The following is a 283,053-nucleotide window of genomic DNA, read 5'->3' as shown; positions in this document are numbered from 1 at the left end:
TGGAGATGGAGCTTGTGATGACTCAGGGGCAGAGGAATAAGATGGAGAGAGAGTGCATGGAGTTGATTGGTGGATAGAAGGATGGCAGCAACGAAAGGTCAAAAAGATGAAGCTACGTGGCAATGGATGAGTTGGAAGGTAAACGAGCTGAACAGAGGTCGAGTAGGTGGCTTGAGGAGAGGTCAAGAAGAAGAAGAAGGGAGTAGAATGATATGGAGCAGTGTAAATAAAACAAATGACTTATGTCTTGCACCAAAAACGAGAATTCATTAACCAATGCTACATGTGCTATTAAATCAAGAAACAGTGATGTAAATCATGAAGAAAAGTCGTGCATGGAATTGCAATGACGAAGTATGTCTCAAGAGCAAAAGTGCATGGAAGGATCCACGATTAAACCGACTGTGTTGCAGCTTGCATGAAAGTAGAAAAGACTGCGTTTTTTTGGGTGGTTGGTATAGACTGCACCCCAATCTCTAAACAGAGATGGCAGCGAGTGCACTATCAACCCTTTTTTTGACTCTAATGAATTACAAACCTCCTACTCTAATCTAAACAACTAAAAACACTTGAACTGTAAACTAACTCAATCACATAAAAGAAATCAAATCAGCAGACTGTAAATTCTAAATGCATACCAAAACAAGGAAATAAAGTGTTGAAAGGACACAAGTAACAATACAAGGAAGGGGAGGTCTATTGCTCTCAGGTTGGGCCCTAACCTGAGAGCTATAACTCCCTTAAAAACTCCGAATTGAATCCAAAGCTGCCTGCCTTTATTGAATAATCATGAGTCTAACATCATGCCAAAACTGGCTTACAAAAAGACTAACTGGCTAACCAAATTGACTAACTAGCTAACCCCAAAATGACTAACCACTAGCTAACCAAAATGAGGCCCTAAGCCTTCTTATTTATACAATTTGAGGACCCAACAGTCCTCCTAAAATTTAGGGACTTGGCTGCCCAAGACTTGTAGTTAACAGCAGTCCTACTTGGCTTGCTTGGCTGCCCTTGTGCTCATTGATTAGGTGGCCTTTGAAGTCCGAGCTGATGGTGGAGAATTCGAGGTAAGGGCCCATAAATGAGGGGGACACCTTCCTACAAATCCTCTAGCTTGTTCTCCCACGAATTTGGTTGCCAAGTGCTCATTAAGACCTTCAATTTTGTCTCCAAGTTGACCAAAAAGGCTACACAAAGCACCCATTAGACTTGTTGGCATAATGACTAACCAAATTCACTCTATTAACATAAATATAATCAAAAACATGCAATAAACTAATGATAATGGTGGATTAAGTCAACTTAGGAGGTTGGATGAACCCAAATAATTGTCCATTTTTGGGGCTCATCATCACCCCCCTACTGAAAGTGTTGCTCATCCTCTGAGAAACCAATCTCTCTCCTCATCTTTGATGGCCTTGGTGGCTTCTTTGGCTAACATCTCGGCTGTTTTCTCCTTTGGCTTCCCTCTTTTCAAACTTCCTGTAGAAACAGTTCGCTGGCTTCCTGTAGAAACAGTCCTCTGTCTTCCTGTAGAAACAGTCCTCTGTCTTCCTGTAGAAACAGTCCTCTGTCTTCATGTAGAACTGTTTTTAAGTCCGTTATCTGAATTCTCTCTCTTCCAGTGAAGGTTTTTGGCTTTCTCATTCATAGGTGATGGACATCCTTGAAGGAGACTCCTCCTTTTGTTTAGCTTTTGTGTCCTCAATGACAGTTTGACTCTTTGACTGTGGTTTAGGGTCTGCCAGTTCTTATCTGCATGCCTTTTCTCGCCTTAAAATGTAGTGGAAGCTCCCTCTTTCACTTCTCCTTCAGCTTGGGAGAGGTACTTAGGGCGGACAGCACAGCTGCTGCCTCCCTAGCTAGGATTCCAGCCGACTTTTCCTTCTGCTGTCTTTTTTCTGGACTTCCTGTAGAAAGTCCTGTAGTGGCTGGTTTCTGGCTTCCTGTAGAAAATGTTTCGGTCTACTGTCACTGATATCTCATGGTGTGTCTCTTCCTCCTTTTTCCCTCTTCTTTGGTCTTTTCTGCCTCTGTTAGCTTGCTTCCTCATGCTCCGTTTTGGCTTTCTTCTCATCTTGTTTAGCTTTTGCCTTCTCTACTGTAGCCTTTTTTTTTTTTCTGTTCTGCCTTTGTTTTGCCCTCTGCTTGAATGATTTGTGCTCCCTCATCATTGGTTTTTTCACATTCTCCAGGCCTGATTCTTCCCTGGAATTGCATCGCTGCTTTTGCATAAACATGCAACAAATAAAACTATTTGTTTTCTTCTTCTCTTGAAGCCAAGAATTTTGCAAAAACCTGTGTTTTCTTCTAAAAAGATAGCTCATTGCCCCTCTTGTAAACTTGTTATTGCTCCTGGAATTTTCGTGTTTTTCACAACAACAACTTCGAATTTTTTCTCTCTTCAAAATTTTCCAACCTGAATTTGCTACTTAGTTTTTGAAAAGAAATCAATTTTTTTTTTTTTTGACAAAACAGAGACCAAATAACATAGTTTTTTCCCTTCTAGAAAGTGGTCAGTCTTGCAAATTCATTCTTTCACACAAGCCTAGTTCCTATGGTTGCATCTCTCTTGTCAGAAGAAGATGAGAAGGAAGAATCCAGGCTTCGAATGCAAAGGAAAAAAGTACTGTGTAGAACTCAGAAAATATGCAAGCAGACTTTTCACATTTTTTCAATGTGCAGGCAGACTTTTACTCTCATTTTTAGAATTTAATTCCATGTTCAATTCACCATTTTGCACCAACAAATCATGCACAACGAAGCTTCCCCACTCCTACCTTGTTTGGAGCTTGAAATTCGCCAAAAATCCCAGGTTTCCTTTTTGCATGGTTGTTTTCTGCGTTTCCTGTAGAAGACTTCCTGTAGAAACGCCTGTAGGGTGTCTCTGCGTCTTTGAATGATCTTGGTATGCGGGAGAATTTTTAACAAGCTGAAAAACTTGGCGAAGGACGTCAGTTTAACAAAATTCAGAGGCAGAGGATTCAGCTGAAGAGGTTTGCAAGTGTAAATGAATCAGCAGTTAACGTGAGTCTTCAGCCGAGCCGTCATTAATTGCTGCGTGATTTGCATGAGAGAGTGAAGTGGCCAAGTGTACGTGGCCACATGAAACTGGAAGTGTTGTTTATGAACTATGTGTTTTCCCCCTGAAATCACTGCTGTGAATAGAACTGAAGTTTAAATGGCCAACACTCCTGGTTGCTTTAACTTTCACGTAAGTCAGCTGTCCATGTGCACTGCGTGACTTCCAGCTGAGTGCTAGAGAAGGAAATTGACTTAACCTCGATAATTAAGTGGCTTAATCCCACCATTCCATTAATTCATGCAGTTTTTAAATTAAATTTATGCAACAGGAGAATGAGGTTCAGTCACATACCTCGAAGTTGAATGGCTGTCGTGAGCTGTTGTGGCCTGTCATTGCTGCATGCATTGGTTTTTCTGATTGCATGTGGCTTGGCTGCTAATCTTTGATTGTTTTTTCCTTGTGCAGGTGTCCTCTGGCCGGATCTGAGCTGCATGCAATCGTTTCCACGTTCAGATCTGCACCTTCAAGCTGCTGCTGCTGCATGGTCACAAAACCAGAACTTGTTTTCGCCATTGCTCTCAAACGGTAAACCGGATTGATCTGAAACTTGGTGAGCATGTTCCTATCATCATTATGCATCTCCCATAGCAAAATCGTGATCAATGGATGCATGGATTTCGAGAAAAATGGGAAATGGCTGAAGATTTCAGAGATCGATTTCTCGGAAACCGTGCATCGGAATCGGCTGAAACTGCTTGGGTAGGTTGCCATCACTCACATGCATATCCCCATGAAACAGGTTTTGAAACGGATGCACGGATATGGAGAAAATGCAAGAATGGTTGATGGTGATGGAGGCTGATTTCTTGGAAACCGTGCACCGGAATTGGCTGAAACTGGTCAAGCATGTTGCCATCACCCTTGTACAATTCTCCATAAAACGGTTTGTCAAATGGATGCATGGTTTTCAAGTTATGGCAAAAACAAATTTTGTTCTATGGATTTTTGCCTCAAGGCTTTTTGCAAGTGTTGGCATGGAAGGGAAAACTGAGCTTGGGCTATGATGCAGGTATGGAGATGATGGAGGAGGAGTTGGAAGGTTGCATGAGGACTTCTGAACCCTTGAGGAAGCTACCATGTTCACCAAACCACTTTTTGAAATCCATGTCTAGTTTCCCACAATTTCTACAGGAAGTTCCTGTAGAAGCACAATGAGGTGGAAAAAATGATGGAGAAAGGCAAGGGATGGACACACAAGTGCTTGTAGGCCTAATCAATAGATCCCCACCATTAGATTCACTTTTGAAATTGGATTTGGCTCGTCCAAAGGTTCTACAGGATGTTTCCTGTAGAAATACAGAGCTTCCTGTAGAAGGCACAAGAAAAATTCCTTTAACCTTGATTTGAGTGCTCCTCCTGTCATGAAACGTCCTTCTTGCAACCTGCAATGTCATTGCTGCAACATGAAATTATTCAATGGAGATTAGCTTTATTTTTCTTTTTCTTTTTCTCTTTTTTTTTTTGAAAAACAACTAGGGCGCCTCATGGAGGTTTTCACCCTAATTGCCTGCCTTGGGCACCTCCAAGGGAGGTTTTCACCCAAAGATCTTATTCTCTTTTCTCTTTTTTTTCCAACGCATTGACCGCCTCATGGAGGTTTTCAATCAATGAGCCAATCTAAGGCACCTCCGAGGAGGTTTTCACCTTAGATTTCTATTTTCCTCTTTTTTCATTTTTTTCATTTTTTTCTTTTTCTTTTTTCTCTTTTTTTTCTTTTTTTTTTTCTTTTTTTTCCTACCCTACCCTACTTGAAAAACAAAATCATTTTCAAGTATAGGAATACTTCCAATGGAGCCATGTGCACATCGAGATTAGAGAAAAAATGATGTGAAGGCCCGAAATGCATGCTTTGATAGGTATCCAGATCTCAGAGACAAAATGATCTGACTTTGAAAGTACAAAACATAGCTGAGGAAGAGAGTACTGCTGCAACTCAGTGACTGTCTGGAACCATGTCTCAATATAGCTTTGATATCCTTGGTCCTTTTGTTGATCTGGATCATTCTTCATGTCACCTTCTATCATGACCTTCTCATCTTCCTCTTTTTGTTGATCTTTCTCTTGAATACATGGAAGAGTTGATGGTAACCATGAGGAAACTCTCTCGATCTTTGATTCCGATCTCTTCTCTTCATCAAGTGCAGCCCATGGTTCTTTGATCTCCTCTTTTGAATCTTCTTTTACCTTTGGTCCTTCCATGTTGTCAATAGATTCTCTCTTTTGCAACACTCTTCCTGAGCTTTGGTGAACATCATTGAACTCAAAAGGAGTCATTCGCACATGTTGTGCCTCAGATTTGCAATGGGGTTGAGCTGCTCCATTGTATGGCTTTGGAAATGGTGGTATGGGTAGCTGAGTGGAAGTGTGAGATTGAGATGGAGATGGATGGCATTGTGGTTGGGTAGGCATTTGGCGTTGCCTTGGTGGAGGAGGAGGCGATGGTTGTGGATGAGCAGGTGGTGGAGGAAAATGAGCGGGATGAGAGTTGTATTGGGGCCTCCACTCCTGATAAGGTGCATTCCACTGAGGCTGTGGCGGAGCATAAGAGTGAAATGATGGAGCAGCTGGTTGGGCATAATATGGATCTATGAAGGAACAAGGAGGAGGTGTGAACCAGGAAGGATGAGCAGGGGGACCCCAAGAAGGCATGAAAGTGGCTTGATAGGGGTCATAATAGGTCTCGGGTGTCCCTTGCAATTCCTGCTGGTAAGATCTAGGTCCATGTGGCCTCCTTTGGTTCATATAATAGAGTGATTCAGTGGCTCCCTTGGCTCTTTGATATGCAGCTTTGATTCTGGGCAAGGAAGGGCACTGATCTGTAGGATGGTATTCTTCACAGATGAAACACACTTCTAGGGAGTACAATGGACATTCGTTCCTAGGATGCTTTCTAGTGCACCTAGGACAAAAAATGGCCAAAGCCCTCTTGGCTTCTTCTTGCTTCTTTTGGATCCGCAAGGTATCCAGTTGCATGGCAAGAAACTGCCTCATATCACTCTTGAAATCTTCCAGTTGATTTGCAAATTCATCTTTGGATAAGGGACTGTTCCCAACATTTCTGCTTGTAGCCATTTGCTCTAGAGGAATGGTTCCTTCTTCTTCTCCCCTAGAGGTTCTTTAAATATGCCTTGATGTCCACTCAGGGGTTCTTTGATCACAGCCATCGAAGAAGAGATAACGTTGGTTGTGTGAAGCAGTGGGGGGTTGTGCAATCATCTTTCTAACTTATCTCTACTCCTACAAGACATGAAATGAAATCTTTTTGGTTGATTTTTGCTTTTTTCTACTTCTACTTGCAAAACTGAAATAAATTGAACTGCAACTAACTATCTTGCTAAAATGAACATGCGGAATTGAAATGAAAGCAGGAAAGGACTAATCTATTTTGCTCAAATGAAATTGCAGGAATGAAATGCTAATCTACGCTTGCGGAATTGAAATGCTAATCTACGCTTGCAGAAATGAAATTGCGGAATTGAAATGCTAATCTATGAAAGCAAGAAATGCTAATCTACTTTTGCATAAATGAAATTGCATAATGGAAATGAAATAAACTACTTAGCAGAAGGTTGTAGTGGAAAATAGAAGAAAAGCGACAATCACCAATACTCTAACGCTTCCCCGGCAACGGCGCCAAAAAGATGGTGGGCTCCAGTATTGTAGCAATAATGTTACAACTCCTGGGGCTCCCTATCTCTAATTTTATCAACCCGGTAGTTCGTACAAACTTGGAAGCGACGGTGTTGTATGCACAAGTAATAGCTCTTGTCGCAGCTGTCACTTGGTCAGCTGGCACAAGTCCGCTAGGGCTCAAGCCAACTTCTATATGCTCTTCAGAAGAAGCTTTCTAAATGATGGATGAAGGCTATCTTGAGGGAAATTGATCTACTTTGCAAAAGTGAACTGAAAGCCAACCAAAACATGAAACCCTAGTAAACCCTAATTTGACTAGTTTGACCTCTATGATGCAATAGTGAAAGTGCAAATGTCTAAAAAGGATGCCATTACCTCTAATGATGTGAAATGCATGAACTCAAACTACTTCTATGAAAAAGAACATTGTTTTTGTATTTTTGCTTAAGTGGATGGAGTGATTATGAATTTGTTTCTTATTAGGGTTTGGTTGTGCAGAGGTGGTGCGAAGGGAGAGAAAGCTTGGGAAAGGTCAGGATGGTTGGGAGAGGTCCCAGAGGGTCCCTAGCATCAGTCCCCAGAAGTCTACAACGTTCAGATGCTCGGCAACCAAGTTTGCAGGCTTCTACAGGATGTCTGCAGGGGATCCTACAGGAAGTCTGCTAACTTCTACAGGATGTGCTGTAAGTGGAAGTTTTGGGTGATGGTGAAGTGATGGAACGGCTTGGGTGGATAGGTAAGGTGGAGATGGAGCTTGTGATGACTCAGGGGCAGAGGAATAAGATGGAGAGAGAGTGCATGGAGTTGATTGGTGGATAGAAGGATGGCAGCAACGAAAGGTCAAAAAGATGAAGCTACGTGGCAATGGATGAGTTGGAAGGTAAACGAGCTGAACAAAGGTCGAGTAGGTGGCTTGAGGAGAGGTCAAGGAGAAGAAGAAGGGAGTAGAATGATATGGAGCAGTGTAAATAAAACAAATGACTTATGTCTTGCACCAAAAACGAGAATTCATTAACCAATGCTACCTGTGCTATTAAATCAAGAAATAGTGATGTAAATCATGAAGAAAAGTCGTGCATGGAATTGCAATGACGAAGTATGGCTCAAGAGCAAAAGTGCATGGAAGGATCCACGATTAAACCAACTGTGTTGCAGCTTGCATGAAAGTAGAAAAGACTGCGTTTTTTTGGGTGGTTGGTACAGACTGCACCCCAATCTCTAAACAGAGATGGCAGCGAGTGCACTATCAACTCTTTTTTTGACTCTAATGAATTACAAACCTCCTACTCTAATCTAAACAACTAAAAACACTTGAACTGTAAACTAACTCAATCACATAAAAGAAATCAAATCAGCAGACTGTAAATTCTAAATGCATACCAAAACAAGGAAATAAAGTGCTGAAAGGACACAAGTAACAATACAAGGAAGGGGAGGTCTATTGCTCTCAAGTTGGGCCCTAACCTGAGAGCTATAGCTCCCTTAAAAACTCCGAATTGAATCCAAAGCTGCCTGCCTTTATTGAATAATCATGAGTCTAACATCATGCCAAAACTGGCTTACAAAAAGACTAACTGGCTAACCAAATTGACTAACTAGCTAACCCCAAAATGACTAACCACTAGCTAACCAAAATGAGGCCCTAAGCCTTCTTATTTATACAATTTGAGGACCCAACAATCCTCCTAAAATTTAGGGACTTGGCTACCCAAGACTTGTAGTTAACAGCAGTCCTACTTGACTTGCTTGGCTGCCCTTGTGCTCATTGATTAGGTGGCCTTTGAACTCCGAGCTGATGGTGGAGAATTCAAGGTAAGGGCCCATAAATGAGGGGGACACCTTCCTACAAATCCTCTAGCTTGTTCTCCCACGAATTTGGCTGCCAAGTGCTCATTAAGACCTTCAATTTTGTCTCCAAGTTGACCAAAAAGGCTACACAAAGCACCCATTAGACTTGTTGGCATAATGACTAACCAAATTCACTCTATTAACATAAATATAATAAAAAACATGCAATAAACTAATTATAATGGTGGATTAAGTCAACTTAGGAGGTTGGATGAGCCCAAATAATTGTCCATTTTTGGGGCTCATCAGGTACACTGACAAACCCCACAACTATTGGGTGTACATGCAAATCAGTCGAATGACAGTGGTTCACAGGGATGTTAAGTTTGATGAGGAGAAGGCCATGTGATTATCCCTTGAGAGGGAACTTGAGCTACGTGTGGAGGAGGAAATTTTAGTTCCTAAGGTTGAGGAGCCTTAGATTGATGTGAAGTAGCCACATCCAGAGGTTCCGGAAGTGGAGACATCCACTCAGGCAGAGTCTTCTAGAGAGGGAAGAAAGTGCACTAGAGAGGCTGACAAATTGTTGGATGATGTATGGTAGAATGTGGGAGCACCCTCTTCTCAGCACAGACAAAGGAGGTCAACAGAGAGGTACACTTCATACATGGCACTTATGGGTACATGTGTTGTGACAGAGCCATCTTCCTTTCAGGAAGAAGTGCAATAGCCAATTTGGGTTGATGCGATGGTGGAGGAGTATGAATCCATAGTTCGAAACAATGTTTGGATGTGGTCCCGAGGCCGGAGGACAAGTTAGTTGTGAGCTCCCATTGGATTTACAAGGTAAATCAAGCTACAAATGGTAGTGTGGAGAAGCATAAGGCCATATTCTTGGCCCGTGGCTTTTCACAGGTAGAGGGGATTGACTATGATGGCACCTTTTCTCTTGTTGCAAGGTACTCGTCAATCAAATCTATTTTGGCACTATCAGCACAAATGGGTTGGAATATCCATCAGATGGATGTGAATACTGCCTTCCTCAATGGCACAATTGAGGAAGAGTTGTACATAGAGCAGCCCAAGGGTCTTGAAACCTTGGACCATGAGTCACATGTGTGCCGACTCAAGAGAGTGTTGTATGGGTTAAAGCAAGCATCCCGTGTTTGGTACACCAGGATAGATAGCTACTTCATTGGGTTGGGCTTCACAAAGAGTGAAGCGGATGCGAACCTGTATCACATAGTGGTGGAAGGTAAGTTGTTGATCATTGTACTTTATGTAGATGATCTCATACTGACTGGTGATGCGAAGGTCATCAAATCTTGCAAGGAGGATCTTGCAAGAGAGTTTGAGTTGAAGGACATGGGGCTCATGCATTACTTTCTTAGCATGGAGGTATGGCAGGGAGATGGGGAGTTGTTTGTTTCTCAAGGCAAGTATGCCAATGAGATACTTAGGAGATTCCGCATGGAGAGCAGTAAACCCATGGAGAATCCTCTAACTGGTAACTGCAGGAAGGAGGATGCTACTTCAGGAGACATAGTGGAAGCTACTGTTTACAAGCAGCTTGTGGCTTCACTCATGTATTTGGTGAACACATGACCATATATGTGTTATGCAATTAACCAGCTTAGTCAAGCGATGGTTAGGCCTACCAAGTTGTGTTGGAAGGTGGCAAAGAATGTATTGAGATACCTCAAAGGCACTACTCAGTTTGGTTTGTGGTACAGAAGGACATAGGGAGTGAAGTTTCAAGGCTTCACCGATGTAGATTGGGCGAGGAGTCCATCTGACAGGAAGATCACATCAGGAGGGATCTTTAGTATTGGGTCAACTGCAATTTCTTGGTACAGTAGGAAACAGAGATCGGTTGCACTCAGTTTGGCAGAGGCAGAGTACATGGCTGCAAGTCAAGCAGCATGTGAGGCTATCTGGATGAGGAAGATCCTGGTTGGTTTGTTTGGTCAGCAGATGGATCTGACAGTGATTTATTGTGATAATCAGAGTTGTATCAAACTCTCTGAAAATCCATTTTTTCATGATCAGTCCAAGCATATAGATATATGGTATCATCATCTCAGAGATTTTGTATTAAGGCAGATCATGTTGTTAGATTACATTCCCACGGAGGAGCATGATGTTGACATCTTAACAAAGGCATTGCCAAGATGTAAATTCGAGTTTCACAGAGACAGGATCAGGGTAGTGTATAATCCCTTTCTTGTTGAGAGGGAGAGTCGAGAAATGGTAACAAGAAATTCCAATTTAATTTGTCCTTGAATTAAATTGTGAATTAAAATAGAATTCTTTTCTCATAGCAATTTGAAAATAATTAATTAAGTTTAATTAGCTTAATTAATTTAGGAAATTCGAATTGGAAGTCTTCTAGAAGACATGTATATGTTCTCCCTAACTTATAGGAGTTCATGATGAGTTATGAATGACTTGTAATTAGTTAACTCAATTTATCAAGTTAAATCCAGTGAAATTAGTTTCAATCAGTTTCAGGAACTAATAGTGAGTAAACAGTCAGTTGGGACACTAGTGACCTAATTAGTGTTACTCTAGTTAACTGGAGATTCCACCATTAGAAACTCATGCATGTTGATTTTGAGAAAGACCCAGTTGAGACTAGAGTGCAGGGACAATGTACTATTTGGTTTAGATTTTTCTGAGTTGCACTGATAGTGCATGCATTCACGAACTAATCCTTGAGGGATTGCGTTATTTTTAGAGGCTTTATTTCCCTTTAAATACAAGTTATCCTTCATAGGAATTACACATTGGAATAGAGACTTGGAGAGCTTGTGAAGAGGCTAAGATTTGGCCTTGAACTTGCTTATGAGTTGGAAATTGAATTTGTTGAGTGTTGGGATTGTTCTAAAGAGAACAAGCATTGTAATTTCATCTTGATTTTCCTGATTAATACAAAACAGATAGTGGGGTTTTGAGTTGTGGCTTTCCCCGAATATTTATTGTGTTAGGTGCCTTTGATTCTCTTCCTCTATTGGTTGTTGTTTGCTCAATGTTTATGGCCTTCTGCTGTAAAGAGTAGAAGTAGATTCTTGTCTCTTGTGTTAGCAGATTACATGAGCTTGTGAATCTAAAGGATTTTCTACATTTTAGACACATTAACTATATTTGTCTTGAAATAAAGTTTACAATGGAGCTTGAAGAGAACAAGAGCATTCCATTTTTAGACGTCCTTATTATCAGAAAGGAGGATGGTTCTTTGGGTCATAAAGTATTCAGGAAGACAACTCACGTAGAGAGCTACCTCCACGCTAAATCTTATCATCATCCTTCTCAAAAGTTTGGTGTACATAATACCCTTGTTGTTAGAGCCCTTAAAATATCTAACTTTGAGCATCTTGACAAAGAGAAGAAAAATTTAACCTCGGTATTTAGAAGTATAGGCTATAAGGAGAATGAAATTAAAAAAGCTATAAAAAGAGTTGAAAGGAGGGTTTTATCCCAAGAACCTCAAGCTCATTCTCAATGTGGTAGAGTATTCCTACCATACATTCAGAGGGTAACAGATAAGATTGCAAAGATCTTGGGGAAGAAAAACATATTCACCCAATTCACAACACCTGGAACAATAAAACAAGGTATGAGGTCTGTTAAGGATAATATTGATCGACATCAACTCAAGGGAGTGTATAAAATTGATTGTTCTTGTGGCAAGAGTTATATTGGGGAGACAAGGTGCTCACTACAAAGAAGATTGAAAGAACACAGAGTTGATATTAAGAATGGAAGATCACGCACTTCAGCCCTTGCAGAACATTCCTAAAAAACTAAGCACCATGTTTGTTTGGAGAATGCCATGATTATCGCAAGAGAAGAACAATATCAAAAAATGAAAATTAGAGAGGCTCTTGAGATTATGAAGCATCCCCATAATCTCAACAGGGACAATGGGATCGAGATCAGTGGAAATTGGCTTCCTTTAATCAGATAGATTAGGTCCTCTAGTGCTTCTCACGTATAGCATCACAAGTATAGTTTTCTTTCCCTATCTCATTTAATAAAATAAAATGTATTAATTATTAAATCTTTTTATTACAAATAAATAATTATTATAAATGAATTGATTACTTATAATAATAATTATTTAATTTCTAATATTATTATAAATAATAAATTAGTATTAATTATTGATTATTTATTTATAATAATTAATAAATTAATTATTTGTTTATAATAATAATTAAATTATTATAAATAAACAATTACTATTAATAATTATCATACATAAATTATGATTATGATTATTAATTATTTATTTATTAATCATTTGTTTATAAGAATAATTAATTAGCTAGATCCATTTCTTCATTTTTTTAGGTTTTATTATTATTATTTATTTATAATAATAATTAATTAGTCAATTATTTGTTTATAATAAAAATATTATAAATAAATCATTATTATTTATAAATATAAGAATATTAGTTAATTAATTATTATTTGTTTATAATAATAACGATTAATTAATTAATTATTTAGAACTTTTTCTTCATAGTTTTTTTTTTCTCCATAAGACTGCGCTAATTTATATTACAAAAAACAAAAATTACATCCAATTTTACAAAAGGGCCGTGGCCTCGCATCTCCGAAGAGATTTTCCCATGATTAGCCATTCAGAGCAACAGGCAAAAAGGGACCAGTTTCTTCCTTCCGACATAACCAGCATGTAAATCGACACAACAGGCTTTTGAGCCAACACAACGGACAAATAACTTGACACGATGGACCCATAACTTGACATAGTTGACACGTAGACTGACATTGTAGTCACATAAACCTTCGCGGTGGATATTGACCCCATGACAGACAAACAAACAAAGTAAACAGAAGGAGATGGACCGATAGTAGCATTCCTGGCCGTGAGAACGGAGAGGCTTCTGAGCTAATCCTCACCAGTAAGGTAAGGCTCATCCGTCGCTAAACCCTTGAGCTTCTTATCTTCCTCCGCGTCTGGGCGCATCATCCTCTGAGCCGGCTCACTGGGACCGGCCTCTTCAGCTTGAGTGGGTCGCCTCATATCCACTCTGGGGACCTGCATATCCACCCTTGGCACTGTCAGGTCGTCCCTTGGCCTCCGGAGGTCGCTGCAATGCTCCACAGTGACCGAAACAATGAGCGTATTATTCTCCAGCGTGCAAGGGATGCGATATCTGACGGCTGGATGCTCCATGTGACCGCAATCCAGGATTTCTCCCCTATCTCTTTCAATTCTACGGCCAACTGTTCTGCTCGGGCTTTTGTTCTGCTTAGAAGGAATGTCCACAGAGGAGGAAGGTGAAATGGCGGGCCTCTGAGTAGCAGAGCGACCCCTAGAACCGCCGCGTCGACTGCTCATCCTGAGCCTCTCAATTGGCATCCTTCGACTGCCTCCCGTAACAATTTCCCTCGGAGAAAGCTTACACCTTGCCAGAGTATGTTCTGTCTCTCCCAGAATTTGCTCAAGCCGCCTGGAAGAATGCGAGAATGCAGCATGGGGTTCGAACTTATGGATCTCCATTTTCCTTGTCCGATGCTGCGCATTGAATGGCGCCTGAACCGGACTTGACATCCCAAGAAAATCTCCTTCCGCATTGAATGGCGCTTGAGCCGAACTGAACCGGACTTGACATCCCAAGAAAATCTCCTTCCGCATTGAATGGCGCTTGAGCCGAACTGAACCTCCCTATGGCTTCACCCTCCGTCACAGTAAATGCCTCGGCGTGCTGATATATGGTGGCTCGTCCGGGCTGACAGCTGCCCATGTGACGAGCCACCTGCCGCTCATACGTCAAAGACACCCGCATCCGGGGTTTTCTTCATAGTTTTTATTAATATCATTAATTTAGGTATAGTTTAGACTTTATTAAATGTATGAATTTTTCTTGTTAGGTTTAGTGGACCTTTTAATTTATTCATTATTATTTAATTTGTTTCTATATCTATTTATTCATCTTCTGCTCTAGCTCTTCTATCATTCATTCATAGTCCTCATGATGGATCCCCTTTGGGATTCGAAATGTCGACAAAATATGATTACTATTGTGGAAATTCTCAAATTTAACTCAACAAAACAAGACCTTGTAGACCTCCCTCAAGTGCTACAAGACCACCAAAAGCTAGTCCACTACTCTAGGTGCCCAATCCCTGAGTTAACCTAACCTTTCAATGAATTAAACCCCCAATCGCTCCCATGAAACGACATGCATATGACTAGATCCCTCCAGCTACTCCCACAATGCTTGCAACGGAGAGATTGCAGTCTTTTTCAGCAAGTTTTGTGTTAGAGACTGTGAGATTTAAGCCAAATTTTAAGGGCTAGTGTCTAAACCACTACCTAGAACTTGATGAAACCTTTCGAGACAATAAATGACACCAAGAAAAAGCCTTAAACACAAAACTTGATCAAGGAATTGACCTAACCAAGCCTACCCATGACATTCATTCTGTCAAACACATGATGAACATGCAACCTACAGGTCATGAATGAAAGTCTGAACATAAGGATCTGCAAACTTATATGAGGTTTAACAAGAAGGGTCATTGCTTTCTCACATTAGCTATCATAAAACCAATTAGGTCTGGCATTCATTATTCATTCGGTTTCAAGTAAAACATGAAAAGAGCCATGACTAAGAACTGTCATATAACCATGCTTATAATAAACATATAACTAAATAAATAACAATGAGAGAATAGTCATTAGAGCCACATAAATAGCAAGTACATTTCCTCATCAAAAGCGAGAGAAACTTATCTCTTAGTAAACATAGGCAAAATTCGACCAGGTTCGAGACTTCCATGTACCACCCGACCATAGATTCACTGAACCAAATCTTTTTCTCAGCCAATCGCCCATGTGTCATATTCCAAGCACGAATGTGGGATCTCATAGGATAAACCAATCCATAAACAATCAAGGGAATCCAAAGGTTAAACCGCCTTCACCCTCACCGTACTATGATCTCACCTAAACCGGTTTCGACATCACAAAACCAAACCGAGCTTGGATACCTCATAATTTCTTCACCATCCTTGAGGAATTTTCATGTTTCCACCCTCGGGCTTTACCGTGTATCCTATCATTACTAGTCAAGGGATTCCTAGGCCTTTGGGAATTTTCCTGAGACCACCTCACCATGGATTTTGAAACCATTCGATAATGCAAAGATCAAATCGAGAACAATCCCATCACACCATGGCTATCTAGAAATGGAAAGGCTAGGTTAAAATCCATTGTCGAAAGCCGACAAAATCCATGCTAATGATAGCAAAAGAACCATATACCAACATGCACATGCCATGCGTGTAAAAACCAGCTAGGAAATCACACATGAAATCTGTTACCTACAAGTATTCCCATTGAAGTTGCTTGATCCTTGCCTTCCTTTGCTTTCCTTGTCCTTCTTTGCTTTTCCTTTCCTTTCCTTGCTTGCTTACTTTCTTTCTCCTCTTGGTGCTTTCTCCTCTTTGAGACAAATTCTAACACTAAACTAACAAAATGCTATGAACTAATCCTCATAATCCTTTTTATCATTGATGCCTCTATTTTCTTCATTTTCCTCCTCACATGCAACGTGTGACCTTTCACCTTCCTTTTCTCCTAATTTCCTTTATTTTCATAAATAATGTGCCAAAAATACCTTTTTGCCTTTCCAAAGCCTTAGCCATTTCCCTTGCGAATCTCCCTTAGCCATAATAAACCGAAATGAACACCCACTAGGATGTTTTGCCCAACATTCAGCTTGGAATAAGTGTCCCTTGCTTGTGGTCTTATTTTACCTTTATTAACTTTTATTACATGAACTTTTAATCTGGGGTTGTTACAGACCCCTCCCCCTTAGGGTAACACTGTCCTTGTTGTTCTATGACACTTACAACTAGCAAAACCACTGAAAAGCCAAACATACTGCCCATGGAGCTTTATAACCCAGCTCGTTGTAGTATTTACAATGAACAACATGCTCAAAAGCAAAACCATCATGATAAACATGACAACCTGACAACTATATTGCTTATTGGAGCTTTATAACACAACTCATTACGGTATTTACAATCACAACCACATATACTCATTCACATTTGCTTCAATCAAAAAATAACCATATTGTTCATGGAGCTTTATAAATCCAGCTCATTACAATATTTACAATAATATACACATATACACATATGCACATTTGCTCAACCAACAAATAGAAGGATATGGTGCCTACATCCGCAACAAGGGAGTCTAGACGCTCCCATCTCCACCCTCAAAGTAATATTAGGATTCACCTCCTTCCTAGGAACTCCATAATCCATTTTCAAAGTCAAACCTACATCCAATGTCCAGTGCTACAATCCTGCGCCACTTATCTTGTTAGTGTACAATTATCGGCTCATTGTTCCAGGGCACACTACCAATGTGCATCTAATTCCATCTAACAATGTTAATGACCAAAATGAATCCATCCCCTGGACTTCCCTTCTCTGCTACATAGTCCCTCGGGCAATTCAATCACCCTCTTCTGTGTAGTTACTCACCTTCCAAGTTCCTCAACATCCCCTTTCCGAGCGATCCATCCCTTGGCAAGGCTTCCTTGCATCGGAAGGTCGAACAAACAAGGCATATCCCTGCCTCAAAACCATCATAACATGCTCATGGGAATGAGTGGACACTATTGGATACCAGTGTCCCATAATGGCCCTGCTCCTGAAGTGCTTTACCAGCATACTACTTCCTGTTCCAATTCCTTTTGATGTTGTTAATCCTTGCAATCAGTTTCAACCACCCCAGACCTGGAATTTTCATGCTTTCCTGTACCAAGCACATAATTTCCATTAGACTAAAAGGAATTGAAACCAATTCAAATCATACCTCATTGGTGGCTCGTCAATAAGGTATACTTGTAATTTTGTTTACTTCATGTCACAAGAAGTCAAACTAGCTCTTTGATCAAATCATCGTGTATAAACATATCATATCCGGTTAGCTCAAAACACAACCATCATAAATCAAAATCATAGATCAAATGCATAATTAAAACTAAATCAAAACAATGATACTTGTCTTTCAAATGATTCTTTTGCTTATGCCTTTGTTCTTTATCCTTTCCGTACCCACATTGAATCAGTTGCCAAACCCGGCAAGCACCCAGTGCCTACTCTTTAAGCAACAAGGGAATTTGGATATTGAACCACCTCCTCCCTCAATATCAATAACAAGGGCATCTAGAGACTAAATCGCCTCAACCCTCAATAGCAACAACAAGGGCTAGACAATACCATACATGTTTGTCCCATCACATTGTACAACACATACACATACACATACACAGTGTACCGAAACACATACACCTACACCTGGTGTACAACACAACACATGCACCTAAACCTACACATGATGTATAACACGATGCATACATCTACACCTAGTGTACAACACAACACATACACCTACACCCGTTGTACAACACAAGACATACACCTACACCTGGTGTGCAACACGACACATACACCTACACCGGGTGTACAACATGACACATACACTTACACCCGGTGTATAACACAACACATACACCTACACCCAGTGTACAACACGAGACATGCACCTACACCTAGTGTACAACACAACACATATACGTACACACTGTACCATACCATGAATACACTTGTCGTGAACAACGACCACACAATACCTGTAACACCATACCAAATATACACAACACAACATGTACAACGTGTACACAATACCACATGTACAACATGTACATCGTACCACCTGTACACAACGTTGTCTGCATAATGTGTACACAACACCACACGTACACGACACCACCTACATAATGTGTGCACAACACCACATGTACACTGCGCCACCTGCACAACGTGTACACAACACCAGTTGTACGACGTGTACATAACACCACATGTACACAACACCATCTACACAATATGTACAAAGCACCACATGCACGCAACACCACATGTACATAGCATGACATGCATGCAACACCACATGTACAATCATGCACACTGCACCATATGTACACAACACCGCACGTATAACCTATACACTGCATCATATGTACATAACATTGCATTCACAACATGTACATAGCACATTTGTACATACAACTGCATATACAACATGTACTTAGCACCAACGGTACCCAACACCACATATGGAACCATGCACACAACACCATATATGCAACATGCACACAACATCATATATACACAATATTGCATATGCTACATGTACACAACACCAATACTGCACATCCTAAGACCACATTGTCCTTACCAAGCAACCTTGCTTCTAGTGTCTTATCCATGCTTGTCACAGCATGTCGCAGATCACACTGCTTTCATTTCGCTGATGTATCCTTTAGCATTACCTATCCATAACATAAACACAGGAATAATACAATCATACAATATCAATTCATCTCCACATGATACTAACCTCAGGTCTACTCTTCCCACTTGATTCCTCATAAACCAAGAACCTCTTCATGTCATTCACCTACATAAGCAATCATTCCTCCATAAGAATGATCCCGGAAAACCCTACCAGATAGTGACATAGATACATACATACATACATATATATACATATATACACATTAGCATAATCATGATCACCACATAGTTATAAGATCATAAGGTCTAGGTTAAGAGAACTATCTATATTCATGCAACATGCACAACATTGAAAACAATAGTTCCCAACGTAGCCAAGAAATTTGACACCTCAAAATCATTTACGTTGCTTTTCCTATTGCCTTTTTCATAATTGTTCTGCCATCATCCATTTACCCCAATGGACCCCACTAATCCAACCGATCGTCATATTCTTACCTTCGACTACCCTTATACATGCATCGGGCCTCATTCGGGTCTTATATTACCTGTTGGACTTCAATCATTTCTCCCCCAAATCCACTAACTTTTCTCTTTCCCTAACCAATCCTTGAGACCCTTACAACATAAAAGGCAATAACCAAAAGAAACCAAGAAGAAACCCATGAAAACAAATAGCAATACAACACCATAAACAAAGTGGTATGGCCATAAACTAGACATAAACAAATCCGCAATCAAGCACAACAAATCACAAAATACCAAAAGCATAAGACTAGAAACAAACACCATGACTCAATCCCCATGGCTTCCCAATACTTCCAAAGGAAAGCTCAACCTGAGCCTTCTCCAAGATTTCATGGTAGTCTCTTTTCCATGCAATTCCCTGTATCATACTGCCATAAACACATAATTGTCAGTGTATAAATAAATATAACAATATACCAGTTATCTTACATTGTTGTGTTAAGCACATTGCCTGGTAACTAAACGCACATGTCAGCCACATGTTCCAAAGATCAAGACATCATATATATATTAATTTGAAATCATCCTTTACCAAGTCTAACAACCATGCCATAATCAACAATCAACTCACATTCATCAGTCATAATACATAATGCTAAAATTATCACCTACTTACACTCAAGTACATATCAGTTGTTCTTAGCACATATGTGTTAGTGCAACCATCTCAAACAAGATCATTCCTTCATGCAATCTTATAGATACAAACTCATATCATGAAACTAGTCAAACATTCAAACAACAGATATACGACATAATAGACACCAAATATTCAAACACCAAATAGATGACATAATCAAACATTCAAGCACCAAGTAGACGACATAAGCAAACTCATACCAAATAGGCGACATAATCAAACACTCAAACACCAAATAAATGACATAATCAAACTCATACCTCAATGTATCTCAGGGAGGTTATATTGTCTACACAATCAATCTAGATTAGCACGATATAACTTCACAACATATCAACCCAAACATAATTAAGGTCACGATATCCATAATAGTAACTAGTTAACATGTTCATGTCATAAACCCATAGACAATTGTCGTTCATGCATAACAATCACATATGCATAGTCAGTCTAGATTATTATGACACAATATCACAAGCATATCGACTCATACCTGAATGTCATAACCCCAACCATCTGCATAGGCCAATCCAAATTATCATGATACATATAACATCAATATCCTAAGTACAATCACCATAACCATCATACATATGACCACAATGCATATAACAACAAGTTACTATCCTTCATGAATAACTGACACATGTACATATGATCACATTCATTAACTAACATCTATCATACATGTGACCCCAACAATCATAGACTGACAAACATGTACACAACCCTAATGCTTATAACAACCATTAACTAACATACGGACATGCCAAGCATACAATACATGTATGATGATCTGCATCTCCTACCTTATCTCGACAAAATGTCATCCTCGTAACATACCAATGGCATCATTATGACATAAAATACATGTAATGACCTCATGCACGACAACCTTAACCATGCCAATGGATGCATAACAACATGCATCTAGCCCATCCAGTCCAAGTGTTGAACCATGCTATGATACCACCCATTAACACCTCCTCTAATATCTACCCACTTTCACTTGCTTACCCAGTGTAAACATGATTTGAGGGTCACTATGATAAGACTCAACCTCCTATATGATCTTAAGTAAATGGAGTCGACAAAACAAGACCTTACAGACCTCCCTCAAGTGCTACAGGACTCCTAAGAGCTAATCCACCATTGTAGGTGCACAACCCTCAAGTTAACCTAGACTTTCAATGAATTAAACCCCCAGTCTCTCCCATGACAAGGAATGCATGCGACTATACCACTCCAGTCGCTCCCACAATGCCTGCAAGGGAGAGATTGCAGTCTTTTTTAACCAATTTTGTGCCAGAGACTGTGAGAATTAAGCCACGTTTTCAGGGCTAGTCTCCAAACCACTTCCCGAAAGTTGAAGAGACCTTCTAAGATAGTAAATGACACCAAGAAAAAGCCTCTAACACGAAACTTCATTAAGGACATGACCTAACCAAGCCCAACCATGACAGACATTCTGTTAAACACATGATGAATATGCAACCTACAGGTCATGAATGCAAGTATGAACATAAGGATATGAAAACTTATCTGAGGTTTAACAAGAAGGGTCATTGCCTTCTCATATTAGTTGTCATAACACAAATTAGGTATTGCATTCATTATTCATTCAGTTACAAGTAAAAACATGAAAATAACCATGACTAAGAATTGTCATATAACAATGCTTATAACCAACATATAAGCGGAAAAATAACATTCATTAGATCCACATAATAACAAGTACATTTCCTCATCAAAAGCAAGAGAAACTTAACTCTTATTAAACATAGGCAAAAGCTGACCAGTTTCAGGATTTCCACGTACCACTCGACCATATATTGGCTGAACCAAATCTTTCTTTCATCCAATCACCCTCATGCCATATTCCAAGCATGAATGTGGGATCTCATGGGATAAACCAATCCATAAACAACCAAGGGAATCCATAGGTTAAACCACCTCCACCCTCACCATACTGTGATCTCACCTAAACCAATCCTGAGATCACAAAACCAAACCGAGCTTGGATGCCTCATAATTTCTTCACCATCCTTGAGGAATTTTCCTGTCTCCACCCTCAGGCTTTACCGTGTATCCCACCATTACTGGTCAAGGGATTCCTAGGCCTTTGGGAATTTTCCTGAGACCACCTCACCCCAGATTCTGAAACCATCTAGAAATCTAAAGCTCAAACCAAGAACAATCCCATCACACCATGGCTATCTGGAAATGGAAAGGCTAGGCTAAAATCCACTGTTGAATCCCGAAAAAATCCATGCCAATGACAACAAAAGAAACATATACCAACATGCACATACCATGCATGTCAAAATCGACTAGGAAATCACACATGCATTTTGTTACCTGCAAGTATTTCTGCTGACACTGCTTGATCCTTGCCTTCCTTTTCTTTCCTTATCCTTCTTTTATTTTCCTTTCCTTTCATCGTTTTTCCTTGTTTGTTTACTTTCTTTCTCCTCTTGGTGCTTTCTCCTCTTTGAGACAAATTCTAACACTAAACTCCCCAAAGGTTGTGAACTCATCCTTAGAATCCTTTTTATCATTAATGCCTCTATTTTATTCATTTTCCTCCTCACATGCAACTTGTGACCTTATACCTTCCTTTTCTCCTAATTTCCTTTATTTTCATAAATAGTGTGCCAAAAATACCTTTTTTCCTTTCCAAAGCCTTAGTCTTTGCCTTGGCCAATTTCCCTTATCCATAATAAACTAAAATGAACACCCACTAGGATGTTTTGCCCAACACTCAGCTCGTAATAAGTGTCCCTTGCATGTGGTCTTATTTTACCTTTATTAACTTTTATTACATGAACTTTTAACCTGGGGTTGTTACAAAGCACTTGGAACTCGTAAGTCAAGTGTTGCAGTGGTTGAAGGAAGAGAAGTTGTTGATCAACTTGGAGAAATGTACATTCATGTGGGATGAACTAGTATACTTAGGATTTATGATTTCCAAGGAAGGTTTGAAGATGGATTCTGAAAAAGGAGAGGGCTATTTTGGATTGGCTAGCACCTCAGTCTACTTTTGAGATGAGGTGCTTTCGTGGATTGGTAAGCTTATATCATAAATTCATTAGGAATTCCAACAATATTTGTGCACCTCTTAATGAGTGCATGAAAAAAGGAACTTTTAAATGGAGAGTAATCATAGGGAAGCGATTTGTATATTTGAAAAGGAGGGCAATAAAGAAACTAGTTTTGGTGCTTCTGAACTTTGATAAACTATTCCAAGTTAACTATGATGCAAGTGGGACAAGAATTGGAGTAGTTTTGAGTCAAGAAGGCATACCAATAGCATTATTTAGTGAGAAGTTGAATGAATCTAACAAAAAGTATTTTGTATATGATCAAGAATTTTATGTTATTTTGCAAGCTTTGAAGAAGTGGAGACATTGTTTGTTTCCCAAGGAATTTGTCTTGTTCACTGATCACAAGGCATTATAGTATATCAGCAGTCAAGGTAAGTTAAGTCAAAGGCATTCTAAATGGGTTGAATTCTTGCGAAGTTATACATTTGTTTGAAGCACAGGTCTGGAAGGTCAAATAAAGTTGCAGATGCTTTGAGTAGGAGAGTGTTGTTACTCAACACCTTGTCAGTAGAAGTGGTGAGTTTGGAAAGCATGAAGGAGTTGTATGCAAAATATTTTGATATTGGAGAAGCTTGGACAACTTGTAAGGCACCTTGGAGTGTAGAAAAAACCATGTTCTTGGATTACCATATCCAAGAAGGGTCTAGGTGGAAATTTTTCCATGGATAAGAATACAACGTTGGTAAAGGAGAGCTATTTTTTGCCTAGCATCATTAAGGATGTCAAAAAGTTTGATGAGTGTTGTAGACTTTTCCAACTAGCAAAGGGTAGAAGTCAAAATATGAGATTGTATACTCCATTGTTAGTATGTGAAAGGCCTTGGAAAGATGTGATCATGGAATTTGTCTTAGGGTTGCCAAGGACACAGAGGAAGCATGATTTGGTGAAGGTTGTTGTAGACAGGCTTTAGAATATGGCACATTTCATAACATGCAAGAGGGCAAGTGATGCTACTAAAGTGGTTGTTTTCTTCTTTAAGGAAGTAGTGAAACTTCATGGGTTGTCAAGGACCATTACTTCACACAAAGATACAAGATTTATATGTCATCTTTGGAGGATGTTATGGAAGAAAATGGGATCTAAGCTATTGTACAATTTAGCATATCATCCACAGACAAATGGATAAAGTGAAGTGGTGAACAAGAGTCTTGGAAATTTGTTGAGAAGTTTGGGTGTTGAAAATCCCAATCAATGGGATATGGTTTTTGCACAAGAAGAGTCTGTGTACAATGATTCGGTGAATAGGCCTACTAGTAAAAGTCCATTCTAGATTGTTTATGGGCGATCATTGAAAGGTATTGTGGACCTGGTATAGTTTCCATATTTGGATGAAAGGAAGAGTGCCAATGCAAGTGATTTTGGAGACAACATGTAGTTGATACACGAATGGGTGAAGAAAAAATTACAACAGAGTAATGACAAGTATAACGAGAAGGTGGATTTAAAAAGGAGACCAAAGGTTTTTGCTGAAGGAGAACTAGTAAAGCACATTTTTGGAAAGAAATATTTCCCAGGGGTACCTACAACAAGTAGAATTCTTAGAAAAAATTCCAACAACAACTACAAGCTCGAGTTGCGAAGAGACTTGGACATATCTCCAGTATTTAGTGTGGTTAATCTATATGAGTTCCATGAAGGAGAAAAAATGAAGAGAAAGGTACACCCACTGAGTGGAAGGAACATTTACTAGTTAAGCCAGTTGAAGAAGTGGAATAATTTCTAATCACATAATTAGAAAGAAGACTTGTCGAAGGGAATATCTGGAGTTTTTTGTCAAGTAGAAAAATAGAGGATCTGAAAATTCATCATGGGTGACTAAACAAGAGTTAACATGCATATGAGGGACTTCAATATCTAAAGGAAATATCACATGAGTTGGTAGCTCATATTTTCTTACCAAGGGTGTCTGATGTGGGAACATCCTTGGCCTCGACCAATCCTTATTAATAAAAAAACAAGTTTTTGTTGAGTTCGCAATAAGTGTTGTTACTCCCATGTATTGTAAGTTGTTGATACACCTAGCTCGAAGTTGTTGCTACTCCTGTAGCTACATTTGTTAAAGTGATGACTGCTCTCGATTTGATGACACTCCTAGGATTACGTGTTGATACTCTTGTTGCGTGGAGTGCTGACACATCCAAAATTGACAGTGGTTTGGTTGTGCCACTACAAGACAACCACTACGAAATGCACGGTGAGAATCATAGTATTCAAAATTGGTTGTTTGAACTGTAAATTGGTCAAACCAAGCGATCCATTATGCAAAGGTACTTGACCAATAGAAAAAAATGGTTTTTATGCGTGTGAGCTAGGGTTTTGGTATTGATCAACCATAAACCAGTTGATTTATTACGGAACCAACTGGTTTTCCCATAAACTAACCGTCCCATCATAAACCAACCGATTCATTACCAACTCAGCTATTAACCCCATGTGATTTGTTTTTTGGCTTTTCTTAGAGGTTTTGAGGGAAACTAGGGGTTATTTCCCTAAAAAAACAACCTCTCCAAGTCTTTAAAAGAATGGCTCCCCTCTCACTTGCTTCACACATCTCAAGATTCTCAACCCTATCAATGTTGGAAATTAATGATAATGTTAAAGTGTCATTTCCTTTATCTTTCATTTTCATCCTTTTACTTAAATTTTTAACATTACCATGAAATTCCTCAGGATGTTTGAAAGTGGTTTCGACCCCACTAGATTTCATATGAAGAAACTAAATTTTTAGATATCACTCAAAATCCAACAAATTAATGGTTTTCAGGATTTCAAGATTTAGGGGATTGTGATGTTTCAAATTGATTCTATCATGCGTGAGTGTATGGTTTGGCATTTGATCAAGAGAATGAACCCTTTAAGTACCATAATGTTGATGGGATTGATTGTTGAACTTCATTGATGTTGGTGGTATTGCTTGTTGAACTCCACTACCATGGCCTTCACTCAAAGGAAAATAATTAGTTAGGCATGCTAAGATTTTTTTACTATACTATAAGGTTGAGGAGATTAACCCTTCACTCAAACCAAAATCATTGGTTAGACATGTTAAACCTTTTCAATTTCTACCATATTATAAGGTTGAGCAATCCAAGTATGGAGACTTTGAGCTAGATGATTTTTATGTAGCTCTTGTTGATGATCCCATTTCTAGTAGTGTTGAATCAATTATGAGTTTCATGAATGATCGTGTTGATCAATGATTTGCAGTTTTGGTGTCTAATTTTTGCTGCTAATACTACTACTACTGAAGTTCTAAAGGAGTCCTTATACTTTGACCCATATGATGTTTATGTAGCTCATGTTGATGATCCCATGTCTAATAGCGGTGATGAGTTTAATCATGATGAGGAGTGATCATGTTGATCACTAATATATAAACTTGTTGTAGGCCATTGACCCCATAGCTTGTAGCATTGTTTTTGGACTCCAGAGGACATTTATAACCTCATTAATTATTTTTTTGTTATTGACATGTATTGCACTCGGTGTCGTTTTGATATAGTCACCTTTACATGGTTATAAATGAGAAAACTTTGTATATTTTGTCTCTATTGGTTTGGAATAATGGTTTTAAATCTTAAAAATAATTGTTTTCATTAAAAAAAAATCATGTATTTTTTTAAAGACCAATTCATTGAGATGTGACCAGTCTGATTTTTCCAATTCCGGTTGGAAAACCGGTTTTATAGGTGGACCAGTCTGGTCACCGGCTATATTTTTGAATATTATGGCGAGAATGAGATGAAGGTTACAAATTTGGTTTGTTTGCATATTGAGAAGAATCAAATCAACTCGTTCCTGGAAGGCATAGCAATCATTGGTAGGGGAAGCGATTTGTTTTAGTGGAATGTGAAGAGGTCAACAGTGTGAGGATAAATTATAGGAACAAGGAATAAAAGGGGCTTTTGTTGTTGGTTTTTGTGGGTTCACTTCGGCCTCTTGGACTGTTCGCGTTGGTTTAGCTATTGCACAATTTTCAAAGAGCACTATTGGATGTTGTATGGGTTAGCGAGGGTGTTTGGTTGATGTGCTAGGTATTGTTGTGTGACAACGTGGGAATTTCAAGCACTCTGAGGACTCCACTCTCAAATTTATATTCTTATATGTAACAACACATTTTGAATGAATACAAATATATTTGTATCCATTCATGTGTTCTTACAAGCAGACTTGAATTACTCTTTATTGTGCTATGTGATTTAGTCCTTGAATTAATTAATATAGTAGCCAAAAACCAAATGGTCAGGGTTGTGTGCTCTGTAACAATTATTCAGGTTTGTAGTTTGTTATGAAAGCTACAAACTCCTTGTTTGCGTCAAGAAAACAATTATTGACCATGGAAATTCACCGAAACCCACCTATATCATTCCTCCTCCCTTAGGAAGAAATAGTCTCCATTGTGTCAAGTTCCCTCATAAGATGGGGAAACTTTTGTTGAATTTGGCTCTTGGTGAGCCACTTGCCTTTGTGAAGAAGTTGTCTTGCATTGATAACCTAGTAGAGTTGTATACTCTGTAAGCAAATATCCTTCATCTTGGTATAAATGATTTGACCCATTATAGCCTGAAACTTGTGTGGAACCCAATTGTTGGCCATGTTGTTGTTTGTACTTAGGATTCGATTTTTGTGGGACATCATGAGCCTATTGCTAGAAGTGTTGGATTTGTTAAATAATTTTTTATACTCTATCTACTTCTTCTTAAGCGCGGGAGGCATTTGTTGGTGAAGATGTAGCCAAATGAGTGACAATCACAGGGGTTGTCGGTTGGAACCCTAAACACATCTAAAAAGGGTTGTGGTCAATAGAGTCGTGAAGAGTTCTATATTATCCTTTTTGAGGACATGGAAGGTTGTCATCTCATGCATGTGAATGTTTGACTATGAAGTGCAGAGGCACCCTTGTAGGTGAGATGAATATGTCTCTGGACCCTTCTATAAACTTTTCCACCTATTTATGTTTTATAGAGGGAGCCAAGTTGCGGTGGATTTAGCGACTTTTTGTTATCCTTTTAGCTGAACCATGAAGATGACAAAATCGAAAGTATGAGAGACCACATTTTTGCATTGTTTTTCAAAGATTAATGATTTTTTGGTAGTTGAAACTACCTTTGGTATCCTATAGAGTTGATCCCCAAAGTACTAATGACACTACAAGGTCAAGACTCATAGATAACATAATGTTTCCAAATAGATGGTTGTCCTATAAAAACATCACAAAATTTGAGTGGGAAAACATCACATACTGCCTTATCTTTGAAGGCCTTAATTTCGTGGGATAGGCGTCATTACTGGTTGACACAAATGTCTCATCCACGGTTCAACCAGGCAATGGTGTATGGTTGGGGGTGTGGCATTGTCAACAACTTCAATATCTTGATGACCTTAATTGAGATCAAGTTCTTTTGGCTCCCACTATCAACAATGAATTGTAGTGGGCTCTCCTTCACCCACATCTATGAATGGAAGAGTCGCTATGACTCCTTAGGCTCCTCTAACCCTTCTGGTTGGATCTTTGTGGTTGAGATGATAACATTGGGCTTTGCATCAATGATTAACTTTCCTTTATCTTGTTTTGAAAAATAATTAGAGCCAAATTCTATCTTTTTCTCTCTAAGCTCAACCAACAATGATTATTTCAAGTGAAATTCTTTGGTGTTGTGTTAGGGGATTTTGTGGAACTCACACCACTTTCCAATTTCCATCTTCGACTTCCCATTTCCTTTATTTGCGTGCAACTTGGGATGGTTAGATTGAGGTTGGATCTCCTTGCTTTGTCCCTTGTTCTGTGAGTTGGGGCCTCCTTTCTAGGCTTTTGTTGTAGTGGGTTTGCAGACCTAAACTCATGCTTATTCCTTTGCTTCAATTTAAGTTATGGTTTGATAGCATATTGATAAGAAACTCCTAGTAAGGAGATGTCCACGAAATGCATCTCCATTTGGATCCACTTATGTAGGTCACTATGCTATTTCAAAACCAAGTGCCGCTCAAAGTATTTAATACCTAGCTTTGAGTGCAAACTATGGAAAATATTGGCACACTCTAGCACTATTTACTTTATCTCTTGTTGCAAAGTTGTTCATCTCATGTATTGGTCATCGTAATTTCCTACACGGTATACTTCCTCCTCAAGGGCATCAACAAAAGTGATCCAAGTGGGGCCTACATTGAATATCATAGATTCATCTTCACTGTGTCTCTCCTAGTAACCTTCCCACAAATCTTTGACATGGGAAAGGGCTTTCAAGAGATTGAAAGTGACCTTATTATTGTTATAATTTTTTGGATAGATTAATAACCCTCTAACAAATTTAACCATTTCTCCATAGCACCTACATCTATTTGGCCTTTGAATATGGGGATATCAAAGTTAACCTATACCTTGAAGGGTGGAGCACATCTAAAATTGTCGCTTGTAGAAGGTGCCTTGGTTGATATTAGTAGTCATTGAAGCATCTAGGTGAAATTGTCCATCATGTCATTCCTCTATCATGTGAGTGCTTCCTCAAGCAACAACTTTATAGGATCTCTTGCTCCATCAACTTTCTTTTCTTCTATAATGGGTGGTCACTTGGATTGGCGAGAGTGATTTTCCTCGAGTGAAACTAGCTTGAGATTCAATTCTCTATACGTTGACCTCGTCGGGGAATTGCGTTGGGAAACGACAAGGACTGTATTGTTCTGAACTTGGTGTTGGTCCACATGAATGCGTCTTTTTGACAATTTCTTACCTTCTCTTTCACTTATTTACCACTTATTATTATAACACTACACTGCCATTTTGAAAACAAAGCCATCAAAGCTACATAAATAAGCAATAAGGTAAAAGTCATGTGTGCTCTTGATTCTATATGTTTTGCTTTGTAAATTTGATTCAATTTGCATGGATTATGAAATTTGACACTTTCCACAACCTCACTAACATTTTGCAGTTGAATCAAAGGTTCAAATAGATCCCATGGGAGATAAAGTAACCATAGCACATGGGAAGATGACAAATGTTGCCTACGTGGATTTCCAGCTATTAGTTGTAGGCAAAAGAACCCTAGTTGACCATAATCTCAAAGTCAAATTTACAGTCAAATAGTGACATGGCGCATTTAAATATATTAGGCATCATAATGGAGTATCAAGCAAGACTGAATCCTTATCAAGTGAGATCACAAAGAATTTGAAGAACAATGATGTGTTTCTCACATGATTCGATTCATAGATAATGATTCATGTGAGCAAGAGATTTAATAGAATTTGGAGTCTAAGATGTTGATTTGTAGAGCTAGCCTTTAGCAATAAGTTTCTCATAAGTAGTTATTTTAAATCTATATAAAATGCATCATTGGGAAGTGAACCATAATGTTTAATTTTTAAGTTTGCTCAATATGCTTGGATGTTATCATTACATTTGAATACTATTGAAGTTCACGCACTGTTCAATTAATGCAATCCTTTTATATGGTTATGCCTTTCATGACGAGATTTGGTGTTTGATCAATAAGTTCTTGAGTTTTCCATCTTTCGTGTGCCTACGAAGGGCAACCTAATGAGTATAAGTGTATTTTGAATTTTCCTTATCTTTCATTTCTGCAAGATAGACTAGTTTCCTTTATGCTCGTTTTCTGCAAGATTTCTTTCAAAGTCTTTTGTTTAAATGATTTGTTTTGTACGCATTATCTTTAGATGCCCCATTATGCTCATTTCATTCTTGTTCTTTGGCAAATCAAGCGCTTGAATAAATCTCTGAAAACAACAAAACATTTATTAGTCATTTAAATAACCTCAAAGTTATAAATAATGCACAAATATGAATGACCTTAAACTCTGACTCTAAACTCTGAACACACACACCAATAATCTCAACTTGCTTTGATCTCGTAGTTAGATGTGATTTCGATTCAATTTCTTAGAATAAGCTTCTCCTTATTTTCATAGAATAAGTTATCTTTGTTTTCTTTTAGACTATAATTCATTTGCTTCTTTAGAAACAAAGTTTTTAATGTTTTTTAGAACATAGTTGCCAATTTTATGACTCCGATAGAGTAGATCTATTTTCATGTTCATTACAATAGAATTTAAGGAGTTTTTCATATAATAGACCTAAGAAAAGATTTTGAAAAGTTTTCATAGCATAAGAATTTAGAATAGGAAGTTGTTGCTTTCATAGAATAAGAATCTAGTTATCTTTCCTATCATAGAATTGATTCATAGAACATAATTGCATTTATTATTCATAGAGTAAAATTGTACTTTCATTTCAAATAGATTAAAATTTCATTGCTTTCTGGTTTAGAATTTACTACTTTCCATAAATCAAATCTTGTTTCCTTTCTAAAAGTTTGCAAGAGAGTGTGTGTGCTCATTGGGCACATAGGAGCTCTAGGGGTTCCTAGAATAGAAAGTGTGTGTGCTCATTGCCCCTAGAGGAGCTCTAGGGGTAGATCTCACATAAAAACGTAAACATGTAAACATAAATGTAAATAACCCAGTATGGGGATAGATCTCACATAAAAACGTAAACATGTAAACTTAAATGTAAATCTAAACATGATGCTTAACATTTAACATTTATAATCTAATATCCGCCCACAATATAAATTTAAAATATAAGGAGGTTTAGGAACACTAAAAAAAGATGTATGGTAAATAAATAGAAATATAAGTAAACTAGAGGTATAGTAAATAATTAAAACTTTTTTTATATTTACTCCAGAGTTATGGTAAATAAATATAAATATAAATAAACTAGAGGTATGGCAAATAAATAAAACCTCATTTTATATTTATTCCATAAACCTCTTTATATTTACGAAAACTCAAAAAATATGTTTTATTTAGGTGAAGCCTATGGGCCAAATACCATGGGACAAATAATTAATAATACCATGGGCCAAATACCATATTTATAAAAGATGTATGTTAAATAAATAAATATAAAAAATGTATAAAAAGTATGATAAATAAATAAAAATATATCAAATAAGATTAGAAATTAACATCTAATTATATACCAAGTCTATGGGCCAAACACCATGGTAAATAAAAGAAATATAATAAATAAATAAAAATATAAATAAACGAGAAGTATGGTAAATAAATAAAACTTATTTTTATATTTACTCCATAAACTTATTTATATTTACTAACACTCAAAAAAGATGTTTTATTTAGGTGAAGCCTTTGAGCCAAATACCATGGGTCAAATTATTATTAATACCATGCAAAAAAACATTATTAACCCTAATATTAATATTAAAAAATTAATATTAATATTATTATTAAATTTAATATTCATATTAATATATTAGAATATTAATATTATTGAATTTAATAACTTTGGATTAATACAATATTAAATTTGTTATATCATAATATATATTAATATATCATTATTGGGGGCACAACCGAGTATGAGGTAGGTCTCCCACAAAACCGTAAAATTCAATTTAATTATTAGTATGTATAAACACAATAATTCTTAACTAATTTCTTGACCTAATTTACCGTGGATCCATCCAGATTTCATTATATAAATTTATTATTTTGTTCAAATTAATATTATTAAATTAATTAATTTATAATATTGAAAAAAATAATTATTCATAAGTAACTAAATATTAAACAATATAACATTTAACATTCTTATTATAGTAATTAATAATATTTTACTTTGAAATATTAACAATTTTGTCTTAAATAAATCAAACCCTAACAAGCTATTTTTTTATTATTCTATTTTTTTGAGTCATACCCTCACAAATCACATTATATAAATTAATATTTTTAACTTAATCAATTTATAATATCGAAATAAAATAATTTAACACATAATTATCTGTAATATTTTACTTTAAAATATTATCAAATTTACCTTAAATAAGTCAAACCCCAACAAATTATTAATTATTTTTAATACTCTATTTATAACTTCGTAATAAAATATTTATTTACCTCATAACAGCTAGTTTTTAACTCAATAACATATTAACCAACGGCTACATTTTCAACGCGACCCAATCCTAACGATGTGATTAATCTGAAAGACTGATATCTACATTATAGATCACAAAAGTCTTAAATCTAACAATATAAACACTAAAAAAAGATGTATGGTAAATTTACTCGAGAGTTATGATAAATAAATAAAAATATAAATAAACTAGAGGTATGACAAATAAATAAAATCTCCTTTTGTATTTATTCCATAAACCTCTTTATATTTACGAAAACTCAAAACACATGTTTTATTTAGGCCAAGCCTATGGGTCAAATACCATGAGACAAATAATTAATAATACCATGGGTCAAATACCATGGGACAAATAATTAATAATACCATGGGCCAAATACCATATTTATAAAAGAGGTATGGTAAATAAATAAACATAAAAAATGTATAAAGATGTATGATAAATAAATAAAAATATATCAAATAAGATTAAAAATCAACATCTAATTATATACCAAGCCTATAAGCCAAATACCATGGTAAATAAAAGAGATATTAGAAATAAACAAGAAATATGGTAAATAAATAAAACCTCTTTTTATATTTACTCCATAAATTTCTTTATACTTATTAACACTCAAAAAATAAATTTTATTTAGGTGAAGCCTATGGGCCAAATTATTATTAATACCATGTAAAATAAACATTATTAGCCTTAATATTAATATTAAAAGATTATTATTATTAAATCTAATATTCATATTAATATATTATAATATTAATATTAATAAATTTAATAAATATGGATTAGTACAATATTAAATGTGTTATATTGTAATATATATTAACTCTAGATATGTATGGGAGGGAAGAACAAAGACATAGAGTGATAGAGGTGGAGAGATAGGGGGAGTGACAAGGGAGAAATGGTGATAAACCTAAGGATATGGGAGAGGAGGAATGAAGAGAGAGAGGGAGATGAGTGTGAGAGGTAGAGAAGGGTAAGAGAAGGAGAGGGATACACAAAGATAGAGGGGGGAGAGAGAAGGAGAGAGGGAGGGAGATAGTGAGAGGATTGTAGGGTAGAGAAAGAGAGAGAAAGAGAGATGGGAGGAGAGAGAAGGTAGGAGAGAAAGGGAGAGAGAGAAAGGATGAGAGAGAGGACTTGCAAGAGAGGAGGAGAGAGGGCAGGAAGAAGAAAGACATAAAGAGTGAGAAGTTGATCAGAATCTGGATTAGGGATAAAAAATTGCTCAAAAATCTAAGTGCTCGGAATCAATGAAAACCTGAACGACAATGTTCATCTCAGTGATACGATTCCAACGCAACTCGTTTCACTCAAAACGAAGTTCGTATGAGAAAGTTGGAGCCTGTTGTTCATTTGGTCAAACATGCGAAATTTTGTGACTAGGATGCTGACTAGGCATCCGTACAACCCAGTTAGCAAAAAAAAATTCCAGGGAATATTCCTTTGAATACTCCTCGAGATATTCCCACAAGTGGCTCATTCACATCTTGACACTTGGCAACACGTTATTGGTCTAGTTCATTTGGGTGGACCAATGAGAAGGTGACACGTGGCAAGCTTGAAGGCCACCACGTGTCCCTCCCCAAAGGCCTATGAACATTGATGCGTAATGGCAAAAGTTTGTTTGGCAAGCTGGGGAGTTAAACTGTGACCTCGCCTAAACAAGCGTAGTGCTCAACCGCCATACCACCACTGTAGTTCTTAATAAACTATGGGCGCCATTTGATTTTCATGTGAAAGCGCTAGCGGTTTGGAGATAATCCCTAATGGTAACCTCTCCGCATGTGAACGCGGTGAAATTAATTACTAGCAGCTAAGTAATCGACGGTCAGCACTAGCATTAACCACCAGATAACCACCACCATGCGACCAACAATGCAAACCTTAACCGCTAGCATTTTATGTTAACTGTGGATTAAGCACTAAGGGGGTTTAGCATTAATTAAGCCATGCTTAACCATTAATTAAACATCGGATTAGTTTGGCGGATATTTTGGCGGGTCCACTAAATTCGGGCTTACTCCAAATTTGGCGGAGTTAACTGGAGTTTTTCTAAATTTAGTGGAGATTTCCTAGGAAAAAATGAACAAGCCACAACTTTGGCATATTTCGACCAATTTTGGCTCAAAAAGAGTCATTTATGGATGATTTGGATGCTCTGAACACAATGGAATAGGTTGTAGATGTAGAAAGACACTTTTGTATGTGATTGTTCTACATTGAAGTTTAAGAAAGCCGAGGGCCACCAGGAGAGGAGGTCATGCCTAGATCAGCTGAAGTCCAACTACAAAGTTTGGAGAGTCATTTTTGGGGTTTTTGGGTCTTTTGAATCCAATGGAGCAGGTTGAAAAGGCATAACACTACAGGTGCATGTATCCAGAGAATTGACCATTAATCCAAAGAGGGCCTAGACATTGAAGCAAGTCTAAGGAGATGTAGCCCAAGAGGGGTGAATTCCTTTATGAGCTTTGTGTTATGAGTTTGTTGTGTTTTACTTCTCTGCAATTTACTTGATGTATATGTGTTTTAAATAACTAAATAATCTCATAATTTTCTCATAAAAGACACACAGTACTTGATACATAATCCTCACATTTTGGTTAATTTGAGACGATCCTAAACACATTTTTAATACTGATGAAGGAGCTTGCATAGCATTAACAAGTTTGCCCAATATTTCAAATGAAGTTGGTATCAAAGCACTGTTAGCTCATTTTAACCCTGAGATGGTTTGCCAAGGTTAGCTAGAAAATTAACTATTGGTTTTGTATTTGTGCAAGGAGAAATTAATTGTGTGCAAGTTTATGTGTGTAAGCTGAAGAAAGGAGATGGTTTGAGATGCTTCTTTATTGATAAACTTTTTGAAGCTTTTCGATGCATTACAAGTGTGATGACAACTTTAACAAGTGATGTTTATAATCCATGTTCCTTAGCAAGACTCTTTGATGAAGAGATGTTGCAAAAGCTTATCGTCATGAGAGATATAATGCAAGAGTTGTATGAAGATAGGAAGGAGAACACTATATTTCATGAGTAGTTGATGGCCATGAAGGAGGAGAAGAAAGAGCTTCTTGAAAAGATGCATGAAATGGAGATTCAACTCCATGATGCTAAGGAAACCCTAGCAAAGTATGTTCATGAAAATGAGGTACGCAATTCAATTTTATCTTCAATTTCCTCTCAAAATGAATTGTTTTTGTGCTTTTGAAAGACACACTAGAGGAATAGGGTCCAAATGATTGATGAAGATGGGTTATGAAGGTAAAGGGTTAGGCAACCATGGACAAGGCATAGTTGAGCCAATTGTTGTTGAGGAAAGGCCTTAGTATTTGGGTCTTGGTTATGGACAACATGATGGAGAATGCTCCAAAGCCAAGGAGGCATATGAAGGTGTTCCAAGAAGGACTTTCATTACATGTTCATTACCTCAAGCTTGTGAAGTTTGTGTTAATGAGGAATGCAAAAGTTTTATACCCACTTTGCAAGAAAATGCTCATAAGCATGAAACTAGTGGAAATGGCAAACAAGAGGATGTTGAAAGCTCTAAGGTCATTGAAACCATTGTTGATATTCCGAAGAGAGCCACTACCTCATCAAATTCACCTCTTCAAAAAGGCGGCAAAGGTGAATGTGCAAGGTATAAATCTGCCACATGGTATTCACCTCTTCAAAAAGGCGGCAAAGGTGAATGTGCCACATGGTATTGACCCATGGTATTGAGAATCAATAGTATTGATCCATGATATTGACCCATGGTATTCACGTGGAATGTAGCCTATTTAAAGGGGAGAATTAAACCAACATAGATCCATCTTTACTCTGGATCTACCAAGCGCCCAGAGGGATCAAATATTTTTTTACTCTATGCTAGTTTGCATATCACGATATTTGATCCCCCTTTGCGCTTAGTAGACCCAGAGTAAAGATGGATCTATGTTGGTTTAATTCCCCCCTTTAAATAGGCTACATTCTACGTGAATACAATGGGTCAATACCATGTACCATCTTTATTTTTATTAATATTAATATTAAGGTTAATAATTTTTTTTGCATGGTACTAATAATAATTTGGCCCATGGTATTTGACCCATGGGCTTCACTTAAATAAAGCCTTTTTTTAGTGTTCCTAAATATAGATTAAGTTATGGAGTAACTATAAAAAAAATGTTTTATTTATTTACCATGCCTCTCGTTTATTTATATTTTTATTAATTTACAATACCTCTTTTATAAATATGGTATTTGGCCCATGGTATTAAAATGTTATTTGGCCCATAGGCTTCACCTAAATAAAACCTCTTTTTTGAGTCTCCTTAAATATAAAGAGGTTTATGGACTAAATATAAAAAAGAAGAAGTTTTATTTATTTCTAAATAAGACCGACATTAGATTAAAAATGTTAAATGTTAAATGTTAAACATTACATGTTAAATGTTTACATTTACATTTACATGTTTATGTGAGGCCTACCCCATACTGGGTTGTAGAACGCCCAGTACCATTGATTCTCAATACCATGGGTCAATACCATGTGCCATCTTTATTTGAGAGAGAGTGCGAGAGAGAGACGGGGGAAGAGAGAGGGAGGTAGGAGAGAAAGGGAGAGAAAGGAAGTATGATAGAGCAGACTTGAGAGAGAGGAGGAGAGAGGGAGGGAAGAAGAAATACATAGAGAGTGAGAAGTGGAGAGAGAGAGGGAGTCACAAGGGGGAGATGGAGAGAGAGTGTATGTTTGGGGGTGAGATAAAGAGACAAGAAGGAGAGATGGAGGGAATGGGGGAGAGAAGGAGAGTGGGAAGGATATAGTAACAGAAGGAGAGATGGAGAGAATGGAGAGAGAAGGAGAGAGGAGAGAGGGAAGGATATAGTAACAGAAGGAGAGATGGAGAGAGAGTGTGTATGTTTGGGGGTGAGATAAAGAGACAAAGAAGGAGAGATGGAGAGAATGGGGGAGAGAAGGAGAGAGGAGAGAGGGAAGGATGTAGTAATAGAAGGAGAGATGGAGAGAATGGGGAGAGAAGGAGAGAGGAGAGGGAAGGATATAGTAATAGAAAGAGAGATGGAGAGAATGGGGCAGAGAAGGAGAGAGAAGAGAGGGAAGGATATAGTAATAGAGTTGGTGGGTGAAGAGAGAGAGAGAGAGAGGATGTGAGAGAGTGGAGAGAGGGAGGTAAAGAGAGATGGAGTTGAGGGGGAGAGAGGGAGGTAAGAAGAAATAATTATAGAGCTAAAGGTGGAGAGAGAGGGAGGGGAATGGGGAGAGAAGGAGAGAGGAGAGAGGGAGGTAAGAAGAAATAATTATAGAGCTAAAGGTGGAGAGAGAGAGGGAATGGGGAGAGAAGGAGAGAGGAGAGAGGGAATGGGGAGAGAAGGAGAGAGGAGAGAGGGAAGGATATAGTAACAGAGTTAGTGGGTTGAGAGAGAGAGAGAGAGAGAGAGAGAGAGAGAGAGGTTGTGAGAGAGTGGGGAGAGGGAGGTAAGGAGAGATGGAGTTAGAGGGGGGAGAGGTAAGTAAGAAGAAATAATTAAGACTCTTTCAAGTGTCAACAACTTTTCCTTATATCAAGGCCAAGTGTCACAAGCTTTTCCTTGTGTCGAATACAAATGTGAAGGTTTTCTTTAAATCAAGACCATTATCAACCAGTAATTAAGTAAAAAATGTCTTTTACTTGCACATGTGCATTCTGTTGCCTTAAGCTAATAAAACTATATGTTAACCCTAAATCCTCTAAATTGTATTGAGCTTAAAATAAATTATTAAACCCACTTAACCATTTATAATAATGAACAACAAGATTATACTTCAAAAAGGGATTCTATAGACCAAGCACACTTTTTCCACATTCTTTAAGGCCTTACACAAAACTAGATCATTAATACACAAAGGGACCATGCTATGAATTTTATCGATTATAAATTTAGGTTATTCAACCATGGGCTCATTTAGGTTAACCTAGGAGATCTAATGCCTCTGTGTTGAAAGGAGTTATGCCTCTCTGAAAAAGACAAAGAACTAAGAGCTCGAGGGTTTTCCAACGAGGGCTTTGGAGAGAGGAACCTAGCCATACATTTATTCATTGTACCTCAATTGTTAATTTTAAAATCTGGTTCTGATGATGAATCACACTTGTTGGTTCGAAATGCGTTGGCCAAAAATCTCTCTTATGTGATTTTTACCGAAAAACTTTGCTTAGTTTATTATAGATCACCATCACACTTTGGTTAGAAACGCTTTGGCCAAAAATTTCTCTTATGTAATTTTTACCAAAAAACTTCTGTTAGTTTATTATAGATCACCATCACACTTGTTAGTTCGTGACAAAAAATTTCTCTTATATGATTTCTACGGAATTTTTTTGTTTAATTTATTATAAATCACACTTGTTGGTTTGTGACCAAAAATTTCTCCTATATGATTTCTACTGAAAATTTTTGTTTAATTTATTATAAATCACAAAAACCTAAATACAAAAAACTTTAAAACAGTTGAATAACCCTTAACAAACTGCATCAAAGTTCACTGAAAAGATAATCTAGTTAGTAACCCAAACAAACTCTATTTAACATTCATGTGTTTAACAAAATATAACGCAAAAAATAACACAAAATACTTTAGAATTACATAATGTCATATTTTTATCAAATCTAAATGTAGTTTACTGATTTTTCGTAAACTTGCCAATGAGTGCCCTCGCATAAACGCGTCGCCTCGAGATTGACTCGCCCGTGTGTACCAAAGACGCCACCCCATGAGCACTTAAAGTAATTAAATTTTGCCCCTTGTACGATGTAGAGATTTTTGGCCTCAGCATAAAAACCCTAACACTTTCAAACCCTAATGATGCAGGAGACGTGAAAATGTCCGAATGAAAGGAATTTAAACCTTTGGATAATGATAGCAAACGTCGGGGAGCATGCGGTTTGCACTGTAACACTACGTGGAAATTCTTCCGGTTCGCAATATATGTAATGCCCTATCGTTTCTTGTGCTCATCTGTCCCTGAGACCCCAGAATTGGTGCAGGACAAGAAGAGACGCACAGTAAGTTCATCCAGATTGCATGATTTTGGCTCGAAATCTGCTGATTGCATGAAATTTTCCCTTTGTTAAATCTGTAGTGCAGAATGCTTGAATCCCGAGATGGATTGGAAACAATGTACTGCTTTTCTTACATAATCATTGCAACTCTGGAATGTTTCTGAATGTTCTCGAAGCGTATTGGATCAAATTATCTCAATTGCTTAATTTGATGTTTCAGAGTTAGAATGACCATGACACCAGAAACGAAGAAGAGGCCAAGCTTGCAGAATGCAAATGGATCGGCTTCATATAAACCCCCTCAGCCCTCGAATGAAGGCGATAGAGAGGTTAAGGGCTCCGTTGTAAGGCTTCGGAGAGAACCGAGCATGGATCATAGGTCAGAAAGCTACGAAGATGTCCGGACGGATTATCATCCTTCCGTCTTCAGTGCTCTAGAACGGTTCCTTCCTCTGGACATACTGAGCGCTTCGCGGGATGTCAAATTTCATCATATGAGCAAGATTTTGGGTAATTATTTGCCGCGAGGGGAGCGAAATCGGGTAAGTAAAATGCAAACTTCAAAATACAATGTTCTGGTCAAATTTGGAAGTTCTATAACAAATGTTAGTTCGGATTCTATTAATGACAACAGATTGAAACTTGGGTCAAAATGCTTGGCGGGAGATGCTAAATATCCCATACAGAAGGATAGACATGAGTTTCAACTTGTTAAAGATCCCATATACAAGGATAGACATGAATCACGAATTACAACACCAAATTACGTCACTGGACAAACTGTGAGAGCTCAAGAGAGTAATGGATAATATTAGAGAATTAGTTTTACTCATAGTAGCAGGTCTCCTTGCGTTTAACTTGAACTCACAAGTCGTGCCTGGTTTGGTGCCTCAATTGAGTTCACCATTGGGAAGTCAAACTTGGTTCCTCCACTAGGAAGTCAAACTTGGTTAATGTGAGTTTACTTGCAAAAGATTTGAGTTGCCAAGTTTTTTATGGTTGACAATTTGAATCTAAGATTGAGCTTAAAACTCATCGGGCATCACTCTAAAGAGAAAAGCTAAATATAAGGGCCATTCAAATCAACCAGGTTTTGCTGAGTCTGAGTCATACTCTTACTCTCCAACTTTGCCAAGACGTTGGCTGTGCCTATGATCTTCTCCTCATTGGCTTTAAGTCACCAACTATCTTGATTCTTGTGTTCTTTTTCTTGCATTTGCATAAGCTACGGTGGACAAATAACTGCTTTTACGTCGAGGGGTGGGGCATTTGTATGATGTTGTTTGAGGGGGGGGGGGAGTGGCATGGGTAGTATGATGTTGTCTCATGGAATCCCATGACACTATTGCTTGGTTTATTCTTGCTTTTGGATATCCTTTAGTTACTTTTTTTGCACAAGCCTAATATGCTTGGACCTTGCTTATGATCAATGTTTTATTTCTCCCACACCACCTTCTTTATGATATTCCTAGACAACCTCCCACTTGTGTCTCCTCTCACCTGTTGCTTGTGATCTCTTCTCTAAGTGGGACATTAAGAGAGCAGTTAGAGTTATGTGTTGGAAATAGTACCAAGGAGAGGTGTTACTAGGCATTTATCCCTTTTAGCCTAGTGAACACATTAATAATTTTTGTCTTGGTGACATTTATGAGTTATATTAATGTCATGGGTGAAAAAGGTACTTAGAAGCGCTGTACCATGTACTTTTTTAATATTAAAGTCACTTGTATTTTATAAAGTGAATTTATGTGTAAAGTATTAAGTGTACTTTTTTAATATTAAAGTGAATTGAAAAATCACTTTATGAAAAAAATAGAAAAAAGACACAACTTGAAAAAGGTACTAGGAGACTTTTAAATAATGTGGCCAATGTGTGAGGGGGGTCATGTGAGAGAGTTGATCTCAACCACACATCTTGAGATTTGAAGATTAATTCTCAACCATTGGATCCTAGATTTAGGGATTCAATCTTTTCCAAGGAGACAAAAGAGGGAAAAGGGATCTCATTCATCACTTTACACTTGAGCGAACATGAGGAGAAGAGAAGAGAGGAGAAAACAAGGAGACAACATTTTTGTAGGAGAAACTTTACAGTAGAGACGAAGATTTTATCTATGGCAGTTAGAATTTAATATCAGGGCCGAGTTCAAGTTTGGAAAAGGATTCGAATCATTGGGAGGCAGTCTCTGTTAGCTTCAACACTCAAGTAATGGGTCATTTCCGAGCCAAAATATTAGTTAGGGCTAGCGTATTACCTCAACCACTTACCTTCACGAGTTCTGAGATTTCTGGAATAGGCCAGTGAGAATTTCGGGCTAGTGGAGCGAGAATTTAGGGCCTCCATTTTTGTGCATGGAGCTGCTTGGTTGGGAGAGAAATTACCTGAGATTTCTGGGCACACTTTGAGTTGAAGAAAATAGAGTTTCAAAGGCTGCTATAATGACTGTTTTGTGGTGTAAATTCCCAGTATCTAAGGAGCTGAGGAAAGGGCAAATCTACAACTAGAGGATAACAGACTGTGAAAAATTAATATCAGTCCACAACTCAGCTGAATGAAGACCTTTGATATGCTACTTCAGGGAATGAAATATGTTTGGAATTCTTGTTGTAAATTTTCCTTTAAAAGTAAAATAAAGCCTCCCTTTAGAAGACTGGGTTTTCCCAAGAGGCAGCAGGGTTTTTTTAGAGTTAGATTGACCAAAAATAAGTGTCTCTCATTTGATGAATGCTTGCATTAATCATCAACTGTTAAGAAAGTGAAAAAGTGTAGATGCACTCTTTATGTTTGCAATAAATGCATGTAGAATTTATATCCGCATGACAAAACATGTGGGTTGGGCCTAAACAAACATATGCAAAATTGTAAATGGGGTCAAGGGTGCAAAGATCATAATTTTTTCTACATGGTATCGGAGCTGAGTTGAGCCAAGTTGAGGCTTAAATTTTCAATATCAGTCAGCTGATAAAGAGGGCAACAAGCATCTAAAGTCTTCAAACAGTGAACCAATACCTTTGAAAGTTTGCCAAAAACCCAAAGACTTTAGCAATTCAAAGGGAGGAAGGTTCTAGCTTCTAGATTTGCTTCATTCCGTTGGTTGTGGGGTCATGGCTACTAGGTTGAGAGTAGAGGACAAATTGATGAGGGCTGAAAATTTTGGCCCATGGAAGGAGAGGATTATGCTTTTACTAGAGGAGGTGGAAGTGTGGGATGTTGTTGAAGCAACCGTGCAAGCACCCACTGATCCAGCGCGATTGGTAGGGTTCAACTAGAAGAATGTGAAGGCAAAGAGGATCCTTCTAGATGCCATCAAGGACCATTTGTTCCCTCATGTTTCAGGGATGAGATATGCATATTAGACGTGGGAGTCCTTGGTCTCTTTGCACTGAGTTCTAATGAGAACATGAAGATGGTGTTGAGACAAAAACTACACAACACCAAGATGACCAAGACTAACAGTGTCACTTCTTTCCTCACCAGAGTCTCATAGGTGAAGGATGAGTTAGTTGCCATTGGAGAGGCTGTTCCAGAGGAGCAGTTGGTTAGGATTGCCTTAGATGGGTTCATCGAGAAGTGGGATGGTTTTATCCATGACTTGGTGGCCAAAGAGCACTTTCTTGGTTGGAGGAGGATGTGGGATGATTACATCCAGGAGGAGTGTGAGGGGTAGCAACAAGAGTGGTGGGGGAGGTGAAGAGGAGAATGTTGCAATTGCGACAAAGGGCAAGACGATCAAGAAGGGGTCTTTTAGTGGAGCAAAGCAGGAGAGTCTTCTAGTGGAGCAAAGCAGGAGAAGGGTAAACAAAAGGCTAAGGAGAAGGACATGAGCAAAGTGAAATGTTTTGCTTGTGGGAAGATGGGTCACTATGCTGTTCAGTGTCCCAACAAGAAGGGTAAGAAGAAATAGGGAGTTGCAGCTTCAGCAGATGTGGATGATTTTGCGGCTATGTTTGATTCATAGTGTGCTTTGGTGGTGAGTTTAGCCACTCATGTCACATCTTCCCTTGCTTGGTTCATAGATAGTGGAGCATCTTGCCATATGATCGGAGTTAGAGAGCACTTCACGAGCCTTTTGGAGGTTATGCTTGGCGACAACTCCAAAGTCAAGGCGGTAGGTATGGAGACAATTTCATTTCAGAGGGAGTCATCACCTCCTCTGAAGGTGACAAATGTTCTTTATGTTCCAGGGTTGAAGAAGAGTTTGATATCAGTCTTTAGCTTGCAGGACAGGGGGGCATGAGGTACTGTTCTAGAAGGGACAAGTGTTGATATAACCCAAGGGATCTAGTATCAACTATAAAGTCTTCTCGTGTGATTGGAGTTCGCAATGGGAGACTATACAAACTTTTATTTCAACCTCTTAGAGCTATGGTAGTGCAGACCAGTAGCAGTGAGTTATGTGAGCTGTGGCACAGGAGGATGGCCCACTTGCGCCATGGAGCTTTTAGAATGTTGATGGAGATGGTTACAAGGTTACCTAACTTCAGCACAAAGCATCAAGATGTGTGCTCTGGGAAAGTACACCAAGACACCTTTCCAGAGCAGTGACAACAGAGTTGCAGGTATCCTTGACTTGATTCATTTTGACGTATGTGGTCCTATGTCCCATGTTTCATTGAGTGGATATGAGTACTATGTGACATTCATTGATGACCACTCCAGGAGGACCTGGATTTACTTCCTAAAGACCAAGAATGGGTTCTTTTGGAGATTCCAACAATTTAAGGTTCTTGTGGAGAATGAGATAGGGAGGAAGATCAAAGTGTTGAGATCAAACAATGGGGATGAGTATACTTCTGCGGAGATGAGGGATTTTTGTGGGAGTGTTGGCATCAAGAGGGAGCTCATTGTGCCTTATAACCCTCAGCAAAATGGGGTGGCAGAGAGGAAGAATAAGACCATTGTGGGTGCAACTAGAGCTATGTTGCATGATCAGAGTTTGCCTTTCTTTTTGTGGGCTGAGGCATGTAACACTGCTGTTTATTTGTAGAACAGGAGACCACATAGAGTCTCGAGGAGCAAGACTCCTAAGGAGGTGTATACCAGCAAGAAGTCAGAAGTTGGGCACATTAGGATATTTGGGTGCCTTACATATTCACACGTCCATGAGGAGAAGAGGACGAAGTTGGAACCCACTGCAGAGAGGGGTATCCTAGTGGGTTATAGTGAGACTAGTAGAGCCTACCGTATATATCTTCTTGCACAGAGGAAGATTGTCTTGAGGAGGGATGTGACATTTGAGGAGGAGAGGGCTTTGAGGAGGTCTCGGTAGATTGATCAGGTAGAGCAACAGGTTCCTCACTGGGGGGCCACACCACAGGTTTCAGGTGCATCAGGTGGTACATCAAGATCAGGAGGTTCACCTTCTTCAGGGGTGACAGGTTCACAGGGCACAGTTTCGCCTAGTACAAGATCACTTGGTGCAGGTTCATCAGGCACAATATCTCAGAGTTCAGGATCTCCTTTGGTTATTTCAGAGCCTTCCTCGCTTGGAGGAGAGGCACCAGTTGAGGATTTTCCCATACCACCACAACAAACTACTATAGGGAAGAGGAAGCTAAGATGGCTCTGGGACACCCTAATGGAGGCTTAGGAGGCAGTGGGGAGACCCAAGTGGTCAGTGAGAGAGAGCAAACCACCAGAGAGGTTGGGTGGCTTTGCAGCAGATGTTGTGGAGACAGAGCTAACTAGTTTTGAGGAGGCTACTAGAGAACAGTTCTGGAGGTATGCCATAACGTAGGAGTATGCCTCCATCATGAAGAATGATGTCTAGGAGGCAATGCCACGTCTTGATGGGAAGTTAGTTGTGACTTCCAGGTGTCTCTACAAGATCAAACATGCTGCGGATGGCAGCGTGGAGAAGTTCAAAGCTCGGTTTGTGGCACGAGGGTTCTCATAAGTAGAGGGAGTTGACTATGAGGAAACGTTTGCACCAGTTGCTCGTTATACTTCCATTAGAGTAGTGATATCTGTAGCTGCTGAAATGGGATGGAGGATTCACCAGATGGATGTGAAGACCACCTTTCTCAATGGTGTTATACAGGAGGAGGTGTACATTGAGCAGCCTAAGGGCTTTGAGTTGCATGGGAGGGAGTCTCATGTTTGTAGGCTGAAGAAAGCTTTGTATGAATTGAAGCAGGAACCGAGGGCATGGTACACGAGGATAGATGCCTACTTGCGGTAGATGGGGTTCAAGAAGAGTGATGTAGATCCGAACTTATACTTTATCCTGGTAGGTGATGATCCACTCATTGTGGCTGGATTATTTATTACAAGGGAGGAAAGTCTCATCCAACATTGGAAGAGAGATCTTGCTTCAAAGTTTGATATGACTGATATGGGGCTGATGCATTACTTTTTTGGGGTTGGAGGTTTGGCAGGAGGATGGACACATCTTTGTGGGTAAGGGCAGGTATGTAGTAGATATCTCGAGGAGATCCTGTATGGATGGTTGCAAGCCTATGGCTACTCCTATGATCACCAACTGGAAAACGCTGCATGATGTTGATTTCGAGTTGGTGGATCCCACTTTGTATCATCAGCTGATTGGTTCATTGATGTATCTGGTCAACACTAGATTGGATATTTGTTTTGTAGTCAACACATTGAGTCAGTTTATGATGGAGCCCAGGAGAGTACACTGGGTGGTTGCAAAACATGTGTTGAGGTACTTACAGGGCATAGTGGATCATGGTTTGGACTATGTCAGATGTGATGGAGTCAGATTGATTGGTTGCACAAACTTAGATTGGGCTGGCAGTGTCAGTGACCGGAAGAGTACTTCTGGATGTTGTTTCTCATTGGGCTCAACAATTGTGTCATATTTCAGCAGGAAACATAAGTCAGTGGCATTGAGCAATGTAGAGGCAGAGTATATGGCAACTAGTTAGGCAAGGTGCGAGGCATATGGCTTCACAAGATGCTTCATGGATTATTTGGTCAGATGTTGAGACCAACTACGATTTATTGTGATAACCAAAGTTGTATTAAACTCTATGAGAATCTAGTATTTCACAATTGGTCAAAGCATATAGAGATCATATACCACTTCATCAGAGACTAGGTTCAACGAGGAGCAGTGAAGTTGGAGTATATATTCACTGATGAGCAAGTAGCAAATATTCTCACCAAGTCTTTGCTAAGAGGCAAGCATGTTTTCTTCAGAGATAGGAAGGGAGTGGTGAGCAACACCTTCCTCGGTAACAGGGAGTGTTGGAAATAGTATCAAGGAGAGGTGCTACTAGGCATTTATCCCCTTTAGCCTAGTGAACACATTAATAACTTTTGTCTTGGTGACATTTATGAGTTATATTAATGTCATGGGTGGAAAAGGTACTTAGAAGTGTTGTACCATGTACTTTTTTCTAATATTAAAGTCACTTGTACTTTATAAAGTGACTTTATTTGTAAAGTACTAAGTGTACTTTTCTAATATTAAAGTGAGTTGAAAAATCACTTTATGAGAAAAATAGAAAAAGGTACACAACTTGAAAAAGGGGCCAATGTGTGAGGGGAGTCATTTGAGAGAGTTGATCTCAACCACACATCTTGAGATTTGGAGATTAAATCTCAATCATTGTATCCTAGGCTTAAGGATTCAGTATTTTCCAAGGAGACAAAATAGGGAAAAGGGATCTGATTCTTCTCGCTTCACACTTGGGAGAGCATGAGGAGAAGAGAAGAGAGGAGAAAACAAGGAGGCAACATTTTTGCAGGAAGAAAAATTTACAATAGAGACCAAGAGTTCATCTACAATAGTTTGAATTTAATATCAGGGTTGAGTTCAAGTCTAGAAAGGGATTCGAATCACTGGGAGGTAGCCTCTGTTAGCTTCAACACTCAAGTCATGGGTCATTTTTGAGCCAAAATATCAGTTAGGGGTAGCGTATTACCTCAGCCACATACCTTTACGAGTTTTGAGATTTCTGGAACAACCCAACGAAAATTTCGGGCTAGTGGAGCGAGATTTTTGGGCCTCCATTTTTGTGCACGGAGTTGCTTGGTTGTGAGAGAAATTACCTGAGATTTGTGGGCACACTTTGAGTTGAAGAAAATAGAGTTTTTAAGGTTGCTATAGTGACTGTTTTGTGGTGTAAATTCCCAGTATTTAAGGAGCTGAGAAGAGGGAAAATCTACAGCTAGATGAGAGCAGATTGTGGGAAATTAATATCAGTCCACAACTTAGCTGAATGAAGATGTCTGAGATGCTACTTCAGGGAATGAGATAAGTTTGGAATTCTTGTTGTAAAATTTCCTTTAAAATCAAAATAAATCCTTCCTTTAGAAGACTGTTTTTCCCCAAGAGGCAGTGGGGTTTTTCTAGGGTTAGATTGACCAAAAATAAGTGTCTCTTATTTGATGAATGCTTGCATTAATTTTGCATTAATTATCAGTTGTTAAGAAAGTGAAAAAGTGTAGATGCACTCTTTATGTTTGCAATAAATGCATGTAGAATTGATATCAACATGACAAAAGATGTGGGTTGGCCCTAAACAAACATATGCAAAATTGTAAACGGGGTCAAGGGTGCAAATCATAATATTTTCTACATGATGTGTACTAATAGAGTAGCTAATAAGGAAAGACTTGATGCCGAATTCCTTAATCATGGAGTCCATTCCAATGTTGCACGAAGCGGAAGCGGGAGCGCGGAAGCGTCATTTTCCAAAAATCTAGGAAGCGAAGCGTCCGCGGAAGCGTCATTTTCCAAAAATCTAGGAAGCGAAGCGTCTGCTATATATATATTTTTTTTATATTTTTTTGCATTTATACTCAAAACAAACATCCCAAATACCAAATTAATTGTAGAAGACATGAAAACATGCATATTTTTGCATAAATCAAGATAGATATGGCATCCATGATTCCATTGTAGTTACTAGTATGTACAACAATCATCTATATTCTAGCTATTACAAACATACATCAAATTTTTAAGCATATTATAAAACATAAAACATTTAAGCATATTATAAAACATAAAACATAGAGCATATTATGATTTATCTAGCAAGTGAGCAACTGTCAACATTTGTCATGTCCAAAATTCAAATAATAATGTTTACAAAATATGTCACTTGGTCACCGCCAAGCCAAAAAGGTTCAAAATTCAAATTCACAAGTCTACAAGTCTAATGAGTAATCTATGACAAAAAGTAGTAGATTGTGAATATATCTACTAATCTCTCCTCCTTCCACCACGAATAGAACGTGATGGCGGGCCTCCACGTGGTGGCAATGAAGAAGATGGTCCCTGTGTAAGTCGTGGCACTGAAATTGATGAAGAAGAACCCCCTGCTGTTGGTGTTGAACCATGGAACCTAGGAACCAAGGGACCAGATGGGGGTGGGGGTGGTGGCATATCAACACGGTCATCATCATCCTAGAATCGCTCAAAAAATTCATGCAAAAAAAAAAAACACTAGTTAACAAAAAAATAAAAAACATGAATTAGAGAAATGCTTTATAAGGGAAAATTGGAAAATTCATACCACAATGGACATACCTGGATAAGAGCATCCTCTAATTGCTCTAGTCGCAACACTCCATCCTCCAAATTGGGCTCCTCTGGATTCTTGTCCCAAATCAACAAGTCTTTATTAGACTTTGCATCTTCACAGTAATGGGACAACAATCGCAAGTTGTAATGAACATAAACCAAGCTCTCTGCCCGGTCTAAATTCAACCTGTTCCTTTTAACACTGTGGATGAAAGAATAAGAGCTCCAACACCTCTCTGTAGAAGAAGTGTTTACCACCTGTGATAGCACCCGCAATGCCAAACTCTGTAGAAGTGGAGTACCCCCTCCATGCATGTTCCACCACTCAAGAGCAGAAAAAGTCTCTCGATCTTGAATTGCATGCATGCTCCCAAATGGACCAGTGTTGAGCGTATAGTTGCTCACCTGTCTCCGTACCAATGCAGCCTCCTCCTCATCAGGGATTAATTTACTCAATGCAGCCATATATTTTTCGTGAACCTCTTTATCTTGGTGTGGTTTTTTCCTGCTTCCCCCCCCAGGTGCTGGTGTTGAAAGCCATGATGGATGATAGTATTTAGGTGTCAAAACATATGCTAATGCATGCAATGGAATATTTAGCATTTCCCATTGGTTTTGCACCTTTACACGAATATAATTGTACAAGGTGGTATCTCTAGGCTCAACAATGTCTTTAATCTGCCCCAACATGCTATCCATTTGCTCATACACCTCCCCAATTACTGGTCGATCTGAATCTGCAAACTTGATCATGTAATAAATTGGTTTGGTGAATTGCAAAACATATTTAACCTGTGACCAAAAGTAACTGTCAAGAACAATGTCCTTGACTGCATTAGCACCATCTGAGTCAGTGTTAATTTCATCCCATGAATCAGCACACACCAGATTAGGTAAAGCTTGTCTCACCCTCACTAGCCGCCTAAAGGTGAGGTAATAACTAGCAAATCTTGTCTTTGCAATTTTAAGCAATTGCAACTTGGAGTAAGTGCCATAGAAGTAGTTTACCCTTGTATGCCCTGTGATGAATTTAATGAGCTGCTTCCCTTTCCTGTAAACCTCAGCAATCCACCCACAATCTTTGTGTTTCACAATATCATGCATCAAAAGGTTCAATGTGTGAACCAGGCACCCAGACCAAAAGATGTGTGGATGAGTACGCTCAATAATTTTTCCTGCTGCCTTACAATTTGCTGCATTATCTGTGATCACTTGAACCACATTATTCGGACCAACATCTTTGATTGATTTCAATAGGAGATCTGCAATGTTTTGTGCAGTTGCACTGATGGAGGAGGAGTCATGACATGCAATAAATACTGCACCACTAGAAGAAACACCAAGAACATTTATCAAATGTTGGTTTCTAATATTTGTCCACCCATCTGATACAATGGATACCCCAGAATCCACCCACTCATGTGTAAAACGTGTCAAAGCTCTTTGAACCTTAGCTTTTTCTCTTTCTAATAACACTGTTCTAGCTTTCTCATAGTTGGGGGCCTTGTATCCTTTTGGGGCTTCATTGATGGCCTTTACCATGTCATGCCAATAGGGAGAGCGAAGCACATTGAATGGTACACCGCAAGCACAAAGAAAACGGACTATCTTTCCATCCACATCATCCCTCCCAGCAACATTAAGGAAATCCCCTATTGTTCTTCTACCTCCAGAGGTTGCAGAAGTACCATGAGGAGATGGGCAACTACCAAATTTAGAGGTTGCACTTGATTCATAATGAGTTTTTTGTTTCTTGTTTTTTTGTTGTGCAGCCATCTCTATTTGGATGTATTTTCTTCTTTCTTCAGTTGAAATGTTTGGGCAAATTTTTACCCCCACAGAACCCTTTTTTTCATCACTGTCCAGCACCCCACAAAGATGCCTCCTCAGACGGGTATATGAACCCGTATATGGTTTTCCTCCATGACAACCATGAGGGCACACAAATTTGTAAGATCCACCACCCTTTCCCCCATCAAGTTTGGTCACATAGTTCCACAAGGGTGTTGATGTACCTTTCCCATCTTGTGCTTCAGTGTCCCCTTCAAGTTCATCCCCTTCCTCTTCAAACCCTTCCTCCTCATCATACATTGGGTCACTACTATTAGGACCAAGTTCATCCCCTTCCTCTTCCCCTCTATTCCTCACCCTTGCCATCATCAAAACCAAGAGTGGAATGATACATAGAAGCCAAAAGAACACCATCTTGGAATATGGATATAGGTGGTGGACAACCTGTAAATAAAGGAGCAAGTAGAAACAATGGGAAAGAGTAGGAGAGGGAGGAGAAAAATACAATTTTTTTTTCAAAAAAACAAGGGAGTTTGGGGTTTGAACTTACCTCTTTAGCTCTTGTAGATGAAGTCCTCCAAGCTCTTGCTCCAAGCTCCTCCTCCTTCACCTAGCTCCTCCTTCTTCACTCCTCCAAGCTCTCCTCTCTTCTCCTCTCCTTTCCTCTCTTCTCTTCTCTTCTCCAACTCTCATAAACTCAAAGTGAGAAAATGAGGAATGAATGGGAGCTTTATGCTTTTCATTCCTCACCTAAACTCACCCTAAACTCACCCTAACCCACCCCCTCATGCTAAGTTAAGTTAACTTTTAAAAGAAATTAAAAAAAATTTAAGTTTCATTGGCTGCCCGCGCGGAAATTTCCGGAAGCGCTCCGAAGCGCTCGGGAAGCGTGCGCTTCCGGGCCCGAAGCGTGGCGCTTCCGGATGCCCGAAGCGCCCTCCGAAGTGCGGATCCGGGGCAACGCAACCCAATTTCCAGGAATCGTTTTAAAAAACCGGAATCGCGCTTCATGAAAACCGGAATTGCGCTTCGCCTGGAGGTTCCGGAACGCTTCCGTACGGGACGCGATTCCGGCTTAGGATCCGGGGGGGGGGCGATTCCTGCAACTATGGTCCATTCCCCTGATTTCCATATCGTTGATTTATCAACAAGGTGTAATGTTTAGGGTTCCCCCCTTTTGGACCAAACACATTATTCATTCAATCCACAAATTAGGGAGCAGTTTTGATCTAAACAACTACTGGACTGTCATGGTGGGTCATATATTATCCAAGCTTTACACCACAATCCTACAATGGCGGCTTTTGGAAGAGTTGGAGAGTCATTATTTAAGGCTAGAGGACGGGCTGGTTTTTGTCCTAAGTACCAAACGATTGATCACATCTTCACACCCAAGCCATCATTAAGGAGGCTCGTCATCGCTCTTCAAAGGTTTACAATTGCTTTGTAGACTTCCAAAAAGCATTTGACACAATTTTTGAGGAAGGCATTATTCTAGAGACTCTAGGACATTGGAAGTTATGAGATCTGGCTGGCAGCTATCACGAGACTATGAATTTGTCTTGGCACACCTTAAGATGGAACATAGCCCCTTTTTGACTTCATCTAGAGTACCATCGTGGTGAAACAAGGGTGCCTCTCTCACCGATCCACGTTGTGATACATATCGATGAGTTAGAGTCTTTCCTCCATGAGCATATTTAAGAGGGGGATGACTATCATCTACATTAGGTGTTGATTTCCTTCTATTTGTTAATGACTTGTTCTTGTTGGCCTCTATTCCTGAGGGCCTATAGAGATAGATTGATGCTCTATTCGTCAATGACTTGGTCTTGTTGGCTTCGACACCCGAGGGCCTACAAAGACAGATTGATGCTCTATTCGTCAATGACTTGGTCTTGTTGGCTTTTATCTCCAAGGGACTACAAAGACAAATTGATGCTCTAGCTAGTTTTTTGCGACCTTCGACATTTGATAGTCAACCTGGTTAAAACCAAGGTTTTGATCTTCAGTGCGTCGAAGAGCTCTCTTATAGACTTACATTTCTATTATTGATGGACTAATATTGAGATTACCACAACTTATACTTGGGAGTATAGTGTTGAAAAGTGTAATTAGGTCCGGTCTTCACAGATTCGTTGCTATCTCAGCCTTGGTGCTGCTACAGTGATGACATTTTGGTGACATTACAGTGATATGTTTTGGTGCCATCTCAAGTGTGTCCACAGTTTGTTGCTACACTTAGATAGGAGATGATCTCAGTTCGCTTTAATACTATCATTGTAACTATGTCTCGGTGCTAAGAAGGTCAAAGCGAAAGAGGAGTCAAGAAGAAGAAAAGAGCAGAAGACTGTGAAGAGAGCTAGTGTCTTGGTCTTGGAGTGGCTAATAGGTCAAGTGTCTTGGTCATGGTATTTGTCAATTGGAATCTCTATAAGAAGAATTTGTGCTGGTTTTCCTCCCAAAGAGTGAGAGGTTTTGGCCCTGGCAGATAACCTACATCCTGTGTCTCTTGTCTATTTATGTTCATGCATTGGTAGCTGTTTGAAAAAGAAGATCCTAATCTAATGAAGTAAAAGGCACTCACAAGAGTTACTAGTCAAGAGAAATCACCTAATTTATGATGCCCTAGATTTCTCAACATATAGTTCACAGGACCTTGCTTTGGTTTGCAGTAGGCCCTCTAGCCTTGGCCTGGTAAAGGGTATGGTTCCCTAGATCTCATCGAGAGGTAGTGCTTTCAAGGGCAATTTTAGGACATTTAGACTAAACTCTACCTCATGGAGGCAATGTATTAGCCCCACAGTTCCTTATGGCTTAGATATCTGGGGATCGAGCTTGTTGCAGATAGTGTAGTGTAGGCTAGAGAGAGTACAAACCTTGCTTCTTAGGCGGATCATTAGATGTAGGCAGACAATTTCATAGCCCATCATCTAGCCAGAGTTCAACGTCCACCCTTTTCGCCACCATCGGGAGAGAGAGTTGTCCATATCTCGCACTTTGCTCCTTGGAGGCTCTTGCTTTAGATCCTTCTCCAGGTCGGGCATGAGGTTGGTTTTTAGATGCTTCTTGGATTTTGCAGTTGATTAATCTCTCTGTTAAATTTCCATGAAACTCTACAACTACTTAGATGAATAACTGAAAACTGAAATCTAGTTTACCTTCATCGAGATACAAAGTTTCTTAACAATTGATAAACTGCAGAATAAAAACACAGAGATAAAAACACATCACACAATTAACACACTTATTTTTCTCAGGAAACCCAACAGGGAAAACCAACTTGCTTCATGTGGTATTTTATTGATTGTTCTTGGAGCAATTGAATCTATTACAAAGCAATCTGTTTCTTTGAGAAAGCTTTCTGCTTCTCTCAATAAAGCTCAACTGATATAGTTGATCTTGGCCTTCCTTTATCACTGCTTGATCTCGGCCCTCTAACTCGCATCTAATCCTTTGCTACCTCCTTGACTTGCTCTACAAACCTTGCTTCCTTGCTTAATTTTGTTCCTCATTCCTTGCGCACTTGCGGCCCTAAATCCTTGCGCACTTTTCCTATTCCTTTGCAGACTTCAAGCCCTATTTTCTAGCACACTTGTGCCCTATTTGTTACCGCACTTTCTGCCTTTTATTCTGTAGGACCCAACTCCTATTCTCTGCGCACAACCAACTCCTAAATCCTTGTGCACTTGTTCCTCTTATTTGTTAGGAAACAATTCTTGCGCTCTCCACAATCAAGGCCCCTCTCACAAACTTGTGAGCAATCTTGTCACACAAACCTTGTGCCTTCGTCCTCCTCTTTATAGACCCAATTCGAACATGTAAGGAGGCCCAATACAAACTTAGAACTCGAGTTCTGATTGACGAGTTAACTGAGAGCAACACTCTCTCTCTCTAGAGTCCAATCAACACTGAAGTTCTTCACTCGCCCTTCCTTTAATCAATACTGAAGACTAACTTGCTCTAACTGAACTTCTAATTGCCACCTCGTCCTATAGTCAAACTGATGAAGACTCCTCTTTAACCGAAGCTCCAACTCTGCACATGCTAGCTTGATGATTATTCTAGTAAATTGGAAATAACTCATCCTAACTGAAGTCTAACTCATGAGGACAATTCGAGGCCTTCACTAACTAAGGCACAAGCCAAAAGACCTTGTTTGCTACATTTTCGACACTCCCTCTTAGCGAGGAAGGTAATTTTGGAAGAACCTCGTCCACCTTGATCTGTCTTCAACACCACCATGTTATCCGCTATTGTAGCTGCTCCCTCTGAACTATAAGACTTCCGTGCTTCCTACTACAGCTGCTCCCTCTGGACTATAAGACTTTCGTGCTTCCTACTACAGAATCTGATTTGAAGACTTGTTCCTTCCAACCATGCTCCTATGATCCGCGTTTATCGCCTTAGTCATAAGTGCCATGTACCTCCTCGTGTGTCTCTGTGGCTGCTTACTCTACCTGAATATGGTATTGGGAGATCCAACTCTCTCCTGATCCCCTTTAAATAACTCGTCTGCCCACTTGGCTTGAACTCTCCTTATACTAGGAGCTCTCACTGAGTGGTTGTCTCCACTCACCCTAGTCTCTTCTCCTAATCATCCTGTTGGTCAACCCATTTTCCAACTAGTTGAGACTCAAACTGTGATATTATCCGAGGCTCCTACTTGGGAGCTCAATCTTGCTCTCGCTCTAAGGACTCCCTCTGAGCTTTGCTCTCCTCAACCCTCATGTCTCTACTCTGTGCACTTCTTGCCTTGTTGCTCAAGGTTGTGCCTGTCTCAACCTGCAACCTATACAAATTCCACACCCTCACACCTATCTGCTTCCTACACCCAGAAGCTAAGTGCTTGAGGTAAGCCTTATCTCTACTGAAGACGACATCATAATTCTTATCCTCTAGGGTTGCAATAGAAACAAGACTCTTCTTTAGGCTTGGAACATAGAGGACTTCTCTGAGATGGAGAGAGCTACCTGACTCCCTCTCAAAATTGACAGTACCAACTCCCCTAGTTGCGTACTTGCCATCATCTCCTAGCTCAATTTGAAATTGCATGCCCTTCTCCTTTAGTTGGTTGAAATGCTCCTTGTTCCCGACCATATGGAAGGACACTCCTGAATCAATATACCATACAATAATGTTTGCTAAGCTTGCCATACAAGTTATCAATGAGAAATATTTCTCGAATTGAGAGGTAAACACATCTACCTCGGCAAATGTAGCTACATGATCCTTACTGCACTCCTTTCTATTAGGACACTTAGTGGCATAGTGTCTGAACTCATGGCAATGGAAGCACTTGATCTTGCTTAGATCCTTCTTCTTCTTCTCACCCTTTTAACTGGACCTAACCTCTCCTTGGCCCTTCTTACCCTTGGCATTGCTACCTTTGCTTGCCAGGGCAAAGTTCTCCTTGTCCTCTGTCTTAGCTGATCAACCAACTCTCATTCCTCTCCAGATTTCTTCTTGGACGCAGTCATTCCATAGTATTTCCCAACTGGGAATATTCTCTTTACCACTTACTGCATTCTAGAAATTCTCCCAAGACTTATGAAGTCCCAAAAGCACAAGACTCACAAGGTCACTGTCTGCTACAGTCACACACACACCACCTAGCTCATCTCGAACCTGAGTGAACTTTGAAAGATACGTGATGATGGGCTCTCCTTTGCTCATCTAGATACTCCTTAGCTTCTCCTTTAGAGCAAGCTTCCTAGCATCACTGGAACCCTGATACACATCTAAGATGGCTATAAACATCTTGTATGCTGCCTTCTTCTCATGGAGATGAGGGATAATATGATCTATGATCCCCCCAAGAATGATTCCCCTCGCCTTGGTGTCATTCTTGTTATGCTGGATCAACTGTTGGGCATCTTGAGGTGGCACTATTTGTTGCTTCACAAACTCGAGCACCCCATTATCTTCCAACACTACTGAGATCCGCTCCTTCCATGAGCAGAAATTCGAGGCTCCCTCTAAATTGTGATTTGACCTTAGTCCTTGGAATGCCATCCTGTTATCCAAAGAACTACTCTGATCTTCAAACTCTAGTGCAAGCTTTCTGCTTGATCTACGTTGTCCACCAACTGGTCAATTTGGTGCTAGTATTTATACTTATCTTTGCTCCGATACCATGTTAAATAAACTCTGCATCTACTTAGATGAATAATTGAAAAATGAAATCTAGTTTACTTTCACCAAGATATAGAGTTTCTTAAAAACTAATAAGCAGCGAAATAAAAACACAAAGATAAAAACACATCACACAATTAACACACTTATTTTTCTTGGGAAACCCAACAGGGAAAGCTTGCTGGCTTGATGTGGTATTTTATTGATTATTCAATGAACAAGTGAATCTATTGCAAAGTGTTAAATTTGGCAACTAGGGCAAAAATCCACCTTGGAGAGCTCATATGATGCAATTGATATTTTCATTGGATTCCTCTTTCCTATAGGTGTAGGATTTATCTAAAGATCATCTCATTCTGGCATGTACAAATGAAATTATGAATTTATTTTGTTTATGGACAAATTGTCAAGGTCGACCATCAATCTAATGTAGGCTCAGAAGCCCAAAAGACATGTCTGTTCATCCTCAACGTTGCATATAAATGAAGGAGCCTCTTCCTCATTTACTCACTCATCTTCTCACACATCTCTCTCTCCTCATCTGATTAGGTATGGATTTCTGGGCAACCTCTCTCTCCACACGTGCGAAGAAGAAGACTGTAATTTTCTGTTTGGCTGTTGACCAAATTGCAGGAGGGTTTGACCGGTGTTTACCGGGCAGTTGTTGACTTGATTTGATTGCATTTTTCTTGAGGATATTTCTATTTGGGCATGCTGCATTTTTGGGCACAAAAATCGTGGCAATCTGAGCTGTTTGACCAGCGTTGACTGTAGGAGGGTTTGATCACAGGTTTGACTCTGCATTGAACAAGTTTGACCGAGATTTTCGGGTTTGTTTTGGGCTGATTTAGATGACTGTTGGAGGCCGTGTTGACTGGGCTTGACTAAACTGTTTTGGAGGATAAATTATGCCCTGTTGACCAGCGTTGACTTTCTGGTTAGGGCTTCCTGTGGCTGCTGTTTGACTGGACAAATTTGACTTTGATTGGGCAAGTGAATTTTGCATATTGTGTTCTCTCTCTGCTGAACTTTTGAAGAATAATAAGAAGAATTGATCAAAGGGTTTCCCCACATTGGGGTTTGTCCCTGGCATGTGCCACTTCTTGTGTCCTCTTGTCTTGGCTTGTCTTCTACTGTTTTTATTTATGTTCTATCTGCATTTACTATCATGTTAATGTGATTGCTAATTTGGAAATTGATATTGGGCTAATAAGAAAATTGAAGTAAATTGCTCTTAAGCATAGAACATACCATTGTTATCTGAAATTAACATGGTATCAACGCTGAGGTGAAGACAAATACCAATCAAGAGTGAAAAGAACAATCACTTAGAAGAGCAATCATTGAGATTTGTTGGACAAGGCCTAGATTCAATGGCCTCCGCATCTTACTTCAAACCTGATGACAAGCTCAATGATAAGTCTGATTATCATGCATGGAAGATGTCTCTTGATTTGACTTTGGAAGAGCAGGATGTTATGGACTATGTGTAGGGAAATATTACTGAACCTTCTTCAAATGCACCAGCTACTGCTAAGACAAAGTACAAGAAAGGTGAAGTCAAAGCTAAGAAATTACCAGAGATTCTATTAACAAGCATTTGGTTGCATACATCTCCGATTTGAACACATCTAAGGAGATGTATGACAGGTTGGTTGTCATGTTCAAGGTGGAATGTTCAAGGTTAGCAATGCAAACCAAGTCCTCTTTCTCAAAAACAAATTGAAGGACATAAAGAAGGGAAGAGGTGAAGATATTCAATCCTACTTCATGAGGATTATCGAGATAAAAAATGATCTTCTTTCAATTGGAGAAGCTATTGTTGATGGGGAGCTCACTCTCATTGCCCTTAGAGGACTCCCTCGTGAATGGCATGTGTTCAACACTACCATTTTCAACAACGACAAGGTTCCAGGTTTTGGAGAATTGCTGACTAGATTTTATCAAGAAGAAACAAGGATGATGGAAATGGATATGCCTTCAAATAGGAATGATCCTACTACATTCTCCGCTCATGCAAAAAAGAAGAACAATGCAGCGTCAAAGAAGCATTGTCAAGGAAGGTCAGGATTCAAAAATGGAAGAAAGGGAAGATTCTTCATTTGCAACAAGTTTGGCCACTATGCTAGGGAGTTTCCTAATAGAAGGGATACACCTCATGATGATGACAACCACAACAACAATTTCAGGGGCAACAACAATCAAAGGAATGGCAGGATTAACAACAAAGGAAAAAGGAATCCTCCCGCTACTCATCATGGAAATGGTCGACCTCCCAAAGGATCAAAGGATCAAGAAAATCCAGGTATGACGAATCTAATGTTGTTGATAACAAGAAAAAAAGAATTTTATCTTATATCTGCCCTCTCTACTGCCTCTCCTCCGTATACTTTGGGAAATTGGTTGATTGATAGTGGTGCCTCAAGGCACTTCACTGGGTATAAGGAAGTTCTTTCAAATTTGATAGAAAAGGATATAAATTTGGAAATCATTCTTGGGGACAATGCCACCTATCCCATGGAAGGAATTGGGAATGTTACTCTTCAATTGAATCAAGGTAACACCATTCATCTACAAGAAGTACTATATGTACCTGATCTAAAGAAGAACCTGGTATCTATCTCGGCAATGGAGGACAAAGGATTTAATGTGGCATTCATTGGTGGAATGGTACATGTTTGGAAGAGAAATTTCAAAGAAGCATTTACTCTTGGATTCAGGGTTGACAGCCTATATCAAGTTGGAGGAAGTCCACTAGGAGCTATGTCTTCCAATACATCTCTTCAACCCGAATTATGACACCGAAGGTTTGATCATCTTCATTATAAAGCCCTACCCGATGCGAGGAAGATGGTAACAAGTATGCCTGAATTTAAAGTAGAACATGAAGGTGTTTGTAACATGAAGGTGTTTGTTAGGGATGTGCAGAAGGAAAACATACAAGGGGACCATTCCCCTCAAGTGATAGCAAGACTACCGACATATTGCAATTGATTCATTCTATTCTATCTGGTAAGATGCCAGTGAACTCTTTGGGAGGATATTTATATTATGCTATCTTTGTGGATGATTTCTCTCGCAAAACTTGGATATATTTCTTAAAGAAGAAGGATGAAGCATTCTCATGGTTTCGTTCTTTCAAAGCCTTGGTCGAAAATCAAACCGGGAAGAAGTTCAAAATCTTGAGGACCGATAATGGAACCGAATATGAATCAAATGAGTTCAATGACTATTATAGAGAAGCTGGCATTGAGAGGGAGAATTGTTCTATTCTAGAAGCCACTCGTGCTGTGCTTCATGATCAAAGCCTTTTGAAGTTCTTATGGGTGTAAGATATTAACATTGCTGTGTATATTCAAAATAGATGCCCTCATCAAGTGCTGAACTCCAAAATTCCCGAAGAAATTTTCACCGGCAAGAAACCTGATGTTTCTCACTTTAGAATTTTTGGTATCCCTGGGTATTTTCATGTGCCGAAAGGAAGGAGAAGCAAATTGGATGCATTTGGGAAGAAAGGAACATTTGTGGGCTACAGTGAAACTTCTAAGGCATATAGAATCTATGTGCCTAGTCAAAGAGAAGTGGAGATAAGTCATGATGTCACCTTTGATGAAGATGCTACCCTTGGGAAGATTAGTAACCTTCGTATTGCAAGGAAGAACAAAAAAGCAGATGCAGGAAAGCAGGGAGAACCTTAGGATGAGTCAATGCACGATGTTGAAGGACCAATGGATCCCATTCATCCACCTCCTCATGATCCCTCCTCAAAAAGGAGACCCTCATGGCTTAGAGAAACTCTCGAAGATGCCGAGAGACATGTTGCACCAAGGGGGACATTTCGTGAAGGTAAGAAGTCGAATAGGTACCAAGGGTACTTAACTTCCATGAGCACCATTATTCAAACTGAGCCTTGCACATTCGAAGAAGCTGTGAAACACCAAGTTTGGAAGGATGCTATGAACGAAGAGTATGAGTCGATTATGAAGAATGATGTCTGGGATGTGGTCCCCAGACCGAAGGCCAAATCCTTTGTAACCTCGAAATGGCTCTACAAGATCAAGCATGGAGCTGATGGAGGCGCTGAAAAGTTCAAGGCCAGGTTTGATGCTCGACGCTTCTCTTAAAAGGAAGGTGCGGATTACGATGAGATATTTGCACCTGTTGCCAGATATACCACCATCTGTTCGATTATAGCCCCTGTTGCCTCACAAGGATGGAATCTACACCAGATGGATGTCAAGACTGCCTTCTTGCATGGTTCAGTTAAGGAGGAAGTCTATGTAGAACAACCCGAGGGGTTCAAAGTTCAAGATCGTCAGACACATTTATGCAGGTTGAAGAAAGCCCTTTATGGGTTGAAGCAAGCTCCCCGAGCTTGGTATGAGAGGATCGACAACTATCTGATGAAGCTGGGTTTTACAAGAAGTGAAGCTGATTCGAACCTTTACTTTAAGGTTGAGAATGACAGACCTTTCATCTTGGTACTTTATGTGGATGATCTCTTTTTGATAGGTGCAGACCCTCTTATTCATCAATGTAAGAGGGAGTTGGCTTTCGAGTTTGAAATGAAGGACCTAGGACTGATGCATTATTTCCTAGGGTTGGAGGTCTGGCAAAAGCCAGGTGAGATTTTCCTTTCTCAAGGAAAATACATTATGAAGCTACTTGAAAGATTTGGGATGGTGGACTGCAAGTCCGTGACTACTCTGATGGAACTTAACTTCAAGAAGTTATACGGAAGTGCCGCTGGGCCCGATTTTGGAAATCCTTTTGAGTATCGTCAACTCGTGGGGGCCTTGATGTTCTTGGTGAACTCCTGTCTGGACATATGTTTTACAATGAATACATTGAGTCAATTTATGGTCGAGCCTCATCACATACATTGGATACTGCCAAGAATCTCTTGAAATATCTCCGAGGCACAATCACCTATGGACTAAGATACATTGCAGGGAAAGTAAGGCTCCATGGTTATTTTGATGTTGATTGGGCTGGTAGTGTGGTGGATCGTAAAAGCACATCGGGATGTTGCTTCTCTCTAGGTTCTGCTTCGATATCCTGGATGAGCAGGAAGCAGAAGTCGGTTGCTTTGAGCACTGTTGAGGTTGAATATATTGTTGCTACTATGGCCTCCTGTGAAGCTGTTTGTTTGAGGAAGCTCTTTAGTGAGCTGTTTGGCAATCTGCTGGATACCACCGTGATCTATTGCGACAACAAAAGTGGGATTCATATTTCTGAGAATCCCGTGTTTCATGTTCGCTCCAAGCATATTGATATTAGGTACCACTTTATCCGGGATATGGTACAACGGGGAGCAATAAGGCTCCGTCTTTTTGAGAGTGATGATCAGGTCGCAGATATTCTTACGAAGCCCCTAGGGAAGGTCAAATTCTTAACCTTCCGTGAACGACTTGGAGTTGGGGAGAGACCCTCTTAAGAGGGTCCCGTTTGATTTGGATATTGAGCTCTGGGAGCTCCGGGGGGCTTGGGGTACTTTTTGGAGCGATGAGCGACCATAGGGTGAGTGGTTCACCTTCCCCTAGTGGTGTGTGATGTACAGGGTGAGTGGTTCACCTTCCCCTGTGATACCCCACGTTGATATATGCAATAGGATGAGTGGTTCACCTTCTCCTATGGCATATGAGCAGGATGCGTGGTTCACCTTCTCCTGCCGATACATCCTACCCATGCAATTTGGGACTCATGGGAAGTAACTCTCATCTGGCCAATGAGTAGGGAAATGAGGATAGGGACTATAGGACTACCGATGGACGCATTGTGTACTAGTGTACTCTTTATGCTAGGATGTTTGATATTGATCTGGGATCAATGGATATTGACTTTGGGTTAGTGGAGAGTAGTATGATACACTTTCGATTATTGGAGACTGACTTCGGGTCAGTGGAGAATGGCATGATAGATGCTCGATCATTTCTTCATGGTTCAGCAGAGCAGAGTAGGGATGACAGGGATGGTACAAATTGTCAGATGGTTTGGCAGGTGGAGTTCTTCCTAGTTGAGAGGGAGTGTTAAATTTGGCAACTAGGGCCAAACTCCACCTTGGACAACTCATATGATGCAAGTGATATTTTTATTGAATTCATCTTTCTGGGAGGTGTAGTATTGATCTAAAGATCATCTCATTCTGACATGTACAAATGAAATTATGAATTTATTTTGTTTATGGACAAATTGTCAAGGTCGGCCAACAATTTATTGTAGGGTTAGAAGCCCAAAATACACGTCTGTTCATCTTCAACGTTGCATATAAATAGAAGGATCCTCTTCCTCATTTACTCACTCATCTTCTCACACATCTCTTTCTCCTCATTTGATTGGGTACGGATTTTTGAGAAACCTCTCTCTCCACACGTGCTATGAAGAAGACTGTTATTTTCTATTTGGGCGTTGACCGAATTGCAGGAGGGTTTGACCAATGTTTACTGGGCAACTGTTGACTTGATTTGACTGCATTTTTCTTGAGGATATTTTTATTTGGGTAGGCCACATTTATGGGCACAAAAATCGAGGCAATCCGAGCTGTTTGACCAACGTTGATTGTAGGAGGGTTTGACCGCAGGTTTGACTCTGTGTTGACCAAGTTTAACTAAGTTTTTCGAGACTGTTTTGGGCTGATTCAGATGATTGTTGGAAGCTGTGTTGACTGGTTTGACCGAGCTATTTTAGAGGATAAATTCTGCCCTGTTGACCAACATTGACTTTCTGGTTAGGGCTTCATGTGGTTGCTGTTTGACTCGACAGATTTGACTTTGATTGGGCAAGTGAATTTTGCATATTATACTCTCTCTGTGCTGAACTTTTGAAGAATAATAAGAAGAATTGATCAAAGGGTTTCCCCACATTGGGGTTTGTCCTTGGCATGTGCCACATCTTGTGTCCTCTTATCTTGGCTTGTCTTCTACTGTTTTTATTTATGTTCTATCTACATTTACTGTCATGTTAATGTGATTGCTAATCTGGAAATTGATATTGGGGTAATAAGAAAATTGCAGTAAATTGCTCTTAAGCATAGAACATACCATTGTTATCTAAAATTAACACAAAGCAATTTGTTTCTCTAAGAAAGCGTCCTGGTTCTCTCAATAAATCTCAATTGATATAGTTGATCTTGGCCTGCCTTGATCATTGCTTGATCTTAGCCCTCTAGCTCGTAATCAATCCTCTACTGCCTCCTTGAATTGCTCTGCAAACCTTGCTTCCTTGCTCAATTCTGCTTCTCCTTCGTTGTGCACTTCTCCTATTCCTTTGCGCACTTCAGGCCGTATTTTCTAGTGCACTTGTGCCCTATTTCTTAGCGCACTTGTGCCCTATTTCTTAGCGCACTTTCTACCTCCTATTCTTTAGGACCCAACTCCTATTCTCTGTGCATAATCAACTCTTAAATCCTTACACACTTATTCCTCCTATTTCTTACAAAACAATTCCTGCGCTCTCCATAATCAAGGCTCCTCTCATAAACTCGTGAGTTGTCTTGTCACACAAACCTTGTGCTCAAAACTTCATGAATTCCTTGTGCCTTCGTCCTCCTCTTTATCGACCTAATGCGAACATGCATTCTGAGCTGCTTGAGTTCTGGAATCTAAGCCTACCACCCTAATTCTGTGCCTAGGAGTTGCACAATTGATTGAGGAGGGTAGATACTTTGAACATTTTTGAAGACTCCCAAAGCAGAGACCAACAAGAAGAAGAAATGACTGGGCCAGAGATAGCTAATCCATAAAGCACCGTGAGCCTGCATAGTTAAAGCTTGCAAATTGTGATAGAACAAATGACTCTTTGAGAGAACTGCAACATAAGGGTGAAGCTGGGTGGCCAATGTAGAGTCTCGAGCCAACCTGCAAACAAAGGAGGCCAAGGGTGGCCAAATGCAAAACCAATTGTGAGGTAGACATTCCATTGCCGAGAGTGCTAAAATATGCTCAGGAGTGGACCAATTAAGGAGTGTGAGGAGAGGATAAACACTACGGGCATGATGACCCTGCTATAACAAAACATATAGCATCTTTTCCTCTGACGAACGCTTAGCAAGACAGGACCTAGGTAAAAGAAATATGCCAGAGAGAGGACATCATATTATAATGATGCCACTCTCATTCGACCCTTGAAGGAACCTTTGCAATCCATTGTGCATCGCAATTATTTTCATGCAAGATAAGCCAGATTTGTTGTACGATGTCCAAGGCTAAACTAGTGCGAGCATCATATTGTTGTTAGGACAAGCATGCTGAAGAATTAAATAGATGACCAAGTGGCTGCCATTCCCACTTAGCCTTGATTGCCATCCGACAAACGTTGGAGTTAGGCACCCGCTGTGGGGGCTATGTTGGGTATATTTATTAAAAAGCAAATTTGAGCAATGTTATCATAACCAGACCAGAACTGATGGAACCGACCAGTCTGACTAGTTTGGGACCAAACTGGTCCGGTGTGGGGTTTGAAACCGGAAATGGTTGGTTCGGAACCGAACTAGCTAGTTTTGTACCAAACCGATTGATTCTGTATAAGTTGCTCAAGGATGTTTGAAACATAATTTTTTAAGAAAAAACAATTTTACTTAAATTTTAAAATTACCATGAAATGACTCAGGATGTTTGAGAGTGGTTCCTACCTCAGTGCATTTCATATGGGGAATGTAGAATTTTAGATGTCACTAAAAATCCAATAGACTTAACAGTTTTTCAAGATTTCATGATTGGGGGGATTGCAAATTTCCATCGGATTTGGTCATGTACGAGGGTATGGAACTAGTATTTAATCAAGAGCACCAAACTCTCTATGTACCTTCATGTTAGTGGCACTGGTTGTCGAACTCCCCTATCATGTACCCATCACTCAAACAAAATCTTGACTCAAAATGCAATGTTTTTTCTATGTTATTTTAATGCGTAGAGGGTGATATTGATGACAAAAATCCCAATATAGGCAATGATTTTGATGATAGGTAGACATTTATTGTAGCATGATGTTTTTGGGATGTTAGAGGCCATCCAGAGCCTATTTGTTGATATATTTTCGGTTCAAAGACAGATTGCACTCGATGCTATTTTGGTCATGTGCACCCTTACATGCTATATAAATGAGAACTTCTGCTTATTTGTGCATAAATGATTTGGATTCATATGGATGCACATGAATATATATGTTTTTCTTCAAAATTTGAATATTTAATGTGTTTTTGGTCGACTGGTTTTTTGCTCTGGTTTTTTACCGGTTCCAGTATGGTTCTGAGTCTCGACTGTTTCTTGGTTCAAAGGGTTTTTCGGTTTGGTCACCGGTTCGGTTTTGTTAACGTTGAATTTGAGACTTTTGAAACTTTCAAAAACTTTCATGCATGGATCGAAAATGATGCACAATCTCATATTGGCCCTATTCGTACTTATAATGGAAAAGAATATACTTCAAATGAATTTGAATACTATCTTCACCAAGATGGGATTCAATATCAAACAATTGTGCCATTCAATCTTAACAAAATGGTGTAGTTGAAAGAATGAACAAGACAATCTTAAATGTGGTTCGTTCAATGATGTTTAAAAAAAATGTAAAGTTAATGTTTAGGGCGGATGCAGTTCTATGCACAATATATATTAAAATCAGATGTCCATCTCATGCTTTGAGAGACGAACCTCCTTATGAAATGTGGTATGGCCACATTCCTTCGACATGGCATCTTAGAATCTTTGGTTCCACCTTCTATGCATTGATTCCTAAGGAACAAAGAAACAAACTTGGTACAAGGAGTTGAAAGTGTTTCTTCTTGGAGTACTCAGATATTACTAAGCGTATCGTCTCTACGATGAGGTAAATACGAAGTTTATACTATCTAGAGATGTGATTTTTCTTGAATCTTCCAAGACTGACAATATTGTTGAGCGACAACTTGATCATTTGGATAGATTCAGTCGTGCAAAAGCTTTTTGTGAATTTGATAATGAGATTCCACATCTTGAAGGGGGGTCCCTATCTTGGATCAATCTATGGAATCTCCTTTTGAAGCACTCTCTCCCCCTCATGAAGTTCTAGCCACTTCTTCAGATCAGGAAGACACTTTGAGTGATGTGATTGAGAGGATTGAGAGGATTAAATCTTGATGCAACCCCATCTCAGTGAATAGAGCAACTTGGACCATCTCAAAAAGGTCCTCCAAAATGGCTCACTAAAACACTTGAAAGTGTTCATTCTGTTGAGGTTGCAAAGGTAGGAACTAGAAGTTCCACTAGACAAAATGGAGATGATGTAGATGATTCTAATCCAGCTGATGATATGGATGTTTTTTATGTTTGTGAATTAAATTTGTGTAAGTTTTGAACCAAATTCCTTTAAAGAAGTTGCTTCTCATGATGAATGGAAAGAAGCAACGCAAAAAGGGAATGATGCTCTCATAAAGAATGGAACTTGGAAGCTGGTGGGCCCTCCATTTAGAACCAAATCAATTGGTTGCAAGTGGGTCTTCAAGAACAAATATAAATCAGATGGATCACTTGACAAGCACAAAGCAAGGCTTGTGGCAAAAGTATTTGTACAAAAAGAAGGGGTTGATTATGAGGAGAACTTTTCCCCCACAACAAAATGGACTGCCATCCAGACTCTCTTTTCCTCTGCATCTCAAAATGGATGGAAAGCCCATCAAATTGATGTAAAAATTGCTTTCTTGAATGGAGACTTGAAAGAAAATGGTTTTATGTCTCAACTAAAAGGTTTTGTTGTGAAGGGACAAGAACAAAAAGTATGTAAACTCATTAAATCCTTGTATGGCCTAAAACAAGCACTGCGAGCTTGGTATGAAAAATTGGCCAAGCATCTTCTGAAAATAAATTTCAAACACTTTAATTTTGATAGTGCAACTTTATTTGTCAAGAAAGTTGGCAAAAATGTTGTCTTTCTTGTGGTATATGTAGATGACTTGTTGATGACAGGGAGCAATGAAACTTATATTGCATCCATAAAGAAAGAAGTGAAAAAAGGATTTGAGATGACAAGTTTGGGACATCTTCACTACTATTTGGGCATTGAAGTGACCCGACATCCGAGATATATATTCTTCTCTCAAAAGTACATTGGAGAATTATTGAACAAGTTTGGCATGGCTGAATGCAATCCTTTGTCCACTCCTTTGGAACAAAATTTAAAGCTCATATCTAAAGAAGGGAATGATTTGAGGATGCAACTAAGTATAGATAGCTTGTGAGAAGTCTTATCTGCCTCACCACTACTAGACCAACTATTTCATTTGCTGTTGGAATCCTTTCCAGGTTTATGCAAACGCCTTGTGAGGGACATTGGTCTAGTGCAAAAAGAGTTCTAAAGTACTTGAAAAGAACTCAGGACTTTGGACTCAAATAGTGACAGGTGGATGACTTAAATTTGATTGGATATTTTGATTCAGCGTTTGATGGAGATAAGGAAAATGGAGTATCTACTTCAAGTTATGTTATGAGTTTTGGATCAGGAACTGTCTCCTGGAGGTCACACAAACAATCAGTTCCAACAGATTACACTACAGAGGCAGAGTATGTGGCAGCTGTAGAAGCAACCAAGGAGATTGTGTGGCTTAGGAATTTTTTTGAAGATTTGCAAGAGAAACAAGTGAACTTTACTCCTCTTCTGACTGGCAATACTTCTGCAATTAAATTGGCTAAGAATCCAAATTTCCATGATCGAACCAAACATATCAACACAAAGTATCATTTGATTCAACATCATGTAGAGGCCAAGACTATTCACCTATGACATTGTTCCACAAATGAGCAAATTGCAGACATCTTCACCAAAGCACTTGGAAGAGAAAAGTTTGAAAGATTCAGAATGATGCTTGGACTCACAAACTTCCCTTCAAAGTTCATATTAAGGGGGGGGATGTTAGACACCTAATCCTCCGGGACTGGGCGAAATTATGTAAATTATGTAAATAGAAAAATTAGAATAGGAAACGACCCTGGTATGTGAATTCCAAGGGTCACCATTCTGATTGTATATAATGAGATTTATCTTAATGGAATGCAACTATTCGTGAGTTACCATCTTGGCCTGACAGTATACCATGTGCCATGCTTCTTGTTCTTTCCTATTTATTCGGGTCATATGCACATGCATTCTTTATTTTTAATCTGTTACATTGCTATTACTATAAACCTGCAACCTTAAGTGAGCTTTTTGGTCAGCTCTGGGAAGGCTCACTAGTGCTGCTATTTATTCCTTTCCCAGCACACACATGCTTATTACCAGTGAGGGTTCATCAACCAATTGTGCCTCTTCTTGTTCTTGATAAATTGTGCACGGTTATGCCCCTTGGCTATAACAAATTGCCATGGGGTTGCTGAGAAAGTTCAATCAATCAGCCTGTATTGAAATTGTTAATTGTTTTCTGTTGGAACTTGGATGTTCTCTACATTCCTCTTTTGATTACTGGGTAAAGCATTGGTTTCAATAGCATTGTTTACTGGCTAAACACATCAGTTCACACACAGCTTTAGATTTGGACCAATTATCTTCATAATTGCAGCATTGTTGTCTGCCTGAGAGAGCACAAGACAAGCCAATGTATAAACAATTTAAGATAACTATCTGACCCTTTTTGTTCAATTCTTTCCTCGTGTTATAGTCTGTTAATCTATCATTGTACAATTTTAACTGTCAGCCAACCACAGTTGGTTGTTTGTTTCTCTGTAATCAACTGAATTCATTACAGATAGTTACCATAATAGATCATAACAAGTCCTGACTCTTAATCTGTTTGTTTCTCTGTAATCAACTGAATTCATGACAGATAGTTACCATAATAGATCATAACAAGTCCTGACTCTTAATCCAGGACACACCTAGGTGGGGATGACTCCAGTGGAGTTGACCCCTTGGTAGAGTACCGTATATTAGCTTTGGAAAGGTATGCAACAAGTTTGGTAGAGTTTCTCAAGGTCTTGTTGAGGGTGCTCACATTGGTCCTTTTCCCAAAGAATTAATGCTCATGACAACTCTGGCTGTGATGCATTAAATTTTTTGTCATGTAAATTGGCAAAATGTTTTAGATCTTGTTAACTTTTGGACTGTGTCTGCATGTCTCTTAATGCCATATTTAGCACAAAACAATGTCATGAAATCTTTTCCAGTAAATGACAGAATGCTTACTGAGTTGGCAATAATTCTTATAGTTATTCAGAAACCTTTTTGTAAACCTTCAAATTGTCTGGGAAAAGTGTCCAATAAGTCAGTAAGTATACTACCATTTAGCTGACCCAGGTTTGAACCACAAACAGATTTGAATTAGAATTATATATAACCTTAACAGATCAAGCAAGCCTATTTACTTCTTGATGTGCAACACTTCAAATATCTGGTTCTCTGTAGATGTGGTCAAATATGACTGGATCAATACATCCCTTCATGACTATAGCTTTGTTCACTTTTGCAAAAGTTATCCAGGCCGTGAATTCCTTCACTGCGAAAGTTTCAGTGATAGAAGAACAGATTGTTATCTCTCTGCCAGGAAGGTAATGGCAACTTATACTATTAGTTGAACACTGTGCATCTTAAGTTGGAAAGTTGGCCCAAATAATTAGATTTGTATACAACATTCCAGCTGACCTAGTTTTCAATTACTAAACTAATATCCATATATTTATATAAAGAATGCCATGACATTTTTTAATTTGTATGCCTCTAAATATTTTCTCGCTCTAGTAAATGATGACTACACCAATACCATTTCTGCTTTATATGACTGTTACTTCCCACCTTTTTATGCTTGCTTATATAGTGACTTGTTTGAACATGAAAACTTCAGTCACATACACACGATTATTATCTAACCCTTTTTTTTCTTTATGTTTGATAGGCACAGCGGCACAAAGAATACAGGGACAAAATCCTTAAGAACTATCAGGTTGATCATGAATCTTATTTGCTATTTTTCACATGTTACTTTGGTTTAGCTAGTAATAAGTCTCTTGTATTTGAAAGGCTTGGCTTTTATAGAAGTTAAAGCTTTGGTTCTGATACTTGTCTTCTGAATTACACACCAGATACATGGATGAAAAACCTACATATTGTGAGATTAATAACACGAAAAGGTAATAAGAGTCACTAGGTAACTCAACTTAGTACTAGCCAATTAAGTTATAAGGTGCATTATAACTTAAGTTTATCATCAGAGTTATGTGGTTATAGAAGTTCAGTAGATAAATTACCCACATTTATGACTAAAAGAGAGATTCTCATAATGTATGAAATCACTCCAACAGCAATAAAGTTATTAGTCAGAATATTTCCTGTGCATATATTTTTACATATTTCCTACAGTGATATAAGAGTGAGAATACTTGAAGCACACTGGTAGTTCAGAAAACCAATTTTGAATAGAGAGAAGCTAAAGAGAAGTTTAAATGTTTCCCTGAGTTGGATATTGGCATTATTATTAGGCAAAAGTTATTTGCTGGAAAAGAAAGTCAAGGCAATGAACTTTTGTGAATAGAAAATATTTGCAAACTTTCAAAGAATTGAACAACCCATCATGTGTTGGAGTCACAGGGGAGAAGCTAGAAGTCTGACATCAATATGACCTTGCAGTATCAGCCATGGTCTGAAACAAAGAGCTGACAATTGCAATATGGATCAGCAGACCAATTATTACTTGCAAGGTAGGAGGAAACCTACCAAAATGCAATCACAGGCTTCCATTTACATGTGACATACAAATCTGATACATCATAGAAGGTGATGCAATCTAGACACAATTCATTCAGAGCCGTGTGGGTCCTAGCATATATCCATTTGTAATTTTCAAAAACAGACACAGAAAGCAAGAGCATAAATTTGCAGACAATATAGGCACAGGCTGCTATACAGTCTGGTACTGATTTTTTGGAAGATTAGTTTTTTGAAAAAGGCATGGCAACATTATTTTGTTCAGCATAAGCTCTAAGACGCCCAACAGAAATTTGGAGGTCACAGACATAGACATCCTAGCAGATATTTATTTTTTCTGAAGTTGCCCTACAAAAGACACATGATTCAAGGACTTTGACAAGCACAGATTTGAAGGTATATTTCTATCCTGATTTTCTTTTTTAAATGCAAGCAACAAACTCATCTATTGAAAAATTTAATGGACTTAACTTTCACACTTGGAAATCAAAGCTTCAACTTTGTTTAATGGAAGGAAGTCCATGAGAAGCATAAAGTTGTGTAGAAAAGAAACCCACAGGGGAAAGTAAGTTAGTTGAATGGTAGAATAAAGGCAATGGGACAATTGTCCTTATTCCTTTGGGATTGTCAAACACCCAGTCACAGCATCTGGATTTGAAGAAATCCAACAATGATATCTGGAAATCACTAGGAAAATTGTTTGGCAGTAACAAAATGCAAATTGTACATAAATAAGAATTCTTCAGTTTGCAAATATAATCTGATGAAAGTATGACACAGACTATGGAGACAATTTGAGGTTGTTGTTGTCACAATTAGCAGAAGTTGGAGTCAATGTAGAAGGCAGACACAAATACTGTAATATATTCATACATGTTAGCTTCTGGTTGCTCCAGAATTGTTTTCACCTATCAAGGGGAGCACTTCATGTGATGTGGAGGGCTTGTTGTCCACTAGCCCCTTTGTCGTATTTTGGTTGACTTACATCTGGAGAGCTTAGTGGGTGTATGGTTAACCTTGGGATTATTGCTAGGGGTGTGCATATCTTGATATGCTAGTTTGCACACATGAGGTGGCTTGACATATTCTACAAGCGTGCACTTGTCAAGGAGGATGGGCACTTGGGACATTTACAGTAGCCACCTTGGAGGAGGGTGTTATGCATTTGGAGGTTGGGCACGAAGTCCTTGGGGCATTGGATGTGCCTTGCACATATGTTGAGGAGCCTATTTTGGAGGATGCACCAACTTGCATAGAGGAGTGCTTGACATGTGGACATCTAGACTTGGAGGGTGCACCACCTTATCGAAGAGGCTTTAGTTTAGTCAACAGGAGTCTCAGCGATAACTCCACTTATTTATTTTGTTTTGGATGTGTTTTTTGTTTGTTTGGAACTTGGGTATTTTTTTTGAGAGGAATTCATATATGCAGTTGGTTCCTTCGATCTTGCACAAAGAGTTTCAGAAATTGACTTGAGTAATACCAAACTCTTTTTTACGTCAAAAATATGCAAAAAAAGGTAAAAAATTCTCCCACTTTGTGCCTAAAAATTCTCCCACCTCTTGCCTAAGAAAGAGATTTGATTTCACTAAAGAGAAAATAATTGTAGTACTAATTGACACATCAGATGAAGAGTGCAGGGTTTAATTAGAAAAATAGCCTACAAAGGCGCTTGAAGAAAATCATCAAGAAAGGCATAAACAAGAAGAAGAAGAAGCTAAACAAAATTCTCAAGAAGGGCATAAACAAGAAGAAGAAGCTAAGGCGCTAAATGCCTCAAAGGAACCATATGTTGAAGAGTCAAAGAAAGAAGAATTGAAAGCTAAGGTTGTTGTATATTGCTACCACCACCACTTAGAGAAACAATAGTCATGAAGGCAAGGGCATGAGCGACAACAAACTCAATATGGATCAACATGGAAACAAAAAGGAAACCAACATTGAAGGGCATGGAGGACTAAAATCAATGTATGAAGATATCAAAATAGCACAGTGAAGCCATGGATCCCAAGAAGAAGCCATAATCAAGATTGAGGAAAGGCCACAGTTGGATCCCATGTCCACATTTCACTAGGATGGATGGATGTTCATGCATGGTGCTAGTTGATTACAATGCTTAGTAGGTCATATTATATGGCTTCTCATGTTTCGAGGATCAATCTGCTAAAGGGATGGAATCTAAGTTACTTGAGGTAATATGGGGTACCTAGGGAGGTAACCAAAGGGATAATATATGTATTGTGCCCATATTAATGGAATAGGATAACTATGTAATTAAAAATAAATAATATAATAATAATGGGTATTTGGCATAGACCCCTATGAATATTCCTGAGAAAGTTTTAATACACATGAGTGTCATTGTATGAGCACATATTATGGAGTGATTCCTTCCATAAGGAGTATTTGATGATGTTACCCTGCTTTAAGGGTTCTTCTCTCTATATTTTTGTGTTGTTCATGGTTAATATTTTTGTATTTTTGGAGTGGGTTTATTTCTTAACTTCTATGGTTTATTTTAAGTTTAAGTTCTTTGCTTGAGATAATTGCATTACATTCTTTACACATTGAATTTACCCCTACAACATTAAAACATCATTACAACATCAATTATGTATAAAGAACACCTTTAGTAATGCAGCGGAATAGAAAAAGGAACATCAGAAGAAAAACATGCACATAAAGAGACACCAGAATTTGGTCGAAGACCAGGGTGAAACCCCACAAGGGGGAAAACCCATAAAAGTTGTTCTTCTATTAGATTGTCATCAATTGTTCAACAGAGCGATACAAGGTACAAATATCAACAGGTTGCCCAGGGCCTATACATATCTTGTTCACAACTTCGTTTGTGAACAAGATTCATCGATAATTCTGTTACGTATACTGTCATCAATAACCCGACATACTTGACATTATACAAATATCACCACTGCTGCTGGACTGAACTGAGAAGCCATATATATTACTGAACTGTGAAGCTAATGATGCCATATATATAACCTGAACTGATATACCGATCAAACAATACCCTGAACTATTATGTCACAGCGGTGCCATACATCTTACTACGATGCCAGAGATGTCATAAAACTGGATTATGATGCTTCAATAATGAAACTGTGCCAACACCATACATACATCATCAAAAGCATATATAATGCTGAGAAAGAAACTGTGCCAAACCTGATCATACTTATTGAAGTCGAGATCAACTACAGAGTGCCGAGACTAGCAGTGAACAATGGTGATGCATAGATTGCAGAGGAACCATACTTATTTGAGAGGCAATACATTTAACTTGAGGAAATCATACATACGATGGCAATTCTATTGCAGAGATGCTGATGTGAGATCAACCACCAAACGTAGAGAAGACAAATGCAGAGATGTCAAATAAGTCAATGTAGAGATGCCATTTCTGATTGCAGATGACTGTGTATTGATGTCATATCTATATCTGTGTATTGACTCCATATGCAAGTGAGTGTTGAGGCTTTGTATAACTCTGATGAACATGAATGTAAATGTCATACATACAATGCAAAGGATTTATATCAACAATATAGCAGTGAACCGAAATTTTCATGATTGCAAGGAAACAATGGCATACAAATTGTAACGATGCCAATTATATAGACAACTATAACAGGTCATACCTACTGTAACAATGCCCTGTCATATAACATATAAACAATTGTAATGATGCTAGTGTAAATTTTAAACTCAGAAAATATAGAGCGAGTCTACCTCTGAGATCGAATCATCATTGCAATGTCGTATGAAAACATGAATGAATCCCTGTAATGATCTCAGAGAATACGATATGCCACAGAGAGGTGAGTAGATAAACCTGAAGTCATAACCCTTGCGAAATGCTTTAGACCACAACCTAGTGATGCTGATGCCTATTCAAATGATGCGATTTGACTGAGATGAACCATCAACCAAAATGAGCCACGCTGGATCAAAATGCGAGTGCCAAAATTCATGTTGATCTTTCCACGGGAGATTCTTATCCGATTTGTCCTGTTGTTGCCCGAATTGTAGACCCAATGCGACAATGCTCATGGCAGGGGCTGTCACTTTGATCCCTGCCCACTCCATTTAAGCTATCTCCTAAGACAGGCTAAGGAGGGTAGTCCCTAAAGGCAAAATGATGAGGAACTTGTTGGAAACCAACAAGTTTAGGAGATACAAATGAATATCCTATGAACATGACTAAATTAGATGGCAAGTAAGATTGATAAGCACAAACAATCAGATTATTTAAGATATTTCAGTGATAGACCAGTGCCTTAGAATTAGGAAATACTTGCACAATGAAGATTAAATGCACCAAGTTACTGGATAGACAAATGCTGCAAGAATGAGATGCCAAATCTAACCTAAATGAAATGCTGGACCTACTCGTGGAATGCAAAGTCTTGGGTTATTTTTAGTTAGATGCCTATTCTAAGTGAGGGCCTTCACCTCAATTGTTTTGAAGCAAGTCTCGCATAGGGTTGTAGAAAGAATTCTAGGGGAAGGAGGCTAAGGCTTCATTAACGATACCTACTCTGGATTTCTAATGACCTAGATGCCTCCATTCTTACAAGGGATTGCCCACAAGAGAACTGCAAGGTCACCTGTTTTAACCTTGGTGCAAGGGCCAAGCGTCGCAAATTGGGAGAGAATGTGGCCTGAAATATCTATCAACCAAGCTTATGCTTGGAGGTAAATTTTTAATATGCACTTCTAATCTAGAATGAAGATGCAAATGATGACAAGATTAGCTTCAATGAGATACAATTACACTTCAATGTTTCAAATCACTTGTAACCAAGATCGTTAGATGTCACTCTTCAACACAAGATTACAAGTATGACAAATAAAACACTTCAAGATTATTTAATGAAGCAATGCTATTGTGCTTATTAGAATTCCCCTTACTTACAATGTAGCAATTGGGAACAGGAGGAACTTCAAGATTTTATAAGCACAATGAGATGATTATGACAATGATAGCAATATGTTCCTATCACTTATGTATGCTTATTAGAAGCTTTCTTTCACTTATTAGATTTGTAAATTTGACTCTAAGAAAATTACAAAATAACAAGAGAACAACTAAAAGCAACAAGATGAGATTGCTAACAGTGATGTTGGCAAATGAAATGCAGCAAAAGATTTCAAATATGCAAGATAGAAACACCTATGCAAATGAGATTGAATGAGAGAAAAGGTTAGAGACTAGACAAGCTATCCTCAAGCCAAGAGATAAACCAATTCAAGCACACCTTAGCACACAATGATTAGCTTAGGAGCAAGATGAATGCACCAGACCTTGAAAAATATCACTGTCAATTAGATCAGCCCACTGTCAACAAGAGATCAGTCATAAATGAAGGAGCAAAGGAACTAGAACAAATGTCAAAGCTTAGTGACCAATTCTAATGCTAAATGTATGTCAAAAATGCTCGTGTAATGCCACTGAAAAGCAAGATCAGACCTCTGCAAGTATCAGACCTCTGCAATAACCCAAGTCAGTCACAAATACAAGAGCACAAGAGCTAGAACAATGATTAAGCCTTTATAGTTAAGACTATTATTATTAGATTTTAGATTGATTATGTCACTGTATGTTTAACTTCAGATCTGATTATGTTATGACAGTCAACCAAGGATGGGTGAGAGGATCAAACAAACCAACAAAGGCCTAGCAGCCTCCCTCCAATCACTGCTATGTCAAATTAGGACACTGAAAGATAGTGTTTGGGTTCCAAAAAATGCAATGTAGCTCCTCCAAACACCTGCAACCAAAGAGATGTTAGCCCTAGACTATTTGTGACAATGCATTACACCGCCAATTTCTAGTGGCTAGGCTTTTTAGGGCTAGCGTCCAAGGCTAGAGGGCTAGTATAATGGATACAATGAATGCCAAGTCCTCACAACTTACTCTAAATGGATCTGAAGCCTTCAAAACAAATGATTAGGCACAAAGTAATAATTTCAAGGCTTCTATGGATCAGACCTTTGCAATGACAAAATTTGAATAAGGCAAGCCACTTCAAAACCCTTGCAAAAATTATTTTAGGTCTGCAACCACAAGAAGTTAATGCCAAAATCAATTTGCAATGAAATTTTCAAGTCTCCAAGGGCTGCGGCTAGATCTTGGAGGCCAAGATAGGGCTATTTAGCCCCTTAGGGTTGTGGCTAGGGCTACAAGCCCTCAAAACCCCCACGGCCAAGGCTTAGAGGTCTCTTAAGGCTTGTGACCATGTTTTTTAGGGCCTTTAGGGCTTGCGGCTAGCTTGAATAGGCGTTAACTCAGACCTTGAGCCTCTAACCCCTTGTCAATGAACCCGAGACAAGCAATCTGAGTTAGATTGAGTCACAAAAAATTATATGCAAACCCTTGAATGACGAATTCTTGAAGAAATTTTGATTTGCAATGGATACTAGCCCTCTAAAGGCTTGCGGCCTCCAAATATGGCTAAGCGTTGATGACCTAGAGGCTTGGAATGGTGAATCTAGGCCTCCTAGGGCTAGATTAAGGCCTAAAATCCTTGCGACCTTCTTCCTTGGGCTGGACGACTCCCTTGAAGTGTGATTCAACCCCTAAACCCTAGCCTGTATATTGGGTGATGGTTTTCTCCTTCCATAAACTAGAATTTGCCTTTGATCTTGTGATAAAACACTTGCAAAGTCACAAAAGGCTAGCCATCCTCCACTCTTTATAGATAAAATTTCAAATTTTAAAAATAAAATGCCTCAAATTATTTGCACTAGAAAAATAAAACATAAGGGTTAGTAAAATAATTTTACAAAACTATTTACAATATTCACAAGATGAAAATGACAAGCTCTAATAAGCGGATCTAGCTTTATTTGCACAATTGAATTAGAAAATAATTTGAGTGGAGAAAAGATTTCTTAATTTTATGCCATGGCCAAGCGTTGCACACAAATCATTAGATAAGACCTGGGAAATTTAACACGATGGGCTTTTAAACCTCTTGTCTCGGGATTTGGTTGGTCCAACCGAAGACTTCCCCTCACACCAACGATTTGAATATCAAATTATCTCTACACACTTGAAAATTGAAATGATGTTATTCGATCATAAGGGGCTAGATACACGTTAAAACCTTCAAGATCTAGAGATACCTGCTAGATTGAGTGAGTTAGAACGCTTTTCTAAGCCTAGTACCTAATGCAAGATACTTATGCAAATAGATAATCCAACCACTGGCAAATGAAATAATAACTTGTAACAAACAAAGTTAGTAACTTGCAATAATCTTAATAATACTTCAACGACAAGGACATCCATTTTAGGATGAGTAATTTATATATAAGAATATTTGAATACAAGTGAGATGATTGTGTTACAAATGAGAGTCTGCTTTATATACCTAGACAGGTACCCTTTCACGAACGGTCATGTCCTTAGGGACGTGCCTCTTGATTAACTAATTACGATTTAAATAACTATTCCTTATTATTATTTAATATTTATATTTTATTCATAACATTGTCGTCCTCTACAAAAAGCTTTGTCCTCAAGGCTTATTGTTGACAGGGCATAGCAACTGTTTCTTTTTCTTTTAATCTTTTCACATCTTTCAGAACTCTTCGAATTCTTGGAGTTGTCATCTTCATTGATACAAGATGATAGGATCCTTTAAGAGATAAACTAAACTATCGCATTGAGAAGGGATTTGACCATCCTAACTCAATCTTCTGTGGAATCTTGCGGTTATTGGAAACTTGAGATGGATTTTAATCACAAGATTGAACTATGGTGACATCGACGTTCTTGAGAACATAAATCACTTGTTTCTGGTTGAGATATTTGCTTTTATAATTTGGATGGAAATAAGGAGTTCTTGCGATGTGATCTCTCAATCTGTTTGTGGTAATTTCATGGTTTATTGAAGGAATCTGATTTCTTCAGGTCCAGAAGTCACTTGATTAATTGCGAAATCTTCACTTGAAATTTCCATTGCTTGGACTGCAACTTCTGAGTACATCTTCACTTCAACTGGTTTATTGTCTTTTTGAATTGTGATATTGATTGGATCGGTATTCATTCGCTTATCTTCAACTTGGACTTTTATGACTGGAGATTCCGATACTTCTTCTTGAGTAAGTTGTTCTAACTTGCCTTTTAGTGACTTCTTGTCATTTTTAAGCTTCTTTATTTGCACAAGAAGGTTTTGATTATGATTAAGTAGACATGAAAGTTTTTCGTTTTCTGAATTGTTGACTTTAGCCTTAATATCCTTCTCTTCCTCTTTTAAACTTTTGATTTGTTTTAGTAATTTTTTATTAAAGTTCTTTAAACATAAATTTTCCTCTTCTTGTTCTGATAAGTGCTTCTTGAGTTCCTTCTTTGTGATCTTAGTCTTCTTCACTTGTGCAAGTAATTTTTCAACATGCTCTTTGAGGCGAGAAATTTCTTCATCCCTTTCCATTACTTGTAATGCATATTGGCAAGATCTTTATATTCATGTTGTAACGCTTTCTTGTTTTGCCGAAGTTTGGCTATTTTGTCTTTCTCTTGATTTTCCAACTGCAATTTCTCGGTTTACTATATTATATCATTTTGTAGGAGTGACGATGGACATTCATCTTGCAATTTGGACTCTGTTTTTTCGTTTCCTTATTAAAATCTGCATGTTGTCGCTCAAATATTGCCATTAATTGTTCTATATCTCTTGCTATTGATTGTTTTTGTGCATCACTTAGAGATTCGACTAAGGTAAAAGTTTTGTAACATTGTGCAAACCGCATCTTGATTCCTGAATGACTCTTGACAATTAGAATATCCTTATGAACAAAAATGACATTTTGAAAAGAAATCGTTGTTCTTTATGGAAATCATCTTTTTACCACTTTTTTTCTTCTTTAGTGATCGACTCTATTTTACGTTCGTCGATAATATTGTCAACAATACTTTGACCAATATACTTTTTTTTTTGAATACCCTTTTATACTATTTATATAACTTTTTGTTTTTGTTTTTAATATACTTACTATTTCACCTTCACTTATGATTTACACAATTAGATTCAGACTCATTGTTTGACCACCTTATATTATAATCAAATACCTTGTTTAATGAAGACAACTTATAATGGAGAATTGGATTCCAATATTAAATCGTATTTTTTCGCTGGTTAAGTCACCCCTATTAAGCGCTTTCTTCCAAGTAATGAAACATAGGCAATAGGGTTGCATCGATGCTGAGTGGATGGAGCGTGATTGTATGGATGCTTTGTTTGCAAATATACGTAATTGTACGAACCCGTCTGATTGTCAGTCAACTTGCAGAGTGGTCTATTGCTGTACGAACGTGTTAGTTGTTTAATTGCAATGCAAAAAATGGTTGATGGAGACACTGGATGGTATATTGGTGGTCGTGGCCGCAGTGGATAGTTGCCGGACGAGAGAACGGGTGGTTGGCGGTGTGTGGCCACAGTGGAAGTGGTTGCAATCAGACGACGATGGTAGTGGTACTGCGACAGAGGCAGAAGTATAAGCCACGGGGTTTGATTGCATGTGAGTAGCGCAAGGGTGTGTGTGGCCAGGTGGTAGGTTGGGGAGTCGCTGAAAAACGATAGCCGGAAAGGCAGATGTGGTGTGGATGACAACAAGGGAGAAAACGATTGCGGTGATTCGACCAAATGGTTGAGTATGGCAGGTTGACAGCCACAATGTATTTTTTTCTTTTCTAAGGTGTTGTTTTTTAACATTTTTTGTAATATTGTTTTTTTAATACAACCTTGTATTTTTATAATTTTTTTTATAGTAATATTTTATTTTTATTTTTATTTAAGGTAACCATGGTTCGCGGTCATTGAGTGGCTGCTACGTCCATGGGCAGAAATCCACACAGATCCTTCAAAGGCGGTCTAATATATCGGGCCTAACCCCAAGGGCATCGAGGAGATTTGGCCTCTCGTGACTTCCCAATAGGCAAGGTACTTAGCAACGTGGGCTCGACCAATTGAGCTATACCTTGGGTCTTATAATAATATTTTATTTTATATTGATATTTTTTGTAATATTTTTTCTATTATCTCTTTGTTTTAATATTTTTTTTCCTATATTTTTTCTTCAATGGCCAAAGGCCTGGCAACGAATCCAATAGAATGGAGAACCTCCAATTATGTAGCAAAACGCTTGAATTGTGATGACAACAAGGTTGACAAATAGTTGATGGCCAAAAGTCGGATCAGAGTAGTTCTCCGTGCAACAGTGGAGTGACTAGAGGATTGAACAACTCTAATACCATTGTAACGAACAAAGTTCGTAATCTGCAATAATCTTCAGAATACTTTGAAGACAAGGACATCCTTGTAGGATAAGTAATTTATATATAAGAATATTTGAATACTGTTGAAAAATGTGTAGCTAGGTTTGGTCTTCATAAGTATGAAATGTATTCTTGTAAATTATAAAATGAAAAGAAATTATTGTTATTGGAGCATGGGTTTTATGCTGAATTTCTTTTATTTTATAGGTCAAGGACCCATTGAGTGCTTCTAGGGTTTGTCCTAGGTCTAAGAGTCATTGTCATATATTGAAGACCCTATGGGCACATTGTAACTTGTAAGGAAAAAATTGTTTTTGTCTTTAAAGTGTCAAAATGCCCTCTAAGATCAAGTCGGCCTACATGAAGAGCCACATCTACCCTTGAAGAAGCCTTTATATAGAGAGGAACTCGTCCTTCGTTATGATCACTCACTCAATTCTCATTCTATGCGAAGAAGAAGGACAGAGAAGAGGTCGAAGGAAGTCGAATTGCTTGGGCTAGTTCTCTCTCTCACGTGTAGGTCGAAGCTAGGGTTTTTCTGCGCAAGGGTCATCTCTAGTTCGATCTTGGAAGAAGGAGAAGAAAGAAGTCAAGCGAAGGTCACTTAGGGTATATCTCTAGCCCCAAGTCTCAATGAAAGACAAGCGGAGGGAAGAAGAGGCCATACGAAGAAGTTCATACTCTTCAAGAGGAGAAACAACAGTTGTAGCAGTTGCCGGGAGACAAAATTTTGGATCTGCAGTAGGAGGTCGAAGTTCTTGCAGTAGGAGGCCGAGTCGATCTTGATCTTGGAGGGTATTTGTCTGAGTCACTAGGTCATGGTATTCGTAAATTGAAGGATCTATAAGAAGGGAAAAGATTAAAGGGTTTTCCCCTCAAGAGGAGGGGTTTTGGCCCTAGCTTGCAACCTATATATTGTGTCGTTTTTCTTATTGTTTTGGAAGCTGTTTGATGTACTTCACATTATAATAATAAGGGTCAAAGCTGATAAGGAAAAAGGTAACACAAACAGTTATGAAGTTAAAGAGAATTAACACATTCATTGCCCTATTGAATTCTTAACATGGTATCAGAGCTAAGGTTATCTAAGGGCATCATAAAGATCTCCTTGACAGTGAAGAAGTTCATCATGGAGATTGCAAACCATCTCAAGAAATGTCTCAAGGAAGCATGGAGTCTCTTAGTTTCCTCAACAAAGGTATCAATCAAAGAAAAGAATGAAGGTTTCTTCTCGGCTCTCTTTGGCACATTCCAAGATGAAGAGATTTGGGTAATTGATAGTGGTGCATCAAGGCACATGAATGGCCACTCCAAACGATTGAAGACCTAATCAAAAGGAAAATCCACTTATTCAGTGGAACTTGGAGATAACAAGAGCTATCCCGTGAAAGGTATTGGATCAACCTCTATAAAGCTGGAAGATGGAAGCAACATTCACCTCAACAACATTCTATTTGTTCCAGGTTTGCACAAGAACTTACTTTCCATTTCAAGTTTAGAAGATAAGGGTGATAGAGTAGCCTTCATTGATGGAAAGGTCATTGTATGGAGTAAAGACTCAAGTATAGATCAAGCTAAAGTCATTGGCATTCGAGAAGGAAGACTCTGCGGACTAATGTCTCCTATGGCTCAAGCCCTAGTTCACATTGAAATTAGCCTGTGTGAACTCTAGCATAGAAGATTTGGTCATCTACATTTCAAAATCCTTCCAACTCTAAGTTCCATAGTAGATGGAATTCCTGATCTGAAGGAAGATCATGAAGGAGTATGTAAAGGATGTGCATTGGGTAAGAATACCAAGAGACCATTTGGAAGCAGTTCATTGTCAAAAGAAATCTTGGATCTCATTCACTTTGATGTATGTGGCCCTATGACTACTAAATCACTTGGAGGTCATCTATATTATGTCACATTTATAGATGATCATGCAAGAAAAACCTGGGTCTACATAATGAAAACCAAGGAAGAAGTATTTACAAAAATTCAAGAATTCAACGCTGAAGTGGAGAACCTTACAGAAAGAAGAATCAAGATACTAAGATCGGATAATGGAGGAGAATATACATCCAAAGAGATTATAACATTTTGTAAGGAGTCTGGGATTAAGAGGGAGCTGATAGTCCCATATAATCTTGAGCAAAATGGAGTTGGAGAATGGAAGAATAGATCCATTGAAGAAAGTGTAAAAGCAATGTTACACCATTAGGATCTACCTAAGTTTTTGTGGGGAGAAGCCATGAAGACAAATGTCTACATTTAGAATTGAAGTCCCCACAGATCTCTAGACAACAAAACTCTAGAAAAAGTGTTCACTGGAAAGAAGCCCTCTGTAGATCTCCGGATCTTTGGGTGTCCTGGATATATCCATATACCAAAGGACAAAGGAAAGAAGCTGGATCCTTCAAACATAAAGGGAACATTTGTTTGGGACAACAACACATCAAAAGCTTATACGATCTACATGAAAGATGGACATCACATAGAAGTCAGTCATGATGACATATTTGATGAAAGCATAGCATTCAAGAAATCAAAGGAAATTTCCATAGACTCTGATGATGAAGAGCTTCTAGTATTTGAGGAGGAAGTTGACAAGGTGAACGAAGAATCACACCATGAAGAAGAAGGTCCTAGTGAGCCTGTTCAACCTGTGGTCATCCTTGAAACAAGAAAAAGACCTAATTGGTTGAAATCTACTCTACTTGATGCAGAAGGTCATGAGGCAGCGAAAGGATCATTTAGAGAAAGCAAGAAACCCAAGAGATATTCTGGGTATGCTGCATACATGACAAAACTAATAGAAGCAGAACCATCCACTTTTGAAGAGGTTGTAAATAATCAGGAATGGAAAGATGCCATGAATGAAGAGTATCAATCTATAATGAAGAATGGAGTTTGGGAGATCGTACCTAGGCCCGAAGACAAATCTGTGGTTACTTCCAAGTGGATCTATAAGATCAAACATGCAGTAGATGGAATTATAGATAAGTATAAAACAAGATTTGTGGCTAGGGGCTTCTCTCAACTTGAAGGCATCGACTATGAAGAGACATTTGCTCTGACGACAGGATATATAACGATTCGATCATTAGTCTCTCTGGCAGCTTCGATGGGATGGAACATCTACCAAATGGATGTCAAGGCTGCGTTTCTGAATGGTACATTAGATGAAGAAGTCTATATAGAGCAACCCTTGGGATTCAAAGTTAAAGATAGGAAAGCATATGTTTGTAGATGAAAGAAAGTATTATATGGCCTCAAGCAAGCACCAAGGGTTGCTCTATATAGACTTCTTCATCTAGAATGGATGCATACCTGCAAAGAATAGGCTTCACAAAGAGTTCTGCTGATTCGAACCTGCGTATTAAGGTTGTAGATGGAGAACCTGTAATCATTCTTTTGTATGTAGATGATCTTCTCTTAACAGGTGTAGAAGGTCGAATTGAAGAATGTAAGAAGCAACTAGTAGCATAATTTGACATGAAGGATCTTGGGCTGATGCATTGCTATTTGGGATTAGAACTTTGGCAAAGGCCCTGATGAAGTTTATTTGGGTCAAGGAAAGGACGTGATCAAGATGCTGAAGAGGTTTGACATGATGGATTGCAAACCTATGACCACTCCGATGATCACAAACTTAAGGAGACTAAGGAGTTCATAATCAAGCCCTGTGGATGACATGATGGATTGCAAACCTATGACCACTCCGATGATCACAAACTTAAAGAGACTAAGGAGTTCAGAATCAAGCCCTGTGGATCCTTCCAAGTATAGGCAACTTATTGGCTCATTGATGTACTCGGTGAATACTCAACCAGACATATGCGTTGCAGTAAATGTTCTCGGCCAATTCCAAGAGCCAAAGCATGATCATTGGGTAGCAACAAAACATATTTTATGATAGCTGCGATGAACCATCCACTACTATCTAAAGTATGATAGAAGGAATGTTGTCCAACTGATTGGATATACAGATTCTGACTGGGGAGGTAGTGAGCAAGATGGAAGAAGCACTACAAGAGGATGTTTCAGTTTGGGACCTCCATGGTCTCATGGATGAGCAAATGCAAGACAGTTGCTTTGAGTAGTGCTGAGGTTGAATATATTGCAGCCTGTGAAGTAAGCAAAGAAGCAGTATGGTTGAGGAAGCTGCTATCTGACTTGTTTGAAGGACTGATGAACCATATAATGATACTTTGTGATAACACCAGTTGTATACGTTTGTCTGAAGATCCAAGGTTTCATGGAAAGACAAAGCATATAAATAACAAGTATCACTAGATTCGAGAGCTAGTGCAAAATGGTGTGCTGCAGCTACAGTTTATCTCCACTAATGAGTAGATAGGTGACATATTGACAAAGTCACTTCCGAACAAGGAGCTTGTGTACTTGAGAGACAAGCTTTGTTTGGTTGATGTATCCTCCCTAATTGAGAGGGAGAGATAGACACTACATTCTTGTCTTCACTTGGGAAGAAAGAATAGAGGAATGAGTAACCATTTGGCATTCAATACTCTTTGAGAATGTGGTAGGACATTCAAGACAAGGGTAGTCGTGGACCGATATTATTTGAGGACTAGCTATTCAAGATAAGAATAGTCCAAAGGTGGTCATACCACGTGAACACTCGGGTGGAGTATGTACCTTGAGAGAGAATGATTATGGTGTCTATAAATCGTTGGTCTCGCCCGCATTGTGCTGTGATCTCGTGGATAAGGCTGTTAGTCAAGGCCTTGCTATATGACAATGCTGGTTAAATATGATGCTAGACAGATGGGTTACCAATCCGACTCTTTTTACGAGATCTCTTCAGGTTGAGAATGACCATGTACCTCTTATGAATGCCTCCCTAGTTAAGAGGGAGTGTTGAAAAATGTGTAACTAGGTTTGGTCTTCATAAGTATGAAATGTATTCTTGTAAATTATAAAATGAAAAGAAATTATTATTATTGGAGCATGGGTTTCATGCTCAAGTTCTTTTATTTTATAGGTCAAGCACCCATTGAGTGCTTCTAGGGTTTGTCCTAGGTCTAAGAGTCATTGTCATATATTGAAGACCCTATGGGCACATTGTATCTTGTAAAGAAAAAATTGTTTTTGTCTTTAAAGTGTCAAAATGCCCTCCAAGATCAAGTCGACCTAGAAGCTGTCAAGTCGGCCTACATGAAGAGCCACGTCTACCCTTGAAGAAGCCTATAAATAGAGAGGAACTCGTCCTTCATTATTATCACTCACTCAACTCTCATTCTATGCGAAGAAGGATGATGAAGAGGTCGAAGGAAGTTGAAGTGCTTGGGCTAGTTCGCTCTCTCACATGCAAGTCAAAGCTAGGGTTTTTTTGCGCAAGGGTCATCTCTGGTTCGATCTTGTAAGAAGGAGAAGAAAGAATTCAAGCGAAGGTCACTTAGGGTATATCTCTAGCCCTAAGTCTCAAGGAAAGACAAGCGAAGGGAAGAAGAGGTCATACGAAGAAGATTCAAAGTCGTCAAGAGGAGCAACAACAGTTGCAGTAGTTATCGGGAGATAGAATTTCAGATCTACAGTAGGAGGTCGAAGTTCTTGCAGTAGGAGGCAGATTGATCTTGATCTTGGAGGGTATTTGTCTGAGTCACTAGGTCATGGTATTTGTCAATTGAAGGATCTATAAGAAGAGAAGAGATTAAAGGGTTTTTCCCTCAAGAGGAGGGGTTTTGGCCTTGGATTGCAGCCTATATATTGTGTCACTGTTCTTATTGTTTTGGTAGCTGTTTGATGTACTTCACATTATAATAATAAAGATCAAAGCTAATAAGGAAAAAGGTAAGACAAACAATGATCAAGTTAAAGAGAATTAACACATTCATTGCCCTAGTGAATTCTCAACAAATACAAGTGTGATGATTGTGTTACAAATGAGGGTCTGCTTTATATACCTAGGTAGCTACCTTTCATGACTAGTCATGTCCTTAGGGACATGCATCTTGATTAACTAATTTCTATTTAATTAACTATTCCTTACTATATTATATGTATTTATATTTTATTCATAACATAACTGAAGCAATTATATTCAGTAGAGCATTAGAGCACAATTCAGAGCACTACCACAAGAAGTAGAAAAACAACACCATTGCAAGATAAAACCCCAAAGTCTTTGATTTTATTAGTGCAAAAGAGAAATTACATCCAACAACTTCAAATGAGGAGCCTAATGCTTCCTTATATAGAAACAATGAGAGTTCTAGATCCCTCCAAGTGGGAAAACGACTAGTTTGACTTGATCCAAGGCTTTTATCTTTTCCAAACTAATTTTATTTGTTGATAACTGTTGCACAAATCTCCAAAAATTTTGACCCCTTGTGAAAATCGAACTTCTAGGTACACTTGGTCCTTTGGAGAATCATCAAAAATAGAATTGTCATAACTTGTGCAAAACAATTATTCACTTGGTCCAAAAAAATTCAATCCGCTAGAGAAATAGACTTTATTGGTCCAATAAATTTCTTGACTGGGAAATTCTGTGTTGGAAATGAGGCTCTTTATTTTTGACTTGATTTTTTTCTTTTGAAGCCTCAAATAATTTTTTTTTAATAATTTTTCCACTTGGAGAGAAATTAAATTTTTTTCTCTCATTTTATTTTTTTGGGACAATTTATGGCTAATTTATTTTTATTTTTGCCAAAAAATAAAGCAAAAGTCTCAGGAGGGGATTACACATACATTTTCTATCCTCTAAAATATTTTTGGGAATGGTGTCTAACTATGAGTAACCATCCACTAAAATATTTTTTACATCAAGATATTACAATAATCACCCATAGAAGGGGAATTTTACAATAGACACAACCTCTGAGACTCAACCAAATTCTGCGACACAAGACACATGATCTAGTATGATAAAAATACTCGGACTCGATAACACTAGGACTCACCTAAGACCTTATCAACGAGTTCCACCCTAGCTTTGGGGGATGCTTGGGAGAAAAACTCTGCTAATTATTTGTGTTTAGAAACACAAATAATTTAGGGAGGTTAAAAAACTCCCTAGAGTGAAACCCTTTGTTAAGAATCAAAGGCTTACCTAGGTGTTGTTACATGGCTTAATAGTCATACTAGAATCATTTTTACAATAATTTTGCAAAATTTGGGATTACAATGATGACAATGACTGAAAATTTGTATCCATTGCTCTGTACTTTGCTTCTTGGAACTGTTGACATGTACATGGTCAACAAGTCCAATTCGAGCCACAAAGTTATTATCTCAGAAGTTTGAGATCCCATCTGTTGAATGAGGGAGGGTTAAAGCAAAATCATAGTAATTCAAGAGCAAAACTCGTGAGCCATTACAGTTGTCCAAAACAGAGGGCAAAGGTTCTATAGAACCCATCCAAAATTTTTAGAGAGAACTATGCCTTTTTAAGGTGCAGTTGGAGATGAACCCAATTGGGTATTTATAGTAATTTCTATGAATGAATAGTCGTGCTTATTTGAACAAGCCGACCTTAATGATCATGGAGTTGACCTAAGCATGCTTGGAGGGAATTTTTTCCTATTTCAAAATTTGACTAATGAATCCAACTTCTTTTGATATGAATTTGATTGCTCAAGTTAAGTGATCTTCTTAGGGCTTAGGGTTTCTAAGGGAAATTTCTCCCTTAGCTGCCCCTAAATTTCAACATAAATCTTGGTATATAAGAAAGAATAGACCATCAAACTTTTGAAAATAAACCATTAAACTCAAAAGATACTAAAATATTCACAATGAACAACACCAAGGATATAGAGAGAAGAACCCTTAAGGTAGGCTGACACCATTAATTAGTTCTTATGGAAGATATCATCACTCCACAAGCCATGTTACTCATGTCTTAGTGGACAAAAAACCCAAAAGTAGAACTAGGTTTTAAAGTGCCCATACTTTGCAATGGAGCATTATGAATACTTTAATTATGGTTCGTTATTAACAATGTCTCATTTTTAGTGCAAATTCAGGTGTTGTTGCTATGTTTGGAATTCTACAAGGGAAAATTTCTAATTGTGATTGTGGTTGTTGGTAAGAGAGGTTCCCAATGTAGTTGTTGATTTTAGCAAGGACAAGATTGAGTGTGTATGTGGAGTTTGATGATTGTAGTATATAAGGGGGTGACTAGTGTAAGAGGACATGATTTTGTTGCGATGATGAGTGCTATTATACATGGTTGTATTTTGTAGGGGCCATTCAACCTCATGGTATCAATGGATTGCTAAAGATGGTTTATGGGAGGATTGCTTCAAAAGTATGAATATAACTTGAAGGTTATAATGTGAAAATCATATGAAGTAATGCATAAAGCGTTAAACTTAGAGAGTGAATATTGTGGAAGACCATCCACAAGAGATGGTGGAGAACCTTCTGCAACAAATGTACTTAGAGAAGATGTGGCAAAATAAGAAATAATAGTAAGAAAATAAATAAATACAGTGCATTAGTTACAAATGAGAGGGATATCCAAGGTTCGATTTCTAGGCAAATAGATTTGTCATATGTAGCATTGGCAATCGCAATCGTTGTGACTTTTGGTACATTGCATGAAGCAAAGAATATAAAAAAGTTATGTTTGTTGAATAGGGTGATCAGGCAACAAGTATTAGTAGCAATAACAAGAGAAGGAACAACAATAAAGTAGGGTGTAGTTTGAATCAGAAGATAATAAGAAACATTATAAGGAATGACAATGTTTTAATGTTTTGGTGTGGTAAGCAAGGGTACTATAATAAAAACTACATTGAAGCATAGCCCAAGAAGACATTGTGCAAGTTTTGTAGACTTGGAGATCACAATAATGATAATTGTCCTAAACATAGACTATAAAATTTTGGAATATGATACACAACATGTATTGCAAACTGCTACAAGCAAAGAAGACAAAGTTCCCTGAACTAGAAATAGAAAAGTCTCAATTAAATAAATACAAGTAAGTAATTATGATTTACGAATGGAGATAATCAGACTTACAACCACGAGGTTGGAAGGTATAAATGTAGTTGGATACATGGCATATTCCTAATGTCTTTGTAAAGCACTATATTAAAAATGAAAGTCTAAGTGCAAGGATTAAATAATAGAAGCAATTTCAAATGGTTGACTCAGTTTTGAGTTCCACATTTTTTACCCATGGATGTTGCCAATAGTAGTGCATTGTTCCTTGTTGCAGACTAAATGTTTCAATCGCCAACACCAATTCTAGAAAATCTAGTTTTAGTAGTGGCCTATATTGTTGGATAAACACTCTTACACTTACCTAATTGTTCAATTTTCAAGGACTTGACAAGGTTTGAGGAAAGTTATCTAGCCTTGAGTCAACATGGGCCCTTGATCCTTTGCTCTTCTCGAGTACCAATGTTAATGAAACCATTTTCAAGACATTTGTTGCAAGATGAATCTCATGGATGGCCTCATTAGACCCATGGTTTTCTATGTTTCAGAGATATAGGGATTGAGCTTACTAGAGTAAGATCAGGCCATGGCAGAGAGAGTATAGGATCATACCATTGCATCATTAGATGCAAGAGGGCAACAAAAAAAGTCATCATGCATATAGAGTTTGTGGCAACCCCTTCCATGATGAAAACCATCTTAGTATTGGTTTCCCTTTTGCACCGGGTTTAGTGCTTTGTATATTCTCTAGTTAACAAGGATTATTATCCTTATTGTTCTTGTTGTTTTGTTACCTTGATTTGAGCTTGTTGGCAGTTTGTGGAGGCTACAAAAGTACTTTGGATGGCTGCTATCTCAATAGAGCTCCCTCCATTTAATACTCTATTGATGTCCTTGGTTGACTCTTATTGAATAAGAAAAAATGGATATGATCATTAGAGAGGACATCATTGGCCAATATATTCGGGTTGCGTTGACCCTCCAAGTGGGTTAAGCCCCAAGATAGTCCTCTATGTATAAATCTTCTTGGAGTTGGTGACAACCTTAATGTTTAGGCACACTGCACACTTTGGGATTGGCTACATGCTCTTCGGATGCCCCTTGGGTAGTTCTAATTTGGTTCTAATTTTCTGTGTTGAAATCAACGAGCATATCACCTGGAGCAAGGTTACTTGGGAGCGGGAGCGACATTTTCAAAAGCTCTCGTTTTGGGAGCGAATCGGGGAGCGAATTTTTATATAATATATATATTTTTATATTTTGATGCATATATGTTAAGAAAAGCATGTAGAATGATGAATTAGATATACAAAACATAAAAACATAGATTGAACCATATAACATCAATCATCTAGAAGTTATAATCTTCATCAACCATGTCCACAAGTTAGTAACATACAACATATTGAGTCTCATGATTCATCAATCTTAAAGTTTCAAGCTTTCAAAATTCAATATATAACATTTATCATCATTGACCACCAAAGTTGTACTTGTAAGCTAAGTGTAACCATTACAACAAAGAATATCTAACATGAAATGAAATGTTATAAAATGAAATGAAATGAAACAACTTTAAAGTTTCACGAAGCATCATATTCATAATTCATTACCAATGAGTTATAATTGCCAACTTCAAACTTCAAACTTAAATTGTCATATATTGTTTACAAAAAATATCATAATAAATATGAAAGAGTCAATAGTTATAAAAACTACTAGAAACTAGAAAAGACAAGTAAATCTATTATCTATTGCTAATGCTTGGGCCTCTTGCCCGCCGCGAGAAATGTCTAATTTTTGAGTCTTGTTGGAAAATCAAGATCTTTGTCATTAATATCACCCTCATTAACATAAGATAGAAAAAACATAGCATGTCAAGTCAAGATTTTGTTTGAGTGATGGTTACATTTTTCGTAGGGTCGTGATAGAGGAGTTCGACAACCAATGTTACTAACATCAAGGTACATAGAGGGATTGGTGCTCTTCATTAAATACGAGTTCCATACCCTAATACATGACAAAATCCAATGGAAACATTGCAATCCCCCCAATCTTGAAATCCTGAAAAACTGATAAGTTTGTTGGATTTTGAATGAGATTTAAAATTCTACTTTCTCCATATGAAATCCAATGAGGTCAGAACTACTCTCAAACATCTGGAGTCATTTCATGGTAATGTTAAATTTAAGTAAAAGGATGAAAATGAAAATTAAGGAGAATGTCACTTTTACTTTAAGAATTTAACATTACCATGAATTGTGTATCAATATTAGGGCCATAGGCTTGATAATTAGGTTGGCCCACTAAAAAATTATTTATTTCTTTGAAAAAAATTTCATTTGGAATGTTACTACAATTTCTTTTTGTAAAAAAGGCTAGGGAGCGAAAATTTCGATTCCGGATTCGCTCCCGAAATTCGCTTCCATGCAGGAGCGATTTCAGGAGCGTTGGGTTCGAGGGGGGGGGGAGCTGCTCCCTCGCAACCCTGACCTGGAGGAATAAGATTTGCCAATTCCACCTTCCTCATGGGATTGATATGGAGTAACACTTCACCTTTAGATGCTCCATCTACTATGAGATTGTAGGAGAACTTTTGTCTCATTGGGGAGTCTTAGAACTCTCTATCCACATTCTTACACTTCCTGGACTAAAGATGCTTGACACTATACATTAGGGAGGTCTTTGGACTTTAGATCTCATTCACTATGCTACCCTAGTCTAGACTCGTTCCTAACCAATTGATTACAACTTTTATTCCTGTGCTCTTAGTAGCTAGAGTCACTGGGAGATGGTCGAATAACAACACTACATCCACAATCAATTTTGTGAAACCTTGGGAGGCCCTTCATGGTTGACCATTGGACTCTTACAACCATGTCACCTCAGATCTCGTGGCACGTCATATCACACCAATAGTTAAGATACCTCCTCTAGATCTTGGTCGTGGGTAGTAGCACCCGGTCATCACGACATATCTTAGACTAGATCTTTTGATTCTTCCAGTTACTCCAACCAATCATCTATCAAGAGTTTGTTCACTATGGTTTTGGATTTTAGGAGAGATAACATCAAGGGAGTTTGGTCATTCCCTAGGTGAGCTATCTCCCCTAATTGTTTTGGGATTTTTCTTCACCTCTCCACAGTGCTTGTATGTACCTACACTATTTCTTTGTATTCCTACTCCATTATTTTGGGCTTTAGACTTTAGATCTTATAGAATATAAGCTGGTTTTGTTTATGTCATTAGATCATTATCGAGGCCTAGTTTTCTGTTAAGCCTCATACAGAAACTATATTGAGGCTCAGAGGGACTACAAAACATAGGAAGAATTCTATGTGATAAATTTTAGTCCATCCACCATTTTTATGAGGTCTTGCCACTTTGCTGATACTAGAATGTTTAGGAAGAAAGGTACGACTCTATGTGTTATTTTCTTCATTGATTAATATTCTGTTAGTCATTTAGGGTATTTTTGGATCACATATGTCAAGACCCAGTTCCCTTGGTTTTGACTTTGAATTTTAATACCGTTTTTGATGTACCACTACAATTGCAGTTGGAAATTTTCTACTCTCAACCAACAGTAAGCTTCTATGAAATCATTGAGTGTAAATACGGCTGAGTCATACCTATCACATCCAAGATATTGAGATAAGATTTGATTTGTGTTTTTATCATAAACTCATAAATCTAACGTTAGAAATTCATAACCATTTGTTTCTATTGCAATCAAGATCATTTTGCATAAGCAGAGTTATCTCGATATTATACTTTTCATATTTATATTTAGCATTAACATACCTGCATTTATCAATTTTTAGCATGCTAAGAAATGAAGTACGAAGCTTACATTGTTTCCCAAATAACTGTTCCAAGAAATTTGAACTTTTTGAGAGTTGTCACAGAAATTGAAAGTTCCTGAAAATTGTGGAAACTTGCCAAATGTTACTTTGCTTTGCTTGGTTTTAGTCAAGTATTCACTCTATTTTTGTGCTATTTTCTGATGTCTACTAGAGAAGATTTCAGGATTCCTTCGTAAATAAATAATCATTTCAAACAACTTTAGTTTGGGAAAATGTAGTATTTTAAGTTCCAGAGAAATCTAGCTTCTTTTCCAAGGGTTATCTTTATGAACATTTCGGCTACCTACTCATGGCAATGCTTTTTGCTTGTTTTCCTCAGCCACTGCATCGAGAGTTATACACGTTGAACCCTGATCGCTTCTTTGTTCGATCTTTTATTGATGCCATTAAAGGTAATACTGAGGAGAGTTTTAGAAGAATTATTTCAGAACCATCGCCTGGGATTTACACATTTAGTATGCTTCAGCCAGAATTTTGTGAAATGATTTTTTCTGAGGTACGCTTTTAGATAATTTCCATGGCATACTTTTTTGGTTCCTTTTTTGTGGGTTGGCTTTTAACTCGTGTGGTCTTTCTTATTGGTTCTCTTCTATTATGTAGATTCTATTATTTCATATCTCTGTTTTATATTTTAATTTGATTCTTTCTTGGATACTTTCATGCTGTTGCAAATGCTTAGGTGGAGAACTTTCAAAGGTGGGTTCATGCAACAAAGTTCAAAATAATGAGACCAAATACAATGAACAAATATGGAGCAGTGCTTGATGATTTTGGCCTTGATACTATGCTTGATAAACTGATGGCAGAGTTTATCAATCCTCTGGCTTCAGGTTCTTGTTTAAAAGAAGTCTCTTAAAGGTTGCTTTGTGGTTAGTGACCAATATAAAAAGTCATTGCTATGAATGTTTAGAAATGATTTTAACTAAGTTAATCTTGTGAGATTGCAGTTTTCTTTCCTAATCTCTGTGGGTCATCCCTTGATTCCCATCATGGATTTGTTGTTGAGTATAGCAAGGATCGAGATTTAGAGCTAGGTATGTGAATCCTATTCCATCTTTCCCTACAATTTTTCATTTTATTAATCTTTATGGCAAACGTATTGAAAATCTTTTACATCAAATTTAATTGTTGATTATAAAAGGCTATACATATTTTCATTGGAAATGTTGTAGTGATTATTTATGTAAATGTTAATGTTGAGGGGAATATGAAACCCCTTCAAATAGCATAAATAACTACTTTTGTAGTAAACAAATAGTATTCTATTTGATATGGAAGAAATATATTTGTAATAAATGTATTGATAGATTTATAATTGATAGAATGATAGAATTACAATGAGGGGCCCTGTTATAAATTCTAGGAGGGGTGCCCTTTCATATGAAGACTCAAGAGACGTGTTTCTTTGATAAGACACACCTTTACACCTTTTCATAATTATTATCTATTTTTATGTTTGTTACATTGCCACCCTCTTAAGGAATGCTTTGTCCTCAAAGCATAATGAACAAGATTCTCTCTGGTTGTGCATGTTGCCTATGTCTGGTTTGACTTCGACATGTTGGGGTTAGTCTTCTTCCCCCCATCCTTTTTTTAAACGATTGATTACTTAAATTTTATATATATATATATATATATATATATATAAGCTAAATTAATATAATCTATTATATTTGTATTTTTAATCCTAGCTAAATTTTATTATAATTAATTAATTAATTAATATCTTATTCAGAATTCCTAAATTATAACTTATCTCGATTGTACAGGTGTGTACTGTACGATGTGTACCTTTTAATGGTCTCGTTCAATGAAATCCCTTGAAATCAAATCCTCAGTTTGCTTGCGTATTGAGTTAATGTTTGGCTTGCATATGTTGCACAATTGCTCAACACATTCAGTCAATAATTCTTGGTTTGTTAACACTTTCCTACTCTTCATTATTCGAGCAATTGCAACATCTATCAGATGATGCCTATCCTCATTAACAATTTCGATCACTTTCTTCTTCTCATCATCTATTGTAAGAGGAATATTAATCTTCCTTTTCTTTTATTATTATTTTATGTGGTCCACAAACCTTGGAGATCAATGACCGCTACATCCACAAAATATTTTGTTAAAATTGGCAACTAGGGCCAAACTTTACCTTGAACAACTCATATGATGGAGATGATATTTTTATTGGGTTCATCTTTCCGAGAGGTGTAGGATTTATCTAATGATCATCTCATTCTGACAAGTACAAATGGAATTATGAATTTATTACTTCTATGGACAAATTGTCAAGGTTGGCGCAAGGTCAAATGTAGACTCATATAGCCCAACCGATGTGTCACTTCTCCCTCAACGTTGTGTATATATAGAGGAGTCATTTTCCTCATTTGGTCACTCATCATCACACATCTTTCTCTCTCTTCATCTGATTGGGTCATACGAATTTCAGGCAGCCTGTTCTTCTCCACACGTGCGAAGAGTTGACTGGATATTTCTGTTCTCTGCGTTGACCGAGTTGCAGCCAGCTTTGACTAGCGTTGACTGGGCAGTGTTTGACTTCATTTGACTGCAATTTTTGTGGGAGAATATGTTTGGGCAGGCCGCATATTCTGGCACAGAAACCAAAATTTTCTGGGCAGTTTGACCTGTGTTGACCGCAGGGTTGACTGTCTGTTGTCCAGGTTTGACCTAGAATTTCAAGATTGTTTTGGGCTGATTTGCACTCTCTTTGGAGGCCAAGTTGACTGGGTTTGACCAAGCTAAATTGGAGTAGACTTTTTGCTGGTTTGACCAGTGTTGACTTTCTGATTAGGGCATCCTGTTGACTGCTGTTTGACTGGACTGTTTTACGGTGGTTGGGCAAGGAAATTTTGTATGATGTACTCTCTTTCTCTCTCTGCTGAACTTTTGAAGAATAATAAGTAGATTTGATCAAAGGGTTTTTTCCCCCACAAGATTTTTCCTTGGCATCCGCCAAATATTGTGTCCTCTTGTTTTGGCTTGTCTTTTGCTTATTATTTATGTTCTATCTGTATTTACTATCATGTTAATGTGATTGTTAATCTGGAAATTGATATTGGGCAATAAGAAAAATTGAAGTAAATTGCTCTAAAGCATAGAACATACCATTTTTATCTAAAATTAATATATTTGTACGAGACAGATCCGCCCAAGGGGATCACTAACTGTTTGCTCAACAGCGAATACTAACCTCGAGGTTGTCGAGAGAATTGAACCCGTGACCTCTCAATAGCAAAGGTGCTTTAATGACGAGGACTTGACCAATTGAGCTAACCCTTTGGGCTTATCTTCCTCGCTTACATGTAAAATTATGATTGAATTCAAAACTATCATTTTCAATTATTGTTTTATTGATGGGATGTTTCGAAAGAATTTTGTACTTTTCACGTGTTTGAACAGAATAGTCTGATGACATCTTCATCTTGCAACTTCAATTGTGATTTTATGTAATCGCAAAGTAATGTTTCCGAATCATTCAATAACAATAACATTGCTGCATGATAAGTTGATGTTGTAATTTCTATTGGCTTAACATCAAACTTGCCTATGATAATGCAGCTTCTCAGAGAATATATCCATCTTAGCTTACGATTATTATACTTTGTTGAGTAAAAGCTTTCAAATACCTCAATGCATTTAAACATTTCCCACTGTAGATTAATTTCAGAAGACTTGTAAACTAGCCAGAACCCAATAGTTAATACTGTAGCAGCTAACTATATTCCAGAGTGGTCATTTGAATAATTATCAAAATATGTTCTAAACTCAGCTTGAGTCTCTAGGGAAAATTTGAAATCATTCAACATCCTTCCATCATTGATGTATAGTTCGAAACAAAATGATGCTTCATCTTTGACAATGTGCTTTGCTCAAGATTTTCATTTGCACTGTTGTCGAATCACAATCTCTGAACTAGTTTTAAGTTATAAAATTCACAAAATACCTTCATCGCTGATATACATAATAAGATTCACTACCTTTCCAAGGATACTCTCACTATTATCATCACTTAATTTTTTAAGGCCACTTTTTTAATCATATTATCAGAAAATGCAACCAACAATTCCACACTTGTCCATTTTCCAACATGTTTATTGCATATTTACTCAAAATGCTCGCTTTAAAGCATTACCAAAAATAATATTGTTCTGAAATGTATCGACAACATAATCCATGGGATTGTCATGCAATTCAATAATCTTCCCCATAAGCACATGCTTTTGAATTGTGGCTATATCAGTTTTGTCTGCATTGCTGTTTACAACGTCTTTTGCTCATTTCACTAAGGTTATTCCTTGACTAGTTATGCTCTTTAAAAATATTTGCAACCAATTCCAAACTGTTGGGTATTGTAGAGAACAACCTATACATCCTAGAAGGATCATCCTTCTTTTGGTCCCTAAGCAAGGCATGACAACCGGAATCCTAGTTCTCAAGTAGTTGAGTTTGATAACCAGAGATGATTTCATTTTGTACTTTCTCTACTAAGTTCGACTCCGTGCTAAAGTGCAAATAATGGACAACTCTTTCTTTCTCATTGTTTGCAAACCAGTGGTTGCTTGCATTATTAGAATCCCGGTTAAAGTGATGTAAAATAATACCTGCCTCGGATTTAGAGACAAAAAACACATTTGAAACATTTTCTGTAGCATTGTGCTGACGTTCACGAATGTTGTTTAGACTTAAAACACTGTAGTTCATATGTCTGTTATTGGCATCACTACATGTGATGTCCACACCCGCTATTAAGGGCCCTGCAGTAATTTTCTCAAAGTTTCTAGATGGAGCCCGAATAGATGATTGTAATGGTGCAAAAGGTTGACAAGAACGCTGTAAAGATACAGAGGGTTGATGTGAGGACTGGAATGGTATAGAGGGTTCATGAGAAGAGTTCAAAGGACAATTAGAAGATTGCAATGGTGCAAAAGGTCGATGAGAAGAGTTGAGAAGTGCAAAGGACATTCCTTTTTCATTTATAGGTGAAACAGGGCTATTCTTTGCTTCCCCTATGCATATTGAAATGCCTGTGTCTAAGACCTCAGGGGTAATGACGATTTCCTCCTCATCTTGGTTGTCTAAATTCATCAACCATCCTATAAGTACTTTTCTTATTTCTCGTAACAGTTCCAATTGAGATTTATGAGATTTCCTTTATCCTTTGAAATACGTGTCCATGATTTCAGGACCTAAGAATATAATGGCAGCCTAATGTGGCTTTGATACTAATGTAGTAAACAAATTGTATTCTATTTGATATTGAAGAAGAAATATATTTGTAATAAATATCTTGATAAATATATAATTAATAGAATGATAGAAATACAATGAGAGGCCCCACTATAAATATTAGGCGTGGTGCCCTTTCATATGAAGAGACGTGTCCCTTTGATAAGACACACCTTTACGCCTTTTCATTAATTATTAATTATTATTATGTTTGTTACAACTTTTCAGATTTTTAGGTGTTCATATATGCTCACAACCGTGAATGGTCATTTCCCTTAGTCAGGTTGTGCCCTTTAGTTAGGTTTATTTTTATTTTATATTTTTTAGGGTTATTGCATTTCCTATCCCATCAAGGACGCCCTGCCCTCTATTAGCATCAGGTTTGCACCTTTCCCTAAAGGTCCAAAGGCTATATTTACCCTTTCATTATGTAAAGTCATGGTTATGTAAAGGGCCTATAAACTTTTTTTTTAATTTGTTGTGTAAATTGCTATATAAGCCTAGGAACATGTCTAGTCAAGTCTTTCCACCTAATCCTAAGCTTATCCTAAGTTTTTCGCAGCACAATTAGCCTATCGCAAGTTACAGCTAGCTCTACGAAATATTTTCGTAGCGCTCACCGAAAAATGTAATAGTTAGGTTTTCGAGCTGCCAACCCTATCATTTCAAGTGCCTATCCCTTTTCATCCATGATTTGACTGCTAGCTACATTGTAAAGCCCAAGAAGGAAGTTTAAACTCAAACCCTAAATTGCCCAGTTTACCTTCAAACGATAATTTCCAACAAACCCATAAATTTGTTTATAGTCTGCAGGAAAGTTCTAGAAGTGTTTGCAGCGTCTGGCCAGGAGAATTCAATACTGTAGAAGGATTTGCAGTGTTAGAGTCTTTGCAAGATGGGTCAATCAGGTCATGTGAAGCGGTTTGAGCCCGATGGGATGTATTTTGAAGTGTATCCAGAGATGTTGGCTTTGTTCAGAAATGCAGGATGGGAACTAGTGTTCCAACGCTTCAATGGACACAACCTGAGTTGGTGCCATGATTTCATCTATTCTTTTGATGGAAGCACAACAAGAATTAGAATCCTGTAGTTTCCAGTCACTAAGGAATCCATTATAGAGGCCACGGGTTTGCCAACTGAGGGTGAGAGATGGTTTAAGAAACAAAGATTGTAGAATGTGGACTTGAATTTTTTCTTGAAGGAGGAATGTTAGAACCAAGACTGGAATGTAGGAGTCCTCCAGAATATGCTGAAGCCTGAATGGTCTAACGCCCTCAGGACTGTGCAACTTTTCTTCACTTGTGAAGGCAAGTATTCTAAAGCCTATTTGTATCACATGAGGTTTTTATGTCATTTAACAAGTTTTAGTAAGATGAATTTGCCCTATTTTCTTCACCAAAGTTTGCTAAAGATGTCCACCAAAGCAAGAACCATACCTGAGCTGCAACCTCATGACATTTGTCATCACAACCTGATAAAAATACTGTATACTCATGAGTTAAACAAGCAGGTGGAGCAATTGAGATAGAGAAACATAAGACAACTTGCACCTAGAAGACCAAGGAGAGGCTAACTAAAGTCACTGTTCAAACCTTAGCTTAGGAAATAGAGGGAGAGTCTAGCCATATCCCTATTGAAGAACATGTTAAAAACCATGTAAAAGAACCAAAGATTAGGGTCTATGAGAGGAGGACAAGAAGACAATAGAAGCAAATGTTAGAAGAAGAGGAGGCAAAATAGAGAACAACATAAAGTGAAAAAGGCAAACTAAAAATGGAAACATAAGATGAAGAAGCTGAAACATAGCCTAGGGCTTACTGCAGAAAACCTCACACTCGCCTTACAAACAAACTAAGGTTGAGTTTTAAGGAAAAAATAAACCCTAAGCTAAAGGAGACAGTGATTATTGATGAAGAGGAAGAGACTGTGCAAGTTTCAAAGAGCAAAAAGAAGGCCACCAAATAGAGGAAAACAGAGTATGCTGACAGAAAAGGGAAAGAAACCCTAAAGGCTGGCAAAATCATACAGAAAGCTACCAGAAGGATGACAAGAAGCCAGGATAAGTTAAACCTCCTTGCTCAGGTTGCAGAAGCTATGGAGAAATGATCAATTTACTTCATGGAATAGAGAAATATACAAAACCCTAATTTTGTTGAACAAACCCTAATTATACCTCAACATTTTGACCTACTCCATTTTAATCTTTTTTGATAGTAAGTTATTTTTGATATGTTATGGTAATATGTCAAAGGGTTTTTGTGGCTGAGGGAGTGCAGAGAATATGAGTCAACATAAGGAAAAATAACCTTAAAAGGAGCAAGTAGTTACAAGGGCAGTTGCATAGTTTCAACATAGTTTACATGTTCATGCACCAGTTTTTCTACCAAGAGGGAAGACGAGTTGCAGTTCCAAATATCAAGCCTACAAAGGAGTGAACAGTTCCAGATCCTACAATGTAGCTATGACTCGTCCTTGTTCCAGAAGAATAGCAGGAGATACGCACAACAGTTCCACAATATACTTTGACCAATGTTATGTGCCAAATAGAGATCCAAATAGCTAAAATGATAGGATTTTGATTGTTTTTTGTTAATTAATCTTTCAAATATTGTAAGTATTATGCAACTATTGCTGCCAAACTTGGTGGATCTTATCTTTATTGTATTTTTCCTATATATTACATGAGAAATGAGGAAAACATGTTAGTTTTTGATGAAAAGATAGCTATTGTTTGTGTGTTGAAGGCTTTATTAATCTACAATTTTCTAAGATCAATAGATTTTGATCAGTGACACAAAGATTCATGTGATGGTATCTCTTAGTCTGTAATTTCTACATGTTTTAGTGTTTCCCTCTTTGTAATATCATTTGAATGTAATGTCTTTTGATATTTGAATGAGAATAAATGTTACAAAATTCATCCTTTTTTTGATGCTCTGTCTCATAGATTCAAATATTTGCACTCTTATCTTCTAAAGCTACTTTAGGATTCATTTCATATGCCCTACTGTAGTGGACTGTTTTTCTATTTTCCTCTTTTAGCTACAACGATGATTTGAAATGTCTTGGATGTGTCATCTACCTTGCCTTTGTCAATCTTGATCAGACAACCAGTATCTTGGTAAGTTGTCATAAACCCTAGCTTGTTAACTCCATTTCCCAATGGACTATCTCCCTCATGCCCAACCAAACCCTACCTCAACACAACTCAACTGAAGATCTAGCCATTGTGTGAATGTACAGTCAATTGCTAAATTTAGTGATTAGGCTGTTAGAGAGAGCCCTCTCTGGATTGAAGGGGCTAGCCTTCAATTTGCAAGATTGGTTTGCAAAGGTTACCTTAGGAATTTGTCTCCCACAACCAAGAGGACATTTCTAAGTGATAACACCCTCAAAGCATTTCTTATCCTCTATCTTCGATTTGGTTTGGAATGCCTTGTCATAATTCTTTATTTTTGAGGTTGAAGACATGAGATGATGTGATATTTGAAATGTTGAGAAGAATTGTTGAATTGTGAAACCCTTTGACAACCCTGATATGATCCTTGACTATGCACTTATGGGGTTCCCAATATGTACTTTTTGTATTGTGATTCCCAAAGTGGCTTCTATTTTTGCGATTGAATTGTACTAGAATTATTATTCTTTACTATTTATAATATAGTTGCAATATCGTCTTTGTTTCGAGCAATGTCAATACAATGATTTGTTAATGTATCAATTCTTGTGTTTAGGATGTTTATAAGTTGTTTTTGTATTAGATATGCCGCATGCTTTTGAGAGAGAATTTATATATACCCAATTTGAATAAAGCGAAGGGAACTCAAGTGTTGAGATTGAAATTATGAATAGTTAACTTGAATATAGATTGCTGAAATACATAAGATAGTGGGCTTATGGATATCCAACTCAAATATATGTTGACCTTGACCAAGATATATAATTGAATGTATTTTTAGATACATAATCAACTCATCAAAGATACAACCAATCCAAAAAATGTTTACACTCTTGTGTCCAATATCCTCTTAATTTGGAAGGTGTTGGGGAGAGCATATATCATAAGACAGATCCCTTGAACACAAAATGTTATTATAGTTGATCAATCACAAAGAACGATGAGGACAATGCGATTGCATAGTTGTAAAAAAATACATCAATATGAATTCCTACAATTGCTCTAGTGTTTCCATGTCCAATCATCAATCCAACAAGAAGAAACTCTAGTAGTTGGCATTGATCATTGATTTTTCCTTCTACACCTACTCTATTGATGCAAAACGGGAGCTTCAACCATGCTAGGAGAGGTTTTGATACAAAAATGAACTACTCCTTCAAAACGTTTAGCTTGTTGATAAAATAGTGGGATGTTGATGGCGAGGAATTCTATTTCCAATGAGCAGGGGTAGCAACAACAATAGTAGAATCATTAGAGGTGATTGAATCATTTTTCACATATCTTGAAGAAATGTTTCAAAAACTTAGGACTTGTGCAAATCAATCGATGGAGGAGTCACAAGTCCAAGGCCAAACCTCATTGTTGTCATCACAGGCTCAATAGGAGCAATAATATATTTTCCATTCACACCAAGCCCACCAAAATTGTATTCCATTTGATGAAGCGTTTTCGACCCAAGGCTTCAAGTATGCTATTTAGAAATAAGAAGTGACGATTCTCGTGAAAGTTTCAAGCCCTAGGAATAAGTAGATTGTTGAATTTAATTAATGTTGAAATTAAATTTTAGACCATAACATCAATATCACACAATGACTTGAAATTAAATAACAAATGCTTAAAATTTATTTTCAAACACAAATAGGTAATTAATCCTCCAAATAAGCTTTTCATTCTTTTGAAAAACATACAAGGAAACCTCGATAAGCTGCCCAAAAAACAACACTGCACAAATACCAAACAATATCTCAAACTTGAGCGGAACATTAAGTTAGGAGAGTATAGATATACAAATGATTATATGCATTGTATGATCCGTCTATGTGTAGTATGCAAATTCCTGTACGGGTCGATCCATATGATTATACGAATCTCTAGTGTAGCTTGTTGAAAACTGCCTAGGTTCACCTTTGCTTTGTTAGTTTATGGATTTTTTGGTAGCATTGGACATTTGTTCTAGTCTCGAAGGTGTTAGAGAGGCTAATGAATGTGAGATCTCTGAAACCCAGAAAGTTTCGAGTGAAAACACTTAGCAACCTCTCAATTAAATTAATTGATCAATAATTAAAAATGCCTAAGTCTAACTTAGGAAAATCGATTAATTAATAGGTATTAATTGAGGAAATCGATTTTTGCTTTAGAGACTTCTAGAAAAGTGTATTGATGGAGTCAAATTAATCTTAGCCATCGGTCACGATTAGATCTTGCCCATTGATGCTCCAACGAGAGATCATAAGAGCAAGTCGATAAATGGAGATAGACATAGTTGTGAAGCAAGGGGGCAAGGCAATGCGAATTAACTAGTGCGCAGTATTCAACGAGCGTAGAGTTCGAGCCAGGAAAGCATCGATGAAAGGGATTCAACAGAGAGAGGATTTCTAGGGGAGATTTCCACAGAGACTTCTAGAGTCAGAGAGAGGGCCGAATTCATCTACAAGAAGGCCATACTAGTTGGTACAAATTCTCCTGTGCGCAGATTCGGGCAACAGATTGTTTTCTAGTTACCAGGAATCAATTCCAGAAGGAAGAGCAAGCTTGTCTAGTGCGATTGCAGGATCACCAAAGGAGTGCAGGATCAATCAACTTGAGGTCCAGCCAACCGATGCGCATTTTCAGAAGCTAGTGTGCAGAGCAGAAGGGAGTGCAAATTACTGGAGGAGGCTGAGTAGTAAAGGAAACAATGTGTTTTGAGGTCGATCTGCGAGTCGGGGTAGTAAGGAATTTTTTTTAGAGATTTGCTAGTGTTTGGCAAGCAGATTATTGTACCCTCTATATGTTGCTGAAGAATAATAAAATAAACCCTCATCTGTTGCACTGATTTTCCCTTTGGGTTTTTTCTGGGGACTTTTAGTCCAAAATAGTTGTGTCAAATTTTTATTTGTGCATTTGTTTCTCAGTTTCTTATTTTACTTCTGCATCGTATTTTATTTGTGAACAATGCATCAGTGAGTTATTTGGTATTTGCCATAATCAAATAAGCTGCTAATCAGTTGGGAGAATAATTTCCATTTGGTGCATTCAAAGAAATTTCACATGGTATCAGAGCATAATTGATCGAATCAGTGACTCAAAAGCAAAAGGAAGCGAGATCGTGCAATTTCAGAGGGAGATCTGAAGCACAGGGTTCATATCTTTGTAGGCCAAGCCAGGGGTGCGAATTGAGAGGCAGGAAATTTGATTTCTGGATCCAGTTCGGAGGGAAAGTGTGAATTGCCTCAAAGCCAAGTTTGAAGGCAGTGTGGTTGCCAGGAAGCAGTTCCGGTGAGCAAATAAGTTGATTCGCTTGGGTGTAGATGATTTGCAACAAGGGTTGCAGTTGCAGATCTGCGTGGGGTAGGAAGAGAAAAGCACACTAAGAAGGAATTTTGAGTTTATTTCTTAGAGGGTTTTCAATTTCTAGGAGGATATCTGTGATTTCTAGTTGCAGGAGGCCGTAGCAGATTTGTTAGTTTAGCCAGTGCATGCTTCAAGAGCAACAATACGTGTGCTAGAATTTGGAGGACTTTCGAAACATAGAGCGAGTTGCATAGTGGAGTAGTAGCAGGCCGTGTGAGTGTTGGGAATGACACCAGAGGCAAGTGCATGATTAGATTTTCTAGTACAGGAACATATCTGCACATTACATAGGGAGTGAGAATAATAGAGGGAAGGCAGAGTAGGAAGGAGAAGGAGATTTCCAACACTAGTCTCCAGTTTATTTGAGTTTCATAGAGATGGCTACAACATGACTCAAAGATCAAGATAGACTTGATGGAGCCTCTAATTTTGGCGTATGGAAAGGCACAATTCAATGTCTTTTGGATGAGCATGGCTTGAAGGAGTTCGCGACAAATGTCATGGCAGAGCCAACAAATCCACAACAGTTGGTAGCCTTCAAGAAAGAGATGGCTAAGACTAAGAGGATGGTCCTAGACGGGGTTCGGTGTCATATTGTCTTGCATATTATAGAGAAGAACACTGCAAAGGACATGTGGGATGCAGTTGTGAACCTATATTAGTATCCATTTGAAAATCATGAAATCATTCTCAAGGAGAAGCTGAGAACAAGAAAGATGCGGAAGGGTGAGAGCGTAACCTCCTACTTCACCAGAATTCAGAGAGTCTGTGACGAACTTGCAATTGTAGGAGAAAAACTTGAAGATAATGAGCTAATGCAGACAACTCTAAACAGGTTTAACAAGGAATGGCGAATTTTCGTTTAGGGAATCACTGGACGAGATGAGCTTCTAGGTTGGGAACGCCTGTGGAGTGACTTCACTCAAGAAAAGCTTTGACTCAGACTTGTAGAAGTTACTATAAGTAGCAGCAACAAGGGATCGAAAATTGAGGAGGAAGAAGAAAATGTAGCCCTTGCGAGTAAAGGGAAGGCGAAGAAGGGTCCCAATCAAGGACAAAACTCAAAAGAAAGCGAGAATAAGAAAAAGGACTTGTCGACAGTCAAATGCTTTGGATGTGGTGAATTTGGTCACTACGTCACCCAGTGTCACAAGAGAAAGAAGGAAAAAAAGGGGTAGTCACAAACAACAACTTCAACAGAGATAGATGACTTGGCTTCTAGATTGGAGGAATTCACATTGATAGTAGCGATATCCTTAGATGGAGGAGGGGCATGAAGATTCAGAAACCAGTATGGGTAGGGTCCATGAGTGAGCTGTAGGGAGTCAGAGCCAACAAATCCACAATAGTTGGTAGCCTTCAAGAAAGAGATGGCTAAGACTAAGAGGATGGTCCTAGACGGGGTTCGGTGTCATATCGTCCTGCATATTGTAGAGAAGAACACTGCAAAGGAGATGTGGGATGCAGTTGTGAACCTATATTAGTATCCATTTGAGAATCATGAAATCATTCTCAAGGAGAAGCTGAGAACAAGAAAGATGTGGAAGGGTGAGAGCATACCCTCCTACCTCACCAGAATTCAGAGAGTCTGTGACGAACTTGCAGTTGTAGGAGAAAAACTTGAAGATAATGAGCTAATGCAGACAACTCTAAACAGGTTTAGCAAGGAATGGAGAATTTTCGTTTAGGGAATCACTGGACGAGGTGAGCTTCTAGGTTGGTAATGCTTGTGGAGTGATTTCACTCAAGAAAAGCTCCGACTTAGACTTGTAGAAGTTACTACAAGTAGCAGCAACAAGTGACTGAAAGTTGAGGAGGAAGAAGAAAATGTAGCCCTTGCGAGTAAAGGGAAGGCGAAGAACGGTCCCAATCAAGGACAAAACTCAAAAGAAAGCGAGAAGAAGAAAAAGGACCTGTCGACGGTCAAATGCTTCGGATGTGGTGAATTTGGTCACTACGTCAACCAGTGTCACAAGAGAAAGAAGGAAAAGAAGGGGTAGTCACAAACAACAACTTCAACAGAGATAGGATGACTTGGCCTCTAGATTGGAGGAATTCACACTGATAATAGCGATATCTCTAGATGGAGGAGGAGCATGATGATTCAGAAACCAGTATGGGTAAGGTCCATGAGTGAGCTGCAGGGAGTCTAGTTCAAATCCAATTGTTGTTCACATGGATTGGTTCCTTTGCTACCGGAGCCCAGAGTATAAAGTAGTAGGAGGATCAAGATGTCAACAAGGCATAGTCAAATCTTGAGAGATAGTCGCAAAGCTAGTTGCAGTCAGATGCGTGAGCAATAGTAGCAAAGTCAATTGGGCGTAGTCAGGTGTTCAGTAGACAATATAGAGCTAGTCATAGTTAGAGGACTCAAGGGATAGTTGCAAAGCCAGTAGCAGGGGAACACTAGATTCGTAGAGATCAAGTTCCATTTGGAATTGGAGGTTGTAGGTGCAGTTCCAACCAGAGCGAGATTCCACGAGGGAGCTTCCATCTAGGAGAGATTTCCCAGTTCTGTTTCAAAGGGAGATCTAGTGAGATCAGACTCACTATTGCATTAGTTGCAGTAGCAGTGTAGGAATAACAACAGAGCAGTAACAGTCGCAATGTGAGGTGAATCAAAGTATGCACAATGTTGATGGATAATGCTTACCAATTGACTTCTTCACAATGATTTCAAGTGATAGGGAGTCAGATCAGTATGAGATGTGAAGGAAAGAGGTGAAACAAATGTCAAACATCAGTAGTGTGGTCAGTCCAACTACAAGATGTAGAGGAGTATGATGGAGAGTGAACACCTTCCTTGCTAGGAGGGAGTGTTAGTTTATGGATTTTTTGGTAGCATCGGATAGGTGTTTTAGTCTCTAAGGTGTCAGAGAGGTTAAGGAACATGGGATCTCCAAAACCTAGAAAAGGTTTTGAGAGAAAACACTTAGAAGCCTTTCAATTAAATTAATTGATCAATGATTAAAAATGCCTAATTCTATCTGCCGGAAAATTGATTAATTAATGGGTATTAATTGAGGAAATTGAGTTTTGCTCTAGAGACTTCTAGAAAAGTGTATTGATAGAGTCAAATTAATCTTTAGCCATTGATCACGATTAGATCTTGGCCATTGATGCTCCAGCGAGAGATTATAAGAACAAGTTGATGGGATGGAGATAGTCATAGTTGTGAAGCAAGGGAGCAAGGCGGTGCGAATTACCTAGTGTGCAGTATTCAGTGAGGGTAGAGTTCGAGCCAGGAAAACATCAGTGGAAGGGTTTCAACAGAGAGGATTTCCACAGAGACTTCTAGAGTCGAAGAGAGGGCTGAATTCATCTATAGGAAGGCCGTACTAGTTGGTACGAATTCTCCAGCACGCAAATTTGGGCAGTAGATTGTTTTCCAGTTGCCAGGAATCAATTCCAGAGGGAAGAGCAAGCTTGTCTAGTGCGAGTGTAGGATCACTAAAGGAGTGTAGGATCAGTCAACTCGAGATCCAGTTAGCCAGTGTGCATTTCCTACAGCGAATGCGTAGAGTAGAAGGGAGTGTGAATTAGTGGAGGAGGCCGAGTTGGATTTTGTAGAGGAAACAATGTGTTTCTAGGTCGATTTTCTAGTTGGGATAGTAGAGAAAATTTTCTGGAGCTTTGCTAGTGTTTGACAAGAAAATTGTTGTACACTCTATATTTTGCTGAAGAATAATAAAATAAACCCTCATCTGCTCCACCGGTTTCCCTTTGGGGTTTTTCTCGGGACTTTTAGTCCAAAATAGTTGTGTCAAATTTTTATGTGTGTGCATCTATTTCTCAGTTCCTTATTTTACTTACGCAACACATTTTATTTGTGAAGAATGCATCAATGAGTTATTTGGTTTTTACTGTAATCAAATAAAATGCTAATTAGCTAGGAGAATAATTTGTAGTTGGTGCATTTAAGAAATTTCACAAGCTTGAATCGCCCCTTGCTTCTCTCTCATAGTTGCTTAGACTACCTTCTACTATCTTTACACCTTTGGCAGAGAATCTATTTTAAGATTACTATTAGTCTAAGTAATGCATGAGATATAATTTTAGACTCAACCCTAAATATAAGACTTTCACTTTTTTACTAAAGTGAATTACAAAATAGAATTGCTTTTCCACTTCTTGCACGTTCACATTGAACATGTGCAGAAGTTCCTTTCTGAGCTATAACTCTCAACACTCTCTATTGGTATGGAAGAAATTTTGCACCAATCCAAGTCTGTCTTTGAAAGGCTCAAATTTTGCTTTTGCCATGGTCTTGGTGATAATATCAACTACTTGTTGATTCATGGGAATGCGTTGGAGCTTAATTGTTCTCTTCTGAATCATGTTTCGTTGAAATAATATTTGATCTCGATATGCTTGGAGTTGTCATGAAATATTGTATTCTCAAAGAGTTTGATACAACTTTGATTATCACATTAAGTCACTATGGGTTCCAACTCTCGATCAAACAATCCTCAAGTAACTTGGAAAACTAGATGGCCTCGCAACAAGTAGTAATCGTTGCGATGTATGTTGCTTCTACTAAGCTAAGTGCCATGAAAGTTTGTTTCCTCTTGACTTCTTTGATCCCAAGCCAAAGCAACACCTGAAGTGCTTTTCTTGTTTGTTGCATTGTCTGACCAATGCGAGTCTAAATAACCTTGCAACTTCACTTTAACACTTTCAATATGCCTCAGAGCATACTCCATTGCACCTCTCAAATAAGTAAGCACATGTTTTGCTGCTATATAATTCTTCTACCTTGTCTCCACCATGAATTGACTCGATGTGTTCATTGCAAGACATTTATCTAGTGTGGCGTTGACCAAATACATAAAGTAACTGATCATCTTCTCGTACATTGTGGGATCCATGAACTCTGAGTCTAAAGGTATCATCTTCTTCAGATTAGTGTTTGTAAGGACCCATCTCTTATTATAGGGAACACAAGAAAAATAGCATGCATACAAGGCATCCACATGACAACTACATATGCATGCATCACATGTACTGAACTATTATACATATTGGCTAATATTGGAAAATGTCTAAGTTTAAGGTAATGAATTGATTATCGAAGTAAATTCCTAACTCACCAGAATATAATGAATATATCGAGTGGGGTACTTGATATGTATACCACCATATATATATATATATATATATATATATATATATGTATATATATATATGTATATAATAAAAGATAATTAATACCAGGTTAACACTGGCTATATAATGGTATTTATTTCGAAATAATAGCAAATTTAATAAATATGTTATTGAAGCAAGATTTAACACTTTCTTGTTTATAATTTTAAATATGCACTTTTAATCAATTAAATAATTATTTTAAATGAGATTATTTTAAAAGAGGAGAATACTCGAAGTCTAGGTTAAATAATGTTCTTTTCTTGACATAACTTAGGATAATGTTAAAATTTGGAAAGTTTGGTCCTTAGAAAAAGAATAAGATCGATACGCCAAGATCCAATGCTATGGTTGTCAAGAATATGGGCATTTCAAGAGAGATTGTCCGAAACTTAGGAAGGACAACTAGAAAGGGAAAGAAAGAAATGAAGCCCATGTCACTGAAGAAGTGGAAAAACTTGAGAAGAAGAAATCGAAGGAGGAGGAAGTAAAAGTTCTCTACTATGACTAAGATAATCTCCTTCACTTAGTTATTTTCAGTTTTGTAAAAGATAGCTATCATGGTAGGAAGCATTGTAAGTATGATAGGATGCATCATATTAGAAGATGACATCATATTAGAAGCATACGAATTAAGCAAGAGCTTATGACATGATTATAGAAGCTTGAAAGGATAACTGAAGTAGAAGTCTACATGGTTGTAACAGTCACCATAGAAAGGAAATAGCTCATGGTAACCTCATTGAAAGCATAAGTAGTATATATGGTTAGAATAAAGTCATCTAGCATCGTAGTAGACAAAAAGAATTCATCATACATAATCATCATTAGGAAGGAGCATTTGCAGGATGTGGATAATCAAGATCCTCCATTGGAATCTTCATTAGAAGGTTCACCTCTACTTGGAAAAAGCAAGTGTCTCACTGATCATTCCACCTTGTGTGGGGTCTATAGTTTAGAAAAATGATGGTATGATGACAAAGAAGTGCAACATGATGACAAAAAAATCATATCGTCATGTATTTGTTGTAAAGAGAAAAATAAATTTATTAATGTTATTCTTGAGACATGGGTTTCATGCTCAAGGAGAATTTATTTTTAGGTCAAGCACCCATTGAGTGCTTCTAGGGCTTGTCATTGAGTCTACAAGTCAATTGAGTCATTGTCATGTATAAAAGATCCATTTGGGCATGTTACATCTTGTAAAGAAAATTTATATAAAGTCAAAAGTGTCAAATAGACCCTCCAAGACCCTTGTCATCATCAAAAGAACAAGTCAACCTTCATGAGTAGAGAAGTCGGCCTAAAGGAAGCAAATCAACCTAGAAAGAAGCCTATATATAAGAAGTTCGATCTAAGAAGAAAAGAGGATGAATAAGGAAGTCAAATACTTAGCAAAGGAAGAGAAGAAGAAAACAAAGTTTTTGGAATTGTTTTTGGGCTAATATCCTTCACATGTGCGAAAGAGTCAGGGCATCAATTGCAGCAGGAGGGCTGAAATTGCAGCTACCTTATGAGATCGAAATTTGATATGAAAAGACTAAGATTGCTGGCCAAGTACTCAAGAATGAAAAGGCTATCCAAGTGAAGAAGGAAAGAAAGCAAATTCATCTCACACGTGCAATCTAGGGTTTCTGTAGAAGAAATTGTTGGGGGTCGAATTTGCAAAAGAATCTGCTATGAGGTTGAAATCGCAGAAGAAACAACTGGGGGTCAAAGTTATAGAAATAGCTGGGTTCAAGTTGTTGGAAGGAAAGCTCATCAAGGAGGAAGGATTCGCTTGGTCTTGGAGAGGAGCTTGACAAGAGTGTCAGGTCTTGGATTTTGTCAATTGAAGTTCTATAAGAAGAGAAGAATCCTTGTGGGTTTTCCTTTGAACAAAAGAGGTTTTGGCCTTGGCTGGTCGCCTATATCTTGTGTCCCTTTTGTCTCATTGTTCTTGGTAGCTGTTTGATGATAAGAACACTAATTATAATCAAGAGAAAGAAGAATTTAATCAAGTTAAGTAATATACGTCACAAGCAGTTATCAAAGTAAGAGAAATCACCTAATCTAGCTGCCCATAGATTTCTCAACAGCATGAAGAACCAGTGTTGTTAAAATCGCGATTTTTTCAAAAAATCGCGATTTTATCACTATCCCGCATAAATCGCGGGCTTTTTTTTATAACGATTTTTTCCGAAAAAATCGCGATTTTTATGGAAAAAATCGCCGAGGCGCGGGGCAGCGGGCTTATAACTTATGAAAATCGATTTTACAGTAGCTGCTACTTCTACTTCTTCAGCTTCTAGAGCACGTCAGACTCCATTGCCATTTCCACCAGCACAGGCACCAGCATCTTCATCTAGGGGGAAAGGGAAAGCAGTGACATTTTCTCGCAAGAGGGGCAGAGGAAATCAATAGGATTAGAGTCTTAGACTTTCATTTTATTGTATATGACATTATGACATGATGAGATACATTATCATATTTTTTGTTGATATTTTGAGGCTGAGTTGGGACTCAGGACTTACTATTCAGGACATGATTCAATGTTATGTGTGATTTTAGCGCTAGAAATGATATTAAACATCTTATATATTAGTTTTTTTATCATATTTATGTGTCAATGTATTTATTTTATGTTGTAGATGGTTTAGATATTAAAACAATTGAAAAAAAATGAAAAAAAATGAATATTTTTGTGCCAAACGCTTTTTTCCCGCTTTTTTCCCGCTTTTGCCGATTTTTTCCGCTTTTTTCCCGGCGCCGATTTAATCCCGATCGCGCTTTTAACAACATTGTGAAGAACCACCTGCAATCCTGCATAAGATCTAATGCGTCTCCTTACCTTCTAGCACAACAAATCATTAGTGTAATTGAGCAAAGGAACTTACAAGTCATGGAATCAAGTGGGCACTTCATAGTGGCAAGCCCTTCCATAATGGGGTTTAGAGATTACAGGTGCGTCCATGTTCAAGAAGGAGGTTAATCAAGGACCCTATTAGGTGGTTTGAACCTCTAATGGAGTGATAGGTCCATGGTACATCCGTCATATGGTAGGTGTTATGTGATATAATGATGGAACAAAGTGGGATATCGGGGAAGGCTCCAAGCCACGTGCCATCATACAAGGGTAACTATGATGAGGGAAGCCCACACTTGGGTGTGCAAAAGTAGGAGGGAGCAATCATGGTACATGAGTTACCCTGAACTTTGTTTTTCGAACCCTCTTCACATGCCTTTTGCCTTTTATTGATTTTTCTTTTATAATTGCTCGGGACTGTAGGGAATGAGAGCATGGTGTGTAAGATATAGCAGTGATTACCCCCTTAAGGTTGGGCAGTTCATCACTCACCAGGGGTTGGGACAATCATGGGTTCCTTAATGATGCAGGGGGCCAACATGATGGGCCCTAGGAACTAGGGTGATGGCCATGATGATAAGGGTAGAGCTCATGTTGGCTTTTGCTCACATGCTAAATTTTTTGTCTCGACCATCTTTTTGCATTTTATGGTACATTTTCTGTTGAGAGTGGCCAAGTTATGCTTTTTACTTTCTTTTTAGTTGCATCAACTTCCTGGGCATCGTTCTAGGCCCAACCCAAATTGTGGACAAGGGGAGGGGGAGACCAACTCTTTGTAGACCCAATGGACAAATGTGGACCCAGATGGGAAATATGTAAAGAAGGGTTATAATGAGCGGAGGGGTGTGATGTATGTGGTTTTAGGAAGCGGGACCAAACAACCAAAATTAGGATTTCTCATGTGATTCCACTACTAAAGCTAATAGCCAATAAAGGAGACCCCACGTGACTAGGATGCAAGGTTAACCATCAAGTTGGAGAAAGGGGACAAGAGTACAGACCAAGTCCATTCTTTCTGCAGAATCCCCCCACTAATCCATGCCCAGAAGTGCCCATGATACCCAAAAATACCCAACTGTATACTAAAAGCCATGCCTTCGGGGTTGGAAGGCCCACCTTCAAACATACGATCATGACAGATGGGCGAGGGTGCATAATTGCTGGTTCATGTGGCAAAGATGGTGGCACATTGAGCTATCTGGGGCTATAAGGGGCTAGTGGCTGCCGATTGAAGAATATATAGGAGGAATTTTTTTCTCTTATGGTTGTCACCCACAAGTGGTGGGTAATAGTCCTCTTTTCCATCGGTACATGGACATAAATTATACAACCAAAGATGTGGAAATGACTCAACTTGAGCTTCATTCTAGTGTCTTGTCCTCCAAGATCTTGTGGGGACATTCGTTCTAGATGTAGATTGCTGTGTTGCATGCTTATGCCCAAAGAAAGATTGACAAGTCTTGGTCATGTGTCATGGCCTTAGTAGCCCATATGATGTATCGATTCTTTTGCTTTGCAACCCCATTCTCCGATGGGTTGTATGGCGCTGTTAGCTCCCACTTGATTCTTGCCTTTTTGAAAAAATTGCCCCCATTGTCTAATCTCAAGATTTTAATATTCCTTAATGGGTTCTCAACTAAAGCTTTGAACTCCCGAAACATGCTAATGACCTCATCCTTGGTCTTTAAGAAGTTGATGCAAGTCTTGTGAGAAAAATCATCAAGAAAAGGAACATAATACATGCTTCCTGTTATGACATATTGTCATTGGGCGACAAACATCTAAATGTACTAAATCTAGAATCCTCTTAGACCTATGTCTACCACTTAGGAAAGTAGCTTGATTTGTTTGAATGGATGACAATGTTTAGACTTTAGAGTGGATTGATGTTTGTCATAAGCATGCTTGACCATTTCATTGTTGGTTGATTTTTGAAGCCCAACATTAGATGATTCATTTTTTAGTAGATTGATGGTCATTTGCTAATCTGTTTTGGTTGAGTTGTGACTCAAGAGTTTATAAGAATGGTGGCTTTACTTAGTTTTAGTGATTGTTACAACTGGAAGGATCTTCCAACATTATCGCTTGGGGATAATATTGGTTGTATATATTGTATATTTGTGGAGAGATTGATCATGGATCTAGTAGCTAGTGTGATGCTAGGTATTGGTGATCTTAGGCATTGTACTTAATACCTAATCTTGAACAATGGATCTTTGATGTTGTATTCCTCATATGCGTGCTCTTATCTTGTAGTGTGAAGCACCAAAGAAGGTTGTGGAAGACCTTACTTAGTGATAGGTCCAAAACCTATTATAGTGTAATTAGTGGTTGGATTTCAAGCTTATAATTGATGGGTGTATTGATGAATTCTAGTCACTATGTTGCTTGTATTGGTCTTGTTGGAGATGTGATTATCTTCATAGGATATTTTGATGAACTGTTGATGTGGTGTCAAAAGATTTCGTGTAGTGATCATATCTTTAGGGATGTTGGTGTTTTGGTAGGCTATTTTGCTCTAGAGTAATTTAGAGTTTGGCATGAAGTAGTGGTCTAGACTTACATTCCTTTAGTTTCTTAGATATTATTCTTTTGGAGGCCCTAGTAAACGAGAAGAGGGAGTAGCTTGGTTTCATGGTGTAACCAATTGGCTTTGTTGTATTCTTCTTGCAAGTTCACCATCCAGAGGTTGAGTTGTAGATTGCTTGGAGAGAGACACATTTGTGAGCAATTATTGCTTGGATGTAGAGATGTGCACACTTGTAATTGTGGGCATGAGTGTTGTAGAGTAGATATGATTTTCTATCATGATAGAGGAGTATTCTTTTAGCTTTGTGAAGGCATTGGTGTTACAAGTTGTAGATTTGGAAGGAGTTGTGTGGTGGTATAGAAAAGATCTTTCTCGTAAAGGAGTGTTAGCTTTTGGGGTCACTCCAAGATTGTTTCCAGCTAGTGCTACTACCTTGGCAATGCTTCTTGGAATATGGATGGCTCAATTTGGGTGGATGCTTGATCTTGGTTGGAGTCCATGCATTGAGCGCTTGCTTAGGAGGTTGTTATCTTGATCGACGTGATGACTAACCAATTGGGTGCACATAATGGCAGAGTTGGTTGCTCAATTAGGAGGGGCACTTACTTGAGAGGACTGCTAGGAACTTCGAGGGAGGCACTTAGCCCTGGAAGCTTTGGACTATATGATATACACCTTGGTGGTAGGGCACTTGGCTTGATGATGCTTGTGTTGCAAGGAAAACTTCATGGAGGTTGGTGTGGACATCGATACATGTTGAGGATGAGCATTGGAGCTTAGTGATTGCATTGACACGCATGAAAGTAGAATTTTGGGCACATGGGAGGATGCGTGGTACATAGTTGGAGGAAGAACAACTTTCATGAGGAAGAACAACTTCATGAAAACGAAGGATGAGGTCTTCAACAAATTACAAGTGTTCAAGGCTCAGGTAGAGAACTTGACAGGGAAGAAGATCTAGGTTCTGAGGTCAGATAATGGAGTAGATTATACTTCCAAGGACCTCATTGCCTTTTGTAAGGAAGCTGGGATTAAAAGGGAGTTGATTGTCCCTTACAACCCTCCGCATAATGGTGTTGTTGAAAGGAAGAATAGGTCCATTGTGGAGGCTACGAAGGCAATGATTCATGATCATAATTTACCCAAATTCTTATGGGGAGAGGCATCCAAAACGAAAGTTTATGTTCAGAACAAAAGTCCTCACCGGATTTTGGGGAATAAGACTCCTAAAGAGGCTTTTGCAGGTGAGAAACCAGGGGTTAGGCATTTGAGGGTCTTTGGTTGTCACTTGTCTTGTCTAAAGTCACGTACCCAAGGAGAAGAGGGTGGAGTTGGAGCCTTCTGGGAAGAAGGGAACATTTGTTGCATAAAGTGAGACATCAAAGGCTTACATGATCTATGTTCTAGGACAATGAGAGGCTGTGACGCTATCTTTGTTGAGGATGTAGCCTACTGGAGATCCAAAGGAACTCACATGGATATTGATGATGAGGACTAGGAGGCTCCCAAGGATGTTGGTTTAGGTCCTTCTGTAGTTGTCGAACATGCTTTAGATCATCAAGAACTAGAAGGGCCCATTGAGCTTGTGGACCCACCTAGGGTTGTTGTTCCAGAATCCAAGAACAGGCTAGGTACACTTCTATTAGAACTATTATTTCTATTGCTTCTTTTATGTGTTGGAAATTGCATAAGATGGATGAGAAAATCACTTTCCTCATTGGAGTGATTGAGGAAGAAGTGTACATAGAGCGACCCCAGGGCTTTAATTTACACGAGAGGGAATCTCATGTTTGCAGACTAAAGAAGTCTTTGTACGGACTCAAGCAAACACCTGGGGCTTGGTATTCTTAGATTGATGGATACCTGATGAATCTTGGTTCCGCCAAGAGTGATGTCAATCCCAATCTTTACTACAAGGTTGTTAAAGGTGAGCCTGTGATCTTGTTGTTATATGTTGATGACTTGTTTTTGATAGGAGCAGAAAATCTCATTGATCAGTGTAAGAGGGAGTTGACCTTTGAGTTCGAGATGAAGGATCTAGGCTTGATGCATTACTACATGAGATTAGAAGTGTGACAAAAGCCAAGTGAGATCTTCCTTGGTCAAGGGATGTATATTATTACGATCCTTCAGAGATTTGGGATGATGTACTGCAAGTCCATGGCCACTCCCATGGTGACCAATTTGAAGAAGCTAAGAGACTTTAACTCAAATTTGGTGGATCCCTCTATGTATCGACGATTGATTGGATCCTTGATGTATCTGGTTAATACCAGACCTGATATTTGCTTTGCAGTGAACACTCTGAGCCAATTCATGGTGGAACCAAGGCATGTACATTGGATTGCAACAAAGCATATGTTGAAATTTCTGCGTGGTACTGTCAATTATGGACTGAGATATGTCTCAAATGGTGAAGTACCACTGTAGGGATACACAAATTTCGATTAGGCAAGAAGTGTCGAAGACATGAAGATTCATGGGGCATTGTTCTAGCTCTGGATGGATAACTAGGTCTTGTTGGCTCTTCAAGAAATACCTCTCTCGCTAAGAGGTAGTGTTGATGTTTGTAACTGCAGTAGGTACCTCTACACAAGCGTAAGTGTCTAGGCATACAAAAGTCACTCAATAGACCTATAAAATTAGCAATTTCTTTAGTAATTAAAGTAATTTCTTTTTATAAGATAAAGTGAATTAATCTAAGCAACAACAAACTTTTTTGCATCAATGAATTATATGAATCTCAACAGTTGATTCCGATTGAGGTGAGATCTAATCTCACCTATCAGTGACTTTGAAGACTAGGGTTGTGAATTCAATCAATAACACACAATACATCTTGAGTACAAGATCGAATAAGAGTGACATCTCAGTGATTCAATAGAGAAGGACTTCCATTCAAGTTTGCTAAGTTCAAGGAAGGTGCAAGGGGCAACAAGGGAGATCAATATCAATGAAGTAGGTCAAAGGATAGATCTAGGGCTTGATCAGTTGGATCAGTTCCCAATTATTGTTGTATGTATTTTCCTTAGTGGGACATTATCTTAGGAATTGATTTAAGTTATGAATTTAATGAAGGATTGATTTGAAGGGCATAAACTTATGTGCATGTGATTGTGAGATTTTGATTAATTTGCTTCCACTGATTATTTTGTTTATCTTCAAACTCTAGTTGTGTTTTTTATTTAGTGGATTTGATCTGCTAGGAAGTAATTAACTAGGTGCTAAGGTTAGAAAATTAACAATTTCGTTGATTATTTGCACTTACTAATTGATGGGTCAACTTAGGATTCGTTCCTCCCCTTAGGGTTTGAAGCACCTAATAGGGACTTGTGATAACCCTCCCATATCTAAGCATGATAACTTGTTAACAAATCATAAGCTAGGAAGAGATTTAAAGATGATGCTTGTGTGAAGTACTTGATGCCTTTTACATTAGATATGGCTCATTGTGATATTGGTATGGTTTGTGAGGCTATGATGCTGGTCTAATTTGATTTTGTGAGTGGTGTTAGATGTTTGCTCCTAGGTACAACTATCATCCCTTGAGGGATTGCATGATGCTTCTCCAACACTTCAGATAGGACATCTAGCCCCACTTGATGATTCCACTAGGTATTTTGAGCTAGGATGTTGGCCACATTTTGAGGAGTCTTGACCTTGGGATATCTTTAGCACAATTGATGACCATATGAAAATGAGACATAAGAAGGTTTTAACTCCATCAAACATCAAGGATATGTTGAGAAAAAGGGACCATGTACAAGACCCCCTCCTAGTGACAAGCCAATAACATAACACCATTACACATGTTCTAATATGCTCCAAGAAGAATATGACACTTGAAGTAGCAAGCATCCATATGTCAAGAGATTGATCCATTAAGCAAGTGCTTGAAAGTAGCACGAAACTGCCAGATGACCATCTAGGATAAAGAAATGAATCTACTCGACCAAATATCTCCATCAAATAAACCAATGCTAAGAAGAGAAAAGGATTCATGAGTATGTCCGCCCCAAGTCAATCCCAATGCTTCAAAAGCACTAGCAGCAAACCGCATCAAAGTGATAAAATTCACAATGTAGAACCTCATTCAATATGTGGTGGAACACTTTTCATTACGACCTTTGACATTGTGGTCTGTCATTGTGCATATATACCATCACTAGGGACATTATAACATCATCCTTTATGTGTGTCTCAGTTAGTGTACATTTCTATGTGACATTGTTATCAAAGCAACAACTTCGAGATATGGATGCTTGCCAACTTCCAGTACATTAACTGTCGCTCAACTAAATGCCAAATTCCATGTACTCTAGTTGCCAACTTCCAACTGTACTCCATGCAATACCAGTAGCCAAACCTTTTCTATCCACTATCACCATACAATTGACATTCCCACAACTTGTTCCGATACCATCTGATTTGTAGTTGTTTCTGCAATTCTATACACTTGTATGTTGAAAATTGACAGCTATGGGATGAATTTCCTTGAGTAGAATTTCATTTCTGACCTTTCTAAAGTGACTTTCTGAAAATAGAAAGTCAGGGCTATCTTTGCAACCATGACTTTCCAAAAATAGTAAACCACCTTCCATCAATTTGTAATCATATAGACATGATGGAAATTCACTTAACTTGTCCTTAATCAATTACAATTGTTTAATTTTTAACTTAATCATCATTATTTGTATTATTACTATTATCCTCTTTATGATATTATTATATAATTATTAGAAAGAAATTCAAGTTTCCCAATTGTGAGACTCAATCATGTGATATGTAACTCCCCTCAATTAATGCATATGTTACTCTCTCACTTAATGGATTCATTCCTCTCTCTCTTTAATGCTCTTACACACCTCTTACACTCTCTTACACACTTTAATGATTCATCATAAAAAGATTCCTCTCACACCTTTTAATGCATAAGTTACACTTCTCTCCTAAATGCGTAAGTTACACTCCTCTCATTTATTGCATAAGTTGAACTCCTATTTTGGCATATGTAACTCCTCCTCAAGGCATAGTGTAATGACCCACCTATAACTATAAATAAAATACAAGTATTAGCATACATACGAGACCTCCATACGATAGCTACGTATACATGGACCCATATGTAACGCACTATATATATGATAAACCCTCAAACGAACAGAAAATGTTAGTTTTAATGTTAAATTTTAATTTGTAAATTAAAAGTTATGAAATTAATAAAATTATAAATTAAATAAATAAAAATGTTCCACGGGGACGTGTCCCCTAGGGTCGGGTGCGCGCACCCCTCGCACCCCACGCAGCCGGGACGGGGGGACGTCTGGGGAAACGTTTCCCCACGTCCCCCTTTTGGGGAGACATGGGGAGACACAAAGGGGGACGTTTCCCTAGTGTGGGGAACACGACTCCCCAAAAGGGGGATGCCTGAGTGTCCCCCCTCAAAATGGGCTATGCGTCCCCCTTAAATTTGCCTGGTAATGTTAAATTCTTAAAGTAAAAGTGACATTCTCCTTTATTTTTCATTTTCATCCTTTTACTTAAATTTTTAACATTACCATGAAATGACTCACGATGTTTGAGAGTGGTTCCGACCTCATTGGATTTCATATGCAGAAAGTAGAATTTTAGATCTCACTCAAAATCTAGTAGACTTAATAGTTTTTCAGGATTCGATGGATTGCAATGTTTCCATTGCATTTTGTCATGTACAAGGGTATGGAATTAGTATTTAATCAAGAGCACCAAGCCCTCTGTGTACTTTAGAGTGACTTTTAGACTCATCACTCCACTGTTTTTGAGTTTAGTTATATCAATTTACTATTCCAGTCTTTAGATTTTAGTATCTATTATAGTCTATTTTGCTTAATACTAATTAGATTCTAGAATGATGAATGATGAATTTTAATTTTAAATCAATTTAGAATCTAGAATGATGAATGATGAATATAATTTTTAAATCAATGTAGATTCTAGAATGGTGAATAATGAATGATACATATGTATCAGAGTATTTCATTATTGAATCTCATGGTCTACGGATGAATCATTTATGTATTAGTAAGGATGATGAGTATGGATCAATGTATTTCATTACTTAATTCAATTATGTATGTATCATTGTATTTATACTTTCATTATTGAATATGAATTTGAAATAATATATATATATATATATTAAAAAAATTATATACCCCGACGTCCCCCCATCCCCCGCTAAATTTCCCTAAAATTTGGGGGTACTCCCACACGTCCCCCTTGTGCATCTCCCCGCACCCGCCTCTCCCCGTCCAAGAGTCTTGGTGGAACATTGAATAAAATTAATTCATTAAAATAATAAATAAACTTTATCAAATCAAATTTTCATAATCGAATAAAATCATCAAATCAAATAAGATTTTGTTTTATAAAATTACACATATCAAAATAATGACACGGAGATGGGAGGGAGGTGGTGAACGAAGATTTAAAAGAAGGAAGGAAATCTTGAGAAGAGGAAGAAAAATCAGGGGCGGTTGGAGGAAGCACAGTTGAGAGGAGAAAAATCAGGGGCGGTTGGAGGAAGCACAGTTGAGAGGAGAAAAATCTGTAACACGAGGTTATCGACAGTAAGAACTGAGCCTTGTTTGTTCTGAAGTTTTTGGACATGGGGGAACAGATTGCAGCAATTGAGAAGCATTTTGGACTGAGTACCTAGGTTGTACCCAGTTTGGCTGGGAGGTTATGGTCTTTTGGTAACGGGAGCGAGAGCGGGAGCAATTCTGAAGCCTCTTCATCCGCAGGAACCCAGGTAGGTACTTCTCATCAAATCAATTAATTTGATATATGAATTTTAGTTAAACTTTAAAGAAGGTCCATGTAGAGTTTATATTTTGTTTAGGCTAAATATCTGGTTAATTTTTTTTTAAGCATTACATTTGGTATCAGAGCTGGTAAACCTATGAATAAACTCAACATTTTCACTATATTTCTTACTAAATGTATATTCATTCTATTTACGAGAATTAGGTATTTAATTAACACTTTTGATAATTAATTCATTTATCTTATATTTAGACATTCTTCATGAATAGTTGATATATATTCTAGTGCAATGTATATGCTGCATGCATATGTAGCTATCATATGCATACCTCACATGCATGCTAATATTGCTATGCTGCTCGTGATTCGAGATAGGTTGTTACACATAGGAGTTACTCCGTCACGAATTCGACCTCCTCGCTTTTCATACATATTTGTGCCTCTCATCTTCACTTGACACACACACTTGTGCTTGTGAAAGGAGAATTCGAACTTGAGAAAGAGAGAGTTGGAGAGTCTACAGGAAGATTGAGAGAGAGAGAGAGTCTTGAAGAGCAAGTGCAAATCTTGGAGAGGCAAAGTGATTCAGTGTTTGCATCAACTATTGCTATTAGAGATCTTCAGATTTGGGTGAACTTCTTCATTCTCTCATTGTAGTTTGTATCTCTGTTGGACAATTGATTTCTAATAGAAGAATAATCTGGTTGGGTTTTCCCCTTGTGGGTTTTTCACTGGTCATTGACCTCACTTCTCTGTGTCTCATTGAGTTCTTGGCTGTCTTCCATTATTCATGTGGTTTACATGGTTTATATTCTATCTACAATTACTTAACTTATTTTGCAGCATAAAGTAGCTATAGATTTAAGTGATTGTAACAACACAGTGCATCAAAATTTCAACATTATAGTCAAATTTCGTTGTACAACACTGTAGAAATTAGTAAAATTCCCTATAATTTAGATCTTATTTGAAAATTTTAAATTTTGAATGTCAAAATCGAGTAGTAATGTGGATTTATGTTCTCAAATGTATAAATTGTAAGATGACTTCAAGATGATACAATGAGAATGAGAGGCTTTCTTATATACCAAGCAAATGTTTCTTCATGGAGAGTCATGTCTCATTTAGACATGCCTCTTCAACCTAATTACTAATTAACTAATAATTATTTATGATAATTGTCATTTACATTATTTCCTATATATTTTATTCATAACATTGCCTTCCTCCTCAAAAAACTTTGTTCTTAAAGCTTGTTAATGGAAAAGGCTTAATCTCTGTTTTCGGCTTTGAATGTCTCTCTATCTCAGAACTGCCATCTTTGTCGATACATGTTGATATGATCTTCTAAGTGACAAACAACGATGTCGCACTGAGAATGGATCAGAGCATCCCAGATTAATCTTCTGTGTAATATTTTGATCATTGGATTTTTGTGATGACTTGTCATCATAGGACTAGATTGAGGTTACACACTATTCTTTGGAAAATCAATTTGATGTTTCTGTTCTGAATGGTCCTGATATGTAGCATGGTTGAGTTGTCTACTCTCATGATTCAGATGCCGATAGGGAACTTTTTTGGTTTGACATTCCCTTATTAAGTGTGTGGAAATTTTTTGATTTATTTCAGGGGACGATGTTGTTGAGTTGGTTACAGAACCTTCACTTGGGGTGTTTATCATCTGAACTGCAACATCTAAGTGCGTCTTTTCTTCAACTAGTTTGCTTTCTCCTTGAGTTATGATATTCACTAGATCGATATTCGTTCCCTTATCTTCAACTTGGACTATTACAAAGGGAGATTTCGATACTTCTTCTTGAGTTAATTGTTCTAACTTGTCTTTTAATGCTTTCTTATCATTCTTAAGTTTCTTAATTTGAGTGAGTGGATTTGATTATGGTTTCTCAGACGCAGAAGTTCGTCGATTTATGATTTATCAACCTTATTTTCAGTGTTTTGACTTTTAAGCTTTTCATCTTTTAGATCTCTAATTTGTTCCAATAAATTTTTATTAAGGTTCTTTAAACGTAAATTTTCCTCTTCTTGTTTTGATAAGTGCTGCTTGAGTTCTTTTTTTTGTGACTTTAGTCTTCTTGACTTGTGCAATTAATTTTTCATCGTTGTCCTTGAGGTGAGATATTTCTTCATCCTTTTCTATTAGTTCCTTGTAATGCATATCCACAGGATTTTTATGTTCGTGTTGTAACACTTTCTTGTTTTGCTGAAGGTTGGCTATTTTGCCATTCTCTTGATCTTCTAGCTGCAATTTCTAGGTACACTGGATTACATCGTTTGGTAGAAAGTGTTGATGGGATGTCAACTTGCAATGTGGATTTTGTTTTCTTCATTTCCTTATATCTTGTCATTAATTCTCTCATATTTCTTGCTACTAATTGTTTATCTGCATCACTTAGAAGTTCGACTAAGGTAAAAATTTTGAAACATTTAGTGCAAACAACGTTTTGATTTCTAAATGACTCTTAACAAATAGGGTATCCTTCTGAAAAAAAAGACATATTGCAAAGAAACCACTACTTTTGGTGGATGACATCTTTTTGGTTTTTTTACCACTTATTTTATCTCCCTTTTTTTTAATAATTTTTTTTAAATGTATTTTTTTCACTTTTTTTTATTAATTAGGAATATATATATATATATATATATATATATATTTGACCTTTTTTTTCTAATATATATTCACTCTTTCTTTGTTTTGTATTTTTTGTTAATTTGACCTAATTTTGTTTTTGTTTTTGTTAATTTGACCCTGTTTATATATACATATTTTTTAAATTAATTAAATAACTTTTTTTTATTAGTTAAATAATTAAATTACTTAATTATATTAACTTAGTTATAGTATGTTTATTATAACTATATGTGAATATAGCATAACCATATTACGTAATACGTACAGATCAACACAGCTGTACATATCAACACAACCTTCGGTGTTGACTGTCACAACGTATCAGTTTAGGGCATGCGTCCTTCCGTTCACGATTCGATGCCACTTAGTTGGCGGTGGGAGGCCCCTACAGTGATGGCGGTCGTTACCGAATACAACTAAGTCAGGGTGGTTGGCAACAGAGGTCGTTGTGATGGCGGTGGTGGCGTGGGAACACAATGCAAAGCGGTCGTGCAAGATATATAAATATGGTGGCTCGATTGTAGGCGGATGTTGTGGCCAGTGGTCAGATGGTGGTTTGGACAGGTCGTGCAATAGTGCTTGGTAATTTCGGTTGTTGAAGATAGGGAGGACTGACTCCAGTCGCTGCGGTTGTCGATGTGTAGTGGTGGCTTGCTGCGATCAACGTCAGAACAATGTTGGCGGTATGTAGCACAATAATTATGGGGCTCACAGTGGCACGACTTGTACACTGCGGGCTCGATGGGTGACAGAGTGCTCGGAGATCTGCACAGGTAGGAGTAGAATGCGACTGCAGTGTTTTTATTTTTATTTTTTTATTTTTTGGTTTCCTGTAGATTGTAGCCGAAATTCATGGTGTCTACTTGTTGAGCGACGTTCATTGTAAGTGATGGTCAACGGTGTGGTCCGATTATGGCTTGAGCTTGTGTGTATTATATATATTTGAATTCCTCCTCTTTTTTTTCCATTTTTTTTTTTTTAATAGCCAAAGGCTTAACAACAAACTGGAGAAACTCCCAAAATTGATAGCGAAACACTTTCAGTGGCAACAAAGTTGACGAATTTGTGGGTCAAAGACTTGGATCGAATGCTCTGATACCAAATGAAGCGAACAAAGTTCCTTCTACATATTAATTACTCCAAAAGACTTAGAATATCCATGAGGATACAAATATTATATATTAAAATGTCTGAATAAGAATGATTATACAATGAGAATGAGAGGCTTGCTTATATACCAAGCAGGTGTCTCTTCATGGAGAGTCATGTCTCATTTAGACATGCCTCTTCAACCTAATTACTAATTAACTAATAATTTTTTATGATTATTGTCATTTATATTATTTCCTATATATTCTATTCATAACAGTTTGCATGGGAAGACTTCTTTGGGATTGATTGAAGAGATTCTTGTGAAATGGTGTAAAGTTTCATGTTGACTTTCTCCTGTATTGCTGCATGCTATACTATGTGAATTAGGGTTTCTATGTGTGGCATCTTAAAAATTACAATTTTTTTCCTTGAAATCTTAATTTTTCATGGTATGCAATTTGTTTTCCTTGAATCCTTCAAGAGAACTTTGATATGTGCATCTTTCAAGTTTAAAATCTACCATTTAAGGAAGACATTGAAGTTTGTGAGAAGATATAATGATTCTCTCACCCTCTTTATAGATTTTTCCCTAAATTGCCCTATTGCCCTATTATATCTAGGTTGATCAAACCCTAAGTTCTATATTTTTCTCTCTTGTCTTGGTAAGAGGGGTTAGTGTTAGGTTAAGTTTGCATTTTCAACAATTTAATATTTATGTGTTTTTTTTTTTGTAAGCTTGGTAGGACTCTCAGATTTTCATGTCCATTACACACCCCGCTATGGGGGAAGGGTAGCCCAAGATTTGAACCCAAGACTTCCGGTTCGGTGAGACTTCATTTCCACGACCACTGCCACTTGAGCTACCCCATGCAGATAATATTTATGTGTTATTGCATAGTAAAGGGATTGCATTTACTAAACTTAGAAAAGGCAAGATATATCATTATTTGCATTTTAAAGTCCTAAAATAGGCAGGCGCCATCTTTTTATTGTTTTTATCATGGATCTTTCAGCCATAGAAAGTTTACCCTAGACCTAGTATTACCCCTTTGATGGCCTTTGTTGATCATACTTGATAGGGTATCTTTTAGAACTATTATATACCATCAAGTGCCCTAAACTTGCATATCTTACAGACCCTAACTTATAACATCTCTCTTTTGAGTTACATAGGTCTTAAGGAAGTGTACTTGAACTTTGGGTAACTCTTACCTTTGCCTTTCAAGGCTCCGTTGGTACTTTTTCTTGAATCATTAGACCTAGCATCTTTAAAACCAGATTCGCTCTTAGAGGGCCACGTGTTCGAATTCGTCGAATCCGATACGATTCAACCTAAATCGTGTCCGGATTTCGTGACACGTCCTGTCCGATTAGGACACGATCAAATCTGGATCGTGTCCTGATCAGACACATCGTGTCTCGAAATTCAGACACGTATCCGGAAAACTAGGACCCGGACGGCCAATAAAGGGCGGGATGCCTCTTATTTTCATCATTTGTTGTCATTTCTTTTGCAATAGTTGCGCTGTGGGTTTGCTGTGAGGAGTTTGGAGCAAGAAGCCAAGGGTTTGGAGCGTTTTCAAGGAGATTCAAGCAACAAGTGTGTGCATTTCCTCTCTATTTTTTTGCATTTGTATTGCAACAGTTTGTATATGCATTTCTTTTACAAATTTGTGCATGTTTTGTTTATTTTTTTACAGTGTTCATGGCTCAATCAAGGGCTGCAGGTAGGGGGCAAAGGAAGGGGAAGAATGTCCCCATTGGAGATGCCCCTCCTCCAATTTCATCAGAGTCTGCTGCAAGTAATGTTGAGGGAAGACTTCTTCCTAAAGGTAACATTGAAAAATATCCCTTGTGGAAATATGTCACAAGAGAGGATAGGCCAAGCAGCAAGGTGAAGGGAGGAGGCAATGTGAATTGGAGATGCAACTTTTGCCACAGTACTTTCACAAGCAGAGATTTTCGTGTGAAAGGCCATTTGTTAGCTTTACTAGGTTGTGGAGTTGGAGCTTGTACACAAGTTCCTTTACAAAAGAGGAAAGAAATGGAAAAAGAGTTCACTGTTGGTATGGAAAATGTGGCTGCAAAATAAAAAAAAACCAAGAATGATGAACCCCTTCCATTTTTGAAGAAAGGAAGCAACAAATTTCCATTTAAGAGTTCTAGTGGGGGACAAACAACAAAAAGAAAGGCAATTTCACTTGGTCCAATGGACAAGATTTTTCAAAAAGAGAAACATGAAGAGTTTGATCTCACCATTGCCTTTTTTTTCTATCAAAACTTCATATCCTTTAATGTTGCACGCTCACCTCTATTTATTGAGATGTGTCGAGCTCTAACTCATAGGGCTCTATCACGATATGTGCCTCTTGGTTCAGAGAAGCTTAGAACCACCTTGTTGACGTAGGCAAAAAAATAGGTGCAAAAAATGTTTGAGCGTATTAAAGCATCATGGCCAACATCTGGGGTTAGCATTGTTTCTGATGGATGGACAGATCTAACACGACACCCACTCATCAACTTCATGGTGTCTTCTTTGAGTGGTCCAGTTTTCTTGAAAGTAGTGGATACACTTGGAGAATACAAGGATGCACAATATATGGGTGAGTTGTTTATTAATGTTATTGAAGATGTAGGTGTTGATTCTTGTGTGCAAATCATTACAGATAATGCACCTGTTTGCAAGGCTGCTGGCATGATTGTGGAAGCTAAATATCCACAAGTGTTTTGGACACCTTGCATTCTCCATTCATTGAACTTAGCACCGAAATCTATCGCTTTTGATGTGCTTTGGATTGCTAACATTATTGAGGATGCATGACATATACATAACTTTGTACAAAATCATACAAATGCCCTCACTATCTACAAGGTGTACAACAATCTATCATTGTTGAAGATTGCGGATACACGGTTTGTCTCTTCATTCATCATGTTGAAGAGGTTGAGGGAGGTTAAGACCGCTCTTGAGGCCATCGTTATTTCAGAGTTTTGGTATTTTTGGAGAAAGACAGATCAACTAGCTTCAAAAAGAGTGAAGGACACAGTGCTAGATGATGCTTGGTGGGAGAGGGTAGATCTAATTATTCAGATCATGGACCCTATCATTTCTTTGCTTCGATTTGCAGATATAGACAAACCCATCCTAGGAGATGTTTATGAGGGATGGGATTCCATGATTGAGTCTGTGAGGAGCATTATTCTATGAGTATGAGACATCACAAGAGGCCTTCTCTGGTACTATACATGATATTCTTGTCAGCAGATGGGACAAGAATTGCACACCTTTACATTGTTTGGCTCACTCATTGAACCCAAAATACTACAACCATGAGTGGCTGAATGGTGGACCTTCCTGCAGATTCCCTCCTCACATGGATGGTGAAATCTCACAGGGGAGGAAAGATGCATTCAGGCAGGTTTTTCAGGATAGAGCATTGTTTGATGAGGTGGAGGATGCCTTTGCAAAGTTTTCCACTGGCACTGGTCGATTTGTAGGATATGATGTGATTAGAGACAATGGGCTAAGAAGCCCTATTCTTGGTGGGCAAATCATGGGGCAACAAGCCCTCCTCTACAACAGTTAGCCATGAGGCTCCTCTCTCAGGTGACTTCATCCTCGTGTTGCAAGAGGAATTGGAGCACATATGGGAGTTTGTATAGTGTTAAGAATAGTAGGTTTGAGCAGTCCAGGGAAGAGACAATGGTGTATGTGCACACCAAGCTTCGTCTTATTTACAGGGAGAGGGAAGAGTGGTTGAAGGGAAAGACAAAGATGTGGGATGTTTTTCCTGATGATATGGGTCTGGAACCCAGTGTTGAGTTGGCATTGGACAACATGGATCTCAATGATCCAGTGCTAGAGCCTGTTAGATTTGATGATGGTGATACTGTAGAGGGGTCATCCTCCACACCAGCAAATGCTGAGACGACTTTGGATATAGGGGAGGAGGAGGATGCAGAGGAGAGCAGTGCTGACCATGATGATGAGGACAATGATGCTGATTTTGATGATGACTATGAGGATTGATGACTCATGAGTCATGGGCTACCTACTGCCTGAGGCTTGTATACTTGTAGTTGTTTTGTATTTTCTATTTCTATTTGCCATTGGCATTGCACTACTTATGTAACGCATTTTGATTTGATGACTTAATGAGAAAACTACAACTGTTGGTGTCTTTATCTTACTATCTTGTCTTTCTCCTATTGGATCATTGATGAATTGAATATGTATTATGATTTATAATTTATGAATTATTTGAATTTTGTATGTACCATGCATGCTATAATGTTACTAACTTTGTAAACAATGAAACTTACATCGAGATGAAGATCTATGTTTGAAATCAATGAATTTGTATCATTAATGAGAATTTGTGTAAGAAATATCTAATTTTTAATATATATATATATATATATATATATTTATATATATTTAATAAAATAATATATAACGTATCTGAACATGTCCTATTCTGGGGGTTCAACGTGTTCGAATCCGACACTCGAATCCCGTATCTGACGAATCCCAAATCCACGTGTCAGGTTACTTAGCCTAGCATCAATGTTAAGCCCTTTTTTATTGAATATCATTTTGGTGATATTTTGTAGGGAAGCCTCCCTTGTGGGATTAATTTCACCACTAAATAGCTAGAGAGAAGCCACTGAGGTGACAATGGTGGCCAATTTCATGTTGCCACAATACCTAAGTTGTCTAGTTGGGCTTTGCACTAGGCCTGCTAGATTTTGTTGTAACAGGTACCTTTAACAGAAAATCAAAATTCACCACCTAATCTATTAGTCTCCTCACCAGGTATGCCTAATCCACAAAATACATCCCTGACAACTCTAATGGAATTTTATGCCAATATTGAGTCACACATAGAAATCACGACACTTGTATGCCCAACAACTTAATGGTATTCCCCACCAATTCACGACGATTTAGTTATCCAAGGATCAAAATTGAAATGTTGAGATTTAATGGTAGGGATACAAGTGAGAACATGAGATGGATGAATGAACAAATATATATAGATTAGAAAGACAACTCAGGGAGGGTAATTGGTTGTTTATCATATTTTAGCCAAATAAATAACTATCCCTAAAACAAGGAAATGACAAGTTGGCTCTTGAGTTTTATGGTGCATATCAAATCATCAAAGATATTTGTACAATAATATATGCGTACAATCCATAATGATAATATCTTTCATGTCTCCTATAATAGGTGTAGAAATTTCTCATTTCCCACCCCGGTTTTCAGTTTCTCCTTATTTCTCCCATATAGTTAAATGCTCTTTCCCATAACCATACATTTAACAAGCTGGAAAAAATAAATTTGCTGAAAACACAAATTCTGGAAATTTTACAGAATGCTGGAAATTGCAGAAATAAAAATCAGCAGTAATAAATAACCATTAAAACACATTTAAACACTGAGATTTTTGGTCAACTTGACCCTCGAAAAACCCCCTACAACTCTTGGGGAAAACCAGTTTGAGAGCTCTTCTTTATTTCTGAAAATTGCCTTTTTACAGTGAGAAATATTCAGCGAAAAAATCAGCAAGCAAATTTACAACTTATCTCTTTTCCCGAGCCTCACAGCAATCTGGGAATTACAACAAACAGGACATAAATAAATGTTGTACGACCTCCTCCATTTTCGTGCCCACTTTCAGCATTAAATGCAGCTGTACAGATAACATTAAATGCACTGTACGACCCTCGTTTTGCATGCAGAAAAACCAGCAAACTGCTCGATTTTTGTGCAAACCACTCCTCGAAAATCGTGCCAAAATCTGCCTTTCACTGTGTGCTGAATCAGTTGTACAAATCTGCTCAACTGCTGCCTTGGAATGTGTGCCAAACTGCTGTCTCTTTCTCCTCCCTGCTCAGAAATCTCTCTTGCTCTCTTGCTCTCCTTCTCCCAATCTACTCATGAAAGAATGAATGACCTTTTCTTCCTTTTTCTCCTTTAATCTAACCCCAAGTGACTTTTGGGTGATCCAAGTGACTTTTGGGTGATCCCTAAATCCAATGGCTGAAATAGATTGAGATCTAAGGCTGAGATTAAATGCTCATTTAAATTTCACTTTTTATTTTTAATTCACCCCACTTTAATAAAGACCCACTTAGTCATTTATTTCCAAAGTCACTTTTCCTTTCTAATTTTTTCATTGACTTTATAAAAGTCACTTTAAAATTAGACTTAATAACTTTATCACTTAAAGTCACTTTTAAATTAGATTTAACTTTATAAAAATTATAAAGTTACTTTAGGAGAAAAATTAAATTCTTTTGGACACTTTTCCCTAGGCCAAAGATCAAAGCCTTAAGGAACCACCTGTCCTCTGGTACCAAATTTCAACACTCCCTCTTACCGAGGAAGGTGTTCCTCACCACACCCATCTTGTCTCTGAAGTAGACATGCTTGGCCCGTGGTAAGGCTTTGGTAAGAATATCTGCAACCTGCTTATCAGTGGAAATATACTCAAGCTTCACAGCTCCCTTCTAAACATAGTCTCTGATGAAATGATATCTGATCCCGATATGCTTTGACCTGTCATGAAATACTGGATTCTCCGTGAGTTTAATGCAACTCTGATTATCACAGTAAATCACCGAAGGTCTCAACGGTTGACCAAATAAGCCAAACAACATCTTGCGAAGCCAGATAGCCTCACAACTAGCTAGACTGGCTGCCATATACTCTGCTTCCGCTGAACTTAGTGCTACTGACTGCTGCTTCCGGCTGAACCATGACACTACTGCTGAACCCAACCCAAAACAGCACCCTGAAGTGCTCTTCCTATCAGAAGCACAACCTGCCCAATCATAATCAGTGTATCCTGCCAATCTCACTCCATCCCCCTGCCTGTAGTCCAGACCATAATCCACTGACCCCTGCAAGTACCGCAAAATGTGTTTTGCAGCCACCCAGTGAACCTTCCTAGGCTCACACATAAACTGACTCATCGTGTTGACTGCAAAACAGATATCTAGTCTAGTGTTGACCAAATACATCAAGGAACCAATCAGTTGCCTGTACAAAGTGGGATCCACCAACACGGAATCCGAAGCATGAAGCTTCTTCCAGTTGGTGATCATCGGTGTCGACATGGGTCTACAATCCTCCATGTGGAATCTGCTAAGGATGTCCACAATATACTTCCCCTGCCCCAGGAAGAAATGCCCCTCCTCCTGCCACACCTCCAAGCCCAAAAAGTAATGCATCAAGCCGATGTCCTTCATCTCAAACTCCGTCGCAAGATCTCTCTTGCAGTGCTCTATGAGTCTCTTTGCACTTGTAATGACCAAGTCATCCACATACAGCACCAGAATGAGAGGCTCCTCACCAATCACAATAAAGTAAAGACTCGAATCTGCCTCACTCTTTGTGAAACCCATCCCTTGCAAATATGTATCTATCCTGGAGTACCAAGCTCTGGGAGCTTGCTTCAGGCCATAGAGGGCCTTCTTCAGTCTATACACATGGGACTCCTTCCCATGCACCTCAAAGCCCTGTGGCTGCTCAATGTACACCTCCTCCTGTATGAAGCCATTGAGAAATGCATTCTTCACATCCATCTGGTGGATCTTCCAACCCATCTCTGCTGCTATCGATATAATGGAGCGAATTGAAGTATATCGAGCCACGGGAGCGAAGGTCTCCTCATAATCAACTCCCTCTACCTGGGAGAATCCTCTAGCCACAAACCTTGCTTTGAATTTCTCAATGCTACGATCTGCAGCATGCTTTACCTTGTAAAGCCATCTGGAAGTAACCACGGATTTGCCCTAAGGCCTCGACACCCCAAACATCATTCTTCATGATAGAAGAATACTCCTCCTGCATGGCCTCTCTCCAGACCTGCTGGCTAGCTGCCTCCTCATAGCTAGAAGGCTTAGAGTCAAGGATGCTGGTAGCCATCGCCATATAGCTACAAAACCTCTCAGGTGGTCTACTCTCTCTGACCGGCTCTTCGGCTCAGCAACAGATGTGGCATCTCTCAAGGTGTCCTGAAGCCACTTGGGCTTCCTCTTCCCTGAGCACACTTCTCCCACCGGAGAATGAAACTCCTCCTCCTCATCATCATCAGGAGCCTGAACTCCTGACTGTCTGTCTGCTGTCCTCCTGCTTGCATCTGAACCTGTAGAAGCTGAGGTACCGTGTGAACTGTCCATCAGTGGACTCCCTAGTGAACTGCTTTGCATGCTGCCCGGAGCACCACCGCTCTGGCTCGGTGAGCCACTGCTCACTGACGGACCTGACATCCTCATAGATGTACCTCATGATCCTCCTGATCCTCCTGATCCCTGCCCACTAGATCCCTGCGACTGACTCAACTGCTGCTGAGGGTCTGGCTGATCCAGATACTCTAACTCCCGTGACCTCCTAAAGGCCCTGTCCTCCTTGAACTTCACATCCCGTCTGACAACAACTCTCCTCTGTGCAGGAATGTAAATCCGAAAGGCCTTTGAGGTCTCACTGTAGCCCACAAAGATACCCTTCTCTGCGGTGGGCTCTAGTTTGGTCCTCTTCTCCTTGGGTATATAGGAGTATGTAATGCATCCAAAGATATGAAGATGACCAATATCAGGCTTCTTCCCAGAGAAAGCCTCCTCTGGAGTCATGTGCCCCAAGGCACGATGCAGACTCCTGTTCTGCAAGTAAACAGCTGTGTTGCAGGCCTCTGCCCACAAGGACAATGGCAACCCCTGATCATGTAACATGGCTTTGGCAGCCCCTATGATGGATCTGTTCTTCCTCTCCGCAACCCCATTCTGCTGGGGGTTGTAAGGAACAGTGAACTCCCTCCTAATGCCTGCCTCCGCACAATAATCAACAAACTCTTCAAGGGTGTACTCTCCTCCATTGTTCGACCTCAGGGACTTGATCTTCCGACCTGTTTGTGTCTCCACAAGAGCTCTGAACTCCTAAAACCGCTTGAAGACCTCACTCTTGGTCTTCAAGAAATAAATCCAGGTCCTCCTGGAGTGATCATCAATGAATAAAACATAGTACTCATATCCACTCAAGGAAACATGAGACATCCGACCGCTCACATCAGAATGAATCAAATCAAGTATCCCAGTCGCTCTGCTGTCACTGCTGGGAAAAGGGGATTTGTCAAGCTTGCCCATCGCACAACCTCTGCAAGTATCAAAGTGATCAGTACTGAAATCTGGCACACCTGTAGTGATCTCCCGCAATGTCCTCAAGGCTCCATGATACATATGTCCCATCCTGCGGTGCCAAATCTCACACAGCTTAGAACTGCTAGCTCTGCTGTCGGTACTACTGCTCAATGCCAAAAGGGGCTGGAATGCAAACTTGTACACCTTTGCATGGCGTACACCTATCACTCTAGCTGAATCAGCTGGAGTGCCCCTGGGATACATCAACCCCTGTCTTCCCCTGAACAGTACTTCATATCCTCTGTCCTCCAAAGCTGAGACGGATATGAGGTTCTTCCTCATCCCTGGCACATAGAGAACATCTGACACTTTAAAGGGAGGTTTGGACTCCCTCTGAAATGTCAGTGTCCCCACCCCGACTGCTCTAACAACTCTGTCATCACCGAGTACTACTTCTATATCAGTGCCACTCTCTGAAAGCTCTGAGTACTCACGGACTCCTGTCATGTGACGTGAAGCCCCACTGCCCACATACCAGATACCTGAAGATGCTCCGCTAATCGAGGGAAAAGCATGCTCCCTCTGAACCTGTGTGGCAGGTGATCCTGCACTAGAGGACTCATACGTAGTGAACGCAAACTCCCGGTCAAAACGACCTGCAAAGTCTTCAATCTTTGCTGAAGCTGCCACGTCCTGGTTCTTCCCCTTCTTCTTCTTCTTCTCCGGACACACAACTGCATAGTGTCCCATATTTTGACAATTCCAACGCTTCACCTTGGAATAGTCCTTCTGTGTGTTCCCCTGTTTACCTTTACCTTTGTCTTTGCCCCCACCACTGCTTGTGGAAGCCTGCTTCTTCCCTTTGCCTTTCTTGCCTCCTGCCACCAGTGCTACATCCTCATTCTGCTCAACTGGCTTGGCTGCTCCAAACTGACCTTTCCGATCTCTGTCTGAATGCAATCATCCCAAAACCTCTCCCATGTGAGAAGGGTCTCACGTGCACAAACCCCATCAGCAAAGTTCAACCATGAACGGGGAGGCCATTCACTACAATCCGTACCAACTCAGTGGGTGGAATGGCCTCTCCAATCGCTGCCAACTCATCTCTCACATTAGTAATCTTTGTGAGATATCCAGCTGCACTATAATTACCCATCTTAATGTTCTTCAGCATTGCTCTTTCCTCTCACATGAGGAATGCAATGGTCTTTGATTCCGTCTAGAATCAGCCTCTTACCCTTGTTGTTCTTTTTATTATAAGCTGTCAACTGAGTAGCATCAGTAGGCACAACAGGAGGGTTCTGTGTGGTATGCACCATGATATCCCAGACTTCTGCCTCCTCAAAGATACTCTGCATTCTCTCCTTCCAAACGCTGTAATTTGTATGCCCATCCAGCCTGTCCTCCACCCTCAATCCCAATGACATCATGCTGTCCTAAAACTGAAAAATAGCACTGCTGTAATAAAGATAAAACTGCTGTTTATGAAAAAATCAGCTTGCTGGAATTTTCTGAGTGAAAAATCAGCGGCTGTAATTTTTCCTTTTGCTGTCCCAAACTGCCCTTCAACACTCAAGCTCTGATACCATGTAGAAATTTCTCATTTCCCACCCCGGTTTTCAGTTTCTCCTTATTTCTCCCATATAGTTAAATGCCCTTTCCCATAACCATACATTTAACAAGCTGGAAAAAATAAATTTGTTGAAAACACATTCTGGAAATTTTACAGAATGCTGGAAATTGCAGAAATAAAAATTAGCAATAATAAACAGCCATTAAAACACATTTAAACACTGAAATTTTTGGTCAACTTGACCCTGGAAAAACCCCCTACAACTCTTGGGGAAAACCAGTTTGAGAGCTCTTCTTTATTTCTGAAAATTGCCTTTTTACAGTGAGAAATATTCAGCAAAAAAGTCAGCAAACATATTTACAACTTATCTCTTTTCCCGTGCCTCACAACAATCTGGAAATTACAGCAAACAGAACAGCAAGAAATGCTGTACGACCTCCTTGATTTTCGTGCCCACTTTCAGCATTAAATGTAACAGTATGGACAACATTAAATGCGCTGTACGACCCTCATTTTGCGTGTAGAAAAACCAGCAAATTGCTCCTCGATTTTTGTGCAAACCACTCCTCAAAAATCGTGCCAAAATCTGCCTTTCATTGTGTGCTGAATCAGCTGTACAAATCTGCTCAACTGCTGCCTTGGAATGTGTGCCAAGCAGCTGTCTCCTTTTCCTCCCTGCTCAGAAATCTCTCTTGCTCTCTTGCTCTCCTTCTCCCAATCTGCTCATGAAAGAATGAATGACCTTTTCCTCCTTTTTCTCCTTTAATCTAACCCCAAGTGACTTTTGGGTGATCCAAGTGACTTTTGGGTGATCCCTAAATCCAATGGCTGAAATAGATTGAGATCTAAGGCTGAGATTAAATGCTTATTTAAATCTCACTTTTTATTTTTTAATTCACCCCACTTTAATAAAGACCCACTTAGTCATTTATTTCCAAAGTCACTTTTCATTTCTAATTTTTTCATTGACTTTATAAAAGTCACTTTAAAATTAGAGTTAATAACTTTATCACTTAAAGTCACTTTTAAATTAGATTTAACTTTATAAAAATTATAAAGTTACTTTAGGAGAAAAATTAAATTCTTTTGGACACTTTTCCCTAGGCCAAAGATCAAAGCCTTAAGGAACCACCTGTCCTCCGGTACCAAATTTCAACAATAGGAACCAACTGCAAGCTCAACTTCCTATGGTTGATGAAGAATGTAAGATCATTCTAGAGTTAGAAGGAATGCTAACCATTGGGGAAAAGATATTTCGATCCAAAATAGTAATTGAGTACAACATCAAATGGAAGAACTTAGTCAAGGAAGATATGGCTTGGGGGAGTGGGGATTGTAAACAACAAGATCATCCTTACCGATGCTTGAAGACAAAGCTTTTTCCAAGGAAGAGGCTATGCAATATACACACAGTATATTAAACATTAATAATAATAATATTTAAAATAGTAGAGTTATAACCTTTCATTATGACATTTCACCTGATGATCTTTCAATGTGCACATAAGCTGTCATGAAAGATATTGTAATGTCATTCAGTTATATATATTTCATATCAATTTGAGCACATTTGTAATTGATAGGGTTTACTGATTGTTTAGGACTTAAGAAGTTCCCATGAGGTCCTATATCAGTTCTTTGATCAAAGATGGTTAGCTTTATATGTTTAGGAGGTGGTTATCCACAGGCAAGAGACTTTGTGAGGTCTCCACATGCCAATTCTGGTAGGATCAATACTTCTTTCATTTAATTTTATTTTAACTAGTGTAGGTGCTAGGTGCTTGGTAGATTCCCTCAAGTTTGACTTAGATGGTTGTAGAACCATGAGGCAATAGACTTCCTCTTGCACAACTAGCAAACATGTTACTTCTATGGTCCTTAGGTCAAATCGTGTAACTAGCTCTCCATCATGAGACTCTTCCCTTTGGCTTTACATGTTAGCGGAGGCCAATGCTTTTGTTCTAGAGCTCGTAGGAGGATTTTGAAATCAAGTCTTGTCAGCATCGAGCACTTTTTGGGTGACATCATTAGGCTTTGCACAAGTTCCTTCAATTGCCATAGATGGGCAGAGGGATGCTTCTTGACCCTCCATCTCTACACTATTTCCATTTATGACACTGATACTGAGCTAGGGCCTCACACTTCTTAGGGTTTATCTAGATCTTCCTCTATTTTTTTATTGCCATTTATATCTCATGTTTTAGTGACCACTGATTATTTTTTTGATCAAGTAAGAGTGGACCCTTCCATTAATCTAAACAAAATACATATTGTACACATCTTTAACGGAGCCAAGCATGGCAGCACTAGCTCTGTGAAACTTCAACAGACATCTGGGATGGCAGAACCCCGAACCTGAAACCAACAAGACTACAAAATAATGATGACAAAACATTCCGCCCAACAAAGAGTGCAAAGAATCCAAAATAACACCCAAGAACAGTCCGCCCTCAGGGCGTCGCTCTATAAAACCAGCGAATTGAAACCCTGCTTATCGAAGCGGAAGGAGAAGTTGAAACACTCAACTCTCGTGCAACAGATAACCAGAAGCCCTTGATGGCATGCCCACAGATCCGAAGGCCCATAAAACTGCCACAAGTGACCCAAGCACCATCCTTAACCTTCGATTAACTTTCAAACCCGATGACCGTGCGATCCAACCCTCATTGATCCAACGTCCATGAGTTGATTTCGGGTCGACACCTTGCCCGCACTTTATCCTTTCTTACGGACCCGAAGAGAATCATAAGCCGCTGCACTAAACTTTTTCGGGTCCGATTGAAGAATTAACAGTCGTGCATTTTCTCCGCCCGAAATCCATAGGATGGAGGAGTTCCAAAGCGATCACGACAACTTGCCCACGCTTTAACCTGTCTTATGGACCCGAAGAGTAAATAAGCCACCGCACAATAATTTTTCGGGTCCATTTGGAGAATTATCTTTCGTGCAGTTTTCCGCCCGAAATCCATGGGATGAAAGATTTCATAAGAGATCTCGTCAACTTGCCCACTCTTTACTGTTTCTTACAGACCCGAAGAGTAAATAGTCCACCGCTCTATAATATTTCGGGTCTGTTTGAAAAATTAACCTACGTGCATTTTTCAGCCCGAAATCCATAGGATGATGGAGTTCAGGGCAATCTTTGGTCAGCCGCCTGCCAACCTGCCCGCAGTTTATCACTTGCTTCTTCCCTGTGATTGGTCCACTTCTTGTTGTTTCCATTGGTCTTCTCTTTGCTTATTTCTCATACTTTGAAAGTGCTCCCTGTCTTCGATAGCCTGTCTGTGACAGTCCTCATGCAATTTCCCTGATGGCATCATCATCCAGGCATATCTTCTATTGTTTTTTGAACAGAGTACTCCTTCATTCGCCAGATGATCCGCTAACCTGTTAGCTGTTCTGCGCACATGAACAAAATTGAGGGTTCCAGGGCTCTCAGGTGGGATTGTATGCGTTAATAGACCTGCAATAACCTCCAGTGTTTCGACACTCTTTCTGGTGTTGTACCATTGCATATCTTCTTGACCGAATTAATTATCAATTCAGAGTCAGCTTCAATGATGGCATTATGTAAATTTGCTTCCATCAAGATTTCTAGGCATTGCTCTAAGGCCATGAGTTCCGCCATATTATTAGTGGCATTCCCCAAATGACTATGAAAGATGACTTTTATGTATCCCTGCTCATCTCTTATGACTCTGCCATAACCAGCTGCCCCAGGGTTTCCTTTAGAGGCTCCATCTATATTAAATTTCAAAAAACCATGAGGAGGAGGTTGCTAGAAGTCCTTCTTCACTACTGTATGACTTACAATCTTGCTTATGCCCTGGTTGAAAGGCAACTGGAGACCCAAATGCAATAGTATTTGTGCATCCTGGTCTTGAGGTGGGTTCTCAGGGGGTTTCTTTAGAAGAGTTCCCACAGTCTCTTTGAGCTGCCTAATGATCTGAGCTATGATGCTCTGGGACGAGCCAATTCTGTTCTTGAAAATCCTATTGTTGCGTTTTTTCCAGACATCCCAGATTAAAAAGCCTGGAACCAGAGTCCAAGCTTTGTTGATTATTTCATTATTTGAGATGTTTTTCCTCCAATTCTTCAAAGTGTCAGTGATACTGAAATTGTCCGTATTTGTTTGTCTGAAGATTGAAGCCACCCAATTCCACAAGGAAGAGGTGAATGGGTAGAGGTTGAGAAGGTGTTCCATTGTTTCTTCTTGTAATTCACACAAATGACATCTAGAAGGACTGACTACACCTCTTTTCCGAAGGTTTTCCCAAGTCAAGATTTTTTTATGTTGCACCAACCACATGAACAGTTTGATTTTCATCCAGTGCGGGTTCTACCATAGTTCCTTCCATACCTTATTAGGGTTTGGAAAGTCGAGCCCTGGGGCCATTCTCTTGGCTTCTTTGAGGTTGAAGTTGCTTTTGTTGCTTCTTCCCCATCTCAGTTGGTCAGACGATGTTGATGTCAAAATCTTTCTCTGTTTCAAGATATCTGCAAGAGCTTCTGCTTGGGCCTTCAAAGGGGTCTCATCACTATATACTAGATCCTTCCATATTCTCCATTTGCCCTTGTTCCTCGCCTGATCCCAGAAATCACTTACCCTGAGTAGACCTTTACTATCAGTGTCATTCTTGAGATTGGCTAGTTCTTCTCTTAACAGGTTAGGTTCCTATTGCCAGTTGTCCTCCCAAAACCAAGCTAGGTTTCCATCTCTGATCTCCCAGAAACTATGCTTCTGAACAATTGCTCTATTCTCCCATGCATTGTTCCAAATGTGGGAGCCCTTGATGAGCCCAGACATTCGAATGTGATCCCTTTCTTGCCAATTATTTGCATACTTTTGTTTCCAGACCTTGGCCCAAGGGGTTACCGATTCCTTTAGCCATCTCCACCATAGTTTTGCCCCCAAAACTTTGCTTAGGGTTTCAGGGTCATGAAGTCCCAAACCTCCATGGGTCTTAGGTTTACAGAGCTTATCCCATGCGACCAAAGCCCATTTCTTTTTCTCTTCCCCTTTGCCCCAAAGAAAGTCTCTTTGGATATTTCGGATGTGTTGCAAAACTCCTTTAGGAGTAGGAAGAGCTGATAACATGAAGATGGGAACAGTTTGTAGGACAACTTTTGTTAGCAGTAGCCGTCTTGCTAGATTCAAAGACTTGCTTGTCCATTTTCTGACTTTGTCCTGGAGTTTATTTATTACTGGCTCCCAGAATTCCTTGCTCAGAGGTTTGTCTGTTAGAGGTATTCCCAGATATTTGGAGGGTAGCTGTTCTCTTTGAAAGCCGAGAATTCTGGTGAGGTTTCTCTGAATAGCAATGTCAGTATTAAAAAAGAAAATCTTTGATTTGGTAAGGCTTACCTTTGTACCAGTAGCCATGGCAAAGTCATTCAGGATTTGTTTGAAAGCTTTAGCTTCCTTGACCGTGGGTGTACATTGCAACATAGTGTCATCTACAAATTGTTGATGAGTCAAGGAATCTCCATTCAGGGTGAGTTTGAGACCCTGGATTTTGCCTTCTACGTAGGCTGATTTGATCGCATTGCCTAAACCTTCCATCATGAGAATAAAGAGGAAGGGGAAGAGAGGATCTCCTTGTCTGAGACCTCTAGAAGGCCTAAAGGTTCTGGATGGTGAGCCATTAAGCAGGATTGAAAAACTAGCTGTGGTGACAAGGGCCATTACCCATCTTATCCAGTTGTGGTCAAAGCCATACACTTTTAGTACTTCCCTGATGTACGACCAACTTAGCTTATCATAAGCTTTTCCTAGGTCAAGTTGTATGATCATACCTGCTTGCTTATTACTATTGAGAGAATGTACCACCTCATGTACTTGAATGACATTTATTAGAATTTGTCTTCCTTCCACATATCTAGTTTGCTCCTCAGACACAAGAGTTGGAAGAAGGGGCTTGAACCTGTTTGCAATTACTTTGGATATAATTTTGTACACCACATTGCATAAAGCTATGGGTCTGAATCTATCTGGTGTCATAGCTTTTTCCTGCTTTGGAATCAAAGTTATGAAAGAGGCATTAAGCGCCCTCAAAACAGTTTTGGATTTCCTCAAGTCCTCCACCACATCAAGGATATCTTGTTTGACTATTTCCCAGCATGCTTTGAAGAAGTCTACATTGAACCCATCCGGGCCTGGAGCTTTCCCATTTTGCATCTCTTTAATGACTTCGCTGACCTCCTCTTCAGTCACTGGCTTGTTAAGATTGTAATTGTCTTCTCTAGTAACAATCTTTGGAATGTACTTTGTGAAGTTGTTGATAAATTGTGATCTGTCTATGAGAGGCTCCTCTGCTATGCTTTGGAAATGTTGTACCAGAGCAGATTCTATTTCTTTGTGGGTGCTGAGCTGTTTTCCTTGAGTATCTCTGAGTTTTGAAATCCTGTTATGAGACCTGTGATCCACAGTTGACTTGTGAAAAAACTTTGTGTTTCTTTCCCCTTCCTTAATCCATTGCACTCTTGATTTCTGTCTCCAGAAGATCTCCTCTTGCTGGCATCTGTCTTCCCATTCCTGTTGAAGAGAGTCAGCTTGTATTTTCCTTTCCTTGGTAAAGCCATCTGTGATGAGGATCTGGTTAATTCCCTGTAATTTCTGTTCAACTTCTTTTTTGGCTTTGAAAATATTGCCAAACTCATTTTTGTTCCAATCTTTGAGCCTGAGTTTGATGTGTTTCAGTCTCTGATGCAGTAGGAACATATTAGTTCCTTGAACGGGCATATCTTCCGCCCACCATTTTCCAATATTGCTGATGAAGTCAGGGTGGGTGAGCCAAACATTTTCAAACCTAAAAGGTCTGTTTCTCGGAGTGCCTATAAAAGAAGCTTCCAGTTGGATAGGCCAGTGATCTGAGCCTCCAAAAGGGAGGATTAAAGCAGACAAGTCAAGGCCTGTGAGAATGAGGTCCTCAGAGATTATAAATCTATCTAGTTTAGAGGCAACTTGAGAAGCCCCTCCCCGCTTATTATTCCAGGTGAAGGTACCATTTTTAGTCTCCGTATCCACTAGCTTCATGTCGTTTAGGAAGTTCTGAAAGGCAATGGAGTCTCTGCCTAGTGTTCTGGTCCCACCTTTTTTTTCTGAAAGAGATCTGATCATATTAAAGTCCCCTCCCAAAATCCAGGGCATAACAGGATGTCTTTCTCTTAGCTCCTCCAGTGAGATAAGAACCTTGAGTTTGTCTTCCAGTCTTTGAGGACCATAGACATTTGTGATCAAATAGACTTCCTTATCACCCAAAGGTTGGATCACCATTGAAAGGTAGTTCTTGGATGCTTCAGTATCTAGGATTTCAATTTTCTGGGGGTTCCAAAGTGTGAGAATCCCTCCTGCTGTGTTGTCTGCTTTAACTTCTAGATATTCATACTTGATTAGCCATTTTCTATGTATCTCTCTTATTTTATCTATAGAGCATTTTGTTTCCTGGATAAACACCATATCAGGTTTTTCCTCTTTTATTCTATTGCTAAGATTTCTTTGTTTCCTTTTACTTCCTAGACCCCTAATATTCCAGGTCGTGAGCTTCATTAAGAAAGATTTGTAAATGAGTAACTAGTAAGATCTTTCATCTTACCTGAGTTGATCATGAGTTTCCCACACTCTGTCAGCAGCTCATTTTGTCTTTTCCTTCCTCTTTTCCTGCCTGGGTTTTTGGACGAGTGTCCCGATGTTAACTCCATTGTTTTCACCCCTCTGTTTTCCTGGCTATCGTGGTTTCTTTTGACTCCAGAACCCTTTGTTTGAGATCTCCAAAGGAAGAGCTGTTGCACTCTGTCAAACTCCTCTTGTGGTAGAGAATCAACCCCTTTGGTGGTTCCCTGTTCCACGAACTTTTTTAGATTGAGGTTCTCCCTTTCAAGAATTTCCTGCAGATCATGGTCCTCTGTTCCAACCTCGCTTGGGGTCATCTCATGGTCCTTGTCAAGTTCCATGGTGCTTGGCAGATCCTCCTTTAGTTTGCTGTTTTCAAGTATATCCTCCATGCTATCATCTTTTTCCTTCTCTGCAGGATTATCCTCTAGTACCTGGTTCGTCCCATTGTTCCCACCTTCTTCTTCTAAAATCTTGAAGCTGTTGTGACTTGGTTGCTTATCCTCGTTGGTTTTCTTCTGGTTCTTTTTCCCTCCTTTCCCTTTGCCTCCCACTTTGGTAAAGCCTTCGGGATCTTTGCCTGTGTTGGTTTTATTATTGTTCTCTAGTTTGTTTAATGGGCAGTCTCTAAAGAGGTGCCCGTGCTCATGACATTTGCGACATATGAATGGGACATGTTCATAGTCCATCGCCTGCACCCATTCTTCATCATATACTTCTAGAATGATTTCATCCGGAAGTGCTCCAAATAGGTCCATTTCTACGCATATTCGGGCAAAGGAGGTATATTTTCCTCGTAGAGTCGCATCTGATATTTTTATAAAATGACCTAATTTATTGCCTATGGCTTTTAAGGATTCTGGCAGCCAATAATCTAAAGGTAGGGAGTAGAGTCTTATCCATACCGGTAATGATGCGAATGTCTCGTTCTGGGACAAAATTCATCACCCATGGTCGCATGTAGAGACCCGCAGCAACATAAAAATAAGGTCCTCCTTCGAACACTCTGTCTTTGTCCTCTAAGTTTGTGAACACCACTGTGAAGAAACCCTTGGACCCAAGGTGAAGGTTTATTTCCTCCTTTGGTTTCCAATGGTTTTTTATCCAAGCATGTAGAGTCTTCTCCGTTGGCCATATCCCCATAAATTTGCATACTACCGCATATGCCGCCATGTGATCCCTGTGCACTTGTAGCGCTAGATCACTTAAAACAACTCGGGGTGTAATGGTTGAACTAGGTTTACAGAGTCCTGTCATATTCTTGTGCTCAGCTCTTTGGTTGCCTCCTTCTATTCTCTTGTCTCTTCTGACCTCCTCATGATTCTCTCCCTGTTCATGAGATCAGATGTTTTTCGGTTTTCCTGTGTTGATACTCCCAGTTTCCGCCTCCATTGGTTTCTTGAAGCGGTTTGAAACAACGTCCCTGCTATGAAACCGGATTCGTCCAAAACAAGCCACGTGTCCGAATCCCACGAATTTGACACGATTCGATGGGAATTCAAATCCTAAAATGGGACACCACGTGTCCTAATAGGACACCATCGAATCTCGGTCATGTCCTGTTAGGACGCTTCGTGTCCTGATTTTGGGATTCGATTCCCAAAAAAGTGAGGGTTTATGTGGTTTATGAGGGAGAGTTTATGAGCTTTATGAGGTTTGTGAGGGTTTATGAGGTTTGTGAGGGGTTATGAGGTTTATGAGGGTTTATGAGGTTTGGGAGGGTTTATGAGGGTTTATGCAGATATTTGAATTTTGTATGTACTATGCATGCTATAATGTTACTAACTTACTTTATAAACAATAAAACTAACATCTAGATGAAGATCTATGTTTGAAATCAATGAATTTGTATCATTAATGAGAATTTGTGTAAGAAATATCTAATTTTATATATATATATATATATATATATAATAAAATAATATATAACGAATCCTACGTGTCCTGTTCCGGGGGGTCAACGTGTCCGAATCCGACACTCGAATCCCCGTATCCTACGAATCCCGAATCCCCGTGTCAGGTGACTTAGCTTCCATGCTTCTATTCACAACTGCATGACTGTAGGAGGGAGTGGAACTCCCCCCCTCCTCGCCCCTCCATGGTCACCAGCACTGCTATCCCGTTGCAAACCCTCGTTCAGCTTGCTCTCTCGCACCTGCCTCCGCTTCTAGTGATCACTGATTATACTTTGTAGTCCCCTTGACTTATTAGTTGGTCATTTGTGGACATTAATAAAATTATATAATTTCATTTTTTGATTATTTGTATGTTTTTCTTATAATAGTAATAAAGTCATAATTTATAATTGATGTTGTATGCGATTTTATATGTGTTCATGTATCTTTAATTTTGTTGTTTGTTTTAGCTTTTCTTATGACATCTTGAATCTCATTAACTTGGGAAGCCTGTTGAAGAGTACTATGTTGTTTGAGTTATACAAGTGCAACGCTAATTAGAGCATAGCAATCATACTTTTGTACTTAGAGACATGCTCGGGTTATAATATTTGATAAATTTATGGGTATCTGTTTTGGTTTCATTAAATGCATGTTATTTTTGTTTTAACTTTGTACATAGACACATGGATAGTGGATAATCATGGTTTATGACAACTGATAAATTCCTGAGTATCTGATTGGTTTCATTGATGCATGCTATTTTGTATTGTATATCTAAAACATTCTTCCGAGTGAGTTCTTTGCAATTTAACTAGTTAAGCTACAATTTTTATTCATCATGTTGTCCATTGTCAATATTCTTCAATTTGGTTTCATGGTTTCAGGTTTTCATGTAGATGACTCTGAAGTCACCTTGAATGTTTGCCTGGGTAAACAATTTACTGGTGGAGATCTCTTTTTCAGGGGTGTACGTTGTGAAGATCATGTTAATGGTACTACTTATCCAGAGGTAACTTATAGATAGGAGCATGGTGAAAATTACTGATGTTAGATAGTTGTTTTTTGATATATTGTTTATGGAATTTGTTTCAGATTAATCAAGATGTATTGTGGAGTCTTGGTTGCATCACATGACTTCTTTGTGCATGTAGTTATTTGTTACAGGCCGGTTAAGACGGTAGAAAAGTGTTGCAAATATCTTCATTTCTCTCGAGTTTTTTAGGTTGATGATTTGTCCAATATTATCAGATGCAAGTTTTTACTTTATATTTTCCAATATTTTCTGATATTTGCCCTGATAATTCTGATAAGTTTCTTTCTGGATCCTCGGCAATATATTTCCCAAAAAGATATTTGTAATATTGGCGTAGAATGTGTTGATTTTCCTAGGGCACACAAGCTAGAAACAATTTTCTTCATCATAATAACTACTTCTAATGATTTAGTCAGCATCAATTACTTTTCCAGTATCATCAAGCAGTTATACAGAAGAAAACTCAACTAATAAACATGAAAGAGCAGTAGATAATAACCATGAAAAAATGAGACGAGACACAGATTTCTCTTGAATTTTTTAGGTTGATGATTTGTCAAAGATTATCAGATGCAAGTTTTTACTTGTTGATATTTTCCAATATTTTCTGATATTTTCCCTGATAATTCTGATAAGTTTCTTTCTGGATCCTCGGCAATATATCTCCCAAAAAAATATTTGTAATATTGCTGTAGAATGTGTTGATTTTCCTAGGGCACACAAGCTAGAAACAGTTTTCTTCATCATGATAACTACTTCTAATGGTCTAGTCAGCATCAACTACTTTTCCAGTATCATTAAGCAGTTATACAGAAGAAAACTCAACTAATAAACATGAAAGAGCAGTAGACAATAACCATGAAAAAATGAGACAAGAGACACAGAAATTAGGCCTGAGGCCAGGGCAAAGCCCACAAGGGGAAAGTCCAGAAAATTTTTCTTATGAGAGAGAGAATTCCAAATTCATCAATACATCAGAAGCAATAATATCAAGATAATAACCAAACCAATTCTTAGGCCAATATCTACATTGTTTATATGCAAGTACTTAAATGCAATTCTTATGGTTATCTCGAACTTACAAAATTCATCATTCTTCAAATAGGGTACTGAAGTAATCAAACAATAACCATCAACTCCAACTATTGTTTGGTCTCAATATCATAAATACAAACATTATAAAATTCGAATGTATCTTAGACAAGGGTGTTTCCTACTTGACTTCCATATTTCTCAAAGACACATCGGTCATCTAGGGTATATGCTAAATATTATTCATTCACATTTACTATGCATAATGTAAGCACAACGATATTGGATATAAAATATCATAGAATTTTACAGCAAAAATACATATATAATATAATCATATTCCATAAGGGGTATAAATACATGTTGCAGCCTCTGATGTCACACTGGGGCAAAATCACAGCCTTTTCCTTTTCCTTTTCCTTCTCTAGGAAGCGAAGGCTAAACAAGATTGTGAAAATAATAGGAATCAATAAGAGAAAAGGCAAAATATAAAGAAAACATCCTTAAGGTGTGTGTTCTTCGCCAAAACTTTCCCCAACCTCGGGCCACTAATTCCAAGCAAAGCAAGGCTTTCTTCTATGAAGAAATTCAAACTTCAAATAGTTCTAAAAGAGATTGAAGTAAAACTGCACAGCAATCTGTTCACCTAAGAAATAAGTAGCCCTTTCTTAAAGCCCATCCGCCCCCTTGTGTGACTTCAAAATCTACCACTTCTCTACTTTTCATAGCATCCAAAACATTTTAATTCCTCACTTTCTGATGGTTAATTTTCTTGTTGCGGTGGTTCTATCACTTCTCTACTTTTTGTAACCTACAGAACTTTCTAATTACTCACTTTTTAATAGTTAATTTTATTATTGTTCAGGGACTTGAGATCATTAAATTACCAGAAAAGATTGATTTTCTTAGGTCCCTTGTAACTTTTATAGGGACCTATTGATAATAACCAAACCAATGCAAAATTGGCCTAACAAAAGGACAAATTTGCAGTAGGAATTCATAATCAAAGGGGACGAAGATCTTCTGTTGGGGGCCTATTTAGATAAATTTGCAAATTGTCAAGAGATCGGTTGAGTGCATTGCTTGTAAAGTTTCGCTTATCTCCATCACCATTTGCAATTCATTTAGATGCCTGCGCAATGCATCAATTTTGTCGTCCTAACGATTGACTTTTGTTAGAAATTCATAAAGGCAAAACGATTTTCTTTATACTGATAATTACTTGTGATATTCTTATGTTTTCTAATGTTCTTTTATCTTTAGTACATCAAGCAATTACCAAAATAATAACACAAAGACCACAGACACCAGATGTAGGCAGACAACCAGGGCAAAACCCATATCTAGAGGAAAACCCAGTCAACAACTCTTCCTTAAAAATTCACGAGATAATCCAAGACTCCTTGACCTAGATTTAGACTTCCTCCAACAACCAAGTCAACCCTTCTCTTCTTCTGCAAATGATAACCTTCTAGCAACAACTTCGACCTAGATGCAACAACAGAACTTCGACCTAGATGCAACAACAGAACTTCGACTCAGCAGTAGCCCAACAAAACTTCGACCCAGCAGATGCCTAGCAAAATCTCCAACCCAGCGGAAACTTCGACTTGCCAACAATAGCCCAGTAAATCCACACATGTGAGAGAGAGAGAGACAACCCAAAAACTTCGATTTTTCTTTCTCCAGCAAATCTCCTCCTTCTCTTGGAATTTCGTACTTTTTCTGCCTCCTTCTCTTGGATATTGAACTTATGAGTGAGATGTCTTCCAAATGAATTGAACTGCTTGTATATATACCCTTTCCTGGAGTTCGATTCACCCTCTTGTGGGCTGGCTTGATTAGGTAAGCGTTGACTTGGTGTGGAGGTGACAAATGACTTATTTTACTCAATATTAATTTTTTTTACATGATTCAAAAGCCCAAGAAGGGTCTCTTTAAATGGACAGTGACTCTAGTGACTCAAGACAAAACCTATAAGTCCTCAATGGGGACTTTGGCTTAAAAACATGATGACCCAAGCATGAAACCAATGCTTTAATAAGTCATAGCAATAATAATAAAAAAATTCTTTTTCTTTCTTTTGATAAATACATAACGTTATGACTCAAATATAATTACGAAGACTGAACCTAGTTACATTCTTCAACAACTTTAACATTGAGTGACTGATGTTCATCCACTAGAAAGATGATTGTGTTCATTTGCTGATGGAATTTCAGGTTCAGGTCCATATTCTCAAGATGTAGATCTTCAAATTGTTGAGGACACTTATTGCCAGCACTACTGCCACTTGGGATGGCTATAGGTCCTTTCTGAAATGTGACACTGGACATTTACTGGGAAGAGGGAGCCAATTTCCACTGAGGACATGGTGCAAAAGAGTCCAAGGGCCAACACAAAGGTAGCAAGGAGAGGCTAAAAGGCCAGTGTTTGAGGGAACTCCAAGGGAGTTTGATAGAAGCGACTTAAAAACACAGGAAGGAGCAGGAGGAGAGCCAAAGAGCACAATACGTTGGTTATACAACAAATAGAGAAGAGAATACCTAGGTGGCAAAGGAAAATTCTTCTGAAAATACTATGAGATATACTGAAAGCAAGATTGTAGAAAACTATAGGTGGTAAAGAAAAATTATGCCGAAAAAATTGAAAGACATCTGAGAGCCTGAGTAAAGCTAGGCTTGTTGATTTTCTAGTGCAATTAGGTTTAGCACAATATTTCTAAAATAATGATAATTACTTTTGATGTAGATCTTCTTTTAACTTGTTCTGATATATTTCATTTAGTAATTATACTTCAGAAATTCAACAATAAAGAATAGTAGGATAGTAGAGCTCACAATGCACAAAAGAGAGATAAGCTTTACCCTAGGAAAACCCACTACGGGGAAAAACTCAACAACCTTTTCAGTAGAGAAATTCTTCTTGTTCAATGAGAGACACACCTAGACATATGGTTAAACCTGGTCTTCTCCTCCAAGTCAAGTCACCCAAATTTGATCATGCACTTCGCTCTTGCTCATGTACTTCTAGAGTTTCGGCCCTCCTGCAATACCAATTGCCTCAGAATTTCCTCCCTGCAACAGTTGCCTCAATAACCCATAAAATTTCGCCCCCCTGCAACAATTGCCCCAGAAACTGCAAATTAGAGAGAGAGAGATTCCTTCACACGTGCGAGTTGCTAGAGAGAGATGAGAGAAAAAGCAACCTTCTTCTTCATCCTTCTTTGTCTTCCTTATCCTTCACTCACTTGCCCAGAAACTGTCTTGAGAGAGGAATGCAAATTGCCCAAATGAGGAGCTCGAGCTGCCTTTATATAGTAGTCTATCTAGGGTGAATGTATGTGTATGTTGGCTAGGGCCAACTTGACTTGGAGGGAAGTCGACTTGTCACTTTTGGAGCCAAAAATTTCATTTTAAAAATTCAAATTTGTATCTTTTAAAAGTCGCAATGAGACTGACTCAAAATAAATTTTCCTTCAACTTAAGCATTTATAAATTTTCTTTACAATGATAAATATCATTACATCAAGTGATCGAAAGTACATTATGAAGATTGAACATAGTTACAAATTCAGCACTCTCTCTTAACTAGGGAGGTATTCACAATCACTGTCATAGATGTTCTCAAATTGAACAAATTTCTCTAAAGAAAAGGTTATCCATTATTACTGGCAACATCATCTATCATCAGCATTACCAATGGCCATATTTGGGGTGGTACCAAGCCCATGACAATGTCATCAACATATCAGGACTCACTCCTCCAAAGTGGTTGGTCCTCAACTCCCATGGCCACTACCTAGGCCAAAATGCTGAGACCCTCAACCAACAAGCACTCACTCACCCTTCCTAGTGAGCAATCTGGGCCAAGATCTCACTCAACCCCTACATGGTTGGTGATCGGGTCTAGATGTTGAGCAAGACCTCACTCCACCCTATCCGGTGTGTGATTGGGGTCGAAGACCTCACTCCACCCTATCCGGTGTGTGATTGGGGTCGAAGACCTCACTCCACCCTTCCAGTGTGTTTTTAGGGTCTAGATGCTGAAGAACCTCACTCCACCATGCCTGGTGTGTGATTAGGGTCTAGGACCTCACTCCACCATTCCTGGTGTGTGATCAGGGTTCTCCTCCATGCTGCAGACATATCAACACTACTTTTCAATGAGAGGGGTGATCTCCACGAGCCCCAACTTGTATCTAAAGTACACAAACTTGTCCCTTGGAAACGAATTTTGTCAGAACATCAATTGTCTGCTCATCGGTGGAGATGTACTCGAGCCTTATTTCTCTCCTCTGCACCATGCCACAAATGTAGTGGTACTTGATCTCAATATGCTTCGACCTATCATGGAACACAAGATTTTTTGAAAGCTTCGCACAACTTTGATTATCATAGTGTATCACTGTCGGTTTCGACTCTTGGTCAAATAATCTTGCAAACAACTTCTAGACCCTTACTGCATCAGTACAAGCCTTATTGGCTGCGATGTACTCTGTTTCAACAGTGCTAAGTGTGATCGACCTTTGTTTACTGCTCATCCATGATATCATAGCAGATCCCAAACTGAAGCATACTCTCGAGATACTCTTTATGTCTTCAACACTTCCTGGCCAATCAACGTCTGTATATCCTTGAAGCTGTACATCCTTGTTTGCAACATACCTCAAGCCATAGTTCATTGTACCACACAAATATCTCAAGATGTGCTTTATTGCAATCTAATGCTCGTGTCTTGGTTCTACCTGGAATTGGCTCAAGGTGTTCACAACAAAGTAGATGTCTGATTTGGCGTTAACTAAATACATAAGCATACCTATAAAGCACCGGTCAAAGCCTCTTAATTTATTCAAGTTAGTCACATGGGAGTCACCATGGATTTGCAATCCATCATGCCGAATTTTTTAAGGACCTTTAACATGTACTTTCCTTGACCAAGGAAGACTTCACAAGGTTTCTGCCATACCTCTAATCCCAAGGAATAGTGCATCAACCCAAGATCCTTCATGTCAAACTCAGAAGCCAACTTCTTATTGCATTGAATGATAAGTCATCAACGTATAATGGTAAGATCACAGGTGAATTCCTCACAACCTTAGAGTAAAGGTTTGGATCAGCTTCGCTCTTGGTAAATCCCAGTCTCGTTAGATCACTGTTGATATGAGAATACCAAGCTCTTGGATCTTGCTTGAGTCCATACAATGCCTTTTTCAACTTGCAAACATGAGACTCCTTTCCATATACATCAAACCCTTGAGGTTGCTCTATGTATACCTCTTCCTCAATCACAACATTGAGGTATTAGAATATTCCTATTTAGTATTTAATGCTCATTCTTTTAACTGTTGCTATTTTTATTCTTTTAACAGTTTCTTAGATGAAACTGATTGTTTCCATATTCTACATAGAAACTTGATGTTTCTATTATTGTAAATATCTCTGTATTATTATTGAGCTTCAGCTTGCTCATGATTAATCAATTGATTGGAAATCCATATGCGTTGTTCACACTGTTTTATGGTATCAGAGCACAGGGATTTTTTTCGAAATAATTTTTCATAGTTTGAAAAATTCAGTAGTTCATTTCGAAACTGCTCTCCTCTTCGCATCCTAATCTCTTGAGTTCTTTCATTCCTTTCTAAGGTCGAGCCCTCTGTAAGCCAGGTAGCCTTCACTGAGTCTTAGCCTCGGCTTTGCTCACTGTGATAAAAGCTTACAGTCGTCTATCTCGATACAGAAATGGATTCTTCTCCTGCATTATCATTTCTTCATGTCTAAGCATTTCTTTTTGAGAAACTCTTGGATCTGGTTTAGAACAAAATTGCCGATTCTGTTTGGATAAATCGCAGTCGGTTCTCTGTCTTGTGAGATCTCCACAGTTTTTTAAGAAGGGACAGGGCGTGCAGCCATATTCACCTTCTCTTCGATCAAACGGTGGCTGGTATCGAGAAATTCCGCAGAGCCTTTCGCTTCATCCGCTTCGTTCATTTGACGGGATCGAGATCGTTCAAACGTAGAATTTTTGCCGTGGCACCTGTGTGTTGAAAAGGGCACTTACGACTTCTGATTGGCGTAAGCGTGTCGGGTATTATTTTCTCGCCCACGTATAATCGTTTTTTTTTGGCGTGTCGGGCATTAATTTTTTTATATATCGATCTTGCCCTCGTATCATCGTTTCTCTTTGGGTTTCGCTCTGCGGAGTTCTGTTTTGCCAAGGGTAAATCGATCGATTTTTAGCGCTAAATCAACCTTCGCAGAATTATCGATATCCAAGTATCTCTGCATGTCTTGGGGAATCGAAATTTGTCCGATCAAGATCGCGGCGACGAAAACGTTTACCGTGATCGCAGAGGGGTCCCGGGGAGAAGAATCGGTGAGTCCCGTAGGCAAAGGCTACTGATAACCCTGTTGCCGACGCCTTCCTCAGAGTCTCCAATACCAGCTGCGCAAGATTGTTCAATAAAACCCTTTTCAACCAATCCAATAGGTATGCCATTTTCAACATGCTCGAGTAGGATGATGCATCGTATGTGACGGAGCAATTTCGCATTCGTTGCTCGAGGGTGGAAACTGCCGTAGGGCCATGATCTTCTTCTTCTGAAATTTTTGTGTACCTGATTCCAGTCCGGAAGCTCTCGGATCACCGCAAATTTCAGTGATTCTGCGTGTTGGAAGCTTTTGAACAGAATAAGTCTGGCACTGTCGGCTTGGACTCAGCGGCAGTCATTACTATCAGCGGCTTTTCTAAGAACTGATATTTGAATTTCCCGTATAGTAGCGGCAGTCATCGTGAGTACAGGGGATAGCAGAAATTCAAAAGCAGGGTCTTTTTCTTGTCTTAGTCATGAATCCTTTACGCTTTCTGGCAAAATTTCATTAAATAAGCAGATATTTTCTGAGTCAAATTTGTCGTTCAAAGCACTATCTTAAGCAGCAGAGTTTGGGAAGAAGTTCATTCAAGTAAATCAGCATTGTTATTACAGTAAAACAGAGGTTTTAACTTTCCAGAAATTTCGTGCCTGGGCCCAATTTGTTGATTCTTCCTATCTAGTGTTTGTTTAAGAAAATTGTGCTTCTTACAGTAAATCAGTTCATTTCATATTTATATCAGCATCTGTCAATTTTTGTCTGGATCAGCCAGTATCCGCATTGAAATCCGTGCAGGATTCTTTGTATTTTTCCATATCTTGGGAAACGTGCAGATGGCTTCGTTAACCAATCTCATGTTGGAAGGCAGTCAGGAATATTCCGAGCAGATAGAATCTTCCTTTTACGCCTTTATGGCTAAAAGGTCGTCAGATCATGTACCGTCTTCTGCTTGGTACATTGACTTTGGTGCATCACGCCATTTCTCTCACAGGCGTGACTAGTTTATTGACTTCTCACCTTTCAGTGATTCCGTGGTATTTGGTGGAGGTGAAAAATACACAGTGGTTGGCAGAGGTACCGTTCAGATCCAGTCTCGTGGGCGCACACTCATCTTCTTGAATGTATACTATGTTCCTGGTATGGAAATTAATCTGCTGTCTGTCAGCCAGATTATGAGGAATTCTCCTCAGCTTGATGTAGTGTTCAGTGCGCACAAGTGCTCCATTATTGACAGGGAGACTAGTCTAACAATTGCTGTTGGCCTAGAGGACCATGGTCTATATAGGCTACTTGACACCGGTGACTCTCCAGAAGTGGCTCTAGCAGCACGTGTCTCTCCCATCAGTACTCTATGGCATCAGCGATATGGGCATCTAAATATGCAGTATCTCTCTCAGCTCTCTCGGGAGGGACTTGTGTCAGGATTACCTGATATTCAGACTCAGCAATTGGGGATATGCGGCGCCTGTCAAGCAGGAAAGCAACATCGGTCCCCATTCAAGGATGGAGAATCTTGGCGAGCATCTAAGGTACTTCAGTTACTTCATGTTGATATTTGTGGTCCTATGAATACAACTTCTATCACTGCTTGCAAATATTTTTTACTTATTGTAGATGATTTCAGTAGAAAGATGTGGGTGTATTTTCTAAAAAATAAATCTGATGCACCTTTCAGAAGTTTAAAACCTTAGTTGAAAAAGAGTCTGGCTGTAACATCATGACTCTTAGGACCGACAATGGGGGGGGAATTTTGTTCTTCAGCTTTTGCCAACTTCTGTGATATTCATGGCATCAAACGTCAGTTAACCACACCCTACACTCCTCAGCAGAACAGTGTTGTCGAGCGTCGCAACCGCACGGTTGTTGAAATGGCTCGTTCCATGTTACAACACAGGAGTGTTCCAAACAGATTCTGGGATGAAGCAGTATTTACTGCTGTTTACCTTCTTAACCGATCAACCACTCAGGCTGTTACATGGAAGACTCCTGAAGAGGTTTGGTCTGGCCGTAAGCCTAAGATCAGTCATCTCAAAGTATTTGGCTCAGTTGCATATGTTTGGATTCCAGCTGCTAAGCGCTCTAAGTTGGATTCCAAAAGCCAGAAACTCATGATGACAGGGTAAAGTGATCATCACAAGGCCTATAGGCTAATAGATATAACCACTGGTCGTCTTAGCTTCAGTCGGGATGTAGTATTTGATGAAGACAGAGGATTCTTTCAGTCTTCTTCTTCTGAGCAGTGTTCTGAGGATCAGCCTCACAGTGTTCTTCTTCCGGTCGGTCCACCTGATGGGAGGGATGATGTAGCATCAGTATTTGATACTACTCTATCTGAGCTTCCTCCAGAAAATAACCCTCCTCTTGCGGCCCCTATTGCTCTTGAGTCTTCTCCACCTCCTCCTGATATTGGTTCCTCTATTCCTGATATTGGTTCTTCTACTCTTCGGCCTAAATGGTGGGCTAAAACCATTGGTGATCTCCGGGATGATGAGCTCCTTGAAGGTAGAACTTCTAGACATAAGAACAGACAACAGTCTACAGTCAATTTTGCTCTTATGGCTAACCTACACAGTATTTTTGAGCCTCAAACCTATTCAGAGGCTAAGGGTACATCTGAGTGGGAACAAGCTATGGAAGCCGAATTCCAGAGTCTTCAGAAGAATCACACATGGACACTTTCTGATCTTCCTGCAGGGAAAAAGCCCATAGGCTGCAAATGGGTGTATAAAGTGAAATACAAAGCTGATGGAACCATAGACAAGTATAAAGCTCGGCTTGTGGCTCGAGGGTTCTCACAGAAGGAAGGCATCGACTATGAGGAGACTTTTGCTCCTACAGCCAAGATGAGTACCATAAGGCTTGTCCTTGCCCTAGCAGCTCAGTTCAATTGGAAAGTTCATCAGATGGATGTAAAAAGTGCTTTCCTAAATGGTGATCTCCAAGAAGAAGTCTACATGACGCAGCCTCCAGGATTCAAGGTTGCTGGTCAAGAACAGAAAGTGTGTCGGTTAGCTAAAGCAATCTATGGATTGAAACAAGCTCCTCGGGCTTGGTACATGAAAATTGATCAGTACCTGACAGATCAGGGTTTTCAGCGGAGCCCATCTGATGCAAACCTGTACATCAAGCATACTGGTGATGATATCTTGTTTGTGGTTGTCTATGTGGATGACCTTATCATTACTGGCAGCTCTGCACATTTGATCCATGGGATCAAACAAGATTTATGCAGAACTTTTGAGATGACAGACTTGGGACTTCTTCATTATTGTCTGGGGGTTGAAGTTTGGCAGACTGAAAATCAGATCTTTCTCTCTCAGTCCAAGTATGCCAAAAATCTTGTGGACAGGTTCAGAATGCAGGATTGCAAACCGGCCACGACTCCTATGGAACCAGGGCTCAAACTTTCAGCACAGTCATCCTCTCCCCTTGTGGATGAAACTTTATTTAGGCAATTAGTGGGCAGTCTCATCTATCTTACTGCTACCAGACCTGACATCAGTTTTGCAGTAAGCTACATTTCTCGCTTCATGTCAGCTCCTAAAGCTGATCATTGGCAAGCAGCAAAGCGTGTGCTACGATATGTGCGTGGCACTTCTGATTATGGCCTCCTATACACTCGAATTTCCAATCCTATACTCAGTGGTTACACTGATTCTGACTGGGCCGGTTCGGTTGATGACTGTAAATCTACAGCTGGGTATGTGTTTAATCTAGGATCCGGTGCTGTTACTTGGACTAGTAAGAAGCAACAGGCAGTGGCTCTCTCCTCAACAGAAGCAGAGTATCGGGGAGCAGTTAAGGCATCCTGTGAGGCAGTTTGGCTTCGACGTATGCTAGCAGATATGCATGTTTCCCAGACATGGCCTACTTCTTTGTTTTGTGATAATCAAGGAGTACTCAAACTTGCCAAGAATCCAGTCTTTCATGAACGAACAAAGCATGTGGAAACTCATTGCCACTACATTCGCCAGCTTGTTGAAGACGGCTCAGTTCAGTTGCAATATGTTCCCACAACAGAGCAGCCCGCCGACATTTTCACCAAGCCTCTTGGTCCTGATAAATTTGTAAAATTCAGAGGGTCTATTGGTGTTGTAAATAGATTGAGCATTAAGGGAGGGTATTAGAATATTCCTATTTAGTATTTAATGCTCATTCTTTTAGCTGTTGCTATTTTTATTCTTTTAGCAGTTTCTTAGATGAAACTGATTGTTTCCATATTCTACATAGAAACTTGATGTTTCTATTATTGTAAATATCTCTGTATTATTATTGAGCTTCAGCTTGCTCATGATTAATCAATTGATTGGAAATCCATATGCGTTGTTCGCACTGTTTTATGAGGAAAGTAGTCTTCACATCCATCTGGTGCAAATTCCATCTCAATGCAGCAGAAAGAGAAATGATGGATCTAATGGATGTGTACATGGCAACTAGGGGAAAAGTCTCATCACAATCTTCTCCCTCTTTCTTGGAGAATCCTCTAGCTACAAACCGCTCCTTGTATTTGTTAATACTACCATATGCAACATGCTTTATCCAGTAGATCCACTTGGAAGTCACGACTGACTTCCTTTCAGGGCTTGGCACGATTTCCCAAAAAACATTTTCATGATTGATTGGTACTACTCATTCATTGCTTCCTTCTAGACCTGCTGATTAACTGCTTCTTCATATGTGGAAGGTTCTTCATCAATGAGTTTTGTCATGAGAGCTGCATAGCTAGAGAACCTCTTAGGTTTCTTCACCTCTCTAGATGTGCCATCAGGAGCTGCATGTCCTTTTGCCTCTTCCAATGTAGATCTAAGCCATGCTGGTCTCTTCTTGATCTCTAGAACTATGACTGATTCTGTTGGATCCTGAGGCTCTTCTGGTACATTCTGTAGAACTCAAGTGTTCCTCCCTTGAGGCTTCCTGCTTTACTTCATCCAAGGTATCTACAAAGACTTCCTTAGACCCTCCAATATGCCACATTCTCATCGAAGATGAGATCTCTGTTGACCTCAATTTGTCATTGTTCTGGAATGTAAATTCTGTAGGCTTTTGAAATTTCACTATATTAAAAAAATATTCCTTTCTTTCCTGACATCTCAAGCTTGCTCCTCTTATCCTTCGGAACATGAATATATATAGGAGTCTAGGACAACCAAAGATTTTCATGTGCCCAACCTCTGGCTACCTTTTGGAGAAGGCGTCTTTAGGAGTCATACCTTCCAAAACTCTATGAGGACTTCGATTTTGAATGTACACAGTTGTTCGTGTTGCTTCGCCCCATAAGAACAATGACAAGTCCAAATCATGCATCATGACCTTGACAAATTCTTCAATGGATCTATTATTTCGTTCTGCTACACCATTATGTTGTGGATTATAGGGAACGATTAACTCCCTGTTAATCCCAGCCTGCTCCCATAAAGCAACAAACTCGTTTGAGGTGTATTCTCCTCCATTTTCATATCTCAGTGTCTTCATCTTTTTACCTGTCAAGTTTTCAACTTCAACTTTGAATTCATGGAACTTGTCGAATACCTCATCCTTTGTCTTCAAGATATATATCCATGTCTTCCGAGAGAAGTCATCAATGAATGTCATGTAGTATAACATACCTTGAAGTGATCTTACGGGCATCAGGCCGCAAACATCATAATGAATCAAGTCCAAAGCATCCTTAGATCTGTTGTCACTCTTTGGAAATGATTTCTTGATGTTTTCCCAAGAGCACAACCTTTGCACGGACCATCATTTTTATTTGTAGTTCAGAAACCCTTGACACTATTTCACTTAATTCAGGCAATGCTCTAAAATGAAAACGTCCATACCTTCGGTGCCATAACCCACTCGGATCTATTTCATCATGTACTAATGCTTGATCTGGTCTACTCACAAGTCTATACAGTCGTCCATCATGAATCCCAATAACCCTAGCATCATCTATACTAGAGCCCTTTGACCACACAAGTACTTTTCCATCCAAAAAGCAACCCTATCTCCTTTAACTTCTAAACAAGAAACAAAGACAAGATTCTTTTTCAAACTTGGTACATAAAGGACATTGCTGAGATGAACGTGGCTACCAACTCCTTATTTTCTATTTACATTATTTTACGCATATTCACCCAATCCCAAGTATTAGGTGTCAACAAAGTCAACCCCTTAGCGGGCAAATCATTGTAATTAAAAAATTGTTTTTTTGTAGTTTACTTTGTCTCCAACATGTGGATGACAAGTAAAATATATTATTTTTGAGAGAGATGTTGAACTAGCCATTAACTAGCCGCTAGAAAAGAAATTATAAAAGGCTACTCTCTCCTCTCTTTCAATAAATTGTTGTTTTGTGAGATTAGTGCCATGAATAAACGAACTTCAATTGCAAAACTATGTAAGATTTTGCATTGTGTGGGTTGGATTTTACTATCCTTTCTTTTGTTGATATATTGTGGTTTTTGTTTATTCTAATAATTTTTCCAATTCATAAGATCACACAAGAGCTAGAGGATCGAGCCATTGAGGGGTTGCATAGCCACACGGAGGGCACAAACTAGGGAGAAATCCCGTTTTGTCTTTATATTGTGGGTGGGTTGTTCTAACAAGAGTTGAACCAATGTAGCAGGGAGCTTCAAGTGGGAATGATGCTTGCAACTAGATTCTCACCACATACTCAAATCAAAGGTCGAAGAATGCCATTGTGGGGTCCGCTTCTAGTTGGGTCTGAAAAGTGGAAGAAATATAAGTCATAGGTGGGGGTGATTTCTCTTGAAGACCAATCCCATTTCCTTGATAAAGTGCTAGATCAACTTAAAGAGGAGTGTGTTTCACAAACTAGCTCTTGAGGTACAGTTATTTTGTTTCAAGGTAAGAATTTCAACAACCACTCTATTAACTAAGCTTCATAAAGTTTTTATTTTTGGTTTAGTTTAGGAAATTTACTTCTTGGATTTTTAGAACTATATCATACAAAACAAGATTGTTATGAATGTAAATAATTGATAATTAATAGTTAACACATATTAGTGCACTGAGGAGGCATGTCTTAATATATGATCGTTCATGGAGGGCACTTGCCTAGGTATATAAGCGAGGTCTCATTTGTAACCACAATATCATATCACTTATATTCACACATTCATATATATATATATATATATATATATATATATTTATTATCCTACGATAGATACTTTTATATTCTAGATATTCCGAGTATTTTGTTGTGTATATGAACTTTGTTCGTAACATTTGGTATCAGAGCCATGTTTTACAATCCTTGCCTTTGGTTGTCAACTCTTCGTCAACCTTGTTACTATCACGATCAAAGTGTTTCGCTACACAAGTATTTGTAGGTTCTCCATTTTTCTGTCAAGCCATTGGCCATTTAAAAAAATGAAAAAGAAAAAGAAATATATACTTGACAAAGGGGAATGTCTATCCATGATGCTATCATATCAACACTCACTCTCATTGAGAGAGGTATCGGACCATTCTTCATAGGAATGACTATCCTTTGTCGGACCATTCTCCCTAAGGTAGAATGTCAGTGCATGATGCTATTGTCTCATCACTCCCTCTGCTGAAAGAGACATGCTCAATCACTTCAAGCTTTTCCTGGGACAATCGTCTTGATAATACTGGAGCCATGTTGCTCTCTTTCTTTACGTTGTCTCGATGCTAGATCTCAAGGTGCCTCGACCTGTCATCGTGCTGTCATCTACACCTGATCAAACAATCCTGCAAGCTAAAGCCATACTGCTTCACATCTTGCCATTCAAGTTGCAATATATTCGGCCTCTGAGTGCAACAAATGACTGCTTCTTCCTTATACAAGAGATCATAATGGAGCCCAAACTGAGGCGACAAGCTCTTTATCTTTAACACTCCTTGCCCAATCTGAATTTGTGAATCCTTGCAGTTGTACTTCACTGTTTGAGTCATATCTCAAACCATAACTAACTGTGCCATGACCAATTGTACCATGCTGGTACTTCAACATATGTTGAGCTATATGCCTTTGCCCAACCATAAAATGATCTGCTTCCTTTATTAGATCCATCATCATGGTTACTTTCTGGTTACCCCGTTTGGGTGCTCTTTCTAAAACTGATCCTGCCGTGGCAATCATGGTTGCTCCCTCTGCCACTAATGCATCAACTATCTAGTCAAGATCTTTCATTTCGAAGCCAGAGGTCAATCCCTTTGAATCTAAACCGGGGGTTCCTGAGGAATCCTTGACTACTTCCTCTAAAGCACATCTTTTCAGCCAATGCTACTCCCTCTGACACATGAGTTTTGCTTTCGTCAAAAAACAAATCATATAGGATCAATCTCGATCCATCAATCCAAGTGTATAAAGTCTGAGGAGTCTGTGCGATGCCTTCTTCTGTTTGCAAGGATAAGACTTCTTCATGTAACTCACAAGCTTGAGGTAGCTCTTATGTACACTTCTTCTTTCTTCGAAGAAGACGATCTCTACATCCGTCTAATGTAATTTTCAACATAAATCATAAAGATAATAAATTTTAATAGTAGTGTACCTGACAAGATGTCCCTTCATGTCTTCTCACTCTTACTGAGGTAATCCTTCGCTTTGTACTTCTCTTGAGTTGCCATCTATTGCATACTTTATCTTAGAAGTCATCATTGAATTCTTTTTTGAATAGATGAAGACATACTTCAATCTTGCTAATCTTTTTGTCCCCTTTGAGTCCAGATCCCAACTAGGACAATGGCTCTCAACACGAGTCCTCTTGATAGAAGCTTTGTTCTTCCATTACTTCCATCAACTACTGGAAACACTGGCAACTTTTGCTATGTCATTGCAATATTTACTGGTAAGCTACGAAAGAACAATTATAACCAAGAAAGGAAACAAAGAAAAGACTTAAAACAATAACAATAATAATAATTAAGGAAGAGCGATATAAAGTACTTATCTTTTGATAAAAAATTAGCCAACACCCTCTTAATCTTAATCTTCTTGCATCATCTTTATCAACCTTATCCACATGATCATCTTGATGTCATTCCTTCCCTTCATGAACTAGGGTTTCTACTTTTAGAGGAAATGTCCAATCCTTGTGATTTGTCCATAAACCTTAGGGATTTCTTATTCAAGCCCTTTTTGTCTGCTAGGGTTTACAATCCCTAGATATCCAAATGTTGAAAACCCTCGAATCCTTATGTCCTTTACATGAGATTAAATCCATCATTGTCATCAATCAATCAATCAATGATCATCCTTGGTTCCACCAAACCAAGTAGCTCGGCTTCTTCAAAACATTGTAGCAACAACAGTAATAGATTCCATCAAAATAGAGCTTAGATCATTGATTGATTGATTGATGACAATGAGGCATCAATACTTTCGAAGCTCAAATCTTAGCAACAACAGGTTCATTAAAGAAAAAAACTTTAATCCAATATGTTTATATCCTTGACTTGTCATGATAGGACAATACTAGATCTACAAGTGATTTGAACTTATCAAGAGAGCTTTGATTTTTAACCTTGAAGAGGGACTCCGCCTCTTTTTCACTTATATATAATGCATCTTCCTGCTTCTGAACACAATGCAACATCTCTCAAGAAAACACACAGGTTCGTTACATCATATGTCAAACATTCATTACTGGCCTTATCTTGCCCAGATTATGATGTTGTCATTTGAAATATCAGAAACTCCTTCAATCATCATAACTGTCCTTAAAGGTTTCTTCAAGGATCTCTTACAATCCCATGACTAGATCAATTTTCCAATCTTCAAGATATACATGGATTCAACCTTACATTATTGAACTAGAGATCAATAGTTCCAAGGAGAAACTTCGATACAAGTCTTGCTATAGACTTTTGGCTAGACCTATACTTGGTCCTCATTTACAGACATAATCTTCAAAGGAACTTGATCTCAAACAAAAATTACTGTTAGCAAATATAGTGATGAGACATACCTTTTATTTCATAGATTCATAGCTTCGTTGGTCTCTTTGTAGATCTGAGTTTTCAGGCTTCGTATTTGTCATACTAAGATGTGCTTTGCATGGAAAAAAAGTCATGCTTGCTTAGATCTTCAATACTTAAACCTTGTCACTTAAGGCATCAATCCTTGTCATCAGTCCAACTCTTCTATTGAGTATTGTGTCTTCCATAGTTCAAGTAGATCTCATGCACAGGTAAATGACATTGTTGGCTTATCTACATCAAATAGATGTTTCAAAACTTCCTTTTGACTGCTTCTTACAAGGTGACATCAACTTGTCTCCATAAGAAATCAAGGGATTATTTAAGACCCCTTCAAACCTGTCTCAAGACAATAATAGCTTGTGCAAGAAAGCATATTCAATCAGAATTTGTGATCTTTATTTGTAGCTTTCCAAAGAGAGACAAATGACATCAAAAATATCTATTGTAGGTATGAATTTGAAATCTTTTACAACCACCTTTCTGAGACCTTTCAGATCTGATTTAAGAGATTTATGCTTCTCAGGCCTTTCTTAGAACCACAATGATATTTCCAGTTCTGAAGTAACTTGATCACAATCTTGAATAGACCTAAAAATGAATCTTCAAATATTAGGTCTGGTGGTATTTAAACTTAAACTAGGGCTTCAGAGATTCTCGGCCTCCTGCACCCAAATTTGGGCTATTGTAACGAACTTTGAGATATCTTGGCCTACAATGACAGACTGAGGTATCTTTTCGGTCTCTTGAAACATGTTGAGGTTTATAGATTCGAGTCTTTGATTACAGATGCAAGAATGCATTTTGGTCTTTTCTTCTAACATTGATTTTGACCTTAAACTAGGGATTCAACCCTTTTGTAGCTCGGACTGTGTAATGACCAAAAGTCATATACACAGCGGAAATATTTAAAATACTTCGTAGACAAAGACATCCATCGTAGGATGGTAATTGTAAATTGTATATTGTATAAAGAATTAATGTAGGATGATACAAATGAGAATGAGGGTCCTGTATATATAGCTAGGTAAGTACCGTTTCACGAAGAGTCATGTCTGTAGAGACATGCCTCTTTGTTTAACTAATTATTATTTAATTATATATTATTATGATTATTATTTATTATCTACATTTATTATTTTTACATAATTTATGTTCATAACATTGCCTTCCCCTTCAAAAAGCTTTGTCCTCAAAGCTTGTTGATTAAAGGGACTTGATCTCCTTGTCTGCTACGAGTGTATTCTCGTCTCGGGACAGTGATCTTAGCTTGTTGATTAAAGGGACTTGATCTCCTTGTCTGCTACGAGTGTATTCTCGTCTCGGGACAGTGATATTTGTCGATACAAGTTGGTACGATCCTTGAAGTGATATATAAAATTGTCGTACTGAGAACGGATTAGACCATCCTAGATTAATCTTCTGGGCAGTCTCCTGATCTATGGCATGTGTGGTGAATAGTTATCGTATGACTGGATTTTGCAAACTTCAGTATTCCTAGGAACATAAATTTGTCGTTTATTTTTTGAGTGATATTGCTACGCAGCTTGATTGGAAAGTTTGCTCTTGTGATTCAAATGTCGATACATAACTACCTGGGTTTGGCTTTCCCTTATCATGTCAGTGGTTGATTCCTGATTTTCTTCAGGCGCAGTTGTTGTTGAGTTGGCGACTAAATCATCATTTCGAATGTTCGTTGTTTGAACGACAACCTCTAAGTATGTCTTTACTTCAGTGAGATTTGGATTTGCCTGAACTATGAGATTAGTGGGATCGATGTTTGTTTCTTCTTCCCCAACTTGGACTACTACATCTAGTGATTTTGATGCTTCTTTTGCAACAGTTTCTTCGAACCTATTCATCAATGATTTCTTATCGTCCTTAAGTTTTTTAGTCTGTTTGAGCAGATTTTGGTTATGATTCTTGAGATGTAAGCATTCCTCATTTTCTGAGTCAACCTTACTTTGGCCTTCAAGCTTCTCGCCTTTTAAACACTTGATTTGTTCTAATAATTTTTTGTTAAGGTCTTTTAAGCATAAATTCTCTTCTCTTTGATAGACTTTTGTTGAATTTTTTTGTCAAAACTTACTTTTTCTTGTTTTAACTTGTGCTTCTTAGTTTTACACTTTTTGACTTGTGCAAGAAGTTTCTCATTATGGTTCGTTAGATGCCAAATTTCTTTGTTTATTTCTGTTGATTTTTCATGAAACCGATCTTGGAGATCTTTATATTTGTTTTTTGATGCTTCATTCTTTTTTTGAAGTTTTGCGATTTCTTCTTTTAATTTTTTAATTTGTGTATGGGCGCTATCTTGATATTCTTCTAAAGTAAACAATCTTCGACATTTGGGACAAGGTATTCTGTGATTTTTAAAAATCGATAAATACTGATCTTCTGCTCCACAAAATGGACATCTGGTCCAAAATGTAGAGCTGTATACGAAATCCACAGTTTATCTGTTCATCTTCAAATTAGACTCTCTCTCTCCAGTGATGAACTTTCTTTTGTGTTTGTCGCCAAGCTTAGGGTTTAAAGGTAACCCCTTCCTAGCTTCTTATAATAAATATTATTATCCTCTCTCCTTTTGTTTTTGTTTATTTGTTTGTTTCTTTTTAAATAATATATATATATATATATATATATATATATATATATATATTTTTTTTTTTTTTTTATTTGCTTTTTTTATATCTAATTAATATATTTATATATATCTATATATTTTTAATAATATAATGCCTTTTTTTTTTAAATTTTATATATTACTTTTTTTTTTCTCTCTTTCAATAATACTAATAAATCAAACTTTTGTTTTGATTTTTAATTGTAGTCACTTCTTTCCTTTTTAGTACAATGACGACTTTTAATTCATCCCAACTTCAATTTTTCGTTTTAATAACTTAAATTAAAATTCTTTAATAATTGATCAGTAACCCTTTAGTTTCAAGGTACCTTAATAGACAATTATTTGGCTTTCCTAAGAGATGCGAAATGGGTGGTGGCTCTACAAAAAGCATACAGACGCGTCGAATTGTTTGGGTTAATTGTTCAACGTTCAATGGCACAAGGCTTCATACGACGTATGGTTAGTAGTGAGACAACAACAACAAATATGGTGAAGTGGAAACAGGGGCGGAGGGAACTCAACAACCAAACTGTGGAAGGTAGGGAAGTCCGAAGGTTGCAGACAATAGTTATGGCGGCTGCAAACCTTGGCGCATGGGTTCTTGAGGCGGAAGCGGCTCAAACAGTGCAGATGGTGGCCGGTTTTCGGAACAACGAGGAAGGGTGGCAGATAGACAGTGATTGAATGGTATTGTGGGCAGAGCGATGGTGGCAACGGTGTGTGCAACGTGCGCAGTGGCGCTTCCGTAGCTGTGTCAATATGTTGTTTTGGAGCGTATGGCTATGTAAGAATCGACCAACGTGTAGTCGCAGGGATATGCTGGCAGACAGTCGTGGTAGTTGGCGAATGTGACTATGGCTTCCAAAGGGTCGATTTTTTTTTATATATATATATATTTTTTAATATTTACCCTTTTTTTGTATTTTTTTTCTATAGTTTAATTTTGTTTTGTTTTTTGTTTTTTTTATATATCCTCTATATATATATATATATATATATATATATTTCTTTTTATCTCGATTTTTTTCATAATATATAAGCTCTTTTCCTCTTTTTTTTTTTTTAATATCTATGTTTTCTTGTTATGTACTTATATATTATTTTCTTGTCTCTTTTTATTTTTATTTTTTAAATGGCCAAAGGCCAACTGGTGAATTGGAGAACCTCCCACTTCATAGCGAAACACTTGAGTCTTGATGACAACAATATTGACTGAGTTTGATGGCTAAAAGCCGGGATCAGACGTGGCTCTGATACCAATGTAACGACCAAAAGTCGTATACGCAACAAAAATATTTAAAATACTTTGTAGACAAAGACATCCATCGTAGGACGGTAATTGTAAATTGTATAAAAAAATTGATGTAGGATGATACAAATGAGAATGAGGGTCTTGTATATATAGCTAGGTAAGTACCATTTCACGAAGAGTCATGTCTATAGAGACAAACTCCCTGTTCTTTTTCACGGTCTGGACAAACATTTGTTAGGGAAGTTGTCGTTTCAACCCAATTTGCCAAAGGTCATGTTGGACTTGGCTTGTAGTTCTGGACCTCTTTTGCAAAACTGTATCTTCTGTCAACTTAGCCTAAGCATTTGGTGCCAAATCCTCCACATAAGGTAGGATCTGTTTCTCTTCTTGGCTTATAGAGTTTCAGATTCTCTGCATTCACAACTAATTAAATGTGCATGTATGGGGGTAATTTGAGTTTATAGGTGTTTTCTCCCACCTTTTCCAGTATCTTGAAGGGACCATATGACATAGGCTTGATTTTTTGACCAGGATTCTGTAGCCTTTCCTTGTTCAATTGTAACCACACTCTGTCTCCCACCTTGATTGACTTTTTGGTCCCGTGCTGATTATGCTTGGCCTTGTATAATTCATGTGACTTCTATAGTATCTCTTGTACATGTAAATGGATTTGCCCAATCTTTTCTACAAATCTTTTTTCCCTTAAGGCATTCCCTGTAAGATCCTCCCTCACTCCCCATTGCCCATGTGCAATATCCAAAGGTGAAGGTGGAAAATTTCCTAAACAAGTTTCATATGGGGACTTACCAGTAGAAGTGTGGACTGCTCTATTATAAGAGTGTTGTATATATACCAAATTTTCAAACCAAGTCTTGAGATGCTTCTGATCGTAACCCCACAAAAGCTGCACCAAAGTCCCATTGGTTACTTTTGTTTGCCCAGTTGTTTGTGGATGGAATGTTGTAGACCTCTTCAACTTTGTGTCCATCTTCTCCCACAATGTAGTCCAAAATGCACTGAGAATCTTGTGTCCCTATCTAAAATGATGCTCCTTGGTATCCCAAAGTGCACCCTGCCCTGTCCAAACAACAAGCTTGCTTCTTGCCCATTGATGGTCTTTTTACCGGGCATCGGAACACACATCTTGTTGAACCTAAAAACTACCACAAACAGGTAATTATGCCCCTTCTTGGTTGTTGGTAAACCTCCCATAGGGTCCATGGAAATGCTTTCCCAGGGATGAGTGGGTACAAGTAAGGGACGATATAGACCCTGTTTCCTATTACTAGTCTCGCTGGTACAACAAAGCATGCATCCCTATGTTGCATGGGTTCCCGAACCCGGGGGTGGGGTTCTTGAACCCGTCCCGGGTTCTCGTCCCCAAGTATTGGATTCGGGTTCGGGTGCTTCTGAGAAGAACCCATAAGAACCGGGTTCTTCATTAAAAAAATTTGGGTTCTTTTGTCTTGACGGGTACAGAGAACCCTGATGATGGGTACTTGGAATGCCAAAATTAGGTTCTTTGGGGTTCTTTTAGTTTTTATATTTTATTTTTTAATTAATTTAATGGGCTTCTCCTAATATTCTAGGTAGCTAGTTCTTCATCTTGCGAGAGGAATTGGAGTACTTATGCCTTTATCCATTTAGTAAAGAGAAATATGTTGGGCTCAAAGAAGGCAGAGAACTTAGTGTACGTTCATAGCACACTTCGTCTCATATCTCGAAAAGACCCTGGATACGAGGGTCCTTTCAAGGGATGGGACCAATACACAAACGATGCTATGTGTGTGGACGAGGAGATACAACCAGATGGCCTTATTGAGCTACCTCCAATTGCTATGGATGAGCAAGAGCCTCAGGATGAGAGTGATCCCTACTTGGAGAGCATGCTAACTGAAGATCTGAGTGATGTTGATGACATTGCTTGAGGAAGCCATTGTTCACTATTAGGTATTTTTATTTTAGTATTTTAAAATTTCCCAGTTCTTGTTTGGAGATGCCTTAAGACAAATTTTGAATGTAGTATGACAATGGACATATATCATGATTCTTATTAATATGTAAACTCCAATTTGCACTTGATATCAAACTAGAAATTTTGAAATTTCATTGTGAATGTTGAATGTTCAATGATGTGCATGTTTAAATATTTAAAGTTTAAATCATAAATATTTTAATTTTCTTGTTTAAAGTTGAAAAATATACAAATTCATATATATTATAATTTATAAAATATAATATTTATAGATATATATAAAAATTATAATATACCCCTGACGAACCCACACACCCTGTTTCGAAAAATGGCGTACCTGTCCCCGTCCTCGCACCTGTACTTGTCCCCGAACCCACGTTTCCTGGCAACATTGTTGCATCCTTCTTATTAACCTAGCTACTTGCTTTTGCATCTTGGGCCAATACACATACCTCTGCAAGTTGGCCACTATCTTCCCTACATCAAAGTGCCCTGCAACCTTGGAGGTGTGAGCCTCTCTAATCAGTTGCAATCATTCACCTGTAGGAACACATAACTTATCCATTCTGTAGAGTAACCCGTCCTAGAAATGGTAGTCAACTGTGTTGTAACCATCGTGCACATGACTCTGGATTTGCAACTGCTGAAACACCTCCTTGAAGTCCTCATCCTCTGAATGTGCTCTCTGAATGCATCATGGGTGAATGGCTCCATGTACATCAGAGTTCTCAAAGCTATGATCTTACACCATTGGAAAGGTCTGTGTGTATAGAATAGGGAAAAAAATGTGGTGCTAAAGTGACAAAATTTTACCCTCGAAAAACGTCATTTAATGCTTCAAAATGCTCCCAGAAGGTTTCAGACCAGAATTCGCTAAATTGGGTCCCACTGGTAAAAATGGTCCTGTGAGCTGATTCCTCCACTTTGAGAGCATCGAGATGGATGACAAACAAAATATAAAGATCCAATCCGGATAAGGTTTTCCCCACACTGAAACTGCAGTGACACTGTTGGCAAAAAGAGAGACTGCTTGTGTGATACATTTCTTTGATTTTTGGTTTTCTTCGAATTTGCAGTGAAATATATATTTTTTTAAATGTGGTAGTGTGGGTTTCCTTTTTTTAAAAATGTTGTAAGCCTATAGTCTTTTTGTGATGTTGACTTCAAGACCATGGTTATTACAGAATGAGCTCAAAGTTTCCAGTTGTTTTTGGATTCTTTCAACTGTATAAATTATGAAGACAATGTACAATAACTTGCTTTAAAGATGAGAATATATTGAATTAACTTTTGAAAAAAGCTTATGAATTGTTACTTTGAATGGATTTGTGACGTGCATTGGATCTTCACAATTTTTCTGTATTTTATAATTGTAGTCTTTTCGAACATAGCTTGCTGTTCATTTGATGATATTTTCCTTACAACACTAGGGAAAATTACAGCCTCATCAGAGTTGCAATTTATGTGATAGATTAGTTCAAAAGCTTAATCTCATCTGTTCCTAAACAGTCTACCATAACATGTCATTTCCAGGCTGTTGCTAGTTGTTTTAACTTTTAAGGCTTATAGTATTATTGGAGAATTGGATTGGATGTCTTAAGATTTCCTTGTCCTTTACTTATTGCAGGAGATTTCTGAATATTCTCATGTTCCTGGCCAAGCTGTACTTCATGCTGGTCGTCATCGTCATGGAGCAAAGATCATTACCTCTGGTTATAGGGTGAATTTGATCCTGTGGTGTAGAAGGCAAGTTCTTTCCAAAAGTTTGGTTTTGTAGGTGTTGTCATATCTCAACCTTATAAGGGAGATATTGATTCAAGTTTATTGATTATTATTGAGTTTAGATGTGTTATGTCATGCATAGGACTCACTTACTCAACACGAAACTGATTGAATGTCTTTACCCATAAGGGAGCCTATCAAATACCTTGGATCGATCTGATTTTAGCCAGTTAGATGCAAATCTTTGCCATGTTATGGTTTTAGGGTCTCATGTTTTGTTTGTTGAAATAAATCCTCTCTTCCTGTTGGCACTACATAATCTCTTTCTACTCTACACAGCAAATTGCAGAATATCACTCATGTCCTTGTGTTGCTAGAAACTCTAGTAAACCTTTTCCTATATTTATGATCCTTGCATGGTGCACAACTTGTGCTGAACGTGGAGGCCATTATAGCTACGTATGAGAGATACATAATTTCTTGCTACTCTGTGCTTAGGGAAACACTGAATACCTCTCATGTCCTGAGGACTTCTGGCACTCTATGACAATTTCTTATCATTTATGGTCCTTGCCCTTATAGTTGAGGAAAATAAAATTTCCTAACCTAGGATTGAAAATATCAAGGTTTTACTCCTAGGAATGCTTGTGGGCCCTTCACAGTAAGTAGAGTTCCATTTATGAATCATGGAGGGCTTCATAAATTCAACATGATTTTCTCACGATAAAATTTAAACACAACCTTGGAGGTCATGGGACTACGCAGTCTGCCTTTTTTCCTATAATTCTATGTCATAGTCTTCTGTCACACAAATTTTTTCAGCCTTTTTTCTTCCAGAAAATTGGCCAAGTATGACCAGTGTTATGAACTCAAATTTAGTATTACTATGTTTTGAATATAAATTTGCCTCATATTTTCTGTAAAAGTTCATGTTTTTATTATATTTTAGAGATTTCCCACTGAAGACCTGTATGTTGTTGCTACTTTGATTTCTTGTTTTATTGTTAAGATACTATAATCAGCAGAGCGGCTGTTTCAGTTTCAACTAATTAGATAGCTTAGGCTTTTTTAGGGTTTTGTTTGGCTAATTTCTATTATTTTGTAGAAACTGAATATCATAGAGAGGCGCATTACTGATCACCTAACATTGTAACAAGGATATATTTATTCGTTGTAGTGCTTGACGCTATAGGAGTGTGTAATCTTGTGGTTATTTTGGTTTTTCATTTTTATCCTTGAGATACTAAAGCAATTTCAACAAAGTACATAGCTGAGGTTTTTCTGGTTGATTCTATTATTTTGTACAAAGTGAATATCATATAGAGGGACAATACTAATTACACAAACAAGGATATACCCTATGTTGCCAGGAAACGTGGGTTCAGGGACGGGGACGGGGATGGGTGTGTCACTTTTTGAAACAGTTTACGTGGGTTTGTCGAGGGTATATTATAATTTATATATATTATATATTCTATAAATTATAATATATATGAATTTTGAAATCTTCCAACTTACAACAAGAAAAATAAATAATTTAAAGACTAAACATGAACATTCACTTTGAAATTTCAAATTTGATATCGAGTGGAAATGGCAATTTACAGATTGAATTGAAGACAATAACTTCCTTCAAGAAGAAAACCAAAGTAGATTACAAAATTAATATATCTGAGTAAAGAACTTTAAACCATAAAAACACATTCCTCACATATGGATACCATCACGCACCCATACGAACCGGGTTCTTCCCATAAGAACCTGATACTCAATACTTGTGGCCTGGGTTCGTTTGCTTAAATGGGTCCATTGTACCCCAAAAATGGGTGCGTGAACCCCGAAAATGGGTGCATTATGGGTTCCTATGTGGTGTCGGGCAAGAATAAAATTCGTATCGTAATAAAACATTTCAAATTTAAAGTTCGTAGGTCTTAAAGTCCCATCATTTCGAAAGAAGTATAGTTTTTTTTTTAATTTCTTTGCCATCAGTTTTATCAAAATTCCTTAGTAAATTTCAAATCTAAAGTTTTGAGGTCATAAAGTACCATCATTTCAAAAGTACAGGTTTTTAAAATTTCTTTGCCATGAATTAGTTCCTGGATTTTATTTCTTAATGATATAATCACTAATTAGTAATGCATGCCTCTAACTGAAATACGGCATCCTTTTACAGAAATACCATTAGGTACATGTCATCTTAATAATGATATTTGCATTTAAAAAAACAGAAAAATACCATTATGTACAAGTTATCTGAAGCTTGAAGGATATATGCACTTATAAAAATACGTTTTGCTATCAATTTCCTTGTGTCTTCTGCTCTGATAAATTTTTCCACAATGTGAATACCCATATAATATAAATGTATCATCACACTCAACACAACACTTCGATAGTGAGTTCTTTATTTATTTAGTGGTATCCATAGTTTTAAAAACCGGAACCGGTGACTGGACCGGTCCACCTAATAAACCGGGTTTCGAACCGGAACCGTCAAACCGGGACTGGTCAGATCTCAATGAATCGGTTTTTAAAAAAATACATTAAATATTTATTTTTTAATAAAAAAATTATTTTTAAGATTTAAAACCATCTTTCTAAGCCAAAAGAGACAAAAGATGCAAAGTTTGCTCATTTATATACCATGTAAAGGTGAATATATCAAAATGGCATTGAGTGCAATACATATCATCGACAAAATACATAAGCAATGAGGCTCTAAATGGCCTATAAAGTCCAAAAACATTGCTACAAGCTATGAGGCCATTGGCCTACTACAAGACTACAAGTCTAGACTCTATACATGATCAATCATCAAATTCATCACCACCACTAGACACATGATCATCGTCATCATCAGGAGCTACATAGACATCATCTAGTTCAGAGTCTAAGGATGCCTCAACCTCATCCACAACCTTAGTAGCACTGCCACCAATAACAATAGAAGTGGACCTAATGGAAGCATGAGTTGGTTGAGCTGCACGACTAGTGCCTTCCATTGGTTGTTTTCCTTTCCTTGATGTGGCTACTAATCCTGGTTCTGATGGCGCCACCAAATCTGGTTCATCCCCTGCTAATGCCATGTCAATGTCAAAATCAACATCAAACACAAGATCTTCAGTCGCCTCCACCCATTATGATGTTGGATCAATATCGTCCAGCACAATGGGATCTAGATCAGGGGTTTTATTCATCATTTGGTTTTGCCTTAGTCGAAGGTTGTATTGCACAAAGACAAGATCATTTAACTGTTTTTTTTCCAAACGGTTTGTGTTCTTTGTGTGTATGTGCTCAAAAACAGAGCAATTACACTCACAACCTGAAGCATTGCAAATTTGGCTGAGGACCCTAATTGCAAACTTTTGCAATTGAGGACATTGACCACCAAATGACTCCCACCAATGTGCTGCAAAGAAAAAGACATTAATTAGTAACTTAGTCCATTTCATTACTTATTTAAAAATTACAAGTATTTATAGATAATTTGAATTGTAAATTTGTAAGCAATTTAACTTGAAAAGAAAAACAATTTGGAAATTGGAATTGCTTACCTGGTTGATCCACATTTCTTGCCATCTTTGCCAAGTTTTTGCTAAAGGTACCAGCTGCCCTCCTACTAAAAAGAGTAAGTTGTCTATGTATTTCCAATTGGTCTGCATGGATAGGGACCATGCGCTCCAATCAATCAATCAATCCAACTCTCACCTCCCCATCCCGCATATCTCTTAGCCGAGCTTTATAATGATACTTTGGGTTCAAAAAATACCCAATCGCATGTGTATGGCGATGACGTTGATTGTTCCATCTATTATCACTGGTCTCCCCTATAAGACCATATTTTGCTAATTCGTCCTTATAAGCTGCTCGTATCTTCTCCTTTCCCTGATCCATAGCCTCATAAATGTAGCCCATGGCCAATTTTTCCCCATCCACCTTCCTTAGCACCTTAACAAGGAGCTTGGTAATTTTCACAAGCTCTGCAGACCTTTTCCAAAAATAATTGTCAAACACTTTCTTTTTGGTGTCTTTGGCATCTTGTTTATGAAACCACCGAGATTCAGTCCTATCATCAGAAGAAAACATTTTCTGCAGGTTTTTCTGTTGAGCATTGAGACATTGCAATGTGAGGAAGCGAGTTGCAAATCTCGTAATTGCAGGCCTAACAAGCTCCTTGCCCCCAATGTTTTTCCTCATTAGGGCCAATGCCCATGAGTGGTTGTAAATGTATTTTGTAATACACCTGGCATGCTCTACATTGTTTTTTACCCACTCCACTTTGCCTATGTTCTCAAGCATGAGGTCTATGCAATGTGAAGCACACAAAGTCCAAAATATGGTCCTATATTTGGACTCAAGCATCTTTCCAGCAAGAACATAGTTTGAGGCATTATCTGTGATGACTTGCACAACATTCTGCTCCCCCACTTCCTGAATAATGTCTTCCAAAAGCTCAAATAGAAGGGTTGCATCCTTCACCTTATCAGATGCATCAACTGATCTCAAAAACATGGTTCCTTGAGGGCAAGAAGCAAGGAAATTAATGATAGTGTAGTTCTTTCCATTGATCCATCCATTTGACATGATGGAACAACCTGTTTTGAGCCATGGTGGGATTAGAAGAGGCAATGGTGGCAGGGGATGAGAAATAACTCTGGATGTTTGTTCTCTTTGTTCCCTTTGATTGTTGGCCAAGAGAAGGGTGAAAGGGGTCTGTTGTCACACAAAGTGTTTGGGCACTGCAACAACGCTCAGAGTAAGGGTTGTCACTGTAATCCTTACTCACTTTGTTTAGACTCTTTCCTAGACAATTCAAGGGGGGTAGTCCCTAAGGTGAATGGATGAAGATAGTCTATGGAACACAGGCTCTAGGAGATTTAAGGATGAACAACTTGATGAATTTAGAACAAGTCTTGGTCAATTGAGATGGGTAGATTAAAATAAGACAACCACAAGATAAAATTGATTATAGACCAGTGCCTTTATATTGAATTAATCATAGACTAAATAAAACAAGTTATCCAAAGCAAATTTATAAATGTGGCAAAACGACGATCATGGAAACTCTATCATGCAAGAGCTTCTAGCAATTAAATCCGAAATCTAGAAGAATTTAACTTTCTCCTATAGTCAATGTGATGTTTAAAACATTAATCGCACTTGACAGTAAAAATATCACTACCACGAAAGGACACCAAGGAACTTTAGATTAACAATTTAATTATTCCTTAGGCAATTAATTTAATGTGATAAATGAAGAAATCAAATTTTTTAATGTGAGGAAAGTAAAACAAATCAAAGGGTTAATAAATTAAATTTTTAATAGGCCATAGGGCACATCAAATTTTTTTAATGTGAAAGCGCAAGTCCTCCTTTAATTTATTTCTCTAGCAATTCTAAAGTCACCAAACAATTTTTAAATTTTTTAGATTTTTAATGTTTTTTTTTTTAAATATTTTTTAAATGTTTTTGAAATGAATAAAAAATCAAAATCATAAGTTAAAACAAAAAATGGAAAAATGTAAAATAAAAAAAAATAAAAGTAAAAAAACAACAACCTAAAAAAAAATCGAATTTTAAATTAAAATGAATTTAACCAAACCAAAGTTTAAAAAATAAAATAAAAAAATAACAAAACCTAAACCTAACGCATATCAAAATAAAGTAATGAAACAAAAGGAAATGAAATGTTTTTGCAGGCAAGCTCGACGACGACGACGAAAGAGAGAAGTTTTGAAGAGCAGCGAGTAGGGATACACAGGGCTTGGCAACAAGTTAAGAGGGAGCGGGCAACGAGCAGTCAATGGAAACATCGGAAAGAGTTTGCATGCAGGTCAATGGAGGAAAAGAAGGACGCGTAGAGGAGGAATGACAGCGTTGGAGACTCGAGGAAGAAGAGCTGTGAGTAAGGGAGAGGAATGGAGGGATAAGGGAGGCTGTTAGAGAGAGTGAGGGTTTGTAAAAAAAAAATAAACGTAGAGGCAACAAGTTGAGGGTTGAGGAAGGGTTTGCAGGCTTGCAGACAATATGGGTTAGGAAATCAAATTTGTTTGAGGAGGAAGAGTGAGCTGCAAATGGAAAAACGCAGAGATGAGGAGAAACCCCAAAACGTAGGCAGAGAGAAACCCACCAAAAGAGGGAGAAAGAAAAAAAATTTGAATTTTTCCAAAGAAGGGAAAAACACAACAGAAAACGGTAGCCTAAAAACATAAAAAGATTTTCCAGAAAATCTTGATTAAAATGATATATTCCTGCTTCAGATTTTCTTTCACGAAGCTTATGAAATCCTCAGAAAAATTGAAACCCTTCAGACTGTAAAATATTTTGAATAATGTCCTTGCAAAATGGTATTGAGGCTAGATCTTACCCTTTAGAGCCTAGATCGGGCTTCAAATCAAACTTCTCTTTTAGATCTGCAACCTGTACCTAAAAGCAAAAACACCCAGAACCAATATATACAAAAGGTAAATAAAACTCCAGAAACTGAAGTCAGAAAACCAAAAAAAGTTACAGATCTATGTACAAGAATGGTAGACCTATTAGGTCTGAGGAGTATGAGTCCAACTCCACTCCCATATCTGATAATCTAAGGCTCTCAACAACTAGATCTATCAATTTTCCACACAAAAATTAAACTTTTTAAAAAGGAGGCGCTAACTCGAAATCCTTCGTATATCACCACTTAAATCTTATGATAAGCCCGGAGTTAATTTAGCTGGTTTCTTCAGAAAACACGGATTGACAGTTGGTTGGTCCAATTGAAAACTTCCCCTAATGCCCGAGGATTTAACAATCAAGATTTTCCTGCAAAACTCAATCTAGCCATCAAAATAGAGCGAGTAAATAATAATAAAATTCAGACAAATAGAGATACCTGCTATTATGTTCAAAATTTAAATTATTATTTAAATCCCAACGACTCAGCAAGATACCTGTACTCAAATCACTCTTCAGAAGCTATCATCAATGTCTTAAAAAAATTATGCATGAAAACAACACATCTTACAGTATTCCTATGAAGAGTAACACCAGCGGAGTTTAACCCCAAAGTCTTTATTTATTATCCAAAAAAGATTACACAAAAGCTTCTTGCTAAGCACATGACTCAGAGATCAGATAGATAGACTGACAAATGACTTCCTATTTAAAGATGAATTCTCCAATGACTAGTTCAAGTGATCCTCGTCAAAACAATCTCAACCGTTGATGAAGATTAAAATTTCTTTTAATCTCATCCATCGAAATATTTAATTTTTGAGGAAATTTGATTTTTTCAACTAAATGTATTTTAATTAACTCAAAAATTAAAACTTTTTAGTTAATTTCCCCAAAATTTTGACTTTGACTTAACCCCAGGGATCAAAGGTTTAAAATTTATCAAAATAATTAATTAACCTTAGTCCCTGGACATCTTAAAATTTACTTTTTTAGGACTGACGAATGTTGCCTTTGGAGAATTTAAATTTACCAAGGACTTAGAATTAATTAAATTTCTGGCTTAGGATTTTAATTAATTTTTGGCCAGAAAATTTAATTAATTAACCTATGAGGGGATAAATTATTTTCCAACCCTCAAGACACTTTACATTATGATTTTCATATTTTTTACATCATAAGGGGGAAAACCCATTCGTAATAGACTCTCACAGACTACCCATTTCTGCGACACAAATATAATCCAACAGACTAAGCAATTTGTAATAAAATAACTTAACCAAATAGTTTGGATTATTCTCAAATCATTTTTCCATAGACTCGATCTAGAACACTAGGACTCGCCTAAGATCCCAACGACAAAATCCATTCCAGCTTTGGGGTAAGAATGAAGGAAAACTCTGCTGACCATCCGAGAATGGATTGGTGAGACAAAAAACCTCCTGAATGTAAATCGTCACCAGAAAATTAGGTTTACTTAGTCATTACATACATGACACGGGTCTGCTGAGATTATTTACATCATATACATGCGGAATGGGTTTACATTATAACATCTTGGAAATCAGACTGATGATGATAGCTGAACGACACTGACACATCGATCAAGCACTATCCCTTTTGCGAAATTTGTAATTTAAATAAAGAGGAACTGAATGCTCTTAGGTCCCTTCGTAATAATGACAAAATTGTTGTTCTTAAAGCAGATAAGGGAGGGGCAACTGTTGTGTTAAACAAAGATGATTACATTCATAAGATGAAATGAACATTTAAATTGCGGAAATTATAGAAGAATCAAATCCAATCCCATTCCTAGGGTTATGAAACAAGTCAAGAAAGCCATCATGAGAACAAACCTGGAGAATAGAATGAAGAAGAGGTTGATCCCATCCTGTGAGGTTATACCTCGAATCTATGGATTACCAAAAATCCATAAGGAGGGGGTTCCTCTTAGACCAATAGTCAACACCATTGGCTCCCCTACCTATGAATTAGCGAAGTATGTGGCTAAGATTCTGAGACCTTTAGTTGGTAACACTGAGTCTTTTATAAAAGACTCCAATGATTTTGTAAAACTTATTAGGAATGAAAAGGTAGATAAAGATGATATTTTGGTAAGTTTTGACGTGGTTTCTTTGTTTACAAAGATTCCTCTAGATGAAGCTGTTCATGTTATAAAAATAGCCACCGATCCTGAAACAACAGAACTTGCAGAAATTTGCTTACGATCCACCTTCTTCAGCTTTCAAGACCAGTATTATGAACAAATATCAGGAGTCGCCATGGGTTCCCCGCTTTCACCTATTGTCGCCAACTTATACATGGAATACTTTGAGAAGAAAGCCCTTGACTCATACCCTTTGAAACCAACTTGGTGGAAAAGATTTGTTGATGACACTAACTTAAAATGGACCCATGGCAGGGCTGAACTGGAGAAGTTCTTCAATCATCTTAACTCTATATCTTCCGAGATCAAGTTTACTATGGAGCTTGAAGAAAACGGTAAAATTCCCTTTCTTGATGTCCTGATCATTAGAAAAGAAGATGGTACTTTAGGACACCAGGTCTATAGGAAGAAAACACATACTGAAAGCTATCTACATGCTGATTCATACCATCATCCATCACAAAAATTTGGCGTTTTAAACACTCTAGCTGTTAGGGCTCTCAGAATTTCTGACTCTGATCACCTAAATGAGGAAATTGAACACTTAACCTCTGTTTTCATAAACCTAGGATACAAGGAGTTTAGTATTAAGAAAGCCATAAAAAGAGCCCAAGATAAGGTCCTCTCTAAGAGTCCTCAGAAAAACAAGGAAGGAAATTGTGGTAAAGTTTACCTCCCATTCATCCAGGGGATTACAGATAAAATTGCAAAAATTTTAAAAAAGAAAGACATAAACACTCAATTTACAACATGTGGAACAATCAGGCAAATGATGAGGTCAGTTAAGGATAACATAGATCATCAACAACTCAAGGGTGTGTACAAGATTGATTGCTCATGTGGCAAGAGTTATATTGGTGAAACAAGACGATCTTTGAAAATAAGACTCAAAGAGCACGGAGCTGATATTAAGAATGGGAGATCCTGTACATCAGCCCTTGCAGAACACTCATCCAAGACCAAACATCATGTGTGTTTAGAAGACGCCAGAATCATTGCAAGGGAGGAGCATTATCAAAAGAGAAAAATCAGGGAGGCGATTGAAATTATGAAGCTTCCTCAGAACCTCAACAGGGACAATGGGAGTGAGATTAGTGGAAATTGGCTCCCCCTGATTAGACAGAAAAATCCCTCCAAACCTTTAGAAGCTTAGTTCAAAAATAATAATAATAATAATAATTAAATATATGTAATAATAAATAAAATTAAAATTAAATAAGATTAATTAATTAATTAATCAAACAAAATATAATTAATTAATTTGTTAATTAATTATATTAATTAATTATATAAATTAATTTATTAATTTATTGATTAATTATATTAAGTAATAAATTAATTTATTATATTAATTAATTCATTAATTTAGTATATTAATTAATGAATATTAATTAATTTATGAATTACTTATATTAATCAATAAAAATTAATAATAAATAAAATTAAAATTAAATAAGATTAATTAATTAATCAAATAAAATCGTGCAATTCCACGATTCCTCTAGCCCAGAAACTTATTGAGGGTAACCCCATCACTCCTAGGATATATGGTCTTCCTAAAATCCATAAGGATGGGGTCCCCCTGAGACCCATTGTCAATACCATCGGTGGTTCGACTTACCTCCTGGCCAAGTTTCTCGCTGCAAAGTTAAGACCCTTGGTTGGGCAGACTGAGTCCTTTGTCAAAGACTTAGCTTCTTTTATTGAGGATCTTAAAAGAATTAAACTTGAGCTCGAGGACATTCTGGTGAGTTTCGACGTGGTCTCTCTTTATACTTGTATCCCTATCCATGAGGCCATGAGCGTAATTAATAAACTAACTGACCCTGATACGGCTATGTTAGTTGAGCTTTGCCTTACCTCTACCTTTTTCAGCTTCGAGGGAGAATTCTATGAGCAAACTTGCGGAGTTGCCATGGGCTCTCCCTTGTCCCCTGTCGTCGCTAATCTCTTCATGGAGGAGTTTGAGTCTAAGGCTTTAGCCTCCTCTCGTCTCTTACCAAAGCTTTGGAAAAGATTTGTTGATGACACTGGTGTTGTCTGGTCTCATGGTCCTGACGAGCTGGATCGTTTCTTTAGTCACCTTAATAACCAATCCGCCGCCATCAAATTCACGATGGAAAAAGAAGATAATGGTTGTCTTCCGTTCTTGGATGTTCTCATCTCTAAGAAGGTGGATGGTTCCTTTTCTCATCGGGTGTTTAGAAAGAAGACGCATACTGAGCAATACTTGCATGCTTCTTCGCATCATTTCCCCGCTCAGAAGTTAGGGGTTCTTAGCACTCTTGCCACCCGTGCTGTTAGAATTTCGGATGAGGAGAGCCTGGAAACAGAAAAGGCTCATCTCCTAGATGTCTTTGAGAAGAATGGTTATAATAGGCACCTCGGTCGAAAAGCCTTCCTCAGGGCCAAGAAGGAGCCTTCAATCCGAAGGGTTCCCAAAGATCATATCTTGGGTGTGAACCTTCCTTACATCCAAGGGACCACGGACAGGATTGCGAGAATTTTGAGGAGGTACGATGTGCCCGCTACTTTTAGACCTCTCAACACTATCCGTGGCTCCCTCAGGTCTGTAAAAGACCCGATTGACCCTAAGGACATGAAGGGCGTCTATGTCATTCCTTGTTCCTGTGGGACCCCTTATATTGGTGAGACTGGTCGCTCTATCAATCAGCGGATTAGCGAGCATTCGGCTGACCTGAGACATGGTAGGACCAAGTCCTCAGCCCTGGCTGAACATGCGGAGAAGACTATGCATCATGTATGCATAGAGGAGGCTCAAGTCATTGCCAAAGTTGCGAAGTTTCACCATCGCAAATTCAGAGAGGCCCTGGAGATTGAGAAAAGGCCAAACAATCTTAATAGGGATGATGGCTGGAAGATTAGTAGCTGCTGGGTCCCAGCCTTGTCTTCCTAGCCTCCTCATTCCCCTTGTGTTTGGTCTTTAGGTTTCTGTCTTCCCCCTCCTTAAGTCTCGGTTTTGGCAGATAAGTCCTAGTAATTTGGAGTGGTGATTTATTAATAAGTTATTTCAGGGTATTACCTTATCCCGTATATGATTCTAGTGGATATTTTATAGTTAGATTAGATTATTTTGGTTCCTTAATTTTAATTAGTTATGCTTTTATTTAATTTCTACTATAACCCTTTTATACCTTATAAGGAATAGTATATTTACCTAATGACATAATTAACTTTAATATTTATTGAATATATAGTGTTTATTTAATGAATATAAACCATTTATTTAAATATAAGAGGAGACCTAATTTACCTTTAGGTTTAAAATATATTCAAGAAAAGATATTAAAAATAAATATATATATATATATATGATGTAATTATAATATTAATAAACATGAACTTTATAATAATAATTTAATAAGAATCCTATTTACTTGTTGTTTTTAATAATATTGGAATTGTGAATTATTAATTTATATTATTCCAATGAACCATTATATTTAAATAATAAATAAAGAATAGTACTTTTAAAGAACAATTACCTAATGTAAATATATTCTAAAAATAACACCATTCATTTATGTTTAGATATGATTAGAATAATAATAATTATGGATTATTTAATAAATATGTGACCATTATAATAAATATGGCTATTATATTATAAAGAATAGTATATTAAGAACAATTACCGAATGTAACTATATAACATTCATTTATATATATTAAAGGATGGTACAATTTAAAGAACAATTACCTATGGTAACTATAACATAACTTAATACCATTCATTTATATTTAAATAATATTAGAATAATAATAATTATAGATTATTTAATAAATATATGACCATTTTAATAAATATGGATATTATATTATATACTCAAATTATAAAATGATTTTAATTTTAGATATAAATTAACTAATTTACCTGTTGCAGCTATTTATAGGAATGTTAATAATTAAATTAATGGTTTGACTAGAATCATTAGGTCAAATTAGCCGTTGGCAATATAGCCGTTGGAGTCTCTGCACACTCTATTTAATCAGCTAAACCGGATTCGTTCTTCAACTTGTCCTGACGATGAACCACACTGGTTGGTTCGAAACGCGTCGACAAAAGAATGGTTATGTGATTTTGCTGAAGATTATCTAAACAATGTCATGGATCACAGAAGTCTAAATTCCCAAATAAAATATAATTAATTAATTTGTTATATTAATTTATTAATTAATTATATAAATTAATTTATTAATTTATTATATGAAATAATTTATTGACTAATTATATTAAGTAATAAATTAATTTATTATATTAATTAATTTAGTATATTAATTAATTTATGAATTACTTATATTAATTAATAAATTAATTTATTAGATTAATTAATTTATGAATTAATTGATATAATTGATTAATTAATTGAATTAATTTATTAATTAATTATATTAAAAAAATAAAAAAATAAAAATAAAAATAATTAGATCATTTACTTCTCAGGTTATTAGGTTTAAAAGTAATAATGGAATAATAAAATTAATTAAAAACAATAAAACTATAATTAATGGAATAAAATAAAATAGATTATATAAACTTATCTCATTAATTTGATTAGTTATAAGGGATTAATGATTTAATTAACAATTAGTCAAAACAAATAATTAAAATTAGAATAATTAATAAACAAAAGTAATTAAAATAAAAAAAAAAATTCATAGGTTAGCTTATATATAAATATTTTCTAGGTTTTGTATTTATACTCTGGTCGGAAGATTCTTCTCTCAAAATAACTGTCATTCATATTCTATCAAATTTGGTCTTGAGGATGGACCCCCTTGGGGGTTCAAAACGTCGACATAAGAAACATAATACTGTGGATAATCCAAATCATGCTACCCTAAGGGATCATGTCAAGCCTTAGAATCAAACTCCCCGACTAGACTCAGTGGCCTCCCAGTCAACTAACCGAAGGGAGTGACAATCTTCCCGACCAATCCATAGGTCTCATAGTTGCAGCCTAAGGAAGATTCATGATGCTATCAATCAATGCTCCCTCTCCAAAGGGATTCTCAGCCATTCTAGTCTTTTCACATATACATCAACAACCTGCTCAATAGCAGAAAAGTGGCCATGGTGGATTTCAACACTTCATCAAACATTTCAGCAAACAACAACATCCAACTATTCATTCAGCTTCAGCCATGACTTCTTACAAAAACAACCATCAACAACCTGCTCATTAGCAGACACGTATATGATGATCGAATCTAGCAGTCAACGAGTGGATTCTTATAAAAGCAAGCATCAACAACCATGGTAGAATCTAGTAGACAACAAGTGGCTTCTTACAGAAGCAAACATCAACAATCATGGACAAATCCAACACAAGATCAAATGGATCAACAAACAACTTTCGAAGCCAACCTGCTTCACAAATCAACTACATTTCCATCTTCAATCGTGCTAAATGCAGCAAGAACATCCATGCGATTCAGACCAATACAACACCCATAAGTGCTCTTTCTTTCTTTAATACATCTAGTCCAAAGAAAGTCAACAATTCCATGCATTAGGTGGTTCAACAAGCCAAACAGAGAATCAACAACAAAGTCTCGCAGCTTCTTAAAATTTTCGTCAAGCAAGTGTCCATGGACTCACAGTCCATCATACCACAACCTTAACAAGATTTTCACCAGGCTCATGCCACACTTTCAATCTTACAATTCTTCAATCAACTCCCTCTTACACTGGGCGAAAAAGGACCTCAGTTCTTGTCTGAAACACATCATCAACACATAGTATAAAAGTCACGGGCTCTTCTTCAACAAATTTGGATCAACATTAATCTTCAAAAATTCAAGCCATCTTCATGGATTAAAACATGCTTCTATGAGGCTGATCTTGTTTTCTCCCTTTGAGTCCAAAGCTCATCCAATCACGAGTCTTCTTGTCACATTGTTCTTCCATCCATTTCCAACGATTGCCACACCTTGGTAGTGTTCATTATGTACTTGCAATCCGTTCTAGGAGGTCATGGAAGAACAAATACAACCAAACAAGATATACAAAGACAAGAGACTGATAATGAAACAATAATAGAAACAATCAAGAAAGTACTTATCTCTTGAGATTGTGTCAACTCCATCTTAATCTTAACTTTTTCAGATCCAGTCAACTTCATGCACATTATCATCAAGGAGTCTACATCATCATCGAGGAGTCGACATCATTAGTAATGATTTAAAAATGAAACAAAGTACAGGATACTTATCTTTTGAGAACTCGTCATCTCCCTCTTAATCTTTAGCCTTCTTGCATCCAACCTGCAATCAAGCTCATTATTAACATGCCAAATCTTCTAGGAGCTAGGGATTCTTCTTTCAAGTGCAAGCAATCAATCCATAAGCCTAAGGCATTCTCAATTCCTTTTGACTTGAAAGGGTTTGCAATTTGATTAGCTAGGGTTTTGATTCAAACCCAAATAATTCTTCAAGTTCAATCTATGGTTTACAAATCCTAGATGAGTAATGCTTATATTCATCGTTCTTGTTTTTGATATCGACATCCTTGCATTCTTTTTCAACTTCAACATTCTAGAATTTCACAAACCGTAGGGCTTTCTTGCTCAAACCCTTACTAGGGTTTTGCAAGCCTAAAACATTCCTAGATACTTTCAATCGAGCAATATTCATCCTTGATCTTCTTTAAATCAAGAAACCCTTCATTCATAGTTGTATTTCCTTTTCACAATGCAGTAGACTAGTCATGTCCATATCAGAATGACTCAGTCTTTGAAATTCAAAACTTGAACTCAGCCTTCACAATCTAATTTCAAATCCTTCAACAAGACCTTTGTAATAGTCTTGTATAAGAATTTAATTTAAGCCTCCTCTTCTTGACAATATGATAACAACATTGTTTTACAATAAATTTTGTCATTCAGGTTTAAGGCTTATTCTTAAATATTCATGCCAAAACTTGGCTATATAGGACTTCATCAAGAGAAACAAGCAACATTTTTAGCAGTCCCCTTTGTTTAGTACTTGAAATTTCAAAATAGTATCCTGTCATTATTCCTTTTATTGGGATACTGAGCCATTCATCATTGTTTGATTGTTCTGAAGGTTAGAACAAAAGCTCAAAGGAAGATTATTAGTGAAATCACAATAATCCTGATCATATTATTGAATACTTACAGAGGAGCATGGTTTTCAAATATATAATAGATCTTTCCAGTGGACATGGTCGTCTTCAAAACAATTAGGTCAACATTTATTAGTGTACACCGTCCTTTTATGTATTGTATCAATACACCATAGGTTTAACTCCTCCACGAACTTGTGCTATAAAGAAGAGCTCAGATTATTTAGATGATCTCGGACTTCTTAGTCTTCAAATGTCACCATTGATTACATTTCATCAAAGATAAAAAGATTAGGACTAATTTCTTCAAATTGGATCACGGGGTCTTCTACAGAGGCTCGAACTCCCAATCTTTGACATATTGCCAGGAATGAAACAATACTATCACAGATAGTTCGAATCACTTGCCTCAGAACGTTCGGATCATAGAGAAAGTCAGATGCCATGAAATTGTAGCTTCACTATGAATTTGTAACTTTTTCTCCAATTAGTTCTTAAATAGGTGAAACTGCAATAGTATGCGTTCAATTGATGAGTGCTTAAACTAGATCTAGAACCACTTGAAAGTCAAATGTTTTCATCCAAGCGGTCAGCTAGACGAGCATTGTACCCCTGTCTCCACAGCTGGCCCAAATGCTCGTGTTATTGGTGATGATTCGACTTGGTTAGCTAGATCAAACGCTAACTCATATGCCTTAGCCCTAGCCTTTAACTTTGTGGGTGATGACGAGGATGTTTTTCATGTTTAGTCTTCATCTCAGCCAACAATAAGAACAATATAGTTTTCTTTTCCTCTACTGATGTCACTTTTGATGCCTTTATCCCCGAGGGTATTATTGACCATTGAAGTACCCTTGAAGACCCCTTGCCCAAGGACATGTCAGAGTATTCTTGCACTTCCAGAGCTCAGACATCATCACAGTTTTTAAGCTCTTTCTTCTCTCTCTTCTTCTCTATTGTACTCAGATTTCGCAAGCCCTGCGTGGATATTATAAGGTGATTTTAAAATGATGAAATAGAGTCATGTAATAGGCCTAGGTGGCTTAGGACTTTTTTATCAAGTGAGTTCACTCTAGGGAGTATTTTTTTTTTACTTGGTTAATTATTTGTGTTTTTCGGCACCTAATAATTAATTGAGTTTTTCCTCCTTGTTAGAACCCCAAAGCTAGAGTGCGGCTTGATAGCGAGGCCTTAAGTGAGTCTTAGTGTCTAGAGTCAATGTATATTACCATGTTAGATCACTCGTAAAATTTTGCGGAATTTGATTAGGTCTAGCTGTCCTTTTTTAATCATTAAAATTTCTCACGGGATGGGATTTTTAATAAATTGTTTATGTAAATTGTAATAAGTTATGTTTAGAGAAGTTGTAGGGGGCATGAGTAGTCAAAATTGGATCTCTACTCCTCAAATTTCTGCTAAGACACACTTTGAGGGGTGAAAAATTACTTTAAACCCCCAAAACCCACTTTTTCCTGAGTTTAGTGGAAAAATGAGAGATAAACAACCCAGAAATAAAAATGGAGAAAAACAAATCTCTCCACATGCCAAAATGATGTGTGAATGAGGTGGAAAATCATCCAAGCCAAAGGGCAAGTCAAAGACAAATGTTTGAAATGAGTTGGCAACTACATCATCCAAGGAATAAATGTACATGGGAAAAATCCAAGTGTGGGCTAGATTTGAAGCTCGACTTCCTTAGAGAGTCAACGCATGGGTGAAGACAAAGTATTTGAGTTTTAATTTAATTAGTCTAAAGTAAAACTTTAGAGAAGTGAGTGGGAAAAGGACCCCACTTCACTCCCTTCTTTTGCTCCACGTACACACCCACATGCTGAGGAAACTTCGACAAAGAGGAGATACGCACTTGATAATTAATTGAGTTTTTTCTCCCAGTTAGAACACCAAAGCTGGAGTGCGGCTTGATAGCGAGGCCTTAAGTGAGTCCTAGTGTCTAGAGTCAATGTATATTACCATGTTAGATCACTCGTAAAATTTCGCGCAATTTGATTAGGTTTAGGTACCTTTTTTTTAATCATTAAAATTTCTCATGGGATGAGATTTTTAATAAATTGTTTATGTAAATTGTAATAGGTTATGTTTAGAGAAGTTGTAGGGGGCATGAGTAGTCAAAATTGGATCTCTACACCTCAACTTTCTACTAAGACACACTTTGAGGGGTGAAAAATTACTTTAGACCCCCAAAACCCATTTTTTCCTGAATTTAGTGGAAAAATGAGAGATAAATAGCCCAGAAATAAAAAATGGAGAAAAATAAATTCCCCTACATGCCAAAATGATGTGGAAATGAGTGGAAAACCATCCAAACGTAAGAGAAAGTCAAACAAATGTTTGAAATGAGTTGGCAGCCACATCATCCAGGGAATAAATGTACATGGGAAAAATCCAAGTGTTAGATTTGAAGCTCAACTTCCTTAGAGAGTCAACGCATGGGTGAAGACAAAGTATTTGAGTTTTAATTTAATTAGTCTAAAGTAAAACTTTAGAGAAGTGAGTGGGAAGTGGACCCCACTTCACTCCCTCCTTTTGCTCCATACACACACCCACATGCTGAGGGAACTTCCACACAAGAGGAGATAACATAGCTGAAAGGAAACTTCCACGCATAGGAAAATCAATGCAAAACTTAAGATGTGATTAAAGATTTAGTGGAGATAAATGAAATGATATTTTAACGTCTACGAGACTAAAAATAGTCTATGGGACCATCGGTTCCCTGCTTTTCGTCTTTTGCAATTCAATCCTTTTCTTATTCAAATTGATGGTGAGCTGGCCCAACCTTCCAACAATCCCCTCGTTGAAAAGGCAATGCCAAGAAATCGATGCTAACATATTCCCATAACTTTCTCTAATGCCTTTGAATGCATCACATTCCAAAATGAAATGTTTTTTTGATTCCACTGCCCAAGATGTGAAAAATGTACACACTTATTTCTCCCAAGCTTCTATAGGCCTTTTCCACTGTCTTGTTTCACAACAAAGTTGATGCGAGTTCGTTCTTAATTGAGTAATAAGAACCTTTTCCCTCCATGAAATACTAGCTCCAATGAACTCTTTTTATTGTAGATCACATGTAGGGTTAAACAATTGAATTCCTCAATGAAGTACTTCTTCTTTCTACCCAACTCTTTTCTCTGTACCCATTTACGAAACTTCTCCATAATAAAATTTGTTTGCTCCTTGCTATTTGTGGGACATGCATTGAGGTAAATATTCCATTTTTGCATCCATTGTGTGGTTTTGTCTGATCCATGTTTTCTTTCTTTCACTCATGCCTTCATTGAAGATACATTAGGCCATCTACCTACTCCCATTTGCTCAATTCTTTTTAGATATCTTATGAGCCGCACCATAGCATTTGCTTCGATGGGTGTTGCTCCTATTTCACTCACCATTATCTCATAAGGTACTGAACTTTTTATTTTGAACTTGCTCATGATCAAGCGTTTTTGGATTTTCTCAATTTGTTTCCATTTTGAGATGGGGGTGTTGCTAGCCCACAATTCACACCTATATAGCATCACTGGACAAACTAGGAGTCCAAAAAGCACTTCAATTGTTTTCCAATCCCATAACTCTGCCTCTCTACATCTGTTTTGAAGAGCATATAATGCTTTCCACCCTCCTAAAATTCTCTTCTTTCTGCAATCCTCCTAATTAAGTTTGTTGTTGAAATCAATCCCAAGGTACTTGTACTCGTTTACTTCTTCATGAATGTTGCTTTCAAAGAAGAACATATGCTGGCCCTGCTTCCTTTTATTAGAGAAAACCATTATTTTGGTCTTGCTAGTATTGACTTGGATCCATGGGCCGATTTAGAAATCAATACAAGATCATCAACATATAAAAGAAGCTTTATCACAAACTCCCCCAATCGAACACCATCTCCACCTGGCAGATTTAGCCACTCTTCCAGTTTATCAATATATAAACCAAAAAGAGTAGGCGATAGAGGGCAACCTTGCTTGACTCCATTGTCCCTTCTAAAGCTTTCTGAAATACCCGTTGAGGTTCTAATTTTGACTTTCAACTCTTCATAAAGTCTATGGACAACAACTCTATATTGCAAAGGGATTTCAAGTTCTTCCATTCTACGCTACTACTTATCTCTAGGGATTGTGTCAAATGCCTTTTTGTCCTCCCAAACCTTTTCAATAATGTGTCTCAATGTAATACCATGATCCACTATAGAATGCACCCGCTTGTCCTTTTGCCCTCTTTTGTATTACCTCTGCCCACTTATTGATTCTATTTTCTACCATGTTGCTAAAAAGCTTTGCAAACAAAGGATTGATCATAATGGTTCTATAATTGGAAGGATTATTAATGTCTCCACTTTCTAAAAAGGGGTATTGCTATGCTAGTTGTCTAGTGACTTGGGAATCCTTGCTGAATGATGTTGTTGAATATTTCAATGATGTGTGGTGCAAGAGTGTTCATTCCCCATTTTAGATACTCTGCTTGAAGTTCAACCAAGTCCTTTTTCCTTTCCTGTTTTCAACTTCTTAATTCCAATCTCCACCTCTTGTAACGTGAAGAGCTTTGTAGTTGTGTTGATCCTGGGGGGAGGCTCTGCCTCTGATTCTTTCTCATAGAGTTGTCTTGCATATTCAAACCATTGATTGGTTGTAATATTATTTTCAATTTGCTTGTTCCTTGGTTGAAGTTCCTGCGAGAAAATCTTTGGGTTATTTTTGCTTAGATATATTAACTCTTCTTGCCTTGTTTGCATGAACTCATCTTTTTTCCTTTTTAGTATTTGCTTATATAACTTTACGTTCATCTTCTCCTTGCCTACCATTTTCAAGGTTCTCCTTGCCATTTTGCATTCTTCATCAAAAGAGGCGTTTACAAGAAAACAATTTGATTATGATTTCCTATTTTTTGTTCTTTTGCATTTCTCAAGTGCACTTTGAATTATATATGTTAACTCATGACTGTTGAAGCTTTTGAAACTGGTTTTCTCCTTCTGAATTAATCTCTCTAACATTGTCTTGAAGATAGTACAATTTTCTTGTGTTAGAAGAATTTTGCCCCTTGATAGTGATTGCTGAGAGAATTGGGTTTTCCTCCTATGCTACCATTGCAAATAATTAAGTTGAAAGCACCACACAGTGTAAGCAAGTCCTCCCCAAAATGATTGCTAACTTTGTCACCTTCTGAACACCTCACCCTTTGGGGATTCTCCTCTTCATTGAGCCAAATAGGATTGTGATCCTCTTTGAAACAAAGAATACTAGCTTGTTGATTTGTTGTTCTAGCATTGAAATCTCCCACTATAAGAACTTCTCCCTGCTGAGAGTACGCGACAATACCTTGCTTTAAAGCTGCATACGGATTTGCTGTCTAGCCCCTTGTTTTTGTAATTTTTGAGATTTGAGGGGCAAAATAGCATGCTGCAATTCTTATGTGATTTTCATTCTCTGATATTTTGAACCATAAATATTGTTTATTTGCATCTTCTTTCATTAACTGAATGTGACGACCTCCTTTTTTTTCCACTAAAACTAGTATTCCCCCATACCCTTTGCCATTGTCTGCTACCTTGTTCCAAACTACTAACTTCAAATAACCATCAAACACAGGAGTTTTGCAACCATCATGTTCATGAGTTTCCATGAGACAAATTATTGTTTCTACCTTCCGCAATAGGCCCTAACCCGGGTCCCCTCCTCGAAGGGTAACATCTACAATTCCAACAAACTAAACTTAGGTAGACCTGGGTAGGATTTCACTGCTATGCAGTTTGGCACATAAGACTCAAAATTGAGTCTTCACCACTTTTCATCCATACTGGTCTTGTTGTTTCCCGCCCTATTATCGAATTCTCTGTTTTTTCTTTATTGCCAACTTGCTGCTCTGTTTTGCCTTGAGGCCCAAACACTGCAATAACTGCTTTACCATTGTACAACCATGCCCTTTTCCCTTCATTTCTTCCTGCTCTAATTTTCTCCACTTCTTCCCTTCTCTCCTCTTGTTGTTTGTTGGTTAAATCTTCATCTAGGAAGAAGTGTGAGCCTTTCAAGAGTTTATTTTTGCCCAAGAGATGGTGTTTGTCTTGCACACTTGCCATTGTGACTTTTATGGGTCGAGGCTTCTCTTCCCATATCTTCCCCACCCTCCTTGCTTGACAAATTTTCCCTTTTGAATGTAGTTTCTCTTTCAAAATGTCTCCTGTCAAATTGAGAGTACTTTCATTCTTCCCATAATCTCTTATTCCTCTGATAATAAAGTTTGTTTCCCTGTTCTTTCTTTTCTTGTGTTCTCTTTCATGTGCTCTACGAGTACTTGCATCTTCATCTTCCTTTGTCCTTATGTAACCATTAATGTCTTCAGCTCTAGCTCTGATTTCTTTTGGACCGTCTTTCCTATTGTTCTTTTTTGCCTTCTCTTTCAAAAGCTCTGTTTGCTGAGATACTTGTGTATCTACCTGAGTTGCTTTAGAAATTATCACATCCTTGTTTGCTCCATAATGTTTCACCAAAAAATTACACTTGTACGTTGCCCTTCATTCCAGCTCCACGCACTTCACTTCAACAGAAGATACGCACAGCTACAGGAAGCTAATGCAGGGCAGATTTGGGAACGACTCGCAGTGGTGCCATTCCATGGGCTTTGGCTTGAGATTTTCATGGGATTGTGCTCCATTTCACCCACTTAGTCACACACATGGCAACCAACAAAGGAAATTCAAATTTGTGCACATGGGGAAGAAAGAAAACGCTGCCACAACTCAGGATTTGACTTCTACACTTGGCTGAAAGCTCCTCACTTGGCAATTTCGAATTTTTCTTGTGATTTCCACCATCCTCCACTTGTCATTGGGTTTCTCTCTTTGGAATATCTCCCATTCTCCTATTTAGATGAGCCTTTGGCTCCTGTTGTTGTATCTTGATACAAGTTCTTGTGCTAGGGGAAGCCCTGCTCTTTTGTATACTCAGATTTTAAAGCAATAAAAGACTTTGTGGTTCAACTATGAGGTGTTATTCTTCTATGGTTGGGGTATAATTCTTGATCATGAGCTTCATTTTCTATTGGTAATATTGTGCTTATTATTTCCATATGCTTGTCAAAGATATGCTTGTGTAGAGATATCTTGCACTAGCATTTGGTTTTAGAAATTTATTCTAGTTAAGGAATGTTTTGGTAGATTTTCATCTAAATCTCTAAGATTTCTTTCTCATTATATTTTTATAAACTATGTGGATCTAATGATTCTATTTGGAGTGTTGTAGAAAATTATTTTTGGATCAAGTCTCTAGCGTGAGGGGACATTCTTGAAGGAATCAATCCACTCTTTGGAAGAACCCACATTGTGACATCCCAAAGTTTTACCATTGGATTTGTGTTTGCAGGGATCTTTAGCTTTGACTTCTAGTCAAGACTACTTCATTTAAATCATTTACCTTAAACATTTGTGCTTACATCAATTATATTTGCTAATAAGAGCATGTTGACTACTAGGCTAGGAGAGAAGCTCTACTCTAATCCTTGATCTAGTTTCTTGTATATTATTTGTAAATTTTTTGCATATTTCTTACACCATTTTCCACTCAACCTTGGGGATTTGTTTTGCAGAGAAGTCAGATTTTGTTGAGGAGTTTTCTCACCCTTTTTGTTGGCAGGATTGAGAGAGAGCAATGCTGAAACTACTTACCATTTTTTTTGCAGAACCCTTAGCACTGATTTGAGGCCAAATCGGCTGGGCCGTGAGCACTTGAGGCAACCTATCTCTCTTGTCAAGGTCGTGGGCTTTTGGGAAGAGGCACTTCCTTTTCCTTTGTGCAGAGCACTGCTACAAATCTCTGCCATAACAGTGATTAGAACATCCCCTTTCATCTCCCTTTGTTGGCAGATTTCATCATCTAAAGAGGCTGGAATTTCAAGATATTCTTTGAGGGGTCTCTCTTGTAATCCATTGCCAAATTTTTGGTGAAATTTTCCCACTGTTTTCTCAAGGAGTTCTAGTGTTTCAAAGTTAAATTTTCATTGTAACAACCTTCTTGAAATTGGAGCCTTTCCTCACTATAAAGGAAGCTCTCATCATTATAACATCATATTAATAAAAGTAATTTTTCTCTCTTAGAGATTGGGGAACCATCCCCTTTGGTGCTTGACGAATTTTCTTGGAAGTTTGTTTTTCTCTCCATTTGTCAAGCTTAGCACATGGTCATATGCTAAGCTTTCATTTCATCTAGTTGCAAGTTTCATACTTGAATAACTCTCATTTGCATCACAACACTCTCTCACTTCATAGCTTCATTTTCAAGTTACTTTAGTTTATTAGTTGCAAGTTGTTTCAATTTTGGAATCTCATTTTGAATACATTTTCATTTGGAGCAATTTGTGCTAATTTCATTTACTTGCAAGCTAACTTGAGTAATTTAATTCATTCCCTTTGGTTCATTAGCTCATTTGATTTACATATTCAAGCTGTTAGGATATTCCGACACATAGGATATAGTTAAGTTCAACTTGGTCTAGTATAGAGTTAGGTTAGAGTTAGGTAAAGTGTGTTTCTTTACCGTTGTACATTTTGTAACTTACAATCCGACGGTCACGATATGTAGTGATCCGACGGTTCACTCTCACCTCGGTATTACCGACACTTGATCCGTGGCTTGACACCCGATTGGTCCATGAGTTCTATTTAAAGCGCATGGAGGGTCATTGTTCGGGTAATTCATGCATGAGAGAAGCTTATGTAAATTTTCATTCTTTGATTAATAAATTGCCTGTAGTACCCACGTTGGGACAGGCCGTGGATTGTTTCCCTCCTTGCACTTTGAGGGTTTTAACCACGTCAAAAATATTGGTGTATTGATTTGAGATCTGGTTGTGAGCGGTGTCCTTTTGGTATTCTTTCTGAGGAACTTACCCTGTAAATTCCTACATGGTATCAGAGCTATTTGAGGGCCGCGTCCGTTGGTGATCCAAATCTGAAGCCGGTAGAACTGCATGCGGCTGTCGTTTCCTAGATCTGCTGTTTTTGACTGCTTTCGGGCCGAGAGGACTGCTCTGTTGCGTTCGGAGCATCTGTTCCAGTGAGGAACCCCTTTCGTTTCACACGAAAAGGTTTCTGGTAGCCCTAGCTGCGTCATTTTTCAGATCGGGAGGTATGCAGTGTTTTTTTTGCAGTTTACTGTTATTTTCTCTCTGCTTATTTCGGTCTCAGTTTATTTAGCCTTTTTTTTAACTGGATCTATACCTTTCATTTCTGCGTATGCTCTTTGCCCTGCGACTCTGTGCGATCTGGGCAAATCAGAAACAGAAAGGAAGGATTTTTCTCATGCGTATGCTCTTTTCCCTGCACCTTAGTGTGATCTCGGAAAATCAGAAACATTGAGAAAAATATTTAGTTTTTCGGCTAAAGCTAACTTTGAGATTTTTTTTAAAAAATTTCTAGTTTTTTGGCTAAAGCTAACTTCGAGCCGCAAGGTTCGTTTTTCTTTGCATATTCGTGTTGGGTTTTGTGTTTTGTAGGGAAAAAGAGCTTTCTCAAGGCAAGCACGCAAACCAAGGCCCCCCCCTCTCTCTTTCTCTCTCAAATTTTTTGTATAGATCAATTGGTTCAAAGCTATTTTAAGAGAGTAGAGGTCTTGGGTTCAAGTCTCCATTTTGTGGGGGCGGATTTTTTCATTCGCGCACTTTGCTGGCAACGTCAACAATTTTTTTTCAAAAAGCCATAACTTCTTCATCCGGAAGCCTTTTTCAGAGCCGTTTTTTTTAAAACCGCCTATTTTTTTGAGATCTATCCATTGGAACACTTACTTTCAGCATCTTCAGCTTCAGTTTTTAAAAAAAATGGAAAGTCCATGCCAAGTCATTCTTGACAGCACTAACTACTTCCAATGGGTAGCCTACATGGAAGATTTACTTAGAAGTAAAGGTCTCTACAGAATAGCCACAGACCAAGAGAAGAAACCAAAAGATGAAGACAAGGCGGCAAAATGGGAAAATAGACAAGATCAAGCACGTGGTTTGATAGGGATGTCTATTTCTCCTGATCTTAGATTCCACATTGCAGAACTTGAGACTCCTCATGAAGCATTAGAAAAACTTGCTAAAGTTTTTGGGATTAAAAATGAAATTAGAGCCCATCAACTTGAAAATGAGCTGCTTACTTTGGATCCTAATAATTTTTCTTGCATTGAAGATTTCTTGTCCAAATTCAAGACCCTTAGATATCTCTTGGAAGGTGTTAAAGTTAAGAAAGAAGATGGTAACCTTATTTATTCCATCCTTACTAAGTTGGGATCAGCCTACTCTGTATTTGTTTCCACTTTCCATTCTACAAGGGAAGCTTTCATTTGTCAAGGACAAGAATACAAGGCCCCTTCCTTTGACTCCTTTTGTGATTCCTTAATAAGAGAACAAGAAAAACTCTTACACCTTGGTCTTCTTAATCTTGGAAACTCTTCCACGAAAGCGTTAGCCGCCTAGCAGCAACCAAATTCAAAGAATCCTAAGAAGTCATATCCTCAAAAGAATGGTCCTAAACCATCTCAGCCTCAAAATAAAAGATCATTTCAGCAAAATGATAAGACCAATAAAAACAAATGGAAGAAGACTGATAGACATTGTAACTTTTGTAATCGAGATGGCCACTTAGAATCTAAATGCTTTAAGAAGATGGAAGCCTTGGAAGCCGCAATGAAGAAACATAACATCCATGTGGAGCCTACTTCAACTTCAACTTCCGGAATGGCACTTTCTGCATGTCATTATCAATCATCTCAGTCTGGTTATGCATTAAATGTATCTTCTTCTTCTTCTCATTCTCATGAGTGGCTCATTGATTCTGGAGCCTCTTGTCACATGGCCAAAAACCAAGCCATGTTTTCTTCTTTAAATGATTGTAACACCAAAAATATATATATATTGGTGATGATAGATCTCTTAATGTTGTAGGGACTGGAACTGTTCATCTAGACAATGGTCAGTTTAATGATGTATTATGTGTTCCAACCTTATCCTGCAACCTTCTATCTGTCTATCAGATAACTCATTCAGGTGAAGGTAAAATTGTTGAATTTTCACCTCATGATGTTGTAATCAAGGATCTAAAAGATCCTAAACAGATTCTAGCTACTGGTCTTGCTGATGATTCCAAAAGGTTGTATAAGTTTCACAACTTTGGGTCATCAAATCTTCCCTCAGTATTTGTTGCTCATAATGATGAAGTGAGCAAACTTTGGCATGAGCGATTTGGTCACTTAAACTATCGCTCCCTTCAGCATCTATGTAAAGAAAATATGGTGACAAGTCTTGCAGAGATGGTGTTTGCTCCGGATGTGTACTCGGAAAACATCATCGGGACAGTTTTGACAAACGTGCCTCTTGGCACGCCTCAGCCCCTTTACAACTTGTGCACAGTGATTTATGTGGTCCTCTTCCTGTTGCTTCATTCTCTGGCTACAAGTACTTCTTAACTTTCATTGATGATTTCTCCAGACGCACTTGGGTATACTTCTTAAAACTCAAGAGCGAAGTATTTAACACCTTTTTGGCCTTCAAAGCCTTTGTTGAAAAACAATCTGGACATCAAATTCTTAAGCTAAGAACTGATAATGGTGGAGAATATGTTAAAAACACATTCATCAACTTTTGCACCGAAAATGGAATTCAAATGCAACATACTGTTCCATACACTCCACAACAAAATGGTGTCGCTGAAAGGAAAAATCGCACCTTAAAGGAAATGGCTAATTGTATGCTGCAATCTAAAGGACTCAGTCTTAGTTTTTGGGCCGAAGCAATTAATTGTGCAAATTATATAATCAATCGCACTCCTACTAAGGTTCTAGAGAATATCACTCCAGAAGAAGCTTGGAGTTCCATTAAACCAGATGTAAGTCACTTTCGTGTGTTTGGAAGTGAAGCATGGGCCCATATTCCAGATGAAAAGCATAAAGCTTTAGAACCTAAGAGTGAGAAATGTACTTTTGTTGGATATTCTGAAGATGTAAAAGGTTATCGACTTATTCCATTTAAGTCCAAAAATGTTATCATTAGAAGAGATGTAAAATTTGATGAAAATAAATCGGCCTGCGAGCCTAGTCCGGCGGATGTGCCACCTCTTCCTATCTCTTCTACCTTTGAAAACATTTCTTCTTCAGATGATGAAAGCGAGGATGATAATCCTCCCCCACCTTCTCAGGATCCTCAACTTCCAAGATGGGTCCGTGCTACTCGGGATGCAGCAGGTGATCTTGTCGGTGATCCTACAGATCAGCGACGTACACGTTCTCAGTTTGAAAGAGCCTCTTCTTTACTGGCTCAAGCTCCAGTAAATCATGATCCTGACACTTTTGCAGAAGCTTCAGGCCATCCACATTGGGAAGCAGCTATGAATGAAGAATATCATTCATTGATGACAAATGATACATGGGATCTTGTTCCTCTACCAAAGGGACGCAAACTTGTTAGATGTAAATGGGTTTACAGAACCAAGTATGGACCTGATGGGAAAGTTGATAAACATAAAGCTCGTCTCGTTGCTAAGGGCTTTTCACAGGTTGAAGGCATTGACTACACTGAAACCTTCTCCCCTGTTGCCAAAATGAACTCTATCTGCCTTGTTCTTTCCCTTGCTGCCTCTTTAAAATGGGAAGTCCATCAGATGGATGTTAAATCTGCCTTCTTGCATGGGGACTTGCAGGAAGAAATCTATATGGAACAACCCATTGGCTTCATACAAACAGACTCCAGCCTTGTTTGTCGACTTAAGAAATCCTTTTATGGCCTCAAGCAAGCTCCTCGGGCTTGGTATGCCAAAATGGATAGCTTTCTTTTAGAATCTGGCTTTTCTAGGTGTCATTCTGACAATACTGTCTACACCAAGAAAGTGGGCAACTCTCTTATCATCCTTGTTCTTTATGTTGATGATCTTATTCTTACTGGTAGTGATCCCAACCTTATAAACCATGTGAAGTCCAGCCTTAATGATGCAACTTTCACTTGAATGATATATCACATGTGAAGATACATTTTCATTTTGAAGCTTGTGAGTTGAAGCATTGAGCTAGTTTTCCATTTGAGTTGTTGATACATGTTTTATGGAGCACCATTTCTAGTTTATGTCATATTGTGCTAAGTGCAAATCTTGATGATAAACATCATTGTTATATCTCTATTGGAAGCACATTGTCATCAACATATCTCATTGGAATCATTTCCCTCACATTTAGGCATTTCTCCTTGCATACTAAACTAGTCTTGCATCTCTAAAAAGTACTTCCAAGTATAAGTTTGGTTGAATAGACATCTTAGAATAAAAATTTTCTGATTTTTCTTTCACTTGGTATGGAGTAAGGTTAAAACGTGTGACCTCGCAGTTTTCTTGTGGTCAAGCCCTTGTAAGAACGAAGACACGTGGATTGCAAGGATCTTGGGAAGGGTATCATTAACAAAAGACAAGTACCTCCTCAACCCATCTTCCTTGCAACTCACTCCAATATTTACCCTGTGGTAAGAATTTGAAAGAGAAATTTCTCACCATACGCTAGGCATCTAATTTAAAATTAACCAAGATAATTGCATCTCACATAGTCTAGTTTTTAGCATCATCTCATCAAGTTGATTTATGAGCATTTTCCATTTCACTTGCAATACCATTTTATGTATCTCTCATGTCATCTTGAAGTTTACTTGCTCATGGTTATTTGATGTTTTATCATTCTATTTGAGCATTTCACTCATAAGTGCAAGTTCCATTTACTTTTGCAAGTTATATTCTTGTTACTCATATTTCATATCTTGAGCTAACACTTGTTTTGCAGGGTTACTTGTCATTGTAACTTGAGTTTCCATTTCCATTTTGCAAGTACTTGATATTTTCATTTGAGCATTGTTTACAAGGCATTGGTTCATACTATTTACTGTTGAATTGCTATATTGAAATATATCTCTCACATTGCTCATCATTCACACACTTCTAAATCTTGAATCAAGTTACCTTTTGAGAAGTAGTTCCTTTAACCTTAGTCTCCTAGAACTTGTTGTTTCTAACAAGTTTCACTTTACTAACCATTCTTAGGGACCACCCTCCTTAGCTTAACTAGGGGAGAGCTTTAACGAAGAGAGTTGGGATTAGGTGACAGTCCCTTCTCTAAGCTTTGCCAGCAAGGCCATGTTGAAAAATGTAACTATGTTTGGTCTTCATTAATGTACTTGAGTCATCATGTAATATACTTGTCAAAAGAATAAAGAAAATTATTATTATTATTATTATTATTATTGTGACTTATTAAAGCATGAGTTTCATGCTTGGGTGACCATGTTTTAGGTCAAAGTCCCCGTTGAGGACTTCTAGGATATTGAGTCAATAGAGTCATTGCACTTTTAAAGAGACCCTTCTTGGGCTTTTGAATCATGTAAAAAGGTTAAGTATTGAGTCAAATATGAATTATGTAACCTCCACACCATGTCGGCCTAGAAAAAGATCAAGTCGGCCTGAGGACCCTATTCGACCTCACATGGAGCCAGTAAATGTGAGCTCATCGAATTCATTTGGAGCATTACTCTCTCACACAAGTTCGATTTCTATTGTAGCTGGGAAGAAGTGTGAAATTCTATTGTAGTTGGGAAGAAATGTGAAATTCTCTTGTAGTTGGGAAAAAGTGCAAAGTTCTCTTGTAGCTGGGAAAAGGTGCAAAGTCTGTTGTTGGGAAGCCGAAGTGAATGCGAGTTTGGGGAAGTCTAAGGAGAAAAGGAAAATCAAAAATTTGGTGTTTCTCTCTTTTTGTTTCGTGCTCTTGATTGGGAGATCGAAGTCTTCCAGGTTTCTCTGTTGCCTAAAGCTGCCAGTTGTCGGACACTATTGCCTAGTCGAAGTTGTTTGAAAGGGGTCGAAATTCTGGGAGGCTGACTTGGTGTGGAGGAAAGGTCTTGTCTTAGTCTAGGGTGAAGAGTCTCAAAAAATACTATTGAAAGGAAGAATTTCTTGACTGGGTTTTCCTCTCGAGGGGGGTTTTGCCCTGGCACTGTGCCTACATCAAGTGTCTATTGTTTTATGTGCTGTTGCTTTGGTAATTGCTTGATGAACTAAAAGAAAGAAGATATAAAGAATCGTAATAGCAAGAAACATCACAAGTAATTATCAAGAATAATAAAATCTTTCTGGTTTTCTGATTTTCTAATAGGTCACACCTTGTGGGGTTGAGGATTTTTCCCACATTAAACAAGATGTGTAAGCGAAGTGACAACATGTATATATATAGATCATTTGGATGTCATAATTGTAAGGATTTTGTGCCTCAGAACTGAATTCATATTTAACATCAAAACTTTGCACATCCACAAACTTTCACATATATATCTCAGAAATCCACAGAGAGTTTCACATGATCAGAGAATAGTGCCACTTATAAATTTGCATGAATGACATAAATATTTGTTACAAAACTCACTGAACTTGCATATTACCGCATAGAACTTTTGACATAGAATTCACATATTTCCATAACAACGAGATGTCACAAAACTTGCATACCAGAGATAATAAGATGCCATAAGAGCTCTCATATTTTCAAGGTAACTAGATGCCACATGACATAGAGAGAGCTCAGATGCCTACACATGAAGGGTTGCCACAGAGTATGCCACAAAGTTTGCACATTTGCCATCGATCCACATGGTAATCAGGCCTTGAATCTAGGCTTCAACAAGGGTTTCGACCCTCTTTAAATAATTTTGTTTTTCACTTTAGCCTGAAAGAGGAAATCCACTATAGGGCTCAAATTTTATGCCAAGGAGAATGAGAGGAGGACTTCAAGTGATTCAAAAGGGTACCTTAATAGCTTGTATATCCATAGGGAAGTAGTCCCTCAGGAAATTCGGTTGACACGCAAAGATAATGCACCTTAGGGAAGCTTGCATACCATGCCACAAAGAGGCTCATTTGACTAGTAAATAGTATTACATACCTCAGATGATATTCGGCCCTCTATCACAATTGCCATTACAGGTTTGGATCTCTGGTTTTTAAATGTAATTACAAATTCGACCTTCTTTACATTATTCATATGCCTAGAACTTGCCATAAACTTGGCCAAAATTTTACCAATTCCTCAAGCTACTCTTCAACCTCTCTTTGATACCATGTTGAGATTTCTAGGGCACATGCTAGAAACAATTTCCTTCATCAAGATAACTACTTCTAATGATCAGTTAGCATCAATTACATATCCAATATCATTAAGCAGTTACACAGAAGAAAAACTCAACCAATAAACATGAAAGAGCAATAAAATAACCATGAGACAATGAGACAAGAGACATAGAAATTAGGCCCGAGGCCAGGGCAAAACCCACAAGGGGAAAACCCAGAAAAGTCTTTCCTTATGAGAGAGATAGTTCAATTCATCAATACATCATAAATAACCATATCAAGATAATAGCCAAACTAGTAACCAAGAATAAGATCAAGCCCTCCTTTAGATTTCCAGCGTCCTCCATCTGCTCCCAACTTCGCTAGATCAGAGATAACAAAGACATAATTCGATGTGTCTAATGAGGGGGAAGACTCTCCTTTATATAGACTTCAAAGGGGGGGTCGAATGGGTGCCTCTTAGGGGCTCAACTGACTTAAAAAAAATAATAGGAGGCTGACTTGAACAAATTAGGAGGTAAACTTTAAAACTCAAAATTTTATATTTCTTCATGATGAAAACACTGACCATGGCTACCATATTTCAAACATCTCAAGGGGTTTGAAGGCATCTCGATATGTTGAGCAAAGACACTATATAAGACTGATGCCCTAAGTGACAAAGGCTATAATGAACCAACAAAGCCAGAAGTCTATAAGCCATAATGCATTGTTAGGAGCTGAGTTGAAGGATGTAAGGTAGCACAAAAGGATCTCTGTCTACAAGAAAAAATGATTGATGGTCGAAGCAAGTATGAGGACGAGGAAACCTAATACCTTATAAAGATCAGTCCTAAAAGAGATATTTCAACTATGTAGGAAATGTCTTGCATAACTAAGTTCTTCTGAGCCACAAAAAGGTGAGGAAATTATTTGATAGAATGCATCTTGTATTTATACTCAAAGAAAAGCGGAAAGCTTTGATTTGAAGGAATCATGGAGACATGGAGTTTTTGTGATAGAAGTTTACTGGAAAGAAGAGGTTGAGCCCCTCCTTAAAGTTGAAGACCGAACTTTGAACTTCAAAAAAATCTAGGGTTTATAACGTTGAAAATCTTGGCTAGATTCTAGGGTTTTGGATATTTGAATATTTAGGGCTTATAAGCCCTAGCAAGGGCTTGAATAAGAAAACCATAGGATTAATTGTTTCCTCTAAAAGTAGAAACCCTAGTTCATGGATGGAAGGTATGATGTCATGCTAATATTGAAGACAAGGACAATGAAGTTACAAGATGAATGCAAGAAGGCTAAGATTAAGAGAGCGCTGACATTCTCCTATAATTCTCAAAATATAAGTATTCTATATCTCTCCTCTTTGATTATTACTATTGTTATTGTCTTTACTATTCAATTAGTCTTTATATCCTTTGCTTGGTTGTAATCGTTCTTCCATGACCTCCTAGTGAGGATTGTTGGTGAATGACAATGACTGTCTAGGATTTGGCAGCACATGGAAGAAGTGGAAGAATGAAGCAAAGCAAGAGGACTTTCCAAGAATTTCTACTTGAAGGATATTGTACCAGATAAGACCCAAGTTCAGAGGGAGTTGGCAATTTGTATTATGCCTTGATTGTGCCAAAGAGAAGTCAAGATCTAGCATGCAACAAATGGAAGCATGGAAGCAAGATTTAAGAAGGTTCTGCCATAATGAGGGAGAGAATCATGTCAAGACGTTTGCCTTAGTTGTAAGAGTTGCCTCAGGTTTTTGAAGAGCATGAAAAGAAGCCTCATGATTGAAGAAGACTTTGTACTTTGGGCTTGGTTGAATGGATCAAGGATGATCCTATATGATTTATCTCTGACAGAAGCTGAAGGACTCATGTGTCAGAGGGAGCAACTATGGAGAGAGTATTGCCTCTAGAGGGCGCAATCAAAAAGACCTGTTATGACCTCAGAGAAAGTTGACCTCAAATTCCTAGATGATGGACTATTAATGTAAGAGGGAGTTCTCAGTTAAGGTGACTTGAAAGCATTTGTGATAATGGATCCTATGAAGCTGCAAGGATTCCAAAATTCAGTTTGAGTTTATTGCCTCAGTTTGGGCCTTGTTATAATTTCTTGAATGAGCAAATCACCTCGCATGGCAAAGGCAGAGTATATCGCAGTTGGATTCGCAAGCTGAGAGGCAGTATGGTTTCATAGGCTACTTTGAAGATTGTGTGGTGACAAACATGGCGATTGAAGGTGTAATGAAGCTTGAGTATATCTCCATTGATGAGTAGAGAGCTGATATTCTGTCAAAACCTCTTTCTAGAGGGAAGTTCGTGCACCTTCGAGACAAGCTTGGGCGTGTGGAGATTGCCTCCCTGGTTGAGAGGGAGCAAGGATGATATTGCATCATGGATATGGTTTCTCCTTGTGTCAAGTACATTGACCAGAATTAGGGAGAATGGTTTGATAGATTAGATAGCATCATGGTAGCATTCTTCTTGTGTCATGTACTCTAATTTGAATTAGGGATGTTATCCCTGCATCAAGTACATTTATCGGAATTAGGAAGAATGATCCAGTGGATATACATTCTCCCTATGTCAAGTATTATGATTGAATTTAGGGAAGGTATCCCTGTGTCAAGTACTATGACTAGAATTAGGGAGAATGGTCTGATAGAGGCTAGTTGGTGCCACCTAGCATCCTACTCGGATCTCTGAGAGAGTTGCTTGGATCTCTAAGAGAGCTGCTCGGATCTCTGTTTAGAGAGAGCATGCTTTGGCATCCAGCCTGGGTTGAGGCCGTCTGGAGTTTTAGCAGGACTATGTGCACTAGTTGTGTGATGGTGAACGAGGACTAGTCTGGATACCATGAGGTTGAGGCGTCGACCGGATCACGGTGACTAGTTGTTATTGATGTTGTATCATAGGTATTGAGTGGATGTCATGATTGTTATAGGTCAAGAGGGTTGACCTAGATGATTGTGATGTTGGTGATTATGATATTAATGATGATGCTTATCTTAATCTTGATCCTTCCTTATAGAATCTTTCAACTTGAGAACATCATGATAAGTCATTATGAATACCTCCCTAGTTAAGAGGGAGTGTTGAATTTTGTAACTATGGTCGGTCTTCATAATGTAAATTTTTATTTATATATTTATTTTATTTTTAAGCATGTTCTTCATGCTCATTTCAAAAAGATGAAAATTTGAATTTTAAATTTAAATGTTTTGGCTCCATTGAAGCCTAGTTGGCCTCCTCCTAGTCAAGTCGGCCCCTTCAAGTGATCAAGTCAGCTCAGCTGGAAAGGCACCCATTCGGCAAGGAGAAACACTATATATTGACATTTGTGCTCCTCCATTTGGCATCCAATGCGCCTTCTTCTGTGGATGAAACTCGGATCAGTCTGAGGCAAGATGGAATGAATCTGAGACCAGCAAATAGCCCTCTCTCTCTCTCTCTCTCTCTCTCTGATACATGAACTAATCTGAGGTCAGCAAAATTGTCTGAGGCCAGTAAAGTCATCTCTGTGTGATGAAGGACTGAAGTTCAAGTTGTGGGGCAAGTTTCTTGGGCTGTTGTTTGACTTGACTAGGAGGATGGACCAGGTCAGTCCTAATGTTTGACTTTGATGTCTCTCTCGTTGACTTGATTCTATAAGGAAAGGATTGCTGGGTTTTCTCCCATGTGGGTTTTCCCAAGGTAAATTCTTGTGTGGCTGTGTCTTCATGTTTTTCTGATCTAGTTCTCTGTCTAATTGTATTATGATGTATACTAAATATAAGAAAGGATCAACCTAATAGGATAATCATAAGAAACACTTATCAGATTGAGAACTACTTGAAAATTCAACAGGTCTATCCTACATTCATAAAGTGAATTGACTCGACTAGCTTGTAACTTTTTATAAGAAAGATTTCACTTTCTCATTATGCATGCAATCTTCATTTTCTAAATGGCACATAACTTGATTTGTAAAACTTATTCTTGTGAACTTTAAGTTATATCAGTATCTCCTGTTAAAAAATCATAGGATATCAACGACTATCAAGTTATATGTGGAGATTTAGGAGCTGAGGCACTATAACTTTCTCTGTGGAATAATGGCCCCCATTTATTTTATTTCGACCAATATAAATCTTCCCTCGCATAATATTGACACTTCGCTTTCAAATTTGATTTATATATGTCCAAGTTACTGTTTTATCAATTTTTTCAATAATTGGTAAAAAGAATCAAAGAAACTAACACAATATTTGGTATGTCCAAGTTGATGTTTTATCAACTATGTCAATAATTGGTAAAAATAATCTAAGAAATTAACAAAATATTTGGAATGAAAATGTGCAGAAAATCAGAGATTCAAAATCTGTGTTCCAAATTTGGTTCCATAGAACTAGCCTGTGCCAATGCACAACCAAATATCTTTATAGGATTCTTTTCAGATTTTTGTTGCACGTAGTTGAGGATTATTTTGTAGAATTTGAAACAAACTACTTATAAAAATTAGAGAGATTTGTAATCATCTAGCCATTTATGAAGAGAGGGACAATATTCACCTTTAGTAATAGAACAGCTTAAGATCACTTGGGACATGGTTATAAGGTTGGTTGACAACAAAGTAATCGCAGAAGTTGCCTTAGGAGCACTCATGGCTGTTCTCTGTTTTTTCCAATCAATTTGTTTTAAATATATGCCTATTTTACGACGAGAGTAGCAGGCCACAACTACAGCCCAGGTAGCATGTGTCATGTCAGTAATGCTAATAAACTAAATGGAGAAAAAAATAATATCCATAAAAATTTAAAATTTAAAACTAGCAGACCATAATAAAAAAAAGCAAAATAAAGGGCCATAATAACTACATAAACCTATATTATGGGCCTAGAGTATCCCTAAAACTGCTTCTGCTTGGCTAAGAGCACGTCTTCCTCGAATGTAAGGAAATAGGTTAACAACCTAAGACCTAGAGGCATCTGGCAGGAGTAGGGGGACCATCAGTGGGTAATTCCAAGTGACATGGTTTTCCTTGAATAATAGTGATGAGTCAGCTTGCATTCGCAAATAGCAGCCACTGATGGCTGTCCCCACTGCTGGTTTGACAACTGAGTTATGATAGGTTTTCCCACTGCTTTATATATATATATATATAAACCAGGATAGATCCATCTTAACCCTGGATCTTTTAAACACCAAGAGATGTCTATTTATTTTGACCCCTCTTGGTGCTTATTAGATCCAGGGTTAAGATGGGTCTCTGCTGGTAAGCTCTGAAGTGTTTACTAAAGCTATCATAGTATGATGAATTTTAGACCACACTAATAAACTTGTTGGCTCAGAATGCTTTAATAGTTTACTTTCATTATGTGCTTCAAGTTTCAACTAAAATGTGGTGATGCATATTGTTTTTGCAGTTCATTGTTCAGAGAACTGAAGATGCATCAAACTGAATTTTCTAGTTGGTGTGGTGAATGCCTTCACCAGAAGCAAGAACGACAGAAGAAGTTTTTTGCTGCAAGGAAGCAGGTAGTATGTTTACCAAATGTACACACATGGGTGTGTGTGCATGTATAGTATGGCTATTAACTGAAATTAAAATTGTTCAAGTTTTCCTTGATTTGTAAAACTACTTTTTCTCATATTTATTTTCTGATCATATTGCAGGAATTACTTCAAAGAGAGTAGGGTTAATTGGGTCAACCAGTCTATGCATTGTACCATATTCATTGCTATCAACATTCACCTCCAGTCATATTATCTGTACATAGGGTGAATGGTTCATGGTGGTAAAGTTTCTCACTATTCTTTTCGGTGGGCTGAATACTAGCTATTTAGGTGCAGATTTGTCAACTTGCTCATTTTTGGGGTATCAATGAAACCATAACACAAGCTTGTCCATGAATCGTCATGAGCTACTCTTCAATGGGCAAAAAAACAGGTCCAACTTCCCACCACATCTCTGGGACAACATTATTGGAGCTGTTTAATACTGGATTGAAATAATCCAGATTGTTCAAATGTAAAAGCTACTTACAGTAGCTTCCATAAGCTGTGGCATGGAGCTTAATACATATACACGGTGGTTTTATGTAACATGGTTTGTTACATGACAGCTATTACTATAATTTATGATTACAATAATTATTCATGTCCAATTCTCTGAGTGCATTGTTTTAAAAGGTCCGTGCAGATGGAAGAGTTTGTTGAGATTTTGTTGGCTTCTGATACTTTGTACTAACATTACAATTACAAGGTAAGATATAATAGCTCGATAGGGGGTATTTGATTTCTTGCACTTCCTGGTGTAATTACTGATATTATGTAGAAATATCTAATTGGTGTAACTGAACAAGAAATATGATCTTACATTTATTTAATAGGTGTAACTGAACAAGAAATTTTATCTTCAATTGAATTAGTATGTCAAGGTTAAGGAAGAGATTGACAAGGATAGGGGTATTTGATTTCTTGCACTTCCTGGTGTAATTACTGATATTATGTAGAAATATCTAATTGGTGTAACTGAACAAGAAATATTATCTTCAATTGGATTAGTATGTCAAGGTTAAGGAAGAGATTGACAAGGATAGTGAATGAAGAAAATCCCAACTACCATAGATTTTCAAAAGACATTTCTTTGACATAAAGGATGACTGCATCCCTAACTCTTCTGACGTGCAAACGTTGGTTTTTGATAAAAGGCCGGATGCGACTTATGCAGGATATTGTAGCTGGTAGAACTCAATTGTGCCCTTGAGGAAGCAATTCTTTTAGCCAAGAATTTAAAATGAAGTTGTAAAATATCTTTTAAAGTGTCTTTGAGTGCCAAAAAGTAAAAGCTAAACATTAGTATACTCCATGACTACTTTACAAATGTTAAGTGAGTGGGAAGTGATTACTATGGATTTTATCACAGGTCTACCCTAGATTATAAGAAGCATAATTCTATTATGGTGATCATACCTAAATCAACTCATTTTACAGCAAGCTGAACTATATATAAGGCTTTAGACATTACGTAAATTTACAAGAGAGATTGTGATTATGCACGGAAAGTTTAAAAGTAGTTGTATTGGATGGAAATGACTCTGAGTTTACTGCCACTTTCTAGAAGACTTTGTTCCAAGTGTTGAGAACTCATTTAAGCTTCAGTACAGCATATCGCCTGCAGACCGATGGGCACACAATTGGGGCAAACCAAGTAACTGACGACATGCGGAAGAGTACCTTTACATGTTTGTATTTTCCTATAATGGTGGTTTCCGTACGTTGCCTTGATAATATTTCCAGCGCTGTATGGATGTGTAATACTTCTATGTTGGGATTACCCTAAAGGCAACTCATGCTTCACAAAAATAGCTATACTATTGTTTTAAAACTTGGAATTCGAATTGAGTTTTGTGTATTTTTGAGAATCAAATACTGGAGTTGTTCGCTAACGTACACATTAATCATTCATATAAAAGGGCAGTTTTACAAATTTTGTTGAACTATATATTAACAAAGTGAACTGAAATTTTAATCGCTTTTTGAAATACAAAATATATATCTTCTGTTAGGTTAAGGTTTATTTCTGAAGTTTCATAAAGAAGTAATGGTCGTCTAGACATTAAGGTATATAGTACTGGAGTAGTTTTGATACCATAACACGTGCTATCAAGTTTACTTTGTGGTTCTGTTCCCTGTACTCCGGTTCTATATTCCTTTATCTTACGCTAATGGATTCTCTAAAAGTGCTTTTAATCTGTGCTGAAAGTCTTTTGGCAAAATTATAGACGTTGGCGGTGTGATGCACAAGTTTCACATATTCAATGTCAGATTTAAATGTTGAGTGGTAATGGTAATATAGTTTACATGTTCGTTGCGTTACACAAGAATTTGTAACCAATGTTAAAAATATTATAGAACTAAGCTTTGTCATGCACAAGTTTCACAGAATTAATGTTAAGAATTAAATCACGGAGTAACAAGAGGTAATAATAGTATGGCACAAATGCTTAGAATATATAAGGATTTTTTACCACTGGTTTTATTACAAGTGTTTTACAAATATCAAAACTTTATAAGTTTTTTTTGGGCTGAGATTTTGCTAACTTCCTTGGCTTTTCTCAGGCAAATTTCTCTTAAATTTTGTGTAGATAAGAATATTGGTATTGTTTGGAGTCCTAGTAATCATTGAAGTTGGAAGAGGAAAGGCTGTTCAACATCGGGATATCGCAACTCTTCAACTTCTTTTGCAGAATGATGATGCAATGTGATAATGTTCATGCCTACTTCATTTTTCTTGTGCTTTGCAACTTTGGGTTTACTGTCTTTTAGTTGTGCTTATTACAAGGGCATGCAACCTGTTGCAGTCTTCCCTTCAAGGATAATCACTATTTAGGTACGAAAGGTTGTAGGAATTTACAGGGTAAGTTCCTTACACAGAACACCAAAGAACACCGCTCACAAACAGATCGCAGATCAATACACCAATATTCTTGACGTGGTTAAAACCGTCAAAGAGGGAAACAATGCACGACCTCAGCGAACACGGCCACTTCAGGCAATTTATTAATAAAATAATGAAAATTTACATAAGCTTCTCTCATGAACGGTTACTTTACAAATGACTCTCCATGCTCTTTAAATAGAGATCATGGACCAATCGGGTGTTAAGCCATGGATCAAGTGGCGGTAATACTGAGGAGAATAAACTGTTGGATCACTACATATCATGACCATTGGATTGTAAGTTACAAAAGTACATAGTAAAGAAACACACTTTACCTAACTCTACACTAGATCAAGTTATACTTAACTATTTCCTGTGTCAAAATATCCTAACATCCCCCTTAAGAACAACTTGGGATAAGATTGAACGATGTACAAATATGACACAATAGGAGAAGGAAGAAGGCATTAGAGCTTATACTCCCTTAGTGACAACTTCCTGAACTCCAACCATAAATCGAAGTTTAGTAAACTTCGCCTCTGTGAGAGCTTTTGTAAAAATGTGGGCAACTTGATCATCTGTTGAACAATATTGCACTTCAAGAACATGGTCGTGAATGAGCTTTCTGATGAAGTGCATGTGCAGTTCAATGTGTTTGCTGCGCTGATGTTGGACTGGATCTTTGCGTAGTTGAATTGCACTTTGATTATCACACGAAAGTGTAGTCGGATGCTGCTGTTGAAGGCCAAACTCTGACAAGATCCGACGAAGCCACGAGCCTGCCTTACTAGCTTCTACGACACGACGATACACTGCTTTTGCTGAAGAAAGAGAAATGGCACTTTGTTTCTTGCAAGCCCATGTAATAGATCCTGAACCAAGAGTGAACACATAACTTGCAGTAGACTTTTGATCATCAGGGTCACCAGCCCAATTAGAATAGTGAAACCAACCAATAGAGGAGATGCTTCTGCATTGTAATGAATACCAAACTGAACTGTCCTCGAACATAACGAAGTATTCTTTTAGCTGCTTTCCATTGACTTTCATGTGGGTTTTGTATAAACCGAGCAATAAGGCCAACAACAAAGGAAAGGTTAGGACGAGTATGGGTTAGATACAAAAGTTTTCCTACAAGTTGACGGTATAAGGTAGCATCAATTTCAGGGAAAGTACAAGTGACTGAAAGTTTGGCTCCAGACTGAAAGAGAGAAGGGGCTGGCTTATAGTCTTCCATGTGAAAATGGCATAGAAGATCACATGCATACTTGGACTGGGAAAGGGAAATACTTTCCTTGGATTGCAGGACTTGAAGACCAAGAAAATAATGCAAGTGTCCTAAGTCTGTCATTTCAAACTTCTTTTTAAGGCTGAACTTCACATGGTTTATAAGGTTGGGATCACTACCAGTAAGGATAAGATCATCAACATAAAGAACAAGAATGATAAGAGACTTGCCCACTTTCTTGGTGTAGACATTATTGTCAAAATGACACCTAGAAAATCCAGTTTATAAAAAATAGCTATCCATTTTGGCATACCAAGCCCGAGGGGCTTGGTTGAGACCATAAAGGGATTTCTTAAGTCGACATACAAGGCTGGATTCTGTTTGTATAAAGCCAGTAGGTTGTTCCATATAGATTTCTTCATGTAAGTCCCCATGCAAGAAGGCATATTTAACATCCATCTCATTTGAAAGAGGCAGCAAGGGAAAGAACAAGGTGGATAGAGTTAATTTTGGCAACAGGAGAGAAGGTTTCAGTATAGTCAATGCCTTCAACTTGTGAAAAACCCTTAGCAACAAGACGAGCTTTATGTTTATCAACTTTTCCATCTGGTTCATACTTGGTTCTGTAAACCCATTTGCATCTAACAAGTTTTCGTCCCTTTGGAAGGGGAACAAGATCCCATGTATCATTTGCCAATAATGAATGATATTCTTCATTCATTACTGCGTCGCAATCTAGATGGCCTGAAGCCTCTGTAAAGGTGTCAGGATCATAATTAGCTAAAGCTTGAGCTAGTAAAGAAGAGGCTCTATTGAACTGAGAATGTGTACATCGCTGATCTGTAGGATCACCGGTAAGAGCACCTACTGCATCCCGAGTAACACGGACCCATTTTGGACGCTGAGGCGCTGAAGGAAGATCCTGAGAAGGTGGGGGAGGATTGTCATCCTCGCTGTCATCATCTGAGGAAGAAATATTTTTAGAAGTAGAAGGGATAGAGAGAGGTGGCACATTTGCCGAACTAGGCTCGTAGGCCGATATGTTTTCAACAAACTTTACATCTCTTCTAATGATAACATTTTTGGATTTAAGTGGAATAAGTCTATGTCTTTTGTCATCTTCAGAATATCCAACAAAAATACATTTTTCACTCTTAGGTTCTAAAGCTTTATGTTTCTCATCTGGAATATGGGCCCATGCTTCACTTCCAAAAACACGAAAGTGACTTACATCTGGTTTAATTGAGCTCCATGCTTCTTCTGGAGTGATATTCTTTAAAACCTTAGTAGGAGTGCGATTTATTATGTAATTTGCACAATTAATTGCTTTTGCCCAAAAATTAAGACTAAGTCCTTTAGATTGAAGCATACAATTAACCATTTCCTTTAAGGTGCGATTCTTCTTTTCATCTACACCATTTTGTTGTTGAGTATATGGAACAATACATTGCATTTGAATTCCATTCTCAGTGTAAAAGTTTATGAATTTGCTGTTAACATATTCTCCACCATTATCAGATCTTAGCTTAAGAATTTGATGTCTAGATTGCTTTTCAACAAAGGCCTTAAAGGCCAAGAACACGTTAAATACTTCACTCTTGAGTTTTAAGAAGTATACCCAAGTGGTCTGGAGAAATCATCAATGAAAGTTAAGAAACACTTGTAGCCAGAGAATGAAACAACTAGAAGTGGACCACATAAATCACTATGCACAAGCTGTAAAGGGGCTGAGGCGTGCCAAGAGGCACGTTTTTCAAAACTATCCCGATGATATTTTCCGAGTACACATCTGAAACAAACATCATCTATGCAAGATACCATTAGAAGGCCTGTCACCATATTTTCTTTACATAGATTTTGAAGGGAGCGATAGTTTAAGTGACCAAATTGCTCATGCCAAAGTCTGCTCACTTCATTATTATGAGCAACAAATACCGAGGGAAGATTTGATGACCCAAAATTGTTAAACTTATACAACCTTATAAAATCATCAGCAATGCCAGTGGCTAAAATCTGTCTAGGATCTCTTAGGTCCTTAATTACAACATCGTGAGGTGAAAATTCAATGATTTTACCTTCAACTGAATGAGTTATCTGATATACAGATAGAAGGTCGCAGGATAAGGTTGGAACACATAATACATCATTAAATTGACCATTGTCTATATGAACAGTTTCAGTCTCTACAACACTAAGAGATATATCATCATCAACATATATATTTTTGGTGTTACAATCATTTAAAGAAGAAAACATGGCCCTGTTTTTGGCCATGTGATAAGAAGCTCCAGAATCAATGAGCCACTAATGAAAATTAGAAGAAGATACATTTAATGCATATCCAGAAAGTGTTATTCCTGAAGATGAAGTTGAAGTTGAAGAGTGCTCCAAATGGATGTTGTGCTTCTTCATGGCTGCTTCCAAGGCTTCCATTTTCTTAAAGCATTTGGATTCTAAGTGGCCATCTCGATTACAAAAGTGGCAATGTCTATCAGTCTTCTCCCCTTTGTTTTTATTTGCCTTATCATTTTGTTGAAATGATTTTTCATTTTGAGATTGAAATTGCTAGGACCCTTGTTTGGTTTAGGACCATTCTTTTTAGGATACAACTTCTTAGGATTCTTTGAATTTGGTTGCTGCTGGGCGGCTAAGGCTTTCTTAGAAGAGTTTCCAAGATTAAAAAGACTAAGGTGTAAGAATTTTTCTTGTTCTCTTATTAAAGAATCACAAAAGGCATCAAAGGAAGGGGACTTGTAGCCTTGTCCTTGAGAAATGAAGGCTTCTCTTGTAGAATGGAAGGTGGAAACAAACACAGAGTAGGCTGGTCCCAACTTGGTAAGAATGGAATAGATAAGGTTACCATCTTCTTTCTTAACCTTAACACATTCCAAGAGAAGTCTAAGGGTCTTGAACTTAGACAAAAAATCCTCAATGGAAGAAAAATTATTGGGGTCCAAGTTAAGCAACTCATTTTCAAGTTGATGGGCTTTAAGTTCATTTTTAATTCCAAAAACTTTAGTGATCTGTTTCATTGCTTCATTAGGAGCATCAAGTTCTGTGATATGGACTCTAAGGTCTAGAGAAATAGACATCCCTATCAACCCACGTGCTTGATCTTGCCTATTTTCCCATTTGGCTGTCTTATTTTCATCTTTCAATTTGGTTTCTTGGCCTGAGGCTATTCTGTAAAGACCTTTACTTCTAAGTAAATCCACAATGTAGGACCACCATTGGAAGTAGTTAGTGCTGTCAAGAATAACATGGCATGGACTTTCAATTTTAACATAAACTGAAGCTATAGATCCTGAAACTAAGTGTTCTAATGGCTAATGGAAAGATTTCGAAAAATTAGGCTGATTAAAAAAAAACAGCGCTGAAAATGGCTTCTGGATGAAGAAGTTATGGCTTTTTGAAGAAAAGTTGTTGAAGATGCCAACGAAGTGCAGGAATGTGCGGAAATGAATGATAAGTGAATTAGCTCACTTTTAACAAAAAACTATATGACTTACTTTTATAAATAAGTGAAAGTCACTTTTACAATGGTACTTTATGAGCTACCCACTAAATTGTAACTTAAATAAAAGATAAACATACTTTAGAATTATAAGTGACTCACTTTTTATAATGGGTGAGAACACTTTTACATCAAGTAACTTAAAAACAGATGTTACATGTGCTTTTTGAAAAAGTAACTCAACAAAAAGAAAAACTTGAACTCAAGACCTCTATTCTCATAAAGTAATTTTGGACCAAGTGAGCTAGTTTAAAAGGTTAGTAATTTTTGGAAAATAGGAGGGTTTTTTTAGTCACCGAAGCTTTGGGGTGCGTGCTTACTTGAGAAAGCTCTTTTTTGCCTACAAAACAAAAACCACAAAACCCAAAATGGACATACGAAAAAAGCAAACCTTATGGTTTGAAGTTAGCTTTACCTGGAAACTAACAATTTTTCTCAATGCTTCTGATTTTCCGAGATCACACTAAGGCGTGACAAAAAGAGCATGCACATGAGAAAAAAAAATTCCTTTCTGTTTCTGATTTGCCCAGATCGCACAGAGTAGCGGGGCAAAGAGTATACGCATAAATAAAAGGTGTATATCCGGTAATAAAAAAAATAAAGAGATAAGTAAACCGAAATAAACAGAGAGAAAATAACTAGACACTGCAAATAAACACTATATACCTCAAGATCTTAAAAATGATGTAGCTAGGGCTACCAAAAACCTTTTTGCGTGAAACGAAAGGGGTTCCTCACTGGAACAGATGCTCCTAACATAATAGAGCAGTCCTCTCTGCCTGAAAACAGTCAGAAACAATAGATCTAGGAAACGACAATCGAATGCAGTTCTACCTACTTTAGATTTGGATCACCAATGGATGCGACCCTAAACTTGGCTCTGATACCATGTAGGAATTTACAGGGTAAGTTCCTCAGATAGAACACCAAAGGACACCGCTCACAAACAGATCACAGATGAATACGCTAGTATTCTTGACGTGGTTAAAACCCTTAAAGAGGGAAACAGTTCACGGCTTGAGCCAACACGACCACTTCAGGAAATTTATTAATAAAGAATGAAAATTTACATAAGCTTCTTTCATGAATGGTTACCCTACAAATGACCCTCCATGCTCTTTAAATAGAGATCATGGACCAATCGGGTGTTAAGCCACGGATCTAGTGTCGGTAATACCGAGGAGAGAATGAGCCATCGGATCACTACATATCGTGACCGTCGGATTGTAAGTTACACAAGTACATAGTAAAGAAACACACTTTACCTAACTCTACACTAGACCATGTTATACTTAACTATTTCCTATGTGTCAGAATATCCTAACAAAGGTCTCCACAAGATTTTAATCTGTGTCTTAATGCAATCTTCCCTTAGGGTTATGATCTTGTCCCAAGATTTGCATCCAATGCTTTGGGGTTCACCAATTTGTTATTGCAGCTTTTCACAACATTATGATTAATGGTTGGCAAGCTCCACAGGGTATTGGGCTCACAATTTTTTTCATTTGTGGCCATCTCACTGTTTTAGAATTCTGGTTTGCAGTACACACAACATTGCCCATGACACCTTTATTGACTTACTTTTTCATTTTTACAACACCTATGAACCCACACTTGATTTGATCTTTGTGTTTCCTCTGTTTCTTACACTAAAATCTTGTCACAATATTCGTGTGTTCCTTATGTTCCCTGTAATCTCTAGGCATTGTGATTGAAGAATCAATTTAATTTTCCCAAGGTCTTTAATATTTTGAAATCTTATTATTGGATCACATAGGGATTACCCCCCAACTCGCTCCATGCCCCCCCTTTTGTAGTATATGGTCCTTTAAACACAACTAAGTGGATTCTCACATCTCCTTTAAACATAACTTGGAGGATCTACCAAGGTGGAATTATCTTAAAAGTGCCCCCTTAATGACCACTTCTTGTAGCCACCATCACTATTGCAACTTGTCTTGCAAAGACTCTAGCACATCTCTCATCATATCTCCCTTCAAACTATTGGTCTAGGAGCATTGACATGGGAAATCCTTGACCATGACAAGATATAGAACAATTACCTTCACACCACCTCTACCCTATTGTGCAACAAGGTTTACGACAAAGAGTAATTGCAACTCTCTTCAGTTGGCTATTATTCGTTCATTTCTTAGGCTTTTGTTTAGCATGGAAAGGAAATGATGATGGTCACAAACTCGACCTTAAAACATTGCTGCATTACCCCAACATCAAGTTGCTTGCAATTCTTAGGGACATTACTGCAAAAGGAGAACGCACTAGAAATATCTTGCCACAAAAAATGAGAAAACAAACCTAAAGGAATTGCACCCTCAAGGATGGAAGGGGTATTTCAAGTGCACTTTTTATGCATATGGCAACAAAAGGAATATGTTATGAATAAATATAAATATAATAATAATAAGGAATAGTTGATTAAATAGTAATTAGTTAATCAAGAGGTATGTTCCCAAAGGACATGACCATTCATGAAAGGTTACCTGTGGAGGTATATAAAGCAAACCCTCATTTGTAACTCAATTATCTCACTTGTATTCAAATATTATTCTATAATATATTATTGTCCTTTCATGGATGTTTATATATTTCAGATCTTCTGAAGTAGTTTTTTAGGTATACAAACTTTGTTCGTTCCATTTGGTATCAGAACCACGTCTGATCCACGGATTTGGCCATAAAATTTCGTCAACCTTGTTGTCGTTGAAGCATTTTGCTATAGAGTTTTTGGAGTTTCTCCATTACGCAGCTTTCGTGATTTAGGCCCTTGGCCATATATATATATATACAAGAAAAAAACAAAAGTTAAAAAAAATTAATATAAAAGGAAGAAAAAAAACATTATAATATATATATATATGGGAAAAAAAACATTGTCAAAAAAATAATTAAAAATAAAAAGATAAAAAAAAATGATTCCACAAACAATAAAAATTAAAAAACAAAAAATTATTAAAGAAACTAGAGCATAAAAAGGAAAAAAAAAAATAACAATATATATTTATATTAAAAAAGGGGGAAAAAGCAGTTTACCTCATTCTCATTCCTTGCAGTCGATTGGACCGCGCCGCTGCAGCTATCGGGCACAACCGACAGTCAACCGGCTCACTATCACAAACAAAACAAACCAGCGACCCTAGTCACTTGATCATCAGTAGTCTTCTTCGTTGTCGGGGTTCGTTTCCTTGCCGACCAGGTTGTGGTCATGTTGCTGTAAGAAATAACATGCAACCCTCTGCAACCATCAAACATCGAACAACTCCGCTTGACTTTGTCTAACGTCTAACCAAACTTCTCGTCCATGTGCTCCTCGAGCCATAGACTAGTCTCCATTGTCGACCAGCTTATGTTGTCCCTTGCTAATCAGCACACAGCGCGGCCGTCGAACGCTGCCACCCTCGCTATCTTTCCGATAACTTTCCGGTTGTCCACTTTCCATCGCTGGCCTTTCAATGATCGTCCTTTACATCAATTTATTTGTTGTTGCCTTTCTGTCGCCATCCACCCATTGTGTTGTCCCACCTTCCATCGAACCATTCCAACTGTTGTTATTGCAATTAGTAGCAAGGCGAACAAAAACACAAAACCCTAATATGTACAACCATTAAAAATGAAAAAGAAAAAGAAAAAAAACAATAGGGGCACGTTGATTCATAATTTATATGCTTTGGTTTAAGGTTATAAAACCAAATTTATTTTGATAATTTGAAAGAGGATGACAACTTAGAAAAATCAATTAATTTTTAGGTTTAATCAAAGGAAATTTAAGGGATATAAAAGGTGATTCTAGAAAATATCTACCTAACAAGTTTTATGAAAAAGGAGAATTTAAAGGTAAAGTGAGAATAGTGAAAATCATTGAAGTGACAATTTAAATAATTGCAAGTTTATAACAAAAGAAAAAAGAAAAAAGAAAGAAAGAGGAGTGAATTAAAGACTTATAAAGTCTATATATATAATTAAATAATCAAGGAGATGAAATAAGGGAAGAAAAAACCAAAAGATGACATCCACAAGAAGGAGTGGTTTTTTTTTTCAAAATGTCTGTTTTGTTCAGAGAAATATTTTAATTGTCAAGAGTCATTCCGAAATCAAAATGTGGTTTGCATAGAATGTTATAAAATTTTTACCTAAGTCGAATATGTAAGTTATGCACAAAAGGAATTAATAGCAAGAGATATAGAACAATTAATGGCAATATTTAAGCGATATCATATGCATTTTTTAATAAGGAAACAAAGAAAATGGAATCCAAATTACAAGTTGAACGCCCATCATCACTCCTACAAAATGATGTAATCCATTATATTGAGAAATTGCAGTTGGAAGATCAAGACAAAGACAAAATAACCAAACCTCAACAAAATAAGAAAGTGTTACAACATGGATATGAAGATCTTGCAGATATGCATTACAAAGAAGTAATGGAAAAGGACGAAGAAATTTTTCGCCTCAAAGACCACGTTGTAAAAGTAATTGCAAATCAAGAAGACTAAGGTCACAAAGAAGGAACTCAAGAAGCACCTATCCAAACAAGAAGAGCAAAATTTATGTTTAAAGAACCTTAATAAAAAACTATTAGAACAAATCAAAAGTTTAAAAGATGAAGAGAAGGATTTTAAGGCTGAAGTCAACAATTCAGAAAACGAAGAACTTTTACATCTAAAGATTCATAATCAAAACCTTCTTACACAAATAAAGAAGCTTAAAAGTGACAAAAAGTCTTTAAAAGACAAGTTAGAACAATTTCCTCAAGAAGAAGTATCGAAATCCCTAGTCATAATAGTCCAAGTTGAAGATAAGGGAACAAATATTGATCTACTCAATATTATAATTCAAGAAGAGGATAAACCAGTTGAAGCAAAGATGTACTCAGAAGTTGTAGTTTAAGCAATGAAAATTTCCTGTGAAGATTTCACAATTAATCAAACGACTTTTGTATCTGAAAGAAATCAAATTCCTTCAATAAACCGCGAAATTACCACAAACAAATTGAGAGATCACATCATAAGAACTCGTTATTTCCATCCAAATTATGAAAGTAGATATTTCAACCAGAAACAAGTGACTTATGTTTCCAAGAATATCGATGTCACCATAATTCAATCTTGTGATAAAAATCCATCTCAAGTTTTCGGTAATTACAAGATTCCACAGAAGATTGATTTAGGATGGTCAAATCCCTTCTTAGTGCGACAATTTTGTTTATCTCTTCAAAGATCCTGCCATCTTGTATCAACAAAGATAACAACTCCGAGAATTCAAAGAGTTCTGAAAGATGCGAAAATATTAAAAGATAATGAAACAGATGATACACCTTGCCAACAATAAATTTTGAGGAGAAAGTTTTTTGAAGAGGAAGGTAATGTTATGAATAAAATATGAATATAATAATAATAAGGAATAATGAATTAAATAGTAATTAGTTAATTGAGAGGCATGTCCCCAAAGGACATTGTTAGCGCAAAGAGTTACTCCTAGATTGCAAAAGGAGTAAGTCTTACACATCATGATTTCATTTCAAAATTTAAAAGGGTTTTTTGAGTGGTGGGATGGCTTCTGAAGGAGTTTTGAAATGATTGTGTTCCTCTTTAACTTTCATGCATTTGGCAAGAATAAATTGCGTGGTTAAGTGAGTAATATAGGGGAGCAGAGGAAAGAGAACAAGTAGCTGATAAATATCCTAAGAAATTGAGTATCTTAAGACAGTCACTTCAACTACATAAACAACCTTGTAACAAACCTTGTTTCTTGGCAAGGAAAATAACAATTAGAAAGTAAGAAAACGTATAAAGTCTTTCATAAATCCTTTGTGAAACCTTCACTAACAATTTCTACTTGAACTGATATTATGGTTTACAGAAACCTGGATAGTAGATTAGTCATCATTAGATCCTCTTAATGATTTCTCACTCATACTATACTAGCCGCTTTAATTTATCATTTAAAAGATTAAAACAAGCTTGACAAGGAAAACAACAACTAGAAAGTAAAAACATGTATAAAGTATCCCACAAACCCTTTGTGAAATCTTCACTAACAAGTTCTACTTAAACATATATTATAATTTACAGAAAAATGGATAGTAGATAAATCATCATCAGATCCTCTTAACGATTCTCACTCATACTATACTAGCTACTGCAAATTTAGAATTTAGAAAATTGAAACAAGGAAATAGACAAACCCCACATTAGATATAACTTGAATCACAAAATTCTCCAGCATTAAGTGCAGAAAAAGCTATTTTATTACGCTGAGTCTTCAAGCGAACCAACATCCCCGGAAATGATATTTACAAAAGATATATATAGAGAGAGAGGCACCAACTCCAACTCTCCTAAGTTGGTTGTTCCACTATTTCCTTGTTACATAGGTGTCTTTTAGATATTAAAAACATCTCCCATCGAATTTAAACAAAAAGTACAGGTGTAGATCAGAAAATTGAAACAAGGAAATCCACAAACCCCACATTAGATAGAACTTGAATCACAAAATTCTCCAGCATTAAGTGCAGAAAAAGCTATTTTATTACGCTGAGTCTTCAGGGGAACCAACATCCCCTGAAATGATATTTACAAAAGATATATATAGAGGGAGGCACCAACTCCAACTCTCCTAAGTTGGTTGTTCCACTATTTCCTTGTTACATAGGTGTCTTTTAGATATTAAAAACATCTCCCATCGAATTGAAACAAAAAGTACAGGTGTAGATGAGAAGAAGAGGAAAAATGACACTTTGCTGCTGGAAAAACTGACTGGCTACCCCTTTTGCTACTGATTTTTCTCTTTATGGACTTGACTATTAAATGACCATATGGATTCATTAAATACAACCTTCAACAACCTCATAACTATCTCATATCCATCATCTTCCTTATCCATATTGTTATGGGTTGTTGTCTTTCCAAAACTGGCCCGAAGGTTTCTGCTGACAACTATATATTTATGTTAAAATAGGGGCTATCGGAAATTCCGGTAATACCTGTAATAGCGAAAAAACTGGAAACGCTTCTGGAATTTCCGGTAGGATAACATATTCACTTCAAAATTTTAACAGAAAATACTTCGAGACACCTATATATGCTTAGATATTCTGAGCTTTAATCTTCACATTCAAAACTTTGACTTAATATGCAAAAAGGTATTTTTTAAGGAAAATTACCCTTTCATTTCATGTGAGCTGCAACCTCTGCAAGCTTATCCAAGTTTGTTTTATTTCTGGCAGCATATTTTGACCTTGTGATTCTGGCTGTTTCTTCTTTGATGATGGTCTCTTTCTTTTCTGCTTCTTTTTGGACCTTTCTTCTTTTGGAAGGCTCTGATGGCTGGTCCATGGGAGCTTTACCTCTTTGCTTCCTCAAAGATCTTTTGATTTTTGCAATTGAAGGATCCTCAGTCTACAACTTTGCATGTTGTTCTTCTATGACTATTACTTCAGTCAGTAAACTAGGATTATTTAGGGCTTTTGATTTCAGTCTGTATTTGTTTCTTTCCCTAGTATGTCTCTTCCTAGCTCCAACAACTAGTTTTATTTCTTCTTTCTTATTTTTGTTCATCACTTTATACCTTGCTTCTTTCAACAATTCCTCATCAGAATCAATAGGCTGGTTTTCTTGTTGCTGTTTATGTGCTTTCGGAATTTCAGGAAGCACCTGCACTTTAGATTTCTCTTCAGCTGCAAGTTTTCCTCTCCGAGTTCTTGTGTAAACCTTAGGAAAAGGTCTAATAGGAGGAACCGTTTTCATGCTCTTTGTTTTCTCGACATAAGAGCTTTCACCTTGCTCATTTTTCTCTTCAGATTCAACAACTAAAGGCTTCTGTTTGCTACTTTTGGTACCTCTGCGTACACTTTCCTTCTTTGCCTTTCTTTTGGAACTTCCTTTAGCTAATGTAGTTGATGTCCTTTATGTATGAACCTGTGTTGAAGAAGATTTAGCAGTTTCTTGGGGTTTTGGTACATGTTGGCCTACTCTGTAAAACAAGAAATGTTTCCAAGTTTGGTTTCTCTTTTTTAGTTTTTCTTCAACCAAATCCTTGATAATTGCTTGATGATACAGTCTGTATTCTGATGCTTCCTGGTGTGTTTGAATTATGGCTGCCATTTTGGTTAGGCTCTTTAATATGAAATAGGGTAGATTAAGAATCCTCATACCTGCAAAATGAAAAAGAAACCTCATATGGTAAAGAAATACTACTGTATACCTTCTCTCACAAGTGAGAAAAATCTTAACCAGTTTGACTGTTTCTTCCCATTCCTTCTTAAGATAATTGTTGGGAATTCCTTTGGCCTAGTTAGGATCTCTGTATTCATCTCTAATAAAAGTATTGAGATCTCCTCCTGTAATGAGTTGTCCCTTAAACCACTTTTCTCCTTCCTGGGGAAGGTTAAAAGCTTCTGCAATTGACTGTTCTGAAACCTGCAATTTGAAACCAAAGATGGTAGCTTCCTGTCCATTGAAAGTTTGAGCAAACTCTTGGGCTACACCTTGATGTGAGCCTCCTAACTTGGTGCAGAGTGGATACCAACCTGCTTGAATAAACAATCTTCTAACACTTGGATTAGCATCAACTAATTCAACTCCTTAAGGTTCGATTCTCTTAAGCTTTCCACCTTTCCTAGACTTTGATGCCATGTATATTTGCTTGCTTGTTATGAAGAATAGGTGTCAAAGTATGGAAGCTTACCCAACAAATGCTGCAATTAGATTGAATTACACTGCCTGAAAAATTGGGATGTGTTCTTAACCACCTCAATCATTGTTTCCTTTGCTGCACTTCAGAAATTCAAAATGGTGAAATTTCCTCCATTTTCAAATATTTGAGATAAAGTTTTGGTTCAATCTCTTATGCATATGATCCTTCATGATTAAATGAGATTTCATGTCATAATAGATAGCATGTAATAATAATGATGAAGTCGAGTTTCTTTGGAGAGTCCAGCTAATCTGCTACATGTGGTTGTACGAGATTTTTTTGCAAATCTGGAAAATTTTCTGCTTTAATTCGGACTGACTGGAAATTCTGGTAGCGCATTATGTGGAATAGAAAGAACGACCATTGGAATTTAAACATATAGCTAAGACTAACGCTGTAGACATGTTTTAACTTTGGAAACACAAGTTTATTTAAGATCAGTGGAGTAAGCAACGACTGGCTATGGCTGTGACTGACACCTAGCTAATTCGATCAACCAAATCGATTAACCACTACCACTTGACTTGACTTAAAGTTTGTGACCTATCCAATCATGAAATCTCATGATTTGGATTAAATATTTCTCCATTATGACATGTGGACAATCGAAAATGGTTGCATTTTCAACTTTATTTTTTTAAAACGGGAGACATTACCAGAAACTCCGGTAGCATCGGAAAATAAAAAAAAACAGGAACGAAAAGACTTTTTGAAAAACAGGGGAGACTGTCTAAACAAGAAAATCGAGCACTATCGGAAATTCCCTTAGCGTTTTTTTTTTTTTTGAAATTTACAAAATTAATCCTAAAAAATAAAAATTTTAAAACCTACTCATGACTTAGTCTAGAACTGTGCTAACAGACATGACCATTCATGAAAGGGTCCTTGCCTAGGTATATAAAGTAGACCCTCTATTGTAACTAAATCCTCTCACTTGTATTCAAATATTCTTCTATAATATATTATTGTCCTATCATGGATGTTTATATATTTAAGATCTTCTGAAGTAGTTTGTTAAGTATAAGAACTTTGGTTGTTTGAGAATACAAATTCTCTGTATTAGATCTGTACCAGTATTAAAGATGTCAGTAGTCTGTGGGGGGTGTATCTAGGTTATCCAAGAGACAATATTTTTATTTTTTCAAACAACCGACAAAAAAATATCTTTTGTATCAAAACATAATTAGTAGCAAAGAAGGAAATTGTGAAACAATTCGAGGACTAATGTTACTGAAACATTGTGGCAAGAATGATATGTTCTACTGTATGGCAAGAAAATAATGTTGTTAAATATCTATAAGAGCGTTATCTACAAATTGGTATGGTCAGTCTTGTTACTGCTGCAAAAACTGGGGATATCTTGTAGTGCTAATTTTAGGAATTAACCTTTAGATCTAAACATGATAGTTATTTTCCGGAGGAACATAAAGGGAATGACCTAGAGATGTATTTAGAGGAAGATGGTAGTATTGCCATGGTGATTTTTTAAAGAGGATGTTGAGGATCTCAACCAACTTCTTGCTATATTTAGTAAGAAATTTGTTGAGAATTCTATTTTATTGTATTTTTTAGAGGGAAAAGTGGATCTAACAAAATAAATAGCATTTTATTGTATGAGGAAGTTTGAGCTCAAACTAATATAATGGTTTGTGTTCTTCATCTGCAATATGGATTGGATTGGTGGAGAATAAGAGAAAGCATTTGTCTCACTTGTGCTTGTGTTTTAATCTATCTTGATTTATGTATTGAGAGTATTTTCTTTGTAAAGGGTTAGCATGATTGCTTGTGTCACTGAATATAGTGGATGAATGAGCTAATAAGGAGCCACATAAGGAGTATATTGTTACGGTTGGAAGAGTTTATGAGGTGGAATTATTTTGTTATAGTCGCAAGTCCAACAAAACTCGATTTGATTTTAGTTTTTACCTTAGGATAAAATGGGGGCTACTTGTTACTTGAAAAGTTGTTAAGACACTCTTTTTGCCACCAATTTATTAAAGCATCCAAGTGTTTTCTTGGGGAAATTTATTCGGTACAATGATAATTGCTTAAAATAGCAAGGCCTAATACAAGGATTAAGCCTTAAGAAGGGTCAAGTGTGACACCATAGCTGAAGCAAGGTAGCCAGTGGTCTTCTTTTACGTATCACCCCATGCCCATCACTTTTTCCATTCTTTTCACAAATCTTCTTGCTAGTTTCTATTTACTCCCACTCTTACTATGCAGAGTGAGCATAGTTAACCCATGTGGAAAACACCCTTAAGTTAGAAACCCTTTTTTTTATCCTTAAAGAAAGAGACAACACCAATAAGGTGACAATGGGTGGTTTTCCTAGAATTGCTCCTTAGATCTCCCATTGGGTTAGGAATTTTCCTCTAGGAAAGAGTTCAAATAGTAACACAACCTATGCTATGTTTTCAAAGCAATCTTCTAAGTGATGTTTGCGAATCCAAACTTGGTGGTATTAGGTCTTCAAACAAAATTCATAAAATATTTGGCTGGTTGGAGTTGGCCAATTAATTATTGATTTTTGGTATAGATATTTGCTTTACACTATAATTTTGTTAAACATTGAAAACCTAAATATCCATGAAGACTCAATGTTCTTTGACATCAACAACACTGGAAAACCACATGAGGATGCACTTGATTTAATTTCTCTTTTTCTGGGAGTGCTTGTAATATCTTATAACTCTTAAGCAATGATATATTATATATGTTAATATTTGGCAAGGTTGTGTTAGATGCCAGTTCAACCTTATCTTAAGCATGGCATTTTGGGGCAAATTTAGTTTAAGGAAAATAGCCATCTATTATATCGACACATTTTCTAATTATTATTTCATATTGAACCTATTTGATTCTTATATGAAATATAAGAAAATAAATAAGATAACATAAACGAATCCATGTAGATTAAAATAATGTATTGGATAATATAATATGATTGATCATTAAAATATCAAATGATGCGTGTAAGTATACATTGAATGGTCACATACTTAATGTGCATGCCTTTAGACATGTGACCTTCGATTATTTATTATTATTGTCAGAATATTTGTATTTATGTATGTTGCATTATCTCCCCTTAAGTAATGTTTTGTCCTCAAAGCATAATCAATAAATGTTGTGTTTTTGTTCTTGTTTGTAATGTTTACTTGCTGCCTTTATTCATGATGTTATTATGGTTGAAGAAATGTAATGATATGATCTTCAAAGCGCTAAAGAAAATTATTACATTGCATATGGATAAATTCATCCTAGATCAATCTTCATTGGAACATTTTTTTTATAGTTTGTTTGGACATTATTCCTCATCTTGCATTTCCAAGTGAGGTGTTGATTTATCACCACTTTATTTTAGAATTTTGATTCAAATAAATTATGAAGAATGTCATTTATATTCATATTAATGCTTTAATTAGTTGATTTGTTAAGAAACATAATGAATTTTTTTACTTGGATGATGAAAATGCATCCACCTATCTTGTTTCTTGATTTTTTGGTTATGACATTGCAACACAAGTGTTGTTCTAATTTGTGTTAATTTGATTTGTGTTCCCCTCTCTACGGTTTGGATTTTATCCCTTGATTCAACAAGACCAGTGAATGTTTCTTTGCTGATGAGTTGATTTCATCACCACCTTATTTTAGAATTGTGATTTGACTAAATTACGAAGAATGCCCATATATGTTCATATTGGTGTTTTCATTAATTAGTCTGTTATGTAGTATAATGAATTTTATAACTTAGATGATGAAAATGCATCCTTATATCTTGTGTCTTGATTTCAATGTTTGAACATTTGTCTTTCTCACTTATGGTGGTTTATTGGTTAATGACATGGGAACACAAGTGCATTCTGATTTGTGTTGTCAATTGGATTTGTATGACTCTGTCTATGGTTTGGATTTTATCCCTCGATTCAATTATATAAGTTAAATGTTTCTGGTTGATGAGTTGTTTTTCTCTTATCTTCTTATCATTATTTAACTTCTTGATTTGTGCAAGTATGCCTCAACTATTATTCCTTATACAAGGATTTTTTCCAATTTTCTCTAATAGATGTTTGTGGAAATTATATTTTGAGATATTAATTTTTCATGTCTAAAGTTATCAAATTTTTAATGAAAATTTTTGTTTGAACAAGTATACTTTTGATTAAAAAGACTTGAGAAATTTCTTTATATTTATTTACTAAAATATTCTCAACATATTCTTGAAATTCCTACATCTTCTTTTATAGTGAATTCTTATTGCTTTGAAAGAACATGTAGTTATCATTTGGACAAATATGCAATGGTATTTATAAATTTTGCTACTTTCCGTTGAAATAAGTTGTCATTGATGTCAAAGGCTGTCTAAATGAAAAATAAAGTTACATATTCAAAAAGTATATTTTGAAATATTGTTTTTGGATTTTTGATACCCCATATAGATACTCTATCTTTGAATGCATTTTTACCTCATTTACCTAGCTTAAATGGAAGCATAACATATATGGTTGGAAAGGTTTTGTTGAGACCTTCCCAATGAGATATGGCATTCCCTCTAACTTCTCACATTTGAAGAGAAATGATTTTTTGAATATACACTATACATTCTACCAGTTGCACAAGCCAATGGAGCCAATGGACAAGTCAGCCCAACTAGTGGAAAAGTTGGCAATGTTGATGCAGGGGCATGAGGCTTGAAGAAAAAAGGCTTCGAACTTATTCCAAAAATACAAAAAAAGTTACAAGCAAAGGAGTGGGATCCTTTAGCTGTCAATTTACAAACTTTCTAGAAGGATTTGAGCTAGGATTTAGGGATTGAGTGATTTTTTAATTAATTCATGTAGTTTTGATTCGGTTGAGATTCTCGAGGAGAATATCAACCAGATTAGACATTGTTCAAGATTAGGCAAATACGATCCGGTGTTTAAGGATCTCATAGTTAGGATGGAATAGTATTTATGTAAGTTTTGAATGATTGTAAAAGGATTTTGACTGATTCGACTTGTTTTGGCCATATATGATTAAGTTGCAAAAAACATAACTCTGCGCATTTATGTGTATTTGTGTTGTGAAATTGGTCAATCCTGGAGGTGTTGCATCCCTCCGTAGTATCTTTGTGTATCATTGAATTTCCAGTTTATCCCTGAGAATTTAGAGTTCTGTTTGATCGCTTTTAAGTTCTTTTCGCCATGTATTAGCAACTGCGGGGTTTGAAAGTGTACGGATTCCTTAATCGAGGTTGAAGTGCCACACTCATTCTTAGCCGTTGATTTCATTTTCAACACCTTACAACATAGTCGACAGTGGGGGTTGGCCCTGTTATTAAACCATGTGTTAGTAGAAGTCTCGCGAGCCATAGGATCTAATGGCCACTGTTATTCGATGGATATCGGGCTTTAAAATGAATGGACGTTAATCTAAGTATCGAACCTGAACTTTTATAAATTGAGGACTTATAAACCTCATCGGCTTCGTGAGGGTGGATAATCGTCATGCAGATTCGCATCGCATCGGTCATAAGTGAAGGGACCCTGGTCTGGAGGAATTATGAAATGCGACGTGCGATACGAAGATCGATGATTAATATCGTATCGCTTCATTCTTGAGGAAATGAACCCTGTCGGTGAGATTGCGATTGCGATGTGCAATGCTTGGAGGATTTGTAGAAGCGCTTGTCATTGCTGCTAAATTAAGCAGTTATGCTAATTTAGCAGAATAGATAACTTTGGAGGTAGATTACTGAGACTCCACAGGAAATCCAAGAAGAAATTTTGCTTGAACTTGAAGAAATTTTTTTCGGATTTGAACGATTGTCTCTTACGCCTGCACCCCGACCACCATTTGTGGTATCATAGCAGCGTACTAACATTGAACAGGATCTCAAGGATCAGAAAAATAAATCACACATGGCTTTCAAAGTTGGAGGAAGAGGTGGTGGTCGAAGAAGAGGATGACCAGTTGCAAATTCTGAAGTGTTGGAAGCTATGCAACAAATGCAAGCTATATTAGAAGCAGTGGAAATGGGAAGAGATGCAGAAGCTGGGGATGCTAGTGAACCTGAAGCTGGAGCTGCAGAAGATGAAGAACCTGCAGATGTAACTCCTGAAATGAGATATTTTAGGTTAGTATTGAGATCCACATCCAAGCCTAGACTTGAAGTCTCAATCTACACAGGAAGCTTAAGCTCTAAGGAATTGATAGACAGGATAAATGACATGGAGAAATTATTCGATTATGAAGAAACAGATGAAGGAAAGAGGGTGAAGTTTGCTATCACGAAACTGAAAGGACATGCAACACTTTGGTGGGATGGAGTGCAAGCAGAAAGAAGAAGACTTGGCAAACAACCAATTAAGAAATGGAACAGGGTGTTGGAAAAACTGAAAAGTAAGTTTCTGCCATGTGCTTATCAAAAAAATTATTTAGATAGATGTAGAATCTTAGATAGAGGTCTATGACAGTAAAGGAATACACAGAGGAATTCTACAAAGTGAGTATAAGCGCAGGACAAATCCAAGATACAGATGAGAAGGTTACCAGATATGTGAATGGTCTTAGAATGGACATTCAAGATGAGATAAGTGTACTATCTCCTAAAACAGTAGAAGAAGCTTATCAGATGGTACTGAAGGCTGAAGAAAGACCCATGAGGAAGCAGTTTGCTAGAAATAGAGGTACTTTCCGAGGAAGGGGAAGACAAGGTGGTAGAGGAAGATCTACAACACCTGGAGATGGAGCTAGCAGCAGCTCAAGTCTGCATGCACCCACAGGAGGTGATGCAAGTGGCAGATGGAGTTTTTCTAGAGGAAGAGGAGGCAGAGGTAGAGGAAGAGAAGTTAGATTTTACAGATGTAACAAGCTGGGATGCAGAGCTTACGAGTGCCCAGAAAATATAGGAACAAATCAGAGGAATGCAATTGTTGCAAAAACTGAAGAGGAAGCAACAAAGGTAATGGATGAAGAAAATGTACCAGAGAAAGGGGAATCTTTGGTAGTCAACAAAATTTTGTTAAAACCAGCTAAGGAAATTGTTGAACTAGCACAAAGGAAAACCTTGTTGAGGAATGTGTGTAAGGTTCAAGGAAAGTGTTGTCAGATGATAATAGACAGTGGTAGTACAGATAATTTGGTCTCCACATAAGTGGTGGAGAAGTTGAAATTGAAAACAAAGAAACATCCAACACCTTATAAGGTGTCATGGCTTCAAAAGGGATATTAGTGGGTAGTGAATGAGCAATGTGAAGTGGAGTTGCAGTTGGGAAAGTACAGAGAAAATTATGTGCGATGTGATGCCTATGGATGTGTGTCATATACTGTTGGGTAGACCATGGCAGTATGACAGAGGAGCTATGCATGATGGAAAGAAGAACACATACAAATTCAACAAAGATGGTGTCAATCATACATTGCTGCCGCTAGAGGAAGAGGATACATCGAAGAAACCTGATTCAAAGACCCTTTTGCTGAGTGGAAAGGAGTACTTACAGCAGATGGAAGAAGATGAGGTAAGTTTTGCATTGGTTTGCAAACCCAAGGTAATAATTACTTCCACAAAAGTTTCTAATTTACCAATTGAAATTCAAGAGATGCTAGACAACTATTGTGATATCATTGTAGATGATTTTCCTGATGAGTTACCACCCATTAGAAAAATCAGTCATCACATAGATTTGATTCCAAGAGCAAATATACCTAATAAAGCAGCTTATAGGATGACTCCCACAGAGAATGAAGAGATCAGGAAACAGGTTCAGGAACTGTTAGACAAGGGACTGGTTAGAGAGAGTTTGAGTCCTTGCGCAGTGCCAACAATGTTGAGCCCAAAGAAAGGTGGAGGCTGGAGAATGTGCATTGATTCGGGAGAAATCAATAAGATAGCAATCCGGTACAGATTATCAAATCAGAATTAGAGAGGGAGATGAGTGGAAAACTGCTTTTAAAACCAATGAAGGATTATATGAGTGGATGATAATGCCTTTTGGATTGTCGAATTCCCCTAGTACATTTATGAGACTTATGAATGAAGTTCTGAAGGAATTTATTGGTAAATTTGTAATCTTATATCTGGACGATATATTAGTTTATAGCAGATCTAAGGAGGAACATGTGAGACATCTGAATTATGTCTTACAGAGGCTACAACAAGAAAAATTACTGTTAAATTTAAAGAAATGTTCATTCATGAAGGAGGAGTTGGTGTATTTGGGCTTCGTTGTTTCTGTTGAGGGGTTAAATATGGATCTAGAGAATATCAAGGCTATTATGGAGTGTCCTTCACCAAAAGGTGTCTTTGAGGTAAGAAGTTTTCACGGTCTTTCTAGTTTTTACAGGAAATTCATAAGGAATTTTAGTAAGATTAATGCCTCAATTATTGACACAATAAAAAATGACAGACAACCATTTAAATGGACCGCTGAAGCAGAAAAGAGCTTCCAGCTGTTGAAGAGAAAGATTACTGAGAAACCTATTTTTATTTTACCTGATTTTAATAAACCTTTTCAAGTGAAGTGTGATGCCAGTGGAGAAGCCATTGGAGCTGTTTTGAGTTAGGAGGACAGACCTGTAGCTTATTTTAGTGAAAAGCTGAATGAGACAAAGAAGAAATATTCTTCTTATGACAAGGAGTTTTATGTAGTGGTGCAGTCTTTCACGAAGTGAAGACATTACTTGATTTCCAAGGAGTTCATAATGAATTCGGATAACCATGCATTACAGTACATTATGCAACAACCAAAGCTTAACCAGAAGCATGAAAAATGGGTAGAATACCTGCAAAGTTTTAATTTTGTATTAAAACATATAATTGGTCAATCAAACAAAGTAGCAGATGCCTTAAGTAGAAAAAACATTTTTGTTCAAGAAAGTCAAATTCAAGTGTTGGATTTTGATTTCCTTAAAGAGTTATATGAGAAAGATCTAGATTTTAAAGAGGCATTTGAAGCTTGTAGAAATCCTGTTTTGTTAGACAAAAGCAAGTGGCTGGATTGTTTCCTGCAAGAGGGACTGTTATTTAAAATAAATCAAATGTGTATACCAAGTTGTTCTATGATGGAGAATTTAATCAAGGAGAAACATAGTGGAGGACTTGGAGGGCATTTTGGTGCAGACAAAACTTATGAACAGTTGAACAGGTTTTATTTTTGGCCAAAAATGAAGTCTGAAGTAGAAAGGTATGTGAAAAATTGTAAAGTCTGTCAGTACAAGAAGGGAAGGAGTCAAAACACAAGTTTGTATGTTCCATTACCTATTCCAGATAGGCCTTGGGATATGGTAAGTATGGACTTTGTTTTGGGTTTACCAAAAACTCAAAGAGGAAGTGCTTCAATTTATGTAGTAGTTGACAGATTTTCAAAAATGGCACATTTCATTCCATGTTATAAAACTAGTGATGCTACTCATATTGCTAATTTGTTTTTTAAAGAGTTTGTAAGATTAAATGGGTTACCTAAGAGCATTGTTTCAGATAGAGACACCAGATTTGTTGGACATTTCTAGAGGACATTATGGAAGAAGCTTGGAACTCAACTGAGTTTCAGTTCTTCTTATCATCCTCAGACAGATGGACATACTAAAGTTGTAAATAGAAGCTTAGGTAATCTTTTGAGAAGTCTTGCAAGTGAACATCCAAAACAGTGGGATCAAGTATTGGCACAGGAAAAATATGCATATAATGATTGTCCTAATAGGAGTACAGGGCAGAGTCCATTCCATATAATCTATGGAATGCACCCAAGAGGAGTGTCTGAATTGAGAGACTTGGGAAAAGCTGAAAGGAGAAGTGCTAAAGGAGAAGATTTTGCTACAGAAGTTCAAGCAATACATGAACAGGTAAAACAACAACTATAGGACAACAACATCAAATACAAGGGCAGAGCAGATTTGAAGAGAAGAGAAGTTAATTTTGAGGTTGGAGATTTGGTTTTAGCACACTTAAGGAAGGAAATATTTCCAAAAAGGGAGTATAATAAACTAAAGTTTAAGAAAATTGGACCATGCAGAGTCTTGAGGAAATTTTCTACAAATGCATATGAAATTGAATTACCCCCTGATATTGGAATATCTCCAATTTTTAATGTTGCTGACTTATACAGGTATGAAAAGGAACAGGAAGATAACACAACAGAGGATCAAGAAGAACAAGAGATTGATTGGGTAAAATAGTTACCTATAGCAAAGGAATTGAAGCTAGAGAGGATTTTGAACAATAAATTGTTGAAGAAGACAAGAGGACAGGAGTATTTCAGTGTTTGGTCAAATGGAAGGATCAATCAATTACTGAAGTTACTTGGATGACAAATGGCATGCTACAGAAGTTGGGTAGTTCTGTAGAAGAACTCATGGACAGAAGCCCATGAAGAATTTTGTCCTCAGGAGTTTGATGCAGGAGCATGAGTCTTGAAGGCAAAAGGCTTTGAACTTATTCCAAAATACAAAAAATTTACAAGCAAATGAGTGAGATCCTTTAGCTGTCAATTTACAAGCTTTCTAGATTGGATTTGAGCTAGGATTTAGGGATTGAGTGATTTTGTAATTAATTCATGTAGTTTTGATTCAGTTGAGATTCTCGAGGAGAATATCGACCAAATTAGACATTATTCAAGATTAGGCAAATTTGATCCAGTGTTTAAGGATCTGATAGTTAGGATGGAATAATATTTATGTAAGTTCTGAATGATTGTAAAAGGATTTTGATTGATTCGGCATGTTTTGGCCATATATGATTAAGTTGCAGAAAACATAACTCTATGCATTTCTGTGTATTTATGTTGTGAAATTGGTCAATCCCAGAGGTGTCGCGTCCCTCTGTAGTATCTCTGTGTATCATTGAATTTCTAGTTTATCCCTGAGAATTTAGAGTTCTGTGTGATCGCTTTTAAGTTCTTTTCGCTGTGTATTAGCAACTGTGGGGTTTGAAAGTGTACAGATTCCTTAATCAGAGTTGAAGTGTCGCACTCATTCTTAATTGTTGATTTCATTTTCAACACCTTATGACATAGTCAACAACGGGGGTTGGCCCTGTTATTAAACCATGTGTTAGTAGAAGTCTCACGAGCCGTAGGATCTAATGGCCACTGTTATCTGATGGATATCAGGCTTTAAAATGAGTGGAAATTAATCTAAGTACCGGACCCGAACTTTTATAAATTGAGGACTTATAAACCTTGTCAGCTCCATGAGGGTGGATAATCGTTGCGCAGATTCCCGTGTGATATCATAGTGACAGTTGGATCACTAATGACTGCTGACCGTTGGATGACTCGCATCGCATCGATCATAAGTGAAGGGACCGTGGTCTAGAGGAATTGCGAAATGCGATTTTCAATACGAAGATCATCGATTAATATCACATCACTTCATTCTTGAGGAAATGAACCCTGCCGATGAGCTTGCGATTGTGATGTGCGATAATTAGATAACTTTGGAGGTAGATGACTGAGACTCCACAGGAAATCCAAGAAGAAATTCCACTTGAACTTGAAGAAATTGTTTCTGGATTTGAACGATTGTCTCTTACGCCTTCACCCCGGCCACCAAATGTTTAGACCCTGAATGCACTAGAAATAGGCATGAGAAGAGGTATTTCAAGTTACTTGCTCAAGAAAGTTTGGATTTGTTCAAATAAGCAAAGAAAATGAGTTCTGAGGTTTATACTTCATGAACTAGAAGTGAAGAGGAGTTAATTTGGAGACTTTCACTGGAAGGATTTTTGGCACATTTTTTAAGGGTTTTTGACTTATTTAGGAAAGTTTTTTTGGGCTTATTTTGGAAGGATTTTTGGTACACTTTTTGAAGGTCTTTGGGCCTAGTTAGAAGGTTGATTGCAAACCTGTACTTGAGGTCCAACCTTAGATCTATGTAGAGAGTTGAGTTTCAAGCCTATCTTAGATTCTAGTGTGGAAGGCCGAGTTTTAGGCCTATCTTGAGAGTAGTGACTTGTCCCTATTGGGGTTGAATTTCAACACTGAAGTTCTGGTACAAAGAAGGTCAATCTCAAGCCTGTTTTGAGGGCCAAATCCTAGTGTGTTTGAAGGTGCATTAAATTCCAAGTTTCAATCCTGATTTGGGACTTGTTGAGGTCGAGTTCTGTTGATAAGGAGGCCAAGTTCAAGGATCATTTGTTGAGGGAAGTTTTGTTGCTAAGAAGGTTGCGTTTGGGAAATCAGGTGCTTGTGTGAAGGAAAAAGGAATAACTGCAAAGAGGGTAGACTTTATTTGACTAATATTGACTTTTGTACAGGCTTTGGTGCCAATAAATAAGGGAGTTGGTGCTGATAAACTAGGGAGTTGGTGCTTCCATTCAGTTTTTGTTGATAAATTTGAATGTACTCTCTCTCTCTCTCTCTCTCTCTATATATATATATATATAAGAAAAGCATTCTGTGGTTTTCACCCGCTTTGGGATTCCATGTGAAAATATTTGTGCTTTATATATATTTGTTGTGCTTTATATTTATGGATGTTTAAAATTTTTTATAGTTAGAAATTGTTAATATTGATTCACCCCCCTCTCAATTTTTATCTATATTTCAACAATTGGTATCAAAGTGAGTTCATCTTGAAATAATTTGGCCATTGAAAGGTAGATCTCAGTAAGACTCATACACTAGCAAGTAGAATACACCAAACATGCTTTGCCATTTTTTTATGGACAAAATAATGCCTTTTGGAGAATAACGATTAGATTGTTTATACAAGAACAAGAAGTTGATGTTTGGCAAGTTGTTCTAAATGAATACAAGGTATCGAACTCTACTCCAACATATCGGTTGGAAGAAGACTTTATGCAGGTAATTCAAAGGCTATTCATGCCATTCTAGGATGGCTAACAAGATATGAATTTGTCAAGATTATGCAATGTGAATTAGGAAAGAAAATCCAGTAAAGTTGAAGAATGTGTATGAAAGAGATAAAAAAGTTAAAGGGGCCAAGCTTCAAACTTATAAAGGATTGTTTGAACACCTGAAGATGAAGACATTGTATCTTACTCTCTCTAGGTTAATGAGATCATGAATACTATGCGAGGATTGGGAGAGAATATTGCAGATATAGTCATTGTTCAAAAGATACTAATACCTCTCCCAATGAGATTTAATATTAAAATCTCAACTTTAGAAGAAAGACAATTTCTAGCTACATTGAGTATGGATGAGCTACACAAAATTCTTATGGCATATGAAATAAGGACAAAACATGAAAATCCATCTAAAAGGGAAGAAACTTTCAAGGTCTCCAAGAAGACAAGGAAGAACAAGAAAAAGTAAAAAACAAGCCGTTATTAATATAATTCATAACGAGTAAATAAATAAAATAAATGTAAATATTAAATAATCAAATACTGATTATGTTAAATAATCATTAAGTTAAGTGAAACGGCATGTCTAAAAGACATGCCTAGTCATGAAAGGACACCTGCTTAGGTATATATATGAGGATCCTCATTGTAACATTCATCACTTGTACATTTTTATATATAATAAATTATTATTACAAATAACTTCTGTGTATTTTTACAGTCAAGCCTACAAGCTATCATTTTTTATGCTTCACTGGTATCAGAGCCATGGCACACAATATAATCATGCGGGCCTTTGAACATTGTTCGCTGCACAATTTTTGTGGGGAAAAATGCCTATGCAGGACGATCCTATCCACCTAAGGTGTGACAGTGCCTTAGCAACAAACAGAGACAGCTATTCTAGTATTCTTCCTTTATGAATTAAGAATGAAGAGAGAGATGGATGGACTAACCGGTGTCTTCCGTTTGTCCCTCGATCCGGCTTCTCTTCTCTTGGAGAGTTCCCAGCTACTTGCCTTCTCGCTCGCCCAACTTCAAGAGGTTTCTGCAAGATCACAAGAAGAGAACACTACACAAGACATGGATTCATATTCATAACTAGTTCAGGATTAGAAATAAACTAAACATACTAATGCAATCATACATCAAAAATACATCAGTATATAGGAGAAACCAAGCTAGCTTTATTGATGAATAACAAGGTTCAGGAAGAGATACAACCCAGAGGGCTCCAATCCAGCATCTCCTTCCCAGCAAATGGAATTCCTATCTTCACCCCCTTCAAAGCATTAAGCACCCAATGATTCAAATCTCAAACCAACAACAATTCTTTGCAATAACAAAATTCCAGCCTCTAGATCTCATGGAGGAGAGATCCATATATAAATGTTTGGAGAGAGGATGAGTCAGCTTGAGATCTGACTAGTGTCCTCTCCCTCTGTCAGTTCTTGAGTCCACTTGGAGGTTCTTGCTTCCACTTGGAGATTTGGAACCTCTTACTCATCACCAGTCGAATTCCCTGAGGCAAGTGTCATTTTGGAAGCTTCCTGGGTTTTGACACCTTGAGAAATGAGCCTGCCACATGTCCACTCTCGTTCAGCGCAGGTAGCGAGTGTTCCAGTTGACATTCAACGCAGGTAGCCAGTGTTGGCTTTGACATTCAGCGCAAACAGCTAGTGTAGCCACTGAAATGATCCTGAATTGACTTGTTTTGAGCAGTTTTTGGTGGAGAACTTCTGTGAATTGCTGTGGTTTGTTAGCCTTGTTCCTCTAGGGGTAGGAACAACATGTTTAGGGACTTTGGATCCCTTAGATTATGGACATTTCATGCTCAATGCTGTAAGGCACAAAAATGTCTATAACACTTGCCCCCTAAAGCATGAGGCTGTTTATCGGGTGAAATGCTTTATCAGGGGGATCCGAAGTTCATCCAATGCTGAGAGGAGACCTGTAATAAAATACAATACAATACATTATTTTTCATTCTGCTTTCATGATCTAGCTGATGCGGGCATTCCCATGCTCAGCTTTATAAATTCATTTTTCTGTACATAGAACAAACAATCGTCTGATGGTAGACTGATAATTTTGATGAAATTATCATCCTTTGAGTAGGATGATTATCTGCTGTAATGATGTAAATGTCTTTATCTTTCCTGAATATATATTGTAGCCTGGATGGATGAAACTAGATCCGGGGTCTTCAAACTTGTTCGATCTTCACTCTAAGTACAAGTCGATCCATGTGAGAAATGTTCTGAAGTCGATCATGGAAAGACATCGCTTGATTACCGGTCAATGATGTAAACCATTAACAAACGCGAGAGGAATCACCGATAATGATAATGACCCTCAAGGTACTGTAGTACAATTCACGTGGTGTGAATAAAGGACTTGGCGTCGAACACCACGAAAAATCTTTCGGTCGAAGGTTATTGATGTATACCTGTCGCCGGAAGTGAGAAACTTGCCATTGAGGCATGCAAGCTTCAAAGTACTGAAGGGGTTGTTCCTAGATCAACTTCTTGGATAATGAGTTGATGTCGACAAGAAGCGATCCGTCAAAGGAGGGCCTTAATGAATCCCACATCAGTGACACGGAACGGAGCTAATGATTTTAATGGAGGTGAAAACGATCTGTGACATATGATTCATGGTGGCAGTCATGAAAGGATGAAGGATAATGTATGGCAGTGGATGGGACACGGTTGACTTTTCTGAACGACTTCTCTTGAACATATGGCGACTCTGATACGATGGATCGGTAGCATTACCCCAAATATGGATGGTATGGCGAGACCATGGATGTGACTGGTGAATGAAAACAACCCAACCCGATTGTGGTACGGAGGAAAAGTGTCATGTTCAGGAGCGACTTGCTACCATCAATGTTTTCTTTAGTTTCTCCCAATTTTTCCCCAGTCATTGCTAACCAGTACCTCTTTATTTTTGTCAAGCTTGAGGAGGATAACATATGCTTGTTCTATAACCTGCCCTTCGGGCAAGCCCATCGCTATGTTTTAACGAGCCTAGCGATAGTGAAACTCGTTCTCGTCTAAAGACAAGTTTGTCGCTATTTAATGATTTTAACGAGTCTAACGACAAGGATAACTTAGTCCTTTTCATTTTTAGAGAGTCTGAAAAGGTACATAAACTTAACTCCAAAATTCCTTTTTCGTCATCTAATCCCTTCAGTCCAAAAAAGTATAAAACAATACAGAAGGGATGAGTTTTCGATAGTTTTAACGAGCCGAATAAAACAAGCGCTCGATCTTTTTGTGCAATAATCCCTCAGGTCCAAAAAGATTAAAATCTAGAGGAGGGATAACACTTCCTGTCCCTTTAACGAGCTGGAAGGCCAAGGACTCGGCAATCTTTTCATATTTTACGAGTCAGATGAAAAGAGCTTAAAGAAGACTCGTCTTTTGAGGAACGAGTGATAAACAGGGTTAGCAACTGATTCCAGGTACAGGTTGGAATTTTCCAATCACGGCAGTGTCACAAGGATGGCTAGGTGAAATCACTCTTCGCAGCTGTTCCTCAAAATGGGTAAACAAACATATGGAGGTGAACGATCGGCCAATGAAAAGTGGAGGTGATGGTGAAAACATGATCAAGGCTTTAATGGCTGATGATATTACATTCACAGTGGTTATTTACCGGGATAGTTCATTTTTTAACGAGCTTAAATGCGGGTGGAAATATTTGCTCGATCTTACGTTTTATTTTTTAACGAGCATGAACTACGTGCTAAAACTGCTCGGATCTTGCGTTTATTTTTTAACGAGCATGAACTGTATGCTAAAACTGCTCGATATTATATGGTCAAATTTTTGATTTTTACCATGACTAGCTTTTCCCTTTTCAAAGATAGTACTGTATCCTCAATTGCTGCATCAAACTAGTTAAAAATGAATAACATTCGCTTGAAAATGAGATTATAACCCTAATATTTCACTTTGAACTACGTAAAAAGCCATTAAAAGGTGTTTTTACCTCTCATTTTACCATTTCATTTGAACTTGGTTTGTTGGAGCTTTGGAGGTGCCTCTTCCCCCTTGATTTTCATCAACTGATTCCGGGAGATTCTGCGGACGATTTTCGGCGCCGTCTGGACCAGGTAGGAGCTCAACCTTAGCTCTTTCTTTTCATGGTTTCCTTTTTCCATTCTGTGCATGTTTTCCTGTTCTCCTGAGCCCCTGGGGTTTTGTTAGGGCGCTCTGCCATCAGCGCAGGCAGTCCATTCGAAACTTGCATTGAATGTCAAGCTGCATGAAGGCAGTTTGACCTTCAACGCAGGTAGGACACTAGCCAGTTGCGTTGAGCATAGAAAAACAGTTCTGTTGCACAATTTTTGATGAAAATTTTGCCAGTTTCGCATCAAATCCAGGATCTTACTCTTTCTCTTGTTTGTTTTGTAGGGACTCTTGAGCAAAATGACCCTTACATGGCGAGAACGAGAACATGAAGAAGAGGACATGATTGCCCTCCATGACCCTATCACGGTGAACGCGCTGCGGAACTGTGGCCTGCTGAAGTTCTTCCGTATCTCTAGTATGAGAGCACAGATCTCCTTACTGCAGTATATGCTTGATGCTTGGGATCCTATTAACCAAGTATTTCAGATCAGGAGCAAATCCATCCCTTTGACCGTGGTAGACATTTACTTCTTGACTGGTTTGTCGAGGCGGGGTGCCCCCATTTCTTTGTCAGGTTCGGCCAGAGGGAATGACTCCGTGAGAGATTATGTCCGCTAGTATTGCAGGGAGGGATCCCAGCCGAGTAGAGGCGGCAAGGTTGTCATCCGTGAGATTACTGACAGGTCTCTCAGGTCCATTCTGTATACTATTGGTAGGATGGCCGGTAGCGCATCTCTTCATGTTGCCAACAGATCTTATGTGCAGCACGCCTTGGAGTGTCTCCAACCGAAAGTATTCAACTGGTGTGATGCAGTACTTCTTCAGATGAAAAGTCAGTTGAACAAGGTAAAGGACGGGAAGCTGAAGAACTTTGGATTTGGTTCTATTCTGACTGCCTTTGCCTTGGAGAAAATACCACTGATGCAGCCTCAGTATATCGCACTCGACTTGCCTTCTCCTACCGAGTCACGTATGCAGAGATGGGTTGATCACATGTCTAGGCATGCTGGTCAATCTCAGATTTCTTTCACTGATACCTTCTTCAGGTGGTTCGAGCGTCAGGAGATGGTCTATTCCGAGTATCCATATGTTGGTATGGATTTCCGAGGCGATCCGGACTTGGTACTGCCGGATGGCGAACAGTGGGGCGCTATTGGTAAAATCTTCGACCATATTACTGTTTACTGTTCTTATTTATAATGTCCTTGTGCTTTATTCTATCAAGACTTTAATCAAACTCATGTGTGCATGCGGATGTTGGTCTTGTTCGTCCAGCAGTTCGCCCGAGAGCGCCAGTCGCTGCCCCAGCAGAGGAGACTGCTGGGAGAGTTATTCTCCGCGACCTTGACGTAGCCGAGACTCTTACAGCTGTGCAGGAGCAGGTTGAGAGCCTTACTCTCGGCATTCCCGATGTGAGGATTGATGAGTTACCTTTAAAGTTGCAGCGGCATACTACTGGTGTGCCTAGACGATGGACTCGTCTCTTGCGCATGATTGCACAGGCCGTGACGTGCTATCATGAGCATCACTAGGCTAGGGTGCCCCCTAGCATTTTTGAGTTTTTGGGTCATATGATCGATTTTTGTCTTGGTTACAGAACATTATGTACAAACGATAAACAACTTATATATATATTTTGATTTTCGAGGTTTATTTCGGTTGAGTTATATGATCCATATGTACAACATTGATGATGTGTCTCTTTTTATAAATGTCGCAAATGTCTATCTAACACATAGTTTGCTAATGAGTCGGTTAATGTGTTTAAGTTTTTGGAAATATGCTGGTATTGAATTGAATCAAATTGTCTTTCCAAAATCTTAACCCTTAGGAACATGTGATAAATAGTTGGATTGCGAACGGAATATATACCATTGAGTTGTAGTATTACGAGTTGTGAGTCTAGCCTAACAATTAGTCGGCGTATACCATGGGTGATGGCATCAGAGAGTAGTTCTATCAACGCGCTATACTCAACGATGTTATTCGTTGATTGCCCAATACATACACCTCTGAAACTTACTAGCTCGCCGCTTGGATCAAAAATTGCCCAGGCTGCGGAGGATAGGTTCCGCGAACTACGACTCGCTCCGTCGGCATATCCAACCCATGTGTCCAGAAGGTTTGACATCTGCAATAAATGTAAAAAGGTGGATTACTCGACCAAAACAAATACTTTAGCGAAAACAAAATACAACAAAAGCATACAGGTTACTATTTAAGCATAGTAACGCTTGAGGTACAACCCATTACGGGGTTGCGCCAGTGGAATTCCGTCATAATCCATTAACTCGTAGGCTCCTTTTGCTAACACTCGTTTAATAATATAGGGGCCCATCCATAAAGAATTAAATTTACCTGCTCCCAATTTATCGGATTCTTGGTCATAAAGCAAGACCAAGTCACCTTCTGAGAAGACACTGGGTTTGACATTTTTGTCGAACTACGCCTTGACTCGTTTCTTATGGGCTTCGTTAGCCAAAGCGGCGTCACGACGGGTTTCATCCAATTGGATTAATTCCAAGAAACAAGCCTCTTCTTCCGAAGTTCCGGGGAGGAGATCAATTGCGAGTTTAAGAGACGAGATTTCACACTGGATTGGCAAGACTGCTTCCAGGCCATACACCAGTTGGAAAGGTGTGAACCCGGTCGCATTCCTTACCGATGTTCGGTAAGCCCACAAGGCTGAGTACAGGATTAGGTGCCACCTTCTTTTGTGAACCCCGATCATCCTTTGCAACATACGCTTCAGGACCTTGTTGATTGCTTCAACTTGTCCGTTGGCTTGCGGATAGTACGGGGTAGAGCTGTCGTGAGATAGCCCTAGCTTGGCAGCTAATTCAACCATCATGTGATTGCGAAAATGCGATCCATGATCTGTAACTATAGCCTGTGGTACGCTGAACCTGGCGACTACATGATTGAAAAAGAAAAGGGCAGCTGTTTCACCAGTGTTATCTAATGTAGGCATCGCCTCGGCCCATTTGGTAAAATAGTCAACGGCGACTATAATATACCCATGCCCCCCGGTCGAGGTGGGGTTACATGTCATGAAATCGATGCCCCATTTGGCGAAAGGCCCAACAACAACTATTGGCTGTAAAGGTGCGGGTGGTCTTCTGGTTTTGCTATCAAAAATTTGACAAGCATGGCAACTTCTGACTGCGGTTATGCAATCATTGAACATGGTTGGCCAGAAGTATCTTGCTCGTAAGATTTTCTGTGTTGTTGTATATCCAGATTGATGCCCCCCACACGCGCCTGAATGACATTCATTCAGGACTTTTTCGGCCTCTTCATGGGTGAGGCACCTCCTCAGAACTGTATCGATACCACGACGGTAAAGCGTATCACCGACGATCATGTAGTCTTTCGCTTGGTATCGTATACGTTTCTGTTCTGAGTGAGAGGTGTCAGGCCTGAATTTTTGGGTTTGGAGATAAATGATTATATCTCCATACCACTCATTGCTTGTAGATATCATAAACAAATGCTTGTAGAAGCCTTATCGAATCATCATTTAGGGTGTTTGATGAACACCACAGATGAAAAGTCATCACGTGATTCGATGGGTCTTCACCTGGATTTCCATTGAATTTAGGAATGTCAGATGGAAGTTTGTGAGGAATCGCTGGCCACCAAGGGGCGTAAGCAATCGGATCGTTGGTTAACCAGTGTAAATCGGGTAACTCTAAAGTTGCCACGAATGGTAACTGTTGATTCAGGTTAGGTGAAGCATACCTAGGGTACGATGGAATCGCTTGAGCAGTGGGCCTTTGCATACCAGCATAATGTAATTGATGTTGGTATGACTGATACGGTTGGTGGACTTGACCACTGTAAAGCGGTTGGTTTTGACCGTTTTGAATATACGGTTGTCCACTGTTCGCAAAGATCTGCTGCTCAGAACCTTGGTACACTTGCTGGAATTGTGGTTGTTGGTATTGCACCAGCCATGGTTGTGAGGCCATGTTCTGTTGTGCTATACTAACTATTGGACCAAGGCGTGGGGTAATTGTACCCGTTTGGACCTGTGTCGCCCCACCAGTAGGCAATTGTGGTTGAGTCACAGGGTCAAGGGGCTGTTGCATTACAACCTGAGAAATCTGAGGTTGACATACAACATGCAACGTTTGAACTTGCGACACTGTCACAATAGCCGGTGTGGTCGGGATGTTCGACATAGGTACACACTGTTGCATAGAATATACAACCCTTGGTTGTTGAGGTAGCATAGGTACCCAACCACTTGATGTAATTCCAGTATAACCTGAATACTATTGTGAACTCCCGTATGGATACCCTCCCGGAGGGGGTAATGAAAGGGCATACTGCCCCCCATACGGTAGCAATCCGGAACTCAAGGGGATTGTTTGTCCTTGTGGACTGGATTGCCCAAATTGACCTCCAAATGGATCAATCTGGCGAGTCTCAACATAAGAGTTGCCGGATATTATTCCGGATGAACAAACTGGAACGGACCACACTGTCGAAATAGTCCCTTGGTGGACTCCTTCTAGCGGTTGTGAGCTAGTCGGGACAGATGGTATGCCGACAAACATTGTCGGAGTGACGGAAGGGGCTTCTGCTGTCGCTCTGTCGTTCGACATAGTCCTAGATGTTGACGGTTGTTCAAACATTTTGAGTCTATCCAATAGATTGCCTAGCGATTCTACAGGAACTTCCACTTGTGGTGGACTAACTTCTGATGAAGGAAATAGAGTGACCCCGACTCCAAAATGGGTTGGAGTACTTGCTTGCAGATCCTCTACAATTTCCTCTATCGCAATCAAACCCGGTGGAAGAGGAAGACCGTCAGGTCCGTAAAATATTTCTGGTGCCGAAGAAGGGGTTGACTCGACAGCGACAGTTGTTTGAGGAGCAAGACTCTCTGAACCGGTTACAGATGGAACTGGTTCAGTAACGCAAGTATTTTCCCCCAGACTAGGATCAGTGTTACTGTCCCTCTGTGGCTGTTGAACTTCTTCTGTAGAGGCAGGGTTTCCAGAAATGTTTGGAGTAACCGGAATCTCAGATGTTGTTGGAACACTTGTTCTAACTTTGATAGGAGATTTTGAACCGGTTAAACAAGTTCGCTTTGTCCGTACTGTTTTCGATTCCGGAGACAAAGACGGTTGACTCGTAAGCCTCCGCGAACGACGGGGTTTCAATTGAATTTCTTCCACGATTGTGGATTACTCGATCAACCAAAATACAAAAGGGGAAAGTGTGTTTCCGAATTAAATGAATTTTTTAGACGCTTTTAGACACAACTTGCTTTTTCACTTTTAAAGAGTCGAGAAAAAGCTAAAGATGACTCTAGTCTCCTTCGATGTTTTAACGAGCCCGAAGTGACAAATGCTCGGATGGACTTTTTCCGTTATAGAGTCTGAAAAAGGCCAAAAGGAACTGCTCTGGAGTTCTAGGCAGAGGGTGTGCCAAACATTTCGCAAAACCGTAGAATACTTTTTAGGGTACGGGCGGTCAATCTTCCTGAATGCTGTGTTCAGTGCATTGCGATCAGTAGGGCGGCCGACACGGCTTCCTAAGGATAAAGGTTTTATGCCTATAGGGGTCTCCCAATATATACGCGACGGTACGTGGGAGCACAATCCGTACTGGCGCTATCGTCCCTCAGGAGGAATCACCCACCATCCACGAGATCGACAGTCACCAGGCTTAACGACGCCGGAACACGTCTCTAGCCTAGACCTCTATGTTGTGCGTTATGTTGCAAAGCGTTGTTAAGTTCATTCAATTTATTTTAGGTTGATCTTTTTAGAAGTTTGCCTTTCAAGGTTCACCACGAGATGTATGATACAATTCCTAAATGCAGTCTAAAGATGATAAGCAAGCTTTATATCTTTTCAACTTTGAAAATCCTAGCTACTAAGGGAAAAGAAAGACACCATCTTTTCTCAAAGAGCAATCAGCACACTCTAATGCACTTTTCCTAAATCCAACATGCAAACTATCAAGATGCAAATGCACAATGCAGGTGTTTGTTTTCCGCTTTCTTAGTATTGATGCCTAAAAAGAAAGCTTTTTGTACAACTTTGAATTTGCTTTTAAATGACCAATACAAACAAGTTTACTTTTTCGAAATCAGAGAGGGTAGAAGAGATTACAACACTTAACGATTTTCGAAATGAATACTTGTTTCGACACTTAAAAGAGACAAACTCAAACCAATAATCAAAATTAAATGTATAATCAGTCTGCAAACAACCAATGAACTCTCTTCTAAGATCACAATCAACAGATCTGAATCAAGGGCTACAGGATGACTATTTCACTCATGCAAAGGAAAACTGTAAATGACGCCACAAACACATAAAAACACTCACAATATTTTTGTACAAAAGGAGGCGGAATGTAAGCAGAGAAAAGGAGTTATCAGATTGGTACCTATGCTGGTTACAGGCTGCAAAAATCAGAGATCAAAACAAGGCAAAACAGAGCAGAGAACCCCAGCTGCACAAGGACAAACTGGTTCAGCGCAACCTCAACACAGGGGTTTTGACATTCAGCGCAGGTAGCCTTCACGGGAACTGCGTTGAAATGCAGAATCCCTTCACTGGGTCTGCGCTGAAGGAGAAACTCTCGTTTCCCACAGGTTCTGGGTCACAGATTGCTATTTAATTCACTGTTTCAGGCCAAATAAAAGCAACAAGCAAGGTACAATCAAAGGGATGCTTTGAGGGGGTACTAAGATCTATCACAAAGGATCATCAAATCATTTGTGAGTCCATTGTTCAGATCATAGACAAGTCCAGCAATTGGATCAAAGCAGCAACTGTCTACTTTGCATCCGGGAATAGCAGATGCAGTTCGATTGTTGCTGTCAAGTCTATGAAACAAACAATGATAGAAACACAAATAAAATGACTAAACAGATCTCCCCAGCAGAGTCGCCAATTTGTTGTGGGGAAAAATGCCTATGCAGGACGATCCTATCCACCTAAGGTGTGACAGTGCCTTAACAACAAACATAGACAACTATTCTAGTATTCTTCCTTTATGAATTAAGAATGAAGAGAGAGATGGATGGACTAACCGGTGTCTTCCGTTTGTCCCTCGATCCGGCTTCTCTTCTCTTGGAGAGTTCCCAGCTACTTGCCTTCTCGCTCGCCCAGCTTCAAGAGGTTTCTGCAAGATCACAAGAAGAGAACACTACACAAGACATGGATTCATATTCATAACTAGTTCAGGATTAGAAATAAACTAAACATACTAATGCAATCATACATCAAAAATACATCAGTATATAGGAGAAACCAAGATAGCTTTATTGATGAATAACAAGGTTCAGGAAGAGATACAACCCAGAGGGCTCCAATCCAACATCTCCTTCCCAGCAAATGGAATTCCTATCTTCACCCCCTTCAAAGCATTAAGCACCCAATTATTCAAATCTCAAACCAATAGCAATTCTTTGCAATAACAAAATTCCAGCCTCTAGATCTCATGGAGGAGAGATCCATATATAGATGTTTGGAGAGAGGATGAGTCAGCTTGAGATCTGACTAGTGTCCTCTCCCTCTGTCAGTTCTTGAGTCCACTTGGAGGTTCTTGCTTCCACTTGGAGATTTGGAACCTCTTACTCATCACCAGTCGAATTCCCTGAGGCAAGTGTCATTTTGGAAGCTTCCTGGGTTTTGACACCTTGAGAAATGAGCCTGCCACATGTCCACTCTCGTTCAGCGCAGGTAGCCAGTGTTCCAGTTGACATTCAACGCAGGTAGCCAGTGTTGGCTTTGACATTCAGCGCAAACAGCTAGTGTAGCCACTGAAATGATCCTGAATTGACTTGTTTTGAGTAGTTTTTGGTGGAGAACTTCTGTGAATTGCTGTGGTTTGTTAGCCTTGTTCCTCTAGGGGTAGGAACAACATGTTTAGGGACTTTGGATCCCTTAGATTATGGACATTTCATGCTCAATGCTGTAAGGCACAAAAATGTCTATAACAACAATGTGCCATTGCATTCACATCTTGAATGTGTTGAACAATTTAATAAAATTCAAGAAGCATTTCAGTGTTTGGAAAAATCAATTGCAAAAGTTAAAGAATGTCGAAAGGAAATCGATAATAAGGGGGATAATAGCGACAGTGAAAAAACAAAACTAGGTGAAGGAGGAGAAGAAGATTTTGATCAAAATGATGAGAATGAAAATGAAGAAGTAATAGGTAATGATGAATATGAAGATGATACCAATCAAGACGATGAAGAAGATGAAGAAGTAGATGATCATAATGACAAAGATGAAGATATACAAGATGCACAAGATCATAATGTTGTAGATGAAAATGCTTTTGATGAAGAAACTGATATGAATATGGAAAATTTTGAAGAAGAGGTTATGTCAAATACGGATTATGATAGTAAGGATGAATGTGTATCATGTATAGCTAGTATCCAAAACTAGTATACCACTGAGGAAAGACGTGACAAGAAACCCTCAGAAATGGAGAGAAAATGTGATCATTTAGCTGCTACTCAAAAAGTGGAACCAAAGTCCACTATTTTGGATTCACAGCCTGTGAATGATGATTTTAATATGGATGAGTCTAGTGAATTGGTGTTTATGGGGAAGAAGAAATCCCTTTGGTCCAAATTTCTGGAAGAGATTGTGGAGAAACTTGTAGATCTTGTATATTTCCTACATCAAGAGATCTAGGAAAACTTTAAGGATTCTGACTTGGAAAGTGAAAATATTCTCAACAAAAAGAATGCACAGGGAAGTCCTCAGAGGCTAGGTCCTGTTGGTCTTGCATTACACTATGAAAATATTGTCAACCAAATTGATAGTCTTGTTTCTCGTCCAAGTTCTGTTCCTCCCAACACCAGAGATACACTGTATCGAGGTTTGCCTCTAAGTATAAAGTCAACTTTATGGTCCAAGCTTCAATCATATCCTGTGGAAGAGGAGCTTACTGTCCCACAGATCAAAACAAAGATGGAGAAAATTTTAACGTGGCTTGTTCCAGTTGCTACCAATACAACCAAAGAACATCATGGGTTTGGATGGGTTGGAGAGTGGGAAAACACAGGATCTTCCTTATATCAAAGGTTACCTGGACACATTGAGTTGACACTCGTTCAAAAATTTCACTATGCAGAGAAAGAGACGACAGAATATTACATTTTTGAATTGATTATGTGACTTCATCATCTTGTTAGTCGAGCCAAAAACAACCTCAATGGAAACAAGTCTCCTATTAAATCACTTGTGCGTTCTCCAGTAAAAAAGACTACAAATCTCTCTGTGACAAGTCTAGAAAATCCAACTCTGATAGGAAATGGATAGGACAAACCTCTTCTTGAGCTTTCTCAGGCAGACAGAGATATGTTAAAAGCTGTAAATTTCAGAAAATTGACACCTGGGATAAGTAAAAGTCAAGAGTTTGATACAACTATGTTAAGATCCGTTGACGAGTCTACATGTAAGCTAATCAAAAGCAATAGTCACTTTCCCACCACCAACACGAAGAATGAGAATTTGCAAGAAGAAAAAAAACTGAAGCGGAAAGAGAAGGAAAGGCACATATTTATACAATTATAAAGTTTGTCAGCGATCAAGATCCTTCTAATCAGATTGGTAAGGACGTATATTTTGATCTTGTTGATCATGATAAGTTCCAGACATTGTGGATCCAGAAGCAAGTTCCTTTTATCTCTTCAAGGAAGGAGTTGCAAAAGAATCTGGCATTCCAGCGCAATTTCAGTGGTTTTGGTTGTGGGCTAAGCGTCAAAACCATACATACTATCCTAACAAACCCTTAACACAACTGGAGGAGTCCCATTCACCATGCTTAATGCATGATCAACATCATGGGAATCATAGAAGTGACTAGTTTGTGTTGACCGTCTGGATGGGAACTCTACTGGCTGAGTGCCCCCATACGTTAACCCCCTATGCTAGAATCGGTGGTCCATTCAACGATGCCAACACCATGTTTTTGGCTAGCACCATTTCTCTGTCGGCATTTCCCTGTCCGGATCCATTCCGGCCTGTCCCGTGGTTCCAACGACGTTAGTTCAAATGATGACTATCATTCCCAAGTTATGGGTTGTCAACAGAGGTGACTTGTGGGTTTTCAAAGGACGTGTTTGTGGTTGTCAAGGGACGGGTCTCAAATGACACGAGGGTTCATTGTCACACTGTTTAAAAAAATAAAAAAATAAAACGATTGTCGTCATGTGTTTTTTCACAACTTATCGTATAAGGGTGGTCTTATATATATATGACAAGGTTAATATATAATGGCCAATAAACATTACATTAATACAATAGTAATAATATTATAACAACATAATTTAATTAATTAAAATTATTTATTTAACTAAATTATATATATATATATATATATATATATTAAGAAAAAAACTTAAAAAATATTTATAAAAAAAAAAATATTAAAAAAAAATTTAATAAAAAAAGGGGGGAATGCTACTGATGAGCTACATGATGAAACAATGCCCAGATTATGTACACCGAGATGACAAACACTAAGTGGAGAAAATCGACAACATTAAAGCTTTGAGGACAAAGCTTCCAAAGGAAGGGGCTATGTTATGAATATAATTCATAACAATTAAATAGATAAAATAAATGTTAATATTAAAGAATAAAATATTGATTATGTTAAATAGTCATTAAGTTAAGTGAAAAGGCAAATCTAAAAGACATGCCTAGTCACGAAATGACACCTGCTTAGGTATATATATGTGGGTCCTCATTGTAACATTCATCACTTGTACATTTTTATATATAATAAATAGTTATTACAAATACCTTTTGTGTATTTTTACATTCAAGCCTACAAGCTATCAGTTTTTATGCTTCACAATCTCTAGCTATAGTGATGATTGAGGCAATGAAGAATAAGCCAACTTTGTGAGAAAGTTGAAAAGAGGATCTGGAAGATGTAAGATTCCTTTGAAATGTTTTGGATGTAGTAGAATTGGTGATTATGCTTCTAAATTTCCTTTTGCAAATGGTTCAAATAGTGATGAAGAAGAAAGTTACAACAAATATAAATAAAAAACAAAGGAAAGAACAAGGGAAAATTCTTGAAGAAGAAAAGTCTCTTTTTAAGAGAAGATAATAGCTCATCTACTGAAGATGATGATAGTGGCCACGATTCTGATAGAGTTCTCTTCATGGAATTAGATAACTCATAATGAAACTCTCAAAAACTATGAAGGCAATCATGAAGAAGAAGAAGGAGAAGTGGATCTTGAGGCATAATTGATTAGTGCCTTAAGTGATCTTACTAAAGAATAAGGAAGAAAAATCTCATACTCAAGGAAGATAAAGAAAGTAAAGGATGTTTACAAAGTCCCAACAGGAACTCTAAAGAAATCAAGTAAACTATCATAAATCTGAAAGTACAATTAGAAGAATCTAGAGTGATTGAATGAGAACTGAAGAGGTAGCTGGAAGAGGAGATAATAAGCGAGAATCTAGAAGTTGATATAATTTCTTTGAGGAAGGAACTATGAAAGAAGGAAATCCAACAAAAGTTTGACAATGGTACAAAAATATTGGATGAAATCATCAGCAACCAAAAACCATTCAATGATAGGTCTGGACTAGGATATAAACAAAATAACATTGATAAAGGTTCAAGCTCTATGATGATAGGAAATGAATCAAATCAAGGAAGCTATGTTGATGTGCTCAAGGGTCCTATCAAGAAGGAAGAATGCAAGCCGCTAAAGGAGGATGTACAACAACCAACAATGAAGAAGATTCAAGAAGAAGATCATGGCTTCAGAAGGACAACACCATCAAGAAGACCACCTACACTCAGGTACCATAATATTTTTCTTAGAATGTTATTCTTGTAATAATTTTGGGCATAAGGCTATAAACTGTAGATCCTATGCAAGGGGTAGAAATAAAATAAATAGCCATGAAAACCCCAAGAGCTATGATGAAGGAAGTTATAATAAAAACCTCGTGAGATTTTCAAGATAAATTATAATTTTTTTGGAGCTCATAGTTGTGAAAATGAATGTTACAAATTCAACCATTTTGGACACATATCTAGACATTGTAGAAGCAATTTGATAGTTCCTTCAATGGAAACAAGGTAGGTTTTTTTTCCATCATATGTAGAAACATCCAAGAACTTGGAAAAAGAAGCAAGAAGATTTGAAAGTTGAGGAATGTGGGCTTACTCTACAAGCCCAAAGTAGAATAAGTCAATGGTATGTTGATAGTGGATTCTCAATGCAATTGACTAGAGACAAAAAGATATTTGTAAAACTGAAGAAATACAAATAAGGATTTGTCTCTTTTTTGTAGTAACTCTGCCAAAATTATAAGGAAAGGCGCAGTTAGCCTTGGAAGCAAAGATGTGGTGGAAAAAAATGTTTTCGTTGAAGATATGAAGCATAATTTGATAATTCTTATCCAAATTTGTGGTCAAGGACACACACTTCTATTAATTTCAAAATAATGTGAAATAAGGAAAGAAGGATCATGGAAATTGGTTGCAACATCAACAAGAACTCCAAACAACATATACATCCTAAATGAACTGGAAATGAAAGATGTTGCTTGGGAAAAGAAGATGAAATTTGGATTTGGCATAGGAGATTGGGACATATACACTTTGAAAATCTTTACAATATCAATAGGAAGGAATTTGTAAGGGATATGCTTGAAATTACAAATCCTTCAAATACTATGTGCAAGTATTGTCAGTGTGGAAAACAAACAAGAGTTGAGTTCAAAACTAAGGAACATTCCATAACAAAACCACTAGAACTTGTACATATTGATTTACGTGGGTCAACAAGAACAAAAGGACTAGGTGGCGCACAATAATTCATGTTGATTGCTTATGAATACACAAGGATGACTACCTTGTGACAACACCAGTGCAACAAACATCTCCAAGGATCCAATGATGAATTCCAAGACCAAGCATATTCCTATCAAGTTTAACTTTCTAAGGGAGAAAGTCACATAAAATAATATCAAGTTAGAATATGTTAGGATGAAGGAATAAATTGCAAACAAAAAATGGGAGTAATTTCTGGTCCAAATTGATTTGCACAATCTTCAGCAAGGAAATACAAGGGGAGAGAAATTGTTAGGGGTAGTTTCCCTTTACCACGATATCATAGAGGGATAGAAATATCAAGAAGCATGAAGATAGGGGGAGAATGATCACAGGGGGAGTATGGTGGTTGCCATCAATGACAAAGGGGGGGATTGTTGAAATAAGTTGTCATTGATGTCAAATGTTTCCCAAATGAAAAAAAAAGGTTACATATTCAAACAATACATTTCGAAATAATGTTTTTTGACACCCCATTTATATCCCTTTTCTTTGAATGCATTTCCACTCCATTTACCTAGCTCAAATTGAAGCATAAAATATATGGTTGGAAAGCTTATTTTGATACCTTTCCAATTGTATATGTCACTCCCTCTAACTCCTCATTATTGAGGAGAAATGGTTTTTTAAATATTCACTATACATTTTATGAGTTGCACAAGCCAGTCTATCCCGTGGAGAAGTCAGTCCAACTATTAGACAAGTCGTCCTAGTCTAGACCCCGAATGCACTATAAATATGTGCGAGAAGCAACATTTCAAGTTACTCACTGAAGCAAGTTTGGATCTGTTCAAACAAGTGAAGGAAAGAAGTTTTGAGGTTCATACCTCATGAACCGTAAGTGAAGAGGAGCTTATTTCAACATAATTTATGGGGAAGTATTTTTGGCTTATTTTGGAAGGATTTTTGACACACTTTTTGAAGGTTTCTAGTCCTAGTTAGAAGGATCATTCCATACCTGCTTTTGAGGGTTGTATTTAGTCCCCTTCAAGGGCCAAATTTTAGATCTATGTAGAGGGTTGAATTCTAGTGTGGAAGGTCATGTTTCAAGCATGTCCTGAGAGTAGCAACCTATCCCTGTTGAGGTTGAATTTCAGGACTGAAGTTTTGGTACAAAGAAGGCCAAAATTCGGTATGTTTTGAGGGCCAAACCCTGGTGCGTTTGAAGGTGCATTAAAGTCCAAGTTTTAGTCTTGGTTTGGGGCCTATTGAGGCAAAGTTTTGGAGGCTGAGTTCAAGGAGTTCAAGGATAATTTGTTGAGGGAAGTTTTGTTTCTAAGAATGCCATGTTTGGGAAACCGAGTTCTTGGATAAACCTCTAGGAGGGTAGACTTTATTTGACTAATATTGACTCTTGTACAAGATTTGGTGTTGCTAGATCAATGAGCTTACTTTCAGTTGGTGTTGATATATCAGGGAGTTGGTGCTTCCTTTCAATTGGTGTTGATAAACTAGGGAGTTGGTGCTTCCTTCAATTGGTGTTGATAAACCAAGGAGTTGGTGCTTCCTTTTAGTTTTTACTGATAATTTTGAATGTACTTTTTATATATATTAAGAAAATCATTATGTGGTTTTCTCCCACTTTGGGATTCCACGTAAAAATATTTGTGCTTTGTATAGTTATGTGCTTCACTTTATATTTGTGGATTCATTTACAAGTGTTTGAAGTTAAAAATTTTAAATATTGATTCACCCCCTAGCCCTTAATATTGCTCAATATTCCAACAATTTCTTTGTCACCCTATTCTTCAAAGAGCTTCTAATAAATGAAGATACAACTTGACTTTTGTGGTCCTAGCGTATGATCTAAGATTTCTTTTGATTGGCTAAGAGCTTGTCTTCCTTGGATGTAAAGAAACATGATAATGAAACAAGTTTTAGATGTAATTGGGAGGCATAGAATTCTACCCTCTTACAAACTACGAATGGGTTATTTTAGGTGGTCAATTTTTCACACAACGATGTTACTATATATTGGGGTCTCAAGTTTATATCATGCGTGGCTACGAAAATAGCCTCATGTGGCTATGACAATTTGTGCCTTCTAATTGAACCACTATGGAATATATATCTTTTGTCAATATTAATTTTCAAAAATATCCATTTTTTTGTTAGCTAGAGTAAATCAAAATGAAATGTGTGGTGTAATAACTCATTTGATACCAACTTTAAAATTTCATTTTTTTTAGCAATTTATATCATCAAATTTAAAAATACATATTTTATATTGTTGGATTCTTTGCATAAGAAGTTGATTCTTGGCTCGATATTGGTTGAGCGAAAATCAAACCAAGTTAACAATTCTTTGTTGTCCATTTTTAAAGCCTTTTTACTTGAGCTTATGGGTCATCATTATTGAACAAGGTAGCTTCATCATCCATAAATCATTTCTACCAAGAAGCAACAACTAAAGTTGACTAAAATAATGTTTTTAATACACAATTAAGGAGGGCTAAGATACTATCTCTACCATGGGTGTATTTTCGCCATCGCCTTGCAACCATAATGGAATGTAATAAGATGGAAGAAGGATGGAATACAAATTTTCAAAATAATCAAATAGAAATAGTAAATAATTACATCTATAGATGGTAAAATGAAAGTACATTCATGATAATATTTGTTTCTATTTTTTTAAACAATAATCAATCAACAACTCCTCCCCTGCAACTATTTGTTTTATTAACAATATTATTATCTAATTTCAATCATGTCCCTCAATTAAGTGGCTTTTTAATTGTAAATGGGATTATATCATTTCTAAACCCTGTGATATTTACCAAATATTTTGGCTTTGTACTAATATATATAGTTACTCCTTTATTTTGATTGGTGTCTTCTAATTAGATACAATCACAAAACTGCATATCTCTGCATACTTCTCACATATTGGGCCAGTGTTTTACAAAATTCATAATCGTAACATGGTCCAACATATAACATAATTCATAATTTAAGGATGTTGTTGTATCCTTTATGCCATCCATGTAAAAGAGCCTGTGAATAGAAGATGGAGCTTTGTGATAAGTTCTCTCATTAGGAAAATAATCAATGTTGAACTAAGGAAGCTATTTAGATTCTCACAATTTCATAAGATGATTGTGCCTGAAGGGGGAATTTAAGTCATATTCCATCCCATTGACAGAAGAACATGTTCCTCATTCAACACAAAAAATGACATATGTATTTGAAATTTTATTTTGTTTTTTTTTACCTCTAATTAATCTTGACATCTTATTAATTGATGTTTCACATTCCCCTATTTCTCTTGAACTACCATAAATTTTTCAAGATAAATATGCAAAATACCTATTTAGTGGTACATGTACTCCATTCATGAAGAACAATTGAAAATTTATTATAATCGGTCCCCTGGAAATAATTTCAAATTCAAATAATTATACGATATGTACCCGAATTTGTTGGAAAGATAATTTGGGATTTTCGAAATGTTGAGATGAAGACATGTTCTAATATAGGATTATATGGAGATCGATGAAACAAGAAGTTTCTATATTTTTATAGCATATTCCATAGTGGTTCAATTAGAAGGCACAAATTAGATATTTTATTTTGTTAATGTAGTTTATGCACCACAAGGTGATGATAATGCCTTAATTTTGGAACATTCACCCCTTGATAAAAATACTTGTGGAATATATACATGCCTACAATTTAAAATGGTTATTTTAAGTATGTATTTTTCCCTTGTCATTGAGTAGTAGATTACATGAAGGTTTATATGTTCTAATGCCCACACAATAAAAGTTCTCACCAGGAAGATTCATTGGGGCCTTAACTATGTAGATGCCAATAATAATCTCCACAGACTTAAGAGGTGGTAATGTTTTTGTTGGTGTTGATGGAGTTATTGAATTGGATTTTTTTTTCCCTACCATTTTTAAATGAATTCTTAAGTCTAAAGCTATTAGCTTATTTACTATCAAGTATGCATGATTGTAAAAGGATTGTTCCATTCCACATCAATTAATTCCAATTTCCTTATCTTTAATTTTATTTTTTGGTTATGGTCATTCCTTTGCAAATGCCTTTTACTGTATTTCCTAATTCCAACTTAATAGCTAAAGAAAACCAGTGTTGAGTAATCAACACTTTTTTATGATCCTTGGGTGTTCCACTTAATTAATATTACATAATGTTATTGAAATATTTGAATGTGGAAATCTTAAGAATTTATATTTCATTTCACATTCAAAATTTTCATCTCAACCTTTATGTTTTCTAGATCTATTTCCTGTGAAGTTTCAACTTTAAGGATGAAACTAAAATATTAAATTGCAAAAAAAAAAATTCACTTATATTCAACCTAAATCACAAAGAAACCAAGAAGATCAATAACAATCAAGTGTACTTCAATATCACAAAATTTCAAACCTTATGTCACACTTTCCAAGCATTTAATAAATCTTGAAATGATTATTACAATGAATTACTATAATAATAAATTTATCCCTCAACTTCGAGATGTGTGTCAAATCACTTAATTTTCTTTCTTAATGTTATTTCAAATCAACATGCATAACCAATACTAGAATCTTCTTAGTCATGAAGATAACATATGTTGGAATTAAAATCTACAAATAAAAGTTTGGACCTCTACAAGACTTCATATATATAGATATATAATATCGAAGTACAAATACATACCAAACCTCAACACAAACCAGTACAAGTCAATCTCTTGAAACCCTAGCTAAGAAAATAAGAAAAACCATGTCACCAACACCTCGTAGTTAGGAATCACTCCTAACCAAAGTTAGTCACTCCATGAAGATCCACGAAAAACTAGAATATGCACCAACAAGTCTTCCTTGGCACCTTCAATTATATCACATAAATGTACAAGATAATTTTTTCCTATCTTCTTCACATGAAGCACTATAAGTAGATTTGACATCCACTTTACTCCTCTAGGGTTTCTCTCAAGCCTTACATTCCTTGTCTTCTTAGGGAGAAAAACCTCAAACCCATTCCATCATTGGATTTCCTCAAGAACCCAATTTCTCAATACAAAGAGATCAAACATCTCTAACATGTGGTTTGGTGGGGTGGTTGTAGGTGTTAAGTATAATCGTTCAAAACCAGTAACGATCCCTTCAAGTTTAGGTGAGACTTCTTCTCAGGTTTCCTTTGGAGTATCAAACATCAACCTCCAAATTTAGTTATTCTACTAAAATAGCAGAACTGGTTAATCTACCCGAAATATGGCAAAAACCCACTTTTACACGGAATAAAAAAGGAAATAAAACTTCAGTTTAAAACCTTATCGTGTCCATCATTCCATAAACCTTTATTGCGTCAAACCTCCACCGTCGATCTCATTCTTCAATCTGACGGTTATCGCTTTCCCTGCTCGCAAACTGGCCAGATGATCTCCACTGTTGATCAATTCCACTTGATCCAACGGTTGACATGTAATATCGCGTGGAATTCTTGTCGATGTATAACAAGCCGAGGCCATGTGAGAAAAGCAGTTTCCCCATGCTACGTGTTTGCTGCTAGATGGAATTGCGTGAATTTTCAAAATACAACTTACTAATTTAAGTCCACGCGAGAAACAACTTTCACCTATGAAGACCCCTTTAATCCTCTGTTTAACTTCAACGCTTGTTGGCATGCGATGACTGTTGATCTATTGGATCTGTTGGTCGGACGGTTCAAATCTTTTCCTGGGTTTCTTGTGAATTTATCAGGGTTTCCCCTTTCCTCTAAGGTTTTAGCACTTCTGCCAAGTTTAATCTGTCTCTAAGGTGTATTCAGGGTATCACTAACTAAACTCTATGGTTTTGAAATACGTTAAGTTATTTCAATACACAGGGATTGAAGATCTAAACGCGATAACACAAGATTATACGAAACTCTAATTCTACAGAGGCCAAACTGGAAATAAACAACATTCAAAGATATTTCGAAGGAAATTCAAACCTTCGAGAGTTAACCATTCCTGCGCAGAATACACAGAGACACAAAGAGATTTTGAATTTTACAGTCTAATCCTCCACAGCCTAAATCCTTTTACATTAATTCAAAACTTACATAAATACCTGTTCATACAACATCTAGATCCTAAATCAATGGATTGAAACTGCCTAATCCTATCTTATCTGCATGATATTCTCCTCGAGAATCTCAACTAAGCCTAAATACTTGAATTAATTACATGATAATCCAAATCCATGAATTCTAGTTCTAATCCTATCTAGAAAGCTTGTAAAGTGAATCAGTGCACATTCTCCAGCCTCCATCTTTATTTGGACTCAAAACTATTTGCACTACACAAGGACTCAAACTCTCTCTAATCAGTGCTTTATCTAACAGTTCCTGAACCTGCTTTCTGATTTCTTCATTTTCTGTGGGAGTGATCCTGTAAGCTGCTTTATTTGGTAGATTTTCTCTGAGAATCAAATCTATATGATGACTGATTTTTCTAATGGGTGGTAACTCATTAGACAAATCATCTACAATGATATCACAATAATTCTTCGGCATCTCTTGGATTTCAATTGGCAAATCAGATATTTTAGTGGAAGTCATTATTACCTTGGATTTGCAAATCAATGCAAAATTTACCTTATCCTCTTCAATTTGTTGCAAGTATTCCTTTCCACTTAGCAATAGGGTCTTTGGATTAGATTTTCTTGATGCATCCTCTTCTTCCATAGGCAAAAATGTATGATTAATACCATCTTTACCAAATTTATGTGTTATTTTTCCCATCATGCATAGCTCCTCTATCATACTTCCAGTCTTCCCAGCAATATGTGACACACATCCATAGGCATCACATCACACATAATTTTGTCTTTGTATTTGCCTAATTGCAACTCCACTTCACACTGTTCATTCAGTAACAACTAATGTCCTATTTGAAGCCACGACACCTTGTAAGGTGTTGGATGTTTCTTGGTCTTTAATTTCAAATTTTCCACCACTTATGTAGAGACCAAATTTTCTGTACTTCCACTATCAATTATCATTTGACAACATTTTCCTTGAACCTTGCACACAGTCCTGAACAAAGTCTTTCTCTGTGCTGGTTCAACAACTTCCTTTGCTGGCTTTACCAAAACTTTGTTAACTACCAAAGATTCCCCTCTCTGGTACATTTTCTTCTTCTGCCACCTTTACTGCTTCTTCTTCAGTCTGAGAAACAATTTCATTTCTCTGATTTGTTCCTGCATTTTTTGGGCACTCGTAGGCTCTGTGTCCCATATTGTTACATCTGTAACATCTGATTTCTTTTCCTATTCCTCTGCATCCTCTTCCTCTGAAAAAACTCCCTCTGCCACTTGCATCACCTTCTGTGGGTGTATGCTGACTCGAGCTACTACTAGCTCCATCTCTAGGTGCTGTAGATCTTCCTCTACCACCTTGACTTCCCCTTCCTCGGAAAGTACCTCTACTTTTAGCAGATTACTTCCTCATGAGTTTTTCTTCAGCCTTCAATACTACCTGATAAGCCTCTTCTACTGTTTTAGGAGACAACAAACTTATCTCATCTTGGATCTCCATTCTGAGACCATTTATGTATCTTGCAACCTTCTCATCTATATCTTGAATTTGTCTAACTCTTATGCTCATCTTTTAAAATTCCTCTGTGTATTCTTTCACTGTCAAAGACCTCTAAGGTTTTGCATCTGTCTATATAATGAAAGTTGATAATCACTTGGAAAGAAGTTACCTCTCAACTTTGCCACCATCCTGTTCCAATTTTTAATTGGCTGCTTACCAAGCCTCCTTCTTTCTACCTGCACTCCATCCCACCAAAGTGTTGCAAGTCCTTTCAATTTTGTGATAGCAAATTTTTCTCTCTTTCCTTCTTCCATTTCTTCAAAATCAAAGAATTTTTCCATGTCATTAATCCAATCTATCAACTCCTCAGGGTTTAAACCTCCTGTATAAACTGAACCCTCAAGTCTAGGTTTAGATGTGGATCCCAACACTGATTTAAAGAATCTCATTTCAGGAGTAACTTCTGCAGGTTCCTCTTCTTCTGCAGCTTCAACTTCAGGCTCACTGACATCTCCATCTCTTTGATTTCCCATTTCCACTGCTTCTAGTCTAGCTTGCATCTCTTGCATAGCTTCCAACACTTCAACATTTGCAACTGGTCTTCCTCTTCTTCGACCACCACCACGTCTTCCTCCAACTCTGAAAGCCATGTTGGATTTCTTTCTCTGATCTTTGAGATCCTGATCAGTGTCAATAGGCTGCTCTGATACCACTAGTGGTGGGGTGGTTGCAGGTGTTAAGGATAGTCGTTCAAAACTAGTAACGATCCCTTCAAGTTTAGGTGAGACTTCTTCTCGGGTTTCCTTTGGAGTATCAATCATCAACCTCCAAATTTAGTTATTCTACTAAAATAGCAAAACTGGTTAATTTACTCGAAATATGGAAAAAACCCACTTTTACACAGAATAAAAAAAGAAATAAAACTTCAGCTTAAAACCTTATCGCGTCCGTCATTCCACAAACCTTTATCGCATTAAACCTCCGCCATCGATCTCATTCTTCAATTCGACGGTTATTGCTTTCCCCGCTCGCAAACTAGCCGAATGATCTCCACCGTTCATCAATTCCGCTTGATCCAATGGTTGACATGTAATATCGCGTGGAATTCTTGCCGATGTATAACAAGCTGAGGGCATGTGAGAAAAGTACACGAGAAAAGCAGTTTCCCTGTGCTACTTGTTGGCTGCTAAATGGAATCACGTGAATTTTCAAAATACAACTTACCACTTTAAGTCCACGCGAGAAACAAATTTCACCTACGAAGACCCCTTTACTCCTCTGTTTAACTTTGACGCTTGTTGGCATGCAATGACCGTTGAACTATTGGATCTGTTGTTCAGATGGTTCAAATCTGTTCCTGGGTTTCTTGTGAATTTATCAGCATTTCCCCTTTCCGCTAAGGTTTTAGCGCTTCTGCCACGTTTAATATGTCTCTAAGGTATATTCAGGATATCACTAACTAAACTCTGTGGTTTTGAAATACGTTAAGTTATTTCAAAACACAGGGATTGAAGATCTAAATGCGATAACACAAGATTATACGAAACTCTAATTCTACAGAGGCCAAACTGGAAATCAATAACATTTAAAGATATTTCGAAGGAAATTCAAACCTCCGGGATTTAACCATTCATGCATAGAATACATAGAGACACAACGAGATTTCGAATTTTACAATCTAATTCTCCACAACCAAAATCCTTTTACATTAATTCAAAACTTACATAAATACCTGTTCATACTGTTGGAAATAATACTGAGAGGGGGGGTGAATCAGTATTATCTAGCAATTTAACAAATCTTCTTTATTTGATCTTTGAATTATTCTTGCATATCAGTACCATAAAATAATGAGCATGAACAAAGAAAACAGATAGTCACACCAAAGAACACAAGATGTAAGGTGGAAACCCAATGTGGGTGAAAACCACCTGCTGCAATATGTCTCTATCTTCTTTCAAATTAGAAACTCCTTTTACAATGATTTTGTACTGGTGCAGTCATTTACCAGTACGCAGGCTGCAACCTGCAGAGAGCTACAACTCTCTACTTCTTTTCATAAAGCATCAAATGATCATCAAGTACATAACAGTTACTGTCTACTACAGTTATCAGATCAACAATAACAGAATTAACCCAGAACACCTTATCAACAGAGAAATACAATCAACAGAACAGAGACGCAGTTTTCCCTTCTGTGGCCTGCGTATAGATGCAGTTCACCTTCTGCTTTCCTGCGACCACCCGCAAAGATCCTTCTGCTACACTGCGTGCCCACGCACTGTTCCTTCAACTGCTCTGCGTCCTTTTGCTGCAGGGACGCACCCAAAAACACTATCGCGCCGCGTCCAGTTGCTCAAAAGACGCACCTAGAGATACTATCGCGCCGCGTCTTTTTATCTCAGGGACGCACCTGAACCTGGTCTGTCCTGCGTCCCCACGCAGATCTCCCGTTACTGAACTGCGTCCCGGATGCACCTGAGCCACGTCTGCCCTGCGTCCCCACGCAGATCTCCCGTTACTGAACTGCGTCCCGGATGCACCTGAGCCACGTCTGCCCTGCGTCCCCACGCAGGTCTCTCTCTGCTGCGCTGCGTCTCGGCACACTTTCCCTTCACTGTACCTGCGTGCCTTCGGGTATGAAAGATTTCAAGACTTTAAGAGAAACCCAAACACACAGATCTACAGATCTGATCATGCGCCAAAGAGATCTTAGTCCTTCAGTAGATTCGCCTTCTTTAGATTTAGACTAGATCTCACCCAATAAGATTTTCAATCAAAGACATACACAAACCAAATGATCTCCTTTGCTTTATATAGGCAAGCTCCTCCTCAAATCAAGGAACAATACCACGAGCCGACACCTTAAAAACACAATACCGTCGGCTAGATACCAGGAGTAAATCACAAGAAACCCCCACGTGTGCTTTTCTCTGCCTTAAAAAGTGTGCACTGGGTGGACGCACCTTCTGAATGGCTGGACTGCGTCCCTGGACACGGCTTCTGCATGGTGTACCTGCGGGTACGCACTTTCTGTAAGGTATACCTGCGTCCTCCTTATTTCCTTCAATATTTGGTAGCTGATCATCAACTTCTGCTGCTGACTTGAAGTACAGTGACCTGTCACCTGAATGGGTTGCCATCAAGGACAACACTTTAGCCATAATGCCAACAATCTCCCCCTTTGGACTTGATGGCAACCTCACAACCTTCAGCTTCATTCTCCCCCTTTGACATCAAGGGCAAAGGGGTATGCTCCCCCTAAGGACATGCTCCCCCTGAATATGAACCAGATCTGCAACAAAGAACCATAATCCACCATGAAAGAGATAGAGACATATTGCAGCTATTTCCAAGACCTCCTTCTGACCATCCTCCATAATGCCAACAATGCATTATATGCTCCCCCTGAACCTGTACCATCAATCAGAAAAGATTCAACAAGATGATGCATCAACAACCCCCAGCTTTTGCCTGAGGTATTCAAAAGTGTCCCTGGGCAATGGTTTGGTGAGAATATCAGCAACTTGTTCCTTAGAAGGAACATACTCCAACTTGACCTTCTGTTCAAGCACTTGTTCCCGGAGAAAATGATATTTGATTGGTATGTGCTTGGTTTTTGAATGCATAACCAGATTCTTTGAGATGCTGATTGCACTTGTGTTATCACATAAGATGGGGATAGGTGGTGTACAAGTGATTTGAAAATCCTGCAAAGTCTGCATCATCCAAAGAAGTTGGGTGCAACAAGATGCAGCAGCAACATATTCCGCTTCAGCTGTAGACAAGGCAATCGAACTCTGTTTCTTGCTGAACCAAGATACCAGTCTGGAACCCATAAAGAACGCACCACCACTTGTGCTTTTCCTGTCATCCACGCTTCCGGCCCAATCTGCATCTGTATAAGCATGAAGAGTAAGATCTGTATCTCTAGGATACCATAAGCCATAATTTTGAGTCCCTTGAAGATATTTGAAAATTCTCTTCACTGCCTGAAGATGAGTCTCCTTCGGATTTGCCTGAAATCTTCCAACTATTCCAACTGCATGCATGATGTCCGGTCGGGTACCTGTCAAATATAGTAAACTTCCAATCATAGATCTGTAGGTTGGTTGATGTACTGCTGCAGATTCATCATTTGCACTGAGACTACATCCTGTGACCATGGGTGTACATACTGGTTTTGCATCTTCCATGCCATATTTCTTCAAAATCTGTTTGAGATACTTGGTTTGAGATAAAAAGATTCCTCCTTCTTTTTGTTGGATTTGCAAACCAAGGAAATATGTCAGTTCTCCTAGCAAGGACATTTCAAATTCTTTCTGCATGACCGAGGCAAAGCTTTGACTCATAGCTTCTTCATTGCTGCCAAAAATAATGTCATCTACATACACAACAAGTATTAGCAATTTGTCATTTTCAACTTTTATATACAGATTGCTATCTGCTGAACCTTTTGAAAAACCTTGTTGATGAAGATATTTGTCCAACCGGTAGTACCAAGCCCTTGGAGCTTGTTTGAGACCATAGAGAGCCTTTTTCAATCTGCATACAAGATTTGGATCATTTCCAAGAATGAACCCATCTGGCTGTTCAATGTACACTTCTTCTTCCAAGTCTCCATTCAGAAAGGCTGATTTCACGTCCATTTGAAATACTTTGAAGTTTTGGAAACTTGAGAGAGCAAGGAACATTCGGATGGCCTCAAGTCTTGCAACAGGAGCAAAAGTTTCTTCAAAGTCTATTCCTTCTTGCTGTGCGTACCCTTTACAAACAAGTCTAGCTTTGTTTCTAATTACTTCTCCATTTTCATTCAATTTGTTTTTGAAGACCCATTTTGTCCCGATAACATTCTTATCTTTTGGTCTAGGAACCAGCTCCCAAGTGTTGTTCTTTTCGATCTGCTCAAGTTCTTCATCCATTGCTTTCACCCAACATTCATCTTTGCATGCTTCCTTCACATTTTGTGGTTCAGTCGAGGAGAGTAATGCCAAATAGCTTGAGGCTTCTGCAACTGTTCTTCTAGTTTGTACACCTACTTCTTTCTGTCCCATAATCTGAGATTTTGGATGGTTTTTCTGAACATATCTGGATGGAGTCTTTTCTTCTATTCTTGTTTGCTCCTCTGGTTCTTCTTGAGGTTCTTCTTCTTCATCATTCTGTCTTTGAGGGTAGCCTTCATCTTCTTCGATATCTTCCCGATGTACTTGCCTAGGAATGTATCCCTTCTCATCAACCACCACATCAATGCTGTCAACAATTCTGCCAAGTCTTTTATTGTAGCACTTGTATGCTTTGCTATGTGGAGAGTAACCAAGAAGAATGCCTTCATCTGCTCTAGGTTCAAGTTTGCCAAGCTTCTCATCAGTATTCTTGATATAGCATTTGCTCCCAAAGATTTTGAAGTGCTTTACCGAAGGAGTCCTGCCACTCCAAAGCTCATGAGGAGTTTGAGTGCTGTTCACCCGGACATTTGTTTTGTTGAGAATAACGACCGCAGCATGTGCAGCTTCACCCCAGAAAGTTGCGGGAGTTCCTGATTCATCAAGCATAGCACGAGCCATTTGTTGGATTGTTCTGTTCATTCTTTCAACAACTCCATTTTGCTGAGGAGTTCTAGCTGTAGAGAATTCTCTTCTTATCCCATGTTCATCACAGAAATCGAAAAATTCATTTGAAGTAAATTCCCCACCTCTGTCGGATCTGAGGCACTTAATTTTGTGACCTGATTCATTTTCAACCAAGGCTTTGAAGGATTTGAATTTTTCGAATGCTTCATCTTTGTGCTTCATAAGTCCCAACCAGACAAACCTGGAGAAATCGTCAATAAATAATATCAAGTATTCCTCTCCTCTAGGTGTTCTTTTCCTGAATGGACCACATGTATCTGTATGTACTAGCTCAAGAGGCATGCTAGCTGATCCTTCTTTCTCTGGAAAGTTAGTTCTGGTTTGTTTTCCAAACTGACATGATCTGCATATGGTGTTGTCAGGAATTTTGATATTTGGAAGATCGCGAACTGCCTGATATTTGCATGATTTCCTTATTTGTGAGAAGCTTAGATGTCCCAACCTTCGATGCCATAACCAGTGCTCTTCATCCTTGCTCAGATAGCATTGTTGTTGTCCTTCTTCAAATATGTACAGATTATTTGGAGTTCTTTTGCCTTTGAGTACTGTTTTACCTGTATCAAGATCACGAACAAGACATCCATTTGATCTGAATATAACCTCGGTTCTCTGATCACACATCTGGCTGACACTTAGTAGATTATGCTTCAATCCATCAACATACAAAACATTTCCAGCCTTGACATTTTCTTTTAAAGGAGCAATACCTTTTCCTTTTATAGTTGCAGGAGTATCATTTCCAAAAGAGACTTTCTTTCCCTTTTCTAAAGTAGAATAAGACTCAAGTTTTTCTTTATCACCTGTCATATGCTTCGAACATCCACTGTCAATATACCATAGATTTTCCTGTCCCTCTGCACAGAATGCTATCCCACATCTTTCTGTTTGAGGTTCCTTTATTCTCCATGTTTTGGTGCTTGAGGCTTGTTCCTTTTTCCGCTCTTGTTCCTTTCTCTCCTGAAACCTGCTCCTGCATTCAGAGTCTTCATGACCAAAATTATTGCAAATGGAACATTCAACTTCATTTTCAAGAGCCGAAAAGTTGTTATAGGTCCTTTTTGTAATCCCTGTCATGCTTCTTTGTTTTTGAGCTTCCCTAGTCATGATTGTTTTATATGCAACACATTGAGCTGCTTTGTGACCAAAATTATGGCAAGAAAAGCATTGTCCATTGAAGAAGCTTCTGCGGTTATTGAATCTACCTGCCAACTGATTGTAATTTCTATTTTCATCTATTCTTGAACCAAACTGAGAAGATTTTACCTGTGGCTGGTTGTAGCTTTTGTTCACCCTTAAGATGGATTTCCCTTGATAGTTTCTATTTGTATTTCATCCCTGCTTCACCTGATTATCTTCATTGTTCTTCTGCTCATTTCTTCTTGCCGCATCAAGATAACTTTTTGAGGTGGATGCTTGAGAGGTTTCTCCATTATAACCCAAACCTGTCTTGTTTAGAGGAGACCGCTGCACATTGATAATCTCATCCAAAGTTTCAGATCCTTTGACAAACTTAAGATTAATAGCTTTTGTTTTCTCAATTTCTTTTCTGAGACCAACAATTTCACCTTCTAGTTTTTCAAGATGTTTTTCCTTTTCATCAATCTGAAATTGTAGAGTATCAATGATCACATTCTTTTCTTCTATACATCTCTTGAGTCTAGTAATTTCATCATAGAGGTTATTCACATCTACAGCATCCTCATAATCATCATCTTCAAATGCCATTAACAACTTATATTTATTACCTTGTTCATCTTCATCACTGTTTGATAAACCATCACTGTCTTCATGGGTGTAGTAGCTTTTCTTATTTGTACTTTGTTTCTTGTTCCATCTAGCAGGTTCCTTACCTTTATCCTTATAGGGACATTTTGCAGCATAATGACCTACTCTTCCACAAGCAAAGCATTTGAAAGGTAGCTTACCTCTGAACCTTCCAGAAACCCTTTGAAGATTTCTGACAAAATTTGATTCTTCTTCCTCTTCTTCTGGAACATGTCTTGCTTCATAGTAATCTTCTTTGCCTGATGCCTTGAAAGCAGCTTCCCTTCTGTCTGATGGACCTCCCTTTCTCATTTCATAAGCAGTTAGAATTCCATCTAGCTGAGACATAGTGAGAATTCAGAGATTTTCCTTTTCTTCTATTGCAGATACTTTAGATTCAAACTTGGGGGATAATGATCTTAGAATCTTTTCAACTACTATAGCCTCTTTTATTTCTTCACCCAAAATTTTCATACAATTAACAATCTCATCTACCCGAAGAAAATAATTAGCCACACTTTCATCATTATACATCTTGAGAGTCTCATACTGAATCCTGAGAGTTTGAAGTTTAGCTCGCTTTACCTGTTCATCTCCTTCATAGCTCGTGACCATTTTGTCCCATATCTCTTTTGCTGATTTGAAGTGCATTACCTTCATGAATTCCGTTTGGGATATACTTCCTAATAGAGTACTGACTGCTTTTGCATTTGTTTCATACTTCTTTTTCTCAGCTGGATCTGTAGGAGTAGTTGAAGGAAAAGCATAGCCTGTTTCTACAATGTCCCAAACTTCTGTACCAAGAGATTGAAGATATGCAGTAACTCTTACCTTCCAATAATTGAAGTTTGTCCCATCAAAAACCGGTGGCCTGATTGATGCTTCTCTCTCGTAGTTGCTCATGATGAACGATCTACCTTCAAGCGATCAAGCTTCTCTAAAGGACCTGCTCTGATACCAATTGTTGGAAATAATACTGAGAGGGGGGGTGAATCAGTATTATCTAGCAATTTAACAAATCTTCTTTATTTGATCTTTGAATTATTCTTGCATATCAGTACCATAAAATAATGAGCATGAAAAAAGAAAACAGATAGTCACACCAAAGAACACAAGATGTAAGGTGGAAACCCAATGTGGGTGAAAACCACCTGCTGCAATATGTCTCTATCTTCTTTCAAATTAGAAACTCCTTTTACAATGATTTTGTACTGGTGCAGTCATTTACCAGTACGCAGGGTGCAACCTGCAGAGAGCTACAACTCTCTACTTCTTTTCATAAAGCATCAAATGATCATCAAGTACATAACAGTTACTGTCTACTACAGTTATCAGATTAGCAATAACAGAATTAACCCAGAACACCTTATCAACAGAGAAATACAATCAACAAAACAGAGACGCAGTTTTCCCTTCTGTGGCCTGCCTATAGACGCAATTCACCTTCTGCTTTCCTGCGACCACCCGCAAAGATCCTTCTGCTGCACTGCGTGCCCACGCACTGTTCCTTCAACTGCTCTGCGTCCTTTTGCTGCAGGGACACACCCAAAAACACTATCGCGCCGCGTCCAGTTGCTCAAAAGACGCACCCAGAGATACTATCGCGCAGCGTCTTTTTATCTCAGGGACGCACCTGAACCTGGTCTGTCCTGCGTCCCCATGCAGATCTCCCGTTACTGAACTGCGTCCCGGACGCACCTGAGCCACGTCTGCCCTGCGTCCCCACGCAGGTCTCTCTCTGCTGCGTTGCGTCCCGGCGCACTTTCCCTTCACTGTACCTGCGTGCCTTCGGGTATGAAAGATTTCAAGACTTTAAGAGAAACCCAAACACACAGATCTACAGATCTGATCATGCACCAAAGAGATCTTAGTCCTTCAGTAGATTCGCCTTCTTTAGATTTAGACTAGATCTCACCCAATAAGATTTTCAATCAAAGACATACACAAACCAAATGATCTCCTTTGCTTTATATAGGCAAGCTCCTCCTCAAATCAAGGAACAATACCACGAGCCGACACCTTAAAAACACAATACTGTCGGCTAGATACCAGGAGTAAATCACAAGAAACCCCCACGTGTGCTTTTCTCTGCCTTAAAAAGTGTGCACTGGGTGGACGCACCTTCTGAACGGCTGGACTGCGTCCCTGGACGCGGCTTCTGCATGGTGTACCTGCGGGTACGCACTTTCTGTAAGGTATACCTGCGTCCTCCTTATTTCCTTCAATATTTGGTAGCTGATCATCAACTTCTGCTGCTGACTTGAAGTACAGTGACCTGTCACCTGAATGGGTTGCCATCAAGGACAACACTTTAGCCATAATGCCAACACATACAACAACCAAATCCTAAATCAATGGATCGAAACTGCCCAGTCCTATCTAATATGCATGATATTCTCCTCGAGAATCTCAACTAAGCTTAACTACTTGAATTAATTACATGATAATCCAAATCCCTGAATTCTAGTTCTAATCCTATCTAGAAAGCTTGTAAAGTGACAACTAAAGGATCCCACTCCTTTGCTTGTAAACTTTTTTTGTATTTTTGGAATAAATTCAAAATATTTTGTCTTCAAGCCTCATGCTCCTACATCATGGTTACAAGAATGAACAAGAATGAATATGATGGAAATATTATTTCCTTTCTTTATTTATATGAAAGATGAGGGAGTAGAATAATAAAAGTGGACTTATTCCACAACCAACATCCTATCTACAAACTAAATAGGACCACATGTGGAGAACTCTAACTCTAGGAAACACATGTCAATCTTCAAGGCATGCATGCACAACAAGCAAGGGTCCAACATTAAATGCTCCTCCTCCATGGGTCTCTAGTGCTTGAACTCTACATCCTAACCCGTTTATACTTCTAGGTCCACCACACCTACATGATCATTGCTCAAATTAAGCACAAACTTCTATGAAGGAAACCAAGTGTCGCTATGCTATCTATTGCTCAATCCCTTCTCCAAGATTCCCAACACCTCTCCTCCAACATGAATCATCATCCAAATAAGCAACCATTTTATTCATGTTTACAATCCACGAGGAAAATCACCGAGCCACATAGGTGTCCAACACTCCAAGAAAGTGTGCCACATAAACATGAAAACACGAGATAACATTGCATGAGTAAGTTATCTCCAATTTGTATGCTCATCATGATGCAACTAAGGGTTATCAACACAATCCACTCAATGCCACATGAAGCACCCCCAAGCATGGTGCATATACTTTTAGAGTAACGAATAAAGCTAACAAATGTAAGAACATTCTTTGCCTTATCAATTCAAGGGCCTAAGGTTTTCAAAATAATATGCACTATATATGCAACCAAAATAATTTATCAAATAGGAAGAATAACTTATCTACCTAGTGCCTAAACGTTCATGCAAATACAATTTCTTCAATTTTCACCTCATACGATTAAAGATAATTTCATTGGTTCTAATAGTAATAATGCTCGCTCCTTTAGACTCTTTCACAACTTTGTACAATTTTAATTGAAAAACTTTGTTTTTTTTATAGTGAAAATTCAACTTTACAAGAATGAGTAAGCTTAAGGTAAAATTATAGCATACCCTTACAACCTATGATGTCAAATTTTGAAAGGAAAAGTAATCATGAATGAATTGGTAATAATATTTTCTACAAAAATAAATTCTTTATAGAAATAAAATAAATTATTATAGGAAAACAAAATCGATTAGCACATTAGTAAAATTTAGAACTAACTAAAATTTGTATTCAATGAATAAAATCAGGAATTTACCATAACTATAGATGATGCCAATAATTAATATATCAATAATGAACCTAATAAGTTTCAAAATGATTACATTTATAGCCTATGTATCCAATCCATGGTGGCTCCAATATCTAAGTAAGCCCTTAACTAAACTAGATTTAGAAACTGTTGTGGGCCAAAATGCAACACTTATACTCTAAGGGGATCTCTATGATATTATTTCCCAATTAGACTTCATACCATTTGGGATGAGAGTCCCATTTGGAAAGTTGTCCTGGTTGCCATATCGTGTTGGTGAAAATCATATTTTGTACAAAATGAGCAAGGAAAGGGAAATTCAAATAAGACTCCCGATGAGATACAGAACAACTTATGGAAATACCTAAAGTAAAAGAAATAAAGAATATTATGTCAGATTTGTAAATGGACATGAATCTCAAGGAAAGAAGGATAGAAAAATTTAATTAAGATGCATGAATATAGGATTACACTAGCTATTAATTGTAAAACAATTTGCAACTAATAACCAACATGAAAACAATTCAACAAACAATTTCTAAGAAGATATAAGTTTTAAATTAACTAAATAGTTAATTAATATTCAACACATGAGTAGAAACCACATACCATTAAACAACAACAAAGAATAGTATTATAGTGTTAAATAACATGTAAAATAAATGTTTTATGTGGCCCAAAAGATCTTCTGAGTAATCTTGCTCAAGTATCCCATGTATAATCACACAATATCTCCAAGAGATAGAATAGTGATATTGCAAAATTGTAACTTGATCTTCAAAGAAATTTACAAGCTTTCCCTTTCAAAGTGCTCCAAGGAGTCCAAAAGCTAAAATTCCTTATTACTAGCCTAGAGGGTATATTTATACAAAGTGAGGTGACCTTTCACCTTCCATGACTTTTCAACTACCCTCATGTCTAATTTCTATTTTACTTTATTTCTAATTCTATTTTCTTTTCACATAATTACATTGAAATTCAAAATAATAAAATAAACATCCTTTATGGCACTAATTCCAAGATAGCCAAGGCTAAGGACTGAATTTGTAATTCCTGGGTCAGCTAAACATGTTATGCCTTGTAATCAATTATTATGGACAACACTTTTCTTGATATCAACCTTTTATGGGTGACCTCACACTCGAAGGTATTGGAAATTATCATTTTCAAATCGAACTGTATTCGGTCGAATAGTGTAGTGAGAATCATGTGTAACTTTTTTGGTTCCACCACATGTCATTCAATAGCCTCCTTGGTAGCCTTCATTTCCTTCTAAGTGATGACCAACTTTCATTCATCTATCATTTTTTGTATCTCCCGTTGGATCTCTTATTTTGACCTTATTTGTCTGCGTACTCCAGTGGAGACTATTTTATGGGATTTGATCATAAATTCCACCATGCTATGAAGTTGCTAGTAAATATTCAGGATTTTGATAACATCCTTCCCTAGCTTTTCTTGGGTTTGGATGGTCAATATGATCTCTTCCTTATCATTTTCTTTGCCCATATCATCTTTTCTTGGTAAGTTTATTGGTGCAGTTGGATACTATATGCTCTACCCATACATTATTTCTATAGTTGTTAGGGTTTCCTTCGACAATGTACCTTTGGCTTTGATTGTATTTTTAACGCTAACGCACCTAAGTGTGGAAGTTTCCTTTTGAAGTGTGGTTAGTTCCTTGTATATTTTTGTCATAATATATTTTAATAACTTGTTTGCTTCTAGTGTTTTTTCCTGGAAATATTTGTCATTGGAGCTTGAAGCTAACAAAGCTTTATTCTCTTTATGAAGCCTCTTTTTTTCTTGGTGTGCATTGCTCAAGCTCATTTCTAACTCCTTGACCTTATCCATCAAGTGCTCAATGTTATTTTAGTGGTAGTAGAGAAATTTGATCTCGTTGAAGCAATAAATAAAGGATTTCCCATGGTATCAGACAGTATATTCCACTAAGTGATTGTTTAGATTAATTTTGTTGGTTCTTGGGATAATATTTGTGCCTTTTTTGGAAAATCTTGTTGGAGTTGTGATCTAATTGAAATCTTGCAAGATCCATGACTTGATTTCTACGCCAGCTGTGATACCCATGTCTCTGAGTGGTAAGTGGCCTCCTGTGAGTGGTACTAAAACTGAGTCTAAAGGCTCAACATCTATGCTAAGAAATATTACTTGAGCTTCCTTCTCAAGCTACTCCTTTTTTCTTGTTTCATTCTAAGCTTGTTTGTTAGATATTTCTTTTATTAATCTTTCCTCTTCCTATTATTGGAAAAGTAACTAGGGTCGGTATTCATAATTGTATTTGTACTTGTATCAAAAGCAAAAAGAAGAAAAATAAAATTATTTTTCAAGCATGGTTTCATGCTCAAATTGTTTTGTCATCTAGGTCAAGTGTGTTCTTCATGCTCCTAGAATTAAATGAGTCAAAAAGATTCTTTGTCATTGGTATCAGACCCATTTCAGCAATTTGTAACAAGAAATAAAAAAATATTTTTGAGTCTAGAAAGAAATTATGACCCCCAAGACCAAGTCGACATTGCTAGTGAAAATTTGGCCTAGGATAGGCCTATTCGAACCCTTGAGAAGGGTATAAAAAAGAAGAGACTTCTACTCATTTGGACACGATTCACAACAAGCTCTATCTGCACTAATATAGTAAGGACAAATAAGAGAAAATGAGAAGAAGACAAGAATAAAGACTAAGTGAATGAAGGAGACTAGAATTTTGACTACTTTTTCTCACACGTACGAAAAAATTAAGGTTTTTGTGCGAGTTGAAGGGACAAGAATTGTAGGCCGAGTTGCAGACCTAAAGTTATAGGACCAAAACTTTGACTAAAGCACATTTTAGAGAGTTTGACCTTCATTGACTTTGATAGAATTTGACTTGTTTGGAAAAAATATTGTTGGAGGGTTGACTTCGTACTTGGAGGAGGTCTTGGTCTTTGGGTCTTGGAGGTCTCATTTTGATCTGATTCTATAAGAAGAGGATTGTTCAGGTTTTCCCCAATTGTGGGGTTTTTCCCTGGCTTGGAGCCTATATCTTGTGTTCTTTGTGTCTTTGTGATCTTCATGTTTTGGTAATTGCTTAATGAAGAAGTAAAACTAAATAATATAAATCCAACAAATATCACAAGTAATTATCAGGTAATGAGAATCAACATTAATCTACAAATACCTTGATTTTCCAACGCCTATTTCTCCCTTTCTTCTTCCTATTTCTTCCTTTCTTCTTCTTTCTTCTTCCTATTTCTTCCTTTCTTCTTCCACTTTGAACCTTTTCTCTTTCTTAGCCTTTTGTTCCACCTCAAATTTCTCCTCTCGTTCTCAATTCGTTGATCTTCTTTCAATTTATCTTGTTTTTATTTGTCTGTTGCTTCCTTTTTTCTTTCCCTCTTTTGAGCAACCTTCTTATCATCAACATCATTTCCTTTTGATGAATCTCTAAAAGTGAGTTCAACACCATTCATTAGAAAGTCATTGGCCTTTTTCTAGGCCTCCACAACCTCTACAACATTATAAAATTTCTTGGTTTTCTCTTCAACCTCATCGGTGTTGGATGTGTATGGCCATATATATGTTAACTGAGAGTAGTGAGCCATTACTATGCATCTTGTATCATACTTTTGGAAATTTAGTTCTCCAAATTTAAAGTGTTCTAGGTTAGTGGCTTCATATTTTGCTTTGTTGTAACCTTTTACACAGTATGTTACTACATAGAATGGGTAGGAAGTCCATGGTGCTTTCTTCATTTGAGCCAACATTCTTGCAACTCTCTTCATCACTTGGTACAACACTTCTTGTGGAATTACTTTATCCGTGACGAATAATGGGAATTGATGTGTGGACTTGTACGCTTTGAAAACCCTAATGTATGTGGCATTAGGTGGTGTGAACCAGTTAGCCATATCCTACAATGTTACCATGGCACAATCAAACATGAAAGAGACTTCACCATTAAATAAAATGTGAAACAATGGTGATATAAATCCCTCTATTATTCTCTGATAAGATGATCTGTAATGATTCTCCCATAAATCCTTACAGTAGATGTGAATCAGTTGAATATATGGGGAAAATACGGATCTCCATCCCAACCTTTGGAATCCATATCTAGATCATATGTAATCGAGAAGGTGTGAGGCCATGTAAAATTTTGGTCGTTTTCCTACTGGTGGAGTTTGGGCCTCTCTTACTCTTGTTTGAATAGAAGATGATAGAATATTTTTTGAGTTAAATATGCTTCCTTCTTGGGTGAAAGTGTACATTAATGGCACCAAAATATCTTCAAATGTCTCTACATTTGGTTTTCCATATAATTGGGAACACAACCACAATAAGCTGATATGCTCTTATTAGCATCCTAGTTTTTTAGATGACATTAGCCTTAGTTTGTAACTTGCTATGGTCTTGCCACCAAGTCTAGATACCTTTGTTGGTTAGGCCAAAGTTGTTATACCATTCTCCTATGATTACCACTTGATATTTGGGAAACTTATAGTACTCGAAGATATGGGGGTTTTTGAATGCTACTATACCTTCCCCACGACGGTTTTGAATGGTCATATTGCTAGCCTCAATGCATTTTATGATCCATTCGATGGTGTCCCCACAAGGGAATAATGTGGGATGTGATATGGATTTATGCAACCAAGATCATTTGACATTTTGATATACTTCACCATATTCCTCATCATCAGGGATCTCCTTCTGGGAAAAAAATTGGTATACTTATGACCATGTGATCGACATAAATTTATTAAGAAAGCAAGTTGTATCTATATATGTCAGGACTCATGAAATAGAGCTTCCCTTTGAACCTTCTTCTACTATCTCTTTTCCTAGTCTCTTCTTTGGTGGTGCCATCTTTCCTAATGATGATGAAATGTTGAAATACTGTAGGTCCATCGTACCTAACGTTTCAATTATGTTCATCATGGAAGTAATGTTAGGAAAAAATATTAAAAGATTAATACATACCACAAGGGGATATCTCAGTCACTGTTAGGGTAATGCATTGGTGGGAAAGGATGGGGTGTAGGATAAATATGAGCGATGCATCGCAATAGATGAGTGTAGCAAGTGAAGAAAACTTGTGTCATTGCACAGGGAGGAAAGGTAAGCTATGGGCAAGGCTTGTGTTTTTGCGTAGGTAGAGAATACATGTTGGAGGCTATGCTTGCACTGTTGTGCAGGGTCATAACACATGTTTCAAGTTATGATTTTGTTGCTGCAAAAATATGGGTCGCAGTCTATAAGCTAATATTGCACCATAGCGCAAGGGTGGGATGCGTGTTGTTGGAAAAAAAAGAAAAAAAAGTGTTAGGGTGTCTAAGATATTTATAATGTCAAGGTGTAGAAACATATGTATAATGTATTATCGCATAGTGCTACAGTGTAGTCCGAGTATGTAAGACATACCATTGCACACCATAGTGGGTTAGCCTGTAGGTAGGGTTACATCACAAGTAGTAATTGTGGGAAGACATATGAGTAATAATGCAGATTAATAGAGAGAAATAAAATGTGTAAGTGATGGAAAGGTCCATGCATGTGTGTGTATAGAGGGATAAAAATCGTTATGTGAATGGATCATTCTGGCATAACAACATAACTCATATATTCTATTGAAAAACAAAATCATTTAAAAGAGAAGCGTAGAGGAATCACCTGACATGTGGTGCATTTGTTACGTAGACTAGTGGCGAACGCACCTCAGGAGGGCAAGGATGCACTAGAAAGAAGTGATGCACAAAGGAAGAAAACATCCCCTGTAATAACAAAAACTGTGAAAATGAATTGGTGGGAGGCATATTTATAATATTTCACATGTGTGAGGTGCATTGATGTGCCATTAATTCCCTTTCTCAAGGAAAATTGTGGGAAGGTTAAAGGTGATGTGCTAGTCATAAGTAGGAGTGTTATGTCGCACTATGAGAATGCATTGCTCTATATTGGAGGGTTGTGCTATGTTGCCTTCCAAGAATGTGATGCACTAAAAAATTTCCAAGTCATACTTAAGTTAAAAAGTATTGTGACCTTACTAACTTGGGATTATGAAGAAGGGTTTGATAGAGATGTTTATAGTTTGAAAGAAGGGGGACTCTAGAATTTTGGCTCTTGTCAAAAACATTTTGGGTTGTTGTAGTTGCTACAATAATTGGAAAATCACTAGTAGAACCTCAACATATCTAGTTTATCCCTTATTTATGATGGAGCCTAAAATTTAAGAATTATTGATTCAAATATGTGGATACCTTTCATTTAACTATTCAGTCTCGTTTATAATTGTAGTCTCTCTTCATACTATCTTTTGGTCTCGACTAGTAACACAATAATCTTAATAAGGGTCAAACTCTAAAAGCTTTGAATGGAGATAGAAATATTATTCATGTTATTTTTTAAAATGTTTTGAATTTAATGTGAATCTCTGGTGTTGCTCTCTTGCCAGTGAGAGTCCATAGCCCCGAAAAAGTCACTCAAGAAATCACAAGCATTGTTTTGTTTCCAGCAAGTGTCCATAGCCCTGACAAAGTTACTTGCAACACCCC

At 37.9% G+C, this 283,053-nt stretch overlaps 1 protein-coding gene and 1 pseudogene across 2 annotated transcripts; both read left to right on the top strand.

Moving 5' to 3' along the window:
- The first annotated feature begins 39,884 nt into the window (after nucleotides 1-39,884).
- On the top strand, nucleotides 39,885-212,283 carry LOC149231052 (2-oxoglutarate and iron-dependent oxygenase domain-containing protein CP2-like). 2 transcript variants are annotated; one of them, XM_089379103.1, is made up of 10 exons: nucleotides 39,888-40,149; nucleotides 40,367-40,688; nucleotides 71,422-71,469; nucleotides 95,618-95,794; nucleotides 95,978-96,128; nucleotides 96,246-96,332; nucleotides 149,234-149,358; nucleotides 174,220-174,338; nucleotides 211,543-211,654; nucleotides 211,793-212,283. In XM_089379103.1, exons 2-10 carry the CDS (start codon nucleotides 40,374-40,376, stop codon nucleotides 211,811-211,813), a joined length of 1,155 nt encoding a protein of 384 aa, XP_089235229.1. In that variant the 5' UTR covers nucleotides 39,888-40,149; nucleotides 40,367-40,373; the 3' UTR covers nucleotides 211,814-212,283. The 2 variants fall into 2 exon arrangements, with proteins under 2 accessions (XP_089235230.1, XP_089235229.1); XM_089379104.1 differs by lacking the exon at nucleotides 71,422-71,469 and having other exon boundaries at nucleotides 39,885-40,149.
- A 41,267-nt stretch (nucleotides 212,284-253,550) lies between these two features.
- LOC149231051 (protein PSK SIMULATOR 1 pseudogene) lies at nucleotides 253,551-254,517 on the top strand (annotated as a pseudogene).
- Nucleotides 254,518-283,053: the final 28,536 nt, after the last annotated feature.

Source organism: Pinus tabuliformis, chromosome J (assembly GCF_031772625.1).
Source record: "Pinus tabuliformis cultivar Carrire ecotype Pingquan chromosome J, CPIR1, whole genome shotgun sequence".
NCBI classification, from domain to species: domain Eukaryota; kingdom Viridiplantae; phylum Streptophyta; class Pinopsida; order Pinales; family Pinaceae; genus Pinus; species Pinus tabuliformis.
This window is presented reverse-complemented; position numbering and strand designations above follow the sequence as displayed.

Excerpts from the sequence above, each read along its gene's own strand:
- LOC149231052 (XM_089379103.1), top strand. The coding sequence starts at position 40,374 with ATGACCATGACACCAGAAACGAAGAAGAGGCCAAGCTTGCAGAATGCA. Across the intron at positions 174,339-211,542 it reads TTGATCCTGTGGTGTAGAAG|TTCATTGTTCAGAGAACTGA; the intron begins GCAAGTTCTTTC and ends TTGTTTTTGCAG. Across the intron at positions 211,655-211,792 it reads TTTTTGCTGCAAGGAAGCAG|GAATTACTTCAAAGAGAGTA; the intron begins GTAGTATGTTTA and ends ATCATATTGCAG.